The sequence below is a fragment of the Peromyscus maniculatus genome, chromosome 6, assembly GCF_049852395.1.
Source record: "Peromyscus maniculatus bairdii isolate BWxNUB_F1_BW_parent chromosome 6, HU_Pman_BW_mat_3.1, whole genome shotgun sequence".
NCBI classification, from domain to species: domain Eukaryota; kingdom Metazoa; phylum Chordata; class Mammalia; order Rodentia; family Cricetidae; genus Peromyscus; species Peromyscus maniculatus.
In genome coordinates, this window is record NC_134857.1 from 44497873 (window position 1) to 44746631 (window position 248759).

The 248759-nt window shown below is 40.0% G+C and overlaps 2 protein-coding genes across 2 annotated transcripts; one reads left to right on the top strand and one right to left on the bottom strand.

Annotated features, from left to right (window-relative positions):
* Nucleotides 1-68681: 68681 nt before the first annotated feature.
* Nucleotides 68682-189983, top strand: Arhgef26 (Rho guanine nucleotide exchange factor 26). The gene is made up of 14 exons (XM_006972608.4): nucleotides 68682-70334; nucleotides 71188-71227; nucleotides 74888-75033; nucleotides 96784-96840; nucleotides 99757-99917; nucleotides 145870-146022; nucleotides 149251-149380; nucleotides 152232-152306; nucleotides 154591-154680; nucleotides 158163-158317; nucleotides 177128-177337; nucleotides 185809-185876; nucleotides 187148-187252; nucleotides 188110-189983. Exons 1-14 carry the CDS (start codon nucleotides 69261-69263, stop codon nucleotides 188250-188252), a joined length of 2607 nt encoding a protein of 868 aa, XP_006972670.1. The 5' UTR covers nucleotides 68682-69260; the 3' UTR covers nucleotides 188253-189983.
* Nucleotides 189984-197376: 7393 nt separating this feature from the next.
* Nucleotides 197377-239750, bottom strand: Dhx36 (DEAH-box helicase 36). Its single transcript, XM_015989600.3, has 25 exons — nucleotides 239432-239750; nucleotides 236355-236479; nucleotides 235224-235458; nucleotides 231898-231936; nucleotides 230459-230629; nucleotides 229145-229224; nucleotides 228105-228179; nucleotides 227664-227830; nucleotides 226189-226270; nucleotides 222229-222369; nucleotides 221872-221974; nucleotides 221436-221523; nucleotides 220371-220426; nucleotides 217295-217359; nucleotides 216434-216577; nucleotides 213615-213732; nucleotides 212809-212907; nucleotides 211319-211492; nucleotides 211091-211177; nucleotides 204286-204369; nucleotides 201938-202037; nucleotides 201685-201775; nucleotides 199316-199436; nucleotides 198570-198722; nucleotides 197377-198055 (listed from the first exon to the last, which is right to left on the bottom strand). Exons 1-25 carry the CDS (start codon nucleotides 239651-239653, stop codon nucleotides 197870-197872), a joined length of 3006 nt encoding a protein of 1001 aa, XP_015845086.1. The 5' UTR covers nucleotides 239654-239750; the 3' UTR covers nucleotides 197377-197869.
* Between the last annotated feature and the right edge of the window lie 9009 nt (nucleotides 239751-248759).

The following is a 248759-nucleotide window of genomic DNA, read 5'->3' on the forward strand; positions in this document are numbered from 1 at the left end:
AGGCCAGTGACTCCACTTCTGGGAGCATCTTTGCATCCAGTTTTCAAAATGAGCATACAGACAAGCGTACTGTTCAAAGAGAAGCTATAATTAGTGAGCAAATAATATGTGCTCAATAAATCTAGGCTCCTCTCTTTTCTCTTTTTTCTTCAGTTGTAATTATTTGTGTGTATTTTATGTGTGTATGTGTGTGGGCAGATTCCAGCTTGGGAGGTCTGTGTGGAAAGTTCATAGCACAACAGAAAGATGTGAATTAGAATGTAGAAACCAAATTTAATGGTTTCAAGATTTGTGTAAATCATGTCTTTTCGAGCAATGCCTTAGGCAGGCCCAGCCTGAAGGCATGCTAGAACATGAGCACTCCCGACCAGAAAAGTGAAAGAACTCTCACTGCCTACAGTATAGTGCTATCTCTTGTGAGGTGAGCAGCTCAAGAGAGCTGCCCGGAGGAACACTTAAAGCAGTGGCTCTCAATCTTCCTGATGCTGCAAACCTTTAGTACAGTTACTCACGTTGTGGTGACCCCCGCAACCATAAAATTATTTCCATTGCTTCTTCATAACTATAATGTTGCTACTGTTATGGATCATGATGTAAATAGAATGAAGATCATGTCCCACAGGTTGAGAGCCTCTGACTTGAGTGCTCAGAATTGACAGGGACACTAGCAGGGAGCTCAGTTTTACAAAAGCTGTCCTGCAGGGATATGCCTACCTGTAAAGATGCCAATCAGACAAGGCACATGGGAACGTGTAGAGACCAAGAAAGAGAAACAGCACACTGGTTGTGGGCATGGCTCAATGCTTTCATTGCAGGGAGACTGTTCTGTGCATTTTAGTATTCCTCACATTAGATCTAGCACTTTTCCCCCCTCACTTCCAAAATGCTTTGGAGTTGTCACATAGACCCAGTCAATAATTCAAAATAAGATTTATTTTTAGAAAGAAAAGTTTTATCTTTTAACCTCAAATGAACAAAAATAACTTAACACCTTGTTTCCTACAGAGACCTAGGACTTCTTATCTGACTATGGTGTGCTTTCTTAGGTGGAGACAAGGGTAACCGCAGCTGTAGCTTGAAAGGTTAGGTTCACTTGAGCTGTTTCCAAGGAAGTTGGGAATGTTTTAAATGCTGTGACAACTGGTGCTTACTAACATCAGGTGACTTTATCTACAGAAGATATCTCAGATTGCTAGTGGTCATGTCAGAGGACAATTTGAGAAATTGAGCTTCAGGTATTTGGCCCACCAGGAAGCAAGTCACTGATGGGTGAATCTGGATAGGCAAGGCCCCAACGGCTTGGGCTCCAGAATGTCTCTTGCTACTGCTGTGCCTTTACATGTTGCCACTGCCATTTTTCTCTGGTATCTGACATGGTGTGAGTGGATGTGGGAGGATCCCCACTGCCTTTAATGTTGTGTGATTATCTCATGGAACTATCACCTTCTATTGGGCATTTTTACCTGTGGACCATTATGAGGATGATTTCCTCTTAAGCTGTACTGTTTAACTGAAGCAATGGCTGTGTACAATAATAGTGGTAGTTTAAATAGGATTTTGATGACCAGGGGTTTTTAACAAATGTAGTAAAGGATTATGATAGAGGTTAGTTTAGTGGTAAAATTATTACAGGTAAAGGTAGGATATACTGTCACCCCCACCCCTGGTAAAGCAGAGGCTGTAGAAGGTAGAAAATAGAAACTAGGAAGTGTCATGCAGATAGGACTTATGAGTTTCTCTTGATGAGCCATATAGACTACGGTTTAGGTTAATAATTAAGGAAAACAATTGAGTCCCAGAAGCTAGGCTACCACACGTTCTTTTAATCTTAATGTTAGGAGATTTGTTCACAGGTTTCAGTGTGCATCATAGCTAAAACAAAGCTTTGTTAAATAATGATGTCAGGTTAGTGTAAGATGTTTTTGTTAATGTCTTTGAGGTAGGAAATCTTAGGGAACAATTTAGAAAAAAAAGTTTAGAAAGGCACATTTTTAACAGTTGAATGAAGGACATGTTGAGGTCAGGGAACAAAAACAACGTAGCCCAGCTATTGCTGGCTGATAGATCTTTCTTACTAAGATGGGTTGGTGATCAAAGGTGATGACTAATTCCTTGTACCCATTTCTGCCCTCGGCTTCCTGGTATGATTTAATAAAAACTGTTCATGAGGATTAAAAATAGGAATGACTGGTTGTTTTCCATATATGAAAGTTAAGATTTATGATTCTTTTAAGACTTTTTATAACATTACCTTTTGAGACAAATAATGCAATGATTGGGCCTTTCTTTGTAATCACAAAATGCAGCCTGCCAGTAAAAGAACTGGCTGAGAAAAAAATACCTCGCTTGCTTACACTTTGTTAATCTATAACAAGTTGCTTGGACATGAATGTATTTGAGTTCTTGTGGATAATTTGTTTTTCACTTGTAATACATGTAAAATGTTTAATCATATAAGGGACATGGAAAATATGCTGTTTTTTACTTGTATTCATTGTAATCATTCATTGGAAAAATAGAATCTAACCACATTGTAATTTTTATATTTGCTTGAAAGGTTCTGCTGGGGTATAAAAGCTGTAAAGGAAAAAATAAAGAAGTTAGAAGGAAGACACCAGGAAATAGTGAGAAGGAAAAATGTGGAAGGAAGACATCAGCAAGTAGAGTAGAAGGAAGTCATCAGGGAAGCAGAAGGGAAACTTCAAGGTAGAAGAACAGAACAAAAAAGAAAGGGTAGAACCAGGACAGAAAGAGTAATAAAATAAAGAAGCTTTTGTCCCTCAACAAAGAAGGCTGTATGTTTTTCTCACCAACTCCGCATCTTGTTCCCAGTCTCTCTGACTTACAGAAGGCTGAACCCTCTGCATCAGATTCCATGGCATGTTGGATTTTGTCCACTTGTTTTGTGTAATCTCTAAAGCTTTTTTGTAGCTTTTTTTATTAATAAGTTTTCTATTCAGTCTACAGTATTTCCACCTTGATACATCCGTCTCCAGTTCCAACTCATTGCAGGAACCCCAGTGGACATACGCACCATGCATACAAAGAGGACAGGAAAAAAAGAACTGGCCCAGGAAATGCCTTCCCTGAGTCAAAACAATGCCAGAGCTCAGACTTGACTTTGCAGTTTTCCAAACTCGTCTCTGTTTCTAGTGGCAACTGTGAACTACAACGGGCAACGTGTTTCCCATTGGGATTGCACTTGCCAGCAAGTTGCATAATTAGATTGGATTTGCTTAATCTCTCTTAAAGCTGAAACATGAAAAGGTTTCCTTTAATAAATGGAAAAAAATAGAATGATGGAAGGTATTTAGAATCAAAGCATAGGGAATTTTTGCCACCTACTCATGGTGCCCTTTCCTGATTTGGTTTCGGGGTTTGCTGCTTGACATGATATGTTTGTGGAGGAATTTATAGTGATTGGTTCTTATAATCAGTCCGATGACAAAAGATTATGTCCTTATATCTCTTTAACAGGGTTAGGGAAAGTAAACAAAGCTATACCAAACCTTTTATGAGGATCTGTGGGGCCAAAGCATGGAGTTTGGACTGATTGAGGAAAACATGGTTCAAAATCCAGCCCCTGTGAATTTGCCACTGACGGAGGAGGAGTTTACTATTAGAAACAGTAATAATGTAATAGTGAGCACTTTGCATGTCTTCTGATTGTCCAACATATTCCTTTGTACTGGTAACATCATAGGAACCCTCTTAGAAGGAAATACCAGCTGAGCTGACTTAAAGCACACAAACAAGAATTCTGACATGGCATTCAAAGACATCCAGCAGCACTCTCTATGTGTTTTCAACTCTATTCGTTTGTTGGTTTACTGTCTTCAGGTAAATTTAAAGACTAGAAATAGTTCTAACAGGAAGGCCACTGAACATCACCTAATGTAGCACACTGATTCCCGACCTTCAAGACAAGTAGGCACTCTGGGCTTCATTGTTTGTTTCTTTATTTAATTCCCAAGTCACATAAACACATTTATTTTATCACAGATAAGGATTAAATCATGATTGAAAATGGTGTTTCAAAGCCAGGCAGTGATGGTATACACCTTTAATCTTAGCACTTGGGTGCAGAGGCAGGGGGATCTCTGTAAATTCAAAGCCAGCCTGGCCTACATAGTGAGTTACAGGACAGCCAGACACAGTCTTGAAAAAACAAACAAAATGAAGAAGGAAGAAAGGAAGGAAGTGAGAGAGGGAGGGATGGAGGAAAGAATTTTGTATGTTTCACAGGTTTGCTTGCCACATTTTTATGGTTCTCCGTCATCCAGCACCTCATGTACTTCCTTTCTATTTGGCTTCTGTACAGTTATTTCTCCCAAGAGGCTGAGGCCTTTGCTTTCTTCAGATCTATCTTCCCAGCACAAGGTTTTCTACTAGTGTGCAAACACACACACACACACACACAGAGAGAGAGAGAGGGGGGGGGAGGAGGGAGAGACATACACACACACACATACTCACACACATATGCAAACACACCACTGTCTCTGGGGGAATAACAAAACACTACACCCAGATAGCTCACCATTGTGAAACTATCCTGCCTCCTGATAAACCATAGGAAAATATACTACCCATACACTTATGATAACCCCAGTCTTATGAAATCACTCCCTTATGAATGGCTTCATGACACAGATCCAAATTGCTTTTCAGCATGCTTTTGTTGTTGTTGTTATTTTGTGTTTTGTTTTGTTTCGTTGTTTGAGACAGGGTCTCTCTATGTAGCCCTGGCTGTTTTCCACCTGCCTCTGCCTCCCAAGTGCTGGGATTAAAGGCGTGTGCCACCACTATGCCTGGCCCTCAGCACATTCTAAATAAGCCTTTTTTTTTTTTTTTACAGGAACTGAATTATTTCCATCAACTGTTATTTAGGAAATCATAGTATCCACTGTGAACACATATGTTTTATTTTAGAATCACGTTCTCTGGAAGTGAAGCCCAAAGCACCAGGGCAGTGACAACTCTCGGGGAGTCTACTTTCCAGCCATGGAAGTCCCAGGAGAACACCCCTCATCGCCGCCTTGATTTTTCCCCTTCTCCTAACTGGACCAGCACAGTTCCTGAGCACAGTCTTCTTTAAACTGGACCAACTACTGAAATAGTTTGTATCTTAAATGTCCCACAAAAGCACCTTTAGTATGTAGAAGTATGATGAGAAGTGGAAACGAAGAGGTGGGACTTACTGGGAGACTTTTAGGTCGCAGGGGCACATGTTTGAAGGAGAGTGTGAGTTACTGCCTCTTTCCACTGCTTCCTTGCCATGAAGAAAAGAGTTTTCCTCTCACCACAAAGTCAGCCTCACCACCGGCCCAAAAGCACCGAGTCCCTCTGATCAGAGAATGAAAGTTTCCAAATACTGAGCCCAAGTAAACCTGTGACCTTGCTGCTGTATTACTTAAGTGTCTGTTATCATGATACGAAGCCTACAAACATGTTACCATTCCATTTTCTGCCTCTATCAGTTTGTTTTGTGTTCTAAACATAAGTAAGAATATGTAATATTTGTCCCTAGTGGATTTATATGGTAACTCCATATCCATAATATTGGCTAATTCCATAACTTGGCTATTGTAAATAAGCATGGACAAGCAGATATCTTGTCTCCAACATATTGATTTCAAATATTCCAAGTATAGGTCCAGTGGTAGGAGTGGAGAGAATGGGGAAGTGATAATTAAAGAAGGAAGGGGCCTCAGTTAAGTAGAAGGAATTAATTTGATTTTTTAAAAACCTGTTGAACAGCTTAGTGATTACAGACAGTAGTAAAGTACTGTTCACTGAAGTACATTTAAATGTCTCTGAAAGAGTAGATTTCAAATATTCTCTCAATAGATGTCAAATACGTGACGTGATGGATGGGTTGGTGGGTTGATTTGTTCACTTGATAATACAGTTTAAAATCACAACATGATTGTTTTACCCAAAAATGTGTACATCTACAGTTTGTCAATATATAATAAAATACTAGCTGATTAATATCCAAATAGTAATTAGCTGAAATAGTATCTAATAGAAGAAGTTAACCAATTAGTATGACAGAAAAGGAAAAATCATTTGAAAGTTCTCATAATTCTGACAAGAAAATCAACAGGCACCCCCCAGCTGTCACAATTGAGAATTACTAAGTTGGACTAGAATGTACTAGAACTGATATGGCCTTCAAGACAATTTGGTTATTGGCTCCTATTAACCTGGAATTTCTTCAGTGAGACCTTGGAAATAGCTAAGAAGGAAATAGTTAATAACTAATGGAAGCCCAAGAAAGTAACAGGAAGAATTACAGACTGCAAGGTGGGAATGCAACAGGAAATCTGTTTTATACTTGATCATTTAGCAGTGTCTTGCTGAGTATATATATTTGCCAGCTGTCTGGCTGTACATGGAAGATACTCGGATGAGAAAACCAGTATCTTCCAATATATCACAATTAGATGCTTTATTTAAGGTTACCACATGAGATTTCATTTTTAAAAAGTTCTGTCTAGATGAATCAAAGAGGAGGATGGATGGATAGATAGATAGATAGATAGATAGATAGATAGATAGATAGATAGATTCATTGAGACTCATCTCTTCATTTTATAGACAAACAAGTTGGATGCATTCCAATTCATTTAATCATTGTCAGAACCAAGACTGAAACCGATTTCCTCTAACACCAAACTTGGGAGTCAATTCCTTCAGTCTTCATTTTTAGACATAGTGATTCCAAGAAAGAAGTAAGACTGCATGCAAGAACAGGACATCTTTGTCTCACCTCATGGAACTGAGTAATTATAAAAGCAGCATTGCAGGCATATAAGTATATTTTCCAAATATTCTTTGCAAATAATGAAAAGCCCGATTCAAACTGCATTAAAGTAATTAAAGGTAAAGAAAGTCTTTACCTCACATATGTGAATAACCCAGAGGCAAGTTACTGTCTTAGAGTCTGGTGATTCACTCAGTGTGACTGAAATGCCTCTTATTTCTTGGCACTGTTCCCTGACTGGTAGCTCATCCCCAGCAAGCTTTTTCTGAGATGTCAAGGACTCCAGCCCATCTGCTTCTATGAGGAAGAGGAAGTCTGCTTCTCACAACTGGAATCTTGTTTTGGCAGGCTTGACTTATCCACATCCATCTGGGGCCCATACTGATTGGCTTGTGGCTATCAAAGACAACATAATCCAAACCTGGGAAGGAAATATGAATTATTTTTAGAAAGAAGATTGGGAGGAATAGGTGGAGAGAGGAATCAACAGCAGGGCACATTGTTTCAGCTAAAACTAACTGAACTCAGCACGTGGCGATCCTATGGTGAGATCTAAACTCTTAGAATCTGTTAAACATACAAATGTGAAGCTACAAAATAAATGATATTAGAGTTTTAGCATATGCTGTTTTCAAATTATTTACGAAATAATATTTAAAAATTAGAAAAAACAAAAATCACAGAGCATGTTTTATTCTAATTTATCCAAAAGGTTATGCAGCAGGTAACAAAAAGTATAGACTTGTGAGCTTGGCTTAGAGGTAAAATATAGTTAACACTTGTTCCTGGTTTCTGAATAACAGCAAGTGCTGGTGGCTGTGTGTAGACGAACTTCTAAATGATCTTATTAAATAAAAAACACAGAGCCAGAAATTTGGATGAAAGCCTTAGAGAGATCAGAAAAATACGGAAAGCCATCAGCTAACCTCACCTCACCAACTCCACAGCTTCCAAAAAGAGTGACTTCCTGGCAACCCAGGCTTATATGCCTTGCTTTCCTGCCCTCTCATTGGCTCTTAGCCCAAATACCTCACTTCCTTTTCCTACACAGCTCTGTCACTGTCTGTCTGTACAGACCTCCAGGTCTCTATGGTTGGTACTGGGAGTAAAGGCATATGTCACCATGCTTGGCTCTGTTCCTTATTGTGGCCTTAAACACACAGAGATAGTGCCTGCTAAGGGATTAAGGGCATGTGCTGCCTGACTTCTTTGTTTACTTAAAATGGCTGGCCTTTTCCCCCTGATCTCCAGGCAAACTTTATTTATTAATGCACAAATAAAATATCACCACATTTCAGCACAAATAAAATTTCACCCAGGCTGTGTCAGAGGAGCAGTAGGTGGCAATTGAATTTCAAGGTGTCAGCCCACAAGGAAGGAACTCCCTGATGGGTGAATCTCAGTTAGGCAAGGCCCCAAGACCACAGACCACAGAATGTCTTTTGTTTATACTGTACCTTTACATGTTTGCTGCTGCTATCTCTCTCTGTTATCTGGCATGGTGTGAGTGGGTGTGGGGAGATCCCCACTGCCTGTAATATAGTGTGTTTATCTCATGGAAACATCTCATTCTGCGGGCATTTTTACCTGTGGATTATTATGAAGATGATTTCTTCCCTAGCTGTTTTGTCTAATTGAAAATAATAATGTTAGTTTAAATAGGGTTTTGATGATTGAAAATATAAACAAGGAAGTGTTACACTGCTATAAAACATGGGTTTCTATTGAGGAGCCATATAGTCTGTGCCTTAGCTTAATGATTAGGAAAAACAACTGAGTCCCAGTTAGCCCAGCTAGCTTAAATTCTTTTAACCTTAATGTTGGAAGATGTGTTCACAGATGTGGGAGTGCATCACCACTGAAACAAAGCTTTGAAAATAATTTAAAGTTAGACTAAGATATTTTTGTTAAATAGCTTTGAGGTGAAAAACCCAAGATAATCTAAAGTTTTAGAAAGACACATAGTTGAATACAGAACTCTTTAAGGTCACAGAACAAGAAAAAAGCAACCCAATTATTACTGATGCACTTTTCTTGCTACGATTGGTTGATGATCAAAGCTGATGATTAATTCCTCATACCCATTTCTGTCTTCAATCTCCTGATAAAAGAAACTGTTGATGAGTGGGTTATCTACCCTAAGATTTAAAGTAGAGCTGACTGATTCTTTTTCATATATAAAAGTTTAGGTTTGTGATTCCTTATAAGATTATCTTTCAAAATAAGTAATAAAGTAATTGGCCCTTTATTTGTAACTGCAAATAAAGCCTTCCAGTAAAAGACCTGAATGAGAAGAATACCTTGCTTGCCTACATGATTAATCTATAACAAGTTGCTTGGATATGAATGTATGTGGGTTCTTGGGATAATTTGTTTTTCACCTGTAATATGTAAAATGTTTAATCATGTAAGGGATATAGAAAACGTGGTTTTTTACTTGTATTCATTCACTTGAAAAACATAATGTAACCATATTGTAATTTTTATATTGCCTAAAAGATTTTGCTGGGGTATATAAGCTATAAGGCAAAGAACAGAAATAGAGATAGAAAGATCTAAAATGGGCTGGAAAGAAAACATCAAGAATGAGAGGAGGAAATCACCAGGAAAACAAAGAATAGAGAATGCAAAAGAAGAATAATGAAAAGGTCTAAAGGATGACATAAAGAAAGTGTGTGTGTCTTTTTCCCAGCCCCCTCAGATAGAAAAGTCTACTATGTTCCAATGCCATGGATTCCTCTCCATCCCTGGGCTGTCTCGAGGCTGGTCCCTAGGCAGCAATAAGCAAGTAAATATGCTGCCTTTGCTTTAAAGTATACTTGGTACATTGGCACACCGAGTGTGCCTGCTTAGTTCTTGCTTATCACTATGGATGCTCACAATTTGGGTGCCATGTTTAACGTTTTATTTGATATACAATTGTTTTTATAAACTTAATATTTATGTTTTCCTTACAATATCCCCAATAATAGCATCTGCCATGTCATCTTGTAAAATTACATACAACCTTTCTGAAAGTGTATGACTTGATATATATTATCTTATAATATGTATAATAAGAAATGACTTAAATTTTAGTTTATATAGTCTAGTTCTTAATTTTAGAAAATTAAGTCAATTATTTTAAGCCATTGGTTTAAATTTGAGAAAAATATAATGTCTTTAATGACTCATAATTTTGTGAAGATTTTTAAATTGATGGAAATTATAAAGATTATCTATATACTCATTTTCTCTTGCTTCCTAGCCAACCATTTTTTTCTCATGAATATTTTGGAAGTATCATCACATAACAACCAAATAAATGCCATATATGGGTCTCTGTGCTTGATAAATGAGTTGGTAGCTGTTATAACTGTAGAGTTCAGGAGCATTTGTTCCTCCTAACACAACATATAGAAGAGTGTGCCCAGGAATGTTTGCACACTGTTTAGTTGATTCCATGGCAAAGTTATAGTAACAGCAACTAACAATACAAATACAGTGTGCTCTACAGCCTTAACATATTGACATCTGCACAATAACCTAGCAAAGTACTAGCCTACTTTTCAAAAGAAGGATTAATTAACACAAAGCTTCAGTAATTTTCCCATGTCTACTTTACACATCATGACCTATTCTTCTTTATATAATATTATTCTCTCATATTACAGAAAATGGATCCTCAACTATGCTCTTCATGAGATTCATAATTTTTTAAATATTAGTTACTAAAAGCATTCAAAAACTGATGATATCAATTTTGGCTCTCATCTAAACTATTGTGGTATAAATGGAATTCCCATATACAACAAGTAGACTATAAGTTGGTATAACCAACTTGGGGAAAACTTATAGAAGCTACTTGGCATGTTATAAGTCAATTAATAGATTACTTCTATTTGGGCTTTTATTAGATGATATATCCTGTGATGGTCAATTTTGTCAACTTGATTGGGGTAAGAAACACACAGAGTGTTAATTAAAGTGTGGTTGTATGGACTGCTCCAGAGAGAACTAACTGAAAGAGGAGGATACATACACACTAAGGATGCAAGAAAAGGAAAAGGGGAAAAGCAAGCTAAGGTCATACATTTGCCTTCCTCTGCATCCTAGCCCACATGGAGTGAACAGAACTGCTTCTCCATATCTTCCTTATTGTGATGGGGAATGTTCCCCACTTTAAATTGTTTCTGTTGTCACAGAGTCACAAAAGTAATATACCCAATACAGGCAGATGTCCCTTTCTATATGGCTTCTTTGAGCTCTCAGATCTACATATCAGAAAGTCAAGACTATAACCCTCTTATTGTTCTCTTATTTACTCCCTTGATACAATTTCTTTCCTGCTCTAATGGATCCATCATAATTCCTTGCCAATATAATCACTTCAAAAGTTTGATTAATTGTTTTGAATGCCATAGTTTGTTCTCAGAATCACAGATGTCAATTTTTATACTTTCTCCAAAAACCAATTTGTTTTTTATAACATATCCTAGATAGTAAATGATGTAAGTACAACTTATTTGAATCTGTGTGTGTATGTGTGTGTGTGTGTGTGTGTGTGTGCACGCGCGCGCGCGCGCGAGAGAGAGAGAGAGAGAGAGAGAGAGAGAGAGAGAGGGGTGGGAGAGAGAGAGAGAGAGGAAGAGAGACACAGAGAGAGAATATCTGAGAAGATGAGACTACATGCTATATTGTAAGGTGAATTTTTTTTAGATCAATTTATTTTATGTGTATGTCTGCATGAATGTATGCTTGTCATGTGGAGGCCTGGTGCCCATGGAAGTCAGAAGACACAGTTGGATGTCCTGGAATTATGCACAGTAGTGAGCCACCATGTGGGTGCTGGACTGAACTTGGGTCCTCTGCAAGAACAAGTGCTTTTACCCACTGAGTCATCTCTCCAGCCCCTTAATCTGCATTTTGTTTGGATAAGGATCTCGAAAACATCAAATAGAAAAACTGAGTAGTAAATACCCAGTCCTATAGGAGCAGACAGAGACAAGTATAGGAATGTCTATTTAACAGGAGAAAAAAAAAAAAGAAAAACTTGCAAAATATATCCACTTTATGGCCTTGTCAAGCTATTTACTTCTTCAGCTTTTTGTGATGCCTAAAGCCCCAAGGAAAGAAAAACAGAAATGTTTATCTGGAGATGTCACTGTGAAGTACTACTTAATAATTAGGATAGTGGAGACAGTAAAACTAGGTCCTGAACACAGCCCTCTTGACAGCCTCCACCTGCCATAACCCCTGTGTGCTGTGATGTCCAAACTAAGACTTACATATAAAACACACCTTATATGCACTAGACCCTGGTCCTTTAGAGATGCTGCTCTCTGTAGACCACACAAGATTTGTGTCCTTTTCCTTCTATTCCTAGAGCAGAGATAAGACAATTATTTCCTTCTCTGCTGTTACTTATTCACTAGTGTAGAAGAGGTATGTGTAGTTCATTTAAGGATTCTCCATCTCCTAGAAAACAACCATTGTTTTATGTTAACTATCTGGTACATTCTGTAATACACACACACACACACACACACACACACACACACACACACACACACGCGCGCGCGCCAATATGTGGCTATTTTTTGTTGTTTGTGAGATAATTTTATTTCACATATGCAAAGGAAGAAAGTGGAGTGGGAAGTGGGGTAGAAAACCGATTTCCTTGCAAGACTCACTAGCCAGGCATACCTCCCTGACAGGTCAGCTTCGGGGAATGACTGCTTGGCAGAACTCAGCCTTATATCAGGGCTGCTTTGCATCTTTCTAAGTGTGGTGGCGTCATTCTCTCTTGCTGCAGATGCCTTCCTCTGTGTCTTGAAAAGGACAGGTGGCTACAGACGACTTCAGTCACTTGAACTCAGAGAACCTTCTCTTGATTGTCAGTTAATTGGCCGACACACCAAAAAGGTATCGCTTCGAGAAGCATTAGACCCAGATGAAAAGGAGAGGCTGTGAACTGAATTAGTGGGTAGGAAAGGAAAGCTAGAAAAAATTCAACAGATGTCCTGATTATCAAAGCAACCCATGCTTTTGGTGCCCATTCCCCATCTTCTTGACCTGCCCATATGTGCTGCTGCCCTACATGGTTTACAGAACACTATTAGCAGCTTCCTATCTCGTGTTCTTGAAAAAAGAGCCAGAATTATACAGTGCTTTAACATTTTGTTATTTACTAGTAAGGTTTTAAGCAAAGTGTTATAAAATAAAGATATGGAAAGTGGCAAAGTTAGAATACCAGTGAATGAACATGGAAGGTTAGGTGCTTTCCAAATAGAAGGAGATTTAGAATGTCTGTAAATAACTTGCCCCGTGGCTCATGTGTTTATTTAAGTCCATGCTTCTAGAAGGTTTGGGAACAGCTTGTTCTTTTTTTATCATCATAAACATTTCATCTGCCGATTCATTTATAACATTAAGCTGTTTTCAAATCCTTCCACCCCCTTTTAAGTGGTTTGAAAACAAATTTTACCCCATGTCCCATCTGGTTAATATAAATTATGAATTAGCCAAAGCCAGAATCATTAACATTTTTATAGTACCAGGAATTAGCCTAGTATTATACAAGTGGCTGAGGTACACCAGGCAGATTCCCGGTCTCTGTCTCTCCATCAAGCTAAATGTTCCTTCTAAAGTGTTGCTCTCTTCTATGTTGTATTAAAGAAAGTGGAGGGTGGGGAGACTGGAGAGGTATCTCAGTTGGTAGAGTGCTTGTCTAGCATGCATGAAGCCCTGGATTTATTCTCTAGCACAACATAAACCCCAGTGCGGAGGCACGCACCTGCAATCCTAGCATTAAGGAGTGGAGGTCAAAAGACCTTCTGGTTTGAGGTCTTCCCCTGATCCATAGTGAGCATGAGACACTGTTTCAAAAGAAGAGAGAAAAAAAATGATAGATAGGTGGTACGGCAGCTCAATGGTAGTGCAAACTTATTGTGCACAATGCCTGGATTCAGTCTCCATCACCAAATAACAATAATGTACAGTGGAAACTGGCTCTTTCAAAACACTGCTACCCCTCCGTTTCAGGTTCTTCAAGTTGTTCAGCAGTGATTGACAGGTGCCAGTAAAGCAATTCAGCATTTGAGATGACATATCTGTTCTGCTCTCTTCTTTTTGTTTGTTTGTTTGTTGTTTTGTTTTGTTTTGAGACAAGGTTTCTCTGTGTAGCCCTGTCTGTCCTGGAATTCACTCTGTAGACCAGGCTGGCCTCCATCTCAAGAGATCCTCTGCTTCCTGAGTGCTGAGATTAAAGGAGTGCACCACCACCACCCGGCTCTGTTTTCTTCTTAAAGGTTATGTCTTAATCAAGATCAAAATATTGAAAAAAAATGAAACTAAATTTCTGATCTCAAAGATGTTGTGAAGATCTTGAAATGCATCTCTATGTGTAAAAGACTTTTCAAAAGTTATTTTTAAAAGCTTTTTATTTTTTGATGCCATTACTTTAAAGCTTTTTATAATCTCACTGTTACAATATAAAAGTTCTCCACTAACTGCTAAAGATAAAAATCTGTCTTTTACAAATTAGAAGTGAATTATATTTGATAACAAAGCCAGACAAACTTTCCAATGCTGAGAAGTAAATACAAATGAACACAATGTGTCGGGACCACTTCAGGATAGCTGCGCAGACAATCTTGTAACTGATATATTTTTCACAGTTTGATCATATTCTTACTTTCCTTGTCCTAAAATTACCTTTTTATTTATCTCATGGGGGTAGGGACATCATCATGCATGTGAACATTAGGAAACAACTTTTAGGAGCCAGTCTCTCCTTTCACCATGTGGGTCCCAGGTATCAAACCCAGATCCTTAGGCATGGTAGCATGTACCTTTACCTGCTGAGCCATCTCCCTTGCCCAGTCTTGTGTTCATTTTCTAAGAAACTAAAATACGTCGTGGATTGGCAAACAATCTCCTTCTGCTTCCCTGAAAGGAAAACATCAATGTATCTCTTGTTTTCATGGCTGAAACTGAGTAGGTGAGTACTGACAATACATTGCTTTAAATTTCAATGCGTGATCTTTTTTTTTGGGGGGGGGAGGTTTCGAGACAGGGTTTCTCTATGTAGCTTTGTGCCTTTCCTGGAGCTCACTTGGTAGCCCAGGCTGGCCTCGAACTCACAGAGATCTGCCTGGCTCTGCCTCCCGAGTGCTGGGACTAAAGGCGTGCGCCACCAATGCCCAGCATTTTTTTTGGTTTTACAATGCGTGATCTTAATGATTTTAAAGTAAATACTCTCAATGTATTCCTTAATTCTTAGAACTTTTTAAACACTCTTTTAAATGCTATCTAACAAAGAAGTGTCACTTTGCAGAGAAGTCCCATTGTTTGTAGGTGCTTTTAGTATGCTCCCTTATTTCCATATTAATGCCTTGGACATACTGCTACAGTATGTATCTCAATCTGATATTCATATACCTATGTGCCTTCCACTTTTGTTATTATGTTATTAGGAGAGTATATTAGGATTCTCTAGAGAAACAGAACTGATAGAATGGATACACACATACACACACACACACAGGATGTATTACAGTGGCTTATAGGTTGTTGTCCAACTTATTCTAAAAATTTTATCTCCTGATGGAAAGTCCAAGAATCCAATACTTGTTCTGTCCATGAGGCTACATGTCCTGGGTGATCTTCAGTCATATTCGGGAATCCCGAAGAAGTAGGCTCTAGTACTTACTAGAGGGAAGGAACAGACTTGACAGGGAGAGAGATTGCAAGCAAGTGAAAAGCAAGAACTTCTTTCTTCCATGTCCTTTGTACAGGCTGCCACCAGATGGTGTGGCCCAGATTTAAGGTGAGTCTTCCCCGATGATCTGGATTTAGGGTGGGTCTTCCTACCTCATAAGATCTAATCAAGAAAAATACCTCATAAGCGTACACAGATGCTTTCATTTTAGTTAATTCCTGATGTAATCAAGTTGACAACCAACAACAACCATGAGAGAGAGGATCATTCAACTGATATCTACGACACTAAAATGCTAACAATGTTACCCTATAAATGTCAGTGAGGTTTAGTCATATGCCTAGGGACATCACAATCTTACAATCTGGTTTTGAGTTTTCTCTACTACTCACAAAGATTGTGAAGAACCAACCTGCTTCCATTTTAGGCTTAAATATAGTAAAGAGAAACTCAGTTCATTCCTGTTTATGATTAAACCTCTGTTTCTCAGGGATCAGGCTATGCCCCACCTCTAACCTTAACTAAAATGGTCTGTACTGCCTGTTCCAGGAATGGAAATCATGTCTTTGTTTCAAAAAGTTGTTTATAACCTTATTGCAACTCTTCTTTTTTTTCCAAAAAGGTTGTTATGACTACCTTGTTATGCCCACCTTGCAATCATGTCTTTGTTTTAGGAGGTCCGTAGGACTAACTTGTTAGGATGTTCTGCTCCTATAACCCCGCCTATTTTCCCCTCCAAATCTCCTATTTGGAAACTCCCTGCCCATGAACTATAAAAGTCTTGTCTTCCTCACATCCAGGGCTGACCTCTTGAACCCCACTTTAGGTAGAGGCAGCCCATGTACATGAATGAAAAAGCTTTCTTTAATTAATTGCTTGTTTTAATTAACTTGGTCATGATGTTTTGAGTCAGTGGTCTTTTCCCTCCCCTCTTCAGGATTAACAATTGCAAAGTAAGAAAGCATGACTTAGAAAAGCCTCCATATGTTTTTCTCTTTTTCTTTCTTCCTCCTCCTCTTCCTCCTTCTTTTTGAACCAGCATATCTAATGTGGCTGTCTTTATAGGAATCTCAGAACTTCATTTCCTCTTCAAACACCAAAAGTTCTTGACTCTACTTGGGTTGAATTCTCACATGGTATCAGTCAATTTCTACTGAGCAAACGTTGCCTCTTTATGCAGGGTGTATCTTCTGCAGCTTCCCATAAGCCCCACTGCTCCCTACTGTATCCCTGATGCCTGACTAAAAGTTAGTTATTCTTAGTATTTGTACTGTTTTTCTATTGGTATAAATGTTTTTCTATGTTGTTGTTTCATTTTTTATTTTGTTGTGTAACCAAAGACAATATGGGAAAAGGAAAGAAAACTCAAGATGATACTGAGGGCTACATGATTTTTAAAAATACACCAACCTGTTTTATTTATCTGCTCACCTAACCCAGCAATCTTAGCAATGTCCTGGCCAGTTCACTCAGTACATTCAAATGCGTCTGATTGGTCCCCCTAGCTGTACTTTCTCCTCATGAAATCCATTCCCTCTACACTGATGCTGTCATTATTTTTTTTAAAGGTCTCCAGTGGCAACTGTAATAATAATAGTAGTAACAGTGGTGACAGTTGATATCTGACTGCTACTGGTGACTAGCTCTCCCAAACTGTTCTATTGACTCTGTATTGATATTTTATTTTCATGTCAGTTATGCATAGTAGGTTCTATCCATAGCAGTTCTGCATGACCTTTGACTAACTCTATTCATACACAACTCAGGAGCACAAGTCACTCAAACTACTCATCTTGCACTTCTCATTTTGTACTTCTACCCAGGGTTTCTCTGTTGCTGCTGATACTGCTGACTCTCGGAAATATATATAATAGAACTCAGGAGAGCAAGCTCATCATCCATCACAGAATTTTGACAATTAAGCAATGGAAATTGGCTAGTAGGTTCCTCTTCTGAGAAAGTGGGTCCACCTCACCTTCCTTCAACTCACTCAACTTTTTCCTTACATAGTGCACTGCTAACATACTTGCCTTGGGCTCTGTTTGCTGCAAAACGCAGAGGGAAAGGTTCAGTTCTATTTCCCCTTCTTTTTTACTTGCACTATCCAATTCTATCTTCAAAGATCAGCTTACCATATTAGTAGTTTTATATAATATTTTGTTTATTCTTTGAGAATTTCATACGTGCATATGTCTTGATAGTATTTCTCCTCCAATTCCTCCTAGACACACACACACACACACACACACACACACACACACACACACACATCACTCAAGTTTCTCTCAACTCCCTCTCCTCTTTTTTTTAAATAACTCATTGAGTTTAATTAGTGTTGTCCATGTATGCATGGGTGTAGGACCATCCACTGAAGTAGGAACATTGTACCAGGGACTACTTGCTCAAAGAAAACTGATTTCTTCTACCCCAGCAGCCATCAACTGTCACTATGGGTGGGGTATCCTGAGCCCCTGCACATCCATTCTGGAATGTTACTCCCTTGATTTTACTATGGTCTTGTACAGGTCAACTCAGCTGTTGTGAGTTCATAAGCACATCTGTCCTGTCACATCCAGAAAAGGTTATTTTGCAGCAGTCCTCCCCAGTCCCTGGTTCTTCTGATCTTTCACCTCCTCTTCCATAATGTTCCCTGAATCTTGTGGGGTGGAGCGATACTGATACAGTGGTCCCACTTATGACTGAGGATTCCACAGACACTTGTTCTCTGTAGGTGGACTTGTTGTGAGTCTTTGTATTATCCACAATCCACTGCAAAAAGGAGATTTTCTGATAAGGATGATACTACTCATATTTTTGTTTGCAATAGATAGAAAAATGAATTCATGTTAGTGGAGTAGATTAGAAGGATGCAGGAATATTTCCTGTATTACAGGGAGGAGCTAAAGCTGGGTCTGGGTAAAACTAAACAGTGCTCTCTTTTCACATTTTCATCTACAGCCTAATTTTGGTCCAACATCTCTTATATGATTTGCATCCTGTAGGCAAGATTTTCCGGGATACATTTCTCATGGCCTCCACATTGACTAAGACTAATTCCGTTCTCTAAAATTTGGTTTTGAGAATTCTCAAAAGATGACTCTAATTGTCCTAGTTTAGGAAGAGGGGAAGGGTGAGAGAAAGTAAACAGGAATTCATTGCAAGAAGAATCTACATATTTTTCTGCATTAACCTTCTCTGATCCTGAACAGGATCATGTGGTAATTAAAAGACATGCAGCCCAGGGGGAAATTAATGTCCACTGTGTGTCTAGCACAAAGTGCCAGCTTAGAATTCTTCACAAACATACTCTTCTGAGCCTATTTTACCATGAAGCAAGAATAATAAAGTCCATCATGGGTGAAAAAAGATTTTTTTAAGGGACTAGCATGTAATAGGAATTAATCGGCCCAAAGCAATACAGCCCTTGAATAATCATAAAACATAAAAAAACCTTTACATTGCTGTATATCGTTTTTAATATTTGTTTTGTGTATTTGTCTTCCATTTAGGTTCAAATATTCCTAAAAGGGCAGGGAGAGTCTTATTTTTCTTTTTAGTGGTCTTAGCTCTGGCATGTTACTCAGTATATTGGAGCAGAGTAAATATTTGTTAAAAGAGTGACTTCAAGTGTACTCACTAAAGTGCACTGTTCTTCATTTGTGTACTATTAGTACTTTGGAGAAATGATCAGTCCTTTTTCATATTCAAGCAAAGGTCAGGGTCCCTCAATTATTTTGTGAGGAAAAAGTTCTTCCTCAAAATGTAACAAAAAAAAAAAAAAAAAAACAACTTTTGTAGTTAGTACTGTTGGCAATAATTGAAAAATAAAAAGAACAAAACTCTCTTTTGCCTTAAAGAGTTGAATATTATCTTGTTGATGTTGTTATTTAGGTTTCGGATGTATGTTCTGTATAGTTAATTCCACATGTTCTCCATATGCTGAAATAATAAACATCTTTAAAGTTGGCCCCTTTCCTTCTCCCTCCCTTCAGATCCATACCCATGATGCAAGCAGAGAGTCTTCATGTGTATTTAATTACTCGAAAACGGCTTGTATATTTCTGTCTATTAATTACAGCACTCTAGAATTTATAACTATTTCCTCCTCCACCCCATTTGCCATATTCTCACAATATTACTTACACGATCCTGATTTAGCATAACCAGAGCAAGGAAACATTAAAATGCACAAGCAAGGGGTTTTAACCACATGAATTTTCAGGATTTTAGGTATGAAATTTTTTATTTCTCAAAATTAAAAACAACTTAAAGAACTCATGTATTCTAAGTGAAAACTGATGATCTTTAAAACCCAAAGACACATATCTGATATGGCCTATTTTATTCTTCAGGGCTATAACAAGTTGGATTTGTTTGTTTGTTTGTGGTATTAAAAACTAAATCTAAGACTTGTACATGCTAGGCAAGGGCTCTATGCTGCGTTAAACCTCCAGTTTGGTAAACCATGCTTTTCTTCACTCCTGTTGTGAATTCACCACGATTTCATCAGTCCTGTGTCCTTGGAGGTATATAATAAATAATAAAAAAACTTTCTTCACTATGAAAACTTTAAATCAAACTGCAAAACCTGTGGTAACTCATGTGGCAGAAATAGAGACACTTATGTCTCTTGATGTAACTATCAAACTTTTGAAACAGTAGATCCTAAATTCCTAAAGGAATTTCCCCAGAATCTCATTTAGAGAAAGAAAGGAGATTTCACACAGTTCTAGCAACTTATCAGACCACCTCACCAGATGAAACTGAAGGCCAGCCAGTGATGAGTTGATGGTCTGGTTAGGAAGATATCACTATTTGCATGCACATATCCCTGCCTTCTGTTTAAACTTGGGTGTCACTTCAGGACCTGGAAGACAGGAGGGGTGGGGGTGGGGGTGTGCTGGCTCTTTCTGTCCCAGTGTGTCCACACTGAATAATTCTCCTTTTTTTTGCATTTAATTATTAAGTTAGCTCTTTTTACTGGTTCACTGGGGACAGGTAGTTGTACCTGGCTTGGGGACAAACTGTGAACCCCAAGGTCAATAACACTGCTTGTGTTGCTTAGTTTTGTTAAGGAGACACACTGGAGTCACTTGGGAAAGGGAACCTCAAGTAAGGAAGGATGGCTTCCATTAAACTGGTGTCTGCACATGTCTGTGGAGCATTTTCTTGATTCTTGATTGATATGGGGCAGGCCCAGTTCACAGTAGGACATGCTATCCGGGGGAGTGTGGTCCTTGCTTGTATAAGAAAGCAAGCTAAGTGAACTATGAGTACCAAACCAGTAAGTACTATTCCTCTTGTCATAATGAGGTTTTCTATTGCTGTGATGAAACACCATTGGCAAAAGTAGCTTGGGGAGGAAAGGGTTAATTGGACTTATACTTCCATATCATAGTTCATCATTGAAGTAAGTCAGGACAGGAACTCAAACAGGGCAGGAACTCAGAGGCAGGTGCTGATACAGAGGTCACGGAGAAGTACAGACTTTCCCCTCATGGCTTGCTCAGCCTGCTTTCTTATAGAACCCAAGACCACTACCCACAATGGACTGGACCCAATGCCCTACAGGCTTGACTAAAGTCCAATTATATGAAGTCATTTTCTGAAGCTGGGGTGGCCTTTTGCTCCTATAACTCTTCACCCATATTCCTATAACTAATCTCAAAACTTGTTCACTAAGCAAGGCTTGAATGGGATAATTTCCTTGGTCTGTCATTACTGACCTTTGGGGTGAATATACATTTCTTCACATCTCCCCAGGAAAAGTCACACAAGACAACTGGTTTTCAAATAGGAATTAACAGAACCAAAGATGAGTTGTAGATGAATGGTTGGATAGTTCTTCCAGCTGTTTCTGGGAAATGCAACTAAAGCTGATCTATTTGAGGGTGAAACATCCAAAGGGGTAACCCTACCCAGCATAGTAGGGTGGCATGTCTCCTTGCTATAATGGTGACTGTGTGTTCCCTGAGATGGTCAATTAAACATCAAACCAGGGTTAAACTTCCTGAGAATAGTGTGTCCTTGGGAGAAATCACCACGTAGTCATCTTCCTGTACTTGATATGAGGTGAAATGCTGTATTAATTAGTTTTCTATGGCTATGATAGAATACCATGTCCAGACCAGCTTACAGAAGGAAGAGTTCATTAGCACTAACAGTTCCAGGGGCATAAGGGTCCATGATGGCAGAGCAGAGGTATGGCAGTTAGAGCAGGAAGCTAAGAGTTTACATCTTTATCTGCAAACACAAACAGAGAGAACAAACTAAAACAACACATGGCTTTGAAGACTCTGTCTGCCCCTAGTGAAATGCTTCCTCCAGCAAGGCCACACTTCCCAAACCTACTTAAGCAGTGTGACCAACTGGAGACAAAGTAGTTAAACACCAGAGACCATGGAGGACATCTCATTCAAACCTCCTTAATGAAGGTGATTCATCACACAAGTGTATGAATGTCCTCAAAACAGCACATATGACATGAGATGTCGTCAGTTAATTGAATTACTCATCCAAGTGTACATATAAATTAATGAAGGAAGCTTCATGAGTGACCACACAACCAGTAACCTTTAGGTGGCAGCTATATTTAGTTTTAAATGTGAGTTTTGCTGACTCCACCAAACATACCATAGATGTGTGTGTATATGTGTGTGTATATATATATAAGTATATAAAACTATAACCTCCCATTCAAAGTTCTTAAATGAAGAAAATGTATCTTGACATCTGGGTCCATCAACCTTAAATATATTCTACTGGCCTGTATCTATGCTGGCCTATTTTAGCAAAGGTGGTCTGCCAAGAGTCATATTATTCCATTATCAGAATATAGGCAACTTCCAGGCTTATCATTTATGACAATATACCTGCATTAATGAAATCAATGTGGAAGGGTTGACTTGTTAAGAGAGTTTTATTGGGCCAGGCATGATGGCACACACCTTTAATCCCAGAACTCAGAAGGCAGAGGCAGGTAGATCACTATGAGTTCAAGACGAGCCTGGTCTACAGAGCAAGTTCCAAGACAGCCAAGACTACATAGAGAGACCCTGTCTCAGTTTTACTGACTCCTCCAAACACATTTAATGGTAGCTCCACAATAGAATGGGTACCTACAGTCAAGTTTGAAACTTTCATATAATGAAATTTAGCAGCTGGCTGCTTCAGAATTTTGTGTAAAAGCACTCAGTGGAGTAGTGTTCTATTGGAAGCTTTACTGTGGGGCTTTTAGAGTATTTGTCTCATAAACTCATTGCTTTAAAAAGACTTGACAGGAAATTCACTGGGAGTGGCTTTGTGGACAATGATGGAAATCAAGCCTCTCCATCCACACATCCCCACACCCTTGACTATACACAGCAATTTCTTTTTAAAACTGATCATATTTGATCTAAGGCATTAACCCTAACTATTTCCTTACTTTCTTATGTAATTCTGCCCTGTCAGTTCTCATTTCAGATATCAAAATCTTTTCCAAAGTTTAAAAACATCAGTACATGCTGGATGATGACTGAAAACAAGCCATGGTATATGGCTTTAATAGCAATTTTTACACAAGAAATGGGCCAGTCTATACAGAGCTGGCTCAACCAGTTTTCCATTTTAAGAACTGATTAGAAAAACAGAAATTTAATTTTAAACTTACTTACATTTTGCCTACTGTAGAACAAATGGATACAAAATACTGCTTCTCAGACCAGAGATATGACCTTAACCCTGGATTCTGCCTGACTCAATCCTGCTGCAAAGCCAGCAACATCAAGTGAACTGGAGGATATTTGGGGAAGTAGATCAACTGATACTGTGGAGTGAATAATTAGCCAGTTTAGAATAACCGAACTGCCAGAAAACTAAAGAAAATCATGTTTTAAAAGTTTGTTACTTAATTTCATTCACAGTTTTTATTGCCTCCAATTCAGATGCCAGCACAAAGTGCTTAGTAACTAATCATAAATAGAAAGATTTGTCCCAAACTTAGTTTATTATCATCTCTTACAATGTTATGTGGCACATGCACATCATTGCATCTGGCACAGACTATCTTTTATGTTGCTATATATGTCCCATTAGTCTTTTACTGTGTAATTTCATAATTAAGTTTTAAGAAAATATTGCTACTTACCACATTAATTTTTTCTAGGACATTCAGGACTACATAGAGAGATGCTGTCTCAAAGAACCAAAAAGAAAAAGAAAAGAAAAAAGATTCTACTAACTCCTGCAAATGCATCTAATGATAGTTTCAGAATAAGACAGCAGAGGTAGGTAGATCTCTGTCAGTTCGAGATCAGTCTGGTCTACATAGCAAAAGTTCCAAAACAGTAAAGTTTTAAAATTTTCATAAAATGAAATTTTCAAAAGTTCCTATAGACAAACACATTTCAATATTTCATTCAAAGGTAATGATCCCTTTGTCCTGAGGCAGTCATGACAATCTTAAAACAACTGAGACTTCCAGGGAAAGATGATGGGTTCTAGCAGACTCCACATGATGTGGTGAGTGGGGAAAACCAAGGCAACCAACAGTGTTCTTAAGGGAGAAAGAATCCAGGAGCACCAGATATCCCAAAGAGTGATAGTACCCCTGAATAGAGCAGAGGAAAAGAAGGTGAAAGGAGACAGGGGGGGGGCAGGAGGAGAATTCAGCGGTACACTGCTCACCAGAAGCTGTGAAGAAGAAAAGAGGCTCAGGTTAGGTGACGGCAGGCACTTGGAATCCCAGGGCAGGAGAGTAGAGACAGGTGAATCACTGGGGTTCACTCACCAGCCAGCCTAGCCTACTTGGCAAGTTCCAGGCCATTGAGACTCTCTCTCTCTCTCTCTCTCTCTCTCTCTCTCTCTCTCTCTCTCTCTCTCTCTCTCTCTCTCATACACCTGCAGACACATGTAATTACACACATGAGCACACACACACACACACACACACACACACACACACACATATACAAACACAAAGAAAATAAAGAGAGCTATGCACACAGCTCCAGCTATGTAGTTTCACAGCAAGGAGGCAATAACAAAAGCTTCATCCAACAGGTAAGCTAGACATCTCTTTGGAAGAAAGATTGGCACACCTACCCACAGGTCAAACCCATTGCTCTTGAAAGTCTGAAATTTAATTGAGATTTTGGTGAGACAGGAACTCCCCCATCTCAGTCTCTTCAATTTTTAAGTCATTTTCAAAGTCCTTCGCATCTCTTCTCTTAATGTTTCATAAAGGATATAGAATAGGACTGTGTGTTTTTTCCAGGGTTTCAACTATGGAGTGGATAAGTTCAAACACTGAAGTTTCTTACTTCTCTATCTATCATAGCAAGAATCTTGATCATTTCCCTCTCAGTCATAATGATGCCCTTCCCATCATTATCTCATAAACACATGGAACAATTATCCTTTCTCCAAAATTCACTCAATTTCCCATTGTAAACAAAACTTAAAATTTTTAGGAATTACAGCTGTTAAAAATATGACATCATGAAATGTGCAGGCAAATGGATAGAACTTGAAAAATTATCCTGAGTGAGGTAACCCACACCCAGAAAGACAAACAAGGTATGTACTCACTCATAAGTGGATACTAGCTATAAAGTAAAAGATAATCGTGATATGTTCCACAGACCCAGAGAAGCTAAGTAACAAGGAGGATCTAAGCAGGGAGGCAAGGATCTCCCTGTGAAGGGTAAATAGAAGAGATTCCACAAGTGAACTGGAGACAGGTAGGGCTGGAAACGGGAGATCGACTATGGGGGGGACACTAGGAGAAATGAATGAAATTGGGGGTCATTTCAGGAACAAGGCAGAAACCCAGTGCAATGGAAATTCCATGGAATCTACAAGAGTAACCCTAGCAAAGACTCCTAGTAATGGGGGGAGGGGAGGACACAGAGCCTAAACAGCCATCTTCTGTAACCAGGCAAGCCCTTAAGTGGAGGGACTGGGACACCAATCCAGCCACAAAATCTTTAATTTACAGTGTGTGTCCTGCCTGCAGAGTGTTCTGGGACTTGAGCCTAGCAGAATCATCACCAAAGAGACCCAGAGAAACTTCATTCAGCAACCAGTGGGAGCAGGTGCAGAAAACACCCACAGTCAAACATTAGGTGGAGATCCAGGATTCCTGTGCAGGAGGGGATTGGGATAGATCAGAGGAAACAGACGGATCAGGGACACCACAAGAACATGGCCCACAGAATCAACTGACTGGGCTTCATGCAGCTCACAGAGATCAAGGAGCCTGTAAGGGTCTGTCTTAGTTAGGGTTTCTATTGATGTGAAGAGATCCCACGACCACAGCAACTCTTACAAAGGAAAACATTTAACTGAGGACTGGCTCACAGTTCAGAAGTTCAGTCCATTATCATCATGGTGGGACATGGCAGCATGCAGGCAGACTCTTGTTGTTGGAGAAGCAGCTAAGAATTCTACATCTTTGATTCACAGGCAACAGAAAGTGAACTGAGATACTAGTTGTGATTTGAGCATGTATAAGACCTCAAAACCCATCTCCACAGTGACACACTTCCTCCAACAAAGCCACACTTTCTAATAATGCCACTCCCTATGAGCTTATGAGGGCAATTACATTCAAACTACCACAGGGTCTGACCTAGGTTCTCTACATATATGTTATGGCTGAGTAGGTTGGTGTTATTATAAGATTCCTAACAGTGGGAGCAGGGTTTGTTGCTGACTCTTTTGCCTACTTATGGGACCCTTTTCCTCTTAATGGGTTGCTTTATCCAGCCATCCAGCCTTGATGTGATGGTATGTAACTGGTCATATTGTAGCATGTTATGCCCATGTTTGGCTGATGTCCCTGGGAGGCCTGCTCTTTTCTGAGGGGAGATGGAAGAGGAGTGGATCTGGGGGAAAGAAGAGGTAGGGGGAGAATCTGGGGGAAGAGAGGAAAGAGAAACTGTATTCAGGATATAATATATGAGAGAAGAATAAAAATAAAAGATTACAAGAATTAGCTCTGGGATCACTTAGCCACGACATGACCTTGGAAAAATTAGCTTCTAATTCCCTGTAACATGAGAGGATAGGTAGGTAGGTAGATGGATGGATGGATGGATGAACAAATAGATATGATAAATGTTAATGTTTGTTATAAGAAGTAAATGGGATATTTGTAAAATACTTGAAGGAATAATATATAAAATACTATTTCAGCTAGGCAGTGGTGACACAAACCTTTAATCCCAGCACAGTGGAGGCAAATCCAGGTGGATATCTGTGAGTCTGAGGCTAGCCTGGTCTACAGAGCAAGATCTAGGACTGTAGCTGAACTTTTCCTGTGTCCCACCTGGTCCACAGCCGTTCAGACCCCAGTAAACACACAGAGGCTTATATTAATTAAAACTGCTCAGCCATTAGCTCAGGCTAACTACTGACTAGCCCTTACACTTAAACTCAGCCCATTTCTGTTAATCTATATGTCATCACGTGTTCCATGGCTTTACCTGTGTGCCATTACATGCTGCTCCCTGGACAGTGGGCTGGCATCTCCTGACTTATCCTTCCTCTTCCCAGAATTCTTGTCTGCTTATCCTTCCTATACTTCCTGCCTGGCTAATGGCCAATCAGTGTTTTATTAAACCAGTATACAAATCATTATTCCATAGCACAGGACAGACACCAAAACTGCATAGAGAAACCCTGTCTCAAAAAAAAAAAAACAACAACAACAAAAAAAAAAACTTTCAATTATTCAAATCCCTCTCTCATCTTTAAGATATGAATGTAGGTTGTAAATTCATAAAAAAAGTTTAAATTTACTACCCCATGGCTAAAAATATCTACACATCCAAGATAAGGACATCAGCTTTCTATTACTGTGATTAAAAAAAACAACAACAACAACAACAAAAAAACTCTGAAACTATCAACTTAAAAAATGAAATTTTTCATTTGGGCTCCTGGCTTCAGAGATTTCAGTCCATGGTTGTTTGGCCCTGGTGCCTTGGTCTGAGAGGCATAGAATGTTCTGGAATGAGTTTGTGACAAAGGAAGTCTGTTTCCCATATGACAGATTGAAAGTAAAGAAAAAGACAAAAAAAAGTGGGGGGCTATGGTCCTAATCTCCCATTTAACCTAGCTTGCTTTCCCTAGGGCCCACTTCTTAAAGATCCTGTGTCATCTGCCAGTAGTGTCAAGGACTTGAAGGCCAAGCCCTCAACACATGGATCTTTGATATACACTCAAGATCCAAAGTATGCCAGTGTAACTAGTAAGATTGAGCAGGCCGGGGTGGGAATTTAGTTCAATGGTAGAGTGCTTGCCTAGCAAGTGCAAGGCCCTGGGTTTGGTCCTCAGCTCCGGGCTGGGGGCGGGGGTGGGATGGGGGTGGGATTGAGCAGGCCTACGGAACAGGAAGTGAGGAGAGAGGGCTGTAGTGACATGGCTAAAAGTGGCCATCGCTGTATATGCCATCGTGAAGCATATAGCTGACTCTAAAATCAGGAGCTGGTATTTCTGGGTTTTCCAGTTTTACAAGAGAAACCAGAAATCCTAAGTTATATGATCCCAGTGTAACAAAAAAAAAATGTTGACAGTTAATCCAAGCTCTTTTGCAATATTTTTTGCTTAAAAAAATGTCAGGCCATTGAAATGAATCAGTGGGTGAAGTGTTTACCATACAAACCTGACACACTGAGTTCCATCTTAGTAATCTAATTAAAGATGGAAGGAGAGACCCCATTGTACAAAGTTGTTCTCTGACCACCACAAGCACACACATGTACTCACAAACAATAAATAAAACAGAGCTTAAAAAAAAAAAAAAGACTCATAGTTCTTCTCTCAGCAATCATAAATTGCCTACTTCCTCTCAGAGTAGGACCTTATGAAATTTCCCCCGTCCATGTTGGCATGTCCGCTGCTGTTGTCACTGTTCAGTTCCTGTTTAGAAGACCATATCATTGAGATTTCACAGCTGCAATTTCCCTGTCCTAGATAGAAGACACTATCTCACAGCAGATGTCCTGGTCCTTTGGCTCTGAAAATCTTGTTGTCCCCCTTTCGGTGATGTTGTCTGAGTCTCAGGTGTAGCAGGAGTGGTGTTGGAGATGTATCAACTGGGGCTGGGTACCCCATGGTGAGTTGTTCTCTGCATTTTGATTTCTATAATGATCTCTGTCTGCTACAAAAAGGAGCTTCTTTTATGACAGGTGAGAACTGCACTTGTCTGAGGGGGTGAGCATGAGTGTCTGGAATACAGTTAGAACTGTGTTAGTTTAGTCTTCTGCAGGGATGAGCCAATCCCAAGGCTATCCAATCCCAAGTACTCAGCCTTAAACATATACATTTATGTATAAGCGGCATTAAATAGGTTTAGCTGTGTGTGTGTGTGTGTGTGTGTGTGTGTGTTTACAAATCTGAGAGGAAGTGGGGAGGCATAAGAGATGTTGGAAAGGGAAAGGGGAGGTGTGTAAATGATGTAAATAAACTACTCGTATATAAACTTAAACAAACAAATAAGTAAAATAGAACAGCAACTTCTTTCCAGGTTGTCTGCTGGCAACTCATTTGAAAACAGACTTAATAAAAAGTAACACATCCAATGGTGAACAGAACTGATCAATAGCTTAACCTATATAAGATTCATGTCTTTGGGGCTAGGAAGAAGCTCAGTTGGTGAGTTTGCCTGGCAAGCATAAGGACCTGAGTTTGAACCCTAGACTCCACATTTAAAAGGTTAGATGCAATCGTGTTCACTTATAATTCCAATCCCAGTGAGTTGGACAGACAGGATGGGTAAATGGCTGGGACTAGTTACCCTGCCAGCCTAGCCTACTTGATAAGTTCCAGGTCAATTAGAGACACGTTCTCAAATCACAAGGTAGATGGCAACCGAGGAATGATACCCAAGTGGTCCCCTTGACTCCATGTATATTCACATCACACACACACACACACACACACACACACACACACACACACACACACACACCTCACATCTTTCATTTCAGAGACCTCTGAAATGCTCTGTGGTTTGCATAAGAACTGTTCCCTCAGCATCAATGAGTTTGAACACTTAGTGCCCTGTTTTTCAGTGCTTGCCGGTTGTGCTGGTTTTGAAGCTTGTGGAACCTGTAAAGGTTGGAGCCTCTCTGGAGGAAGTGAGTCACTGGGGACAGTCTTGAGGTTTATGGAGCTGCTGTGTGCTTCCTGACTATAGTCACAACATAACCAACTGTGCCACACTCCCATCACCCCTGCCTTCTCTACTCTAGACACTGTCCCTTTTTAAATTGCAAACCAAAATAGATGCTTCCTCCTGCAGTTGCTCTTCTCTTGAAGTTGCATTTTGTCAGGCATGTGGTCAGAGCAACAAGAGAAACAGCTAATGCTTCCCTTTTCTCCCTGTATCTCTAGTAGGTCTCTTAATGCTAATGTATTATATTTTCTGCTGTATTCTGGGGGCCACAAAGCTGATAGAGCCGCCTTTTCTCAGATCACAATGACCTCCTTAACTCTAGAGCATTCTTCTGCTCCAGTCCTTCAAATCTTCTCACCCAAGGTGTCAGCACTAAATTCATCACCTGCCATTCAATCCTTTGATCTCAACCTGCTTCCTTTTGCTTTCCTCTGGCCCCTCTGGTCAGGCTGCATCCTGGTTGTTCCATGAGCAAACTACTCTATCCTGGATAAATTATCCATTAGCCTCAGAACTCTTTCAAGTAATATAGAAACAAATAATGCTAGAGCATAGTAGCATCATTCACCTAGAAGTGCTCTTGGAATGATTAAACGAATTAGTGCAGATTAAAGGCAAAGACTTTAAAATCCTAGTTATTTATTAATACTAACTCTTCTAGACACCAAAATGTCTTTAAAATGGAATAATATTCTCTTCCTCCAAAATATTAACAAAATAATAAATGTGAGTAATTGGAGAATCTGAATAATCAAAAAACCTTGCCCATAGACCAGAAATGGAGCCAAAATAAAAAGTACTGAGTGTATTCAAGGTCATTTAGAGTCCTGGGACAGAAGTAGAAAATGACTGTGGAAAGCTTGGCTTCTGATGATAAATAGTGACTTAAAGGGGTTAAGGCTAGGGGAATTGGAGCCATGCTCCCTGGATGGGTTACCTTAACATCTAAAAAGAAAGGGAGCTTTTAAGAAGTTGCAAGAGCCAAACAACCATCTTCTGTATCCAGAGGGCCTAGTCCAGTCCCATGGGGGCTCCACAGCCACCAGTCCACAGTTCAGTCCACTAGTGTGGCCGGTCATCTCTGCACATCCTCCCATCATGATCTCGACGTCCCTCACCTGCAGTATCTCTCCTCTCTCTCATCAATTGGATTCCCGGAACTCAGCCTGATGCCTGACTGTGGATCTCTGTATCTGCCTCCATCAGTCACTGGACAAAGGCTCTATGATGATGACAGCTAGGTTATTTGCTAGGCTGGTCACTAGAGTAGACCGGTCCAGGCACCCTCTGGACCACTGCCAGCAGACCAAGGTGGGGTCAACCTTGTGGATTCCTGAGAGCCTCCCCAGCACCCTGCCTCTTGCTACATTTTATTATCCCATTCAAATCCCATTCTTCTGCTTTAAATAAACAATATTAACATGCATTCTGTATTAGTTATATATACATATATTAGTTAAACAAATTAATAATTGGCAATGTTTATTATGTGTATGATATTATTTATTAGTTTCTATAACTATCTTTTCATTTAAAATTAAATATTAGATTTATCTAACATTAAAAAAAAGAAGTTGCAAGAGTCAGGCATCAGGCATGGTGATGCATGCCTTTGATCCCACCACTCCAGAGGTAGAGGTAGGCAGATCTCTATGAGTTCAAGGCCAGCCTAGTCTACAGAGTGAGTTCCAGGGCAGCCAAGACTACATAGAGAGATTCTGTCTCAAAAAAACAAATAAATAAAAAAAAAAAGTTACAAGAAACACTGAAGCTAAAAAGCATAAACAGGATAAGACAGAGTGAAAAAGAAAAAACACCTTAACCTCACATATATTGTTATGTAAAGCATAGTCAGCTGGGCAGTGGTGGCACATGCCTTTAATCCCAGCACTTGGGAGGCAGAGAGAATCTCTGTGAGATCAAAGCCAGCCTGGTCTACAAAGTAAGTTCCAGGATGGGCTCCAAAGCTACACAGAGAAACCCTGTCTTGAAAAACCATTAAAAAAAAAAAGAAAAATGAAAAGCATAGTCAAAAAATGTACAGTGTCAATAGTGAAGGGATTGGCTCAGTATTGGCTCAAGACACCCAAAAACCAAGTTCTCAGCACAAAGGAGGTTTATTTGGCCAGGAGGGACAAAGGGCAGGAATAAGAGACAAAGACAGGGGATAGAGGATGAGGGAGAGGAGGAAGGTCAAGTAAAGTACTGGGAAGGATTTGTTTTATTTTAAATAAAAAGAGTAGTGAAAAGAGAGAAATACAAGATTGAGAAGATTCAATATAATGGAAATTCCAGATATCAGGATGGCAGAGATGGAATAACAGCTGCAAAGTCACATTAGCTATGTTTCCACAACTGCCAAACAAGAGTCCTCCTATAGGAAGTAATATCGGACAGACAGACAGATAATCCCAGCGATACCCTTGTGAAACACATCAAAAATAAAAAATAATAATAATAAAAATGTGTAGACATTATTTGCAAAAGCAAAATGATAGACTTTTCCTAACAAAAATAAAACTAAAAAGATACAACCCTAACTTACATGTTAACAGAAAATATATAATTCTACATACACCCAAACTACTTTATTGTACATCTAAGGCATATCAGAAAACAACTGTCTGTTATGTGACAAGACATTTTCTAGTGAGAGGCAAGACACACATGTCTACTCACCCCAGATAGGAAGCCCATGATAGACCAATGTACGGATACCACCAAAGTCCAATTTAGTGAATCAATGAGCTTTATTGGGATTACTTACAGGAATATGGGTGAGGAGTTACTTACAGCAGCATAAATGACTCAGAGACAGCTGCATCATCAAAGCCTACCCCAGCATGGGTGACACCTCACAAAAGCTGGGAACCTGGAGCACACTGCACAGCCTGTAGGCAGCTCAGCAGGTTGGAGAGTATCCTTTCCAGGTGCCTCAGTTGGTCTAAACCCGGTCCAGGCAGCTGGACTGGCTACTGCTACCTTCAGGTTGCTCATCTGTTTTCCGTTTCTCCCAGGCAGGTGGACTACTCTGAGAGTCTTTCTTGCAGCTTAGCTCATCCGAGAGTGACTGTCCATGGTCTTTATTGTTTACTCTTGGGGGTGAGAGAACCTAGTCAATCTGGTCAGTTTCAGGGACTTGATGAAGTTATTTTGAGTTGTTTATCTGATGGCTAAAGACGCTTTCAATCTTAGAGAAAATGGCTACACTACACTTTCAGACTCACAGAAGTTCAGCTCTTCAGATCTATTTTTTATTACTGCCTGACAAATTCCCACAAGGTTAAGAGCTTAACAGAACATACACTTGTTATATGATAGTGTCTGTGGGTGTGGAATCTAGGCATGAACTAGAATGCCTGGTTAGGGCTGTGATTAAGATGATGGTCAAGGGCTGGAGAGATGGCTTAACAAGACGATGGCCAAGTGAGACAACAGAAGGCTCAAGTGGTAAGTGATCCACTTCCGGCTCTGCTTAGTTGCTGGCAGGATCTATTTGCTTCAGGGCATTTGAACTGAAAAAGATAGTTCCTCAGATCCTTTAGAGGCTATTCACTGATTTTGTCCCTCTCAACAGAGTAGCATACAAGATACTATGCTTCATTAAAGGCATCATGAGAATCTACTCTTTACTCAGAAGTTTCTATCTCTTGAAATCTGCAACATCGTTTATGTAAATCACATTGACCTGAAACTCAAAGTTGTCTTAAAATTTCCAACAGTATTTGCCATACCTTCTGAAGGGCTCTATTAAGCCTGAGCATGGCAAACATGGCTCAGGGAGGCCTTGCCCTTCCCCATTCCCTCTGCCTTGCTATACTGTTAGATTAAATACATAAAGCCAGCCACCAAGGTCTATTCCCTTATTTGTCCACTTCCTCCCTTTCCCCAAGGCTGACCACCAAGGTCCAGCTACCAAAGTATTGAAGTTCAGCGATCAAAAGCCAGCTCCCTTTTGGCCACCATAATTAACATGCCCAATCAAGACAAACCACTCATCCTAACTCAAGCTTTCCCATTTTCCCTTATAAACTGGCATTTGCCTATGGGCCACATCTGTCTCCACTCTATCCACAGAAGTCTTTTGTCTCTCCAGGACAACATATCCCTTCCCTTCTCCCTTCCCCCTTTTCTCTTCTCTCTCTCTCTCATTTTTGTTTTTTGTTTTTCAAGACAGGGTTTCTTTGTATAACCCTAGCTGTCCTGGAACTATGTCTGCTGTAGACAAGGCTGGTCTGGAGATCCCCCTGCCTCTCCCTCCTTAGTGCTAGAATTAAAGGCGTACAATACCACTGCCCAGCTGTGTCTTTGTCTCTTATTCCCTGCCCCCTTTCCCTCTGGGGCAAATAAATCTCCTTTTTGCTGAGAACTTGGTCTTGGTGTGTCTTGTGCTGATTCCGGTCATGACATCCTTCAAAGAAAGGCACTACTTTTTGTTGTTGTTGTTGTTGTTTTTTCGAGACAGGGTTTCTCTGTGTAGTTTGGGTGCCTGTCTGGATCTCGCTCTGTGGACCAGCCTGGCCTCAAACTCACAGAGATCCGCCTGGCTCAGCCTCCCCAAGAGCTGGGATCAAAGGCGTGCGCCGCCGCGGCCGCTGCCACCGCCGCCGCCGCCACCACCACCCCCCAGCAAGTCACTACTTCTTTAAATATGATTGCCCTAATGCAATCCAGTCTATATGCAATACTAGATCTAAGAACTCTTTATGCTTAAAGTCCATCCCCTTGTAACTGATCAAGACAGAATTGGGGTTATCTGTTGTATCTGTGGCTCAATAAAGCACATTTATAAAAAAGGTAATAAAAATGGAATGAAACAGGGCTCCAAAGAACAAACATAAAGAACTATTTGTTTACACCCACTATACATATAGAGAAAACTATCAGATAGATGACGAAGAAGAAAGAGAAGGGGACAAGAGAGAAGGAATGGGTATTTGTCTCAGAGGGACAAGGGACTGCCTCTGGATAGAGAGGAGACAGATGTGCCATATAGAAAAATGGTGGTTTATAAAGGTAAAGGGGAAAACCCTATATGAGGATGAGTGTGGGATGACTCATCCCTAACGGGCTTGAGGGCCAGACAGCCCAAACAAGTAAAAAAGATACTTTCTGAGAGCCAGCCTGGGTCTGCCTGATGGTCTTAGCAACAGCAGCTGAAACATGATCTGGAGATGACCTGGACCAATGAGAGACAGCCATGTCACACCAGATGATGCATATTCATCAGACCTCCCCCAAGGGTGGGGTGGAGGGTATATAAAGCTTGCCTCTTCCTGAATATACTGAGTTTGCTGTTTCGACATTCTCCCCGAGTCTGTGTGGTTTGACTCTGTGCCTACTTGGCCCCCACCCCCAAAGGGAACAACAACAAGGACCTTGATACTGATGAGGTGTTTAATTTTAATTGGGCACATTAATTAAGACAGCCAAAAGGGGCTTTTGATTGTTGGGCTTCAATACTTCAATACTTTGATAACTGGACCTTGGTAATCAGTCCCAGGAGGAGGAAGTGGCCAAGTAAGGGACCAAATAGATCTTGGGGGCTAGTTTTAGCAATGTAATCTAACAGTTTTTAGCAAGGAAGAGGGAACTGGGGAGAAGGGCAAGGCCTGCCAGAACCATGCCCACCTACACTGGAGCTGGCCAGAGCCTCTTCAATGCCTGCTTGCAGAGTAGCATTTATTTTTGTACCACTGAGAGTGAATTCCTGAGACTGATAGGATGTTGATGTTCTAATAAAGCAACGGGGTGATCACTAGAGGGCACAGCTGGGTCATCCTTAGATGTATCAATAGAAGGAAGTTTCTTCAATTTATATCTAAAAGGAATCTATAGTGTCATTTCACTTTTGAGGCACACAGCTAAATATGTTGATTTTTCAAAAAATGTAAAATGTCCATCTTATTTCCTGGATACAGATAGTTTAGGAGTGGGAGAAAAAAATTCCATCAGCAGATTAGGCACTGTTTCATATCTGGATTCCAATGTTATTTACTTACGTGTTTTGTTTCATTTTCTGGTTCCTAAGTCATACCTGTTATGTTTTAACATGTAAAACAAAGTAATATATCTACTCATTTTAAAGTTCTGTTTCAGTGTTTTTGTTTTGTCTTTTCTACTTGCTGGCTTGCATTGCAGACACCACTTCCTTGATGGTATATTTCCATTTCTTTTAAGCTTCAACTAGTAACTAACCTTAGGAAATAATAAAAGAAAAAGCAATCTCACTAGCACACAAGATCACCACTGTGCTGCTGTGATTGGTAGAATTCTGAGATCTTACAACTTTACATAGAACTTTCTGTTTCCAGTTAAATTTCCTGTTCTGTTTGTTAATCAAAGCAGCAAGAGTTTTCTTCGTGGCAGTTTTGCACCCACAGCCTGTGAGGTGTGGTGTGGAGACGGGCTGCAGACAGGCCTGTTGCCAGTGCCCCCTTAGGTCACCTTCACCACCCACAGCTTCCACCCCTACATCCTCACTACCTTACAAACTCCTTTCCTGGGTCCTTCTCTCAAATCCAACTAAAGACTCTTGAATATCTGAGCAATGGGAGAAAGGATAGAGAAATGTAAAGCAAAACCAAACTCATATTTTAAAAATACCTTTAAAATACAGATGGCAAGGTGGCTTAGCGGGTCAAGGCAATTGTCTGACAAACAGTGGAAGAAGAAAACCAGCTCTCTCAAGGTTTCTTCTGCTTTCCTCGTGTGTGCTGTAGCACGAGTGACAGGCACAGGCACACACTCACACACGAAATAAGTAAGTGATAAATTGTAAAACTTTACAATCTCGCTAGAAAGAAGTATCACTCATGAGAGGCTAGGTAACTGACAACAGAATGATGTGTTTGATATTAAACCTATGTTATGAATTTCCAGAAGGGCATTAATTTTAAAAGGCTGACTCACTCTCCTTTGTAGACTTGTCCACTGGTGTGCTGCACATGCCCCAGAGGATGGCCAATACCCATGTACATGTGGGCAGCACTAATTGAACTCGGGGTTATTAACAACAACAAAAAGAGGGTATGAAGTTGGGAGAGAGTGGTGGAGAGATGTAGCGGTGGAGGCATAGGATGGATACACACCATGTACATGCATGAAACTTTCAAAAAGAATCTTTTTTAAAGAAAATTTTGACTCATTGTCACTCCATATGTTAAAATGGGTTCAAGTCTAGTGTTAGCTGTGACATCTTTGTGAGTTCTGATGGAATGGATTATAAGCTTTGCAAGCACTCTTAGTGCTCTGGAATTCATGTTCCTTACATGTAAAATGTGAAAAGCAGTGTGAGCCACTTAGAGCTAATGTAAGGATTATATTTTCTGGGGCAATATACAGTAACTATTTAGTGATAATGGGTACTTGCATAACAAACATATATGAAAATGTGTTGAGAATGTTTCAATGGAGAATCTCATCACTAAGGCTCTATATCACATGTTCTGCTAAACATGAGACGGAGATGAATCGTTCAGGAATTGCTTCCATGGATTTATTGTCTAATGTGGATAATGACATTGAAATTACAAACATTCGGTTGTGTGTGGTATAAATATACAGATATAAATAATTAGGAATACATATAGTCCTCAAAATTTGACCATTAGGACTATAAATGTAGGCATGTATCACTTAATAACCAGACATGTTAAGATAATGTTACTTGATTCATCATTAAGAGAACATCATAGAATGTACTTACACAGACCCATAAGGTATTGCAATACCAGCCTAGGCTATATTAGCCATCATTATATAATAAACCCAGTCCACTGCTGAACAAAACACCAATACATAGTTCATGACTGTATACAGTATTGACTAATCAGCCTATGGTATTGAAAGATTCTACAATGGTACTGTGAATTTTCTTATGAGAGATGAAAGACACATGATTCACATTTTCTTGCAGTCCAGAAGTCAAATCATAATGGGAACATTTTTTTCTGGCAAGGATGATGAATGTGTGCTTTGACTAAGACAAAGCTGTGTTGACATTCTGGCTCTCACTTCTGACTGTGTAACCCACTTTCTAGCTGACTGTGTGTCTGTGTATCTATGGGTCTGTATATGTCTGAATGGAAATCCTACCATCTACCTAAGGCTACCTCTTCTTCCTTATAGCTGGAAAGTACTCCTGATTAGATATCTCTGCTTACGTAGAGCATAGGTTACAGAAGTTTCTATTTCTTTTATCATTGCTCAAAATTTCATTCATGGTTTATGTCTAAATTTTAGTATGTATGACTTTGCATACATATATATTTGGCATATGTATAATATTTTATTTATTCTTTAAGAACTTCATAGATATGTACAATGTATTTTGAACAGATCTATCACCCATTCCTCCCTCCAATTGTCCTCAGACCACCCTCCAACACAAACCCCTCCCAATTTCATGTCATCTTTTTTTTTCAATAACCCCCAAGCCCAATTAGTGGCCATGGGTGTAGGCAATGTACCACTGGCCACAAAACCAATGAGAAATAACTCCTCCCCTTCGCCATCAACTGCCAACTCAACTAGAGAATGGATGGACCTCTAGAACCTGTTCTCTACGTGCATGGATTTCTGATCCTTTATATGGTTCTGAATAGTTACCTCCTGTGGTAGACACGTCTGTAATTCTTTTCTTTCCATCTGGTAGCGGCATCCTTATTTCCTCAGATGACCTTCCTGTTTTTCATTCTTATGGTCTTCAGGACTCTTGACAATCATGGAAACTTGACCTCTTGTCTGGAGCCATTGGATCCAAAATAAATAAAATATGAGTCCATGGATTTTTTTGTTTTATTTTGTTTAGATTTATTTATTTTATTTTATGTGTATGGGTGTTTTCCTGCATGTGTGTCTGTGTACCACATGTGTGCAATGCCAAAGGAGGCCAGAAAAGGGAGTTACATTAATTAAACCAGAGTTACAGACAGTTATAAGCTTCCATACAAGTGCTAGGAATTGTCTTGTCCTCTAGTAGAGTAGCCAATGTTCTTAACTGTTGAGCCACCTCTTCAGCCTCAAGTCCATGGTTTTTGCAAAGTATCAGTTTGCAAATGATTATTTCCATGTATGTTGCACATCAATGTGTGTATGCAAGTAGTGATTTTCTAATGCAAAATATATTTTTAGTAACTTAGTCAAAGAAGATAAATTCCTGAGCAACTTTGACTCTAGGAATGAGGCTGTCTGCTCATCCTCAAAACCATATACTCAAAACCATAAGAATGTAAAATCAGTCGGGTATTAGTGGAGCACACCTTTAATCCCAGCACTTGGGAAGCAGAGTCAGGCAGATCTCTGTGGGCTTGAGACCAGCTCTATAGGAATGAGCTCCAAGACAGCTGGGACTACATAGAGAGACCTTTTCTTAAAAACAAAAATGAAACAAAACAAGAATGTAAAACCAGAGAAGTAAATAATATGGAAACAAGAGAATACGTATCATATAGAATGATCATATACAACAATGAAATGTTCTAGCATATGAAAGAGCACAAAAAAGCTAGTTAACATTAAACCATTTTTGGAAACTTTTTAAACCAGGTAATAATATATTATAAAGAGTTCTATTCCTCTAAACACCGTATTGTAACACCACTTTAGATGACTGTGATATAATTCTTTGTATTTGTATGCACTGCTTTGTCTACCCACTATCATACCATGACACATTTTTTTCCATGACACATTTTGATCCTATTTTTTACTATCTATAACAGCAATTAAAACTTTATATAAATTCTGAGGAGGACAATAGATTTAAAAAAGTACATTCACATCAAAACCTTTAGGAAGTTTAAACCAATTTTCACTTACCCCCAGCAATTGCTTTAAGCACAGCAACTATAAAAACAAACAAACAAACAAACAAACAAAAATTGTTATTTATTAGCTGTTTCATAGTAAGTTAAAATTTCACTTATAGGACAGTAAGACCAACACACCACCGAGACAGCCTTGTATAAAGCTCTTCAAAACATCCCCGTATGATCCTCCGTTCCTTTTCCCTCTCATTCCTGCCCTCAATTCAGTTTTGAGTTTGTTTTGGGGTAGCTGTCAGTTTTCTCCTGTAAAAACCATCTCTGCTGTCACCGAATGTGTTCACTCTCACTCCATTCACCAAATATTTGGGACCTCAGTGGAGCCTGTGTCCTGAAGGAACAGGCATTAAGAGAGATATTATGCCATTTTTCCAAAATAATCATAATATTGTTTGCTTGAATTCAATTCATGAATAGACCCAGAGATATCTGTAAATATTCCATGTTCTTTTCCATCCCCTTCTTCTTGTTAATCATCTTTCTCCTCTCTCTTTCCCACACCCCCTCTCTCCCTCTGTCTGTCTGTCTGTCTGTCTATCTGTGTGTGTGTATGTGTGTTTTCATTCATGTGTGTGCAAGTGCAAATTCATGTGGAAGCTGGAGCTTAATGTCAGGTGTTCTCAATCGCTCTCAATCTTATGTTGTGAGGCAGAGTTTCTGACTGAATCTAGAGCTCTGCAGTTGTGCTATCCTGAGCCCTAGCACTGGGATCTAGGTGTGTGCTACCACAATCAGCTTTTGCACAGGTGCAGGGAATTTGAACTCATATCCTCCTGCTTTGAGAACAAGCACTTTATCCGATGATTCGTCTTCCAGCCCCCCTTCCTTCTTTTAGTGGTATCTTCTCCTTTCTCCTTCTTGACTGTTAGGAAATGCCTCTACAGTTCTATATGGTGCTATTAAGGCTTCTCCATTTTAGAAACTCCTTCTACCCACTGTGGGTAGGGGCAATACCAGTCTTGATTTATAATAGTACCAACTTTCAGAAACAGAAATTGGTTCAAGGGGCAGACATAGGACAACAGAAGGCTCAAGGCTTCTTGTAAGACCAACCTACAAATTTTGGGAAATAGCACTTCCCTTCCTGTGGTAACTAAATTTTGATTTCGAAGCTTGGTGCTGCTGGCAGCCATCTTCTGCAGCTTCGCAGAGAAAATTGTTTAATCAAAAAAAAAATGAGATTGATACAGCACAGAAATAAAGATGAGAAAATCCAGAGAGCCAGCAAAATCATGAGCCTCCACTTAGCAGTGTTTGATTTCAAAGCTACAAATGAGCTCTGGGAAAACCTTATTTTTAGCTAAGGATAGCTTGGTGGGATTTCTGACTCTAGTAATGAAGAGTCTTTATCAATGTGGTTATAAAGTCAGCAGTATTATCAACAGATGATGAGTTCAGTGAAGGGAGGTATACAGTAATAAAATATATGGCAATATGGCAGGAATTTATAACCAATCAATACAAAATACCCCTAAGAAAGTTGTTCTTTTTTTGTTGTTTGTTTGAAGACAGGATGTCACTATGTAGCTCTAACTGTCCTGGAATTCACTTTATAGACCAGGCTGGCCTCGAACCCACAGAGATCCACCGATTTCTGCCTCCTGAGTGCTGGGATTAAAGATGTGTGCCACCATGCTTGCTTTTAAACATACACGTTCCAGTTGCTTTAAACTGTCAACTTGACACAGATTAGAGTTCATCTGAGAAGAAAGTCTTAATTGGGAAATTGCCCAGATCAGAGAGGCTTGTGGGCATGTCTGTGGGGGGCTATATTGATTGTTAACAGATGAATCGGGGTACAACCTACTATGGGTGACACTATTCTTGGGACAGGTGGTTCTGGGATGTGTAAGAAAGCTATCTGAGCATGAGCTTATGGGCAAATCAGCAAGTAGTCATCTTCTTTGGTTCCTGTCTGAGCTCTTATCCTGAGTTCCTTCAATAATGGACCATAATCTGTACCTTGACATAAACCCTTTCTTCCCCAAAGGTGCTTTAGGTCAGAATATTTTATCATAACATCAGAGAAGTAACTAGAACATTCCTGGACTAAAATAAAAGGTACAGAATGAACAGATCTAGTTGTCTCGACTCTACCTCTATGCATCTGAGCACAGGAACGCTCTTCTTTTAATTTCATTTTTTCATGTGGAAATGCTAAGTGGTTTGCTCATATTATATTGTCTCTTACAGTTTGGAAAGCCTATCCAGTGAGGCCATGTAAGGTGTTTGTCTGTTCAGTGCTGTTTGGTGATTGTGTTAGGCCTGAATTGCTGCATGCTAAAGTGGGTTATAGAGATACATTAGATACATTAGTGGGAGTGGAAATAGTGTCCCTACACACAAACTACATAGCTATGACACATTTGAGGAGAAGAAGAAAAGATGCGAAGGGCAGAACTACAATGTAACTTTAGAAAGTGTCTCTGACAGTCTAAAAAAATAGCCACTTTGATAATGAAGCTGTTGAGCACTTCATAACATTAATCCTAGTAATGAATGAATACACTTCAGCTTCCCACCACCTCATCTGGATGTCCATCCTCCTTTGGAACAGTAGAGAGATGGGATTTGTAGGACACAGATGGCTTTGGCTTTGTTAGAACCACACATTGTTGCTCTATAGAATATTTTTAAATTTTTGAATTACACACAAACACTTTTTTTTTTAAATTGGGAGATGTTGCACTAAAAATTTAAGTTTCGAGCTTCTCTTAAAGCCAGAATCTCCATCTGGCTGTGCTGAGCACACGTTTCTCCATGGTAACAAGAGACAAACTGAGTAGCATCTGTTGTGTTTTCCAAGCTTCTACAGACCTACTAAAGCACTTTGTACAGGCCAGTTACCTTCAGCCCCCATGTACATGTGAGTCTGCACTGTATCCTAGAGCTGGTTTTACACCTGCCTGCCCACTGTGCTCACACGCTCAATGTGTCAACCAACAACTGAGATTTCCCAAGACTGACCCTGCACTCCACATGGCAACAAGTTGTGAATTCTGGGCAGGACATAAGCATAGTCAAGAGCAGCCTCCCAGATGCATCTGCACAGTCAGCTACAGAAATATATAAATATAAGTCTACCGAAAATGGAAACTTCATTTTCCTTTCTGTTAAAGATCGAATGGCCAAATGTGATTTTAAATGGCAAATTCTAATCCTGAACTCACAAAACATGATGAGAGTAAAACTTCAATAGTCAAACAAAGAGAACAAAATCCCCAAAGAAAAAAAGGTTATTCTGAAGAATCAAGACTAATTTTCCAGGAAGAAAATTTACTCCAAGAAACAAACAATTCCTATTCCTGGTCTCAATGAGCATGAAAGCGGCATTTGTTTCAACGAAATCGATATATTCCAGAGTTAGAAAAAAGTTCTGAACACACAGAATAGTAATTATCAAATTACTTTTATCTTGGCTTTAAGCAAAGTTTGAGTTTTAACTTGCAGAGTATAAATCATGTTTTCGAAATGTAAGCTATCCATGAGTTTGGAGAAACATACACAGTTCTAGAAGCATCATAGCAAACAAGAGCATTTCCATCAGCCTGCACTGCACCTGCCATCTCTTCCTGAGTCAGTCTAGCCCCACCTCCAGCCCCTGGAAACCATTGTCTTTTTTCTATCACTATAGTTTTACCTTTACCATAGATAAACCCTTAAGCATTACTTGTTTCTTTTAATATAATGGCTTGAGGTTCTTCCATATTTTACATCTACAAGTAACTGGTTCTGTTTCATGGTATAATGCACTATAATTTTTTTATCCACTCACCTGCTCTTTAGGGTTTTTTTTTTTATTTTTAGTATTTTTGAGTGGTTCTCATTTTTTTTCAGTGCAGAGCCTCAATGATTAAAGCTTTTTGTGAACATTCATTCGTAGGTCTTTTTAGAAACATATTTTCTGTTTTTTGATTAAATTCTGAGAAGTGGTCTCATTCGGTCATAGGGTTTGTGTTGGCTGCCAAACATTATCTATCGAAGTTATGACAGTTCTAATTACTTAAAACCCTACCAGCACTTGGTATTGTCAGGTTCTAGAGGTTTTAAAATGCCTGTTGATGCGTATCTGTTTAATTAGCATTTCTGTATAAAATATTGGTGTGCATCAATTTGTCCTTACTTTCCATCTGTACATCTTTTTCTGATAAAATATTCAAATTATATGTCTATTTTTAAAAAAAATCTTTATATCTTGTCTGATTGATATATTCTAAATAAAGCCACTTCATTGGGTATGTGCTTTCTGAAGATGTGTAGGTAGCATCAGGTGGCAGAAACAACATAGACTATTCCCAATACCATTGCCCTGGGGTTTACTTTCCAAAACTCAAAGGTAAGGCCCTATAGCTGCAAACCCTACACACTCTGGACACAGGATTTGATGGAATCAAGCTGGAACTGATCAAGAAGTTTCCTCCCTGAGAACTACCTCTAAACCTATCTGAAAGTGCCTTATAAGGTCCCGAGGGAGAAAGTAGTCAGTAGTCCTACCCAGATATAAAGCCTATGAACCACAATGACCAATGTGGCAAGATATCTCCAAAAGTGCCACTTACTTCTTGGAGGTAACCAATGGCCATCTAATTAGACTTAGGGCCCACTCAATAGGAGGAGATTCATGCTGAGTATTGTAAGCCTAGCCAATTACCCATGGCTGGTGAGATAATAGGCCCTAGAGGGAAAAACCTAACTAATGCCACTTTCTTAAACCAGCATAATTGTTTAACTGAATTCTAAATACCTACCTATCCTTATAGCCAGAGATAAGTATAGTTCTCATTCCTCATCAAAGAAGCTTCTTTTTTCAGCAGATGAAGACAATTACAAAAATTCATAATTAATCATGGTGTAGATAAAAACTGACCATCGGTTACTCAACCCTAAGTGATACACTTACAACAGAAGTCCTATGCCTAAAGTTCAAGAAACATTGAGGAAGAAAGTGTGGAAAGGTTGTAAGAGTCAGAGGTCCAGGATGTCTGCTACAACATAGCATCTTCTCTATGTGACAGGGAAACTGCACCCATAAAATATCCACAATATGGTCACCTAAAGACCTACACAGTGACAGCACCAGTTGACAAGCCAATGTGGATGGGAGAGATCTTACAAGGCCCCATTCTTAGAAGAAAAGCTACAGGCAATTAATGGCCACTGAGAAAAGGAGATTCAGACTTCTCCAGGGATGAGCCTCCTGATAGGTTATCCAATACCACGTGGTCAGCTCTAAACACATATAAAATATGAGAAATGCTAAATGAACTTAGCACGCTGTATTTATATCTATGTATACACACATACATATATGTATGGATTATGTATGCATGTAACAATGATAATTAAAAAATAAGAAGTAATTGGGACTGAATAGATGGCTTAGTGGTTAAGAGCATTTGCTGTGCTTGCAGAGGATTGGGGTTCAGTTACCAGCACACATGGAATAACTAAGAATTGTCCTTAACACTGGTTCCAGGGGATTTGATGTCCTCTTATGGCCTCCATGGGCACTACACACAAAGAGTGCACTTCCATACATGGAGGCAAAACACTCATACACATTCAATACATAAATAAATAATAAATAAATAATTTTTAAGTAGGTCATGAAGAGGTGGGAAGACATAAGGGGAGTTGGAGGAGGGAGAAGGTGGGGTGAAAATGCTCTAAATATGGTACTCTTAAATGGAATTCTCAATAAAAATAAATAAATAAATAAATTTAAGGACTGCTTTCCAATGAAGCCTGGTCCCTAATTTTTACTGCAAAGTTTTCAGCTTAAAAAGGCATAAGAATATTAAGCTACAGAAACAATCTCAGAGGAATATATGAAGTATAAGGAATATTTCACGACTTTCATATGTATCTGGTACAGTACAGTCAACAATCCCCAACTGTGGCCATGATTTGTGCACTGCGACAAGAAAGGAGGGAAAAGAGCAGCATTTCTTGATGTCTGTGGTGGTTAGTATTGACAGGAGTCACCTAGGCAACACGTTCCCAGGCTGTGAGGATTATCTAGATAGGCTAGCCTTTGGCCATGCCTAGGAGGCACTACTGTCCAAATAGGTTGATGGAGGTAGGAAGACATACCATAAAGTAGGTTGCATCATTCTCTGGACTTGGATCCTGGACAGACTGCAAAGGAGAAAGCTAGCCAAGTTCAAGCCTGTGTTTGTCTCACTGTGGATGAAATATAATCAGGTCCATCAGGCTTGTGCAGCCATGTTTCCCCACCACGGTGGACTGTACTCTGGAAATCTGAGCCAATACAAACTCTTCCTTCCTTAAATTGCTTCTCTCATGGAATTTTATCACAGCAACAGGAAAAGTGACTGACACAAGGCCCTTCTTATAACAGCCATAATGCTCATGGCAAAACACTCCCCTTGACCATATATATCTGAGAAAACATGCTGTGGGATGTTCTATATGTTAAATGTGTTGCTCTGATTGGTTAATAAATAAAACACTGATTGGCCAGTAGCCAGGTAGGAAATATAGGCAGGACTAGGAGAGAGGAGAATTCTGGGAAGTGGAAGGCTGAGTCAGAGAGACACTGCCAGCCACCCCCATGAAAAGCAAGATGTAAGGTACCGGTAAGCCACAAGCCACATGGCAACTTATAGACTAATAGATATGGGTTAATTTAAGATATAAGAACTAGATAACAAGAAGCCTGCTGTGGCCATACAGTTTGTAAGCAATATAAGTTTCTGTGTGTTTACTTGATTGGGTCTAAGCGGCTGCGGGACTGCCAGGTGAGAGAGATTTGTCCTGACTGTGGGCCAGGCAGGACTGGAGAAAACTCTAGCTACAAATGGTGCCCAATGTGGGCAAGAGTTTCCACCTAAAACCTGAGAAAAAAGATTCTAAAACGGAGCTAAAAACAGCTTCCTAGTTGTCTCTCTCAAGTTAGCTGCAGCCTGTATGTTTGAGTTACTCTATGGTGGGTTCGTGGCTTGACCTACGCTATGTTACACAGAGGTGTCTCCAAGCTGCGCACTATGCTGTGTGTTGGATATAGTTTTTGCTAGTTTAAAAAAAAAAAAAGAGGTTTCTGGGCTACACACTGCCTTGATAAAAGCATAGAACCACTGTTCATAAGAGTTGATGGCTCCCAGAGCTGGCAGTGAATTTACAACCACCATGTTGGGAAGTGCTGTACTTACACCGCTCATTTAACAATGTAATGCAATTTGCTGATCCTTGAATGTTATTATTACCAACTATTAGGATATAAAGAAATTAAAGTTAATAGTTAGACATTATAATCAAACTTGTAGTCATATTAGGTGTGTTTTCAAGATGGAGCAGATATAATTTAGATAGACAGGTCACCTTCAAACCCTTCAGAGATCTATAGAATATGGCATTTAAATGTTTTAATAACTTAGAAAATTTTTCTTTTTTTTTTTTTTGTTATGACTATGAGACATGTCAGCTCCTGGCAGTACCAATCTACTTCAGAGAAAATATGGGCATTGAAGAAACTGCATTTGGAGTTAACTTTCATTGTGGCAAAAGTTAGCCACTGAACAACAAAGCATCCTTGAATCAACTGCTTACAAACAGGACAAAATGGACAGACAGGACACGAAACAAAAGACTACCAATTCTTGCCAAGACAAGTGTGGTTGTGGCTGTATCAAAAGGCATCTTCTGAGACCAGGACAATATGGCATCATCCCTGAAGTGGCTTTTGCAATCCAGAAAAGGTACAGTGCCCTTTTCTTGTAAGGCAGCTGAACAGGCAGTAGACCGATGGCTTCTGGTAAAACAGTTACTCTTGAAAGAATAACTAAGCTGACAGAGTCTAACATCTCAATGGTAGACTGGCATTTAGTAAAAGAGTTGAAGCCACCCACAAGCTGAGAAGAAAGGGATGTGGAAAAGAATGGGATGCCGAGATGAAGCCACACACACAAGCCAAGAAGAATGAACAGTTGAATTCAAAAAATAAAACATCATCAATTTCCAGAATTTAAAATCCTGAATCATGACATGATACTAGTGGAATTCAGGTGTTTCTGATACATGGACTGCTCTCACCAAATATGAGGTTGAACTGTTGACCTTGTGTACATTCTACTTCACAAATGAGTTGTCAGATATACTAAGCCTATAGGCTGAAGATGATGCCCCAACACTGTGGAGAAACCTCGGGTGACTGTCCAGGCAGCTGGCTGTTTCTGTCAACTCACATTTTTTTTGGAAGCTGCTTGTGTGCACTTCCTATTTTTATTTTTGTTAGGTAATATTATTTCCTTCTTGGGTCTCTGAAGGAGTTGAAGATTAGTTAGTTATAGTTGAAGATCAGATAGTTATAGTTATAGTTTTCCTTCTTAAGAATTTCAGAAGAGAAACTCACTAAAGAGGTATAAGTGTATAAATTTGAAAGATGTTATAAGATAGTTCTGTTAGTAATAAAAGTTAGGATAGAAAGTGAATCAGGTACATTTTGGTCTTACCAAAATAGGATAGATAATGGAATTATTTTCTCTGAATTTGTTATGCAAATGGACTAGAGATTGTTTAGGTGTTTGTTGCTTGTGTATATTGTATATAGTTATTGTACTTTTGTATATAGTTTTTTTTATATTAGTTATAACTTTTTTCCTTTTTTCTTTTTATAAAAATAGAAAGGGGGAAATATGGTGATATTTTATTTGTGCCGAAATATGATTTTATTAGGGTGTTAATAAATAAAATTACCTGGGGGTCAGAGCTAATAGCAAGCCATAGCAGAATCCCAATCACATGATAGGCAGATCTTTGTGTGTTCAAGGACACCACTAGCATGGAGACACATGCCTTTAATCTCAATATCAACCATAGAAGACCGGGAGGTCTGTATAGACAGGTGGTGACGAGGAGGTCATGTGGTTGGGTTCATAACCAATGAGAAGGCAGAACAGAAAGTCAATACAAAAACAGATACACAGGAAGTAGGTCTCTTTCTCAGGGGAAGGACGCCAGTAGCAGTGAGTGGTAAGAAGGCAGTTTTAAGTCTCAGCTCTTAGCTACTACTCTGACCTCTTGGGCTTTTAACTCTGCATTTGGCTCTGTGTTTCTTATTCAATAAGACTGTTACATCTACAAAAACACTCTGGGTAGTTCCCCCTCCCCCATAATTAGCATATAGTGGGCCTTTCAAAGTATGTTATCAAAAAAGACCAACTTTAATGTATATTTTGGCTAACACATATACTCAGAACAACTAGAAAATATCTGCAGAAATGTGTGGTGAACAAAGGGTTATTTTCCTAAACACCTGGAGTATATATTGAGTTTAAAAACACACACAAAGGATATGAATAATTAACGCACGAAATATATGCGAAAAAAATATACTAATACATACACATATCAGAGCTTTGGACAGAACTTATTCTAATTCTATTTATCCTAAAGATGTGAGGATTTTCAGTCTTTCCCCTACAACTCCTTTGACATCCCTAACTAGGTAGTATCAATATCTTTATTCACATTGAAACACTACAGGCTTCTTTGAAGGAATAAATACCATGTGCCTGTGAAATGGTTTAGGTTATGATTTCCTCAATCTCAGGTCTAAGGTCAAGTGCCTCAAAATTACCTGGATGCCACTTACCTGCAGCTTTATGGGTCCTAGCCCAGAACACAGGATGAGAAGTAAAGAACGAGGGTATTCCAGTTGGAATTGAGTGCCTTGAAAATGCTTCTGGATCAATCTACATGTGCATTTGACTTACAGAATGCTGCCTTCGTGATCAACAAACATCTGCTCTGTTTTGTAGCACCTGTAAGGTGTTTTCCCAAACATTCTCCAGTTCTGGGCTCATATCCAATCTGAACATCAGCTCTACTTTAAAGAACAGGACACAAAATTCAGGAGATCACTGACATTTATCACTGTGAGACTGTAATATTGTAGGCAGCCATTGGCATGTGTGGTTTTAATTTTTGCTTCTCTCACGACTAATGAGACTGAATGCTACATACATGCTTTAAAGCCATTAGAATTTACTTCCATCTGTATGTGTTCTTGTCTCCCCAAGAGTTTTGCCACTGTTCTTCTATGATTGGACTGTGTTTTCTATTTGTCTCAACCCTAGTCCTTTGTCATTTATATTTGTACAAAACATTTTCTCCCATTATTTCTAAAACATGTCCTTCTATTCTGTTGCATTTTAAAAAATTTTATCAAGTTATTTTACTAGTAAAACAGCACATGCTTTATGTAATGTATTGAATATATCCTAAATGAGAACACATTGGCCATACAATTTTAAAACAACCTTGAAGTTTTTCCAACCACTTTGGGTTGAGCATTTGCTCTGAGTTGAGGATGACCTAAGGTCTTACTTGGCACAGTCCTTTGTGTTCATTATCAAACATAATCAAAGAATATTTTTTCATAATTATTGTCACAATACAGTTATAATTTCATGTAATTAGGAATTAATATGTTTAATGATAACCATCTAAACTGTAAAACCTGTGAAACATTGGTATATGTTGAGTGAATGATTACATTAATAAAATTTTAATGTATTTTTATTTATTCTTCTCTCATACATTACATCTGGACTGCAGTTTTCTCTTCTTCCACTCCTCCATGTGCCCCCCAACACACACAAACTTCTCTCCCCCAGATCCACTGCTCCTTTGTTTCCCTTCAGAAAAGAGCAGGCCTCCCAGGGACATCAACCAAACACAGCGTAACAGGCTACAACAAACAAGACTAGGCACAAACCCACATATCAAGGCTGGTTTGCTCATTTTTTCAGGTGTTAATTTTTCAGAAAGCATATTAATAATGAAACTTTTATTCATTAGTAAATTCATGACTTCTTTTTATCTATTAAGAGTCAGAAACATTGGTTATTTGGGTGAGAGGGATGCATTACTATGCATTCTATAGTATATATGTATATAATGCTTGCATTTTATGATGACTATATGAGTGTAGCATGAATCTTAAAAGTTCTTATTAATAAAATCAAACCCGAGGCCAGTTATTGGGGTCCATGCTGGTAGATCAAAGAGACAGAACAAGCCACAGCTATCTCACCTTGCCAATTCCTCAGCTGGTCCTGTTTCCTCCGACTGGAAGCTTCTGTGTCCTCATCCCAATGGCTCTCAACTGAACTGCTGCTGGAAAGCCTGAAGCTTAACCAGCACATGCTTAACCAGCCAAAAGCTTCTAGTTTCTGGTCCTCACGCCTTATATATCTTTCTGCTTTCTACCACCACTCCCTGGGATTAAAGGCTGGCTTTCTGGGATTAAAGGCATGTGTCACCATGCTTGGTTATTTCCAATGTGGCCTTGAACTCACAGAGATCCAGAGGGATTTCTATCTCTGGAATGCTAGGATTAAAGGTGTGAGTGCCACCATTTTCTAGCCTTTGTATCTAGTGGCTGTTTTCTGACCCCAGATAAATTTATTAGAGTACACAATATTTTGGGGAACACAATACCACCACATTTCCTCTCTTTTTGTCTAAAATTAAAAAAGCTTATAACTAATACAAGAAAAACTATCTTCAATAAGTATATGCAATATACAGTCAAGATTACATTAAGAATGTCTAGTCCATTAACATTTGACAGATCCAGACAAAAAACTCCATTATATATATTAACAATGTCCAGTCCAGTAACATCTGATAAACTCAGACCAAAAAATTTTCATTATTTATCTTATTTAAAACAAGTAGTTCCTTTTTAAAAGTAGATTCCATAATCTCCCTTTTTATCTTATCATATCCATATTTTCTCTTTTTTCTTTTCATAATACATTCAGTAGTCTACCTTTTGTCATTGTTATATCTTCCCCTTTTCTTCAGTGTAGATTCAATGATCTACCTATTTATCCTATTATTTCTTTATCTTTTTTCTCAGAGTAGATTCGATGATCTATCTCATATCTATATTCTCTTTTTCTTTTTGCTTTCTAGGGGTGAAGATATCTTTAGGGAATCTTGAAAAGAAAATTTTGGAGTTAATCATCAAGTCCTGTATCGTTTGTCCAGTCTCTGCATAATAGGAAAGTTCAGGGCTTGTTTCAAGTCCTTGTTTGAGTAGTCTGTCAGGCTGGATCATCTCAACTAGTTCTCTCGAAATTATTCTGACCAGTTTGTAGTCCAAAGTCAATTTTTCCATGGTGTTAATCAGCTTAATGGCTTTATCATAGTCCATGTGGAATCATCGTTGTAGGATCCTGTCATCTTTTTGAAGATTTCAAAGTCACTGTTAGGCATGGTCATGGTTTCCTGCAGACTTTTTTTTTTTTTTTTTTTTTTTTTGCCTCCTCTGTGGTTTGGAGCAATCATAGTCTGATAAATGTCTGTCTCTCGGAACCATGAACATTCTTCCCTAGAACAGAAAATCTTCACAACAATTTCTCCCCACCATTTGTCTTGCCAAACTTTTCCAAACTGACCTTTGCCAATGCTTTCTTGTAACACGATGGTCCTGGCAATTCTTTTCTGAACCAGCAGCAGTAAACCCTTCGTCCCAGGTAGCAGCAGCATCGCAGTCACCAACACGATGAGAAGGAGCTGGCAATGTGGAGCAGTAGCCACTGCTTCCACGGTCCCACCACTGTTTGTGGTTCAGTCCGGGCTAAAGCTTCTTCCAAGCCTCCTAGGCCGGCCTCAAATTCAGGATCTTCCTGCCTCTGTCTCCTTCAGCAAATCCTACTGGCATGCGCCACCACAACCGGCTGAGTGTAACGTGGGCCTGAGCTGGGGCTCACAAGGCCACAGGCAAACAGCTTTTTCATGAATTCGTAACATGAACGTTGGGCGCCAGATGTAGCAGGAATCTTAAAAGTTCTTATTAATAAAATCAAACCCGAGGCCGGTTATTGGGGTGAATACTGGAAGGTCAGAGAGACAGAACAAGCCACAGCTATCTCACCTCGCCGGATCCTCAGCTGGTCTTGTCTCCTCAGATTGGAGGTCTCTGAGTCCTCATCCGGAATGGGTCTCAGCTGAATTACTGCTCAAAAGCCTGAATGCTTAACCAGCCAAATTTCTTCTCGTTTCTGGTCCTCACACCTTATATATGTTTCTACTTTCTACCACCACTCCCTGGGATTAAAGGCTGGCTTTCTGGGATTAAAGGCGTGTGTCACCATGCTTGGCTATTTCCAATGTGGCCTTGAACTCACAGAGATCCAGAGGGATTTCTATCTCTGGAATGCTAGGATTAAAGGTGTGAGTGCCACCATTTTCTAGCCTTTGTATTTAGTGGCTGTCTGTTCTCTGACCCCAGATAAATTTATTAGAGTACACAATATTTTGGGGAACACAATACCACCACATATGAGCTAAGAGTTACTCTAATTCTCAGAGATCCACAGTGAACAAAGAGATGTTTTCTAATACCATTTCCAGGGGATTACTCAATAAAGCCTTTTATTTTACATTTTAAAATTACATACATCTGTGACCCTTATTTTATTTATTGAATATCTGTTTTAAAACAACCTGACGCAGACATCAGAGGAAACATCCAGAAAATGCCCAGAAAGATTTTATAAAAGCTGCTATTGGGTTGTCACTGATTAAAGCAACAGATTTTCCAGGAAGTTTATTCAATGCCAGATCTAGGCCTCTCTCACAGATGCAGATAGAAACTAAATTTACTTAAAATTTTCTTATCATAACTAGCCATTTTAAAACAAAGATGTACATGAACTAAACTTGAGTCAGATTCTAGGTTAAATTTGTCTATACATAGTCATTATATTCAAATACTCTTTAAATATAATGTCAACAGCATAGACCCATAGTAAAATGAACAATAAACAAGTGTGCAGAGTGTGTGCCACAAATACCTCTCACCCTTTTCTAGACTTCTTTAATTCACCTCTCTCCCAGCTAGCTACCTCCTTTAGAAGTTATGTGTGTATTCAATACTTGAACTGTTTTGCTCTGCTGGATTCAGTTAGCCAAGAATGACTGCAGACCATGTACGACAAACCGAGAATAAAGTGATAGCCTCTCCCAAGCTCAGAGCTGGGCTGGGGAAAGCTGGAAGAGAAGGACCTTGACAAAACCTCTATGATCCAAGCGGGACACCTCGTGCCAAGGCAAGCAGGGTGGGAAATGCTGGGGTGCTTATGTGGCGACGCCTTCCAGCCAATCACAGGCTTCATCTCTCCCACCTCAGCCAAAATTTCAGAGTGAACATTTATGCTGAGGGTCCAACTTCTCAGCCTCCACTTCCCTCTTCTGAAGTAAAGTAACTGGCGATTTCTTTTGACGTCCACTCCCTTCTAGATGTCTGAGCAAATCTCTCTTGTGTCATTACACTCCATTTCACCTTGGAGGGTACCGTTATCCCTGTGTGCTCAACATATCTTTTTTTTTTTCCTGGGCTTTCCTCTGTTTGGCTTTCCTAAATACCAACCCTGGAGTGATTGCTTGTCCTCAGCTGTGAGCTTCTGCTGGACCCATATTCATGGCCTCATGCTTTGGGCCAAGTAGCATGTGTTCTGAGATAGGTGTCCTAAGCACAGAAGCTCAGTAGCCCTGAAGGAATTGAATCAATATATGTGATACATGTTTTTACAAATGTCGCTACACACTTCACCGCAAAAGTCTCTCTGAAATAGGATTGCCAGGTTTAATGAATGGGAATACCCTATTCCTAGTCAAATCTAAATTTCACATAAGTAGTAAGAGTAATTGTTAGTGTAGTACATCTGATGCAACCTTTCATCTGGATTTTATCTGCCAACCTTACCCCAAGATCAGTTAAACAGTTACATTAAACAATCCTCCCTAATCTGCATGTCTTTGCCCTCAAAACAAAGTTCTAATCCTTTAATGGCTTTGGTCTGTACAACAGCCCATCAGTTTCAAAACTGGGCATTTTTAATCATCTTGAGTCAGTGCAGGAAGCATTTCAAAGTGGTTGCTAGGTGGCAGATCTCCACTTGGGAAAGCATTTTTCAAACTTGATTGTCACTGCTGGAGGAGAGTAGCTTGGGTAGTGAGCCTGGATGTGTACAGCATAGAAAGCTTTACCCCGGTACTACCTTTTGTGTCCAATTGAAACTTGATAGCAAACGAGAGCTTGAAAAGTACGCCTAAAAACTTTTCTTTTTGTATCAAATGCTTGAATGCTTAGGTAAACACAGAACTAAATAATCACAGGGCTCAATTTATTTCAATTATTTTTCCCCCTGCTGGATTTTTTAGACAGGTAAGAACTGATTTCTTCCAAACAAATCTGGGCAGGAGAAAACTTGAAAGTACCGACCAGTCTTAAATGCCCCCACATTATTCGTGATATAATTTTACCTGGAAAATGGAATGCACACCCAGAATTTGGTTTATCTTGAGTTCTTTTGCAGATAGAACTCTCCACACAAAGGCACAGTGTGGCCTGTTCAGAAATGCCGTGGTTCAAATTACTTATCAAGGTTCACAGAACAAGAGTTGTGACTCTACACGCTGACTCATTAATCCAGAAGAAAACTTAGACCACAAGAAAGCACAGAAATTGAAGTGAATAGACACTGGGAAATGATTACCAAAGGGAAAATGACATTGATGATAGCATCCGTAAGGAAATATCCACAAAAAGGACCAGACTGGCTTAGAGGGTATTTCTGTGACTCTATGGTGAGTACATCTGCATCATACCATAACCAAACTGCAGGTTCAGTAACGTATTCACGATCTGTCATTTTATTTATTGATTTATTTTACTTCTTTGCCTACCCTAGTCCCCTGGGAACAGAGTAACTAAAACAATGACTTATGGGGAAAATAGAACATGAGGGAACTTCACATTTTTTCCCTTAATGTACCATATTGTTTCTGTTAAGATATCCAATTCCATGGACTGAACAATTACTGGATTTTCAGTCTTTCTGTCATGAGACAGACTACGTGGACCCAGCCTACAAGCCTGTCTAATAAATTCCACACATATATGCATACACACAATACACACATACATATGTATACATGCATAAGTATCCATATGGATATTTATATATTCTATTAATTCTGTTCCTTTAGAGAACTCTAATACAGAGGGTGTGGTGTATGCTTTAAATATCTGGGGATCAATGTGCTTATTGCCTCTGCCAGAAGTCTGTAAACTAGCGTAAATTGCTCATCATGGATACCTCTAAAGGGCCAGGGAAGAAATTACAGGCAAAGGAGGAAAGGGTTTTTTTTGTTGTTGTTGTTGTTTGTTTTGTTTTGTTTTATTTACTTTTTTCACTTTTGTACAACTCCAATGTTTACTACATGCGTGTCTTATCACCATAGATTAAAGACACTGTCAGCTTTTGCTGTAGAAGTTTTCTTTTTTTTCCCCGCTGCAGTTGCTGAAGAGGCAAATACCTGGTCAAAGTGAAGAGAATAAGTGACTGATGAAAGCCGAGCCCTAAATGGAACATCTGTATCACCCCCTCCAGGGCTCAGGCAACAAGGCAGAAGAGGGGGTAGAAAGAATGTAAATCTGGAGGAAGTAGGTGAAGTACTGTTAAACCTTGTCTTTGAGGCATATCTTGGCCCCTACACTCACAAACTCAAAACAGGTATAATGGCCTGTATAAGACTGGTAGACACTGGGCTCCTCTACTTTATTTCATGGAGGTGACAGAAGCTCTCAAAACTAACTGTGGCTGGGGGAAGGAGAGACACTTTCTTCAGTTGTATAATCGTTGGTAAGATGCCCATACTTCTGTAAAGAGCCCTTCACCGAGGTTCTTGTAAACCACCTTAATTAAACCTATTGAGTCACCCCTAAAGAGGGATGATAATAGAAGGGGAACTAGTTGGGGAAAGGGAGGGCATCAATTGGATGGGAAAGGAGACAAAGAGAGTGTAATGAGGACTGGATGTGATTAAAATACATTATATACATGTGTGCATGAAAATGCTGTAATCAAACCCATTAAGTATAATTAATACCTGCTGATAAAGTGTTTAAGTAAACAAAACAAAGCCACAAGAACATAGCTGTTTAAAGAGATGAAGATCTTATTAATCTATGCTGTGTGCTCAGACTGGAGCCCACTGAAGACAGAAGCTGCTGAAATGCTTAGCTCATCCCTGGGATTCAAGAACAGCTCACAAACCTGACTGGGGCTGCTAGTCATGTGAACTTAGAGGTTTCTCTGAATAAATTAAGATCTTCTTCTCAAAATAGGAGTTCTCAAACTTCAAATGTCAATCATCCTCACTATGGTTGTGGACTAGCCAAGTGGATGCCTCGTCTTCCAGGAAGTGGGTATAAAGGAAAAACCCAGCCTTGCTGATCAAATCTGCCTATAATATTCCCTAGGCGTGACCACCGAGAGTCCTCTGGGACTATTTCCATGAAGTCTAGCCTTTTGTGTGAGCAGGTTGATTTCTCCCATCTCTCATTAGGCTCACTTCTGTGCTCATAGTTACCTCCAACCCCTGGATCAGCTACCACAAAATTGTTCTTTTCTATATCAGTTCTCTGCAAATGGCACTGGGGAAGAGAAATGATTTTGTTTTGTGGTTGAAGAAGCGATGGTCATTAAGATTAAGTGACTGTCCTTCTAATAATTGGAAAGTAGCAAACACATGAAAGCCCAGCTTCCTAATGTCCAGCCAAGTGGGGCCTGTCTTGAAACTAAGACAGCTTACTTCTCCCTTCCCCAGCAACTTCCGCCCTATTTTCTTTCTCTCTTTTAATGTGAAAATTCCTGCAGGGCCATAGTAGTGTACACCTTTAATCCCAGCACTCTGGAGGCAGAGGAAGGTGGATCTCTATGAGTTTGAGGCCAGCCTGGTCCACAGAGTGAGTCCCAGGACAGCCAGAGCTATACAGAGAGACCCTGTCTCATAAAACAGAAACAAAACAAACAAAAAATGAAACAAACATGCAAAACAAACAAACAAACAAACAAAAAACCCTCCCTACTTGTAGTTAAACACGTCCCTGTTTACTGACTGATTTGTCTATTAGCCCTCCAGGCTGGATTTCATGCCCATGAATGTAAAATCCTTCTAGCTCCAGAGCTTTAAATGGAAAGTATTGTTAGTGTTAGGGGCCATACTGGCTGGTCTTTCCTGGTGCACCACAACAAGGATCATGAATCCATTTTACTTTCTTTTAATTTTGTATTACATTTGTGTGTGTGTGTGTGTGTGTGTGTGTGTGTGTGTGTGTACATGGGTATACGGAGGTCAGAGGACAATTTTGTGGCGATCATTTTACTCTTCTTTCACCTCTTGGGTCCCTGGCGTAGAGTTTATGTTGTCAGGCTTGATGACAGACATCTTTATGTGATGCTCCATTCTGCCAGCCCTGTTTTTTTGTTTTGTTGAGAGAGGGCTCCACTCTTTAGCCTAAAGTGGTCTTGAACTCATAGCAATGTTTCTGCCTCAGCCTCCCAGATGCTGGGATTACAAGTGTGAGCTACCCTATCCAGCTTCCCCACCTACTGTCTTTTAAAAATCTGTGCTAATCTAACATACAGAAATCTATGATCTTGTTACTTCCATTTCCACCACTCTGGTTTAGTATATTTTGTGTCCGAACAAGTAGGCATTTGTAGCTTCTTCTCAATCTGCTCGTTTTTCCTTGTCAGATAATTCCTCTGCTGTGAGATGTCTTTCTGTATGCTGTGAATATGTGTTGCTCTGATTGGTTGATAAATTAAGCTTCATTGGCCTATGGCAGGGTAGCTTAGAGGCAGGCAGGAAATCTAAGCAGATATATGGAGAAAAGAAAGGAGAGGAGGGAGAGATGCCAGCTATCGCCAAAGAAGCAGCAAGATGCCAGCAGACTGGTAGCGCCACAATCATGTGGCAATTTACAGATATAATAGAAATGGGTTAAGTTATAAGAGCTAGCCAGCAAGAAGCCTGCCATCGGCCATGCAATTGTTAATTAATATAAGCCTCTGATTGATTATTTTATAAGCGACCACTGGACTGTGGTGCCAGAAGCAACTGGAGATTAGTGAATAAAGTAAATATGTATGGATTGTCTTGCTTTAATGTATATTTAAATGTTTTCTGTAACTTACTTATAAGCGATATCCCTTAGATTTTTGGAGTTATATGCTTGAATTAATGCACAAAGACTATACTTTTGATGGTCAAATCTGTCAATCTTTTGCTTCTTTGATTCTGAACCTGCTTTCTTCAGATTAATTTTTTTTTCAGAAAAGAACAAAGCTTAAGCTCTCCAGAGAGAACCAGTTGCTGTTCAGGTGAAAAAAAAAATATGCAGGCCTTTTAGCAGTTGGCAGCTGGTGCCCTCTACATTACTCATAGCTAGCAAAATTAACTCCCTACAGCTCATTAATCCAAACTCTCCTCCCTGGGAAACTTTGTGTTTGTATGCTTCAGTATTCAAGCTCTGGAGTATAATAAATTGAGCTAGGATTCCAAGTCAACCATTGACCAAGAATGGGAGAAATGGTTCAAAAACGGTTGCTTATTATTTTTTATTTAGAGATAGACAGATGCAGTTTATTTTCATGGGCAGCCTTAAAGACAAAAGGATCCCAAGGCATTAGTCAGTTCTCTATATAGGATAGATTACTTATGCAAAAAAAATAAAATTAAAAAATCCCCCCCCAAAAAAGTGGTGAGTTTCACTCTAACCTTGCCCCATTCCCCAAGGAGTTCAGCATGCAATGGTGCCTAGGGGTAGCTCCTGGCCAGGCAATGGTGGGAATGCATGGAAGAAAAGCCCACAAACCACAGGAAGTTGAGAGAACCCTTTCTCTATACACTCACTCAGCTCTTAATAGGATTATAGGGTTATTGATACAGCTAATTGAAAGGGAAAGGATAGGAATGCAGCCATAGTTTCTTCTTATTGTTTTAAAATTTATTTTATTTTTGCTTTTTTTTTCTAGACAATGTTTCCCTGTGTGTAGTAGCCCTGGCTGTCATTGATCTCACTCTGTAGACCAGGCTGGCCTTGAACTCAGAGACTTGCCTGCCTCTGCTTCTCAAGTACTGAGATTAAAGGCATGACTCCCTGCTGCGGGATGGTCTGTACGTCAAATCTGTTGCTCAGATTGGTCAATAAATAAAACACTGATTGGCCAGTGGCCAGGCAGGAGGAAGTATAGGCGGGATAAGGAGGAGAAGAATTGTGGGAAGTGGAAGGCTGAGTCAGAGACACTGCCAGCCGCCGCCATGACCAGCAGCATGTGAAGACACTGGTAAGCCACCAGCCACGTGGCAAGGTATAGATTTATAGAAATGGATTAATTTAAGATATAAGAACAGTTTGCAAGAAGCCTGCCATGGCCATACAGTTTGTAAGCAATATAAGTCTCTGTGTTTACTTGGTTGGGTCTGAGCGGCTGTGGGACTGGCAGGTGATAGATTTGTCCTGACTGTGGGCAAAGCAGGAAAACTAGCTACAGCTCCCTTTGCCGTTTCTATGATAAAAAAAACATGAAAAGAAAAAGCAACTTAGGAGATGAAAGTTGATTTTGCTTACACTTTCAGGTCATGGTCCATCACTGAGGAAAATCAGGGCAGGAACTTGAAGCATAAACCATGACGGAATGCTGCTTGCTGGCTCCCTCCAGCTCATTCTTCTCTAGTTTCTTTATAGGGCCCAAGACCACCTGCCCAGGGAATGGTACTGCACACAGTGGACTAGGCCTTCTTACATTAATTAACAATCAAGACAATCTCTCACAGACATATGTAGCTGGAAGGTTTTCTGTGTCCCACCTGGATGCTGTCAGGACAAATTTCTCCCTCCCATATCCTGCAGCCACTTGGTCCCAAATAAACACACAGAGGCTTATAGTATTTTCAAATTGTTTGGTCTATGGCAAGCCTCCTGCTAGCTAGCTCTTATATCTTAAATTAATTGATTTCTATTAATCTATGTTTTGCCACATGTTCTGTTGCTGACCGATCTGCTGGCATGTTTCTCCTTGGGTGGCAGGCTGGCATCTCTTCGCCTCTCCTTTCTCTTCCTGTCTATCTGCTTGAATTTCTGCCTGCCTCCAAGCTGCCTTGCCACTGGTCGATGCAGCTTTATTTATCAACCAATCAGAGCAACACACATTCACAGCATACAGAAAGACATCCCACAGCACTTCCCCTTTCTATCTAGTCAAAAGAAAGTGCTGTAGGATGTCTTTCTGTATGCTGTGAATGTGTTGCTCTGATTGGTTGATAAATAAAGCTGCATCGGCCTATGGCAAGGCAGCTTGGAGGCAGGCAAGAAATCGAAAGAGAGAGACAGGAAAGAGAAAGGCAGAGTGTGGGGAGACATTGTGAACCGCTGTCAGAAGAAGCAAGATGCAAAAATACTGGTAAGCCACAGCCATGTGGCAATTTATAGATTAATAGAAATGGGTTAGTTTCAGTTATAAGAGCTAGCTAGCAAGAAGCCTGCCATATAGCATGCAAATGGTAATTAATATAAACCCCTGAGTAATTATTTCATAAGCAGCTGTGGGACCGCGGGCCAGGTGGGACTGGAGCAAACTTCAGCTACAGACATGCTCACACACCAGCCTGATAAAAATAATCACTCAACTGAGATTCCTTTTTTTTATTTGTCCCCCACAGGACTCCAAACTGTGTAGGTAGTTAATACCAAGAAGGACAGTAGGAAAAGGGAGTGTGTCTAACGATTGTCAACTATAGTAGGAACCATTACTCCTTGAAAAGTAGCTTGTCCCTCTGGCACCTGCTGGACTGAGCCCAACTTATACCTGCATAGATTAGGGGCTATTGCTTTATTGGTGGTGGTAGAACCAAAAACAGAACCAAACCCCAAACCAAAATAAATCCAAGAAGGAAATAATAGGAACCAACTATCACTCCAAGATTCCTTCCCACGTCTTCCTCCTGTGACCAAAAAAAAAAAAAAAAAAAAATAGTTTTGATCTCAGCAGTTCCCTCTGAAGGAAGACAGAATGGACCATGGAGCATTGCATTCGTCCCCCTTTTTTTCATTCTGCTTCTCAACTATTGTTAGGAAATAGTCCAGACTTCCAATTAGAATCCCTCTTTCCCTGGCAGTCTCTTAGAGGATTATATTTACAAACAGTCAAGGGCAAAGATAACTCTAAATTGCGTTAGCTTCTACTAAACTTGACCTTTTAAAAAGTTCCCATAATTCTTAGCTTGAAAAGCAGCCTGTGACCAAGCCCTGAGCCCGCGGAGGAAAACTCTGAAAGGCAGTAATCCTGCCAAGGCCGAAGCACTGTGGTTTCCTTAGGTCTCTAGGTTATGTCACCCAAATCTGTCCGTGCAGCCCAAATAGTTCCGCGTGGAGCAAGAAAGGCACACAACAGGAAAGGGCTGTCGAACATAAATCAGAACCGACTCCATTCCTGTTTCAGTCTCTGTGCTTCTACCAAGGACCCAAGAGGCGGGCAGCAGGTGTCCAAACAGAGAAGGGGAGATGTGACTGATGCAGGCAAAGCAGGAAGGATCCACTAGCAAGGCGGTCAAGCAAGGAACGAGGCTTAGGCAGGATACTGCCTTACCAATACAAAAACAGTTAAGCTGTTTGCCCATTCCGACCCAAATATAAGGAACGGTGACAATTTCTCCCGAGTCTTCTAGAGTGGTGGCAGGCAGGTGGTGCAGTTGGTAAGAACCTAAGGCCATGCCAGACAAATGGGGCTACCCTTTCCTGGGATATAGGATGAGCTAACAAAGGCATTTCAAACAAAGCAGCACCATTTTGCTACCCCCAGCACCCTCCACCCTTCTTCCCTTCATAAACCCTTACTGATACACTAGAGGACAGAATTCATATGTGGCGGTCACTTCCCATCCCCTAAACTATTCCCTATGGGCGGGTTTTATCCAACAATAGTACAGTTCTAGTTGTCAAAAGTCAAAAAGGTCCAAAGGGGCTATGTGAAAAAAAAAAAAAAAAAAAAAAAGCTGTCCCTTCGGGAGGGTGTGATGAGAATGTTCACAACAGCAGAGCTCTGGCTGCCAAGCTAAAGATTTCTGCAACATGGTTAGATGAGAGGGATGACTCAGGCCTGGTCCTTGCCCTCTAGCAATAATTCCTTCTCAGCAGTGAAGGCAGCAGGAAGAGCTCCCCTTCTGGTTCAATTTCACATAACCTCCCTCCTCAAACACACTGCTTTGTGTTTGTGTCTCTGTTTGATTCTGTCTCTGGAGTAGGAGGCAGGCAGTGACCTGGCACATGATCAGACTCATGGACTCAAGAGTAGGAAGGGACCATTCTACAAAACTTATGTTATATTCAGTGTGGATGAGAGAGAGAGAGAGAGAGAGAGAGAGAGAGAGAGAGAGAGAGAGAGAGAGAGAGAGAGAGAGAGAGAGAGAGAAATAGACAGAGAGATAGACAGAGAAGCACACACACACACACACATACACATACACACACACACAGAGGCAGAGAAACAGAGAAACAGACAGAGATATAGACACAGAAATAGAGAGCTAGACAGAGATACAGATAGACACACACATACCTACACACACAGAGTCAGGCATACACATGCACATACACACACACACACACACACACACTGAGAGAGAGAGAGAGAGAGAGAGAGACAGAGACAGAGAGAGACAGAGACAGAGAGAGACAGAGAGACAGAGACAGAGAGACAGAGACAGAGACAGAGAGAATATAAATAAATATTGTTGCAGAGGTCTCTACTACCTTCCCAAGGATCATAACTGAATCCTAAGCACCTCTGAAAAGCCAAGTTTTCCTTTGTCAAGCCCATACCGCTGGGTGGTGGGGAAGAAAGAGGGCCTCTACCAAGCCAAAGGTGGGGTCTTGTTCCCACATGCACTGAAATCACTGGATTGCTGGACCCCTGGAAACAGTCAGTTTTGAACTTTCCTTCTCCTGATGGTCCATGCTAAAGAGCCTCCCCACCAACTTCAACTGAGATTTCTGTATCTCCGCTAACCTAAATTGATATGGTTAATATCCAGGGCTCGTTTCTGATTTTTATTTGTATCAGAAAAGTCCAAATCAGAGACTTAGAAATTAGAAGGATAATCCCGCCCACTCCTTAGGACTGTCAGCAGTGTCCAAAGTGTCCAGAAAGCCCTTGACATTAAGCTGATGGAAAGCCTGAGGACTGGAAGAGTTTTCTATGTTGGGCACACACGTGCTTACCTCTGTGCACTGAGGGCAGTACAGGGATCCAGCATATATTCAGGTATACTTAGAGAGAAACACATACTGCAAGATGCCTGGGCTATGCACTTCCTCCTGCTGGGCCCTGCATTCCAGAGATGGCTCCAGGCCTACTGCAAAAAGGATTAGAATTCCTAAATTCTTATTTTGGAATTTTAAATGCCAGGATCTTCAGTGGAATTAGGACTTTTTGTCTAACACCTCCCCTACTCCCCCCACCACACTTAGCTTACTTGTCAATCCATAGCACCTACATATTGCATTATTCTGGTAACCCGCAGACTCTCATTTGGTAATGACTGCAATTTTGTAAGTGTGTGCTGCAGCTACCTAGGGGCCATCCTCAGGCTCTCCTGTAAAGGAGCAGCATGCTCCTTTGTCTTCCCTCAGCCCAATGCCCACATTCTTCCCTCTCAGTCTCTATGAAGTAGCCACATTTGGCTGCCCTATGTATCTCCCAAGTAGAATTCTAAACGAGAATCATTATATCTGTATATTAGATTAACATCTAGTTGGCCCTGCAGAAATGTTGGCAGTCTAGTCACTGTCCCACATTTTGCTCACACTGAAACATCTCTTTCAGAAGCCCATTCCATCTTTTCTACCTTGAAATATTTTGGCCCAGTTGTATCCTCTTATCAGAGGTTTCCATAGACCAGGGAGCTTTCGGCATATCTTACTCAATTTGAGTGTCTTCTGTTGTCATTTTAATGTTTCAAGCACTTGAGACAAGTTGTAACCTCCAAGCAGATCCAGGCTACTGCTTCACTTTTAACTGCACCCAATAAGTATTTGTAGAAAGTGTAGCTAAGTCAATTAAAGGTACATGGACATATCAGCAAAGGTATTAAGTCTAATCAACATAGTGCTACTGGGTAATAGTATTTTATGGTGTGTTACTTTTGTTTATGTTCCATTTGTTTAACTCTGTGAAGTTCCTGTTTAAAACACCTGATGTTCTAATAAAGACCTGAACGGCCAATGGCGAGGCAGAGGAAGGATAAGCAGGGCTGACAGGCAGAGAGAATACATAGAAGTCTGGAGGAAAAAAGAAGAGGGCAGAGAAGGAGGAAGACTACAAGGGGCCAGCCACTCGGCTACACAGCAAGCCACAGAGTGAGAGTAAGATTTACAGAAGTAAGAGAATGGGAAAAATCCCAGGGGCAAAAGGTAGATGGGATAATTTAAAGTTAAGGAAAGCTGGCAAGAAATAAGCCAAGCTAAGACCGAGTATTTATAATTAAGAATAAGCCTCCGTGTGTGATTTATTTCGGACCTGGGTAGTGGACCCCCCAAAAGAGACAAAGAGTAAGAAAACAACAACATAGTGCACTTCAAATTAGCTAAACACAACAATAAAAGTACACTACTCAAAGAACTCTTTTATTCCAATTTTAAAGAGTATTTAAAAGAGTATTTTGCCGTGCTTTTCAATTTCTCTGAAACTGGAAATTTTCTTGCTATCAAAAAAGTAGCTACTGACAGTTACTGGGATGATGACACAGTTGTCATTACTTCTGTATTTGTGAACAACACACACACAGATCCATATAATTATATTGAATAAAAATTCTGTGTTTTTTGTACAACCACTGTGGAAATCAGTATGGCGGTTTCTCAGAAAATTAGGAATCGAACTACCTCAAGACCCAGCCATCCCACTCTTGGGTATATACCCAAGGAATGCTGATTCATACCATAAAGATACATGCTCAGCTATGTTCATAGCAGCACTATTTGTAATAGCCAGAACCTGGAAACAACCTAGATGCCCATCAACGGAAGAATGAATGAAAAAAATGTGGTACATATACACAATGGAGTACTACTCAGCAGAGAAAAACAATGAAAGCATGAAATTTGCAGGCAAATGGATGGAACTAGAAAAAATCATCCTGAGTGAGGTAACCCAAACCCAGAAAGACAGTTATGGTATGTACTCACTCATAGGTGGATTCTAGATATAAAATAAAGAACAATCAGACCACAACCCATAGAACCATAGAGGCTATATATATAGCATGGAGGTCCCTAGGACGACTGTGGCTTATAATAAATTTCAGTTTTACTCAATTATTGAAAAAAAATAGCCAAATGAATGGAAACACATGAACTATGAACCAAAGGCTGAGGGGCCTCAGGTGGATCAGGCCCTCTGAATAGGTGAGACAGTTAATTGGCTTGATCAGTTTGGGAGGCAACTAGGCAGTGGGACCAAGTTTTGTGCTCATTGCATGAGTTGGCTGTTTGAAACCTGGAGCTTATGCAGGGGCACTTGGCTCAGTCTGGGAGGAGGGGACTGGACCTCCCTGGACTGAGTCTACCAGGTTGATCGCAGTCCTCAGGGGAGGACTTGTCCTGGAGGAGGTGGGAATGGAGGGTGGGCTGGGGATAAGGGGAGGAGGTGGGAGGGGGGAGAATAGGGGAACCCATGGCTGATATGTAGAACTGAATGGTATTGTAAAATAAAATATATATATAAAAAAAATTCTGTGTTTTAATTAGAGAATAATGAAGGCAACAGACTTGCAATATGTTTGCTAATAGTGAGAAAGAAAGTCCCAGACCCAAGAGTGCAACATGCTCTTAAGAAATACTATATTATTGGTGCTCTTTCATGGGGGAAAAGCCACACATATTAATAGCTGTGTGAAAAATAAGTGTTCTAAAGAAATAGGCTTGGAGGCCGGGCGGTGGTGGGGCATGCCTTTAAATCCAGCACTCGGGAGGCAGAGGCAGGCGGATCTCTGTGAGTTCGAGGCCAGCCTGGTCTATAGAGCGAGTTCCAGGAAAGGCGCAAAGCTACACAGAGAAACCCTGTCTCAAAAACAAAACAAAAAAGAAATAGGCTTGGTGTACAAAACTTGAACTAATTTACTCTGCTTATATTTTACACTTTTTTTTTTTTTTTTTTTTTTTTGGTTTTTCGAGACAGGGTTTCTCTGTGTAGCTTTGCGCCTTTCCTGGAACTCACTTGGTAGCCCAGGCTGGCCTCGAACTCACAGAGATCCGCCTGGCTCTGCCTCCCGAGTGCTGGGATTAAAGGCGTGCGCCACCACCGCCCGGCATATTTTACACTTTTTATATGTGCACAGTACTAAAAATCTGTCTAAGAAAACCTACAAGTATTTTTTCAGTAATTATAAAGAATTCCATAACACTACATTGTGTCATATTTTAATTAATTATTATCTTGGCAACCAATTAGTTATGTCTTGGATTTGAAAGCATACAATAAATTAAGTGGGGGCTAAAATACACGCTTAGCTGTATGTTCCCAATCTTTCCTTAGTGAAAGAACAGCATTTGGTGTTTCACTGCTGTTTGGAGATGAGGTTGTTGCTAAGGAAGGATGGAAGCAGAATCTGGGACTTCTTAAATAGTAGTCACAATTGAAGAGCCAACGTAATTTGCAGAGATGCCAATTTTTTACATCATTAATTTATAGGCTTTTAACTTTGATTACAGACTGTATTCTCATCCATATTAAACCTTCCATTTATCAATTTCCATACTTTCTGAAATTAAATTTATTTTATTACATAAAACTGTATTATTGACACAAAAATTCCCTATTTTAAGGGTCTGTATAAGAACACATAAAGTATGCTGGGCGGTGGTGGTGCACGCCTTTAATCCCAGCATGCAGGAGGCAGAGCCAGTTGGATATCTGTGAGTTCGAGGCCAACCTGGTCCAGGACAGGCACCAAAGCTACACAAAGAAACCCTGTCTTGAAAAACAAAACAAACAAACAAAAACAAAACAAAACAAAAATGGTCTTTGGTCAACATTTTGATGCCATTTTCCCTAGGTCACAAAACTTTCTCAGATCAAAGTAAGATCAAGACACATAACAAACATCAACCTTCCTTTCTCCACCGAAAACAGAATCAAGCAAGGCTTGTAAACAGTGGGTGCTCCCAGGAATGCTGAGAGCTTGGAGACTCCCATGTGTCTTGCTAACAGAACCAATTCTCCGGGTCTAATCAACTAAAATCATCTCTCTTCTCAGGTTGCCTCATTATTCTTACATACCAGGACTTTCACCAAGACACAGTCAACTCAGCAACCAACAGCTAAGGGAGGAATGTTCATTTCTCTTACACATCCACTCACTCAACAGGTATTTATCATCTCCTGTGGGCGTGGACCACTGGCATTGGCCCCTGCCTTCCTCAAGATTACAATGCAAAGGCAGAATAGAATAATCGTTAATCTGTAAACATATAAGCATACAGATTTACAAATTTTGATTAGTGTGGAAAAGAAAGAGACCAGGTGGTTGGGGAAATAAACAGCAGAGAGTGTTCCAATTCAGGGGGCCTATGTAATGGAGTTGACAACCTAGAAAGCCACGAAAGTGAGGGTTCTAAGGCTTTGGATTTGGGTTGGCTTAAGTACAGCTAGAGAGGGGACTGGGCTGTAGAGGTAGGCCCACCTCAAACCGGCCTCTTAATCTCTGATAAGGATTTGGAATTTACTTTTTGAACGCTATTTGATTCTACACATTCATTTTCAGTGTATATTATACACAATTACACACTCACACATATTTTGTATTTTGTTTACTTTTACTGTGTAACTTTCCAACACACACAAAGTCCAAAGATTATGAAATGAATTCCACCTGGCCTCCGAGCCCGTTTTCCCCTGAGTGGATACAAGCAAATCCGTCTACAGTCCACACAGCATTCTAAGTAGGGGAGAGAGGTCCAGTTTGAAGATCGCTAGTGGCGCAGCACCACGCTCCGACATGGTTTACCATTCCGATTGGCACGGCAGCATGCTCCGACGTCGTTTACCATTCCAATCTCCTCCCGGGCTCGGGGGATCAGAAAGTACACCTTGGCACGGCTCTCACGACCGTTCCCACGCTGTGCTCCGAGCCGCGACCGCGCCCTCCAGCTAGCCCCGGCGGCCGCCGTCTGAGCTCCAGCGATCTGGTGCTCGTGTCTAGGCACCCGGCTCAGGTGTGCGCGTCCTGCAGGCAAAGGGATCAATATGCACTCGATGTAGACCGGGGCGGGAACTCCAGGGCTCCTCTCGGCAAGATTCCCGGGCTAGAGGGGCGGGGCCAAAGGGGGCTGGCCCTGGCGTGGGGGCGGAGCCGGCGCCTCGGGCCGCTGCTGCGCGGCGCAGAGCTGTTACCCCGGCGCTTTGGTGCGGACCCAGGCCACCCACGGGGCCGGGAGCACTCCTTGGTCTGCGCCCGGGACACCCGGAAGGGTGAGCGCGCCGCGAGCCGTGCAGCGGGGGGCCGGGTGGACTGGCTGGGGACTAGCGGCTGGATGGAGGCGCCGGGAAGCGTCCCGCGGAGAGCTCTCCGAGCCAGCTGAACTCTTCCCAAGTGTCCTACCCTCTTCGAGCGGGTGGCGGGCTCTCTAGGTGCCGGCGGGCGTTGGGCGCGGGAAGAACGCAGAGGAGACCGGATTCATCCGATCGGCTGCAACTCGAATCTCTGCCTGCGGTCGCGCAGCGTGGCGGGAGGCGCTGTGCCCGAGAAAGGGCGGGTAAGTGCGGCGCTGCCGAGTCCCGCGCGACACCGGAGTGACTGCCAACCTGGGAGCCGGCTGGGCTCCCAGACGAGACCAGTTGTCCGGAGGCAAAGTTCCTTCCTCCTAGGCAACCTGAGCAGCTCTCCTTCTCCCGGGGCCGGCCCCAAGGCCCCGCTATGGACAGCGAAAGCGAGGTGGATTTTTCCAGCAACGGCGTCACCCCTTTGTGGCGGAGACGGTCCACCCCTCCTCTCCAGCTGCTCGGCCGGAGCAAGCCGAGGCCACAGTCCTACCAGAGCCCCAGCGGGCTGCTGATCACCGACTTCCCGGTGGAGGAGCTGGCCGCTCTGCCCTCGCCGCAGACTCCCGCCCGTGTGCCCGCCGCCCCGGATGGCAGGACGGTGACCAGGAGCCCCCAGCTTCTGTGCGCGCATCGGAGGCCGGTGACCAATGGTCGCACGGTGTCCCCGGACTATAGAGCTGCTTCTCCTCGACTTCGACGGCCCAAATCACCCCTAGTTCTTCACGCGGCGTCGGGCGGCTCCCAGAAGTCCCCTGCTAATGGCACGGTGGCCTCTCCCGCGGCGTTGGTGTCCTGTGCCTCGCGGACTCCCGACGCCCCTGCCCCATACGACCCCGAGGAGGACCGCACCCGGGTGACCGCCAGTAAGGCGTCTTCGCCCGTTGCCAATGGCCTTGTCCCTAAAAACGACTCACCTGGCTCAGCTTCACAGACTGGTCAGACGGCTAGGGACATGGAGCCAGGTCTCTCGAGACTCTCCCCTGTTCCCCAGCACAGGTCATCAGAACAAAAACTGCCGCTCCAAAGGCTGTCCTCGCAAGGGAATGAGCTCCCGAACCCTTCCGTGGTTTTGAGTACCAACAGCCCGGCCGCCCTCAAGATGGGAAAGCAGCAGATTATCCCGAAGAGCCTTGCCTCGGAAATTAAGCTGAGTAAATCCAACAGTCAAAATGTAGAGCCCCACAGGAGGCTCCTCAAGGTGCGCAGCATGGTGGAGGGGCTGGGAACACCCCTGGGCCACGAAGGGGAGGAAGAAGTCGACAACGACATGGACAGCCCGGGCTCTCTTCGGCGAGGCTTGAGGTCCACTTCTTACCGAAGGGCAGTGGTCAGCGGTTTTGATTTTGACAGCCCCACCAGTTCAAAGAAGAAGAACAGAATGTCCCAGCCTGTTCTGAAGGCAGTAATGGAAGACAAGGAGAAGTTCTCTAGTCTGGGAAGGATAAAGGTAGGACTGGGCAGGCTCACATGCCATTCCTTAAACTCAAAGGGAACGTGTTGGGGACAAGTTTTGAGTGATCATGGCACATTTGATAACCTTTCAGATAAAATGAGTTTAAATCAGTACCCAAGTCGTGGAGCAGTTGTTTGCTGGCCACCATGTTCCTTGCTTATATTTTATTACTATTAATCACTGAGTGTACTTGACACACTAGTAGCTTAGAACTTGAGTGAGGGTGTGAGGTATGGTACGCTGATCCAGGCCTAGCAGTTGCACTTAGTGAATATTTTTCCCACTGGGATTTAAAGGAAAAAAAGACAGCTAGAGAGGGATGCTTTGGAGTGTGTGCCGCTTTCTTAGAAGCAGGACAGTGCTAAGCAATAGGGCAAAGACTGCCTTTGGCAGTCACATTTGTTTCTTGATTCATGAGAGAACTGGAACCAGTCTATAAATGTCACACAGAAACACGCCTGTTTGGTTGTAGACACGCGGTCTTAAAGAAAAGACATTACATAACATTTTATGTACAACGCCCCCTCTCCCGCCCCCGCAGCTGTCAAGGGTAGCAAAGTTGAGTTTTAACAGTGAGAGTGAATCAGGTAGTGAAATGAGTGGGGCCGCTGCTGGTCGTTTGCGGATTCTCAGTCTAGTTTAACAGGATGTGGGGGGACGCTGTACATCTTATTTTACTGTTGCTGTGAATTGGCATGGGGATTCTCTGCAGCGTGCTTTTGGAAATCCGAGGGCTGTAACAAAAAGGGGCATTTACTTACAATAGCTGTGTTTTCTAGTTGGCTCATTCATACATAGTTTGCTTCTCTCTCTCTCTCTTTCTCTTTTTGCTTTTCTTGTCTCTTAGAAAAAAATGCTGAAAGGACAAGGAACATTTGATGGGGAAGGTAAGCACTTCATTTTCCAGACTTTTATTGCGGCTTCAATGTGGTACATCAATTATAAGTTGAAACCCAACTGCAGTAGCAAAGACGCTTGAGATGAAAAAGCAAAAATACTCAGCTTTGCTTGGACTATACAGTACAAAAACTGTGTTCACTAAGCTAAGGTATTTACTCGTGGCGGGGGTGGGGAGGAGGCATTTTTATAAGGTGGTAACTTTTGCATTTTACAACTTGGGAGCTCTCATTCTTCTTTGCCCCAGCTCCATACCCACCTACCTGAAAACAGAGCAAGTTCTAGCTCTTTAGTCAAGCACTCCGAGAGTGACACTTGGATCTTAGGCGGTGTTTCCTCAGGCCACATTTTTTTTCTTCCTTAATATTATTTTCACCTTCGATTTTCAGTTCTGACTTCCTGTTTTCCTACTAAGTTTCACCTTTGGGGAAATGCAACTTTTCTGGTGGGAAAACAAACACCATAATCTTAAGAATTTGTGACCTGTATATTACTTTGTTGTTAAGGATTTCAAAAGCAAAAGCGGCTTCAGCCAGGTGTTCACATGCTAATCAGATTAGTGGACTCTGTAAATAGATGGGTCAAGTGTCCGCCAACTGGAGGAGCATGAAGGGAGCAGCATGAGGCTGCTGGGGACAGTGAGTGGACTTACTTTCTGTCATGCTTTGAAATGCTGAGAGTTTCCACCCTTAATTGAATAATGAAGGAAAGTGTGCCTTAACATAAGGAAAGCTAATGGGAAGCCATGCCCATTTAAAATACATAATTTGGGCGACTGTAAAATAGTTCCTGCATAACTACGAATGGGTAATTAATGAAGCCATTGTACTAATTGTAGAAAGTAATTGTTATTTGGAGAAGAAACCCAGATACGGTATTTTGACTAGGGGGCATAAATTGATCTCCTTGGTTTTATAATTGGGGAAATCAGAAGCTCTGAGAATTTTAGTAACTCGTCCCTGCTGGCACCTCTGGCGACACTTGTATCTGCTACACTTTGCTGTTTCCTGGACAGTTGTGTGAATGTGAAGTCAACAACCCTCCACTTTGTATTTCCCTCAGAGGAGGCTTTTGCTTCTTGGAATTTGAACTTGATTCTGTTTATGCCTTAAATTTGATAAATTTGAGTGTTCTACAGTCTGAATAGGCAGTTTCATGTTTATCTCCTTGTATCAGCAGTTTCTGAGTATCTTATCTATTCTTATACACGATGGTGTAGACACCCCCCCCCCCGCCCTTTTTTTTTTTTTTTTTAACACATGTAGGCAAAGAATGCAAGATTTTTAACACTTAATGGCTTGACAGAATGCACCTATAAGGCAGTGTTGTGTGGTGGTGAGAACTTGTGGTGCCAGGTTCTTGATGTTTCTAGTCATCGAATGAGTGACAGGGAGGCAAGAACTTTGCATCACCGAGCCCTGTCTCATGTGTGAAATGAGAGTGATTCTGCCGCAGCCCATGCTTTTGTGAGAATGAGTGAGCAATCGTACCAGTGACATTATGCCTATTGCTTATTTTCCTATGTGGAACAATCACAGAATAGTAAAGTCTTGCATAGACTCCAGTGCTACTGTAGACGCAGTACACACAGGGCTGTATGTGTTTGCCAAGAGAAAATGCAGATGTGGGAGGAGCATTTCTAACTCCCTAAGCCCTATACCAAACTCAGAATCTTCTCCGTCATGCCTGAATCCCTTCTGATATTCCTGTCTTCTGCTTTCTGTCTGTATAATTGGAAGGTTTTGAAAGCTTAGAACCTACTCCTCCCCCCACAACCGGTCTGTTACCAGTCGGACCTAAGTGGCACAGCTCAAGTCTCCATTACCTATCAGTCACTACTCCACCGGCATCCTACTTAGTCGCCTGGGTGGCTGGTCTTTGATGAGCCCATGGCAGCAAATCTGTTTCTGGTGGGTTCCCTTGCATTCAGGATAAAATGCAATCATTACGGTGTGAAAGAAGCTAAATCCTTTTGAACTCAGGGTCAAATCTAATTCTTTTATTTAGATTACTTAGATTTGGTTATTTAGAGTTGGACTATGCGGCTCATCTCTGTAAACACATCTTGCATTGTTTGACCACTGTACACACCCACCATACAACTGCCTTGACCCTCCTGGGAGCTCCTGTGGTTTATATTTCTTCTTGCTTCAGAGTGTGTCCATCTGCTTTTTCCTTGAGCTCTGCTGCTTTCCTACTCGAAGAGCTTAGGTTTTCCTCACTGATGCCTCTCTGACCCCCAGGGTGGTATCATACTCTGGCAGTTCTGTCAGAGCAACTCTACACACATATCTTCCCTTTTGTCATGATGCATTTATGTGAGATCATGTGCCCTCCACCCTTCAATAACTTGTGATCCCACTTGGCGTAAAAATCGGGGTCCTTTTAGTGACCCAACATGACCTGCCCCATACTCACTCCTTGTAACACGAATCTTAAGAGGTCTTATTAATAAAAAAACACTCAGGAGCCAGCTACAAGTCTCCCCTCTCAACTTCTACGATTTCAGCTCTCTGCTGGTACTCCTGCTACACTGGCCTTGCTGCTTCTTGTCCACACAGACATACCAGACAGACTCCTGCCCCTAGTGAACTTGCAGTTCACTCGGAGTGATATATTCTTTCCTGAGCTGGGGAGATGGCTCAGCAGATAAAGTGCTTGCAGCACAAAAAACGAGGAACTGAGTTTGTATTACCTAAACCCACATAAAGCCAGGTGTGGGTAGAGCACATCTGTAATCCAAATCTTCCTCTGATGAGCTGGTGTATGCAGCTGTGAACAAGAGAGTCTGTGGCAAACAAGGTGGACATCGTAGATGGACACCAGAAGTTGTCTTCTGACTTCTCAGGTATGCTGTTACATGCCCGTGTAACACACAAACATACTACACACACACACACACACACACACACACACACACACACACACACACACACACTCTTATGTCGTGCCTTAATTGTGTCTTGTGAGGTCTTCCTAAACCACCCTACTTAAAATGAACTTACTTTCTTCCCAGAATTCCTACCCCCTTCCATCATTTTTTTTTCTCCATGACAACATGGCCATATTTGAAATACTTATGAAGGGTTAATTGTTTATTTCAATTCTCCTTCATTTTATGTCAGCTTCATGAACATTGAAATTTCTTAATCTTTTTTGTCCATTATATTCCTAGTTGCTTAGCAGTTGCTGGCATCTAGTAGACATTTCCTAAATGTCAGTTGGATGAATATATGCATGAGTATGAAGTTCATTCTTTTCACCAACTCGTTGGTTCATGAAGGGATGACAAATATCTTTTCCCGTATTTTTAGAAAATAAAGCATTATGGATGTATAGTAAATGTTTGCCAAATAGGTAAGTGAGTGAACAAGTGATAGACAGTGAAGAAAACATAGCTAGCATGGATTTAATTTAACCTGAATGACAACGGGCTGAGACTGACCGTCTTCCATGAGTAGTGGACAGAGACACTGAAACTTTGCTTCAGTTGGAATGTCATAAATTCTCTGGTGACAAAATACGTTTTTTTTTTCCCCAGCTATTAATTAAGCCAGCACTAAACTTTGTACAAATGTTGACCTTTGTTTAGAGCAAATAGCATAGCTACTGGGAGCAATTAGTGACATATCCGACTTGTTTTCTTGAAGAAAATGCAGTCCTGTATCAAAACTACAAAGAAAAGGCCCTTGATATTGACTCTGATGAAGAATCGGAGCCCAAAGAACAGAAGCCAGAGGAGAAGATTGTGATTCACCATAAGCCGCTGAGATCCACATGGAGCCAGCTCTCTGCGGTGAGTGTTTACATTCTTCTTTTCTATCTGTGGGCGGAAAAGGCCAATTTGTGGAAATCGTGCATGAATGTGGTCTTTATTTTTCTCTACCAATGATCCTGTAATTCTAACAAAAAAAGACTCTTCAGATGGTAAAATGTTTCTGGAAACTGCAGATGTTAATAAGAACATAGAGCTTGGCACTTCTGATCAGGAAAGCAGGTCTGATAAAATGACAAGACATGCCTTCAGACTGATGTAGTGTGGACTCCATAAATTCTCACTCAGTATCTTCCTTTTTCTTTTTAATACAGTGTGCGTGTAGTGATAATATATCCCAGGTGTTTTCATAATTGGCTATATATATGTTATATAAATGTGTTGTATGGGTATATATGTATATTTGTGTGTTTGTGTACAATGGGGAGTTAATTACAGTTGTTCCTTGGACAGTTTATTTGATATAACCATATTGATATTTTCTTGAAGTTAGTTATTGAGATTCCCTTCTTTATGTATCTTCTGTATATGTGGTTCTAATACCTTTACAATCATGTGTAATTTCTTCTTTCTGGATCAAACACATTTGGTTTTTTAGCCATAGTCAGTTTCCTCCCTGGCTTAAAATGCCATGTATTGGTTCATTTTCTTGATGGAGTTTGGGCATACCATGTCTGACTGCTGGCACATTAGCAAGTTGAAAGGAATTCTTGTGGCTAGACATGGGTGGTAAAAACACTGCATCGAAAATAGGTCCGTGAAGCTCTGAGTATCTTAGGCTCTACCAGAACAGAGGCAGCCCCCTCTTAAGCCATGCTGAGTGCTGTTCAGTCATGATTCTCATGGCCTTTGGGAAGCCACCAGCAGAGTAAGCAGTTGCATGTGTTGGTGCTGTACAGCCAGGATCATGAAAATGCTATGCTAAAGATAGGGGTGCAACTTCTGCTTCAAACTCTGTCTCTCCTTGTCTAACCTCTATGCAATTTCAAAGTCTGGAATCCAGTTCCTTCTATCCATCTCCTTTCAGACAGGGTCTCCGTATGTAACTCTGACTGACCTGGAATTCTCTATGTGGACCAGGCTACCGTGGAACTTACAGAGATCCACCTGCCTCTGCCTCTTTAGTGTTAGGATTAAAGGTGTGTACCATCACACCTGACTGTCTGCTTCTCCTCATCTTGTTCCTTTCTGGCACTTCCAAGCTGTGGTACCTATGAAATTCTGCCCAGAATTGCAATGCTGATAGCATCAGGGCAGTCAGTGTGAATCAGTGATTCCTGTGAGTGTGGTGATAGGGAGTGGTGAGGGTTGTAGTAGGCAGGCCTTTGTCAATTGAACAACCACTTCTTAGCTTAAGTCAGGGATGTGCAAAGGTTCATTATTTCCAGGTCCTCCGATACAGAAATCCAGACTTGGATGAGTATTATCTGAATTCAAGTTTTAGGGAAATGTTATATGAGGCCATCAAAATATCTGTATCTCTCCACTAATAGTGTGCCGCCTCGCCTCTATGACATTCTTAGGATTTTTTTTGTATGGGTCTAGATTGTAAAATGTCTCCAGAAAGGTGACGTATTAGTAATATTATACCCTAATATAACGATCTGATGATATGCATGTATCCAAACAGATACCTGGAAAATGTGGCTATAAATGTCTGTCTCAGTTCATTCATTTGTTGATGTGAACCGTTGGGTAAAGGATGTAGGAGAAAAGACCTGTCTTTAAATTTTTACTGTGACAGCCGCTGTACTTGCTATAAGCCTAAGCCCTGGGGATGGCTCTGAACTCTCAGAAGAAAAGGGACTTATGTGTCACAGTTCGATCCAGCTTAATTCAGCACTGAAAAGGAGGCTGCCATGTTCATGACCTCCTGGCATCTGGCTTTCGTTGAGATGAACAAACACAGATGCAGTTAAGTCGTACTGCGTATCCTTCAGTACAGCTTTGCACATGAGCTTGTACTTTTACTTGGCCAGGAGAAAAGGTGCTGCTATACCTTTAACTTTAGAGTGTGGCTTCTTAGATTTGAGTGTACCCAGGAAGCTCACGTGTATTTATTGAATTGTTTGGCTGCCACGTGATTCGACTTTTCTTGGTATCTTTTATATTTCCCTTTCATTCACATTTTACTTTATCATATTATAAAGTGCTGTTAACATATAGCAAAGTTAAAAAAAACCAAGCAGACACTCATAAAGGTAGTTGATCTTCATGTACCCACCAGCTATAAACAACAAATATTAATATTCTAACCCATATTTTTCAGCTTCTGTTTTTGAGGCAATCCAGTTCAACACCCCTGCTCTCCTGCGTTCTCTTCTTTTCTCCCCAGAGAATCCCTATCCTAAAGGTCTTTGCCTTTTCCATATGTTTTTCCTTTTTCTGAAACACTTGTTAGGATACAGTCTCTCTGATTAGCCCAGGCTGTCCTCAGTTTATCTCACCTTAGTCTTCTGAGTGCTGGGATCACCGGAGTTGGGAATTCTATCTAGCACAAAGATGAAACCAGCTCTGGACTATAACACTACAAGGCAGTTACTCGAACCTATCTGTTAATAAATGTACAAGTTTCAGTCAGGACCGTAAGTAGAGGAGGCTTCATAAGTAACTCTGTCAGGATGAGTGGTCATGGTCGCTCCTTATCTGTCTGCCCTCGTGTCCTGATGCTTTCTTAGAGAGCAACGGCAACATTGGCGGCAGTTCTCAGAAGACTTCCATTATTGAGACTGGTTTTGGTGTCATCTTGCCATGCTTAACTTTCAGTGGGTTAGCAGAGTAGCCCCCACCTAACATCCTTGCGCGTATCCCAACTCTCACTTGAGTGTGGCCTTGACTCCTGAAAGAGAGTAAGACAAGCAGTTTTCTAACAGTCGGCAGGTCTCAATTTGGCATACATTTACCTTTTTCCTTAAGAGGGCTCTGTGTGGGTGCACGTGCACCTTGGCCACTGTTGAATGTTTAGTTTGGAAAAATCTCTTATCTTTGTTGCGAACACCTGCCTGCCTTCTAGTATGATGCAATTTTCTTATCTGTTGACTGTACGAAGCATGCAGTATGCCAAAGTCTCTTTTGATGTGCAGCAATTTGCAGTAATTTATGGCTGTTACATAAGCTCTTTAAGCCTTCATTCTGTAGTGTAATTTACCTGTAGTGTTTTTATTCCTGTGACTCCTTTGATTGCGCTGGATGGTGCCAGGTAGGAAAGTGCTCAACTGCACAGGCGGCAGGCGGTCCTCATGTACAGGGATGGGACAGATTTAACTGTGGCGTTCTGATCATTTAGGGATAAAGGAAATGTAGACCTGTGTAAGAGAGACATAGTTAATTACTCCCTCACTGGAATGAGCATTTAGAGTGCACAGACTTCAAGTGAACCGGTGGTATATGCATTTATCAATGGTGTCTCGGCCCCCAAGTTCCCCATGTACAAGTGGCATGTTCTGTTGTCGTCTAGAAAGTAGCCATATTCATTCATCTCTTAGGATGGTACAGGCTCAGACCTCATTCACTTGTCTGTCAACATGTCAGTTCCTCCCTCAGAGTTGTAGTGGAGTTCAGTATCCAGGATTTCATCGTTTCGTTGTGGAAGGGATTTGAGGTTTTGAGTTTGTGGAGTTGTTTTGACCTCAAGAGATGGTTATCTGGAACTCTGCCTGGAATCAGGGCACCTGCTGCACACAGGTGAATGACTCAGTGCCTCACCGAAATCGAGGCATGGACCCGAGCCAGCAGTTCTTGGGTCTCTGGGAAAAGCTGTGGGTTTAGAGGAAAATATTGATTGTGTTAGTCAGGGGTAGAACACTGGGTACTTGTTACACCGAGTGCCAGGTGCACTGCCAGTCGAGCTCTGGCTGGAAAGTGAGCTCCAAAGTTTTGTCATTACTAGGATCACAGGAGTGTCCCTCTGTTCTGCACGGACTTTTGCTCTTCATCATCCACTCTTACTCCAAGCACACGCTGGGGACGTTTAAGAACTGATTTGTGAGACCGGTGTTTATTCAGTTACATTTGGTGACAGCACCAAAGTCACACTTGCCAGCCGTGCCCTGACCCTGCAGTGGGGTGTGTTTGTGTAATTTCTGTTACCTCGAAATGCCAGGTACCTTTGAGAAGGGTGTTCAGGCTCCAGGGGCAGAAGCTGGAACATGCCGGCATACTTTCCACACCTAATATAGTCACCCTCTCATGGACTCTTCTGTGCTTGCTGGCATGCCACTTTATCAGTCATCATCCATCAGTTCAGATGTTTTTCTTTTTTTTTTTTTTTCCGAGTACTTAACAGAATTCAGACTCTCTAGTCCTGATTTTTTTTTTATTTTTATTTTTTATGTTTTTATCAGAGTGCTTTGGCTGGGTTTAGTGGCTAATGGTGTGATGGGGAATCCAGAATTAGGACCTTACACTCTCTGCTTCTGCATGTGTGATTCACCTTTGGGATGCTTTTTGGAACTTGCAGAAATGAGAAAGGGAAAGCTGGACATTCACAAAAATAATTTTGTTAGGTTATAAAGCATATCTTTTGAGTTTTAGCAGTTTAATCTGATAGGACTTTTTCTTTTAGGATTTAGACTGTATGTATTGCAGAAAATACTGTGTCTGCTTAAAACCCAGAGATCAACTATTGTAAAAACCATGAATATCATTCCCTTTTGGAGAAATGCTTAATACGTTCAAAAACTAAAGAAAACTTTTCATCTTGGTCTTTAAATTTGAGCACTTGCCCACACTTGTTGCTTAAAATAGTAGCTTCTGTGGTCCAATAAGTTTTCATTAATGGTTTTGTAAGATAGCAATCTCATAAAGTTATTTCTTTTACCTTAGATGGCAATTAATGCTGTCTACTACATCTTCTGAGCATAATTTTCTATTACCCTCATTTGTCTAGTGTCCACAATCATGGGCCCATGCCCATGCATACTGGAGTGCACAGTGGAGGTCAGAGTCCAACTGTGGGAGTTGGTTTTCTCAGGTCCCAGGGACTGAAATTCGGCCAGCAAGTCCCAGAGCCTTCTGAGCTCTTGCCTGTCATCTTTTATGTTTAAAATATAGAAAATAGTCATCCTTCACGTTTGTATCTTTTACCCCTCATTAAATAATCATCTTGAGTGCCAATGCACATGTCCATGATGGACGGTAGGACTTCTAGACAGAGTCTTAGCATCTCACTGTAATTATGTTGAAGTATTCTTTTTGCAGTTTTGAAAATTAATTTTAACTTACATAGGCAATTTGTAACCTGGCCCCTGTGCAGAAAACAATCCAAGTGTTTAAATAAAACTAAAGATTTTTCAATCTTTTCTAATCCCAGTTTTCTCTCCCACAGCTAAGTTGTTCTAAATAATTCTAAATATCTACATACATATTTAATGTTCTAAACATCTACATACATATTTAAGAAAAATAGGTTATATATACTCACACAAATAATTAGTTTATAACGTAACATTTGCCTTTTCTGAATTATGTGTCTTACAGACATTTGAGGTCCATAAATGAAATGATTGACATTGCTGTAATTGCTTCATTATCCTATAGGACTCAAATATAATACTTTGACCTATCCTTTTTACTGGCCTGTACTCATTATATGAGAGCTGGATTTCTAAAGATGTTTTCTTTTCAGTATATCATGTACTTTGACTTTATTTCCTCGATAACTCCCTTTTATCTCACTTGTGTTACTCTTCTTGTTTCTCCCAGTCTTCCTACTGTTATACCATATATGTATATATTGTGTATATATAAATGGTTTTATGTGTCTCTCTATAAAATCTGGATTCACTAATGAATAAACATATTTGTCTTTCTAACTTTCCTCGATACAAAATCTCAAGTTGCATCTGTTTTTTAGTAAATGATGTGATTTCATTTTTCTTTATGGCTGAGTAAAACTCCATTGTATGCCTCTAACCTTTTTACATTTATTTATATATACATTATCTATTCATCTGTTGATGAACACATAGGCTGATCTCATTACTTCTCTATAAGGAATAGTGTCACAAGAAACACAAATGTGACAATATTTCTGGCATATTGACTTAGAGTTCTTTGGGCATATCTGGAATTGATTTAGCTGGGTCATATTTTCAGTTTTATGTGGGTCCTCCATACTGGTTTCCATAGCAGCAGTCTAACTTACATTCCTGTTATCTGTGTTCCCTCTGCTCTGAACTCTTACCAGGACTTGTCTTCTTGTTGTAATTTCAGTTTGTATTCCTTGGTGGCTGCAGGTGTGGAATGTGCTTTCATATGTTTATTGACCCTTTGCTTTGCATCTTTCAGGAACTGTCTGTTCATTGCCTTAGCTCATTTATTGATTGGGTTGTTGGGTTTTATTTTGATAATTAGATTTTTGAGGGTTTTTTTTTTTTTTTGGTTTGGTGTGTGGATGTATGAGAGAGTTCTTTATACACTTTAGACAGTAGTCTGTCCGATGTATAGAGAGAGTTCTTTATACACTTTAGACAATAGTCTATCCGATGGATAGCAGAGAAAGATTTTCTCCCATTTTATGGTCTGTCCCTTCACTGGGTTGTCTCCTTTGATAGATAGAAGCCTTTTGACTTTATGAAATTCCATTTTTTCCAATTTTTATAATTATTTCCAGGTTATTAGAGTTCTTTTCCAAAAGTCTGTGTCCGTGCCGCTAACAGTTTCAGTTGACCTTAGACTTTGATCCCTTTTGAGTTATTTGAGTTGTACAGGATGAGAGACTGAGTGAGATCTAGCTGCCTTCTTTTGCATGTTTCCGCAGCACTCAAAAGTCAGGTGTGTGGGTTTATTTCTGCATCTTTCCATTCTGCTCCACTCCTCCACTCCACTCCACTTCATTCCATGTGATTTTTTATATCAATGCCATACTGTTTTGTTACTATGACTTTGTAGTATAACTTTAAGTCAGTTTTTGTGATACTGCCAGCATTATTCTTTTTACTCAGGATTGCTTGCCTATGGGGGATATTTTGTGCTTCTAGATGAATTTTAGGAAAGTTTTATTATTACTCTTATTTCTGTGAAGAATGCCATTGGAATTTTGATGAGAATTGTATATTGTTTTAGGTAGTACAGCCATTTTCTTTACATTTATTCTACTGACCCAGGAGTGTAGAATGTCTTCATTTTGAAGCAAAGAAAAATTTTCAATTTCCTCCTCCTTAAGTGTTTAAAAATTTTCATTGTGAGGTCTTTTACCTTTTGGTTAGTTTGCTCTACATACTTTTGAAGCTATAATGAAAGGGATTATATTCATGATTTATTTCTCAAAATCTTTATTACTAGTTTATAAAAAAGCCACTGATTTTCTATGTTGATTTTGTATCCTGCTACTTTTTGAAACTATCACTTCTCAGAGTTTTCTGATGGAGTCATAGGGTCTCTTATGTGAAGGATCAAATTGTAAAGAATAATTTGACTTCCCCCTTTCCTATTGGTGTCCTTTTTATTTCTTGTGTCGTTGCTTAAGCTCAGACTTAGAGGACTATATTGAACACAAATGGAGAGAGTTTAGTGGGGGGAAAAAAAAAAACCAACACCAAAACCTCATTCCTGAGTTTAATGAAAAAAAAAAAAAAAGCATTGTTTTCCCCATTTACTACAATGTTGGGGTAGTTTCATTGTATATAGGCTTCGTTATGTTGGTCAGGTTCTTTCTATTGCTAGTTTCTTTAGGAATTTGATCATAAAGGGATGCTGGTCTTCATCAAAGCTCTTTCCTGCATCTGTTGATGTAATACCAACCCTGGCATCTTTTTTTACCAGAAATTCTAAGCTACCTATGCATGGGTATCCTCTGCCATATTCAGAATATAACCACCATCCTTTTTGAAGGATTGTTCATGCTTTGAGAAAAAAAAAGTTCTGAATTGTTTTTTTTTTTAGAATTCACACATATATGTTTAATATTTACTTAGGTGATTTTTCAATTTCAGTTTGAGAATTTTATTTATTTATTTAGTCTGCAAATGCTAGGAGTATTTTTACTATACCTCTTTATATATTGTGTACCATTTGAATGTTGTTCACAATCACCTTCAAAGGGTTTTCTTGTGTGAGAGAGATGGCTCAGAGGGCAAAGGCACTTGCCTGACAACATGAATTTGATCCCTGGAAACTACATAGTGGGAGGAGAGAAATGACCTCCACACATGCCCCATGACACAGGCCCCTATGAGTACATGCACACATGCGCGCGCGCACCCCCCCCCCCCCACACACACAGAGAGAGAGAGAGAGAGAGAGATGGAGAGAGAGAGAGAGAGAGAGAGAGAGAGAGAGAGAGAGAGAGAGAAATGTAATAAAACACTTGAAGTTTTATTTCATGGTAGGAGGTGTAGCTCAGTGGTGGAAAACTTGCTAAATATGAATGAGGCTCTGGGTTCAGTGTCTATGACCAAGAAAAATGTTTTCTTTATCTAACTTGTAGTCATGTTGGACTTTATATATCCGCCTTGTGAAAAATGCAGAGAAATAGAGAACTAAATTATTCTGTTTGGACCTGATTTGTTATGGGCTGAGTGGTAGGTATGCCAATATTCACATTATTGATTTTTCTGAAGTAAAAGTAGGATGTGGAAAGGTTGTGTGTGTGTGTGTGTGTGTGTGTGTGTGTGTGTGTGTGTGTGTGTGTGTGTGTGTGCTGTGTCCCTTAGGGAAGAAGAGATTAGTGTCCCAAGAAAGTGGGAGGAGATGAGCATGGATTATTTCATTTTTATAGTTTAAGTACAAAGGAGATGCTCCTGTCTAAACCAGCTCCTGGGACCCAGATAAAGAGAATATTATTTCACCAAGTAAAAAAAACAGTGAGAGAGACTGATGGATGACAGCTTCATTTATCATGTCTTTATCAAGGGCCGGCTCGGCTCTCTACAAGTCCCTGTGCTGAGCAGTGAGGTAGAGCAAGAGTACCTTGCTTTTATGTCTTTACCAATACCATGAAGCAGACACCAGATATCAAGTACTCTTATAATGTCAAGTGAAATTCCCACTTTGGTCAAGCTGTGAGGGACATGTTGTCATGCTGTGAGATCCCATGTGGAGGAGCATCTGTCTGGGAAATGTGCTCAGTGGAGAGAAGGGTCCACTGAGGAGATCTGAAGAACATCATGATTGGCTGGGCAAAGTTGACAAGGTGGGAAAGAAGAGTCTGAGTCAGAGAAAGTACAACATGTGTGAATGTTTGAGTGGCCCCAGATAAATGGAGTTGAGGCATGGATAGCATGGCTGGGGCTTCAGGATCCTGTTTGTTGGTCCGTCCCATCCCTTTGATCTCCCTAGATTGGATATTGGACTTCCCTAGGCTCAGCCTTTAACTGTCTTTACTCACCTGCACTCACTTAGTAATCTTCTCAGTTTTATGACTTTGACTGTATACTATTTGCTGATGAGTTCTTGCTATAAAATCAAATTAAAGTGTGCCAGGTATGGCTTTCAGGGATGTGGGTAGGACACATGCAAGAGCAATAGCAGCCTCTTTGGAAAATGTAACCTTAGGTTAAAAATAAAGGCTGATTCCGTTGAGGAGTTCTGAATCTCTGAAAAAAAAGGGGGGGGGGCTGTGTGGTGCATAGCCAGCAATGTGGATTTCATTCATTAGAGTTTTTTATTTGCCCTCCTGACCTTAAAGTGTCCTCATGTGTTTTTTCTTTCATTCAAGTGATGCACTGTTTCTTAGAGGAGATGAAACTGATAGTTGGTCTCCATGATGTTTGGAGAATATCAGTGACCACCAGAAGCGATGGTTCATCTTTATATATGGGGCTAGTCCTCAAAATTTTGTTACTTAGATTTTCTGAATTTACCTAGACTTATGGCCTGATCATCTCCAGATGATCATCTACACTCTGCCTTTGAATTAGTAGGACATTTGTAATCTGCATGTTTGTTATTTAGGAGATATGGAGTACAAAGTCAGTAAAGAGCCACAGGAGAGGGAAGTATTATTGCCAGTAAAAGAATTGCAGACTAATTCTCCCTGTGATGTGAGGAGTGAACTCTGCCACCCGGTCAAACTGCAGTGACTTCAAAACAGATCAGTTGCTGCTTTGGATGACAAGAAACCCAACATTTGGAAGTGTCATTCAAAGGAGTATGGTTGTGTGCTCACCGAGCAATAGTGAGTCTTGTAGAGACAGACACATGGATCCATCTCCACACAAGCAGCAATCCCATAGCTGGCTGTCAAGAAAGCTTGGGACCTTCCATGGATCACCAAAATAAGGATTAATTTACATGTAGTTGAACTACCAACCAGAGTACTGATGTGCCAAGAATTGTACTTGGTTGTTTCACAGTGTATGTAGCCCTTGAGAGAATATCATAAAAATGGAGGCAGCTTTGACTCTGTTAAATATGGTTGCATTTCTGCTGCCATGGGATCTTGAGATGACCTAGGATAGAGCCTCTGATAATGGGCACATGTGCCCAGTCACTGAAAAGGAGGCCCCACATTTCCCTCTAGTGCTCAGCCAATGAAATAATTTATATCTGCTGGCTCCTTTCTCTTATAAATTGGCTCCTTTCCCATTTTCAGCATGCCTTCCTTCTGCACTGTGGTTCTACATATATACTCAGTTTCTGATATTCTGTAACTTACACTTGAGTTGCCTAACATAGGCTGATGTGTTCCTTCCAGCTTCCAGATGTAACTTAAAAGTTTGGTTTCTTGAGGAAGAGGGTTATATCAAATGAGTTACTTTCTCCTATATAACAGGTCACTTAAACATGCTGTCTTTGTCAGGTGCCTAACTCACTTGAGTAGAGCCAACTTTGACTTCCATGATGTGTTATGAGGTATGACCACTGACCACTTTGGATAGTGTTTTCTCTTTCTCTCCACCTCTCTCCTCTCTCCTCTTTCCTTGTGCTGGATAGTTTATGTCAACTTGACACTGGCTAGAGTTATCTGAAACTGGGGACCTCAACTGAGAAAATGCTTCCATAAGATCTTGCTGTGAGACATTTTCTTAACTAGTGGTTGATGGTGAGGGCCAAGCCCTTTGTGGGTGGTGCCATCCCTGGGTTGGTGGTCCTGGGTTCTATAAAAAAGCAGGCAGAGGAAACCATGGGGAGCAAGCAAGCACCCCTCCATGGCCTCTGCATCAGCTCTTGCCTCCAGGTTCCTGCCCAGTTTGAGTTCATGTCCTGATTTCCTTCAGTGATGGGCTACAATATGGAAGTATAAGCCAAATAAACCCTTTCTCTCCAAACTCACTTTTGGTCATGGCGTTTCATCACAGCAATAGAAATCCTAACGAAGATACTCCTCTTTCTTCTCTCCTCTCTTCTTTCTTCTCTCTCACATCTATCCTTCCTCCTCCTCTCCTTCCCCACACACCAGAAGCTATATCAGTAGACTAACTTTTCTTATAGGGTCAATAGGAATATTATTGCAACTATGGTTTGTATCAGTGTGGTATAATGACAAACATATTTTACTCTGTGTGTGTGTGTGTGTGTGTGTGTGTATGTACGCACACACACACACACCCACACACGTTTAAGTAATAAAGTCACTACATTCACTACAAGGTTATAATGTTTGGGAAAAATGCTAGTATCTCACGACAAGGTATGTTTGTATTCTGCTGTATTTTAGTGGATGGAACAGATAAAATGGTCCTGAAACGAGCCTGTACTCTAGGGACTTGCAGAATCATTTTGAAGATGATGAATATGAAAATCCTAAATGATGTTTTCAGAAAATATAGAAAATATGAGCTTGGTGACACAGAAATCAAAGAGAGCAGGAACGATTGGGAGAGTTCAGTTCATAGGATGTCCACAGGTTAAACAGGCCAGAGAGGCAGGAAAGCAGGAATAAAGACAATACTTGTGTAAAGTATGTCGGTAAAGTTTGGTACGTAGGCAAGTGGAAGAAGGGAGACAGAATTTGGTGTCTGTTCCTCAGGTCTCTGTATAATGAGCTACTTCACTTCTAAGGAAACCATTGGATGCTTTGTACACCTAATAGAAAGCATCAAGTTTTATCACCCATTTTTTCCCCTGAAATACAATTTGTTTAAGTTAAATCTATTGCAAACCCAGAAAAGTCTGTTCAGTAACTCATTATTTGCGTTTTGCCACTCCTACCCAACTGCCACTTTACTAGAAGAACAAAGAAAATAGCAGCAAAGATGCTGGCCCAACCTCCACAAGCAGGTGTTCTTTCTTCTGTTAAGAAAGGCATCTCACCCCATCTTCCCCAGGCGCTCCTGACGCAGGCCTCTGCTATGTGTCACGGCATCATTCTCAGGCATACTGATTCCAGCCCGGTCATCCTCCTTATCTCTGGTACTCACGGCTCTATCTGTCATCACTCATTTTCAACACAGCCTCATAAGCCTTGCTTGGTTTGGACCTGATTCAAATCTGTGTTGTTGCCTCCCTTTATCTTACTGTCTTCATTTCTTCTAGCTGCTAGTGGCCACTCCTCCTTTCTCTGGCTTCCCTTTTCCAAGGAAGTACTTTCACTGTTGACATCCTTAAACAATTCTGTTTGGATGCGTGACTTGTTTTATTCCGCCTTTTTGGATGGAAGATACTAAAACATATTTTAGTTTTTGCCATTGAAAGTGATTCTTTTTATTTCAATGTCAAGACATATTTATTGTAGGAAAGTCAAGAATTACTATAGACAAAAGGAAATTGAAATTAATTGAAATCTCTCCTCATCTAATCACTGTTGAAAACTTGGTCCATAACTTCTTTGGTCTTTAAAAAAATGTGTATATAGAGGGGTTGGGGAGATCGTTCAGTGGTTTAAGAACACATATTGCTCTTGCAGTGGACTGAGGTTGTTTCTAGTATCCACACTGAGTGCCTCCAACAACTGCCTATAATTCTTGCTCCAGGAAATCGGAAACTCTCTTTTAACTCCATGAGCACTTGCACTCATGTATATATGCCCCTACAAATACACATACTTAAAAGTAAAAGAAATCTTTAAAAGATTTTTAAAATATATATAGAGAGAGGTGGATGTTTTCTTTTAAGCATAAATTCAATAATGTAGAAGTAGCTTTGTCAGCTGTTATTTTTCCTTTAACAATGTCTGTGTCAGTGAACTTGCAGTTGTATAATGCATTTTTTTTTTCATTTAACACTGACCCAACTGGCTTTTACTATCATCAAAATTTCTTCTGTATAGCTTCTTAAAGCCCATATACTATTCCATTAAGTTAGTGGAAATCTAGTTCCTTTAATTTCCTATTGTTTGTAATTATTTTCTAATTATTCATTTAAAAATATGTTAACTCCTTTAAAAATAACTTTTAAATATTTATTTTTAAAGTTTTATGTATATGAGTGTTTTACCTACATGTGTGTATGTGTACCACATCCATGCCTGATGCATATGTAATCAGAAGAGGGCTTTGGGTTTCCTGGAGCTGGAGTTACACATGGTTGTGAACCACTGCATGGGTGCTGGGAACTGAACCTAGCTCTTCAGCAAGAGCAGCAAGTGCTCCTAACAGCCAAGCTCTCTCTTCAGCCCATAAAGTAGATTTTTTTTTATTGTAGAAAACAATACAAAAACACTTCCTTGTTAGCAAAGTTGACATACAGTTTAGGCTGGCAGCTGCTTTATCCTCACTCACAATCCCAACTTTTCAACTGCTATTACAATTCCTGCTCTGCTCCTCACTATTTTATTAAATAGTCCACTTTTTGAAATTACTCCCTTTTGTTAAATGGCCTTATAGAATTTACCTTTTATACCCTTACATCCTTTCTACTTCTGTGTTTCTAGCTTCCTTGTGTTAGCTAACCTCATATTCTTTTCTAATTACTGATGTATGCATAAGAAGCACGTCTCATACTTATTTGGGCGAAGAAAATGAATAAATTTGGGCTCAAACTCAGAAGCACACAGGGGAAGGTAGGTTAGAGAGAACAGTAAATAAAGGAGAGGAATTTGTTTAGTGGGGGGAATGTCAGAACCAATCAAGTAGTTCAGTTAGGAGGCCCTGCTGACAGCTCAGCTCCTGATGCAGTTGATGCTGGGGATCCAATGACTTGTGGTTTCTGGGGCATTGAGGGGGAGGACCTGGGCAGGAGTAGCTGCCAATCATGACCCCAACCTTAATGAAGAAATTTGAGGGGCCCATGAGACAAGTCAGTTGGTAACAAACATGGGGACCTGAGTTAGATCCTACTTTAAAAGAGCTGGGATGGTGCCAGCATTGGTGATGCCAAAGTGGAATCAGTCCCTGCATCTTGATGGCTAGTGAGCCTAGCCTAACCCATAAGCTTCAAGCCAACAAGACTGTTTCAAAAACAAGGTGGTTGGCTCCTGAGGAACAACAGCTCAGTCGGACCTATGATCTATACACAGATGCTCACAAACATGCACCCACAAATAGCAACATACCCACACCCACACACAAAGAAGTTTTAGAGGTTAGTGTGCCTCAGTGGCTGAGAGCTGAGGTGGTGGGATGGACAGGCAGGGAAGCTTAGAGTTGAAAGGCAAACTTTGCTATGTCTTGTTTTTAACTTGTCAACTAAGGATAATAGTATTTACCTCACAGAGGTGTGGGTTTAAGATGCATGAATAGAACTGTGCCTGCTGCATAATACATATTTGATATATTGGTAATAACCAAGAACTCAGAATCAGGAGTTGGCTAGGCACGGGGAACTACTACCTAGTGAGAGCTGGCTACCAAGGAAGGAATGCATGCTCATCTCTTACATCTCAAGAACTGCCACAGCAGTTAATTATTGTATATTTAATTACCTATCTGTTTGAGTGTTTCAGCCTCAGATATGTACTGAAATAACTTAAATTTCACTTGGGAATCTTGGCCTGTTTATGACTGCAAAACCCTCAATCCTTGGCTTGTATTATCTGGCTTTCTCTTATTATAATGGATTTGATACCTACCTGCTTGACAACACATGCTTGCTATTGAAGGTCAGGGACTCAGGTGAAGGTGATAGAGTTGAGCTTAACAAGAGAAGATCAGAGAGTGGGTTGGTCTTTTGAACAAAGGAATCAGGAAGTCACTGGCATGTTATTTGATATATTTTAAACTAAAATATACTCAAGGTCTGTGCCTTACTGGCACTTTCTCTCTCTTCCTCCCTCCATTTCCTGTCTCGCCTCTTTCCGTTGCTCCAAACAGCATCCTCTCTGTTTATTCACTGTTCAGCAGGAGAGTGGTACTGCCTCCATCTTGACCTTATGTGTTTGGTCTTAGGTATGTAGGTCTTTGATACTTTGAAAGAGAGATGGCCCATGGTAGCTTATCTAGTTTGATGTCTCGGGACCCTTCTCTGGAGATGAAGTGGTGCTAGAGAGCGCCTATGGAGCCTCTAAGTAGAGGACACTATTTCTGGACCCTGATACTGTGTCATTGTCACAAGTTGTTGCCTTGCCGTCTTTGCATAAGAACTCTGGCTCACTTATGCTTGAGGGGTTACTTCAGTTGTGGAAGACTGGAAGGATCCAGGGATGACTGGGTCCTAGAGCATATTTTTTTCTTTGTAGCTCCTTTCCACCTGGGCTGTTGAGAAGGGCACTCATGAGTAGAGAATGGCAACTGGAGATGAGTAACCAGCTTATTTTCATCAATTGAGTAAACATTGGCGAGTTTAACAGGCTTAGCTCTAATGGGAATCTGGTATAAAGTGCTTAGTGAAAACAGAATGATTTTAGATTAAAAATATGCAGTATCGTGTTTTAACTGACTGCATTTCTGAGTTTGTAGTCAGAAGATTTCCTGTGTCCTGGCCTGCTGACAGTTGGGACAAATCTCTCGCACTCTCATCCCCCAAGTAAACACACAGAGGCTAATATTAATTATAACTGCATGGCCATTAGCTCAGACTTATTACTGACTAGCTCTCATGCTTAAATTAACCCATAATTCTTATCTGTGTTTACCATGTGGCTTGGTACCTTTTTTCAGTTCTGCTTTCACATCTTGCTTCCTCTGTGTCTGACTGATGACTCCTGACTCAGTCTTCCTCTTCCCAGAATTCTCCTCATCTGCTTATCCCACCTATACTTCCTGCCTGGATACTGACCAATCAGCATTTTATTTATCAACCAATCAGAGCAACACATTCACAGCATACAGAGGGACATCACCTATCATTAGTCTTTTTGGTTGGTCCATTCACATGGGTCCCCCTATTCTGTTCTCCCTGAGTGGTGAAGAAATAGAAGGAATACAGATATCCATCTTATCCAGAACGAGCCTTACATCACAGAGGGCCAAGAACATGTCTTTGCACCACAGAAAACATTGGTCTACTGAGCCAAGTACTGGTGCTTTTGGTCTCAGCTCTGCCCAGAGAGGTCATGGACAGGTTCAGTGTTAAGGGATTTCCTTAGAGAACTTGACTGATACTCCTGTCTCAGGGAATAAAATACCAATAAAGTCTATGGATTTCCCGTCAGCCCTCTGCAATGTAAAGATATGTAGTGTATCTGTGCTGCCTGCAGAAGTGAAATGGGTGGAGAAGCCTCTCTGCCCTTCCCCGTGACAGCTGTCTGAGAAGCTTAGACTTGCGAAGTGCCATGGTCCAGGCTGCTATTACAAGATACCACAAACTAGGTGGACTATAAAAACAGAAGTGCGTTCCTTATAGTTCTGAAGGCTGAGAAGTTCAGTTCAAGGCAGATTTGGTATTTGATGAGGGGCTGCTTTCTGACTCAGTTCCTTCTTGCTACACATTTGCATGGTGTCAGGGTCTAGGAGTCTCCTTTTGGCTTTTTTTAAAGGCACTAGTTCTAGTCCTGAAGGCCCCACCTGCATGATCTCATCACGTCCTAGGGGACTCCACCAACTGATATGATCGGCTTGGAGGATAGGGTTTCAGTATGTGAATTTTAGCAGGAGACCCAACATTCAGACTTCAAGAAGGAAATTGGCATGAATTAATATCTGGGTATTTGCTTTGAGGTATTTACCCTTTTAGAGATTTGGTAAACTCTGTTTTTGGAAGGAACTAGAGAGTTCCATATCCAAGTAAGTGCTCTTTATTAAGTTTAGTAAATTGTTAAGTTATCATTCAGATATCCAAAATTTACAGGTCACAAAGATCAAAGGAAAAGAACTTAGTACTGATTAGAACAGTGAATATATAATTTACAATTGTGAAATTAGACATATTATAACATAATGAGTTTTTTTTTTATTTTCTGTCTTAAACCACAGATATATTTTCCTATCTTTAATAGGTAAGAAGTACAGTCTTGCATATTCTGGTGCTTTGTTTGAAAAGCTTTTTATTCACTTAAAATGTTAGAGATATATACATGTTTGACTGTGAATAGTGTCTGCATGACCAGATCTGAGCAGTTTTTTTTGAATTGGTTAGATTGTGCAAAATCAAGAACCCCACACTGACTTCAGTTCTTAAAGTTTTATGGAGTTACTTTATGAATTCTACTTATGGATGATAAGTAAATTTAACTAAGCAAGAAAGTTCACATACAGTTGAACTGGCCACCTGTGTGATGCCATTTGTATCCAGCTGGGCCTTCAGCTATGAGGTATATATTTAAGAAATGATGAAGGAGGCTGCCATGCTGGAATTTTGCCAGGAGGCTCTGAACCAGACTGGGAAGCTGTTTGTTCAGCGTCTTGTGAGTGTGAATGTTCAATTTAGGGACGGAAGATAGAAGAAACTGCCCACAGGACTAAACCCATCCTCCAGGCAGTAGTCCCAAGAAAGTCAATAAAGTGGCCACTGGGATTCTCATGTTGGAAAAATAAAGATTAAAAAATATAGAAATAAAAAGAATGCTGAACAATTTTGGGTTCTTTGACTTTAGATGGCAGATTGGGATTCCTGTGTCTCAGTAGCTAGTATGTTGTTTTTCCTTTTCCATACATCAAAACAAGGAAATCACTTGGGGACGTGGAATAAACTTGACCGTTCTTTAGAATCTCTTAGCAAAAGCTGGCAAACTTCAAAAAGCTTGTAACTTTTAAAACTGCACCGTTGCTTGTTTGCTTGTTTGTTTATAATTAAAAAAAAAATAGCCTTGGATTTTCTTGTCACTTCCGCTTAAGTTTACTGACAAGATCATGGTTTCTGATTTATCTATTTTTAAAGGATTTCTTCAAAGCATTTTGTATATCTTCTTTCTTCTTTCTTTTTCCTTCCTTTGCACTATGCCTTCCTCCCTTCCTTTCGTTCCTCGTACACTGTGCTCCTTTGCTCTCCTCTCCTCCCGTTCTCTCTGGCTTCTGTCACTCATTCTGAGTGGCTCTGCAGGTCACTCTCTCCTTGGTCATCTCCCCATGCTCCTCAGTTTCTCAGTTCATCTGCTTCTCTCCTGACCTGGTGCTTCCAGAAGGCTGCCAGACTCCTCAGGTGCTGCTTAATTTAGAGTTGAATGTGGAAGTGCCTTCAGGTAGACAACACGATTCTCCTGGCATTCTCTCCAAGGGGTCAGTGGCTGATACGGGAGGACAGGTCCTGTGACCTTGGTAGCCAGCCACAAGGGACTACTTAGTCATAACTCACCGGAGTGAACTTTCAGCCTCCTTGAATATGCTCCAATTCAGTTTCCTTAATCATAATTCAGTAACACTTCCTGGAGGGTTTTTTTTTTTTTTTTCCCCACTCTGTCTGGGACACCACTGTTTTTTTTTTTTTTTTTTTTTTGTTTGTTTGTTTGTTTGTTTTTCAAGACAGGGTTTCTCTGTGTAGCTTTGAGCCTTTTCCTGGAACTCACTTGGTAGCCCAGGCTGGCCTCGAACTCACAGAGATCCGCCTGGCTCTGCCTCCTGAGTGCTGGGATTAAAGGTGTGCGCCACCACCGCCAGGCAACACCACTGGTTTTTGTACATGACTTGGTAAAAGGAATATTTTGTCATTCAATGCATTAGCATTACAGAGAAGTGCTAATTCTTTGCATTGATCATTCAACCTCTTCAGAATACTTGTCTTCCCCCTCAACAGGGTGACTGTACTAGCTGTTGATTTCTTCCCCTGGTAGGATGAAATACTCTTCACTTCTCAGAAATACCAGCTGTCATCTCTGTAGGTCTCTTAGCAGGGTATTTAATTTTCCTGCCCAGCAGAATTTGAGATCTGAACTCTACTTGGATAGAGAAGCCAGCAGTGGGAAAAGGCTTGCTGGTGACCTCACCTGCAGGGATTGGAGGCCCTGTGCCTGCCTGCACATCCATCCGCCAGGACTTTGTCGGCCAGGAAATCCTGTGAAGTTCCTGCCCAGGCTTACCAAATAGAGCTCTGAAGGATTGCATTCTTCTGGCCGGTCTTCTGCCTTATTAAAACATGTATGGAAGCCTTTTTTACCCATGAGTTCTTGCTGACAGGTTGACCTCAGGTCACGATGGTAAGTAAAGATAAGAGTGTTCCATGATGGGCATGGTCCAAAAAACACATGGAAACTTTTATGCAGAGCTGGCATGAGAAGGAGTCTTAGTGATGATTGCCAAGCCCTAGAAATGGGATGCTTTTCATAGAGAGCAGAGGGTCAGTATAAATCATCAAAAGTGAAGCTTTGTCGTTGGACAGGCATAGACCCAATCCTGGCTTTGTTCCTACTAGCTATATTCTTTTGGGTCTGAAGCCTCGGTTGTCACCATCTGTGAACACTATTAATTTTCCAGAAGTTTTATGAGAATCCAATGGAAAAATATATAAAATGCTCAACACAGTTCCTAGCGTATAGTAAATGTGAGATGACTATTGATTTTACTATTGATTTGGGATGCCTTTCTGTTCTACTGCTCTCTAAATTGTTATCAAAAGCAAATTAAAGACAATGGTGTGTCTGCAATTTCCACAGCCGCACTGTGTAGAGGGAATTATGCTCCAGTGGCCTTCATGATAGGGTATGCGTCACTGCCTTGGGACCTTGTGATGATCTTTTGATGATAGCCAGGAATACTTCTAAGGTTTCGTCTTCTAGACCCTCAGCATCTGAGTATTTTTCTAAAAGTCCACTTGTAGGTGGCATTAGGACAGAGCCTCGTTCCTACCTTCCCTTTCACAATTGCTTTCTTACTCTTTTGATACACAGAGATTCTCATACCCATCTCAAATCGTTCCATGGTGTTTTGTCCTGAGGTGAAAAACAGGGATCCCAACGACAGAGTAAGTTAGAAATATTGATTTTAATGGAACCTTTTTGGTTAAAGGTATCATGAGTCCGCCTCCTAATAAGAAATGTCTTCACAAAATTTTTTTTACTTTTTATACTTAATGAATTAAAGTTGTTAATAGCTGTCAGACATAGTGGCACAAGCCTTTAATGCCAGCAGTCAAGAGGCAGAGGCAGGGGGATTTTTGTGAGTTTGAGGCCAGCCTGGTCTCCATAGTAAGGTCCAAGAAAGCCAGAGCTACATAGTGAGACCCTGTCTTAAAAAAACAAAAATTAAAACAAATAAACAAACAAACAAACCCCCAATGTTAGTAATTGTGCTGCTTTGATCATAGGTTGTTAATGACATCTGTGGGGATTACACTTTTCAGGATAGTTTCTTTATACTTGGGGCTCAATATAGGGATTATAGGGACAATAGGGAATTTTAGAAAATTAAACTTGAAAAATATCTCTGGTTTCATAGTACTCCAATGGTGGTTAACAGGAGACCCAAACACATAGCTTTTTATATTACATTATGAAAATTTTGGTGGGAAATTGACATAAGAATATGCTTTCAAGAAGAGACGAGAACAATGTGAACTGTCCAACTGCTAAGGAAATTTGTTTGTGTGGATGATAGTGGATATCAAATGGTTACAATTTTCATGTTACTGTGGATGCATTTTAAAATTTGAAGATGTAACAAATATCAGACATGTTCTTTTAGGTTTTTAAGCTCATGATGGAAAATGTTAGGTGTCAGTTTAATAATGAGCCTAGAGAAACAGTTCTTTATGTTTTGGGGAAGTAAGACAACAAAAGGTGCAAAGATGGTCTCGTTTCATTGCTGCAGATTTCTTTCCTTGAAGAAGTACAGGCTCTTCTCTTGCAGCTCTTGTCATGCTCAGAGGTGACTGTTGCTCTTCATAACAACCTTCTGTTAAGTCAATCTTTGACGGAAAATCAGGACTATCTTTCTTTTGTTGACAGAAGTGTAGAATATTTCAGAAGAAAACCAGAGACCCCTGCTTCTGGGAGTTTGGGGGCCACCTTTGTTCTTGGGTTTAGAAACTGGATTTTAAGGGGAGTGACAACAGTCAGGTAGCGTGGTAGTTGAGTATGTCTGTGACTCAAATGATGACACCACAGTGTTATATCAACTGCGCTGCTTTATGTCAACTACGCTGCTGGTGCGCATGCGTCTTGGAGACACTGTGACTTCTCACAGAACACTCAGAGTGACATCTTTGCTGAGATGCTTGGTGCTTGGCAAGGTTGTGGGAGGAGCTTTTCCTGGATTGGCTCTCTCTAAAGAGCCCTGACAGTCCAATGGTTAAATGATAGAATGAATTCTCTGTGAAAAATTAGACAATAAACACTCAGAGCTATCCATTGTTTTCTTTAATTTTGAATTTATTCTTTACGACTTGGAGGTAATTGGATATTCTGTAAATAGCCAGAACTAAAGACTAAAACAAAAACTTGAACTGATGACATTGTATTGTGTTTTTTATTTATTTATTTATTTATTTATTTATTTATTTATTTATTTATTTATTTTTACACTGAACTATGCTAATCCCACATTTGGTCTAATTTCTTTTAATTCATTTTAAAAGAATGTGCTTTATGTAGAAAGGAAGCCATTCAAGTCAGTGAGATAAACTCTACTTTGCCTTTTCTTCTAGGTGAAAAGAAATGGGCTGTCTCAAACAGTGAGCCAGGAGGAAAGAAAGAGACAAGAGGTATGTTCCTTGCTCTGAGTGATGTATGGCATCACTCATACCTTTTGTCTTCATCTACTGTGTGTGCTTGGTCAGTGTTGGGAAACATATTTGTTTTCTTTCTGTGAGCACAGCAAATTTTGTCCTTGAATAAAGCTTCACACATCTTAGCCCCCAGAACAGAAAAAAAAAAGTATAAGCGACATAATATCATTTGCATTTAAGCAACGAAGCACCTGGAAGAAATATTGTTTGTTCCATGTTGAAATACAGATGGTAGATCCTGGAGTTGAAAAAGCCAAAAGCAGAATCTAGTGCTTAAATAAGTCTCTACACAATATACCCTGATGGTGTAGTGCATGCTGCATGGCGAAAACTGGGAGAAGGAGACATGGACTTATGAATTGCCTTTGCAAATTTTCTGTGAATTAAGAAGTACACCAAAACGAAGTTTACATAAGAAAAAAGGAATAGGACTTTATAACTTGAAATTTAAATCAATACAGTTTAAAGTTTTTGCTTTTTTTTTTTTTTTTTTTTTGATTGTTGTTGTTTTGCTCTTTTGAGCCAGGGTTTTTCTATGTAGCCCTGGCTTTCCTGGAACTTACTATGTAGACTTGAACTTACAGAGATCCACTGCTTTTGTGTCCCAAGTGCTGGGATCAAAAGTGCATGCCACCACACTCTGCTTTGCTCATTCTTACAATATTGTAAAGCTGTCGCTTTGTCTCATCTTATGCATCTTAGTATGTTTACATACATGCACTTTTACATACAGGTAAATTAATTCTGCACAGATACGAAGGTGTCCTTGTCTTACACAAATGACATGGAATAAAGGAAAAATATGTGGGTTTATAATAATGACATTTTTAACTTTAAAAAAGTTAAAGAATATATCATAGCACTTGAGGGTGCCCACAGATGAAAAATTAACAAATGCATGTTTCTTTTTTTTTCACATTTAAAAGACAATAAAACTTAATGAAATCTTATATTCTCCTTGATTCAATTCCTTTCTCTCTTCTCCAGACAGAAGTTCAATGACATATTGCTCTGTATTCCATATACATACACAAACATTAAATGTTAGACTGTTTAATTTTTTTCCTTCAACATATTTAGAAGTTTATCTGTGATGGTGTATATTCCCTCTGGTCATTGTTTAAGCCTCTGTGTGGTGCTCCATTCTCTGAATGCCTATATCAGTTTTACTAAGGGCTAGCAGAGGTTAGGCCTTTTTTTTTTTTTTTTTTTTTTTTTTTTGCTGTTTATTATGGAATAAATGATATTTCTCTCTTTGTTGACAAATTCAAGGATTTCTCCAAAGTCTTAAGTCTATTAAAACAATCTGTCTTTTACATCTTATGCATTTGAATTTTGTCTATATCTATTGAATTGCAAATATCTTTATTGAGATTTCTCATACAAATACCATGACAGCTGAAGTCTCATGCTCTAACTCCTTTCTCTTCCCAGGCATACCCTTCTTTGCTCTCCAGTAGTTGTTGCCTCTTTAGTGATGTAGTCAACCATTACTACCTTAAACTTTTCTGCACTTACCTTTGCATGTGATCTGTTCTGCATAGTCTGGTGTGTCTTTAGTCGGTCTTTGTATTTTGAGTGTGATTACAGAAGCCTTTGTTGTTGGAAATATTTGAAGTCATTCCAAGGCAGAAAATCCATCAACCACCTATATTACCTATTATATTTGTTCAAGAATGGAAAATTTTCACGAGTTTGTTTTATGTTTCTTAGGGACAGTTGTGTTGATTGCATAGACTTGTATAAGGTACAGGCTAACTTTATGTGTTCTTACTCTTTAGTTTTTAAATAGTTATGTCAGTTAATTCCTTGGAACTTAGCTGAGGCTAGACCAGAATCTTTATGGACAAGAATCCCAAAACCTTACAGATGTAAAGGGGCGGGGGGTCAGTGAACAGTGTTAGCTCTGAACAGTTGGCTCTGCTAACTTGATACGCAGGATGTAGCCCAGCCATTGGCAGCTAGGAATTGGCAGCTGGGAATCCACCTGCCTATGTTTGTCCTCCCACCCAGCAACCATCTTCTGTGCTCTTGGGGCAGAGCCTGGAAAGAAACAAGATGTAAACGTCATGGTACCCAGGCCTGTAAGAATATTTACACTCCCCATCCCCCCATCCCACCAAGAAATTCTCCTAGCATTCTTATTAGTAGAGAATCTAAATCTGACTTTGTTGAAGAGGTAGACGAATTCTTTACACAGGGCGTAGGTGTCTCTGTAGATGTGGCGTGGCATTTCATCATTCATAGTTATCAGAAAGCTCCGGGTTTGTCACCAAGGGTCTCTGCCGAGGGTGCTTTGTTCCTTCTTGAGACACTGATGAGAGCAGAGTGGGTGGCTTGTTGAGCAGATGGAATTACTTTCAATTGTATGAGTTATAGAAAAGAATTCCTGTGGCTGCTAAGAACCTTGTAAGGGTAGGTGCGGTCATGCCACACAGTATTTGCCTCTGTTAACTGCAAGTTAGTCTTATTAAAACACAGAGAGAAGGAACAAATGCGAGAAGGGAGTGAGAGGGGAACTATTTGTGAGCCAGTGATCATAAATTTCTAGTGTCCCTGAAGCAGTGTGCTTTGAAAGCAGGGCTAGAGGAGGTGACCCCAAAGGTTAATTAGTGTCACAGTGAGATTTTATGACATGCCCTACTTCCTTCCATAGATTGTACCCTGTGGCAAAGGCATGACCTCAGGATGCCATGGAAAGTCATCCTGCCTCTTTAACTTTTCCTTTTATATACAAGCAGTGACAATTCTCAGTTTAGGTGCACATGCCTTCCATAAAGACAGTGGTTTGGCGATGCATTTCCCATGTCATTCCTATAGACAACAGTGAACGTTGTATTTAATTCTTCAATTAAAGTAATTAACAAGGTATTTATTTTTTCACTTTGCCAGGCCATCTTTGAAGTCATATCCTCTGAGCACTCATACTTACTCAGCTTGGAAATCTTGATACGGATGTTTAAAGATTCTAAAGAATTGAGTGACACAATGACTAAAACCGAGAGGCATCACCTTTTCTCCAACATTACAGATGTCTGTGAGGCCAGCAAAAAGTAAGTACTCTTCAGTTTGCCTGTGGCCAGTCTGGGACAGTACTTACCAGGGACACTGTGTCCTCTGAGAGAGGAGTGGCTGGGCTTAGGAAATCTCTCTCCACACAACTGGCTGGTGTCTTCATCCGTGAAGTCAGTTTCAGGATGTGCTGTGAGCTGGTGATTTAGATGTTGAGCATCTGTGTTTGCCCCTTGTCTCAGGTCTCCCCAGCCCTTCTCCTTTCCTGCATCTGTTCCTTTGTTTCTTTGTTTACAGGAGCAGGAGCCTGCTCCAGGCTAGGCTGTGACACTTGTCTATTTTAGTAAAAAAAAGGACAGGCTTCGAGCTTTTATCTTCTGTACAAATAGTTGAGGAGACTGTAACAGTGTTTTTAATTATGTCACTTTGAGTTTTGTCCTGAGAAGTTGATACATTCATTTTTGTAGTACATTTCCATACATTCAAAACTTATATTCAACATTTTTTCTAGATTTGTTTTTTTTTCATTTAAGTATTTCTGCGTATACACATATGATATTTTATGGATAAATACCTCAATGTTTAATAATGAAATTTTGTTTATAATTTTATCCTATTTTATTTTTTAATGTGTGTATAGGTATGTGTGTAATAGATTCATTTTTTTTTAAATGCTGATGGCACAAAGGGTTATATGGTAAGAAATTCTCTTTATGTACTGCTTGCTGGCCACCTGGAAAGTAGCTAGAGCAAACATTTCTTCCTTATGTGTCTTTCAAAATAGATTATGAGTTATGTGAGGAAATATACTTTTTCTCATCACTCTGTGGGTAAACATTCTTCCCCTTAACCCTTTCACCTAAATTTTATAAGCCATTACACATCTGTAATTAAAAGTATCTCCCCTTTTAAAAATACTTTTTTATTGCAACTAAGGCACCAAATTACCAATTGGGCAGCAGTATTCAGGGAGCAGAGCATGGGGCTGATGATCCTTCTCAGATCTGTCAGTTCAGTAAGGACTGCAGATGCTGTTCCTCTAATCCACCGCAATTTATTTATTCAGTAATAGATAATTCTATAAGGAAAATGCACATCTGTCTATTAGAGTACCTGTGATGTACTTCCTCTCTTTGTTGATGTCCAGGTTTTTCTCTTTTTAGCCTTACTAAACTTTGACCATCTTCTTGCTATAGAGTACTTCAGGATCGTGATCTATAATTCTTGCTCTAGATCTGGAGTCAGCTGTTTGCCCAAAGAGCCTTAGTGTCTTTTGGTGTTTTTGAAGAATTCAGGAGGTGCTCATTGCTGGATGGCTTTTGACTTTCAGTAGATAACCAAAAAACAAAAGGTCCAAATTCAAACCTACAGAACAAGATACACTCAAAAAAAAGCCTGTAGGTACACCACGCTCATCAAAATACATGCATTAAATGTGCAATTTTTATATGTCTGTTTAAGCTCCATAAAGCTTACACAGTTTTATCAAACCAAGAAGCCCAGGTCATTGTCCCAACCACCTGCTCCCTCCTTGTATGGTTAAATTTTAAAAATTACTGAGTTTTATTATATTTATTTGGGGTAGGGGTGCAGTGTGCCATAATGTGTGTGTCAGAGGACAACCTTCAGGAGTTAGTTTTGTTCTTCCACCTTGTGAGTTCAGAGAATTGAACCTGGGTTGTCAGGGTTGGTAGCAAGTGCCCTTAACTGTTGAGCCATCTCACTACCCTCCTCTCAAAAGTTACTGTTTATCTTTGCTTTTAATGTAAATGTGTGTGTACACATATAAAAACACGCACACATATTCTATCTCTTCTCGTAGTTACTACAAGCATATCCCTTACACTTGACTCAATCTCTCTTTTTTCACATAATGAGATGGACTAGAGGTTGCTCACTAGTCATTTATAAAGACATCTATACTCATTTCTGCCTGCCTGCTTCTCCATTGAGAGGCTGTGTCATGGCTTACTCATGTAGCCCTCTGTTTATGGACATAGGCTTTTTTTTTTTTCAGCCTCACTATGCCCTTTGTACATATGCTTTGTTGCTTTGTTGTGTTTTAGTTATTTTATCTTTGGAAAAAATTTGAGGAGGAATTGCAGTATCAAAGGGCGAATGCGTATGCACTTTTGTACTGTATTGCTAAATTCCCTTCAAGGTATTTGAACCACTTTGCATTACCACTAAGAACAGACAACTCCTTGCTCCTCCACAGCCTTTCCAGCAGCCTGTCAACAAATCTTTAGATTTTTGTCAATCTGTTAAGCAAGGAGTGTTATCTCAATGTGGTTTTAGCATTTCTCTTAAACTTTTTTTTTTTTTTTTTTAATTAAAACATTCTGGAACATACTGTGGTCCAACTGACAACTAATGGTATTTTTCAGCACAGTAAGTAGACTATTCTCAGTAATGAACATAGGATATTGAAGCTTTAGGGTAATAATGAGAGCATTAGTGTGAACTCACATGTTGTTCACAGGATAAGATTTGAGAAATCCATCACTGGGAGATGGGGAAGGTTTGTCATTGTGAAAATGCCTTAGATTGATGTGCACTTGCAAAACCTAGATGGTGTAGCCTACTACACACCTAAGTGATATTGTAATGCAGATGATATTGGCTATTTCTCCTAGAGTCACGAACAAAACAGAATCAAGTAAGCATAAGAAAAAATAAGACACAGGAAACATGTGATACCAGATGCTGCTGCCAGTGTAACATGGCATATGACTTTATAAGCTTTTGTTCTTTAAGTAATAGAAGTGTAATTTGGTGATAAAAGTGTAACAAGGAAATGCATGAACTGCTGACATAGTTTTGTCACAGTCAAATGTTTGTTCTTACTCTGCTTTTGTACAGATGGCAGCACCTTAGGATTGTTTATAGCAATGTCACCACAAACACGAGGAAAGCATTGTTCTACGACCACATGGCCACTATAAAGTGGTTAGACACTAGACATTGTTTAGTGTCATTATTTTTTTATGAGACTACCATCTTCTGCGTTGTCTATTGTTGACCAAAAGTTCTATGGTGCACCACAGTGCAGTTTTGTGGGTAACATGTAACACAAGCAATCCAAAAAGGAATCTGGAAGTCAAAATTTTCTTGAAAGATTGCTGAATTCAGTAATGTGAGTTTAATTGAGTTATAGGTCTATAATAGGAATAATTATGCAATCAATTAAAAAACTTTAGAAGAATATTTTAAAAATTATTTTTTTCATAATATATTCAGAATATAAAGATCCAAAGAGAAGAAATTTAAATTGTTAGATTTTAATTGTTTGAAAGGTAAAACTTATCAGAACATAAAAGATACCCTGGAGTTATAGCTCAGTTGATACCTGGCATGCATAAGACACTGGGCCCATTCATTCCAAGTAACACATAACCTGGGTATGGTGACTGTAGAAGCCCGTTCTTGGGTTCCTCGTGGCTTTACCCAGTAGGTCTTAATAGAGGATGATCAGGACCACGGGCCTGAGTGCAGGTGTCTGAGATGGTCTGCACTTGGCTGTGCTGGGGGAGGAGGTCTTTTGCTCCACCCCTTGGCGTCTCTATAAAAACCCTGGGCCAGAGACAGTTGGGGCCCGTTGGAATAGGTTCCAGGCCCTCTCGAGGCTATCCTTTATTTTCTATCTGTTTATCTCCGCAAGATTCTCCGCTATAAATCCTTCTATCTCATATTTCCTGCTGATCGCACTCAAGAAAACTCTGGGAAGCTGTGGGGGTGGTGGGTAAACGCCCCACAGGTGACCCACTCCTGCAATCCACCTTTCAAGAGGGGGCAACTAGAGTTAACTTTATCATTGACTACATCTTTAACTTGAGGCTACCTTGAGCTACACAAGACCTGTCTCAAAATAAAAAATAGAAAACATAAAGAGTAATTACCTTTGTCTAATAGAATTGTTTCTTTAATTTTTGTAGTTTACTTCATATAACTCATATCATGTTTAAATAGTGAGACACAGAAGCCCATAAAAGGAGAAATGAAACAAGTGGCCTGAAATGTGCACCTAAAATACAATAAAGACATTGAACAAATTCATGACTGATAAGTCTGTATCTAGTTAAACCTGAAATAAGTCAGCTTGTTGAATTATGGATTAAAATTCCATTTTAATTTTAACCATTCACACAGTTTAAATATTTCATGAATTTATTAGAAGGCTTTCATATCTGTAATAACACATAGTACATAGCTATTCTGAACATTAATACTTTAGTTTTATTTAAAAAAAATTAAACTGTAGGGTCTGGAGAGATGGCTCAGGAGATGAGATAATGTTTTACTCTTGCCGAGAACCCAGGTTCAATTGCCGGCATCTACATGGTAGTTTACAACCACCCATAACTTCAGTTCTAGAGGGTCTAACGCCCTCTACTGACTTCCATGTGCACATGCAGGCACAATACTCATACACACAAAGTAAATAAATCTAAAATAAAACATTAAAAAACATTAAAAAAAACCTAACTGTAGAACTTCTCAACTTTCATTACAAAAATAAAACCAGATGTACTTTCATTAATCACATATCTACTTTGTTTCCCTTGGAACACAGTACTCTGATTTGGATAGCTGCCCATGTTGTGTGATCTGTCAAATCTCAACAGAGCTCCTTCTGCTTGATAACCCTGCATTTATATTACAATAATTCCAATTACAAACATTTATTTGATTAAATTTGGAATGTCATTTCATAGATAGCCTTTTAAAAAAGGAACATGCTTAAAAGACTTGCAGGGCCTTTGTGATGCAGCAGTCACTTGATGAACATCAGGTGTGACTCTTAAGATCTTAAACATAGCACTCACGAAAGGGTCTCCAGTGTAAGAAAATGTAAAACCCCAGATAAATGCTCATTACCAACAGTGGACAGTGCTGATGAAGCAGAGCATTGTGGATACAGCAACGCCCATCAGCATGATTGTTCTTTTATGTAATGAAACAGATAGCCGTAGGTGATAGCATATTTAGTGTAGATTGAGGTCAGAACATTGTTGACATCCAGGTTGACAATGTGGCATCTGGTACCCTTTATGGCACCTCAGGCTCCTCTGTTTGCTGAATAAACACCAGGAGGCCCTTCAGTGTGAGAGAGCATTATTTGCACACAGGCAGCAAGGACAAAGACCATTCTGATTTTAAGTGTATGCATAGGCACCTGTCAGTGGTGTGTCCCTTTTAGATTCTCTTCGATGTGACAAATCACTCATTTCAGTCACTCTTACAGAGCCTCCTGTTCTGCTAGGCTAAGGGCTACACCACATTTTAGCCAGTTTCTGCCTTGTGGATGCTGGTGTTGTGGGGCTGTAGAACAACCCTAGCATGTGTGCTGAGGCACCCCAAAGCCTAACACCTGCCTGGAAATGGGGATGTTTGGGTCATAATAGAGGTCATGGGCTTAGAGGGAAATGGTGAGGTCAAGGGAGAGGAGGCTGGGTTTCTACTGTTTGTTGAGGAATTTCATCCTTAGCATTTGTATAGGGGGCTAAATGTTTGTGTTGGAAAGAACTATGTAGAACCTGCTGTAGAGCGAAACAACCTATGGCGAGAGACTTGAGGCATCAGTAACATAGTCAACTATGGTGGGAATGTGATAAAACAGAAAGAGGAAGAACTCAAAAGGTGTTTAGAATGCGGATTCTTGAGGACTTGGTAGAAAGAGCAAAGCTTCGTTTGCTTCCTAGGTTTTTGCCTGGCTAACTATGGCTGGAGCTTCTGTAACATTGGAATGTAGTGAGGGAGAAAAGATTCCTGTATGGGACATGTTAAACATGGAAATGTGGCACATGATGAGGTGTCTAGTTGAAAGGAGTTTCCTTAATGCCAGTACTCAGGATGCAGTGCCGGGAAAATCTCTGTGAGTTCAGTTCAAGACCAGCCTCGTCTACATAGTGAGTGAGTTCTAAGACATCCAGAGCTATAAAGTGAGACCCGGTCCCAAAGAAACAAAACAAATACAAACAAGCACATAAAAAAAAGGAAGAAAGGAAACCGCTGTAAAGAATTCTTGAATGGCTCTGTAGAATTGAGTCACAAAGGTGGTTCCTATCACTGTGGGTTTAAATAACTTATTAATCTTATAGCAGAGGTTTTTAAAGTGGTGATGACGAAACCATATACCTCCAAGGAAATGTATTTTTGAGTAATCCTGTGGCTTGCCATGAGTAGATGGGGTCTAGGTACAATTGGTAATAGTCCTGCACAAATGTGAATGCCCACCTTGAAATTTATAGATGGAGTACAAAGACAAATGTCAGCATTTTGACCCAGAAACACTTGAAGAGGCTATGGTTGGAATAAGTGAGCTAGGTAGTATAAGAACTACACAGTGGGTACTGCCTTCCGATCCTTTGGCTCTGGTGAATTTACTTCTCGATAGCATCTTTCTTGGCGCTATGGGCCTGCCAACGGTCTGCTTTCAAACTCTTTGTTAAAAGTCTATATGGAGGGAAAGCTAGCCTCCTGCTGACTCTCTCTGTGATCTCTCCTAGAAGGAACGCCACTCTGTTTTCATAGGATGACTAGAGAAAAGTCTAGAAAGGTGTGGTACCAGGATGGCTGTGGGCCAGTCTGTGGACAGTCTTTGACTCTCAACCATGGATCTACTTACTTGTACCTTAACTGAGTGAACATCTTGCCTGTGTCTCAAATTTGTGAGATAACTTGACTCATGGTCTTTTTCTCTTTCAAGGATCAATGATGTTCTAAAAGCCTGATATGAAAATAGAAATATTTGATATAATCTTCAATTTAAAAAAAAAATAGGTTTGTGTCATAAATAGAAACCACGCATGGCATGTGCTTTGCCTGTTTGTTTCCCTTTAATTTTTGTTTGGGTGTCCATTTAGAATAATGTACATATAATACTGCTGTATTAATGGTAAGTGTTATTGCTTTATGTCAATTTGCAATAGAATATGTCCAATTCTAATTAAGAATTTAAAATACTTTCCTATTAAAGGTTGATACTGTCAGCAAAGGAAATTCACTCATTTGCTGCTAAGTATTAGCCACCCATTTGTGGTCAGAAACTATAAGGTCTAAACAAAGGCTAATTGTGTTAGAAAGTTTTCTGCAAAATGAAAATTAGACGATTCTTTGATGTTTTATATATAATATATTTTTACCTCCAACTCTGTGCCTTCATTTTGAACATTATGTCATTGTGAGCAATTATTTGCATCCTGTAAAAGAGGTAGTGGAAGAGCTTTGCAAGTGGAAAAAGCTATTTCTTTTTTTCCCATTAAAGAAATTGAAACATCTGATTTCTTCAGAAAGCCATATGAAGCAAAAACTGCCTGTCTCCTGCAGCGTGCCGTCAGAATGCCCTTCAGCGTGCTCTTGTGTCCTGGGGAGATGATTTTTTCCTGGCATATAATGAGCAGCTGACCCCAACTCTTCTAGTTCCCGCTTTGTTTAGGGAGTAAACTATGATAACAGTAAACACATGGAACAATACTCACCTGATTTGCTTGTCCATTTAAATCCAATTTATATTAAAATTAAGATATCAAGGGACATTAAATACTATTGTTAAGTACATATGCCTTATGAAATTGCTTAATAGTACCCAAAATGGCATTTTGTTCAAATAATGGCACAGCCTATGTGTACTCTGAAATATGTTTTCTATTTGGTATTAAAATTCTAAACTTTAGTGCATTAACCAAATAACAGTAAACCTCCCAAAGTCTTTAATGGCATTAATATTAGCATTTCACCCTTTTATCTGATTCATACAGCTAACTTCTAAAAGAAAAGCACATTAAATGCAACTAGGCCAGAGAATACAGAACTCTTTAGATCAAGGGACCTGTTTAGTTTTTGCCCTGAAGTAATGGCTGTTCTGGAATTCCTTGTTAGCAAATGTTCCTTCTTTATTCAACATGTAATATAATTTACCAGAGACTCTTTGGAAAGGAAGCTCATTGCTCTGCTTACCTTTAGTAAACAGATAAACTGTGTTTTCCTTTCCTAAAACCAATTTCTCCAGCAGACACTTCACAGACAGAAGCATAGAGGCCATTCTTTGTGACCTTTATTGGCTTTTTCCCCACCTGGAGACAGATGCCCAAGGAGTTTATTTGAAATTCTCTGCAAGCCTCTCACACAAATGTGTGGGAAGTGACAACAGAAGAAATAAGTAGTCATCTCAAGCAGAAAAATAAGGGCTACTCCAGTCTCCATGGATGCAGTTCCTCTAGTTAAGAATTCGGAAACCGGGTGGAGAGCTGAGGGTTTGCAAAACTGACCAGCAGATGCTGCTGAGTAGAAACGGGTAACTGGAAACACATACTCATTCTGAAATCCTGGTGAAGATGGTGTGGGCCATCAACTAGCAAACTCACTGGGATGGGCACCAGCAGTGGTATTTTGGGCCAAGCTGGATGCTCAGAAACTATTTCAGGCAACTCAAAAAGTTTAAATTGAAATTGGCAGTAAAAGAAGCCGAAAAATAGCCAGCCCTAAAGCCAGAATAATCCTACTATTGAGGCCTACTCAGATTTAGGACGCTTTCCTCTGAAAAGGACAGAAGTAGGGGAAGTTGAGGTGAAAGTATAAGTGACTGGAGATGGGAACTTCCTGAGAGACGGTCACACCTTGGATCCGTCTTTGATTCTACATGTCTGAATGATGCTCCTCTGGACCTCAATGACAAGGAAAAAAATAGGTGAACACCGGGATAGGTGACGCAGGCCCAGGTGTGGACTTAGGATCTTATGACAGTGGACACTTGGAGTATTTTACTCCCATTCTTCTCCTAGGTCACCTCTAGCCAGGTACCTGTGGACCCTTCACTCACCCCACCCCTTTTTGTCAAGTCATAATTAGCATAATATAGGTTTGATACCATAATACAAACTTCAACAGTATTTATGTGCAAATATATTATTACTATTATCAGTATTTGCAGGAAGCAGTATTTGAAAATTATAGTTCCTACATGTAACCCTCAAATTTCAAAGATACATTCATTTTAGTAAAATGTTAGGCAAGGGCTTACTGATTCTAAATTCTAAAAAGGTTCCCCCTCGCCCCTTTCTACAAGAAAATCTGTATCCTTAACCTTCTGTGAATTGTTTTGATAAATAAAAATTACATGCAAAGTCTTTAGGACAACACCATGTAAGCAATCATACAACAATTCCTTTTCAAATATTTTTAAATACTTTCAAACATTTATTTAGTAGTGTGGGAGGCATGTGTATGTGTGTGGGGGTGGGTATGCATGCCACAGCCTGTGTATGGAGGTCAGAGAACAACTTGAAAGTCTCTTCTTTCCTTCAAGGGATGGAACTCAGGTACTCAGGTCAACAGTCTTGGAGGGAAGCATCCTTGCCCATGGAGGTATCCTAAATATGTCTGGATTTTGTTTCTCCGGCTTTGTAAAAATATTCTCTATTTAATTGCCTCTGCTAGCATTGGTCAAGAACAAGGCTTACAAGTAGGCTTAAACTAGAGTCATCTGGAAGAGAGAATCTTAACTGAAGAATTGCCTCCATAACATTGGCCTGTGAGCATATCTGTGGGATATTTTCTTGATTAATAATCTATATGGGGAGGCCCAGCCCACTGTGGTCAGGGCCACCCTGAGGCAGGATTGTATAAGCAGTCCAAGTCATCCAAAAACAGTGTTCCTTCATGGCCTCTGCTTCAGCTCCTGTCCACAGATTCCTGCCCTGATTTCCCTCAGTGATGGACTGTGATGTGGATGTGTAAGCCAATAAGCCCTTTCCTTCCCCGAGTTGATTTAGTCAGTATTTTATCACAGCAACAGAGATCTGAACCTAGGACAGTGGTGATGGGTCACAGCATATGATCAAAGCCAAAGCAAATGGAGGCTATTGTAATCATACAGGATATATTAACTAGGATTTAGTTGGCAACTAAAACCTGGTGTTTTCCATGTAAATGGTAAGGTCTTCATACCAATGTTTGGCAAAGGCCCTGGCATGCTCCGGCTGCCAACTGGGCTGTTGCAATGACCTTTATGCAGGCATTTGGGGCTATATCTCCCCTTCACCTTTATGCATTGCCTACATAAGTCCATGAGTTCTGAGTTGTCACACAGAGATTTAAGTTCAGATAAAGATACCAGTTGGAGCCCACTACACTGTTAGCAATTTAGTTTCACCGAGACCAACTTTAAACTGGAGGAGAAATCTATGGAAAAAGAAACAATGGCTGGAGTTTAGTTGCAGTATTTCATCTGCCTTCCATTTGCAGCTGTGGATTTTGAACCATTTCATAGATTTTTTTTATTTGACTCCGCCAGTTGTGACTAAAGCAAGCAAGACCACCCAGTTTTTTTTGGCAATGGAAAAGATCTTAATGTAAACTTGATGGTGTAGCCAAGTTAAATCTAGCACTTGGTTTAAGCACAACAGGGCTGGTGGGTAAATGAAGTTGCAAAGGCAAGCTGTTGTGAGTGTTCTAGTTGTTTGCTTCTAAACTGTTGTGGGTTCACTGTAAGCATCGAAGTGTGAGTTTTCCTTATCTCAACACCAGTAGTTTCATCTGACTGGATCCTTTTAGAATACCATCAAGTACCATCATTTTCTGTTCCAAGTAAGAAGGTTGAGCCCAAACTAATTATGTGAATCTACTTAAACTCATTGCTTAAATTTTATTTTTAAGAAAAGTGAGGTTTTTGATTCTTCAGATGTGTTTACCCTGGACAACCTATCAAAAAATAACACATGTAGAAGGTAAGAATTTTGTCTGGCCGGACCATGGTGGCACACGCTCATAATCCCAGCACTCGGGAGGCAGAGGCAGGCGGATCTCTGAGTTTGAGGCCAGCCTGATCTACAGAGCAAGTTCCAGGATAGCCAGGGCTACACAGAGAAAGCCTGTCTCGAAAAACGAAAGAGTTTAGTCTAAAGAACTGAAGTTCAGGGACTGGAGAGATGGCTCAGCAGTTGAAAGCAGTGGTTGCTCTTCCAAAGGACTGGGGTTCAATTCCCTTCACCCACATGGCAGCTCACAACTGTCTGTAACTCCAATTCCAGGAGATCTGACACCCTCACACAGACATACATGCAGGCAAAACACCAATCACTGCTCATAAAATAAAAATAAATTAATTTTTTTGAAAAAAGAACTAAAGTTCCATTTAGGGTTCAAGGGAACACACACACACACACACACACACACACACACACACACACACGCACACACACACGGAAAACGGAAAATCACTATGATTTGCTTTTTGGCATTCATCCTCCAGTGGAGAATTGTAAATGCTTTTCTTATATCTGAATGGCTTTGACCTCTTTAAATATGTAGACCTTACAAGCCAAGGCATTGTGTGCTCTGTGACATGCTGGTTTCATTACCCTGTTATATCCTCATGGCCACTGTAAGCAAGGGTGGTTGTCCATTGTCTTTACTATAAACTGTCTCTGAATGTAGTCCTGCCCCATTGCAGTGCTATAGTATAATCTGAACATAAGCAAATAGATTGTACAAGTGTCTGGCAGTTTGCAGTTCACTGTATTAAAAAGGCATCTCAATAGCTTATGTTAAATTCCTTCAACTTCTTCACCACTGAGTGGAGGAAGAAAAGAAAAATGTATGTTTGGAAAGTGAGGACTTAATTCAGATTTATACTTTTCTGATACTCAGTATGAAAAATATATTTCCAAAATAAACTTTAGTGGAAAAGTTTGAAAGCCTCCCAGGATTTAAGTGAACGGATTCTTTAACTCTTAAGTGGTAATGTAAATATTGAGCAATCCGTGGTCAGATTTTATTTTAATTTTTTAAGATCTCAGCTTTGTGTAAAAATCTGTGAAAATACAATTTCCCTTAAAAATTTAAAGATTCTTTTTCTGTATTCTAGGAGGAGAGATGAATAATATCTTAAATATCAACTCAGCATATTATTACCATTCTCTACAATTTTCCAGGATCTAGATTAAATCATTGTATGTCTAGGAGAATATTCTGAGTGGCTCATAAGTTTAGCGAATGTCTTTAGGTATGGATCTTAACAGGGCCTTTATCTTCACAGTGTTTTCTTTGGATTTCCAAAAGGTTTCGGGAAATGACTTGGGCTTCCAAAAAAACTTTGTGGAAAGGTTCCATGGAAATGTCAAGATTGGCTGAGATTGACCCTGTCACTTGTGGGGATTCAGACAAAGGTCTCCTTGTAACTAGCAAACTGCCTTTGTATTGGGAGTTCATTGGAATGTCTTTTCTGCAGAGGGGACCCATCTGGAGAAGCAGAACAGGGCACAATAGCAGTGTTTGTGCTGCCTGTGGAGGGGCCCTGCTTCCCGTTCTCTGTGGCTTGGGTGCCTCTTGATGCACATTTGCTTATGCAGACACAGGTCTGCACTTGTGTGAGCATGGGGAGCCCCTGAAAAATATGCTGGAAATCGCCTTCCTCGACTCTCCATCCCACAACTTGAAATTTTACCTGACTGCATTTCATTGAAAAAAACAAAACAAAACCAGAAGTTATTACAGCACTAAATTATTTTATTAGATGTCTCTAACATTATGTTAAAGGTCTTTTAGGAGGAAATTTTTTTTTTTTTTTTTTTTTTTTTTTTTTTTTTTTTTTAATGCTCTCGGAACAACTGACACTTTGGGGCAGGTTTTAAGACATTCTCATTCTGAGGGAAGGAATGGTTTGCCTCGGCTGTGTTAGTCCCACCCCTGGATTTGAACCTTCCCCCTTTATCCCTTTACCTTATCTATAGTTCTATAGAACGCCGTCTGTGATCAGAATGAAGTTGGCTTGCGCTGCCACGGCACCCTTACTACCTATTCATAGACTCACAGATTGAGAGCTCTCTCAGCACTGTTTTTGGACCAGGTGATTTCTATTTGTCATGAATTATCCTTGAAAAATATTATTATTAAGATTCAAAACTCTCTTTCTGGGCATTGGTGCAGCACATCGTTGATCCCAGCACTTGGGAGGCAGAGGGAGGTGGATTTCTGTGAATTCCAGGCCAGCCTGGTCTACAGAGCTAGTTCTAGGACAGCCAAGGCTAAAATAAATAAATAAATAAATAAATAAATAAATAAATAAATAAAGAAAGAAAGAAAGAAAGAAAGAAAGAAAGAAAGAAAGAAAAGAAAAGATTCAAAACTCTCTTTTCGTACAAGCTGTTGAGCAAAACATATGAAGAAAAATCACATTTTTTTTTCTGTATTCTTTAGGGATGTACAGGGAAGAAACACTTGCCTTTGCCCATTTTATTTAGCTTTTGAGGCATTAACTAATTCCCAACTTCAAAGACTGGCTTTTGTTACTCATATCTCTTTTCCTGATAATGGAGGGAGCAAGGAATCTCAATCTCATCCCTGAGTCTGTCACTTCCCCCTCTGCCTATCAGCTGTTGAGTGAGTTTCTCCCTCTGCGAGAGCTGATATTCATCGGACTAACCACAGGATTAAAAGCCATGTCTTTTAGGTCTTTGCTGAAGCAACATTATCACCAGCTCCCACTGGAGAAATCCAAATTACTGCTAGTGCCTGCCTTTGCTCAGCTGTAAATTCTTCCAGTGGTATGTGGTTCAGAAAGTGACCCTCACAGAGATGGAATACGCAAACTTTACCTAAGGCTCATGTATGTATTATGTTAGGGTCTGAAAGTGGCGGGAGCCTTGAGGATCTCTTGAAAAAATATAGCTATATGTATCACTATACCATTTTTAAAATTTGGGACAAATGAGCTTGAGGCAGTAAGTAATCTCTTAATACAATGGTTCTCAACCTTCCTAATGCTGTGACCCTTTAACACAGTTTCTCATGTTGTGGTGACCACCCCCATCCCAACCACAAAATTGTTTCATTATTACTTCATAAATGTAATTTGGTACTATTATGAATTGTAATATAAATATCTGATATGCAGGATATCTGATACGTGACCCCTGTGAAAGCATTGTTGGACCCCCAAAGGGGTCGTAACCCACAAGTTGAGAACCACTGTCCTAATAGGAGATAACTCTGAAAATTATTTTCTGAGAGTGAACATCAAAGTTCTAAAAAGCAGGTGGAAAAAGGGAGTTTATAGGCAAGTCAGAGGGCTTTGCACCTTCTTCCAGGAAAATACAATGCAATATTTTGATAATTTTAGTTAATTTTTTTTTTTTTTTAAAGACCTGGCATTGACTTGTAGGCAAAGTCTGAATTCATGAACGCATACACCAGCCAGAACTGCTTTTGACCTAGTTGTGGTGCCTGCATTTCCCTTTGTAGCCGTGTGCTCCTCCTCAGGGGCTGGCTCAGCATTTGCCCATCTGGAGGAAGTTTCTCCATTTTACAACTCCAGGAACAGTGGTTTAGAGGCTCTGCCTTTGACCACTCAAAATGATAATTGTATGCATGAAAAATTCAAATTCTGTTGCGGACGATGCAGTGAGAAATAAGTCCCTAATAAAGCAGCTTCTGTTATAGCTTCCAGAGATGCACAGGCAGAGAGTGTAAGCACAGTGCTAGTGACTTTGCTTTTAGTTCTATCAGATAGCCAGAGTTTTAAATGAAAAATAACACCAAGTATCCTTTTCTCCCTTCTTCTACCCTCCTAATATGCTGGCACTTTCTATCCTTTTCTCTGTAGGAACTTAAAGAGATTATTTATTATTAGTGTGTGTGTGTGTGTGTGTGTGTGTGTGTGTGTGTGTGTGTGTGTGTGTGTGTGTGTAAGAGAGAGAGAGAGAGAGAGAGAGAGAGAGAGAGAGAGAGAGAGAGAGAGAGAGAGGATGCCATGGTGTATATCTGAATTTTAGCAGACAGACAACAGTTCTCTGTTCTCTCCTCCAGCTTTACATGGGCTCAGTGGGATTGAACTTAGATCATCAGGCCTGCATGGTTGGCGGCACATGCCTTTACCCACTGAGCCGTCTCACGGGCCCCGCTTTAGGAACTTGTCATGAATAAGCTATACATTGCTAATAGTCATTTCTGTAAGCATAGGACTCTTTTAAGCATTGTGTCTTTTTCTTTCATAACATAGTTAGACTATGAGATTTTTTTTCTTAAGAATTATCTGTTTTTTCACCTATAGGCCCAGGCCCTAGAAATACAGAGTAAACATAGTAGACAGAATGCCCATTCCTGTGACTTGGTGAAATAAGCATGCATGGAAAAGATGCCAGAGAGACAGGGAGCCCCTCAAAGGGGGAGCTTCACCTGGTTCAGGAAACCATGAAGTGACCTTCCTTACTTCATAATTACCCTTCCTACCTTTGTTACTCATGAGATTGACCTCATAATGTAATGGCCTTCAGCTATCTAGAAATCCTGTACTCATCACAGGTTGTTAATTATTTATACTTAAAAATACTTTCATTAAAATTGGACAACTGATGTGTGGAACATAACTTACTTAATAAACCAATATTTCTGTGCTGCAAATAAATTAATTATTTAGCCACAATATGAAGATACATTATTTAAGATGGGCGTGGTGGTGCATGTCTTTAGTCCCAGCACTCAAGAGGCAGAGGCAGATGGATCTCTGAGTTTGAGGCCAGCCTAGTCTACAGAGTGAGTTCCAGGACAGCCAAGGCCACACAAAAAAACTGTCTCAAAAAACCGTGTGTGTGTGTGTGTGTGTGTGTGTGTGTGTGTGTGTGTGTGTGTGTGTGTGTGTGTTTAAAGAAAACCCAAAGCTGAGTAATGCTACAGTTCAAAATACTAAACATATGTCTCATTTGAATGCATAGTTTTTCAACTATTTCCCTGCCTCTGAAGGGTTTATACATTTTGAGGGTTTGGTATCAGGCAGTTAATACAGTTTAAGAAAAAGGCATCTGGCTTATGCAGTCTCACTAAAATCTCCTTTTACATCATGTCCTCAGGGAATGCTTAGTTTTGTTAAAATTTCTGTAAGTCAAGCTTTCACTTTACTTTTAAAATACCCGGTTAACGTATTTGAAATTGGAAATGTAAATAGCACAGTCAGCCAACCGTAGGGGTAGCACATCACTAGTTGGACAAAGGCGACACTCACCATGCTTAGTTTAGCTCTCATAATAAATCACATGGCACACCTGAGTTCATTTTATGTTGACCTTGCTTTGTGGTTAACTTTTTCCATGCACACATTCCCAGCCTTTTGAAGTTGAACAAGACAGCACCCTGCCTATATTAACAATTTCCCATTGTTGACGAAAGGCAACCTAAGGGGACAGGCTTATTGTAGCTGGTTTGAAGGCACAGGCCATCGTGGCTGGGAAGGCCTGGTAACGTCCATGGCTGCAGGAGTCCATGGCTGAGGCTTCTCACATCTCAGTGGACCACGCAGTAGAAAGAGGTGAATTCTGGCCCTTGGCTGTCTTTCTCCTTTTTGTTTTTTAATTCAGATGAAGACCCCAGCTCATGGAGTATAGTGTTATTCATGTTCAACATAGGTCTCCTCTCCTAGTTAATCTTCCCTAAAACCACTTTCACAGACACACCTTAGGAAGTACCCTACGAATTACCAATCATGCTTACAGTCAAAGCCAACCACCTGCTATCATATCCTTAACTACGGTCCATCTGACGAGCTGGTGAGGTGTTCATTGTAACTTTATGTTTCAGTTGTGATTTCTGTTCCTTAAAATAGTCTCAGAATAGCAGGCCGGAGTGCTGTCAAGTGTGTAGTATTCCACACAGCAACAAGACTGTGTTACACCTTGGGGAAAATGTGCACATTTAATAAATTTTCCCATGCTTTAAGTTGCATTTTTAATGCTATTGGCATGAGTTCAGTGTCAGAAAAATCATATTTATGTAATTTTAACTATAGGTACAGTCGTATTGGTGTTAGTTTATATTAAAGAATCAGATATTTCTCTCTCTCTCTCTCTATATATATATATATGTAAAATAAGGTGGGTTAAAACACATTAAACAAAGTTATATGTTGATTATTTGATAACCCTGTGATTAGAAGCTTCTAGAAGCTTGACGCAGGATTCTACTTGCAGCTTAGTTAGTTCAGTATTCACTCATTCATTATTCTCAGCAACTTTGTAGACTATCAGTACTGTGGATATTAAGAACCAACAATAATGGTAAAACCAGAAATGTCCAACTACTTGCCTTTATTTCTTTTTAGTCTTTCATTATATCCTAGGGCAAAATAGAAATAACTAGTTTAGATGTAATGAGAAGGAAAACAGTACCCTAGTGGTGAAGTATTTCAGGACTGTTAAAATCTCTAATTAATTCTTACATGCTTGTTTTAAACATTTTAAAGACTGGCAATTAGAATGTTTGCCAGTGGTGTCCTCACAGCTTAACTTGGTGGCTAAATATGCCATGGGTCTGCCTAATTCCCAATTTCTGCTGTGAGGACATGATGCCTGGCTTAGTGTGTCTCAGAATTCATGTACATTGAGTTAAGGAAGATGAAAGTGGACCGACCTTTTCAGGTTTTGTGATAACTACTTAGTACATGGAAATCAGTCAACTAAACAAGGCTTTTGTCCATACCAGTGTTTACATGTATTCTGAAGCCAAAACAGCCATTTGAGAAATTGTTATTACAGCATAGTTTACATATCAGAATATAGTGCGTTCAGCCAGGTACCATTAATATCTTTTCATATTTTAAGAAAATTTATCATCAAGGTTTTGTGGACTCTTTGCCACACTCCCTTGAAGATTGATTATGTTGCTGCCTTGGAGTTTTGCCAGAATGATATAAATAATTGGACTTAGCTTCTGATACAGTTTATTCTGGCTCAGACTATGAATATACATAGACAAGATTTTTCTACTGATAATAGTTCATCAAGGCCACATTAAGATTATGAAGAAATGGCCGGGCACACTTTTTCTTTCATTTACTCCCATTTGTAATTGAACTGTAAATGTTCCCAATTAATTAGACTACATACAGTGCAATCAATTACTGAAAATTGCAAACTTCAAAGCCTTTCTAATGAAAGACAAATATCTTACAAGTATACATCTGTCAAAATGTGATGGTAATTGTAGTAATTAATTCTTGTTCACGGTAAAAATAACACTTTAAACATTAGTGAAAGCTCAGGAGTCGTTGCTTTCATTTATGTTAATGTGAGAAACCCTTCAGGTGTGGGACAGATTTTGACATAGATGTCATTCTTTCCAATTAACAAGGTGTTACTTTTCTTTGTAACTAAACAGAAACCAGAAGTTGCAAATAAGGGTCTGTTTCTTTTCCAACACAGAACTGGTGCTTACAGGTTCCTGCCAGGCAGAAGTAAAAGTCTAGTGAGTCCCTAATGACTGAACTTGCTTCTAAATTGGAGGACTTGAAACAGATTTCCATAATCATTTCAGCTTCAATGGAAGCCCTTCACTTGCATGCCTGACATGCCTAGTCATTTGATGATAATATGTCAGCTGCCATTTCTGTAGGTCAGTGAGTGGCATACTGTGCTTAGTTCTTTTCACTTTATGTTTTCAAATCTTACCCTCACCTGTAGAGGAGATAGCTTCTTTAGTAGATGAGAAGCAAGGATTGAAGTAACGGTACCCAAGTACTAAGCCCAGCATTCAGACCCACATCTGAGTCAAGCTTACTTTCTATAGGGAGATAGAGCCAGCTAGCTGGTCTCGTGGCTGAGGAAGTTAAGATGGGCGTGGGATCGTGCTGTGTGGCAAGGGATCACCATACAGTAGGTTGTGAATTCAGCCTTGACCATCCTTGCCTTGGTGACCTCAGTATTCTCGTATATCCCAGCAATTCAGGAAAATTGGAAAACCTGGATGTGTAGGTGCATTCTTCATTTTTAATGGTGGGAGATAAATAAGTCCTCCTGCATACACCTTGAGTCCTTCTGCCAGGAGTTACTAGTCTGTTGCGTACTGTGCTGGTTTAAGGTAACCAGATAAGTGGGCAAAGCCTGTGCCAGTGTTCAGAGCCACATTCTTAAAGGTCCTTGCCAGCCAGAGCTGGGAGTGGAGATATGTCTTAAAGTATTAGGGTGAATTCTGCCATTGGAATTTAGAGAAATTAAGTATAAATACTTTCAAGCATGCTTATCTCTAATGTTATATAATATGAGACATTAACAAAATACAGCTATATGATTTGTGGTGATAAAACTGCTTACCTTATTTCATTTACCCTCTCAGCAAACATTCAATAGAAAACTTTGAGTAATACTTCTCAGGAAGATTTTATGTATCAGGTATACACATCTGCATCTATGTATGTATGTATGTATGTATATCCACACTCACTTTTTTTTCTGATTATAATTGAGTTGGCTTATTAGGAACATAAAATAATTACAAAATACTGGAGTTTAGTGAGTTAGAAAACACATGAATAAAACAGTGAGTGTGGAGGTGCATGAGTGTCATCGTCTCAGCACTCAAGAGGCGGAAGCAGGAAGATCCTCAGTTCCAGGTTGAAGTAGAAGGCAAAACCCTTCAATAAATAAATAAATACAAGGATTAAAAAAAAGTACCTGTGTGTAAACAACTGAAAAAAGATGATGATCAGGAGACCATTTTCATAGTGAATCCCCAGGTCCTCAATGGGGGCATCCTGCATATAATACTTTTATCCTCTGTTCTTTTAAAATGCTGAGTTCACAGTTCTGTGTCATGCAGTGGAGGGCAAGTTTGGGTTTTGAAAGTTGGGAGGAAAGGGACACAGGTAGGCATCCCCTTCTTCTTGTTTTCAGGCTTCTGTACATACTGATGGCTTCATGGTAGACCTCTGCCCCTGCACCTGCAGCCAGGTGCGTTTAATCAGTGCTGAGGGGATAGCTCTGTGGTCAGAACTGGCAGTCTGGATGCCGTGTAGGGCAGGCAGCAGCTGCTGCTGGAAAGAAGCAGGCATTTTGCCCCCTCTCCTTTAAAAAAAAAAAAACTAAAACATAATTGTTTCATGGGCTAGAGTGATGGCCTGGTGGTTAAAAGCACTTGCTATTCTCCCAGAGGACCGGAGGAGTTTGATTCCCAGCACCCACAGGGTGACTCACAACCTTCTGTAACTCCAATTCCAGGGTAATCTGATGCCCTCTTCTGGTCTCTTGCAGGCATTGCATGTACATGGTGCACATACATACATGCAGGTAAAATACCCATACACATAAAATAAGAATTAATCAATTAAAAAAAGACTTAATAGTTTCATTGACTTCCCTCTTTTATGTCTTTTATTTTTTCCTGTAAATCTTTAAATTAGCTTTAATAAAAAGTTCTTCAAGGAGCCGGGCGGTGGTGGCGCACGCCTTTAATCCCAGCACTCGGGAGGCAGAGCCAGGCGGATCTCTGTGAGTTCGAGGCCAGCCTGGGCTACCAAGTGAGTCCCAGGAAAGGCGCAAAGCTACGCAGAGAAACCCTGTCTTGAAAAAAAACCAAAAAAAAAAAAATAGTTCTTCAAGGAATTAATTTACATAAACCTGGAGGTTTGTAAAAGAAAGCAACCTTTATGAAATTACATTTTACAGGATCTGAGGTCCTAGTTGAGACAACTGCTTTTCATTGCTTCTGTGTGGCCCAGATGAGGAGACTACTCTCTGTAGTTGAACCAGGCTTTTAGTCTTCTTCTCGAATCCCGCAGAATAATATTCACAAGCGTTCATTTGTTTTATCTTATCCTGCTTTATTTGAGAAAGAAACCAGCAACCAGCAAGTGTTTCTTTTGCCTGGTTCTAATGAACTCTAAGGAGCGCACTTGGAAATGGTACTGTTTAACAGTAAGATATGTAAAAACCCACATGGAAAATAAAACACTGTATGAGGTTTAGTTATCAGGTATAACTAAATGTGGAGAATGGTTAGTTCAAGTTCATGCTGACTTTGTTAGCACAAGTACCAAGATATTTTCAAAATCTTATGTTTAAGAGAGGGGAGAGCCACTACAGTCTTAACACAGGCTGTCAGGTACTGAGTCTTACCATCTAACCACCCAGTCATGTTCCCTGCCCCTTCCTTCACACAGATACATCTACCTCCATCCCTCCTGAAGGACTCTAGGGCAGTCCTCCCAGGTAAAGGACAAGTAGGTGGTTTCTTTGCTCTTTCTCCAGTTCTTACTGCTAACTGGGGCCAGCTCTGCTCCAGTGGCAGAGAGTGAGAATGGAACTGAAGTGCACTGAGACTATGTTTGGGTGGAGAAGAGACCAAATGCAAAGTGTGTGTGTGTGTGTGTGTGTGTGTGTGTGTGTGTGTGTGTGTCACTCGAATGTGCGAAAGTCCAGACAAGCCTTTTCCAGTTTGTTAATATTAAGGTGTGAGTTGTAGAAACATCAGTGAAACTGGAGAATGGCGAATTGCTTACAAGTTGGTAAATGATCACCTTGCTCTGGACCAAGCACTTTGTATCTTTGTGAATGATACACCCACCATGGCTGTATCGTTCCCTGTATCATGGCCCTCCTTAGCATCCTTATGAAGATAAGAGTCGATGATGATTGAGATAGGTCCAGGCATTTAGACTGACCTAAATAAAGTGGATAAGAGGGCTGAGTAGGAAGGAAGCCAGATAAGGTTTGTGTCCACAGGCCTCACTGGGTGGGTTGTGATTAGAACCAGGTAGTTAGGAATTTAATTTGGAAACCTGGGTCATCCTGTTCTTCAAAGGGGAAAGAAGGTGATGACTGCAGAGAAGATCTTAGGAGGCAAGGTTTCAGTGGGACTTGGAAAGTGGGTCAGAGCAGAGTGGAGGATTGGGCTTAGCGCAGAGAGCCTGTTAGAGAATCTGTGTGCTTTGGGAGCAGTAAGAGAACGAAAGGGTTATGTATGAAAGTGTTCAGACAAAGGCAACATTCAGTTTTGATGACTTATAAAATGAGGGCAGGAAACAGGAACTGTATATGTCAGAGTACCCATGCTATAGACATACCTGTAATGGAGGAGGTAAGCTATTTGCAATTCAAAAACTCACCATTGTTGAAGAAAGTTAAAGGTTACCAGGGCCGTGGTTATGCTCAAATACTTCATAAGACTGGGATATGAAAGAGATTTTCTGAACATTTTAACACTTCTAGACTATGTTGCATCCACTGAAGCTCTTAGAAAGCCTGTGAGAAGGTATAGAAACAAACTTCCCCAACTTTCTGTAAATGCCACTGGTTCTCCTGACGCTGGTGTCAGGAAGGTGGTTGGGCTGAAGGCTGTGTCTTAGATTGAAGGGATGTGCTTGCTGGAATGAGGCTGGCTTCCATAAGGACATACAGTCTCCAGTTCTCGGGTGTGACAGGGCTTTTGGCTGATTTCCCTACAGACATGCTTGACATTCCCACATATCTCAGCATTGTGGCTGTGGGGAATGGCTTCAGATTGCATCCCATGAGCCTAAAGGCACTTTCGTGTCTGCTAGCCTGGGTGTCAGAGAAGGCAAACAACTGGGTTTGGGCCTCCTGACCCTGCCTCAAGCAGAACAACTCTCTTTTATTGATTGTCTTTTGAGTGAGTCGCAAGGAGATGCAACACACTACATTTGCCATCTGGGCAGCAGAAAGGAGACCTCTGTACATGAACCGAATTAGCTGACTTCAGCTCTTGTCCCTCTGCATTTCCTGGCCCCTTTACTAAAGCGCTTGCTCTGTTGAGAGAGTAATTGACGTACTATACAAATATCCCACTGCAGTTACATAACTCACAGTTTTTCTGTTGCAGTCACAGATTGCGCAACCATCACAATAACTTTTATCTTTTTTTTCATTTCTCAGAAATGAGTGCTGGGCTCATTAACATGCATTCTCCACTTGCCCCAAACTTCCCGAGCTCTGGGCAGCTTCTGCCTTCTTTTCTGTTGGGGAATTTCATGTTATCGAAGTCACACAGTTGTGATTCTGTAACTAGCTTCATCTACTAACATGATCTTTTCAAAGTCAGCCATGATGCGCACAAACCAGTACTTCATTTTTACAGCTGGTAAATGTGTCATATTTTACTTAGCCATTCGAGAGTTCCTGGGTTTTGGGCTGCTTCTCCTTCTGCTCCTGTAGATTCACAGCTGTGAACATTTGTGTGTTAAGTATTTGTGTTTCAGGTTTTCATGTCTCTTGGGTCCATTCCTCAGAGTGGAGTTCCTTGAGCTCATGGAAACTAATGTTTTGAAGCGCTCCCTCTTCCTTTTAGTGTGCACCACATGGATGCTGGTGACTGGTCTCCTTGGCTTCTCCTTTGCACTTTGGCTCAGCCTTGCCTGGCGCAGTATCCTGCCCTTCACCCTGCTGCTAAGAGGGTTATCATAGTAAAAACGTCAGAAACCTTGATGGCCCTGTTACTTTAGAAAGGAGCTGAAGTTGTTTAATACAACACTTGAGTACAGTCTAGGCCCAGGCTGCCATTATAAATTATCTTCTAGTTACTTACCAGGTTTGCATACCCTGCACCTGTTAGGTGTTTCATTATTCAAGACAGAGGAGGTCCATGCATTTCTTCATGTTACAGAGTTTTAAATTTCTTTTCAAATGTTTCAAAAGCCATACGTTTTAGGAACGCCTACAAAAATTGTATGTTTCTGCTGATGCAACAGATGTGACATGCAAGGTTAAGAGTTGTGCTGGAGACCGCTAGCAAACCTTGACATCCACCATCACATTCCGGGGCACATGTGTGTCCTTGTCTTCGCTTATGCCGCTCCGTCACCTCCTCCTTCCTCCTGCATCCCATCCTCTTTGGTGGTCACTTGGTGTGGTATACTTCCTTTAGTGTCTGTCACAGAACATGGAAGAGAAGGCGTTAGGCTCCACCATGCCATGGGTACCTGTAGCAGGGCTCTGAGGAAGTACGAGAGAAAGAGCTCCCCTCCTACACAGGTGGGGAGTATTTCGGAATTGCTTATACTATTAAATGCATACAGTGGAGCCTGGTGTATAGAAAGTGTTCAGTAAATAGTCCCTGAATGAGTAGGGGAAGGTGTCAGACTTTTCTAACAGACTTTTCTTTTTGGGCCACCAACCAGCTCCCAAATCATGACACAGAGACTTAACTATTCGTTATGAATGCTCAGCCCTGTCTTATGTTTGTTCTACTAGCTCTTATAACTTAAATTTACCGGTTTTTCTTCATCTACATCTTGTCCGGGGCTTTTTACCTTTCTTTCACTCTGCATGCCCTTTTGTGTGTCTGGCTGGCTGGCAGCTGCCTGCCTGGCTGGCCCCAGGCATCTCCCTCTCTTTCTCCCTTGTTCTCTCTTCTCCCTCTCAAGCTTAGATTTCTCCTCCTACTTATTCTTTCTGCCCACCTGCCCCACCTATCCCTCCTATGCCTAGCTGTTGATTAGACCACCAGCTTTTTATTAGACCAGTCAGGTGCCTTAGGCAGGCAAGGTGAAACAGCAACACATCTTTACATAGTTAAACAAACGCAGCACAAACAAATGTAACACATCTTTACATAATTAAACAAATGCAACACGGACAAGTGTAACACATCTTTACATAATTAAATACCTTTAGAGCAGAAGGATTATTTTGGCTCCTAGTTTCGGAGGCCTCAGTCCATAGTCCTTGTCTTTGTTGGTTCTGGAGGAGTAATATGGCTGTAGGAGTGTGGATACTTAATCACAGTGGGCAAAAAAGTTAAAAAGAAGGAAAAATTCCAGGACCTGGCACAGTCTTTAAAGTAGCCAAAGGGTACAGTAACTGAGGGGTACAGTAACCAAGGGGCACAGTAGCCAAAGGGTACAGTGACTGAGGGGTACAGTAACCAAGCCCACAGTAGCAAAGGGGTACAGTAAGCAAGCCCAAAGTAGCCAAGGGACTGAGAAAGCAAGCCCTCAGGAACCAAGGGACACCAATACTGAACATTAGGTATTAGGTGCTGGTGAGGCAATGGAGGGTGGTGGTAAAAGAAAGATTCTAGATGAGTCAAACTCATCTGCTATTGCTGCTTTAACAGTTATCACAAGCTCAATGATCTAAAACCACACTGAGATTTATTCCCTTATAGTTCTGAAGGTTAGATGTGTAAGTCAGTTTCATGGTCGCTAAAGCCATAGGGTCATAAAGGTGGCTTCTTCAGGAAGCTCTGGGGAGAACCCATGTCCTTTTCTTTTCCATCTTCTAGGGGCCAGTTGCCTCCCACGGCTTCTGACTCCCCCTTCTTTCTCTGAACCAGCTGTAGCATCCTCTCCTCCCTCACACCTCCTCCCCCGTGCTGACCTTCCTGCCTGCCTCTTATGAGGACTTTGGTGACTCCATGGGACAAACTGGGTTACCCAAGATAATTTTTTCCATCTCAATATTCACAATTGTTTCTGTAGAGTTATTCTTACTTTGTGAAAATAACACACTCCACAGACATGGACGTTGTCAGGGGCCATTACATACCCAACCATAAAGAGAAGAGTTAAGAATAAATGTAGGCTTTTTTTGTCCTTGCCAAATATGAGAGAGAGAGAGAGAGAGAGAGAGAGAGAGAGAGAGAGAGAGAGAGAGAGAGAGAGAGAGAGAGAGAGAGAACTCTCCATTGTCACATGACTTATTCCTCACAATGCTTCGGGGTCCAAGACCAGGAACCATAATCATTTCTAGGAAGTGATCCCTTCTCGGTTCAGAGGAGAGTTGGTTTTCCATGGTCCTTTGTTTCCCCATCTATAACTTACAGTAGAGAGCCTACGTAATAGGACCTGAAAAAGTCTGTGCTAGGTTCTTTTCTAGTTATATTATTGGTAAGTACCTGTTATGTTTTTAAAAGTTGCTGAGGAAGTGTAAAGCTGCAATTAAGCATGGATCTAGCAGATGGCAGGAGTCTAGCATTTCTTTCTGCCCCAATTTAATTTCTAGAAATAGAGTGACCAGCCTTGCCATCCTTGAACTAAGTGGGCCGGGAAAGGAAGAGAATTTGCAGGCATCATCTGTAAGACATGTGGGTTCGTCTGAGAGGGGGTAGTTTATTATACTTCCCTGATAGTGTTTAATCCTGAGAACCACATGAGGTCAAACCATGATCATTCCATCTTATAAATGGGGAAATAGGGACAGCGAGACACTGAATAAGTTGCTAGGGTTTCACCAGTCATAAAAGGGGCTGGGATCTGAGCCATGTGGTTTGGCTTTAAGGGCCTGCACTCAGGACAGGGTAAGTATTTAGCCTTACTGTATTGTAAGCAATGGGTCAACTGTGGCATTGGCCTTTCCCTAGAAGCCTCTTCACTTGTAGGAATCCTGTTCAGTATACTCCCACAGTAAGAGGTTTCTGGGCATCAACACCCAAAGGGAAGGAAAGTGTGATGGCTGGGAGGAGAGAGCAGAATGGGTTTTAAGCTGGTGGTTTGTATGTTCAGTAGTCACTGTCTCTTTCCCCCTCCTTTCCGGCAGGCTCTGCTGGGTTGCTGTGTCTTCTCTTCCTGATTTGTTTCTTTCCTGTCTGGATTGCCAGTTGACTTCTGAGAGTTGATGGCTGTGCCGGGCCTAGAGGCTGTTGACTCCGATGTCTGCACTCAGTTGCTTGTTGTGCTTCAATAAGAAGTGGAAATTTATTGTTTTTCCTAAATTGGGGCAAGAACTTGCTTTCACCACAAATCCCATTTTTGTGGTGCTTTGCTAGCCTACCATAGAAGATGTCTAAAAAGGAGCACTGTTAATGTCTTTGATGAACATTGAAGGAGAGGACTGGCTGTATGGAATGGGCAAACAGGAGCTGACTGTCCCTTAAACGGGAGCAGGTCTGAAATGCAGGGAAGACTGGGAATTCTGTTTCCCTTTTGTGGACAGTGTATTATTTTTCCTTCAAGTTTATAGTTTAGGAGCCGGAGCACCAATGTTTAAAGTCTTGGCTCTTTAGGAAGATAGTTTTTGGGTGTAAAACATGAAAACGTCAATGAACTAGACTGGGAGCTGAGTTTACATGTTACTTTGTACCTGTTGATTAAATTGTGATTTAAAATACTGTATACACGCCCTCCCAAGGATCTGGATGTAGTGCTCAGAGAGAGTGTGTTCTTTCCAATGCTGATTTTTATCCTAGCATGACCAACGCATGATAGCAAAGAAGCCATTGGCATGAGGGGCCTCTTTTGTTGTTGTTGTTTTATTTCTTTGTTCCAGTCTGTTAGCAGTGTTTCCAGGCAGCAAACAACAATCTGCATTTGCCTACTTTGCCTTTAATTTATACCCCAATTGTACCCATGAAAAGCTTCAGGCAACTTACAGTCCGTGACATGTATACAATAAGTCTCTTAAAGTGGGAAGTGGAAAACACAGCAGGGATCTAGACAGCCAGCATGCCAAGCCACCTCTCCCCAGGGAGTTGCCTTGAGTGAGGATTAAACACAGCAGTGTCCTCCTAGGCAGCCAAGGCAAAAAGGTCACATTAGTTTATGTAGCCATCACCCACTAAAAGGAGACAGCCCTTCTGAAGTCATAAACCTTTTCTAGGTTTGGGGTGTTTGAGGAATTTTGCTAGGAAGGAGTTGGGAAGTCTTTGGGAAGAGCCTCACTCTTCACCGCAGATGCCGTGTAGGGAGATAAGGACAGTTTAGGAGGCTGGCCTGGCCACAGAGACAGAGCCTTGCAGCACTGCTTCACTCCATGCCACCCCAGCCTCAGGACCCTCATATTTTCCTATAGCGGTTAGGCTACACCTGATGGGTGATTGCTTTGTATGGCTGGGTGTTAGTGCTCTCCTTGGAAAGTGGCAGTGGGGTAAGGAGGAATAAAGTGCTGGTTTAAGTCATTTCGTGTGTTCTCTGAGCATTCGGTTCTTCTTAGGTCCTCAACCTTGCCTGAGCCAGGCGTGCTTGGTCTAAATCTTCATTGTCATATACACCTGTAGGAGCAAGGCTTTAATTATGGTTATTAATGAGCTCATTAATAGATATTAATGAGCAAAATCAGAAAGAACAACTTCCTAACAACCCAGAGCCACCAAGGCTACACTCTCTGCTAAGGACGTTTTAATAAGAGTGTTACCTTGTACTTTGTGTCCTCACACTTGATCCTGTTTTCCAGAAGAAATTAGAATGTGAATGAGAGGACTGAGTACCACAGAACACTAGGTGCAAATGTGTACTAAAGTTACCATGGGAACCAGCATTTTTGTGTCTACTTTCTCTAAAGAAGTTTCAGATGACAAGTACTTTGAATTCTTACCTTTAAGTAAAAACTTAATGGCATTAAATTTCAAGGACTCTAAATGTTCTATTTGTATGGTCCTGTGTATATATTCCTTTTAGAATATAAGTCATCCCTGAATGTATGGACTCCCGGGACACCTGGGTTTTATTGTCTTCACCCCTCCTTTTCCAGCCCTGAGTCACACCTTTCTGTGGACTTTGCAGGGGGGAGGAGAATTGCAAAGTGAACTTGTCTGTATAGACTTGAATTTGAACCTAAGCTTTGAGCTGTGTGGTGTAATGGTAAGAAGCCCTTTGATCTGCACCTGGGAAATACTCTTGGTTTGCCTCCTTTTACCTCAGTCTTTTCTGTTTTCTTGCTACAGTGGAGCATGATAAAGATACCTAATAGAGACCTCTGTGAGGCGTTCACACAATTCAGACACATCTTAAAAATTCTAACTAAATTATCAGAATTCCTGGGGGCTAGAGAGAAGGTGTTGCAGTTAAAAGCACTTGCCATTTTTTCCAGGGGACCCTGGTTGGATTCCCAGTACCTACATCAGGCAGCTCACAACCACTGTGACTCCAGCTCCAGGGAATCCAACTCTCTCTACCAATCATGGGCACCTGCATGCATTTGGCATACCCTCATACCTGTGTGTGCATAAATTAAAATAAACTTTAAACAAAAAAGAATTTTTAGCAAACATTAGCCTAGAAATTTTAAAGGAGCAAGCAGTAGCTATTGAAATGGGGAGGCTGAGCTGGGAAATGACTCAGTCCTCAAACATGAGGACCTGAGTTCAGATACCTACCACTTATGTAAAAAGCGGGGAGTGGTGGTATTGGAAATATGCACCCATAATCCCAGAGCTGAGAGCTGGAGACTGAAGGTTCCTAGGACTTGCAGGCTAGCCAGTCTATCCACTGGGTGAGCTCCAGGTTCAACAAGAGATGCTGTCTCAAAAATACAGTGGAGGATGATAAAGCTACTCAGTGTAGACCTTTGTGGGTACATTCACACAAATACACTATACGAATGCAACACATGCTTACCTATACACACATTAAATAAATAAAATAAAATGAGAATGCAAGCTACTGGAACAAGTTTTTTTGAGAACTTTTTCTTATTCTAAACCACTTTAAGTTTCAGCTTTATTGTTTTATTATCAGTCTAGATTCAAAAGAAAAAGCTGAAATAGATTGTAAGAAGATAGACAGAAACACACACACACACACACACACACACACACACACACACACACACACACACATTCAAGCACCAGGTAGGGGAAAAATGAGAAAAGTGAGTGTGTGTGTGTGTGTGTGTGTGTGTGTGTGTGTGTGTGTGTGTGTGTGTCTATCTGTCTCTAGTGAGGGAAAACCTCTTTGGATCAGGAAAACCTCTTTTCCAGATCAGAATATATGATATTCTGATTGAGATGTGGCAGCCCCATATTTTTATAGAACCGATACATTTCTTTCCCAACTTGAGTCTGGTGGTGGATGTGATATTTATCTTTGATTTGGATTGACTGATAATGGCTGCCTGGAGTGTAGGTTGTCTACCTGGGCAGAGTCCCTCAATACTTTAATGATGGCTGTTGTGGGTTGGTGGTGGCAATTCTTGCCATGTTTGCTGCCCTCAGTCTGGTGTGTTAAATTGATACTTATCATTGGAACCAACATAATCATATATACCCAGGGATATTTAAAACACACACACACACACACACACACACACACACACACACACACACACACACACACCACTTATCCATAGCAGAATATAAATTCATTTTGATGGAGTACAGAGTGCTTCGATGGTGCTGTTAGAGTATTGAGGAACACATAGGCGTTGAAATGTTTTCTGTTTAGAGAAGATACTTTGTTATATAATAGCACCTTGAGTATGTGGAACCTGTCTGGTGTGTTCTATGTTTTCATCCTGACTGACTATGATCCTGTCTGATGAGCCACTGTCACCAGATGAAAGTGACAGATAGCTTAGATTGACAGACAGCTCAGTGATGTGAAGAAGTCCAAGAGTGACTGGGTTTGCTTTAGGCAGATGGATGTGTAAGAAGGAAAAGTCCTTTAAAGGATGCCATTCCAAGGACACAAGTCAGGGCTGATGATTGCCAGAGCTCCCCTTGCTGTTCTTCCAGGGCTGGGCGGCTCAGCCCTGCTGGCACCCTTCCTAGACTGCTGAGGAATGGCTGGTTGGGCAGGTTATTCAGAAAGTACAGCTGGCACTGAAGAAACTTAGACTGCACTGGGTTTCACTGTGGCTCATTTTGACATGACCGTAAAAGCTCCTACTGGGAGTCTTGTGTCTTTGGTGGTGGGCAGAACTACATCTAGTTTGCGTCTTTAGCGGTGGCCATAACTACATCTAGGTAATTCTGAAAGCCCAACTTGCCACAGCCAATAAATATGTGCTGACTTGATTTACTAGTGAGAAAAAAAGGAGAAAGAGAACTTTCTACTTTTGCTTAGCATATTCTTAGTAAAATAACAATAAAGCAAGAAAAAGTAGATTTCATCTTTATAATAGTGTCCAATTGAAAACAATAAATTATATTTATTCTCCATTTATATACTCGTTAAACACTGACTGTCTCCAAAGTTCAAGAACCTAACTGCAGGTCTTGTGTATATAACAGTGAACACAGCAAAACAACACTTCCCCCTCTTTGACTTGAGTCATACAGAAGTAAATAGAGATTTTAAAATGTTTAGCTGTGGTAACAGTAGGAAGAGTGAAGAATAGTAGAAGATTGTCTAATAAAGTCCCAAGACAAGGAGCATAACCAACCAGCTGAGCTGGAGAAGGCTTCCTGTAGCATACGGAATGTAATCTGAGCTGTGAGTAGGGGTTCACTGGGCAAAGGGAAGGGCTGCAGAGGACAAGGAAGAGAAAGGAATGGTTCCTAGGTAACTCCACAGGATACTGTGGGCCAGCACTCATGCTTTCTGGTCCAGGACTGTCTCTCATTGTTGGCTGCAATCCACTCCTGGAGGCTGAGCCTAGGGAGCATGGTGTTGTCTTCGTACACGTCCATGCTTAGGTCTCCTGGAAAGGGCTCTGCTGTCTTTGATTGTGTAACACCCTTAGTCAACAGCTGTCCTTGGGAGGTAACAATTCTTTTTAGTCCCAGCTGTTCTTCTTCCTGGATGTGTGTGTTGTGGGCAGGCCAGGACTGTCAGGTAGGTGAGATGAGCCTTCACAGGAGGGCGGAGGCAGCAGATTACTGGTGTGACCACAGGCTGTGGATGCAGAAGGCGTCTTGTCTCTGGATTCAAACTCAAGCTCAGATGCTTAGAATTTTTACTTGTGCTCTATTAGTCTTGGTTTTCTTATCTTTAAAATGGGTCCAGTAGCTGTCTCGTGAAGCAGGCATGAGGACTGAATGACATGGAGACGACATGGGAAGCGTGAAACCCTGAAGGGTTTGTTCCCCGACATCCACCAAAGCCTGCTGCCCTGTGAGAGACACTAGAGGATATTCTGAAAAGCAAATTTGAGGTCTGTGTTGTGTGTTTTAATCCCTTCTGTAGATGGCTAGCCTTACTGTGCAGTCTTTCCAAGGGCTGTCATCTGCTGTGCCAGCTTCATTACCAGGTGACTTTCTTTTTTTTTTTTTTTTAACTCTGTATATGTTATATATAATATGTATATACTCCTGCTCTCCCCCCCAACTCCTTTTGTATTGCCCCCCCCCATTTATGGTCTCTAATTGTTGGTGTGTGTGTGTATCACAAAAGTATTCACATCTTCATTTAGCATTGTGTCCAGGATTAGTCACTTTGGATTGGGCATCACTTATGTGGGTGTGCATCATTGGAGGAAACCAATCCCCCCCACCCTCAGCAGCCATTGACCATCTTTAGCTCATATAGGGATGGGGCCACGTGGCAAATTCCTGTCCGGATGGGCATGTCAGCTGGTGTTAGTATTCTGGTCTTGTTCAAGAAGCCATATTAAGGGTTTTATGGGCATGTCTTCCCCATCATCCCTAGGGAAGGCTGTAGATGCAGCCGTCTTGTTACACAAGAAACACAGAGCCAATGCAGAGATGAAAGCCCAAGAGGTCAGAGCTAAGAGCTAAAAACCTTACCCTTCACGGCTGCTGCTGTCCTCTTCAGCCAACAGCCTCTACATCCTGTGTGTCTGTCTCTATATAGACTTCCTGCCTTCTCATTGGCTGTAAACCCAAATACATGACCTCCTCACCACTGCCCATCTATACAGACCTCCAAGTCTTCTATGGTTGGTATTGAGATTAAAGGCATGTGTCTTCATGCTGGCTGTATCCTTGAACACACAGAGATCTGCCTAGCTCTGCCTCCCAAGTGCTGGGATTAAAGGTGTGCACCACCACCACCACCACCACCACCACCACCACCACCACCACCACCATCACCACCATCACCACCATCACCACTGCCCAGCTTCTGCTATGGCTTGCTATTAGCTCTGACCCCCAGGCAACTTTATTTATTAACATACAAATAAAATCACATTTCAGTACAAATAAAATATCACCATAGAAGACTGCTTAGCAACAGGCTCCCTAGGCCTTTGGATCTTCTTTCTCAATTTTCCCTGAGCCTTGGGTGTAGGAGTTGCATTGGTGATGTATTAGTTGGGGTTGAGTATCCAAAGACACTTACTGTCTGCATTTTGACCAATTATAGATTTATTTAAGTCTTTATTAATTATAGAAAAAAGCTGTTTGGATGAGGGGTGAGAGCTCTGCTCCTCTGTGGATACAGGTATTTAGAACACAGTACGAAATTATATTGGTTTCGGCAAGTGGCAGCAGTAGGTTTTCTTCTCATACCTATGGCCTCTCCAGCCATGGGTAGCTGGCTAGGTTTATGATACCGGACATGAATTCCCTGCTTGCGCAGGCCTGAGGTCCAGTATACAAGTGCCACTGTTACACCCCCAGGACCTCTCATTGCTCCTTTCCCTTGGCAGCTTGCATAGACCTTCAAAACCTCTGAGAACTCATCCCTTTTAAGATGACTTCCTAATCACTTCCAGCTTGATTCCTTCAAGTTCTGTGTCCAGTGCGTGTGGTGTCTTCAGCACAGGGTCTTAACTACAAGTTCCGGGAGGCAACCAAGGGTAGTGGCTATAACCCATGTTGCATGTATTTCTTCAACCAACAACTGGAAAGGTGGAGAGGTTTTTCAGATCTGGCACGGGTTTTTGTTCAAAGTGCATGAGTATGTTACTCCATGTGGCATAGCTCCATTAAAACACACACACACACACACACACACACACACACACACACACACATTTAAAAAATTAATCTTATAAAACAATATGTAGCCCTGTGACTCTTTCAAACATCCTTAGTGCTATTTATCTCCTTTTCCTTGTATCATCTTTTCCCCTTCCTCCCAAACTAAAGCCCTCTATTTTCTTATTACCTCATTCATGTTCATAGGGACTGCCTTCCCCTTTGTAGAGCTCTCTCCTCACCATTTTCCTCAGCCCCTACCAAAGTCCCTTTCTCTTTTCCTGACTTCTTTGGATATATCAGTTTATATATTCAAATCTAGAGATTTGGAGCTAAGGTCCACAAATTAGAGAGGACATATGGTGTTTGGTTTTCTGGATTTGGGTTACCTCACTTGGTATAATAATTTTCAGTTCCATCCATTTACCTGCAAAGTTCATGATATCATTAAGAAGTCTATTGTTCAAAATGGACTATAGGCCATTGCTACATCACACTCAGAGTGCTATTCTACCTATTCTACTGGGCCAAAGGGAGCTAAAGCTTGCAGGCACTGTACATCCAAGGAACTACTGTTTTACCGTTGAATTGGTTTCCTCCTCAGAAGTGTAGTGCCATCTGTAAGAATGCAACCTAGGAAGACTGAAGACTATCTAGCTCCCGTGCTTCTCGGAAATGTCAAGCGACAGGGTACACACACACCAGGCTTTCTTCAAAACAGATTCTTTAGTTGAGTCCTTTGGAACTCCTGCCCACTGAAAGGCTGAGCTGTTGTCTTTGCTGGTCTGGCTGTTGGCCAGGGAACTCTCCTGAAAAGGCTGCAGTCTTTGGAAGCACTGGAGGAATCGACAAGAATGAAGTGCTCTGGAGATGACTTGCTGACAGCCACATGGGCAGGCCACCTAGGGTTTCTGGTTAGGAAGGTGTTCAGAGGAGATCCCTTTGACCCCCTGATGTCTTCCATGGTGTAGACTGTCAGTGAGTGCTGCTTTGGTGGTGGGGGTGGCTGTTCTGCAGCTTGGTTAGTTGTAAAACAGTCTGGCTGGTGGTGCTTGTAAGGAGGGAAGAATGTGTTATTGTTGCAGTGGGAAGAAACTAAATAGAGCCAAAGTCCGAATTTCCATTTCAGAGCTGTCTGCCAGACTGCTTCTTAAACCTGGCCCAGTTTCATTCAGAACCTCAGCGCTTCTGCTTCGGCTCCATATTTTATTTGAATCACCAGCCTTCCCAGCTACTGAGATGACAGCCCCTTCTTCAGAAATATATTGGTCTTCTTGCAGCTTAGCTTGATTAGCAAAGTATGTAAAATTTCCAAATAACCAACAGATCTTTTAATGTTCAAAGCTTCAAATCATGTTTTTATTATGCTAATACCAAAATAAAGGGTATATACCTTGGTTTATATTGTATTAAAGTAGGCCACATTAACAGATATTTCATTAGTACCTTGTTTTTAATCCTGTATTTTGGTGAACTTTTTGAAGTAATGAAGGAAATTTTCTTTTTGTTTTTTGCTTTAGAGTTGCATTCTTTAGGCTGTTTACAGTTGCAAAAGGCAAGAAGCTATGAAGGAGCTTCACCTGTTAGATATTTATATCCTGGATTTACATGATGATTACTTATAGTAGCTTCTTTTATCAGTTTTCTTTGAATATTTTCTTAAAACAGTTGGATTCAAATAAAGTATGCCTATTTGCATTTATATGAAATCAGCTAAAAATGAACGGGTCCTTGCCCTGCTGTGCCTAGAGTTCCATTGCCTCTGATTTCTCACAGATGTGTGTTTTCAAGGGTCCACTAGACATCACCCAGGCAGAATGAATAGCTTCCTTACTGCTTCTCCTTCCTCCTGAGGCCCCTGTCTCTATTCAGAGTTTAATGAGCCACCTGCTCCACATGTGGAACCCTTTCCCGGAAACCCTCACATCTTCCTTGAGTTTCTCAATTCTGTCCGTTTTACCCTCAAGTCATTGCCCAATCCGTGTTCCCCCTCTGGATTGTCTCGAGTCCACCTTCCTGGCCTACTGTCACTGCTCTGTCCCACTTCTGTCTGTGATTGATGACTTACTGGTTCCGTTCTCTAGTACTTCTTGGGGTCACACACAGCCAAACCTTTGCAGTGTAGCTCCCATCTGCTCTGCAGGCTTCTCTGTCTGCTTACTTATTCTGTGGCTTGCACTTCAGCCTCCTAAACTCCCCACTTCCTGAATGAGAGACTGTAGCCTCATAGCTCTCTCTCCTCCACTTCCACTGTCGTGTCCTGTTTTTAGGAATGACAGAGCAGCTCATGCTTCCTCCTCATCTATCTTGTAGTCACTTACCCCACCTTCAGTTATCACTACCTCTGTCTTACTTAGCTGCAAAGTCAGGGGTTCCTTCAAACCCCCCCCCCTTTTTGGAAAGATTCTGCACCTCATGAGCCTCTCTGCCAATGCAGCAATCCAAATCAGACCAAATCAAACCAAATTAAGAAAAAGCCCAAGTTTAATGGGTAAAACGCTCGTGGGTGATTTTCCAGCCCCCAGAAAGGAGATGGGGAAGGGAGACCGAAAAACCACATGTCTGTTTTCTGGGGTACAATTTAAATGCCCTGTGGGAGTGGTCTTGAGCATCTCTGGGGGAGGAGCAGTATTTGGTTGGCTTTCTGAGACAGGGCAGGGTTTGGGGAAAGAGAGATGTGGTAGGGGAGTTGAGTTGGAGCTTCTACCAGAACATTCCAGACTCTGGGTATATGGGTGCCAGGGGCTGAGATGGAGCTTCCCTTAGAACACCTTTCTTGGTGGCTGGTTTGCTAGAGCAGCTCGCAGGGTGCAGGAAGGCATTTTTCTTATCATCACTAGCTCATTAAGAAGGAAAGGACTTCAGGGAGAGCAAAATGAAGAGATACTTAGTGCAGGAGATGGGGCAGGTGATGCTCTATAACCTCTCCTGGCGTGTGGCTCACCCAGCACTGCAGTGCCTCTGGATCTCTCTGAAGCCTGTTGTTTAAGGGTGTTGTATTATTATATTGGCATTCTAGACCATAGGTAAATGAACCTGAAGTTCAGCTTCCTTCCTTCCTTGGAGGTGAGGAGAGAGGGCCTGAGAGTCCCTACTGTATTAAAGGTGGCTTGGTTTTTCTAGTTGTCAGCCTGCATCCTGAACCTACCTAGGCTTCCCCAACCACCAAGTGCCTCCTCAGCATATGAAAGAAGTATATTGGTATGGAGATCCCAAGGTTTTAAGAGCTGTGTTAAAAAACTAGGAATGAAAACCAACTCTTGCTCTTTTAAGCTTTTTAAGCTTTTAGGCTTTTGAGCAGCAATTCAGCTGAGATCCATTTGGGTGAGGACTCAGAGGCTTCCAGTTTGAGGAAACAAGATCAGCTGAGAAGTTGGCAAAGATCTTTTAGAGTTGCCTAAAACAACTAATTTTAGGACAAACTAGAAAGCACAAGCCATCTCATTTCATCCACAGACCAGATGCCATTATGGAGGACAGCAAGCTCTCTGCTGTCTTCACTGGAATGAAAACATCCTGTGGGAAAGAATGAATAAATTCAGTTTGTTCCAAGACTGCAACTGTTCCCTGAGACAGAGCCTTCTAGCACCCGAGGGAACTAGTGCCAGTTGGACTAAGAGCTCTTGGACTAAGAGCTGCTCCCTAAGACAAAAAGTCCATCAGCATCAACTAGACCAAGAGCTCCCACTGGATCAAGAGTATCAATCAGACCAAGAGAAGATCTCTCAGACACAGATACCGCTTGCACCAAGTGGAGAAAGAGATGGGTAGATGCCAGTGCAAAAATACAGTCAACAGCATAAAAACCAATATGGCTCCATCAGAACCTACATCAGCAAGACCTGAACATCCCAACACAGAAGAAACAGAAGATATCTACCATAAAAATGACTTTAAGAAGATGTTAGATAGCCTAAAAGAGGAAATGAAAAATTCCCTTAAAGAAATTGAGGAAAAGTCAAACAAAAAATGGGAAGAAATCAGTAAGTCCCTTGAAAGCCAAGAGAAAGCAATTAAACAAATGAGGGAAACAGTTCAAGATTTCAAAACTGAAATGGAGTCAAAAAAGAAGAGACAAACTGAGGTAATGCTGGAAGTGGAAAATCTGAGTAAATGAACAGGAACTATAGATGCAAGTATAACCAACAGAATGCAAGAGATGGAAGAGAGGATCTCTGATGTTGAAGCTATGGCAGAGGAAATAGATTCATCAGTCAAAGAAAACACTAAAGCCAACAAAGTCATGACCCAAAATGTCCAGGAAATTTGGGACACCATGAAAAGACCAAACCTACGAATAATAGGGATAGAAGAAGGAGAAGAATACCAACTCAAAGGCACAGAAAATATATTCAACAAAATCATAGAAGAAAACTTTCCCAACCTAAATAAGGAAATGCCTATAAAAATACAAGAAGGTTACCGAACACCAAATAGACTGGATCCAAAAAATAAATAAATAAATAAATAAATAAATATCCCCTCGGCACATAATAATCAAACCACTAAACATACAGAATAAAGGAAAAATATTAAGAGCTGCAAAGGAAAAAGACCAAGTAACATATATAAGCAGACCTATAAGAATAACACCTGACTTCTCAATGGAGACTCTAAAAGCCAGAAGGTCCTGGACAGACATTATGCAGATACTAAGAGACCATGGATGCCAACCCAGACTATTATACCCAGCAAAACTCTCAATCAACATAGACGGAATAAACAAAATATTCCATGATAAAACCAGATTTAAACAATATCTCTCCACAAATCTAGCCCTACAGAAAGCATTTGAAGGAAAAATCCAACCTAAGAAAGTTAGATACACCCATGAAAACACAGGCAATAGGTAGTCCCATACCAACAAATACCAAAGAAGGGAAACATACAACACTACCAACAAAAAAATAACAGGAATTAATAATAACGGGTCATTAATATCTATCAATATCAATGGTCTCAATTCACCTATAAAAAGACACAGGCTAACAGAATGGATACTAAAACAAGATCCATTCATTTGCTGCATACAAGAAACACATCTCAACTTCAAAGACAGACACCACCTCAGAATAAAAGGCTGGGAAAAGACTTTCCAATCAAATGGATTTAAGAAGCAAGCTGATGTAGCTATCCTAATATCTAATAAAATAGACTTCAAACTAAAATCAGTTGAAAGAGATTGGGAAGGACACTGTATTTATCACAGGGAAAATCCAACAAGATGAAGTCTCAATTCTGAATATTTATGCCCCAAATACAAGGGCACTGACATTTGTAAAAGAAACATTACTAAAGCTTAAATCACACATCAAACCCCATACACTGGTAGTGGGAGAGTTCAACACCCCACTCTCACCAATGGACAGGTCTGCCATACAGAAACTTAACAGAGAAGTAAGGGAACTAACAGACATTATGACTCAAATAGACTTAATAGATATCTACAGAATATTCCACCCTAGCACAAAAGAATATACCTTCTTTTCAGCACCCCATGGAACCTTCTCCAAAATCGACTACATGCTTGGTCACAAAGCAAATCTCAACAGACACAAAAAAATTGAAATAACCTCCTGTGTTTTATCAGACCACCATGGCTTAAAGTTAGATTTCAACAACAACAAAAATTACAGAAAGCCTACAATCTCATAGAAACTGAATAATGCCCAATTGAATCACCAATGGGTCAAGGAAGAAATAAAGAAACTAAAGATTTCCTAGAATTCAATGAAAGCGAATGTACAACATACCCAACCTTATGGGACACAATGAAAGCAGTGCTAAGAGGAAAATTCATAGCTCTAAATGCCCACATAAAGAAGTTGGAGAAATCTCATACTAGTGACTTAACAGCACAACTGAAAGCTCTAGAAAAAGAAGAAGCAAACTCACCCAGGAGAAACAGACACCAGGAAATAATCAAAGTGGCTGGAATCAATAAAATAGAAACAAAGAGAACAATACAAAGAATCAATCAAACAAAGAGTTGGTTCTTTGAGAAAATCAACAAGATAGATAAGCCCTTATCCAAATTAACCAAAAAGCAGAGAGAGAGAGCATCCAAATTAACAAAATCAGAAATGAAAAGGGGGACATAACAATAGACAATAAGGAAATCCAGAGAATCATCAGGTCATACTTCAAAAACCTGTACTCCACAAAATTGGAAAATCTGAAAGAAATAGACAGTTTTCTGGATAGGTACCCCATACCAAAGTTAAATCAAGACCAGATAAACTATTTAAATAGACCAATAACCCCCTAAGGAAATAGAAACGGTCATTAAAAGTCTCCCAACCAAAAAAAGCCCAGGACCGGATGGTTTCAGTGCAGAATTCTACCAGATTTTTAAAGAAGAACTAATACCAATACTCTTCAAATTGTTCCACACTACAGAAACAGAAGGAACATTACCAAAATCTCTTTATGAGGCTACAGTTACCCTGATATCCAAACCACACATTGATACAACAAAGAAAGAGAATTACAGACCAATCTCCCTCATGAGCATTGGTGCAAAAATACTCAATAAAATAACTGGCTAACTGAATTCAGGAACACATCCAAAAATTATCCACCGTGACTAAGTAGGCTTCATCCCAGGGATGCAAGGATGATTCAACATACAAAAATCTGTCAATGTAATACACCATATAAACAAACTGAAAGAAAAAAGTACCACATGATCATCTCATTGGATGCTGAAAAAGCCTTTGACAAAATCCAACACCCCTTCATGATAAAGGTTCTAGAGAAATCAGGAATACAAGAAACATACCTAAACATAATAAAGGCAATTTACAGCAAGCCGACAGCCAACATCAAATTAAATGGAGTGAATCTCAAAACAATTCCACTAAAATCAGGAACAAGACAAGGCTGTCCACTCTCCCCATACTTATTCAATATAGTACTTGAAGTTCTAGCTAGAGCAATAAGATAACAAAAGGAGATCACGGGATACAAATTGGAAAGGAAGAAGTCAAACTTTCATTATTTGCAGATGATGTGATAGTATATATAAGTGACCTCAAAAATTCTACCAGGGAATTCCTACAGCTGATAAACTCCTTCAGTAAGGTGGCAGGATACAAGATTAACTAAAAAAAAAAAATCAGTAGCCCTCCTATATACAAATGAAAAATGGCCTAAGAAAGAAATCAGAGAAACATCACCCTTTACAATAGCCACAAATAATATAAAATACTTTGGGGTACCTCTTACTAAGCAAGTGAAAGACCTGTATGATAAGAACTTTTAAGTCCTGAAGAAAGAAATTGAAGAAGATATCAGAAAATGGAGAGATCTCCCATGCTCATGGATAGGTAGAATCAACATAGTAAAAATGGCAGTCTTACAAAAAGCAATGTACAGATTCATTGCAATCCCCATCAAAATCCTAACACAATACTTCACAGACTTAGAAAGAAAAATACTTAACTTTATATGGAAAAACAAAAAACCTAGGATCGCTAAAAGAATCCTGTATAATAAAGCAACCTCTGTAAAGTTTATAAAATTGGCGCAAAACATTGTGATAATGTTACAATACCAGTTTTAAGAGTTCAGTGACTAATGGGGAGCCGATGGGATACATGCAGAACTGTGAAAGCTGTACACGCAGACTGTAAATCTACATTCAGATCATTTCTGAACTAAGACTATCATCTCAGTTTATCTGTTGAGGTCAACCAGGAAACCCTAGAATATACCTTGATTTTTGCAAAAAACAAAATAGGGGGAGGGGTTTCTTCAGCATTTCAGTCCACGAGTAACAGTATCCTAACAGGCAAAGTGTTCTCTCACTGTCAACATAGAATGAACTGCTGCTGGAGGTCAACTTGGGTTTTAATTTGCATTAGCACTTACATGCATAGTAGTCCAAGTTGTTGACCTCATGACTTTAAAAAGTAACTCTAAAAAAGTAAAATGGCCCTTCTTGGAAGACTAAAGAAAGACATCCAGCCACAGTTGTAAAAAGTCTCATCAAAACAATATACCCTTTTATGAATTACTCCTCAATTAGAAAAAAAGTAGCCCCAAATAAGAAGCAGCTCTGAAAAAGAAAATATAACTTAAGATATTTGAAAAAATACTTGCAGCTTGATCTGCACTGACAATGATTGTCGAAGCCTAGCATTCAACATTTACAAATTCTCATTCACACACACAAAACACACTATTATCACACAACTTGTGTCTTGAGAGAATCTTCTGCTTTTTAAATCTTTGGCCTCCCAGTCAATCCCAAGTTCAACCAACTTTAACTAAAACTTCACTCAGAATTTCACCAAGCTTTTCACCCACACATTAATGCTTGTTGTATCTTTCATCAACTGTCAAAATCTGAAGCCTGCTCAGAGATCGCCAGGTAAAAGAAAATAAATGAAATACACAGAGGTTATTTCAAAACAGAACATAACCATCATCCAAAAAAAAAAAAAAAAGTCACGATTCCCGATTGGGATCATCTTTTGTTTCCCACGTTGGACTATTTAACACTCCGGCATTGGCCAAAGGACAAGAGAGCTGGTTCTGGAGCATACACTTTCTCACACAGATGTCCCCAGAGGAACACCAGAGACAAAGTCACGTGAGGCCTCTCCCGTACAGAGACTGTCTCACAGGGGCAGTGAGGGAGGATACCCACTAGTTTGTGGATAAACTTTACAGTGCAATATGTGTTCCTTTTCTGAGGCAAACCAAAGGTATATTTCTCAAGGTTCTGCTGCTAACAGCAGCGTTGATGGAGGACTTTTTATACAATTGTAATAGATAAAAATAAACCAGAAAGAAAGAAGAAAAAAAAAGTGGTGGAGGAAAAGGTGAACACTGCAAGAATACTCAAAAGGGCTGAGAGTTGCAAACGCCAAGAATGGCTTTGCATAGTAAATGGAATAGAACAGCTCTGAACTATAGCTTACTTTTCCTGGTTTGGTCTGACAGAATGATTGAATGCTTTTGTACAAAAATCAGAGCCTTAAAAACAAGGATTTGGTGAGATTGTAAAATGGTGTGCCACTTTGGCAAAACAGTTTGGTGGTTGGTCAAAATGCAAAACCTTGTTACTCTGTTACTCAACAATTCTACCCTTAGGAATATATCCTCAAACTACTGAAATGTGCACCTATGAAACATGTACATGAATGTTTACAGCAGTGTGTTGCTAATAGTAAAAAAGTTAAAACAACTCAAATAGCTATCAAATACTGGAGAGAAATAAAATGTGGCTTATTCATACAATAGAATATTATTAAGACATAAAAATGAATGAGAAACTGACAGATTAAATAACTTTGGTGAACCTTCATTAAAAAAAAAAAAATAAAGCAACCTCTGGAGGCATCATGATCCCTGACCTCAAGCTCTACTATAGAGCTATAGTAATAAAAACAGCTTGGTACTGGCATAAAAACCAACATGTGGACGCATGGAATCAAATTGAAGACCCTGACATTAATCTACACACCTGTGAACATATAATTTTCGACAAAGAAGCCAAAACTGTACCACGGAAAAAAGAAAGCATCTTCAACAAGTGAGTACTGGCATAACTGGATATCAACATGCAGAAGATCACAAATAGATCCATATCTGTCATCATGCACAAAACTCAAGTCCAAGTGGATCAAAGACCGCAACATAAATCCAGTTACACTGAACTTGATAGAAGAGAAAGTAGGAAGTAGTCTGGAACGAATTGGCACAGGAGATCGCTTCCTAAATATACCACCAGTAGCACAGATACTGAGAGTGACAATTAATAAATGGGACCTCCTAAAACTGAGAAGCTTTTGTAGAGCAAAGGACATGGTCAATAAGACCAAATGACAGCCTACAGAATGGGAAAAGATCTTCACCAACCCCTCATCGGACAGAGGGCCAATCTCTAAAATATATAAATAACTCAAAAAGCTAGACTTCAAAATTGAACAATCCAATTAAAAAATGGGCTACAGAGCTTAACAGAGAATTCACAACAGAAGAATCTCAAATGACTGAAAGACATTGAAGGAATTGCTCACCATCCTTAGTTATCAGGGAAATGCAAATCAAAACAACTCTGAGATACCATCTTACACCTGTCAGAATGGCTAAGATCAAAAACACTGAATACAGCTTATGTTGGAGAGGATGTGGAGAAAGGGGAACACTCCTCCATTGTTGGTGGCAAATGCAAACTTGTATAGCCTCTCTGGAAATCAGTATGGCGGTTTCTCAGAAAATTGGGAATAAGTCTTCCTCAAGACCCAGTTATACCACTCTTGGGCATATACCCAAGGAATGCTCAATCTTACCACAAGGACACATTCTCAGCTGTGTTCATATCAGCATTATTCGTAATAGCAAGAACCTGGAAACAACCTAGATGCCCCTCAACTGAAGAATGGATAAAGAAAATATGGCACATATACACAATGGAGTACTACTCAGCAGTAAAAAACAATGATATCATGAAATTTGCAGGCAAATGGATGGAACTAGAAAATATCATCTTGAGTGAGGTAACCTAGACTCAGAAGGACAAACATAGTATGTGCTCACTCATAAGTGGATACTAAATGTGAGGGAAGGGATGGCCAGATTGCAACCCACAACTCCAGAGAGGCTAGCGAACAGGAGGGACACATGGATGGCCCTGTGAAGGAGAAGTGGATGAGATCTACATTAGTGAACTGGGTGTAGAGGGATGGCAGAGGGTGAGGAGTGGGGGATGAGAACATAGGGAAATGGGAGGGTCGAGCTAGAACAGGGACAGAATGGGAGGGAAAGGAGGAAGATACCATGATAGATGAGGACATCTTGGGAATAGGAAGAGGCAGGGTGCTGGGGAGGCTCTCAGGAATCAACTACAAGGTTGACCCCACCTTGATCTGCTGGCAATGGTCCAGAAGGTGCCTGGGCCGGTTTACTCTGGTGACTACCCTAGCAAATAACCTAGCTGTCATCATAGAGCCTTTGTCCAGTGACTGATGGGGCAGAAACAGAGATCAATGGTCAGGCACCAGGCTGAGCTCCAGGAATCCAATTGATGAGAGAGAGGAGAGATATTGCAGGCAAGGGATGTCAAGATCATGATGGGAGGACGTGCAGAGATGACTGGCCACACTAGTGGAAGCCTATGATCTGTGGACTGGTGGCTGTGGAGCCTCTGGATACAAAAGATGGTTGTTTGGCTCGAACTGTTGGGGGGCACCCAGGCAGGGGGATTGGGATCTGTCCCTGGTCTATGGGCAGGCTTCTGGAACCTGGTGCCTGTGATGTGACACCTTGCACAGCCTTGGTGCAGTGGGAAGGGGCTTGGACCTGCCTAGGCTCAGTGTGCTGGGCTCTGCTGACTCTCCATGGGACACCTCGATTTGGGGCATGTGGGGATGCAGGGTGGCTTGGGAAAGAGGGCTGTGGGATGGGAGGAGGGAGGAGGGGGGAATCTGTGGATAGTATGTGGAGTGAGTAAAAAATTTCTTAATAAAGAAAAAAAAAAAAGAAAACCAAGTCTTTATTTCTCTTTATTCTACCACACCTCTGATTTATTGTAATTGCCCCCATGCTTCCCATCAGCCACTGCTGTGAGTGTTGAGAGGGGAAGGATTTTTTTACTCAGCTTTCATTTAGTGAGTTAATTTCCTCTGGTATATAATCCAGGTGCTTCTGTACTTGTTCTTGGTAGTACATGGTCATGTCTCGGTGTACACTTTTACTATTGAATTCCAGTCTCCCAGTTCATACCCACAAAGATTTGAAAGCAGAGATTCAAGCAGATGGTTATATGTAACTATTCAGTCATGGTGTTCTAAGGAACCATCAACAGTGATTTTCCAACCAGTGGTTATACTTGTGCATGTAAAGTGTGTGTGTAATGACTAAATCAGGCAACCCTAAATTACTGTTCCATCTGTCTCATATACAAGATCTGATTACTCTGAATTGCAGCCTAATTAAATTGTGGACATATTAAATACTATGCATATTAATGTATTTGAGATAACATTTTTATTTTGTAAAGGCATGTGAGATTGAGTTCTTTTCAGAGTCATTTTGTCAGCATTCACTTGGGTGCTTTGCATGTGTACATTTCCTCCTCTTGTCTGTTTTGGGGACAGGGCCTCATTGTTTTAGAGGCTGGCCATAGAACCTGCTATGCAGCCTAGGTTATACTTGCACCCTTGATTTTCCTGCCTTTACCACCCATTGCCGGGATTACAAACATGCATGGCCCTACTTCTGTAAGTGGCAAGACACTCTATAAGCCTGACCTTCCCTCCTCCATTGGGAGAGGGTTTTTTTTGTTTTTTGTTTTTTTTAATTTTTCGAGACAGGGTTTCTCTGTGTAGCTTTGCGCCTTTCCTGGGACTCACTTGGTAGCCCAGGCTGGCCTCGAACTCACAGAGATCCGCCTGGCTCTGCCTCCTGAGTGCTGGGATTAAAGGCGTGCGCCACCACCGCCCGGCCATTGGGAGAGTTCTTAAGATATAGGAATATCTGTTTATTTTTAAAATGTTCCCAAAGGCAGAAAAACATTCAGGATTATCAGTGTTTTAAGATCAAAGCTTAAAGCAATAATGTCTATAATAGATTTAAATTCAGACAGAAGTTTCAATGCTTTTTCTTTGTAGGAGGATTGTTTTCATTTAAACACTGTGTAGTGTTATTATTTTTAAACGCTTTATGAGGATAATTGTTGTTTCTTAAGTTTAAAGAAGAAATATAAATGCTTTTCCTTTTCTTTTTTTCCAGATTCTTTACAGAGTTAGAAGCAAGACATCAGAATAACATCTTCATAGATGATATAAGTGACATTGTAGAAAAACATACGGCATCCACATTTGATCCCTATGTGAAATACTGCACCAATGAAGTCTACCAACAGAGAACACTACAGAAGTTGTTGTAAGCAGGTTTTGATCGTCTAACCTACTTTTGATTAAAGCTCATTGATAAGAGATTAATTACTCATAGACATAGACATGCCTCCTAGTAGACTGTTTCCTCCTTGAGTGATGTGTAAGAGAGAGTCTCGAGAGATTTCTCTCTTAAGCAGTTAGAAAATTAAAGTATGATGAAGTCCTGCCCCACCCCTACCCTTAGTTGTCCAGAGACTTGACTCATCCTAACTCAACCTCCCACTTTTCTAAGCAAGTGGCCATTAAGTGGTTTGCCAGAGGCCAAGGGGGTTCTTAAGTGGACCAGAGCGAGACACTAGGATCCAGGGTTTCCCTTACTATTCTAGCCTCTGTAAGCTGTTTACAAGAATTGTAGGATCCACCTCCCTCACCCTGGGCAGATAGGGATGAGTTCCTGCTGGAGGGTTTAAAAGAACAGAAGAAAAAGACAAGCTTGAAGATTTGAATTATGCCACAATTAGGAGCCATGCATTCTGTTTCCCTCCATACTTCTTTTCTTTTTAGATTATTGAGAGTTACAGAAGAATCAACAATTCTTTAGCAGTTTATACACTTTTATTTTCAGAGGCCCCAGTTGTCATAAGTAGTTATTTTACATTGTTGTTGTCCACCCTAAACCCAGTTTGGGACTTCCTGGCTATTGTTTTTCTCACTTTTTCTTGGAGTAGTGACATTTATGGAGCCTCTGGTCACTCCAGGCTAGGTGTGAGATCTTTGAAGAGGCTAAGGGGATGGTGACAACGTGTTAGGAGAATGGGGAGCTCAGGACCAAAACATGGAGATTAACATATGGAAACAAAAAAACAAAAAAAGTTACTTTCCAGAGGAAGACTGGAAACTTCCCCATCTGGGTTTCTTGTGAGGAACATCATGGGTGAGAACAGCTCTTCAGATACAAACTTGGGTGAAGCTGCTGTTACGCGAATGTCCTACAAAAGAATCATGCCCCTGGAGGCTCAACACTTTCCCTCTCGCCCACTCCCACCCTTGGGAGCACTTTTCCTTTCTTAATAAGCTGTTTGTTTGTGTTTCTGTTTATAAGCATATATCCAGCCTGGAATCAGGTGCCCTCTGAACTCATCCTTGGCTCAGCACTTCTAATCGTGCTTACCCTGACACTGTGGGCTCACCTTTTTGCCATTCAGCTCCTTGTCAGCTGCCATTGCAAAAGGCAAGACTCTCGGTCTTCCTCTTCCCTAGCTCTGTCCCCCAGGTACCTGCCAAGGTTTCCACTTGCCTACCCCTGGTATTTTTCTCTCAAACTAACAACTGCCCTTGAACTTCCTTCCAAGTCTACTTTTAAATTATTTTATTAGTGAAACTAATAACCCAAAGGTGGCCTCAGTTTTCCTGATAACAATGATTGTTCCCAACTTGGTAAGGAGGGCTGATAATGCTGTCTCCCTGCCACCTCCCTATGTCCTGCTTCATGGGTAGGGTGGAAACCCCGGCTGGCATCTTTTATGTGAAGAAGGGCCCACTTGCACTTTGGGGATTTCAAAGCCTGATAAGTCTGTTGTCGTGGCTTCTCAGGGATTGCAGGGTATTTAGCCCAATATCTGACTTCTACCCCCTTGATGTCAAAAATGTCTCCAGATTTGTCTGACCTTTCTCTTACCTTTACCCCACACCTGGCTAGGGCCCTGTAGCTGAACATACACGTTCATGCTTGAAAGCAAAGCCCTGAATTAGGGAGGATGTTGCTTTTCATCTTGTTTTGCAGGATTTTAAGAAATATGTGACTAGTTACTGCTGTGTATTATGTGACTCTCAAAAATAGATTTTTGTCTAGATTACCTTAATCAAAGCATCATGGGAGGGAGCTTTCCCATGGAAATTAGTGTTTGTGTCTTTAGGGGCATTCAAGGTTGGGACATTAACTTCCCACTTCAGCAGCATGTTAGAAACCCTAGAAATCTTCAAGCCCAGTCAGCAAAGATGCTCAAGTCCACCCCAGATTTCTTAATCAGAACCCTTTGGGCGTGGGAGGAGCCTGAGACCTGTGTGGCTTAAATGTGCAACCTACATGAAGCTTATTTTTAATTTCCTAAAAATCTTTTTAAAACTTTTGAGGATAGGATATTTAAAAGTAATCAGTGTGAGAAAATAAAAATAAGACATTTCTGTGTAACTTCTCTTAATTTGATATTCTGGATGTTTCACACTTTATTTTTAGTGGACTTGAACCACAACATCTAATTTTCAAATCACATTTCTTTTTTTTTTTTTTTATAAAATGGTCATTATGGCCACTGTCCTTCCCAGTTCTGAAGAGTCCAGAACTGAACTGTTCTGAAACCCCATTGGCAGAGGGCTGTGAATGCTGCAGACTTCCATAGGAGCAAAGTGGTGGGACTGAGGGTCAGAAAACTTCAATTTGACTTCATTCTGTTGTTTTTGCTAAGTTGTGGCAAGTTATAATCCTTGTGAGCACCATTCTCTTGGAAATGCCCCCCTCACCCCCCTTTAAGGTTCTACAGACAGCTCCGCTGAGATTCTCTATGAGTATCTGGCAACACTGCATGGATATATGCCAGTGTCATGGCCATTTCAACTCAGTGGGAGATGAAGAGAAATATTCTGGCTTATGTGGCCGGAGGGTTTCCTGGCTAGACATGTCTGTAATCCTAGGACTCAGGAGGACTTCAAGCTGGAGGCCAGCCTGAAGAGCATCACCCTCCAAAAACCTACAGCCCTCAAACAATGAAGCAAACACACAAAAAAGTTTTCTTTGTTAGAAAGAGGATGTTTGGAAAGGTTAAACATCTCTTGAAAATCTTACCTCAGTGATATTTCTTTCTTGGGTCTGCCCAGGGCCAGAAGAGTGGTATGAAGTATGATTATGTGCTGGTGGAGTGTGTTTGTACATGATCAAGTATGGGATCTGATCTGTTTATGCTAACTCATAGTTGACATGCTCTCTGTTACAATACTGTGTCATCTTGTTTACATCCCAATTTTACAAATATCTAGTTCATATGTTTTATTATTAATATTGTTATGGGACACCACATCTTATTTTTATCATTAAATATAAAAGGCAGAAAAGTCACTGGTGTTTCCCAGTGTATTATGATTTATGTTGGTCTTATATTAAGAATCATTGGTAATGTGGGAATTGACCTCAGTATTTGGCAATGTGTTTTTGTTTGCTTTTGAGCTTTCAAAGGAAATATTTTAAAGTGTTTTTTTTTTCCTGCTTTTCTCCTCACAGAGCTACCAACCCCTCCTTTAAGGAAGTATTGTCACGGATTGAGTCTCATGAAGACTGCAGGAACTTACCCATGATCTCTTTCCTCATTCTCCCCATGCAGAGAGTGACCCGCCTTCCCCTGCTGATGGATGTAAGGCAGGATTTGATGGCTTTGTTCTCTGGATATTAGCCGCTACAAATCTGATTAATTAATATACTGTTATTCTGCTTAAATTGATAGATGCATATTTCTTTTATAAAACCCCTTAATTGAGAAGATGTTGTTCAGTTGGAAAGTCTGTCTATGTTTGAGATCACTAGAGTTTATTGTTAGTTTAGACTTGTGTGGTCACTCTGGTGAAACTTGCTTACATTACCCACTTTTTTTTTTGAATGGAAATAATTTTAGCTTTTTGAGGTCAAGAGACTGGGATTCCATTTCTGCCTGAGCCACTAAGCATGAGACCTTGGACAAGTCACTTTGTTTTAGATCCCTTGTGTCTTAAACACTTCAAGATGCTTTGGGCCCAATTTTTCCTGATGTGATAAGGAATAAACTAGTCTCGACCATGCACTGTGTAAAGTGGGGAAAAAGCCCAACATCCTTTTGGTATTAGGTGACAGTCATAACATTAGGTGAAAGTTTGACTTTGAATAATGGCAAGGCATGCTGAGGGGAGGGTTAGGAGACCATCTGGCCTGGGATAGGGCCTGCTTAGCCCGTGGGCAGATAGTGTGCCTTTTGATCTAACTAGGACAGTTTGTCACAGAAGTACTTTAAAATTGGGTCGTTATATTGGCACCGTATCAGTTTTTATGTACTTGATCTTACAGACCAAAACACAGGCTGAAAATTTATCAGAGATACATAATTGAGTAAAATTGCAAAAATAGGTTCCTTTTTCCATATTCCACTGTGAAGTACTGGGATGCTCTCAAACAAAAGTGAAAGTGCAAATGATGGTCACTTTTACTCTGTCACAGTTGTGTGACAGTGTTCTCAGTTATTTCAGAGTTCTAATTCATAAGCCCTTCCTTGGTCCTCTCTTAGTCACCGCAGCTACTGTGTTTACTCCCATAATTTAGGAAAAATTTTCCCCCACATAAACATAGTCACAGCTGGTTAACATTCTGAGAAATGCATGGCTAGCAATGCCAGTGCCTTGTAGTATCACCGAATTTAATTAATAGTATCTACTAATACAACCTCAGCATCCCTAGGAGAAATAATCTTGCAAGTTTTCTATGCGGTTCATTATTGGCCCAATGAGTAACTTGGAGTTTCGAAAAATCTGATTGGTTTTTTAGATTAGTATTTATTCTATCTAAAGAAAGAATGCATTAGTAATTAATTAAACAAAATCAAATTTGGAGACCAGAATGGTATTCCTGTTTCTAACACACCATACTGCACAATGTTGGATATTTATGGCATGGTTACATAGTGGGTTCTTTATGCTTTTGTATCATAATTCTGCCTGAGATTCTGAGTGAAGCTGTAGTCTTTCTTCTCGGATAATTAATGTATGCACACAATTTTATGTACATTTTTTAATCATATAGATTACAGTGAAGGATGTCTGCCCTCATGGAAATAAACCAATATTTTTTTTTACTATTGCTGTTATATCCATTAAAGGGTATAAAATAGATTTTGTAATCATGAACAGGGTTTTAAAAGTGCAATAGAACAGAATATGAAGTATTTGATATGTACATGGCTTATAATGTGATTAAATATTGTTTCTAAAAACCTTGCCTAATTTATGTGTACATAGGAACTGGTTGTAGTATAAATGCATTCTTTATAATAGTTCAAAATTTTGAAAGGAAGAATCACTAGAATAAACCCATAGATGATGAACTGTACACTTCTGTCATGCAATGGTCCCACTGCCAGACTTCCAGATTTACAGACTGCTTTCATTGGTAGTTAAGGCCCAGGGGCCTGCTAGTTCTTAACTATATTCTGCCCTGCCTGATGCCTGTTGCCCTCATCTGTTTCCCATATGTGAGAACCCAGGCAGAATCCAGCACTGTCTCTTAAATTTCACCTCGTTAGGAAATTTACTTAAATCTGTTGAAGTGGATGGACATTTTAAAACAATTACATTGGTTCCCTGAGCTTTCAAAGTTATATGTACAAGCTGAGTGTTCCTTACTAAGAATGCTTGCAGGAAGATGTGTTTTACATTTTTGAATACTTTTGGAATATTTTTATATGTATAATGAGGTGTCATGGGAATGGGGCCCAAGACTAAACATGAAATTCATTTGTGTTTCAAGCATAACTTGTATACATATTCTAAAGGCAGTTGTATGTATCTAATAATATCGTGCATGAAGCAAGTTTCTTGGTGTGTAGTTTTCCATTTGGGGTGTTCTGACAATCAAAAAGTTTGCATTTTTTAAGATTTAGGATTTCAGATTTTCATATTCCATACATTCACATTTCAGCTTATCTTTAATTGGTCATCAGAATTGGGACTCTTGTTGGTAGACAGCCATATGCCAGGCACTTAGATAGGATGTGTTCATCACTTAACTCTTAGAACAGGGATGGGGAGGTGGCTCTGGAAAGCGCCTGTTCAGCATGGGCAAGGCCAGGTTGGATCCCTGGACAGGGAACAAAACGAGGCAAAGCATCAGCCTCTTGCAATAGCCTATGTTGTATCTGGCATTGCTGCAGTTTACAGAGAAGGAAAACGACGCTTATCTATGGCCAGTCACTTGCCCATGGTTAAATAGCTAACATAAGGCAGGTCTGAGATTTGCTACCCGACCTACTGACCTCTGAAGTCTTCTCTCTATTTTAGATGGATTCATTTCAGCTTTATGTATTTAAAGAATATTTTCTAGTTCTGTTAGTTGCATTTTGATATCCTCATCCCCAATATTGTGTCCAAAAATAGTGCTTTGTATGAATAAGAGAAAATGGCTAAATAGTAATTTATTTTGCTTCATGTGACAAACCAATTGGTTTTACTTCCTTTACTTCTTAGACTATATGTCAGAAAACACCTAAGGACTCTCCGAAGTATGAAGTCTGCAAAAGGGCCTTGAAGGAAGTAAGCAAGGTAACTGTTTACCATGATAGAAAACATGTAGAAAGCTTGGAAGAATCTAGCAGGTTTGTGCTTGCTAAAAAGACTGAGATTCACACAGTTCAATTTATTCAAATCCATTGCTATGTTGGTTGTTTCAGACTGGTTTTGTGTTATGTGCTCGTCCATATCTCACTATGTCTGGTGTGTTAATAGCTGTTTGTTGATGCTCACTTTCAACAAGTATTTATTGAACATAAACCACTACACCAGGAATAATACTGGCCTCTGAATATGTGGTGACAAGGCAGGTGTGGTTATTGCATTCATGGTATGTGCACAATAAAGAGAAAGACATACATTAAATAGAAATCCACTAGAGGGTGTTGAGTGATATGGGAGGCAAGGACAGAGTGATGTTTTAATGGATTTACAGCAAAAATAACTGTGAGCCAGAGGGTGAAGGAGTGTCTTGGGTGTAGAGACCCAAATGTAGGTGTTGGAGAATTTGAAGAACTCATTGAGAGAGGGAGAGAGGGGAAGGAAGGGAGGGAGGGAGGGAAAGAAGAAAGGAAGGAGGGAAAGTAGGATGGAAAGAGGAAGGGAGGACATGGGAGGAGCCTGTTACACATGTCAGGGACTTGGGGGCTATAATAAAGATGATGATGAAGCTATGGATTTATGTAAGAAGGTGGAAAGAAATTATGTGTGTGTGTGTGTGTGTGTGTGTGTGTGTGTGTGTGTGTGTGTGTGTGTGTGTGTAAATGTATATATACAGTAGGCTTGGAATTAGTGAGTACTTTGAAGGAAGGTGTCACGGAAATATAATCCTTGATTAGAAAACTGGGTCATTTTCTCTTTTTATCACTATGGAAAGACAAATTCCATTCTGAACGTATAATGCAGAACCTATATAAAACTTGTGTTCTGGGTGAGAGCTCAGGGAACAGACACAAATTGGAGACCTGGGTTGGGGAACCCTCAGCATAGGTGACATTCGAGGTTGGAGTGTGAAGGGCTTTACCTAGGATGAGGATGCAGAATAGTAAGTCCAGTAGCCCATGGTATTAAACAGGGAACACGAATATGGAGTCTTATTTGGATGAAAGTAACCAGCACAGGCGATGTAAAAACAAATGAGACATGCCCGAGTAAAAGAAAACAGAACGGCCTAGAAAATGTCTAAACAGTTAGATCGTGGACACCCCTGAGAGAGAAAGATGAGTATGACTTAGCCATTTACAGGGTTCATCCTCATCGAAATACATTGAGCAATGACTGGGGTGTGCAGCAGTAAAATCAGCTGCCACTGGTGGCTAGCTACTTCAGGAATCAGATCTGGCATGGAAAGAGAAAGAGTTGTGGCTAAAAGGGAAGTCATATTTATTTAAAGATAGAAAAAATGTATGTTTAGTTGCTGTTAGGCACATGGTAGCTGAGAAAGCAGAAAAAGGTATGGTCCCCCATGTGGATGGCATATGAACAGAGCACAGATGAGTGGCGACTGCAGGTGCCAGAAACTTCCTAGTTACCTCCTTTTGCTTGCTTCCTACACAAACGGGAAAGATCTTCACTCCACTTTATTATAAAGAACTATTTCTTTTTATCGACTTTAAATAGATTCATTATCTTACTTATCTTTGAAAGCCAGTTTGCAAAATTTAGGGTTAGTGCAGTAACCCAAATATACACTAAGTGTTCATCAAAGGACCATGGATCCATTTCTTTGCAGATAATCCAGTATTTCTGATTGAACAGAGCTACCCTTAGCTGGGTGTCCTTGAAGAATTACCTAGAGTGCCCTCTTCCAGCATCTCTTTGTGGTCCCATGCTTTACGTGCAACACTGTGTTTAGATTTTTGCCTTTGAAGTTGCTAGCCTGCTTCCTGCTGTCTGGTCTGGGAGAGAGGAGCTGTAGCTTGCCCTGAGGTGGAATGGGGTTCTCTAGGTAAAGATGAAGCTAGGCAGAGGACAGGATCAGAATAGATGGAGACCTAGAGTCTGTGATGAAACCCCCATGTAGTGGTTGTGGAGCCACAGAGGAAACAGCCCTGAAACTCTTCAGAGTCCTTTACCCAACTCCCAGCCCCCATTGTTCACTCCTGGTTGCACGCTCCATATCTGAGCACCGTGTCCCAGTTGGGTGGCACTGTGTGTTCTGTATCAGAAATGGATTCCTGGAACTTCTAGAGGGTAGATGATTTTCAGGGAGAGATCTGAAGTTGAAAATGAGCTTTCTTGGGAGAGAAGGGGCCATAGAAAGTAAAGTAAAGAGGTGTCTCTTCCTGTCTCTTCACCCTGCTGTGCTGTGTTCCAGTTGGTGCGGCTCTGCAATGAAGGAGCCCGGAAGATGGAAAGGACGGAGATGATGTACACCATTAATTCCCAGCTGGAATTTAAAATCAAGGTAGCCTGCTGTCCGTGTTTGTTGTGTTACTGCTGCTTACATCTTGTCTAAACAGAGAAAGCCGAGTCTAACGAGGTAAACTGGAACTAGCTTTTCAAAGAAGGACTATCAGTTGAAAAGAGCAGCTGACAGAGGACCGACCACCCAGATGCCTAGGGGAGTCTCCAGGCTTCTCTCCAGGCCACGACAGTGTGGCTTTTCCCAGGACACCACCAGACAGTTAAACTAGTTGAAGCGGATAGTTGGTAAAGGAGAGTCCTCAAGCGTTGTCAGTAGGTCCTGCCGAATAATGGTATCCCCTGGGCTGGACCAGGATATTCTAAACCAAGTAAGAAACTACTTTGTGCAGAAAAGATAGTTTTTTCAAGCATGTTTTTTCATACAACTCTTTTTTGCATCCATGCCACCTGCTAGCCGAAAGTGACAGTGAATGGGAAACCTGGGCCATGGCTCATTCTTTGTCTGGAGTTCGTAATGAATAAGCTTACGATTGTAATTCTATTTTGTTATATAACACACAAATTTAAGGCAATTTAAAATGGCCCTGTATTTTTCCTAGCGAAACTTTCTAACTTACACAGTAGTTTCCTGGTGATCAGCGGGTCATGGTATTCTGCAGAAGGCACACTCTCTGCCATGGTACAGAGTTTGGGAACCGCTGATAGGGGGCAGCCACAGCCTCTTATTGTATAAGCAAAGAAAGCAAACCCCAGAGAGCAGCTGTCAACAATGTCACTCAACCAGTGGTAGTCCACATCACGATGAGTGTGAAATCAGGCTAAGGGCCCAGGTGTCCTGAGTGATGGGTGGTGTACACCCTTCCATTGTAAGACCCTGATTGCCGCCATCTAAATGCAGATTCATAATTCATAAAACAGATTATTGACTAATTCAGACCACTTGGAAATGTCATTTAGCACAACTTATGGCCTTCTAAGTTGGATAATAAGACTAATACCTTATTGTCTTGGTGGAGAGTAATGAACATTTTTATTCAGTTCATTTTAAAGATGAGAAAATTAGAAGTTCAAAGAAGTTGAGTGACTTGTTCCAGAATTATGCACACAATCCCGTGTGCTTGGTTAAGATAACACCCGCGGAGTAATGAAGGTCTTAATGAAGGTCTTCCAACATAGAACAAATCTAGAAGTCATGAAGGGAAAACAGTGCCTAGTTCATTAGGTAAAAATGTATAGAGCTATAAACCTTTTGTTTATAGAGGAGCAATAAAGACAGACAATAGAGGCAGCTTGTAGAAGGGGAAGAAGCAGCTGCAACCTTGTTCATCCAGTATTCATACCATACCTCACATGAAAACAGTGTCAAGGAAAGGAGAGGGGACACACTGGAAAAGACAAGTTAGAGAGCCACTGCCAGAGCGGCATGACAAATCATGATTAAGGTTTTTAAAAATGACTTTGCATTCAGAAAGAAATTGCTAATGGGCATTAGGATCCCAAGCAATCCAGAAATGTGAGAAGATGTTGTATTGGTGAAATTATAGGATCAGCATTTTGCAGGCTGCTGGTAGAAATGATTGTCACAGTCCCGGAGCATACTGTCAGATTTACAAAGCTAGTTATTATAAACCAGCGATTCTGCTTCCGGGAGTTTATTCTGTACTGGTGAATATAAAGATTATATAGCTATTCACGTAGCATTTGTTTTAGCAGAGGATCAGAAACAATCCAGCTATTTGTCATAGAGGATTGATTACATCAACATGAAGCAGAATAGAACTACTCAATTTTGGGGGAAGCAAAAGATGATTGAGGTTTTAGGTACCTATGGAAAGTAATCATATATATCATTAAGTTTTTTTTTTTAAGTTGTTAAAAAAAAGTAGTTTTTGCCAAAGAAATTTCTGGAGAGGCATGGAAAGATCTAGCATCTTCTATTTCCTGTAGAGGCAGGAGTCAGTGTGTGGGAACTGGGTGGGTGAGAAAGAGCGGGAATAGGCGGCTTTTCACACAATGCTTCACATCGTATTTTTGCTTTCAAAGGAAGAAGACATTCTGAAAGCTACTCTCAATTTTGGGTAAATAAGTGAAATTTTACTATTTCCTAGTGGAATACAGGGACTCCAAAAATCAATCTACTTTAAAACAACAAAGCAATGAAAAACTCGTTACCTAGTTCCTAAACAAAGAATTGTCATAGGGTGGCATATATGGTGGAACACCTTCCTAACTGTCCTTTGTTCCGACTCAGGATTGATGCGCAATGGCAGGACAGCCTTGTACTTGCAGCAGGTGCAACAGTCGGGACCTAACCTGACACGTGTGTGTTTGTAGTGATTCCTAAACACACTGGTCAGAGTTATCGTAAGCAATCATTTCTCTATTGCCCTACAGGGCTCTGCTGTACCAGTCAAAAAATTGTGGGATTCAATTTTTAGGAGCTGGAAACCCAGGACTCGCCTTAAAAGCTAGTATGCAAAGCTCTGTTTTAGCCATAAGCTTTCATCTTCCTTGTTGAATTTGTACATAGCTGATGAACAACCTTCTAATAAAAGCCCTTTATAAAGTTGGAAAAGTATGAAACCCGTTCTCAACTTCTTCATTTCCTCCTTAATATCCTCAGTTTCCTTTAGCCATTTTTAATCATTTTTCACTTAACAGGATGACATCTGCTGTACCGTGTTACCATGCCTGTGTTCTGTGTAACTAAGAGCTTTCGCCTATTTTATGGATATATATATATATATATGTTGTTAAATCACATTTTTGGCAGTATGAATTTCTAGTAACTTTATTTTGTTTTTGAAAAAAAGAAAGAACTCGAAAGGGTACAAATTATCCTGTGGCTTTGAGAGTTTTCCAGTTGGCTTGTACAAAACTGAATAGAGGAAAAGGAGAATGTAATTCCTTGGATGCAGCCTTTTGTGTGAGACTGAGGGGTTCCTTAGAAGAACTCCACTTTCATAGCCAGAAAGTGAAATAGGTGAGGTTTTCAGGGATGTATTTACACAGTAGAAACTCCATAACCTTAAAAACAGGTGCTCACAAGAAAATGGCTGAGTAGATTTCTGGAGACAAAACATACGTTTTGTGGGGTTTTTTTCTCCTTGAAAAATCCTTTGATGGTTCATAAAGTGAACACAGACTTTTAGATGTCTCGTGGTAACTACAGGTGTCTACAGATTTCCATATGTCTCTATTCTTTGACATATTTACAATAACTGATAGATTTCACCACTAAGTTTTTTTAAGTGACTCCAATTTTCTTTTGTAGTTCAGAGTTAATAGAAGAGTCATAATTTTGTGACCCAATAACATTTTCTTGTGGTTTCAGTTTTGTATGGACAAGCTAATAAGTTTTTAGTGTTGAAAAATAAATCTGTATTTTCTCCTGGAGAATGTACCATATCCAATTGCATTTTGCAACTATTTGCCTATAAAATAATGATTTTGTGCCTTTTGACTATAATGTCTTACTGGTCTTCACTTGGATGTGGGCACTGAGTTTTCCTCTCTTTCTAGCCTTTTCCCCTCGTCTCCTCTTCCCGGTGGTTGGTGAAAAGAGGGGAGTTGACAGCCTATGTGGAAGACACGATGCTGTTCTCCAAGAGGATGTCCAAACAACAAGTCTACTTCTTCCTCTTCAACGATGTGCTTATTATCACTAAGAAGAAGAGGTGAGCTGGTCAAGTGTTGCCTGTTCGGGCACCATCCCCAAAAGCCTGAGTGGTAGATGTATAGATCCTAAGTGTTGAGTCAAAGTCACATCTGTCCTTCACTGTCTCTAAGTACAAGTACAGTTAAGACTTGCATCATTGTGAACCTCGTAATCCCAGCCACCCTCTACTGAGCTTTTACCGAGTACAAGCCAGTGCTCTGGGCGTCTGATGGATCCACATCACTCAGTTCTCCTGCCATGCCTGAGGAAGCTGCACTCTATCAAAATAAATGGTTAAGGACATGGCTAGGGACAACTCGGGTATGCCTTGTGACTTAATTTAAAAGATGTTCTTAATGGTTATTCACCTAAGAAATGTGCCCCTGAATGACAAGACGTTGAGTGTACTTCCCTTCCTGGGGGATGAAGTACCTCAGCTGATTGGTAAGTATTTTTTTTCTCCTTCTGCTTTTCTGTTCTGCAATTGATGTCTTCTTTAAAGAGATGACCAGGAGGAATACCATATAAGCCTTATCTTTAAAGTTTTTGTTTTCTCAAACAGTTTCCATTCCCAGGACGGACACACACACACACACACACACACACACACACACACACACACACACACACATACACTCACACACACATACACACACGCCTTATCTCTGCCTTTCTCCAAGGAATAGTCTCTGTCACATGTATCACATGATGACATTTACTTACATATAGCTACGTTTCCTTTTGGTATAAGATACATTTTACATCTTTGTTAGACTATAGACTGGAAATAAAAATGGAAAACTGTGGGTCATTTCCATGTATGAAGGAAATGGGATAACTGATGGCATACGATAGAATGGGTGGTTCCAAGAGTAAAATTTCAACAGTAGAAATAGACTTTCTATGAAATTATTAAATAAATGTCCAAATTTATCATGGGATATTTATTCTAATCCTAGTTCTGAGTTGCTGACTGTGTTGACTGATGAGTCAAAATTAAACATAACAGAGATTGAGCTTCTAATTTAATCAGACTATATTATGAATTATTCAGTTGTATACTATCTTAGGATTTGTGTTGCTGTGAAGAGACCACAGCAACTCTTACAAAGGAAGACATTTAATTGAGGGAGCAGCTTACAGTTCAGAGGTTCAGTTCATTATCATCATGGCAGGGAACATGGGGGCATGTAGGCAGACATGATGCTGGAGAAAGTAGCTGGGAGTCCTACATCTTGAAGGCAACAGGAAGTGGTCTGTGTCTCACAGGGTGATATCTTGAGCACATATGAGACCTCAAAACCTGCCCCTACAGTGACACACTTCCTCCAATAAGGCCATACCTACTCCAACAAAGCCACACCTCCTAATAGTACCACTCCCTGTGAGCTTATGGGGGCCAATTATATTCAAACTACCACATACATACCTAGGACAGTAGAACAGGAACTTTTATGGTCTACCCCCAAAAGCAAGTCCAGGAGGAAAGGGTTTACTTTATTTTACGTTTCCACGTAATTGTTCACCACAGGGAAAAGTCAGGGCAGGGACCTTGAGGCAGGAACTAATGCAGAGACCATGGAGGAGTGCTGTTTACTGGCTAGGCCAAGGCTTGTTTATACCACCCAGTACTACCTGCCCAGGAACGGCACTGCCTGTCGTAGGGTGGACCCACCAACGTTAATTGTTAATCAAGAAAATGCCCCCACAAGCTTGTCTACAGGCCAGCTGGGGAGAGGCGGTTTCTTAGGTGAGGTTCCCTCTTCCCAAAGGCCTAGCAAGTACACCATGTTTTCTTGACTTTCATAGAGATTTTTTTTTCTCAGAGTCGTGGGGGTTTTAGACAGTTTCTCTAGTTAGCTGAGGCTACCCTGAAGCTCACCGTGTAGCCAGGTTGGCCTCTGTCCATCACTTCTGTCTCATCTTATTTAATGCTGGGATTACACTGTGTACTACCATGCTTGACTTTCAACATAAGGTAAGTTAGGGAGCACAGTTATGTGTGTCCTTTCAAGTGTCAGAACTCTTCGTTTCTAACATCTTCCAGCTGTCTCAGTGGACTCAGAGTTTGAACTAATCGTTTGAGTTGAGTGATAAAATAATGATTGACAATACTGTGCCAATATTAAATATTAGAATCATTCTGACTGTGTTGACTGACAAATTGATGAAAGTTATGATCTTTAGAGATAGTTCTAAAACCAGGGTAGTGCAGCTTTATTCTTGAACCTGCACAGAACTAGTCAATAAATACAGAATTAAGGCAGATGTTATTTTACTTAACTCATTTTGCTCTTCACCGGTGGCTTTGCCATTATATTTCATGTTTATCCAGTTATGCCAAATTCATGTGCTCAAATAGTTTTTTGAAACTGTAATCTCTGTGACAGAAAGAGCAAGGGATATATTCCCAGTGGAGAGGGCAACCTGAGCACCGAATTAACTTTCGTCAAGACTGGTATTTTCTTGCCCCATCCATGAGTGCATCGTGTGTCTCATGTCCTTTCAGCTGAGGAAATACCATCAGAGACTGCTTGTTCATGACGTGAGTCTGTGGGAAAGAGGCTTGATAAACAGGCAGGGTTTGAAATGTACAGTATGTACTGCTGTATTTACACAGTAGCTTCAAGGAGGCAACTGCAGATGCCTGGCATGCCAGAGGCAGCAGCGAAGGAGATATAGCCGCTTTGAGTCAGGCAGTAATTCAGACGTGTCTACAAGGGAGAGATAAGGGATGGTTATCTGTGCCAGCTCTCGAGGGCTGACCCAACCACCCACGGACGGATTGGAATTATAAGGTTTAGGCAAGGAGCTTAGCTGCTGGGATTCCAGTAGTTTTTAGCATAAGGAGGCTTTCTTTCCAGCTACTGAGAGTGACTCCATGGGAGGACCGTTATTCTTCCTCCTCCAGTCCAAACTGGCAATAGTTTGTACTGTACACATTTCCTAGTTGGCTGAGTGTGTGGCCTTCGGCATAGAGCTGGTGTTTGCAGAGCAGGTTCGGCAGTTAGCCCCATGGGGGTGTCTTCAAAGACAGTGGTGTTTTTTTTCTTTTTGTTTTTTATTTTTTTCTGTTTTTTTCTTTATTTATCTGTTTATTTATTTACTTATTGGTTTTTCGAGACAGGGTCTCTCTGTGTAGCTTTGTGCCTTTCCTGGAACTTGCTTTGTAGACCAGGTTGGCCTCGAACTCACAGAGATCCACTTGCCTCTGCCTCCCGAGTACTGGGATTAGTTTTTTGGTTTTTTTTACTTTTTTAGATTAGAAGAAAACAAAAAAATTTTTTTTATCAGATCTAAGTTGCTTGTTAGTCATTTTGTTAATAGTTTATTCTGTTCTATAAAATTTCAAAGGCATGCATCTAATTTGACTGCTTTTGCTGAGAAAGTGAACTCTTTGGTGTTTGAAGCTGTGCCCAGAAGCCGCCTGGGTCCCACTAGATCCTGACCTCAGCAGTGTTGCGGTAGGGCCGGTGCGTCTTTACTGCGGGGTGGCCCTGTGATGTAGTTAGAGTTAAGCAGTATCTCTGGTCTCTCTCCACCATTTGCTAATAGCACCTCTTCCCAGTGTGATAACAAAACCATCTCCAGGAGTTTTCACCTGCCTCCCCGCGTGAAAGCCACTTCAGAACAACCCCAGACCTTAAGCCAGCTTTGCTTTCTGAGCACCATTGGTGCATGTCGGTGCATGCCTTGACACAGCAGTAATAGTAATACTGTATTATATTCGTGACAGGGTACCAGATAGTAGTGGACTAGTGTGTCCTCACATATAGTAGCTGACATGTGCCAGTGGTAACACAATAAGCTGGCTCTTGACTCTACACACATATGCAGCCTTATGGAGTTAAGTACGATTGGTCCTATTTCCTAAGACCTTCATTGGTTAGAACTCCCCAAGTTTGTGAGGCAGTTTACTGTCTTTTCATTTAGTGCCTTGTATATGCCTGGTCTTTTCTCCTAATTCTATCTGAAGCAGAGAGCAGATGCAGTGTCCCTGGGTGGGTCTCTTTACAGCTGCTGTATTATAGTTCTACAGTGAGTGGCTTAGGGGTCCGGAAGGGCCAGCCCCACCCCTTTCAGCTCCCAATGGCTCCAAACGTTCTTTCCAGTCTGCCTGTGTTTCCATATAACCTGCTTCTCTGCTATGCCTCTGTGTGTCTCTGAGTCTCCCACCTCTCATCACTCAGTTCTTGGATACAGAGCCTGCTTCAGTACACCATGACTTGATTACATCTGCAAAGGCTTTATCTCTAAATAAGGCAACTTTCAAAGTGCCAGGAGTTAGGACGCCATCCTTGCGGGGCATTTATCCACCAACCCCACAGTTCCCCAGAGTTTTCTTGAGTGTGAGCAGCAGGAAATATTAGATAGAAAGATTTAGATTGTGGAGATAAACAGAAAATACAAGATAGCCTCGAAAGGTCCTGGAACCTATTCCAACCGGCCTTGACTGTCTCTGCCCCAGGGTATTTATAGAGATGCCGAAGGGTGGAGCAAAAGACCTCCCCTGAGCACAGCCAAGTGCAAACCATCTCAGATGCCTGCACTCAGGCCCGTGGTCTAATCATCCTCTCTATGCAGACCTGCTGGGTAAAGCCACTAGGAACCTGAAAAAGGGTTCCGACATATCCTTCTTCTTTGCAGCATACAATCCGACCCACTGACTCCTGGCCACTTACCATCACCTTACTTATACATAGTTAAGAAATGGGCAGTAATGGCCTAAGGTAGTTCTGGGGCCACATGTTTCTTTTACACCAAATCACTCCATTTTTTTTAGAATAGTTTTCAGAGTGTTGTCATGGTCATGTGATTTAAACTTCTCTGTTTGGTGGTTTCACAGATTTCTCTCATATTTCTCCATCAAATGTCACCTTCTCCTGGATCCATCACTCCCTTTTTAGTAAACAGTCCCTCTGTCCTCTGGGTGCAATGGCAAAACCTAAAAGATGACCTTCCTGTCTGTGTTTGCTGGACTCCCACAGGCAGTTCATCACAGGCCTTCTGTGCAGCTCATGAAATGCCTTCTCTTTCATATCACCACTGCCCTTATGCCAACTCTTTCCACTTTTTACCAGATAGACCCAACTGGCACCAGGCACTTTCCCTCTGTTGAGGACGAACCAGTCAGACTGATGCCGTCTTAGTCAGTGTTCCAGTGCTGCGGAGAGATGCCATGACCACAGCAGCTCTTACATAGGAGAGAATTTGAATGGGGCTTGCTTACAGTTTCAGAGGTTTAGTCCGTTGTTGGCATGGCAGGGGCATGGCAGCATGCAAGCAGACGTGGTGTGGGAGAAAGAACTAAGGATTCCACATCTGGATCCACATGCAGCAGGCAGAGAGAGAGACTAGCTCTGGCTTGGGTTTCTGAAAACCTAAAGCCCACCAGCAGTGACACACTTCCTCCAATAAGGCCACACCTACTCCCAACAAGGCCACACATCCTGATCCTTTCAAATAGTGCCGCTCCCTATGAGCCTATAGGGGCCATTTTCACCCAGCCCACCACAGGTGACCAAACAGAAGTCCCATTACATGGAGACACTATTCGTTCTGTCTCATGTCTGGAACTTCTTGGAGTCTTGGTCTGGCCTTGCCCTCCAGAGTGTGTGTAAGTTGTCTTCTGTCTTCCTCACCGTGGAGTTGGTATTCCTAGGGAATTGTTGGTGGGGCAATGATTCAGATTATTTCTCCTGGGGGTCCTTTTGAGGATACTTGTGTTGAATCACAGCTATGGTGTCTTAGGCAGTTGAGGTGCGGCTGATGTGTGGGTTTGTCTTTTTGTGTATGTCTCTGTAAGCCTTTCCTTGTGTATTCTTGTCATTCACTTTGGCTCAGGCTCAGACTTCAGGAAGGATATTTATGTCTTTGTCTTGAGTATTGTCTTTATAAATAATAAACTTTCATTCTCTTTTTGTTTTTCTCTTTCTCTTCCTACCTTCTTCTTTTTCAACACATATTGCAGACTATCCTCTAACTCACTCTGTAGCCAAGGATGACACTATGCTTCTGTTCCTTCTGCTTCCACCTTGAGAGGGTTAAGATTATGGATGTGGACCACCACAGTTTTATATGCTTCTGGGAATAGAACCCAGGACTTTGTACATTGTAGGCAGGCACTCTACCAACTCAGCTATGTCCCAGTTCCTAAATAAACACTAATAACTTAATCTTGATAAAAAACAGAGTTGTGCCTTGTTAGTGATGTGGCTTCTGACTTTTTCTGGAACATAACTCATACTTCTCTGTAAATGCCATGTAGCTTCAGTTCACAAAAACTAAGACTTTTTGTAAAACTGCTCCACAGAGGTAATTTTTACTTCTGATTTTTATTATAGTATCGACGAATGTTTTAGGCTACCAGTAAATGTGTCCTCGTATAATAGGGCTTAAGCAGTAAAAATACTGAATTATCACACACATACCCCCACTTGCAGCCCCAAAACAAAACCAGAGAAATGAAGCAGGTTTAAGAAATCATGCATGCTCTTTCCTTCATTGGGAAACTCATTGTTGGATCATGCACTCGGCTTTCAGCAGAATTCCCAAATAACAGTGGCTCAAATAATAGTGATGTTGGTTTTCACATGGTACATGAGGGATGGAAGTCCAGGCTCATTCATTATCCAGAGCTCAGCCCCTGTCTATCCACAGTTAATCTGGGGTCCAGGCTTGCTTTCTGCCCCTATGCATAGAGTCTCATGCTTGCTGATGTCTGCAGCAGGAGGGTGTCAGCCAATGATAGGAAGCTGTGTAGAAATAGGAAAAAATAGTACTAGAAACCTTTAAATTTTTAAAAATTCTTTTGAGAAGTTTAGACCCGAGTACTGTATTTATATAATTACCACCCATCTCTCTTCCCTGTTCAGCTCCTTCCGTGTCTCCACCCCGTATTCTCACAAATTCATGACCACTTTCTCTTTACTATTGCTATACATACGAATAACAGATGATATTTCCAACTGCTGAGTTCATTTTGTGTTGTATGAATGCACATGTGTTTAGGGATGCCTACTTAGGATGAGGTAGCCAACCAGGAGGCTCCTAACTGGAGGAAACTGGTTCCCCCTCCCTTTGCAGTCATTGAGAACTTGCAGTCATTGAGTCCTGTGACATTTCCCCTTTCCACACTGGCATGGTGACTGACGTTGCCGTATGAAGGTCTTAGCCATTTGGGCAGCCATGTTGTTGAAGCTCCGTGGGTGCAGCTTCCCTGACCATGTGTAAAAGATACTATCTTGCAGTGGGCCTTCTCATCCTCTGGCTCTTAGAGTCTCTCTGCCCCTCTTTTGTCAAGTTTCCTTTAACTTAGGGGTCGCCTTGTACATGTATCGGTTGGGGGTCAGTTGTAGCTCTATGCCTTTAAGTCCTGTGCGCGAAGTGTATGGTGTCCTCAACAATAGTTTTTCCTTCAAGTTCTGGGAGGCACGCAAAGGCAACAGCAATAGCCTGTATTGTTTTGGGAGTCTCTTGGAGGCCCCCTGACCAACAACTAAAAGGGGAGTTTTCCTTGCTTAGCCCTGGAGGGTTTTTTTTTTTTTTTTTTTTTTTTTTAGGTTATCTGTTGCTTTTAAGGGGAGCATTGTTCACCCTGTGTGGCAGAACTCCATTTAAACCACGCACACACAAACACCCACATTATGCATGCATATTTAAGTAAGTTTTTAAAGTGTTTCCCTACATTGTTTTAAAACATCCTTAGTGTTATCTTCCTTTTCTCCATCCCCCTCCGCATTACCCTTCCTCTGTCCTCCCTAATTAAAGCCCCTCCCCCATTTTCTTCTTTGGCTTCTTCAGAGCATCCCAGTACCCCTTCTCTAAAGCTCCTTCCTACCCTCCGTGATCCCCTTCTGCTTTCCTGGTTTCTATGGTTACACCAGGTTAAACACATCTAAAGATTCAGAGCTGGGATCCACAAGTAAGAGAAGACATTCAACATCCATCCTTCTGGGTCTGGGATACCTCAATCAGTACAACGTTTTCTAGTTCCCGCATTTGTGTTTTATGCAAAATTGCATCATAAATTGGCATTTACCTGCAAATTTCATCTTTCTTTGTACCTGAATATTCCATCGCGTGCATGTACCACATTTTCACTACCGGTTCTTTAGTCGGGGGCCATGTAGGTTGTTTGCTTTTCCTAGCTACTGTGAATAAAGCAAGACTGAGAACGGCGGGGCAAGTTTTCCTGTAGTGGAGTATCAAGTCCTTTGGGCCTGTGCCGCGGAGTGGGAAAGCTGGGCTGTGCAGTAGAGCTACTTACAGCTTTCTGGGAGTTTTCCACCCCACGTTCAGAGTGGCTGCCCCACTTTGCAGTCCGACCAGCAGTCAGTGAGGGTCCCCTTTCCTCACATCCCCACCACATTTGTTATTCGCTTCAGTTGATCTCAGCCATTATGACAGGGTTAAGATGAAATTTCAAAGTAGTTTACTTTCCATTCCCCTAGTCACTAAAGATGCCGAACACAACACATTTCTTAGCCATTTTTTGTTTCTTCATTTGAGAGCTACCTGTTTGGATCGCCAGCCCGCTTTTTAAATTAGGTCATTTGTTATTAATTTTCTGTCCCCTCTGTGGATTTCCTCTTCCTGATGAAAGTTTTTTTTTGTTTTGGAAAATGCTTGTTTCAGCATTTTAAAGTGATTTTCCAGTTTTCCTATCTATATACAGGAGAAAACGGAAACAAGTGCTGAATCGTGTCTGCAGGTTTCCCACCATACTCCTGTTCTAGAACCGCCAGTGTGAGGGGTTTCTCCTTCACAGCCCTCCCGTAGATTTCTCACCCTGATGCCTGTTTCTTACATCTCGGTCTTAGAAACATAACTCAACTCTGTAACAAACCCCTGGGGTTCAGAAGATGGATTGATTCTCTGTAGTGGGACCACCAGATCATCATGAGATCAGGGTCTTACTCTAGAACTTGCTTCTTAGAAACTTTAAATGTCCAGTGGCTTCAGGCAGCGTAGGCTCCCAGGAACTGTTCTGGCCTGGTTACAGCCTGTCATAAGCTTTTCCATGGTAGTATTCTTTCCTATGATAGAAAACTGAAGCCAGCTGACATCAGTTGTTTTTCTCTGCAGGAAAAAAAAAAAAAAAATTCTTGGGAGATCCACCTTAAAGAACCCTGATCCAAATCATTTTTGCTCCAGGTACCCTAAGCATGGATGCCACGAATCACTGTAGCATTAGCTTCTAAACTGAAGACAGTGAGATGGACGAGAAATGAAAGAATGGTCTTCTTCTTTGTTTTACTTTTCCTCACTGCCCCACACTCTTTAATACACTAGCATCACAAGAGTATTTTCTTCTGTGCCTCTAAGGAGAATTGATGTTGCTACTCCCTGTTAGAAGCACCATCGCTGAGCAACACAGTATCAATGCCTGTGGTCAGAAAGAGTTAGGTTCGGTTCCTGGTCATGTGACCTTGCACAAGGTATTTTCAGCCTCTCAGTATCTCAGTGTCCCTATCTGTAAAGTGGGAGTAACAACGTCATCTTTATGGTGGAATGTGCTCGAAATTCTGTAAGGTAGTGCACACAGAGTGGTAGCAGTTTCAGTAATCCCTCCGAAGTTACTGATGCTATCAACACTATTAATTCAGCAGTGTGTATCTCTCTCTCTAAAAATGCTTGCCACAGATCAAAATATTACCGCTGTACTATATTTTACTGTTTAAAAACTAGTCTAAAATCTTCATGCCATGTTTCACATCAGAGGGCCATGACATACGGCAGGACTAGGCCTGGACTTATGACCTTTGAAATTGGAGTGCTTTAGGAATCGATGCCTGTTTCTCCCCATCACCCACCACAGGCATCAAAGCAAAGATGGTTAGTAACATATATTCATTCTTCACAGAGGTGTGAATGGTGAGCGCTTTGTTGGGGTGATTTTTCTAGCACCATTCCTCCCTGCAGACGCCGTATCCATGAATTCAGCCCATGGTAGATGGAAAACAAGGGCTGGGGGTTGCTGTACTGCACAGCTGCACAGATGTTCTCCTACTGTCATTCTTTAGATGCTATGGCATAACAGTTATTTTCATAGTATGCTAGTTATTATAGGTCATGCAGAGCATATTTAAGAAGATGATATGTACCTGGGCAATGGTGGGGCACGCCTTTAATCCCAGCACATGGGAGGCAGAGGCAGGCGAATCTCTGTGAGTTCGAGACCAGCCTGGGCTACAGAGTGAGTTCCACGAAAGACACCAAAGCTACATAAAGAAATCTTGTCTCAAAAAAAAAAAAATAATAAAAAAATAAAAAAAAAAATAAAAATATGATATGTGAAGGTTATAGGCAAATATGCAGCTTTGTAAGGAGGGACGTAATTTATTCACAGGTTTGAGAGTTCCTGGAACCAGTCCCCTCAGGATAGTAAAGAACAACCCAACTGCTGATTTTTTTATTTTCTTGGTGTTAATCCAATGATGGTAAGCCTAAACCGGAGCTGGGGTGATTCCTATAATCTGGGGTTACCTTGTTAGCCATGTGAGAGGCTGTCTACTTGCTCTCTGATCGTGCTGCATCCCAATCACTGTAGGTAGGAAGCTCTAGCAAGGGGCTCACAGCTCTTAGAGCTGCCTGCCTCTTCTTAGTCAAGGATGATAGGCATTGCAAGTGCTGGGCTGTAGAATCTGACCATCCGGCAGTCTCTGACCACCCTCTTTGGTGGCAGTTAATTACAACAGATGCTTTTCCTGCTGGCGAATAAGATCCTCACTTCTCCCCTTTGTTATTCTCCGGACAATGGATAGGAAGTGTGGGGCATGTTTGTTAGTCTTGAGAGCTATTTTGAGGAATTGAATAAGAAAGGTTATTTGAAATCAGTCTCAGTGTAAATATTGCCTCTTTGCTAGTCAGAGCTCTGGGCAAATTGTGAGTCTCTTGATTGAGTATTTAATTCGAATCCTGCTTATTAGTTCGCTTGTTCATTTGCAGGATATATGTGATTTTCGGGCCTTTAAAAATTTCTCAGGCAGTTTCAATGGATGGCATTCTATTAGAAAAACGAAAAATGATAGCTAACATTTGGTATGATCATGGAGTGATTATAAGGGCTGTACATGACAAGGAGATAATCCACATATTATCTCACCTAATCCCCACAACAACCCGGTGCCTTGGTACTGTTACCACCATTGTACAGATGAGTGCAGTGAAGCATGGAGAGGATTGGGACCCTGTCCATGTTCACAAAGGAGGTATGGATGGGCTACCTCTAAGCAGGCCTTTGGAGTCATTTCTGTCATCTTCCTGCTGTGCTGAAATGCATTCCTTCTGAAAAGTCCACAAAATTACTTGTTAGATGTGTCCTAAGCCACACTTTACACACAAAATCAGTCCCCATCAGGTAGATCAGTTGGTTTTGTTTTGTTTTGTTTTTCATCCCTTAACTGGAAGTAAATTCCAGCATTATTCAATGTCCTCTGTTTCAGCAGTGTTTGACTGGAGTATTTTAATGCCAGTTAAGCACAAAAGCAAGTGTAGGGATTTTGAAATCATGCTACTGAATGAGCAAGGGGAACAAGTTGAAATCTGCAGAGGAAGAGCTCTTGTACAAGCCCTGGAGGAAAACACAAAGAAGTGCTTTTCATTAATTGCAGTCTTGTATGCTCCTGGCCTCAGCACTCCTGGGAGAGTGGCAGAACCATGACATTCCTATGAGAACATCAGGTAGCTACGCAAGAATGGCTCTGAAGAATGCCTGGGAAATGTCATGGAAGGCATTAGGAGACAGAGCTTTTCAGAATGCCATGGGTGCATGCCACCACTGACTTCGGTGCTGACATCCAGCAGAATAATGCCAACGCCCAACACTGTATTTCTTGGGCTGCTGGACCATAGGGACCTTGGGAACCATTTCCCTAGCCCATGAGTGCTGGTCTGAGGAAGCACAAGCAACTGCTAGCTCAGGAGACATTTGTCTTTGTGCTCAAGTGTTGCTAGTTTGATTTTTAGGGCAGAGGCTGTGTAAATGTTTTAGGCAAAACCTATGGAAAAGGCATACTGAATAGGTTTAAAAAAACAAAACAAAACAAAACAAAACACCCTTGCCACTACCCTGAGGATATATGTTGGGAGTCAGTGTGCTGTTTTGGATAAATCTCTGTAACACCTCTTTCTCTTAATTTAACTTCTTTATAAAAAGGAAAATTGGACATGTTGCTTAGGTTTCCATCAATCATGGTCCATGTAAAGGAGTTCTTAGGACAGTATGTGAAGTATGCAAGCCTTCTGGTGCTAAAAACAGCAGGGAAGCCGCTCCTTGTGGTTTAACCCTTGGCCTTCCCTGCCAACACTTCTTTCCTTCACCCCATGGATCCATCTTGGTCAAGTATGATTTCCCCTTGTCTGACCAACAAAAGCAAGTATCTAGGATGATAGCTAATCAGGGTCCAAAGGAGACTCCTCCACAAGGTCAGTGCACATTTGAAAGCCTCTGTCTTAAGACACAGGGCAGGCCTGACTTGTCTTGTCAACCCACCATTCACTCCATCAGGACTTCTACCGACCTGGACATACCCAATCGAAGGATTCAGCCCGCCTTAAGGAATGAGATTTGAATACAAAATTTTAAGCAGTGTCAGATGTTTCTCTAAATCTCCCAAAATTATTTATTGGTTATCAACTCCTCACATGTTTGAAAAAACCTCCTGTATCATACATTTAATCCCTAAATGTGTTTAAATCAGTTTATGAACTCATCCGTCTATTTTTCTAGTCCATCTGTCAACTCCTGCCCAGTCCTGGTCCTTGAACTACTATAGATTTACAAATGTCTTAGCATCTCCAAGGGCCAATTTATTCTTGTCTTGTTCTGTATAGTCTGCATGTCTGTTTTCCCACATGACTTAAAATAATGCATCTAACCCCTCTACTCAGCTCTCCCCACAAAACCATTTTGGGATTTGCATTTAGATTGATTGGATTAAGATTATAAGTTCCATTAGAAAGAACAGATACCTTTATTATATTAAGGTTGTCTTCATATAGAAAATTCTGATAAGCTTCATCATAAATATTTTGAGATTTTTGATGTTATAAATGAGATGGGTTCAATTATATTTTAATATTAAACTTTATTACAATTGTTTATTTATTTGCGTGTATGTGTGTGTATAGTACCTCAGCATGTGTATAGAGTGTAGAGGACAAAAGACAACTTGTAGGATTCAGTTTTCCCCTACGACCACGGACTTGGGTACCAAACTCATGTCTTCAGAGCAACTCTTATCCCTGAGTCCATCTCACTGGCCCTCATTGATCATATTATTTAACTGGATATCATTAATATATAGGAGAAATATTATTTGGAGTTCTTTTTCTCAGTCATTATACTGAATTCATGGTCACTTTGTGATTATATTTCAGCTAGTGATGTATTCTACAGACTAACTACAGCAGTTAGTGGAACAGAGAAGACGTCATATTACCTCGTGGTTGATTGAGCCACACACTTAGACATCCACAGACAACTGGAGTGAAAATACTGATAGTCTGCACATCTATACACTTATGATTTAAACCATATTTTCTTTCTACTTTTACTTTAAAAGAGGTCAAATGTATAGAAAGTCATCACATACTAACAGACTCATTGCCCAAACTTGCCACAGTACTTAACATTAGACACTTTCTTCTTAAACCAAAAAGAAACCCCAAGTTGGACAGGATTGTAGATCAACATCCCTTTGTCTTCATGCTGGCCTTCCCTTCCCCAAACTGACTGGGCCAAAATGGCTGATTATTTCTGTGCTTAGTGCTGCAGATTTTCAAGTATCTCTGTCATTTGGGGTATTTCAAACATGAATTTCTTGTATGTGGACTTTAAATGTTTTTCTGATCTAAAAGAAATAATATTCAAATAAATAAATAAATTTCCATTATGAGAAGTGTCCCAACCTTTGTGGAAATTAAGGGACAGGAAGTAAAAGTGCACCATAATGATTCACCTAATAAAGAGAGGGCCAAGGATGGAGCTGATCATTGGTTCAGTGCTGACCTAACATGTGCGCAGCCCCTGGATCCATTCCCAGCACCACAAAAAAAGCCAAAAGAATCTCTGTACGATCAGGCTTATGTCATATCACCACAGCGATGTGTGGCATACATTCAGGCATTGCCTGCATGTCTGAACACAGCCTTCTTTCCAGAAGGGAAAATAACTGTGATAGGTGTTTAGCATCATATCCTGTTCTCTGTGGATAGTTATTTTGTGGTTGTTTGAGATAATAATTTAAAGAAGGAGAGTGTGGATAGAGGTTACTAGGACTTCCAGTGGGTTTCAACAGGGAGACTCATTGTTGTTTAAGACACAGAGCAGCAGCAGAGCTCCGTGGACTTGGATTGGGTCCCTGCACCTGAGCGGAGGCGGCCTGCACAGAGCTGGGGTCTGAACAGCTGCAAGTGCAGAGCTCCTGTGGCACAATGGAAGGAAGTCTCCGTGTAAACTCGGTCAAGCAAGGAGAGGTGGCTTTTCCATCTGCCTTTTTCTGAGCAATTCAGCTTCCTAATTACATGAGCCAAATTGTTCCAGAAACTGTGTCAACCATATGTTTGTTAAATGATGGAGGCACACACGGGGAAGTCTGATTAGAATCAACTTCCCCGAGGACAGGGAATTTCTTTCCCATTCCATTCAGCCTTTGGGGACCTGAGGGAGCGGAAGGGGAAGCCTGGCCTAGAGGCTCCCGTCTTCCTTCTCCAGAACACACTGTGGTCAGTTGTCCTTCTGAACTGGGGAGAAATTGCAGGTGCTGACTGACAGAAGAGTGAGTTTCATGCAATACTCAGCAGATTCAGAGGCAGAGAAGTAATGGCCCTTATTCTGAACCTTTGCAAGATTAAATATCTGTATGTGAGTGTATGAAAGAACATCCTGTTGTTTGAATCTTAGATGGTCTTTTAATAAAAAAAAAACAAAAAAAAAAAACAAACCCAGAGCCAGATATCAGGGTGAAAGCTGAAAGATCAAAGAAGCAGAACAGCCAGCTACTAGTTCTTACCTCCATGAAATCCTCAGCCTAAAGAGAGTGAGTTCCTGTTTCCTCACACCTTATATACCTTTCTCTGCCCTGCCATATTACTTCCTGAGATTAAAGGCGTGTGTGTTTCCCAAGCAAAGGCATGAGATCTCAAGTGCTGGGATTAAAGGTGTGTACCACTAGTGCCTGACCTCTATGTCTAATCTAGTGGCTGGCTCTATCCTCTGATCCTCAGGCAAGTTTATTAGGGTAGACAATATATCACCACAGCATACTAGAAGTATCTTCCAAGAGTGAGCAAGCCGGCCTTTCATCCTAGCTTTTGGGAGGCAGAGGCAGGTGGATCTCTGTGAGTTTGAAGCCAGCCTGGTCTACAAAGCATGTTCCAGAACAGCCAGGGCTACACAGAGAAACCCTGTCTCAAAAATCACCCCCCCACACACACACACCAAGAAAAAAAACAAAAAGAAGAAGAAGGAAGGAAAATGAACCAGCCACTTTACAGTTTTTGTTTCCCTGGGTTTAAGGTAACTAACCAATTTAACTTCACTACTGTTACATGATACCAAGTATTTTTCATATGAAGCCCACTTTTAAAAAGTAGCCAAGTGTTAGGTTCTATATTATTATATAATGCAAAAGTTTACTATCTAGATAACAGTGACTCTTGGATGGGTGACCAAAAATCACTTAAAAGACAGAAAACATCTTTCTTGGAAACTGCTTTGGTTCTAGATATCCAAACGAAGCTAAGTTCTCCATTCAGACAAACCCCGGAGGTGAAGTTCCATAGCTGTGCATAGGATGACCGGTTTTACCATCCAAAGTGGACATCTGAAGGGCTAACTGTTCTCAACTGGGTCAAGCAACTACCTTAGCTTGTGATTGGTGGCATTGTGTTTGTTTCTTAAATGAACAATTAATGAGCATTTTTCAAATGTATCTGCTTCTGCTGGTCGGTGGTGGCGCACGCCTTTAATCCCAGCACTTGGGAGGCAGAGGCAGGTGAATCTCTGTGAGTTTAAGGCCATCCTGGTCTACAGAGCGAGTTCCAGGAAAGGTGCAAAGCTATATAGAGAAACCCTGTCTCAAAAAAAAAAAAAAAATGTTTCTGCTTCTGGCTTTAATGATTCCTAAAGAATAACAGTCCTCGGCCACCCTTTGTGGGAAGAGGTGCTTTTGTACTTCCGGTCCCTGGGAAAGGTGTTTAACTTTCTAGTAGTGGCTGATGGTTGTTGGCTTTTGAAATACCAAAGCTTTTTTGTTCTTTTTAAAATAAATATCTTTAAAAAAACATTCAAAGCATTGATGAAATGAAATTTGATAGCTAGAGGTTTTTTTTTTAATACTTAGGTAAACACTGGAAGATATGAATTCTAAAACTGAAGAGGTGTAAAGACTAAGCGTTATAGCTTACATTTGTCTCCTGGGAACTCAGTCCTTAAGTTCTGTCTTATCAGGGACAACCTAACAAGCAAAACTACCTGAAGCTGGAGGTGCAGGAGCTTAGAATCCTTTACTATCTGGTTTTCGTTACTGTTATATAGATGTTGCTTTAGTTTTAATGTTTTTTTGTCTTAGAGGGGTCTCTTTCTGCTCCTCTGCCCCTCCGTGTGTGTGTGTGTGTGTGTGTGTGTGTGTGTGTGTGTGTGTGTGTGTGTGTGTCCACATCCTGACTCCCGGGCTGTTAGATTTATGACTGAGATGTCCTGACACTGTGAACATTTTCTGCCCTGCTAACAATGGATTTCTTTGTTTCTAGTAAACAAGATTCTTTAAAGATACAACCATGTTCCATTGTAAGGTGTTCTGTCCTGCCTTTTCCTTTGACCATAATGTGAAAACATCCTCATGCTCCTGGGTGTAACAGCCCCAGTTCTTGCCATGGGAACTTTCAGTGAATACAGACATGACCCTAACAACAGATTTGGTCTGAAGGCTGCTTTCTGAGTGGAGAATCCATCAAACTAAACTTCAAAAAAAGACTGTAACGTTTTCCAAGGACAGTTACTAGGCAGAATGTTTACTACTGAATAAAGAAGGCCCTAGAACTTTTGAACAAAATGTTTTGTTCTAAAACCTCTGGTATATTTGGACACAGGGATATTCTTTCAGCTCTTCTAAGTTCATATATTTATATTTGCTATTAAGTGAGAGAATGTCATTATTCTTAGAGTATATTAGAATTTACTGTAGGATTATCTGTTTACTTAGCAGTTCAGCTGAGGTTTATATGCAAGAATGGAAGAGAACAGAGCGTTGTATATAGGTAGATTTGGAATTTGCCAGGCAAGTGCAGCCAAGGTAGATGAGCTTGTAAATGATTTTATCTAGGTACAAGGAATCCGGGCTGGGTAATTTGATATGCATGAGGGCAGGGGCGTGAGGAATTGATCAACAAAGGAAAAGGTCATAGAGTCAATGAGTAGGAACTGGTATGTTAAATAACATTGGGGGATGAGGATTTGGTGAGCTAGAAAGATGGGTCCCAGGTAGAGCACAGTGTGCCTCGGCTAATTTTGGAATGGATGAGAGGCTGTGTTTGATGGTGATGATAAGCATGGGTAGGTGCCTGAGCCCGCCACCACCACTGGAGACATCAAAGAACCGAGAGAAACCACAGCAAGAGAAGTTGTTCATGTAATGCAAAGAAGGAAGTAGGGCTGGAGAGAGACAATAAGTTTGGGAGTCACTGGGAGACTCCGAAGTCTGTGAATAGGACAGAGACGAATAGCATGAGCTCCAAAGTCTAGGCCTTCCTAGGAGCAGGAAGTGATCATTTTCTGGAAGTGAGCAGTGCCAGTGGGGTGATGGGGACAGCATCCTCTAGAGAGAGACCACGATTCTGTAAGAAGAGACAATGTAATGGATTAGAAGGTGGAGGAAAGTTCAGAAGTTGAGGCCTCAGGCTTTCCTGAACTCCCTAAGGAAGGGCCCTCCAGAAGAGCACAGTGGGAGGCATTCAGGAGCAAGTTGTCCAGAGAGGAAATTAGCCTTGCTAACAGTGTGAGAAGGTGGATAAGCAAGGATGGGCACACAGCAGGATTAAGTCTAGTGGCTTGTGAAACAGGAGGCCATAATGTGGGAGAAGATAGACTGGGCATTTTGCCAGAGCGAGCAGACCTCCTCAGGGATTCTGCTGTATAAGCAGATCCCTGAGGTTCAGTTTCTACAAGCAGACCTCTGGGGTGTTCCTTTCATCCTCTGCTGTGGTCCTTTGGTTGGGGAGGGGGTAAGCCTTGAGCTACCTAGCATGGGCAGGTGTTTACAGCTTCCTCTTCATTCTGGGGTGGAGGTGGGTGTGAAAGCTAGGGGATGCACCATTCACGAGTCACAATGCATGCAAGTCTCACTGATGATAACAGTTCCAGCATCGTGGCAAATATAGCCTAGGAAGCTCTGTATTGGGTTCATTATCCAACACTTCATCTTTTCAATGTTCTAACCTTGGTGAATTGTCCCTAAAATGGCAGTGTAAGTCTCACGGTGTTGGTGCCTAGATACTTGGGTGTTTGGTTGAAATTTCTCATAGTTTATATTCAAGAAGTGCCCAGCTTTGATTTGTGTTGATGTTTAAGTCCATGTAAGGAATGATCTGTCTTTTCAAAAACATAGTGCTCTTTTATCTGAGAATGTACTTCAGTGTGCTACACACATAGTGTTGGTGCTTCCCTAGATAAAATTCAGATTCCAGTTCATGTTATCAAACAGTCATTCTCTTCTTCCTCCGGATGTCTTGCCTACTTCTCAAAAAAAAAAAAAAATTGACTTGACATCTGACCGTGTCACAGTCACAGCTACTGATTAACATATTCTTTCCCCCTCTCTTTTAGTGAAGAAAGTTACAACGTCAATGATTACTCCTTGAGGGACCAGCTGCTGGTGGAATCCTGTGACAATGAAGAGCTTAATTCTTCTCCAGGGAAGAACACTTCCACGATGCTCTACTCGAGACAGAGCTCTGCCACTCACCTCTTCACTCTGACTGTCCTCAGCAACCACGCCAATGAGAAGGTGGACATGCTGCTTGGGGCTGAGACCCAGTAAGTGCACACGGGGAAAGGGGTCAGAGCTACCCGACCTCCCGCTGCTTCACCCCACTGCTCTTCCTCTCTACAGAAGGTGGCTGCTCTTTATTTCTCTTGCTGTGTACCTACTGTGTGCTGAGGACAGCATCCAGGTGCTTTTAGTGGATATAATCTCAGCATTTCTAGGGAGGGATCTTGCTATTTGGGCCCTGTAAGTCCTGATAGATGCATTTTAGTTGAATTTTTTCATTAAAAAATTATTTAAATACTGACATTTTCATAAATGAAAACATTAGGATGAAGCTGTTTTTCTTATTCCTGCAGGTTCATTTGGAATATTCTGTAGCTTGACATCAATCTGTCCTTGACTTTCTGTAGCCCTTGAGACGCTGCTTCTCATGCTAAAAGCTGGGACACACCACTTAGCATTTCACACGGACACCTTGTGGTTGCTGTACCTTATAGCCCTGAAAAAGGGCTCATCTCCTTTAGGCAAAATAATGGAATGGTGGTGACTCTAAGCAAACCCTGCTTTCTTCGGTATCGAATTTGAAGTAATTTCCGAATCATTTGCCTTCAGTCAAACAGAGTACAAGGACTCTCAGAGACATACTTGACTTAGGAAATCATTTCCTGGTTCCTCTTTCCAGCCAGTCTCTGAAAGCCGAACAGACATTCTGCGCACACCAGTGGCTTCAACCCAGCTTAGTGTGCAGGCCACTCTCACACTGAATGTGGGGATTAGGGCTTAATTTGCAAGTCTACCTTGGAGATTTGGTTCATTTTGACATTGCTGACCAATCTGTTTGGAAACAAGAAACCACTTGGATATCATCATGGACCAAGTACATGTTGGGTCGGGAAACAGAGCAATGGAAGAAAAGGAATTCCCTAAATCTGTGTCCTCTCAGGGCCTTGTATGTTTCCTACCATCATCTGTTAGCATTCACATGTATAGAGTGGTTCACATAGATGCGCAGATAGTAGTGAATGACAGCCCCAACATTCGTTAAGACTTTATGTAAAGGTATTTTATTACAGAAGTCTTTTTCTAAGGTCCTGCAGTTCTTCCCCAGGAGCTGTAGAAAAGCCTGTGAGAGCTGCCAGCATTGCCTTTCGTGGCTGCTGCTTTTGAGAGCATCCTCGGGATTGTGCTCCGAGAATCGAGCACTGGACACACCCAGGGCCAGGCTTGAGGAAAGGCATCTATCTCTTCAACCCTAGAAGTCCTTGGGTAGCAGAGGCAGAATTAGGCTTCCTTTGTGTGAGGGAACTTCTTTCAAAAAATGGAATTGATAGGCTGGGTTTTGTGTAGCTTTAAGAAAAGCTTAAACTCTTTGGGGGTTAATACTTGTCCAGACATTCCGGAAAATTCATGGAAATGCCCCCTCTGTACTTAGGAATGCAGAAAGGGTTGCTTCTGCTAGTGTTTTCCTCTTTTATTCAGTTGGCTCTTCATTCAGCCTTTGCCAGTGTACTACAGAGCTTTTCCTGACTGGCTCATCCATAATTTATGAAATCTCCATCTCTTGTTTCATAAATATTCCAAGGCAATGTCCTGCTCTTTTCATACCAAGGCTGTAGAATCTGTTCTTTGATTTGCCTTGGCCTGAATAGTTGCCCGTTTTCTTAGCCAGACATATTCTCAGAATATTTAGTTATGTCACCCATAAACCCATGAGTATGACTCATATTCGTAGTTCTTTCATTAATAGCAAGAGAACATTTCAGAAGGGACAAGGGGGTAGAAGTTTCTCTTTGGAAACAGGAGGAGTGACTGTCATTCTTCTCTGCCCTCAATTACAGCTGAGAAATAAATGACTAGACAGGGTTGGAGAGATGGTTCAGTGGTTAGAGCACTTGCGGTTCATGTGGAGATCCTGGGTTCACTTTCCAGCACCCACAGGATGGCTTACAACCATCTGTAAGGGATCTAGAGTGCCCTCTTCTGGTCTCGGTGGGTAACAGACATGTTTGCAGTGTTCATACATATGCACAAACAAAAACATTTGAACACATAATGTAAAAATAATAATTCTTAAGATAAATAAATGGACAGATGCTGACAAGATACAAAATAGCACTGGTAGAGATAAAAATAAATGACTCCCAAATGCGCTTTCCTTAAAACACATGTACACTCTCACAATTAGTTCTTTAAACATCTAGCAGATTGTTCCATGCTGCAAGTGGACATTTGTAGATTAGTCATGAGTTACTGGCTTTTCTGTTTTGTCTTATTTTAAACTTACACCTGGAAACATAAAAGCTGAACATACTAATTGAGTACTATAAAATGTACACATTATGATCTGTTTTAATCAACTTAAATATATTTATCTCGTAAAAACACTTAGCAGTTCTTTATGGTGTGGGCTATCTGGTTTTGAATAATCAGTTTTGGTCAGTGTAAGGAGTGTTCTTTGCATCTTAGATTTGTGAAATATTGGTTGGATTTGTGGGCCGACAAATGGTTCTCACCCAGAACCCACCAGTGGCCACTAGTTCATCAGGATGGGCAGTGCCCCATGAGCCCCTTTTCTATCCATAATTGTGGACAGGTTGAGTCTTGTGCAAGCCCAGTGAAAGCAACCACAGCTGCTATGAGCACATGCTTACAGTGGCTGAGTCATGTCTAGAAGATGCCATTTTGTAGCTCTTCTCCTCCCTATCATCTGGCTCTTATGTTCTTTCCATCACTACTACCTCAGTATTTTCTGAGCCCTAAAGGGGGTGGTATAAATGTCCCATTTAGGGCTGTACATTCAACTATCCCTTACCTAAGCAACCAAACACCTCTGCATTCATGAAAGTTTGCTGTAAAGAGAAGCTTCTCTAATTAAGGATGAGAGCAGAATTTGTCTATGGGTATAAACATGTGTGTTTAGAAGGCAGTTTGACTCATGTCAGTATAAACATCAGTAGTAAGTTGCCTCTTATGGCCTATGTTCTCCCCAGTTATGGGTTTTTGATTGGGCTCATAGTATGAACTGTGAATTTCCTCTTGTGGAACAGAGGAACAAATCCAATCATAGAACATTGGTTACCCCTATCATGGTTGTACCATTATTGTAACAGTGGGCACTTCTTGCCTAATGGTTGGTGTCATTGTTCATAGGGTTCAAAGTTGACGCCCTTTCTTTCCCAGCAGTCTATAGAGCATTCTCTGGCATTATGAAAGTTAGCCATCAGGAAAGAAGCTTTCTGCTCAGTTCTGCCTTTATTTCTCTATATTTTGCAATCAAGATACATGTTGTCTTCAGTAATAGTGTCTTATCATTCAGTTCTGGTGGGTGACCAGGAAGAGTAGCAAGAACCTGCATTATTTGGGGTCCCTTGGGACCAAAAACTCACAGGAGGGATTCCCCACGTGATACTGGGATACCTGTTTAATAACCATTGCTTCTAGGAGGAGAATTATCTAGCTAAGACGGATATCTCCCTTCTAACTCGTAAGTTTCCATATTGCTGTTTCCTACACTCTTCACTTTAGCTACCCTTCGTCATGCTTTCGTTTTCCCAATCCCCTGCCCTGCCTGTTTCCCCAGCACTGCGCTGATGCCCTGCTAACTAATCTCCCGCCCCTTAAGATGTCCAGCTCCCCATTGGCCCCTTCCTGACACCTAAAGAATTGCTGCTAGAGCAACGCCCCCGCCCCCGTCAATTCCTCCTGGTTTTCAACCTTTGTTCTTAAGAACGCTGCTGACCATTTTGTAGGATGTACATCTAGTAGTGTATGCGGTATTATATCTGTTGGGCTGTCACAAACCTTAAGGCATTGTACTGTGTTGTTCAAATCTTAGGTGGTCCTTTAATAAAAAAAAAAAAAAAAACCCAGAGCCAGATATCAGGGTGAAAGCTGAAAGATCAGAGAAGCAGAACAGCCAGCCCCCAGTTCTTACTCCCTGAAATCCTCAGCCGAAAGAGAGTGAGTTCCTGTTTCCTCACACCTTATTTACCTTTCTCTACCCTGCCATATTACTTCCTGGGATTAAAGGTGTGTGTGCTTCCCAAGCAAAGGCATGAGATCTCAAGTGCTGGGATTAAAGGTGTGTGCCACCAGTGCCTGACCTCTATGTCTAATCTAGTGGCTGGCTCTGTCCTCTGATCCTCAGGCAAGTTTATCAGGGTACACAATATATCCCCCACAGTACTGCTAATCAGACAAGAGTGAAAAATATGAAGAGTGACTCTTCTTGAAAAGACAAGGGAAGAATGTTTTACTGTCATAGCTTTACCTTCTAGACTTTAGAATGTGGGAGATGGAGAGTCCCCTTTGTCTGCTTTCATTAAAATGAAGCACAGACAGCTGCAGCTCCCAAAGGCAGCAGACTGTAGCAAGTGATGTCCTTGGTGTCCTGCATTTCCAGTAGAATTTGGATGTCCTTTAGGTCCGGTGTATGTATGGGTGAGACATCTAGTATGTGTTCATTGAGAAGTACAAGCTTCCTTCATCTATTACATGTGACTGTAGAATAGAATCGTCATACAGTGTGCTCAGAGATCCATCTTCGCATTTCTTTCACAGAGAAAGCTGGGAGTCTAATGAATGTGGCTGGTGCTCTCAGCCGTCCAGACCACCCGGTGCTGGGCCACTGACAAAGAGGCATTGTTTGCAGGGAGCTTTGCACTCTTCCTGCTTCAGTAATTATTTAATTACAACAGGAAGTAAAAGGATGGAATAAAATTGTAAATGGTATCTTGGAGTCGATCATATTCTTCCTTCCTTTAGGAAAATCACAATATTAAGTAGACAGTCTATAATGGAAAAAATATATTTCAGGTTACAGTATTTTTTTTCCTCCTTGAATCTAGATTCTAGGTCCAAACATGATCTTTCACATTTGAATAGTACGTCTCAAAAAACCTGTTCCTTTTCTAAGCCTAATTATAGGCATGTTTATTAAAGATGCTGTTAGTAAACAAACAAGTATTACAAGTATTATTTCAAGTAGAAATGCACCCAACATTTTTTAAAGATGTACTTCTTTTTATTTTATGTACATTGGTGTTTTGCCTGCATGTTTGTGTGAGGGTGCCAGATCCCTTGGAACTGGAGTTACAGACCGCTGTGAGCTGCCATGTGGGTGCTGTGTAGCTAGAGTTTTCCTGCCTTGCCCACAGTCAGGACAAATCTTTGTCACCCACCAGTCCCACAGCCGCTCAGACCCAACCAAGTAAACACAGAGACTTATATTGCTTACAAACTGTATGGCCGTGGCAGGCTTCTTGCTAACTGTTCTTTTATCTTAAATTAATCCATTTCCATAAATCTATGCCTTGCCACATGGCTGGTGGCTTACCGGCGACTTCACATGCTGCTGGTCATGGCGGTGGCTGCAGTGTCTCTCTGCCTCAGCCTTCCGCTTCCCAGAATTCTCCTCTCTCCTTGTCCCACCTACTTCCTGCCTGGCCACTGGCCAATCAGTGTTTTATTTATTGACCAATCAGAGCAATTTGACATACAGACCGTCCCACAGCAGTGCTGGGAATTGAACCCGGGTCTTCTGTAACAGCAGCCAGTGCTCTTAACCACTGAGCCATGTCTCTAGCCCCATGGGCAGAACATTTTTAATAGCACACAACAAAGCCACATGCCCTTATTGGGTGGAGGATGAAAATAAGGAAGCTTTCATTTGATACTCTGAGCAGGTGGCACTTATATTGAACACTGTCATATCAGATGAAGCATATTAACAACTTCACAGCCAGTCCTGACTTTTGGTGTATGTATGTATGTGTGTGTGTGTGTGGGGGGGGGTGTATCTGTGTCTGTGTCTGTCAGAATTGTAAGTCTGAATTAATATCTCTTATTTTCTAAATAATCACTTCTAAAAATGTTGGAAAAATAAGACTGCCCTTCAGTGCTTGTTTATTTTTGAGACAAGTTCACTATGTAGCCCCTGCTAGCCTGAATCTTGTGATGCTCCCTCCTCAGCCTGAGTACTAGGATTGCTGGCAGTGCTGAGGATGCAGTGCACTGTCCTTTTAGAGCTGTCCTTTGTAATACCAACCTCGCCTTTAGTAGACACAGTGAGAACTTGGGTGTGTGTCTGTGTCCTTTTTGCAATCAAGTTGAAACCTGCCCTGCCTGCTACCTAGCAGGGGTAGGACAAGGTGCTCAGCTGCTAACATCCCTATGAGGAAACTGTCATGGCGCTTTAATAGTGCTGGAAACTGTCATGGCAACTGATAGTGCCACGCATACAAAACTGGGTGCTAATGGAAGGACTGTTGAGTCTCTTCTCCACTTCGTCTTCTTTCTCCACTGGGGCCACATGTGGTGTAAGAAGAGTCTTTCTCCAGCGCATTGCCCAGTTTGGGCTTTGAATATGATCCATTCTGTCTGCTCTGTTGTATTAAGGGCTGTGAACAGCAACCAACCCCATTTTGTCCACTCACTCTGTACGCCAAGCCAAATGCAGAGCCTGTGCGTGCCCTCAGTGAAGGTTGGCTAGAGGAAGGGTTAGTTGTGCTGTGGAATTTGATACTCCATAGGTATGAGTTTGCATTAGCCCAGCATTTCCTACTCAATTACTCTGAGCAGAGGGAAAAGTCTGAACTGCATGTGTGGTAGGTTGCATATTCCTCTTGTTTCATATTGTCACTGAAGAGACGAGATGAGGGTGAGCCATGGGCTTTAATAATGGTTTTCCTGTCTTTAGGATTCTGTCTTAAAGCGAGTGCTCTGCGCCTGCCTTAGAGATACGGTCCTTCCAGTTTTCTGGTGGGGCCAGCTCCTTGGCAAGGAACTTAAAGCCCCAGGGGAAGTGGTGTGGTTTGACAGCTTCTAAGAGTGGGTGGGACTGGCTCAATGGGAACATTTTCAAGAAACAGCTCCATTCAGCAAGGGCAACAACAAGTGTCTTGTTCTGTCCTCTAGAGTCTCAGCAAGGGGCCACACTGTCTCCAGGATGCCATTAGTATCCAGACAGCATGGCCCGGGAGGGAATGATTTCATCTGGACTGCTCAACTCAGTGGCAGGGGACAGCTGCTGGATCTGGAGATTGGCCTTGCCTGGGAAGTCCTGTGTAAAGGATTCAGTTCCAAAGTGCTCCGGGAAGGCAGCAGTTTGTGCAGGATAAGACACAGGGGAGGTGGGGGGGACCTGCCATGCCTTTGGTACCACAAGTAGACACAGATACTGAGCTGTGGGGATGGCTCTTGGGGAACCAGTCAACTTCTGCTAGACATTATTTTTCAGTTGGCATTGTACTTTGGAAATTCCAGTTGAGCTTGTGGCATAATAAGGATCTTTTCCCATCAACAGCAGAATTCAAAGTATTTACTTAGGAACTGGTTTAAAGAAAGTTGTATATTACTTATTCCTTATAAAGCATTTTGCTTTGTATGAGAGACAAAGTTTTCAAAAGCAAGATGGTATCATCAGCTTCTAATAGTTGTCCGCATTACTGCCTGAAGCCTCGTCTCCTTCATTCTCTGTGTGTGGATGTAGACATGCACATGCCAGTGTGTGCGGGTCAGAGGACAATCCCCGGTGGTAATCCCTCATGTCTGAGCTAGGGCTTTAGTGCCACTGTGTACCCCAGGATAGGTGGCCCCAAAGCTTCCTGACATGATGGTGTCTATGCCTCCCATGTCCCTGTAGGAGAGCTTGGATTACAGGTACTCACAGGACAGCATTCAGCTTTTAATGGGTTCTGGGGATCCAGACGCATGCATGGCAAGAGCTATACCCCCTGAGCAGTCACCGCAACCCCTTGATTATTTACTCTTTAAAAAAATGGTTTGAGCATACCCATTTCACCCCAACTGCCTAGCCTATTTATTTTACTTCTAAGCATGTATCAATTTATTTGTCTTTGGCTTTTTGAGTCAATCTCATTGTATTGCTTAGAGTGATCTTTAACTTGTGACAGTTTTCTATATATCTGTATATCAGAATGAGACCTGATCCTGCCCTGCCAGAATTGATGATCTGGTTATAGAAGCAAACAGCTTGATAAATGACCAAGGTTCAGTGTGTGATTAGTAATTTGATTCTGTTGTAAGCAGATGCTTACTGAGCCCCTGGTATTCACTAAGCAGCGCTCTGGAGATAATCCAGTTAACCAGGCAGCCCCACTGCCTGCTGTACCGAAACGGCTGAGTGTGTGGGAGGGAAAGGATCCTGCTTCACAGGCTTGCCTTACAGGTGGAATCGATCCTTTGAACTGCTAAACTTCAGACCAGACGTGTGCTAAATATTCTTGTGATATAATGTGCTGGCATAATCAGCTCTTCATTAAATGTCCAACTGTCATATGAGAAGTCCCATTTAAGCAATAAGGAACCAGATTTATATTTGCTTGAAAATGACTTCTCTTCTGCATTTTTAAAAATCACTCCTTCCCCTCTTTCAAAGGCCAGTCCTCTACCCTCCGGGATCCCTTATGTTTTGGGAATGGATTTGCACTGGCTGTCTGGGATAAACTACTTAGTGTCTAGGGTACAAATCTGAATTGCACCTGCTCTCTGTGTTTAGGAGTGAGCGAGCCCGCTGGATCACAGCCCTGGGACAGAGCAGTGGGAAGCAGCCACCAGATCGAACCAGTAAGTCTCCAAGAGAGGTAGCTACCCTGGAACACGGATGGGTTCTGCCCTCTGCTGGCCGGCATGGTTACTGACTGGTCACGCTACCTTCATCTCTGCCTGCTTTACAAGGTTCCTCCCAAATGCAGTTGTTAGATAAACATGAAAAATCACTGCTTAGCCTTCCTGGGTTTGTTTCTTCATCCCTGAGACAGAGACATTGGGTTAACTGTGGGTCATTGTGAGGAGTATGGTAAATTATAGAGGGTGAAACCCTGCTTGAATCATAGTGTTTACACTTAGCTGTTATTAATGGGTTTGAATAGACATAGAAAAGTGTGAGGGTGTGCTTGATTTTTATTGTGTTGAGGAAAAGACTTGCTGTGTAGCTCTGCCTGGCCTGGTCTCACACTAGTCCAGACTGGCATTGTACTCAGGCTTCTGCCTCGGCTTCCCCAATGCTAGGATGACAGGGTGTGACCACCATGTTTGATTACAAGTTTTTGGTCTAAAGAAAATTACAATTTTCCTGATCCTTTTTAGTGTAAAAGACAATGTCAAGAAAATGTACTTTATTCTTCTGGTGCCCTCTTCTGCGTATTCTTTCATTGTAATGCTCTGTTTCTGGATGGCCGGTTGGAGGACTGAAGAATGAGGGTTGCAAACGTGGTTTTCTGGAGCTAATGATCACAGCTTTTAGAGTCAAAGCAAAAGTGGTTGGTGGGACATTAAGTTTTATATTAAAAACAAATAATGAAGCCATGCCAGTCAGTTCTGCTGAAGTTGTGTTGTTTGTTGCAAATCGGCATTTTGGGGCACTCTGAATTAGTCAGGCAAGCATTTGCTTGGAGCTCCCACTTTTTCTAAGCTTTTTCACAGCCTTTATGGACAGTTGCCGGTAGGACAACTGCACTGTGGTTAGAGATCTGGGTACTGCAGATGTTATCAGTTATAGGATCTTGACCTACCTATCACCTGCTCTCATGCCTCAGTGTCCCCAGCGTGCAATGGCTATTGTCAGTTCCGATGTGTTATACAATGAATGACTCCTGATCAAGGCTATTGCTGAGCATATTCATGCATCAGAAGAGCCCTCTTGAAGCCAACTTTTAAAATTCTAAAGTTCATAACCAAGCATGAGGCTTCTTAAATTAACTTCCCCAAAGGAGCCTGGCTCAGTCTGCTAGTGCCAGTCCTGGAATCACAGAGCTGAGTAAGTGAGTGCATACTGTGGCTTTGTACAAGTCCTGTTCTTCAGACTCTGGAAGCTCAGTGTCCCCTTTCCTCCGCAGCACTGACCCAGGTGGAAATCATTAGATCTTTTACTGCCAAGCAGCCAGATGAACTCTCCCTGCAGGTGGCAGATGTGGTCCTCATTTACCAGCGTGTTGGCGACGGTGAGTAGCGCTCTTCTCATAGGTACTGGTGGACTGACACTCACAGAGCCTCGGGACCACCGAGTTTAATTTTGTCATCAACACCTGTATTCCATATCCTGACACACGGACTTCAGCTCCTCCATCCAATCCTTAAACCATGTTCCTGGCAATTCATGCCCCAAACCAGAACCTTCTCAGAGCCCTAATGATTGTTTCAAAGTGATCCATTTGAGTCCCCCTCCCCCCATGCATCCTGTTTTCTCTCTGTTTACTTTTGAAGCATGATGCCATGATGCCGTCACCGTGAAGTTTCCTTCTCTTCCCCATCCTGCAGTCATGTAGTTCTTAACTCCAAAGGCTTTCAGCCCTGCTCCCTCACTTAAAAAGGAAAGGGTTTCCTGCTCCTTATGTCCAAAGAATTCCCTTTCCAAGCCCAGCCAGTTCACACACTCAGCCCTCAGCCAGTTCACACCCTCTCAGCCCCCAGCCAGTTCACACCCTCTCAGCCCCCAGCCAGTTCACACCCTCTCAGCCCCCAGCCAGTTCACACCCTCAGCCACCAGCCAGTTCACACCCTCTCAGCCACCAGCCAGTTCACCCCTCTCAGTCCCTCCCTTCATAGCTTTTGCTCCTATTCAATCTCTGGTGCATCATCACTCACTCTCTCTCTCTTGAAACCTGGTCCTATTTTACTTCAAGTATTTTGACCTTCATAGGAATGTGTTGCACTAAAGTTTCTTCTTGCCTATTATCTATGGTAACCCAACCCACAGAAGAAAGCTACCTCTGAATGGGTATCTCTTCTTCAGGGTGAGCTGGCACAGTAAGATTCCTCTAGACATGTCTTGGCTGATGCAACCTGGTTTTCCTTGCAGGCTGGTATGAAGGGGAACGACTTCGAGATGGAGAAAGGGGCTGGTTTCCAATGGAATGTGCAAAGGAGATAACATGCCAAGCTACTATTGATAAGAACGTGGAGAGGATGGGACGTTTGTTAGGACTGGAAACCAATGTGTAACCTCGCAGATGACCAATAAAACGGGGGCTAGTGTTCCCGTTATCAAGGTCTGCTTAATTAAAACAGTGGAAACACATGCCTGTAAGCTTGCCAAGTTGTTCCGTACCCTCGGAAGAACAGCTACCAGATGCAGTTAGTCCACAGAGCTCAGTTTTTGCATAATGACGCTCCTGAGAACCTGAGTCCACTGAACAGTCTACTTCAGGGATAGCAACAGTCTTCAGCTCCTTCCACTTCCACTGTTCTGTAAGATGCTGTGTTTGGGCTTCTCTGTCCTCAGCTCACTTAGAACCTTGCTCTTCCCCCGTAATTTTCTCCTTTGTATGGTCCCACATCATACATCAGCAAGTTTGTCTGTACTGAGTGTCCACTTTGTAAATACTTTTTTGTGTCTTAGTCTAATGCTGTTAATTCCAAAAGAAACTAATAAGAGTTCAGTAGGTGAGCTGTCATGTTTTGTAAACCTCTTTCTACGAAAGGGAAATTGACACTTGAACTTTGCTACCCTTTTCCTCATTAGAAGGAAAGTGAGGAGCCACCCAGTGAGGATTTTTAAAAATCCATCTCATTCAATATTGGTCTGAGATAACGTTAGCTTAATAAACCTAACCTACTAAAATTACATGGGCTTTACACTTCACATATGTGAGGACATCTGGAAGACAGGATATTATGGGTCAACTGCTGAAGAGCTGACGTAAGACTGCTTTGCCTTCAGTAACACATGGTTCCTGACTGTTCTACTTGTTTTCAAGTAGAAAATGGCTGGAACACACGTTAACAATCTTAAGGAAGAGAAAATTAAGCTTAGACAGTATCAAGATGCCAACAAGGTACTTGCTTGAAATATTTTGACCTTAACAGGAATTCATTGCACTCAATACCCGATGGCTTGGTTTGGAGTCTCTTTTAGCTATGAGTTTGTATAGGACTTTATTCTCCACCTGTACAGAGACAACATAGTATACTATAGTTCATTAAACAGTGATGAAGTTTTAAAAGATTTACAGGAAAAATTATTTTCATTTGATAGCTATAACCCCTCTCTATTCTGTTCACCAAGTAAAATCTAAATATACATTATGGGAGGGCTCAGATCTTTGTCCTGTGTCTATGCTCCTGTCTATACAGCACCTAAGCCATACTGTTCCAGAAGTCCAGTGTGTAGGTGTGCTTGGCTTACACCCTGCAACCCATCCACCTCAGCAGTGAGCCAGAATAGAAATCCCAGGGGCTTTCTCACCTTTGAGTTGCTTTCCTTTTGCCTGTATATGTATTCCTTGCAAAAGCCATTCCAGGCCCCGTGTTCTCTGAGGTATGAGTAAGTATGTGAATGAAGCAATAGCAGTGACCCACAGCAAGAGACGTCTCAAGAGTATAAAACAGGAAGTCTCTCTCTCCTCTTCAATAGTGTCACAAACTTTTTAGAAGAAATGCTAACAAATTATAGTTTAATCTAATGTCATGTTTTACTTAGGACAAAAGGTATTGCTTGCAAGAAGAATCATTTTGTATTATTTTTGCTAATACCGATTAGGAGCTATAACAACTATGGATCCTGTGAATTAATTTATAAATGTTAAACAGTGTGGAAATGTATGTCTCCTTTAAGTCAAGCAGCTGAACACTGTTATTAAAGTGTCCCTGTATAGCAGGTATTGAACAGCCACGGCGTTTCATTTCAACTGTTTGTTTTTAACACAACACTTTTTTTTTCAAACCTACTTTTTTTTTTAAAAAAATGCCATCTTTGAAATGTACAGTAACTTCACACCTGCAAAACAGAAATGTTACTTTCATTCCAATAAATTGAACCTGCTTGTCCACTTTCAACAAGCTTGTGAATCTATAAAGATTTTATAGATACTTGTCTTTCTGTGCTGGTGTGATTTAATTTACTCATGGTGTGATGTTTATGGTTTGGGGGATTTGTGGTTCAATCAGAGATGTACTGAGCTCTTTGTAGCTAGCATTACAAAAGATTCATCTTGTCTTTTGAGTATGTGTTGGCATCAGCTACCGTAGCAAACAGGCGCTTCTGAGAATTGGGTCCAACTGTTTTTGTGCTTATGAAATTGTATCATCTAGTAAATCATGGCAGAAGAAAAAATACAAACCCTTCTATATAACTTTCCCATTACTACATAAGATTGCCACAACGTGAGTGCCTTGAAGCAATACTCATTCAGTGTCTGTGTAGAATCTCCCACTGGGAAGGTCGAAGTCCTGAATATATGGGTACAGTCCTGAGAGTGTGGATACTAGGGTTCTCTTGTCTCTGAGGCTGCAGCAGCCACACAACCCTTCTATCTTCAAGGCAGCAATAGAATGCCGATTTCTAGTACTTGGAATTGAACTCCCTGTTCTGCCATCTGAGGGAGGAAACTCTTCTTTAAAGGACTCATGATTAAATTAGGCTCATGGAATGATTTCAATGGTTAACTCAAAATTAACTTTTTTTTTTTAAGTGAAGTCATCTTTGTTATATTTTTAAACAAGCTTTCGTTAGCTGAAGGGATAGTTATGGCATTTCCAGTAAGGAGCAAAATACAACATCCTCTGCTCCATTTCTCAGGAGCATTGGGAAGCCGCGGAGGAGATGCCACCTTGATCTGCAGTTTAAGAATGCAGGTCAGAGTATAGTATGTGTTATAATAACTTTGTGGTCGTCCCTCAGGGGCTTATTCTGGAGTGGAAATATGAGCCTGAAAGACTCAAGAGCTATGCTCCCTCGACTCTATACATTTATGTCCTAGCAGATAGAAACCAAAGCCTCACTGGTGCAAACACCAACTGGAACAAGTGTTTGTAGGTTCAGCAAAGACTCAGAAACATGGCACTGTGACAGAAATACCCAAGCCAGGGACTCTGGATGCTAGAGTCATCAGGCCACAACAGTATTTGTAAACATTATTTCATAGAGGTAATGTTACACTTTAAAATGGAAGCGATCTAGTAACTACAGAAATTTAACAGAAAGAAAAACTAGAAATTATATAGTTGACCATCAGATTACACACTTACCAAGATCCCAGGGGACTGGAAGAGAAGGGACAGAAGAAGGGAGCACTGCCGTGTGTGTGTGTGTGTGTGTGTGTGTGTGTGTGTGTGTGTGTGTGTGTGTGTGTATGTGTGTGTGTGTGTACGTACAAGGTGATCCCACCAGTCTAGGAAGGAAGCTGCACTAGGGGGAGTGATCTTGGCTAAAAGGGATACTTCCAGCCAAGCACATGTCCTGAACAGACAGATAAAGGGAGTTCATCAACTGATAAACACTCTTAGCACCTACATGAATAAGGACTGTAGGCCAGAATGTCACAACATTCAGAATGTGTACATCAGCATTAGATAAGTGACCTTTATGATAAAAAAAAAAAGGTCTACCTAAAGATAATGCCTGGATTTCAATGAAGGCTGAATTTAGTCAAGAGAGTAAAATAATTTAAATATAAATCCTCCCAATGATACGGTCTCAAAACATAAGTAAAAATTAGAGAAATATAAATCCACATTATAGCATAAACTACACCGACATATCTTAGTATTTTATTAGAGAAGGATCCACACAAGCACAGACTTAATGACAATATAACATCATGCAAAAATTTCAGCATATGCTTTCAAGTGGACATTGCATTTGATTCTTAGACCCAAATGTAAAATGTAAAGCTTTTTTAAGTTCTTCAGATGTCATAGAAGAAACTTTGGGTGAGTTTGGTTTTGTGATAAATCCCCCCGCCCCTCAGAGCTCAGGGAACCCCATGGAAGAGAAGGCAGCAAGTGTCTAAAAAGCCAGAGGGGATAGAGGATATAAAGAAAATAAGCCCTCTAAATCAACAGGAGTAAAGCTTTTTAGGAACTCAAGAGACTGAAGCAGCATGCACAGGTCTGCACCAGGTTCTCATATAAACTTCCAGTTTAATGTTTTGGTGAGATTCCGAGAATGCAAACCAATGGGTCTCTGATTCTTGTGCCTTCTGGGCTTTCTGATGGTTTGTCTTGTCCTACTTTGATGTGATAATTTTTATCTTATATTTTATTGTTATTTTATTTAAAGAAATGAATGAATGAATGAATGAATGAATGAATGAATGAATGAATGAATGAATGAATGATTAGAAACCTAGCCACTAGGCTAAAGGTTAAGAACTGAATTGTCACACCTGGTAGGACAGAGAAAACAAGTTTTCTCCAATGAGTGACACTGGATGTCAACCACTCCAAGACAAGCCTCATGTTCAGTAGTTAACCAACATATAATGGACTCCACAGTGTTCTGAGTGTTGCTGCACTTTGATGTTTTTTGTTGTTTATTTTGTTTGTGTGTGTGGGGTTATTCTGTTATCTGTTTCGAGAGATATTGGTATTTTGTCTTCTTGAGAAAGAACTTAAATTTAGGTGGGTGTGGAGCGGGAGAGGATCTGGAAGGTTTTGGGAAGGGAAGAATTCGATCAAAATATATTTAACATTAAAAATGGCTTTAATAAAACTTTAATAGTTTTATTAATATAAGGAACTCTTAAACTTGAACTCAAAGATCAGAAATAATCTCAGTTCTAAACAATGGCAAAGATCTGGATAGCTCACCAGAGTTCAAATAGAACATAAGCCTATGAAAAGATGCTTGAATGTCAGAGCTGCAGACTAAATATTGTCAGGCACACGAAACGGCTAAAAGGGGGCAGCATGGTCGTGTAAACCTATAATCCCAATCTCAGCACTGGAGAAGCTGATGGAGATGGATTTCTCTGAGTTCAAGGTCCCTAATGACCCCAAACAAAAGACGAGAAAACAAAAACAGGAATACTTACTGCTGGTGAAAACGCAGTAACCTCCTGGGAAGGCAGTTTGGCAGTTTCTGACAGAACTAAATAGCCCTACCATATGATCTCACAATCACAGGCCTTGGGTTTTATCCAAGTGAGTTGAAAACCTGTCCATATACATAAAAATGTGTATAAATGTTTACAGCAGCTGTTTTCACAATCACCAAAACCTGATGGGTAAGTAGGTGAATGGATAAGCTATGCACCCATCCATTTTTATCTTAAAATCCAAGGAAAACAATTGGCTTCTAAGAATAACTGAAAATAAAAAGAAATGTCTGTTCTAAGAGGCTGGCTGGAAGCCACAGCAAAAAATAAGAAATATATAGAAATTATAGTTGAGCCTTGAACGTCATTTCTGCATAGTTTTATGTCAACTTGACACAAGCTAGTCATCTGAAAGAAGGGAACCTCAATTGAGAAAATGCTATTGTAAGATCTAGCTGTAGGGCATTTTCTGAATTAGTGATTGATAGGGAAGGCCCCTGCCCATGGTGGATGATGCTGGTTCTGGGTTCTATAAGAAAGCAGGCTGCACAAGCCATAAGGCACAAGGCAGTAAGCAGCTCCCCTTCTTGGCCTCTGCACCAGCTCCTTCCTCCAGGATCCTGCCCTGTGAGTTCCTGTTCTGACTTCCTTCAATGATGGACTACAAGGTGGAATCACAAGCAAAATAAACCCTTTCCTCCCAGACTTGCTTTTGGTCATGGTGTTTCATCACAGCAATAGTAAACCTAACTAAGACCACCATGGTACAGCCTCTCCAGTTGAAAAGTGAAGTTTTAATACCATCAATTCTTAGGTCTAGGTGTTCTGGAAGCAAGCTCATACAAGGGCAACCAGAAGTGACTGCAAGGTTGCTACAGTATAGCATACTGTATTAGCATGATCCTACTAGCCTTAGATTTAATGCTTACATTTCTCTGTACTCTTGAAATCTTAGTCTTGGTAAATCTTAGTTTTGGTAAATTTTAACTTTTATAATAGATTTGTACACATTTTGATAATTATGTACATCTATTTTATGCATTGACATACCTTTTTATGAAACTTTCAATAGTTCTAGGTCATAAAATGTGCAACCTTTTTAAATCAAATCTTCTTGATCCCCTGGCCTTCCAAGATGGGTCAGTGAATTCATCAAGTTCTTCATACCCATGTTGTTCAAGGGTCAGCAATGCAAGAATGCTTAGAAAAATTCCCCCAAAACTCTACTACACTAAAGCTCTATGGACTCACCTATCCATGCTTTGTTTTCAAGTAGGACAGCACTCATTCCATCTTGAACCTAACTTGAAAATTACTGACATGAATTAAAATTTAAGAATGAGAAAGTCACAATTTAAAAGATGCCCCTCGGGCTGGAGGGATAGCTCAGCCGTTAAAGGCTAGGCTCACAACCAAAAATATAAAAGATGCTCCTCATTCAGCAGGAATGGCTGGATGTCATTCACAATTCAGACTGGTTGTGTGATGCTTCCCAAACAGTTGCTCTCATGGTGTTCTCAACTCCCAGTTTTGTTCTCATGCCCTACCATTTACCTCACGGTTGGTGCCGTTTTCTCCTGGCACTTGCTTTCCTTGTGAAAAGCAGCACATTGGACCATTTTCAAGGTCAAGAAACAGCATACCTATCTAGAGTGACTAATTTTATCCCCAAACAGGAATACTTTAAAACCCATCATTTGACATGAGGTGAAGAATCAAAACACTCTATGTGTAAGTCAATTAGGCAAAGAAGCAACTAAGCACATGGAAAGATGCTCATCACTAATCATAGAAGCAAAAATAAAACAGAACACTTAACTGAATGTGAAAAATCAAACGAAAAACCAATGGAAATTATCAAGTACAAACCAGCCATTAGACAGACAAAAGTGGCACAGCCACTCAAGGAAAGCCTGGTAGTTTCTTAAAGACACACTGTACCAGGTGGCTGGAGAGATGACTCAGTCAACTGAGTAAGGGGTAACTTACAGAAGACTGAAGTTCAGTTCCCAGCATCCACAAGGCAGCTCACAATGCCTGTAGTTTCAGCTCCAGGGGATCCAAGGCCTTCTTTTGGCCTCCATGAACACCTGCATATATGTGGTACATATAAACTTACACAGGCAAATATACACACGAATCAAACTAAAAATCTTTAAAAAAAAAAAGAAAAGACATACTTTACCATCTGATGGAATGATCTTAATCCAAGATATTTACGCAGGAAGTGAAAACATGGAACCATATGACAACTGTACACATTTAAAGCAGCTTTATTAACAGCAAAAATGCTGAAAATACGTGAAATGTCCATCAAGTGGTAAATGGATACAATGACATAAGCATAAGAGAATACTAAACAATAAAAATTACTAATATGTACAGTAAGGATATATGTTATCTCAGTGCTTTATATTAAGTGAAAAGGGCTGCTCATGTAGAGTGTGTGAATTCATTACTGGAAATCCTAGAAAAGGCGAAACTATTGATAAAAAGCTGATCATTGGGTGCCACAGGGTAGAAACGAGGCAAGGGCAATTTTGCCTGCAAAAGCAACAAGAGAAAATTTTAGGTTGATGGGAATGTTCTACATCAAGATGGTGGTGTTAGCTACATGATTTTATACAGTAGATAAAATACACTGAAACTACTCTTAAATTGGCTAATTATATATAATACCTTAAAGCTTCAAGAAAGCATGGGAATATATCAAAAACTAACAATGGAAACATGATTTACTTTGCTGGACACATTTTCAAATATTGGCAAGATATTTTTTTTAAATCAGAATAAAATGTTGTTTAACAAATAGGATGATTACAAATATATGGATATACAACATACTTATAGTTACTTAATAAATACAAACTCAGTGTTGAGAATGGGAAGAAATGTGTCACCATTTACTTAGTCTGGGTGCACGGATACTGAAATAATTTTAAAGTAGACTTTGTTTTACAAATGTGGTAAAATAGAGTTTGCAATTAATTCACTTAAAATTATCTAGAGCTTTTTTTTTCAGGGCAGTTAATTAGGAAGGTATCATACACATGTACTTAATGCTCTTAAAGCATTATGCAGTGGTATATTTCATTTCTCCTCATAAGTTTGTTTCAGTGTTTTTTCCAACTTATTCTCTGTTGTGCAAAGGGGTAAAACACAGAGGCTTTCATTCTTGATGACCTATTTTTTAAGAACACCACAAAGGTCATTTTGAGGCTTGGAATGCACTTTCCAGTTAGCAGTCCTAGTTTGTAATCCAAAGAAGCAAAATCTCCAGAACACTTGCAATTCACCCTCCACCCTATTTAGCTTTGGCAGAGACAACAACAGGAGGTGGCAATACCACACTTATCTTTGTGAACTGCTCATCTGTAAACAGTTCTGAAATATGCTTTCATTGCTATGGAGAATAAATACATGCTTGAAACACACCTTGACTTTAGGGTCAAAACTAATAGCTATAGTACTGTAACACCACTATCACTATAAGAGTTCAGGGACAGACAGTTTTGGTGAGACAATCCAAAAGAACAAAATTAGAATGCAAAACAATCAAATCTTTGTGCACAGTGCCAGGTGACATACACTCTGACATGGGAGCAGTAGCTGAACCAGTGCAGTCAGCAAATCCATGGCCATATTATGCATATACCCTGGTCATCTCACTAAACGAGGGAAATAAGACCAAACCTGATTATCTTACAACGAGAAAACCAACATCATTAAACTAGAGTTAGTGACTTGAACAAGGAACCAAGAGTCAAAACACTAAAAAACCAACAGCTCTAACCATCCTGAAATTAGTCATGTTTTGTCACAGTCCACCAAGAGTGTAAAGAAGCAGAAGAATGGTGTAGTATAGGCTGGAGATGTGGCTCAGTAATCCAGCACTTTTGTCTAGCATGTGTGAAGCCCTTAGCTCAAGCATCTCCAGAATCCTCTGTACAAAAATTAAATGGTAAAATAGATTATTAAATGTTAAAAAATATTTCATGGACAAATAGTAACAAAGACTATGTGAGAATTATATGCATCAGACACTAGTCTATGGTCTTTTACACACATATTACCATGTTTAATCCTCACAACCTTTACCTGCCCTTCAGATAAGGAAAAGAGGCTGAGCTAAGACAGAACCTCTGCCATCATATCCAGACATGTGCTCAGTTGCTACACTATGCTACACAGGGCAGGAAGTTGGTATAAGAACACTTTTAAAAAGTTAAAAAACAAAAGAAACAAACAAAAATAACACTAAGTGAGCCGAGTGATAGGTCGAACTCTAGAAAACAAACCAAGAAGTTAGCTGAGATTTACACATTGTACATTTTATTAAATACTGAGCTTTATTACAACAAATTTACTTGTAATAGAAGTTCATTTTTAAAAATGTGGTTGTACTCAAATTCTTACTTCACACTGCTTTTTGGCCAAACATTCTATTCTTACTGTCTCTAGACAGTCACTATGGACAGAAAATTAATTTTGCATAATGGCATAAAGGAATTTGTCAATGTTACAACACTTAATATATGGAAGAAGAATACTCCCGAAGTGTGGACATATCTACAATAGAGTATATGATCAGAGAGCATACTGCTTTTCCCAGTGTCTTTATAGATGACACTGTTTAATCATGCACATTAACTCTTTACTACCCACTTAAAGTTTCTATCTTACACACAAGAGCGATTCAGAGCCCAAGGCTTGACATTTTGCCAAAAACTAAAAAAGAGAAAAAAAAAAAAAGAGAGAGAAACATGAACATCAGGATGAGTTTTAGGCCATCACAGAAAGCTGTCAGCTGTAATATCCCTCCTGTGACCGTGGTGGCAAGTTCCTTGGAACAGCCTTTTCCTGTGTTTTGATCAAGTCTAGAATAGCTGACAGTACTGCACAGTCTCTGGACTTAGTATCATTCCAGTCTACAGGATGAGGGCATTCAATCTTCTCTTGCAGAAGGATATCCAGTTCCTTTCTTAGCCCCTAAGGTTGAAGGAAGCAGACAGGCTCATCAGGGAAGATGGATTTTTAGACAATATCAAAGACAAATGTTACTGTAGCAGTGACAAGGATTTTTATACGCTATTAGAAAGGAAGGCAAAATATCTGTAGAGCAACCAACTAAATGTATGGTTAAAAGATTCAAAGTTTCATCCTTAAAAGTCTTTGGAAGAATATATTACTACATCAAAAAGAATTTGGAAAACTAAAAATTGGTCAACACTACTGGCTCTTTTGCAATAGAACAAGAAACATTCTTTTTAAAAACATTTATTTATCCTGAGGATCACATGATGTGTGCCATGGACTGTGTATGGAGGTCAGAGAACAAACAATGTTCATTAGTCAGGTACATACTTCCACCATGTGTGCATCAAGGACAATGTTTCAGGCTCGGCTGCGAGCTGCTTTACATGCTGGGCCATCTGATGGCCCCCAAGATCACATATTCACTTGCATGCAAACTTACATACAGACAACCATTAACATTAGTCACCTTAACAAGATGGGCAATTCTTTCTGGAGACTGAAACACAATCCATTCATCTACAGCAATAACTTCCTGACCATTATCTTTCTGGATGGAAATATCTCCCCCAAAGAACAACAGGCAGTATGGTGAAACTTCTGTACAGTCGTACAAGTAAATCTGTAAAGAGCGTTAACGTAAAAGGTGCATGAGGACGCAAGAAAGGACTACTACCATACCAATTCAACATCACAAGCATTGATCAGCTTCTTTCCAAAATAGGTATTAACTTGCTAATGTGATTTTGAAGATTTTGAAGAAATAACATTTTAAGTAAACCATTCTTAATTCCTTGAGATTTTATTTTTTTGTTCTAAAGCATATGATTTCCCTTGAACATTTTCTGAATGTCAAAACTAGTAAAAAACAATAAAGCTAAAAATATTTTATTTCTATATCAACATATAAAAATAGAACCCACTTACTATTCTGATCACTACTAAGCCTATTAACTTATTATATAGATGGATATATTGTCCTGCCAACAAATCTTTACATAATGCACACTCCTGACAGCACTTCTTGAAAGCAGGCTCTAAAGAAAAACCACATAAATCAAATAACTGATATACTTCATGAAAATATATAGAAAGTACATTACTCATAGAAAAAAGCTTTAATTTATCTCAGAAAAAATAGAATTTTGAAAGTAGAAAATTAGAAACCTATAACACTGACATTCAGATTTACAATTATGTTAAATGTTCACTTACACTGCTTGTCCTCATCTTCAGGTGATAGATAAGCCAGTTATAGTGGAAGTCTGTTTGCTCCACATTGACAGACTTAGGATGAATAGAAACCAGACCATCAGACTTTGTGTGAACTTTTACCCTTTAAAAAAGTTATAATACAGTTCATAAGTGTCTTAAGGGATTTTCCCCTCATTACTACAAAAAATTACTTTAAAAATAATAGGTAGCTTAGTAAAAATCAAACAAAGGAAGCAATCTTTAAAAATGTACCACACATGAATTTAGTATATGTCTACAATATATACATCTCAATCAGCTCCTGAGGAAAGTAGAATTTTATAAAGGGCAGGTGAAAATACATGAGCAAAATATGAATGTCCTACACCATAACAATGAATCCCCTTAGAGTTTTAATAATTTAACACAGCAGACAGATGACAGACTGTTCCTTAATGGTGTTAGTATACAACACACAATGAAAGCATGAGAAATGATTAGGAAGGAGCTTGTTCTAAGAGTCTACATTTTACTATGACCATCACCATAATGACCACTACCCTTAAGTTATACAGTAACTGTGAAATAATCAACTAAAACCTTCCAGTGGTTAATTGTATTCCCAGAAGACCACAAAAAATTAGAATTTTGTTCAAAAAGAGACTTTTGATAAAACTGATTTTTAAAATTTCTTTTAGATTTACTTAATGTGCCTGAGTGCTTTGCCTGCATGTATATATGTGCAGCACTTGTGTGCTTGGTGCCCACAGAGGCCAGAGGAGGGCATTGGATCCCCTAAGACTGGAGTTACAGAGTTTTGAGTGGCCATGTGGGTGGTGAGAATAGAATCTGGATCCCATGGAAGAGCAGACAGTGCTCTAAAACGCTGAGCCACCTCTTTAGTCCCTTTAAAATGTTTTTAAATGCCTTCCATTCACTCAAATTTCTCAATTTCAAAAATAGATATATTTGGAATTAAGACATTTTGGCAGTTTACTCTTTGACTTCTTAGGGGGCTTTCTTATTATTACAGTGGTTTATTTTGTGGGGGGCAGGAGTGCACATGTGACAGGAAGGTGACAACTAGGACCAGTCTCTCCCTTCAAGATGTTCGTTTTAGGGAGGAGTATTGTGGAATATTATTTTAAGATCTGTTACATTTGTTTATACTGTGGAACATTTGTTTAGTGATACAAAGATGTGTTGCATTCTTTAGTCTTGCATTTGTTTAACTCTGTGAAGCTGTGTTACTTTGCCTGTCTAAAACATCTGATTGGTCTAAAAAAGAGCTGGACAACCAACAGTTTGGCAGGAAAGAATAAGTGGAGCTGGCAGGCAGAGAGAATAAATAGGAGAGATCTGGGGAAAAAAGATCAAGGAAAAAGAAGGAGCAAGGAAAGGACATGAGGGGCCAGCCACCCAGCCTCACAACCAGCAATGGAGTAAGTAAGGAAAAAAGATATACAGAAAAAGAAAAGGGTAAAAGCCCAGAGGCACAAGATAGATGGGATAATTTAAGGAAAGATGGCTAGAAATAAGCTAAGCTAAGGGCACCACAGTTTGAGAATCACTGCCCTAGAACAGTATCCTAATGATGGTCATTTTTGGCAGTCTGTATTTTCCATTTTTATAATCACAAGATACCCAGCATTTTCATTTACATTAATCCTAATATTTCACATATTACTATACAGTTTTAAACCACAATTTTCCCACTGTTAGTAGACACCTGTTCTATTTGCTACACACCTGTAGATTAAAAAGTATCTGTAATCAATTCCGTAGGATAAACTCAAATTAAAATCTGAATTTAATCAATGAACTGTGCTGTGCCAATGACTACTTTACTGAACATCTTCCAAAGGGTAACAACAATTCAATACCCCTTGGCCTCTTCTGACTCTCAGTACCCTCACCAGAGTACACCATGAAGCAGGAAAATTATTTATGTCCAATTGGTACTAAGGCTACATAGACATAGATTCCACTTCTCCAAAGAATGAATTTTATTTATTTATTTGTTTGTTTATTTATTTAATTTTATTTGAATAGATATAACAAAAATATCCTTTTTTTAACAAGGAAAAGAAAAATATGTACATATAAAACAAAATCTATTCCAGCCAATTTCTCCTTAGGCATTGTTCCTCATACTGCTCGGTCAGCCTTGAATGTTTACAGAAGTTCCATGTTTTACTAACCTGTTTTGTAAATGGGTGATCATATGAGTGACTAAATCTGTGTGTGAGGAATTACTCAATAATTCCTATGCATCTAAATTATCAGACATGCCAAGAATCCAGCAACAAGAGTGAGAGTACATTTCTATTAGAGGGTTCCAAAGCTGAAGAAAGAGCTGCAAGCAGTTGATAACAATCTTCAATGCTTACATTTTTCTTTTTTTACCCAAATTTAGTCGGATTTTAGCAACTTTGGGATATAAACCAGCACAGATGACAGCTTTAATTATCTTCTCATTATCTATTGGGAGTAGGAAAGTAGAGGGGGAGAAAAGTAAAATACTTAGACAGTGGACCATTATTGGCAAGTGATTTACTGTGTGTGTGTGTGTGTGTGTGTGTGTGTGTGTGTGTGTGTGTGTGTGTGTGTGTTTTTGCTTTGCTTTGCTTTGCTTTGCTTTACCTGAATTTATATTAGCTTTAGGATCTTTGGGACTTCTGCTGCTTACAAATCCAGCTCCAAGAAGATGCTCAGCAAACTGTCCCTTCATGTTATGCAGCATCTAGAGGGGAATGGTAACAAACAGCTAGAAACCCTTCACACACAGCCTATAAATCATAAGCAACTCAATGTAGTTTTTTGCTTCATCTGCTTTACAGAAACACTGGTATAAAAATGTGATACATTTAAGACAAGATTTAGTTTTAGCTATATGTGTGTGTATATTTCTTGTGAGTCTGAGTGCCTGTGGAGGCCTGAAGGCTTGAGACCACTTACAGCTAGAGTTACAGGCAGTTAAGAGCCACCAACACACATGTGCTGGGAACCAACTTGGGTCCTCTGCAGTAAGAGCTTTTAACTGCTGAGCTATCTCTGCAGCTCGGCTCTTAAATGTGATCATTTAAGGAGGGAATTAGTAAATCACAAAACTGTAAATAAATTTTACTAGAACTTAACTGTATTCTACTGTCTATTCTTTTTGATTGTTTTGGTACTCTAATAACAGAGCTGAATGTTTTTTAAAATACATAGCCTGCAAGTCTAAACTATTATTTGGTGGGGGAAAAAATGCAAAGAATAATGAATAAAAGGGGAAAAAACCCACTAATGTTTAAATCCATTAATCCATTTTGCAAGACACTTGAGTTTTGGAATTGCTCTTAACAAGCAGAAACAATAACAACGAAACAATTACCAAGATCAACTACTGTTAACATACTAACACAGGAGTATTTTCCTTAAGAAAAACCATGAGTTAAGCAGAAATGATGGGTGGCTCAGTACAGAGAAAAAAATGTTCCTTACCTCAGTTATCTTCATAATCATTAATATGGTAGACACTATGTATACACACCAACAGAAGAATCAGAAAGAAGCATAGTTTAAGATGAGATCTATTGTGTTTTGTTTCTTACTTTTGCTTATTAGGTTTTTGAAGCAGAATTTCATATAGCCCAGGTTGGCCTCATACTATGTGGCTGAGGCTGGCCCTGAATTCCTGATCCTCTTTCTGTCTTCACCTCCTGAATGGTAAGATTACGGGCATGTCATACAACTTCCACCTTGAGATCAGCCTTTAGAATTAGAAGGTGTTTTTCGCCAAGCATTATGATACAAGTCTGTAATCTAAGCCACTTGGGAGACCAAGAAAGAAGTAAGCGCACCAGGACGGCCTGGGCTGCAAGCAAGACTGTCTCAAAAACAAGTTTTTATAAAGTGGAACTAACTTTAGTTCAAATTAAAGAAGTTCCACAGAAATGAAAATCAATTTGTTTTTACAACCACAGAAATGTTTTCTAATGAATTCTTTCAACAAAGAGATTATAGTACATAAAACTAGCTACATCTAAGTATTTCTTTTGACAAAAGGTACAACTTGGGTTTCTCCATGTAATTCTTCTAAATGAGTCTGATAACCACCTCCTCCTGGTCATTATAGCATTGTAATTTTAGGGAAACCATCTCTACATACAGTCCTCAAGTGTAGTTCCCTCACTACCTTGTGCTCCTTTTATATCTAAACAATTTCAGCAAGCACTGTCAATCATGGGGCATGCTAGCTCCACAGTTGAAATCTTCAATGACTCCTTGTCAGTGACTGTTTTCAGGAACTCAAGAGAACAGCATTTCTTGAGTGCTTGTCATCTGTCACACACTTGACATATCTCTCAACTTGGATTTAGCCATCTTTCTACAATACAGTACATTTCATTTTTCCATTTCAGGGAACTGTCATTGATACATGTCTGGGTAAGTCTCCACTACACATGATACCTATACAGTAATACTCACTGCACTAATGAATCAGTCTTGTCCTTAACTTTTATTTATCACTTGAACTTTGTGTTTTTTTTAGCTGCATTCATATTCTGAAACCCTAAAGCTTTCCTTTATGCAAATAATTTGCTTTCTAGGAGTCTGTTTTGTTGTGCTCTTCAGTCTTCAATTTGGTTTCTTAGCAGCCCCGATCCCCTACTCGCCTAAAATTTGCTCTTACTGCCTTCTTTTCTTTTCTTTTCTTCCTTTTACTGAATGGACAATCTTTTCAGTAACCCTATATATACTATGAAATAGTTGTTAAGGTATTTCTATTGAAATATATCCTTTGTATTTTTTTCTGTAGCATCTTTCTGAGTTGTCCTGTCTCTTTTCACTCTGCTGATGACTGGGCATTTTTTAAATTAGAATGTTAATTCTTGACACACACATATACTCTGTATGTAGTTAATTTTACTACAGATATGAATGGACAAAATATCTGCATATATCCTAATCTAGTATACATAATTAGTGCAAGTCCTCAGTGTTACCTGCAGTGTGTTTGGAGACAGAAAATATTCCCAGCAGTAGTCTTTTTCATATCTGAAACCACGTCGCTTAGCTTCTTCCCAACCCTATTGGACAAAAAAATGACAAAACTCACTTACATTGTTCTCTATACCAAAGACTACTTAGCAGTTTCCATCTCCATTTTATTAACAGTTTAATTCACTGTATGTCCCATATTTTCTGTGAAAACATCATAGAACTTTAACTTTAGACAAAAAAACCTAAGCTCCTTACAATCCCAGTACGTAACACTGTTACTGATGTACAAATCAGTATAAGTTATACAAACATATTGTGAATTTTACACAAAATCTTTCCACTGTATATCAAGTATTCATCAAAAAAGAGTATTAGTAAATAAATTTCAATGTTAGCATACATTTTCAATTTCAAAAGCATGGCTTTCTTAACTAGAATAATAAAAGGGGGGGGGGCTGGAGCAATGGCTCAGCAATTAAGACACTGGCAGCTCTTCCAGAAGTTCAATTCCCAGCAACCACATGGTGGCTCACAACCATCTGTAATGGGATCTGGTGCCCTCTTCTGGGACGCAGGCATATGTGCAGATAGAGCACTCATACACACAAAATAAATAAATAAACAGATAAATAAATGAACACATAAACACATAAACAAACAAACAAATAAATAAATAAAGGAGGAGGAAGAAAAGAAGGAAGGAGAGAGAGAGAGAAAGAAGGGAGAGGAGGAGAGGAGGAGTGGTCAGCAAGATGCTTAATAGGTAAGTCTCTTCATCCAAGTTTGACAGAGTTAGATCCCTTGATCCCTATAAATGAAAGGGGAGATCAAACTCACACAAACTGTTCTGACTGCCCCATACGAATGCTGTGACATGTGTACCAACATCACACTCCACCAACAAAAATTAAAAAAGCTAAAAAAAAAAAAAAATGGAAAGGAAAGGAAAGGAAACAAAGAAAGAGATAGATTAAATGAGTTCTGGCCGAGCCAGATCTTGCATATCCTTTATGAGAATCTAATTGGGTGAGCCCTGCTGTGGGATGTCTTTCTGTATGCTGTGAATATGTGTTGCTATGATTGGTTAATAAAGAAGCTGCTCTAGCCTATGGCAAGTCAGGTTATAGCCAGGCAGGAAATCCAAGAGAGAGACAGGAAGAAGAAAGGCAAAGGCAGATGAAATGCAGCCTGTCACCCAAGGAACAACATGCCAGCAGACCAGTAACACCACGGCCACATGGCAACTTACAGATTAATAGAAATGGGTTAATTTAAGATGAAAGAGCTGGCTAGCAAGAATTCTTAGCCATAGGCCATACAGCTTGTAATGAATATTAAGCCTCTGAGTGATTATTTTATAAGCAGCTTTGGGACTATGGGTAAGAGAGATTTGTCCAGACCCCAGGCCGGGCAGGACACAGGAAATCTTCCGACTACAGAGCCCATCTGACCTTGTCCCCCATACACTCTTCTCAAACCCCTAGATTGAGCACAGGTGCCAAACCCAGTACCCTGGCCTATTTGGCCACCACTCTTTGTGTGGCCTCCCAACCTCTAGACTCCAGCCACCATCAACCTTCAGGCTCCATACAGACCCCATATCTTGTGCCAGGGTCTAGTCTGTGAGTCTACCCAATTCTTTCCTCCATGCACCCTCTCTGACCCCCAGATGTACACAAGAACTCCAGGCTTGGGTTGGGATACACATCCTGTACTCCAGCCCTGTTTCCTGTTGTCAACCGGACTTCATTCCACCTAAGCCATATCCAAGCTTTAGGCCCCAGCTAGCCTTCACATCCTATTTATCATCCCAACATGCTCTGCGCATATCAGACACATTCAACAAAAGAAGTCCACACACCTATATCACTTGACAAAAATTACAAACAATATGAAAGATCAAGGCAGTATCTTGCCCCACAAATCCACTAGTCTTATAGAACTATTTGCCAATGAGAATTACCTACATGAACCCCAGAACACAGAATTTAAAAGAACAATCACAAATATCAAAGAACTAAAGGAGCTTAAAGAAGACGCAAGGAAAGAGCTCAATGAACATAAAGAGAATAAACACCTGAGTGACTAAGAAAACAGAAACATAAGGCTGATGGAAATGACAGACAATCCAGGACTTAAAATTAGTATTCAACAAAGAGACAGAAACATTAACTTGGGCTAAAATGAAGATAAAATTGAAAACCCAATAACCCAACCAGCAAATTCAAAGGAAAGCCTTACAAGAAGAATGAATCAAGAAGAAAACAGAATACAGAGCTAGAAGATAAAGTAGGATCTACACCAAATAAACAAGGTATACGAAAAAATTTTTAAAAAGCACAAGAAAGGAACATGCAGGAAATGTGTGACACCTTAAAAAGATCAAACTTTGGAATTATAGGGAAGAATAAGGAAGAAGAATCCCTGGTCAGCTGCAAAGACCAGATCCTCAGCGAGATCACAGAAAAAACTTCCTCAAACTAAGGAAAGACACACTCACACAGATTCAACAAGCACACAGAACACCAAACAGACAAGATTAGAAAGAAAATCCCTACAACATATCATAGTTAAAACACTTATGTACAGAACAAGGCAAGTGTATCAAAAGCAGCAGGAGAAAAAAAAAATGGAATTCATATATAAAGGAAAACCCATCAGAATAACAGTTGTTTTCTCAGTGGAAACTTTGAAAGTCAGAAAAGTCTAGAGCAAAACAGTCCAAGTTCTAAAAGATTGAGACAGCAAATTTAGGCTAATATACCCAGCAAAGCTAATCACCATGGTTGAAGAAGGAAAAACTTTCTACAACACAAACAGCATAAGAAAAAATGATACTAAGCAGACAAACCAAAGAAAACACAGGAAGCACTCTGAGGAGAGAAGTAAGTGCAGTCAAGAGAAATCACTGAAGCAGAAAATACTATCAAGGGCACAGCACCATCAAAACCAACTGCAATCAACACATAACCTTCCGATAATAACCTTAAATATTGAGCCATACTACTAGAATTAAAGACACAGACTAATCCAACAATAAATAGCAGATGATTTCAATAACCCACTTTTCCCAATAGATAGGTATCTGGACAAAAAACAAACAAACAAACAAACAAACAAAAACTAAGCAAAGAAACATCAGAATTAAGTAATGGACTGAACAGAAAGAATATTCCACTCAAACACCACAGAATACACATTGTACTTAGCAGTACATGGAAGCTTCTCTAAAACAGACCACATCCTAGGACACCAAACAAATCTTAACAAATAAGAAATACTGAAATAACTCCATGCATCCTAGCTGACTACAATGTAATCAAATTTAAAAATCAACTCAAACTAATCTCTAACAAACAGACAAACTCATGAAAATCAAACAAATCATGACTAAAGGATGAATGGGTCAAAGAATCAAAAATTTCCTAGAATTAAATGAAAATGAAAACACAATATAACGAGACCTCTGGGCATGTGAAAAGTAGTCTTACAAGAAAAAATTGCAGCTCTAAGGGCACACTCTAAAATAATCTGAGCACAATCAAGTGACCTGGTAAAACACAAAATTTGAAAAATTAAGAACCAAACCCAGTTAATGCCAAGAAAAAAAAAGAATCAGAGCCAATATCATAATGATGTAGTAACAAAGAATCAACAAATCTAAGAGGTGGCTCTTTGAAAAGATAAATAAAATTAAACAATCCTTGGCCCAATTATCAAAGAAAGTGAGGACAAAAATCAGAATCAGAAATGAAGAGAGAAACATTACAAAGGACAATAAAGAAAGTCAGAATATATAAAGAAATGTGTCAGAAACCTGACTCCACCAAATGGAAAATCTGAAAAAAAATAAAGCATTTCTAGATCCAACCAAGCCACCAAAATTAAAACCTAAGAGCTCAACAACCTTAACAGATCTGTGACAAATGAGGATATATAAAAAACAGTATTAAAAAGCCTTCTAATGAAAAAGGTTGAGGCCACAATGGATTCACAGCAGAATTCTACTACACTTCTAAAGAAAACCTCCTGCCCCCTTAAACTGTTAACAATATAGAAACACAGTGACCACCCCAAACTCCTTCTATACAGCCAGTTTCACTCTAATACTCAAACCAGCTAAAGACTCAACAACAAAGAAAACTACAGGTCAATATCCCTGATGAACACAGACTCGAAAATACTCAGTAAAATACTTCAAGCAAAATAAAGACATACATCGAAAAGATTATATACTATAACCAAGTGGGCTTTATCCCTGAAATACAGGGACCATCCAACATATATAAGTCAATAAATATAATAAACTATAAGCTGGTAGGTGGTGGCACATGCCTTTAATCCCAGCACTGGGAGGCAGAGACAGGCGGATCATTGTGAGTTCAAGGCTAGCCTGGTCTAACAGCCAGGGCTGTTACACAGAGAAATCCTGTCTTGAAAAACAAAACAAAACAAAACAAAACAAACAAAAAAAAAAAAAAATGGAAAATTGGACTAAGTGATTAAAAAGTCACACAGTCATCTCAACAGATCAGAAAGAGCTTTTATGTCATCATGATTAAGCCCTAGCAAATGCAAATGCAGGACGAGAGGAAACATACCTCAACATAATATAATCTATGAGAAACCCACAGCCAACATCATCCTAAATTGAGACTTTAAGCAATCCCACCAAAATTAGGAGTAAGACAGGGCCTATTATCCTCACTCCCCACTTCTCAATATTGTGCTTCAATCACTAGCTACATCAATAAACAAAAAGAAAATTAATTGGATACAAATAGAGTAGTAAGTCAAATTATCCCTATTTGTAATGACAGGATATTATGCATAACTGTTTCCAAAAATTATACCAGGAGGCTTCTGGAAATAATCAAGTTCAACAATGTGGCAGGATAAAGAAGAATCAATAAGCAAAAACCAGTAACTTTTCAATAACTTTCCTATACACAGCAACAAACATTCAGAGAGATCATGGACACACTTCTATTCACAACAGCATCCAAGAAAATAAAATACCTAGGAATAAACCTAACCAAGGAGGTGAAGGACCTTTATAATGAAGTCTTTATATCTCCAAAAAAAAGAAAAAGACACTACAATAGATAATTAGAATTAACATTGTGAAAATTACCATTCTACCAAAAATTCTTTTTATACATTCAATGTAACCCCAACTACAATACCCATCTCACTCAACATAAAAAAAAAAAAAAAATCATATGAAGCCATAAAAGACCCTACATAGCTGAAACAAGCCTGAGCAAAAAAGAACAATGCTAGATGGATTACAATTCCAGATCTTATAGATTACAGAGCCATAATAATTAAATATGGTACCGACACAAAACCAGACATGTAGACGAAAGGAACAAAATCGAAGGCCCAAATATGAGTACATATAACTTCTCATCTGGGAAAACAAACGTTTTCCTCAAGAGCGATAGTCTAACAAAAACCCCAACACCCAGCTGAAGATATGCCCCTTGAGGAGTTGTTGGTTAAGGTTGTCCAAGAGACTTTAAAGACAGGCTACTGCTGGGTAGCCCCTAGAGGTTGAGGGTAAGCCCTATTACTAAAGTCAACAATGTACTTTGGACACAGCCAGGAGACTACAGCTGGTTTTGGCCTGAAAGCCTCTTCCCTGAGGACTAGTTTTCACAGTACCACAAAGCACTATGCAAGTATCCAAGAGAGAGAAGCAATCAATAGTTCTGCCCAGCTATGATGCCTATGAACTAAAACAATGAACAGCATAGCACATATCCCTAAGGTTGTAACAGTGGCAAGCATATCTTGGCAGTAACTAACGCTCTCTAATTGGACTTAATGCACAAGAGGGAAAACATGCCTGCTACTGGAAATCAAATCAGTGAAGTCATGGATCCTGGAGGAGAACCTACAATCACTTCTCCAACATAATTTCCAACTACATTCTAAAGAAGTATAGGTCTCAACAAAGAAATGTCTCTTGAAACAGAGACCATTACAGAAAACCACAGGCAGAAAACAAAGGATGGTGTGCTGCCCAATCCTAACTGATAAATCCACAACACAATACCTGCACCTCAGGCTAAGAGAACACAGCAGAAGAGGAAGAACGATTCTAAGAGCCATAACAAAAGGAAATCTGCTGTGAGATTTCATCTAGAAATGTCAAAGAAGCTATACCCATGAAGTCTCATCAACAAGGCTTCTTAAATAAGAACTGAACATGAACAACACCGATAGACTAACATGGAAGGGTAAATTTCACAGGTCCTCAACCCTAGACAAAGAACTACAGGGAACTAAGGAATGCTGAGAGGAGAAATAGTCCTCTCCAGTGAAAAGTCCCCAAATTGGATATCCAATACAAGTGGTCAGCCCTAAAAATCATATATAAAAAATATATATACAAGCAACATTATATGACCCAAGGTATTTACACACACACACACACACACTATACAAATAATATACATAATGTACATGATTCTGTTATTCTATCAAAAGGCTGTATCACTGACTGTAAGAGTAGAATATTAATACACAGACTGTCATGAAGATAACGACACAAGGAGCATTATATATGAAAAACAAGATAATGTGGTTATCTGTTTCAGTCTTACTTTTTATATAAGTCTTTCCCCAAAAGAAAAAGATGAGCTCTTGTATAAAAGAGAAAGTTCATTTTTATAAAATACTCACCAAATTTGAACCATTTATCAGCCATTTATTCCTGAGATATAAATATGGTCACTTGGAAGTATTTCAAAACGTGCTCCCAAATAATCTTCTATAAAGCAGAACAAGGTTTTTTCTTACCTCAAATGCATTCACAACTGTCAGGTGATCACTTCTAGTTTCCTTTGCCAATTCCTTTCTTCTTGCATCTGCAATCTTTTCTTTTCCCTAAAAAGTAACAGTTATAGCTTAAATTTTTCTGACATTATAATAATGATGGGTATTTTATTGAAAATCTAATGAAAAACACATGTGAACAGTAACTAATTACAGTATTAAAAATGCCAGCCTTGTCTCTGTCTTTCTTACCAGTGGAATGACAAAAGGGTCTTTAAAGCTGAGACTGGCAGCAATAGTGAGCACTGGATCCAAGCAACAGAATAAAGCTCCAAAGAGAATCATTTTTCCAATATGTGGCTCAACAGGTAATCGGGCTAAATGGACGCCAAGAGGTGTCAATTCTTCTTGTTTATCCAAAGCACTCTGAAAGGAAAGAATTTGCTCTTACAGTAGGCCTAGCAAAGCACTCCACTAAAAGCTACTATAGTTAGCTATAAACATACAGGCCACTAATCACTCACTCTCTTAAGTCCCAAATGCCCCAAGCATTGTTTTAGATGCCTTCAACAAAAAACTAAATTCTAATGTCAGCAAAGGCTAGTGACTTATTCAAACAAATACAATTAATCTACAACTTGGAAATGTTATGTTGGAAATAAAGAAAATCACCTGTGGTAAACAGTTAAGAAAAGACAATAAGTAGGTGAAAGGCACAGTCCCTATAGTCTAGTTTAGGTGCTATAATGCAAAAAGAGGTAAGGGGCATACATTGAAATGACTTCTGTTCCAATTCCTTGGGTAATCTGGTTCAAATGAGGACAGCTAGAAAAGTATCTTGAAGACACCAAGGAAATACAAGGACACGGTTGGATAATTTATAGTGCTATTTTAAGCAGTTTATTGGTTTAAAAGCCTATCTCAGTGCTACAAAATCCAAATTCTTAAACATTATCTACATGGATAGCTTCCATAAAACATGTCTCTGGCATCCTCCAACCCAGCACTAACCAACAAGACATTGCAGATAAACAAAACTGTTCTTTCTCTCCATGGTCCAGTACAGCACAGAGAGGTGCTGTAAAGCATGTATGAGGACAACTGAGGTAATGAATTTCTAACTGACTCATAATGTAAATCACCACACATAGCTGCAAACAACAGTAGTCAGCACTGTTCTCATCTCCTGTGCTTACTCTGGGCATGAATTCATGGCCAGTCCTGGACCTCTCAACATGGTTGATGGAGAAATGATTGTCACTACAGATACTTAAGAGTTTCTCAGGGCATAAAAAGGAAAACAACAAAACCAGAAAATGTATGGAAATGCTATAATGGTGACAGTTCAAAAATTGTTATAGCATCATGGAGATAAAACATTTGTTTATATATATATATATCAAAATGTAAGGGTTGCCTCTGTCAAATATCTATACTACCATTAAACTACTTGAATTTGACAAGAGAGCATTATTGTAATCAGAAAGAGTAAAATAAGCCAACCCAGTTCAAGAATACGTATGTGAAGACCACTAAAGAAAAACTTCAAGATTTCATGTAATTTTAAATCAGTCCTGCAATGAACAAAACTCATGAAGACTTGTATCTTAAAAACACAAGAAAAGTGTCATCAAATCTGACAATGCTCTACTCTGGAATAATAAAAGCTTTTAAGTAGCCAGTGTAAACACTATAACATGCCAAATACAAGTTATACTTTATAAAAAAAGAATCAAATTTACCAGTTCCATTAGGTGCTTTATGGAGAGCAATACTGCCTCATTCGATGGTGGATCCATTAATCTACTCAGAAAATAAGCAATTCCACCTAGCCTTAAAATCTGTGGAGACAAATATAATTAAATATGAATCAAAAAGACGTAAAAACATGAACTCAAAGCTTATATAACACTTTCTAAGAGCAAATTAACTAGTGAGAAAAGCTATCAGATTAAAAATCTCAACAAGTTGACTACTGGCTACCTTAGAAATAGGGTTAGTTGAGCATATCTATACACACACAAGGTATAACATTAGAAGATATAACAATAGCTAGCCAGACCTGATGGCAAGGACTATAATCCCATCTACTCAGGAGGCTGAGGCAGGATGATCAAGGTCAGCTTGAGCCAATTACTGAGACCATCTTAAAACCAAAAAAGGAAGGAGGGGCTGTGAGAATGCAGTTGTCGTGGTAGACGGCTTGCTTTCAGCCCTCTGAACCACAAAAGTTAAGTAACAGTACTGACTGTTACATGTCCAACACTATCTTAAGAATTTCATACAGGAATCTTAAGAAAAATCTGCTCAATGAAGCAGAACGTTTCCAGGCAGGAAGTAAGAATCAAACACAGGTACCTTGATCCTAACAGTAACAACTGTTCAGTATACATCAGAAGAAAGTTTCAGTAGTTTCCTCACACAAGCAAAATGAAGTTCATCAAACAGTCCCTTTTTGTGGGGCCATACCATACCTTCTCCTATTAAAAATGCTGAAAACTATAATACCATCCTCCATTTAGTTTGTTAGTTCTCCCAACTAATATACCTTTATTTGCAAACAAAGTTCTTCTAAAGGAGTTCTCAAAATCTCTGGTAGTTGGTAGTCATCTAGAAGACTTGCTCTAAGGCCATTATACAGATGATAACAATGACCAGGCTGAACTCTTAAAAGAAAAAGAGGAAAAAAAGCATTAACACGAGAATGACTTTTAGAATGTCAAAGAAAGAATAGGAAGGGAAAGTACCCAGTACCCATTCCTCACAAGCCTGTTACACACATAATTATTATTCCATGTCTGTGAAACCCTATTTCCTTCCTATCTATTTGGACAGACCCTAAACCCAATGTCCAAATTTTACTTTTGTTTTTGTAGTTCTGGTTTCTTTCCTGTTTTAAACATTTTTTTCTTTCAATTAACATATTAATAATTTTAAGTACAGTGTAATACATTTGAATATATATGTGCATTAATTAGATCAGTCTATTTGTATATCCTTATTTTGTTATATAAGCCTCCAAGCACCTCTCTTGGTCCTGGTAAACTATGTACTATATTACTCTGAAGGACAGCTGTCCTTCAGTACTACAGAATGCCAGAACACACTCCCATGTCTTTGGCAGCTCCCATGCTCCAGTTTTAGAAAGCAATGAAAGACAATCGTGTCCACAATTCAGTTCCCTATGTCTGAAATTCCTGACCTTGCTCAAATTGCAGCAATCTACTCTGGTCAGAGTTAGAGTTGTAACAATCAATACACCTCATAAGCTTACTTTATAACAAACTCTACTCTAAGCTAACCTGCATTTATTAATTAAGGAACATATTTAAATGTACTCTATTTAGTGAACTCTCAGATATTGGAAACTCTTTTATGTTTATAATTTAATGCCACAACTAACAACAGAATTCTTATATTTCTAAACAGAATAATATTTCAAAAGATCTGGCCACTGTAGAATAAAAGTTCTAAAATTTTCAGGTTTTGGGTTGCTTGCTTTTTTTTTTCCTAAGTCTACAAAGATTCAGTATCTATTATCTAACATCTCTCTAGTATGACAAACCTAATACTATCTATCACCTCACAGAAGCTAACCATATTTCCAGAAGAGGCCACATGATATAATAGCTTGTTTGCTTGTTTTCTGGTCTCTAAAAATCAATCTAGTTAGGCTTTGTGAAGTATCAACTTCACAAGAACCTGTCTAGAAATTAGGTTAAAGAGGGACAAACTGTAAAGGTTGTAGGAGCAAGCGAGACAGAGCTTTATAGATTCAACACACATTTAAAACATAGGGAGGATATAAGGACCAATAAAGTTCTTTACCTTTCCATGTCTAACATGACATGTAAGAGTGGTAACTTTTTTAATTTATTTATTTTTACCTTTAAGAGGTAAAGGAAAAACTCTTTTGCAACACCAGACATGACTCTGTCACTAATATAATAAAAGTATGAATCAAAAGGAAGCAGTTAGCACAACTATGTGTAAAGGTCAAGACAAATACTGTTCTTATCACTGAACAGATGTTCTCATTTCTTATTACCACATCAATGGAGAAAAAGTGCTTCCCTTGTGCTTTTACTGGTGATGAATGGTCAGAATCAGTACTGCTGAAAAAGACAGTGACTAGAAACTCAACTGCGGAGCTAGGCTGCTTCTGTCTCTGCTATGTGCAAAACTCTGGGACTCTGAACAAGTTAATTTAATTTCTCTATTAACTCAATTCCCTTATTCTTAAAACATAGTTGATACCTTAGCTATGAGTTAAGAATTAAGTAAAGCATTCAGAAGAGGAGCTGGCACTCAGCTATTATTAAGTAATGCATACTTTAAGAACATGGAAACAAAACTGTAAGTAATGTAACTAATACAGCTTATTTTTTAATTACCTAGACTAGGTTGTTGGAGAAAACATTCATAAAATAAAAAACTGGGCAGATAATTTCCAAAAAAAGTATGAATAAAACTGTTTTCTTATTTAAAAAATGTGTTGTTGTAATAGGTAGACATGGGAAAGTGCAAGTGCAAAGTACACTGAGATCCCATCTCACCTCTTCATAGCTACTGTCAAGAAAACAGATGTTAGTGGAGATGTGGGCAAAAGGAGCACTTAGGATACTTATGGTGGTATTCTAAACTGGTAACTTACCAAGCAAATCAATATGAAGAGTTCTCAAAAAACTACTACACACACATCCAAAGGAATCTAAGTCAGCATACAACAGAGGTACTCAAATAGCCTACTGAGTGCTGCTTTAATCACAATAGCCAAGTTACACAATCAGACTAACTGCCCCCACAGAGGAGTTGATAAAGAAAACATGGTACACATAAACACACTAGAATTTTATCTGTTGTGAGATGAAGTTATGATACCTGCAGGAAAATGTTAAGTCAGCCACTCAGAAAAGCAAATGCCAACTGTTCTCTCCTATGCAGAATCTATGTGTAAACTCATATATACATGAGTTAGACAGGTGATGGTTGGATAGATAGGTGGATGGTCATATTAAAATATAAAAGGGATAAGGAGTGGGAAGGAAGATGTTTACATGCAGGAGGCATGAGGTACAGAGAAGAGGGTGTATGTTCAATGGAAGAGGGACTATCTGAGGAAAGGAAAAGGATAAGGGGGAAGTATAATCATACAAATGTATAAAAATTTTACAAACTAAAAAAAAAAATTACAAACTTATTATTTTATATGCCAATTAAAAATCAAATACTGACAGCCCAAAAAGTGTTATAAATTCAATATAGCATGTAAGTAAGGTAACTCTCCTAATATTTCTATATCACAGCAATACAATTTGCTCAATATTTTTCCCATGTTCTCAAGGCCATGGACAGTTTCCATCTTACCTTCCTGCTCTTCCTTTCCTCTGTTTGGCATTAGCTTTACTGACCCACTCAGCAGACATGGTACTGATGTTGTTCTGTGTGTCAAAGTGTGTCTCTTTAATTTTTCCTCCATCTATTACATAAACCACATCATCTATGGTGATGCTGTTTGGAAAATAGATACATAAAATAGTTTAAGTACATCTAACTTATACCAAGCCTATAGATGGGTTTTTAATATTTTTAAAATTTATTTAAAATACTTTTTACTGGATCAAATGGATTTTAGTAGTTCAGGACTTTCACTACATTTCTCACATGCTTCAGTTTTACAGTGTCAAGCACCTAACAGTAGGCAGCATCAGTATGTAAGCTGACGTAAAATGATTCAATTACATGTTACATTCTCATGTCCCACAGCCAGCTTCGTAGCATTTCCACTACCTTATGACCAGCTCTGAGAGCTCTAAAAGACTATGGTTTAACAACAACTTCTATAAAATAATTTATTTCAGCAACTGAGCTGTAAGTATCTCCAAAAAAGCATTAGAAATGTTTAAGGCTGCATGTAATTAATTCTAAAATAATACTAACTCTAACTGGAGACAGACAAAAGGACTATATCAGCTTCCACAATTCTTTAAAGAAGTTTTGAAAAACTTCTTAAAAGTCTACTTTGAAAAAGAGAACAAAAAACAGTAGAAGAGCTTTAAAAGAAAAACTATAGTTTATATTTGATACCCATGACTAATGTCAAAAAGTGATTTTTTTCTAAGGGATTACAAAGTATCTTACAGAGCACAAAGGTTTAACTATGTTAATAATGTATGGGACTCAAAACTGATATAATCACCAATAGCTGACAGTTAAAATAGTTTTTACCTAGTCTCTGCAATGTTGGTAGCAATTACTATTTTCCGAACGCCGGGAGGAGTTTTTTTAAATACCTGTAAGAATAAATACATCAAAGTACACTAATTTCTGACATACTTTTACAATGTTATTTCTTGAGATATTTTGATCATTTTTAGTATTTATGTTTATTTAGTAATACATGTGTTTTGTTTATAAGTCTATTATTAGCATACACATTTTCAACATAGTGAAATTCTCCTTTGGTAAATCAGCTCCCAGAGATGTTACAAGTGTATCACAAACAAGAGGCTAACAGTCACTCCAACTTTAAGCACATCCTTAACAAAAGTTGGTGAGTATAAAGTGAAGGAAAACAGCTTTAATCAAGGACAGGATTTACAAAGCTAAACAAAGAAATATCAACCAACAAGGCAGAAACCCTGCCCTCAGAATGGATGTCAAGTGCTGCAGCATGGTAGACTAGCTTGAGATTAGACTGGAGTAAAATATCCTCTTCAAATGCCAAATCCTACAAATAATGCTACCCCTACCACAGTGGAAAGAAGAGAAGCAGTCAAGTATCACTGCTGTAATGCATACACACACCCAAAAGAACGCATTTATCCTTGATTTGCAAAAGAGAGCAACCAGTAAGTAGTAGGTAGGCACATATTGTCTAGCCAATGTATGCATATTCTACTAGCTTAGGGTATCAAAGATGGAAGAACCTCCACATTAGATACACTTTTATCTATTCTTCAATAATAAAGTTCATTCTTCCCCATTCTCTTCCACTACATAGCATTCTTTTTCTTATACAACAGGCTGAATCTTCTATCAAAGTTATCATCAAACAGCTTGAAAGAGTCATAGTATTTTCTTATTTAAAAAAATGTTAGAAAATTAGAAGAAAAGAAAGATAGATTCTGATTCATTTCACTTCATTCTACTAAGGTCTGAAGACACCGTAGTATCAGAAACTATTATTCTCACTAAGAATACCCTGGATCTGACAGAGCCAGAACAGCTGTAATATAGTATTGGTAAAACAGGAAATCTCCTGTTACTATACTAATTGTGATAAGTCAAAATCTCAAACACCATGTCTCAGTATGGTTTATGATTATGTCACATAATTATGTCACAGTAATTTCTAGGTTGAGTTTTTTAGTGATATTTACATACTTTTTTCTTTGATTAGGGAAATCTAAACAAGTTACTGATGAAACCATTCTTTAAACATTCCAAACACTAACAAACTAATCTGATTGGTAATTTATCCTAGTTAAGTTTTTGTAAACCATTCTCCAAAGAAATGATTCTTTATAAAGTATTTCTTAACATGGATCACAACTTTAAAGTGTTTTTTAAGGTAAATAACATAATAAATACAGTTAAGTCTGTGAAAACATATAGTCTAAATTTTATAATATGAGATGACAATATTCCCCCCTCCAAAAGCCATAGACTATCTAATGAAAACTTCAACACCAGATATTAGAAAACCCCTTTTTGTTTTGAGTTGCTGGTCAGATCAGGGCTGTCTAAGAGACTCCCTGACACATACACCAAACACAGGCTACTGCTATTGCCCTCGGCTGTCTCTCAAAGACTGAAGTTCCTATTGCTGAAGACACAATGTACTTCAGACACATAACCCAGAGGATTACAGCTGGTTCAGACCTGAAAGCCTCCTCCCTGACAACTACCTATCTCGGTACCAGAAAGCACCATCAAGCTTCCAAGGGAGGAAAGAAACCAATAGTTCTTCCCAGCTATGATGCTTATGAACTGAAATAGTGACCAGTGTGGCATACCTTGGTAGTAACCAACAAACAGTACTCTAAATGGACTTAATGACTGATCAACAATAGGTAAAGCATGCCTGCTACTGGAAACCTAACCTAGCCAAATATCCAGAAACAGTGAGGTCATGGATCATATGGAAGAAAAGCTACAACTACCACCTTATTAAACCAGTATAATTCTGAACTACATTCTAAATATTTACCCTTATTCCCATAGATAAGTATAGGATATACTGCTACTTTGTTTGTGCTTTAACAAATAAAGCTTGCCTGAAGATCAGAGTGTGGAACTAGCCACTAGTTAGCCATAGAGGCCAGGTAATGGTGGTATACACCTTTAATTCCTTCAATTAGGATCTCAGGCCTTTAATCATGGCACTAGGGAGGTGTGGATAGGAAGTGATATGGCTGGGTGGAGAGAGGAATATAAAGCAGGAGACAGGAGCTCATTACATTTAGTCTGAGTATTTGTGGAGACAGGATCTTGCCTCCCTTTCAGGCTGAGGATTTGTAGAGGTAAGAAATGTCTCTAGTAGGTGGCTGCTCTGCTTCTCTCATCTTTCAGCTTTCACCATGATATCTGACTCTGGGTTTTTATTATTAAGACCAATTAGGATTTGTGTTACAATATGCCTCACTACTCATCAAAGAAAAATTTATTTGCAACAGAGACTGTTACCAAAAGCCATAACCAATGAAAAGGCAGAAAACAAGAGACTGTGTTTTGCACAGTCCCAACTGTTCCATCTACAAGGCAACTCTTGCACCGAAGGCTCAGAGGACATAGCAGAAGATGGGATGGAAAGATTGTAAGAGCCAAAGGAACGGAAAGTTTGTTGTGAAATTTCATCTCCTAGAAATGTCAGAGAAGCTACACCTATCGAGTCTCATCATCATGACTGCCCAAACAAGACCTGATCAAGGACAACGTCAACAGATATGCTATCATCGAAAGGGGAAAGGCCTCAACCCTAGAAAGAGAACTACAATGGGCACCTAAGGAACGCTGAGTGCAGGAGAAATAGCTTTCCTCAGGGAAGAGCACACCAGTTGATTAACCATACCAAGCAGTCAGCTCTAAAAATCACATACATATAAGCAACATTCTAGAGACTTAGCAGATCATATTTATATATTTAAGAATGTATGTACAAACATACAGGAAGGGTTGGAGGAAGGAAAGGGAAGGGGGGAAACAATGTAAGTACATTTTAATTTCAAAAAATAAACAAAACACAGTAAGTAGTTGTAAAGTTTGCCTCAATCCGAGACTAAAAACAAATTTAAGAACATACCTGTGTCTGGTTTACTGTAGGCATCAGTGAATGTAAAGGTATAATAAGAAACTTATCTGAAAATTAAAAAGTTAATTAAATTAAAGCTCCATTAAACACATATGCAGAACAATAAATTCAGCTGCTGAATCTCACAGTTCTTAATTGATAATTCTACAGTCAATCTAAGTTTTTCTACAATAGTTTTCTAAGTGCTCCAATGAGTTTCAGTTAACATTTTACTTTGTTAATCTATTTTATATTGATTGCTTATCAATTCTTTTCAAGATTAAAACAATTTTTTTCTATTAATATGTATACATCTCTCTGTGTGTATATGCCACATGTACAGGTGCCTGTGAAGGCCAGAAGACTAAGCTGGGTGCCCTAGAACTGGAGTTACAGGCAGCTGTCAGCCAGCTGATGTGGAGTGGTGGGAACTGAACTTGGATTCTCTGGAAGAGCAGCAAGCATTCTTAACCACTGAGCCCCTGCCCAAATTCTTAGAATTCTCAGTGGGGGGAGTCATCTTTCTAAATCACATCCATAAAAGGCCATTAATTCTATCTGGACTATTAATAAAACCTCCAATGAAAGGGGGTAAAATTGCAAGTCCCTAAATACCAATATTTTAATTTTAAAGTTCAATCTTACTAAGGAAGGGGTAAAATAATACTCTCATAAAACTAAAAGCTTCACAAGCCGGGTGGTTGCGGCATACGCCTTTAATCCCAGCACTTGGGAGGCAGAGCTAGGCGGATCTCTGTGAGTTCGAGAACAGCCTGGTCTACAGAGCGAGATCCAGGACCAAAACTACACAGTGAAACCCTATCTTGAAAAACAAAAAACAACAACAAAAAAAACTAAAAAGCTTCACAATATGTGTCCCATCTTCACTTATGACTCAGAACTTCTAGAAAACATTCAACTTAAAGTAAAAAACCCAACAGGCCTTAGACCTTCAAAATCCTATACTAGCATAGTGCCATTAGTAACTATTTCTTCAAATTAAAAAGGGGGAGAGGATAACACATACTACATGAATTCAAGCAGCAATCTTGGAATTATAATACATTTATTTAGTACCTGATTTAAACATCACTTGTGACATCAAGAGATCATGTAAAGTGCTGATATTGTCCCAGCCTGGTAGAAAAACCAGTATTGCACCATCCTATATAGACAGGAAATCACTATTAAGAAGACAACATCAATAATCACAACATCAATAATTACTGACAATCAATTCTATGCACACTAAATCCTCACTAAAATTAAAGTAGCTTTGAATTTTAGTTACTATTTCAATGAATATAGAGTCCATTAAAAACTCAAGATTTAAAATCCAGAGATAATTTGTTTAGTCTTTTCTTTATATAAGTTAAATGCCTAAATATGGTATTTTGAGATTTCCTTCCAGTCCACTTTTCAAAAAGCATTTAGAAAGTGAGTTTTTCATGGCTTTGATATGTTAATAAAATTAAAAACTGCATTACTTGAAGAAAAACTAAACAAAACTAACCTCTTCTTCCAAAACAATGTATCGAATAAGGGCAGCAATCAAATTCAGATCAACTTTATCATCATCCATCCTTTCCAAAACATCTACGGTACTTGCAGAGTATCTACCAAGATTACACAGAAAGTCATGAAATGCTTGGTAAGTTTTCTGTGGCTTAATAACCTATAAAACCTTAAAGTTAACTCAGTCTGCATATGACCAAACAATCTATAGAAAAGAGAAAATTAAAACTATTGGGACGATAAATAACAGGTAAGCCAAATCAGCATGTTGAGCTGGAATGAGATTCTCTCCCTTCAAGTACACTCTCAGTTCAGTCATCCAGCCACTGTGTTCTTGCCTCAAGCACACTCTTACCTTGTCCGCAGCTCCTTTATATAAACTGGCCAGCGTTCTTTATAGATTGCCTCTTTTTCTTCTTTTTCTTGTCTATTTACATGACCCTGCATGAAACCCCTCTTGAACTGGGATCTACGTTCTTTTTGTTCTGGAACATATCTAAAATAAAAAAGTATTATGTATCTTCCCACATTTCAAATGGTATGGCTGTAAGTATAACTGATTTTTTACACTGGAGATTTCAAGCCAGATTCCAAAGAGTATCTTCACTATACTTTCCAGCAAATGCTGCCCAAAATATTAACTTAAAAGTGTTAATATCTAAAACTTCACATTTAAGATAAAAAGTACTCCCTACTAAAGCACATGAGATCTATATGCCATCTAGACAATCTAAATGAAAAATGATTTCTGAGTTAACTTTTATCTTCAATTTTAAGTTTGCTCCAAAATAAATTTTTTTAATTGAAGGTCCAAATGAAGACTTAATGAGTAACTTGGACTTACTTTGAAAGTTTTTCCAAACCAAACTTCACATAAGATCCTTTGTAGAGCATATAAAATAAGACTCCTAAATGTTAGCAGTATGATTTCAACCCAAGGATTTGAATTAGTAACTCCAGGAGTATCAGATTCATCCTAGAAACGGCACAGTTCTGCTGTCACAGTTACAGTGAAGGGGAGCCCCAGAAGTAGCATTTATGTTGTATCTGTCCTGTCTCATGCTATAGTGACACCATGGTGCTATGATGAGTTTTCAAAACAGAGCAAGTACATGTGTCCAAGAATTATTCACTTGTCTTGTGAGCTCTGAGAAACAAAGGGTGGAAAGAGGCAAAGGAAAACTGAAGCTACTTTAACCCCAAAGGCTCTCAGAGTTCAGAGGATAGCATCTAGATGGAATGGAGAGGGTGAGTGGAGTCAGATGGAAATCATGTCACAGATCCACCACTAACTAGTGGTCTTGCAGAAGGTATTAACCTTCCAGGCTTTAGTCATACACTTGCGCAGTCCATATTCTTACCATATTACTAGCACGAGAATCTAAAAAGTTATTATGTGCCTGGCATATAGTAAATACCAAAATGTGGAAATCACCTTTCCTATTCAGTACCATTGGCCAGAGTCTCCCTAAGTCTCTAATACATAAAAGGCGCCAACTTGAGGTATGGGAAGGTGACACTGACAAAGATCCTGACTAGAAGCATAAGCAGAGATTCCCTTCCCAGTGACGTCAAACAATCAGAGGTAAGCTTCAACTACCCCGTAATCACTCACAACCCCCCACATTCTGTCCTATTCTTCACCTGTATTTCTTTATTCCAATTTTCCTGCTGTGCTTCCTTCTCAAGGAGGGAGGCAGCCGGGGCTTCTGACAAAAATTTCTACCCAAAAGACCTCCTTCAGCTCCCCACATCCTGAAGCTAGGCAGGGGATAGGAACTGTATGAAAACCTTCTTCTTATTGCACCAGTCCCCTTTCCTAGAGTTCCTCCATCTTTTGCTGTCTTCCAGCAAGCATAAGAAAGCAATTCATTATGAAATGGAGATTGCCAATACTCCATCATTTTAACATTGTCAAGCTGTTTGTTGTGTATATCTTACAACGTAACTGCTAAATACAGCATGATAGAAAGTAGACAGCAGGCTGGAGAGATGGCTCAACAGTTAAGAACACTGGCTGCTCTTCCAGAGGTCCTGAGTTCAAGTCCCAGCAAGCACATGGTGGCTCACAACCATCTATAGTAGGATTGATGCCCTCTTCTGGCATAAAGGCAAACATTTAGATAAGAGCATTCATAAACATTGAATTTAAAAAAAAAAAAAAAAGATACCTTAAAAAAAAAGTAAGTAAGTAGAGAGCAAGGAATTGAAAGTAGAATTAAACACATAAAAAGTTTATGGCCAACTAGAAACCTGAAACACAGACCACTGTGTTCTGTCTCTCCTTTAGAACATTCCTTCCTCCCTCTAGAATATACTCTCCTTCCTTCCTACCAACTTTCACTATTTCCCTCATCTGTCTAATCTACTCACAATATGGCATCTCATTTCTTACACATTACTTCCCAGACTTTATATAACAGCTTTACCCCATCAAGACACAAAATGAAAGGGTGTGTACACATACCAAGTCTTCCCCTTTTCTTTAATGTGAAGTACAGGTTTAATGTATATGTTAAATAAATGTCTAGCCAAGGTTTAGCTGACTTCTCTCCATGTAAAAATAAACTGTAGATCTTTGCTCTTTCTTTCCCACTATTTTAGTTTTAATTAACAAGTGGGCTATAAAGTCTTCAAAAAAATTTACAAATGTTTCTACATCTGTCATTTGCTTATTTATTCATGTGTGTATTATAAGCTAGGTACTGTGATGTACAAGTTACCTAGATGAGTAAGACAAAATCCTTGACTTTAAAAACTTAAAAATCTTCTGCAAGAGGCAAATACACACTATAGTCACGACAGCATACGTAAGTGTTAGAAAGTGGGAGACACGAGGAATGTACAGATAAAACTACAAAGGTGTCCAATGGGATCTGAGAGAAGCAGCACATACTAAGTAAAAGGTCATGAAGAGAGGCGTCGAGTGGCTGACAGGAGTAGTACATCTAGTAAACTACAGGAGACGACACAAGGAAATAATACTAAAGAGAGCCAAACGGTAAAGGGCTGTGGGCTGAGTGAGCATTTGGGAGCCTGGGCTTTCCTCGCCTTTTCGCATTAAAAAATACATACAATTTTGTTCAGCTTGCTAAAGGACACTGCTGGCAGCTTCAAGGCTGGTACTGGTTCTCAGTCACTACTGAGATGCAATGAAAAGTACACTAGTGGAGGCACTCTGGTATACAGCGTACTCAGACTTTTTCAGAGAAGTTTCAAGTGCAAAGATGTCTCTTGGGGAGAGGAAGAATTCACATGATAAGATTTGTGAAGAGAAAGTAAAAGTGTCCTAACACCCAAGCGTAAGTCCAACAGAGTTGACAGTAAACCACTTGTACAGAAGAATGAGAAAACATCAGGGTAAGGCTCACAGAAGCTGGCTGTGTCAGGGAGGAGGTAAAAATGTGGCATAAGCTGGTCACTCAGCACAGAAAGTAAGTTATTGCCACACAGCTTGATAAAGACTATCCTTTCAGATTTACAGTCTAGAAAACTAGGTAGAAGACTACCATTAAGCATAAGATATCCTTGGCAAGACACATTGTTTTCCTTGTGCTGGTGGAAAGCTGGCGGTAAACAAATGTAAGACAATGGATTTGGCTTGAAAGCTCTGGATGGAAGGTGTCTTATGGGAATGCTCCTGGTTAAAGAACTGATTTAGAGTTTAGAAGTGCTATAGTCTCGAAGCTACAGTAATCAGACAAGAGAAAATACAGAACTATGGTCAGACAAACAGACAAGATTATACAATGAAATATTAAAAACTGGAAATATTTGGGCATGGTATCAGATACCTTTAATCCCAGCACTGAGGAGGTAAGGCAAGACAATCTGAGTTCGAGGCTAGCCTGGTCCACATGGTAAATTCCAGGCTAGCCAAGGCTATCTAGCAAGACCTTGTTGAAAAGAAACAAACAACAACAAACCACCTGGGACAAGCACAAGAACCGCAGTAGGAAGCCTTGTTTAAAAGGTGGGCAACAGAAGCTAGAAAGAAAAGAACCAGGCTGGGGAACAGAAGAGAGGGTCAGGCAGTGCAGACAGATAACCAGACCTTGCTGCCCAAGGATCTCTAAAAACACCAGTTCCTGGCTACCTACCCATACTTGGAAATATCATTAAGTAAAATAGAGAGGATGAAGGACAAATCTGTATTTTTTAAGACATCAAGTTATTTTCATTTGCAGCCTAGTTTAGTAATCCATGATAAATGGATTTAGGAGGATTCTGTCAATGATGAATTATAAGAATAAATCTGACATGAGAAAAGTGATATATTAGTATTTTTTAACTGATTTTACCGCCTAATGTTTACCTTATTTTTTCAATGATATCTTCCAAAAGATATTCCACAACTGGAAAAGTAAAACCAGGTATATGTATCATTGGACAGTTACCTATAATGGTAGATAAAAACATAATCATGACTTTGTATTCAATGTTCAAAATTAAAATCAACACATTACAACTAAGAAAGCACAATATTCTTAACCCAAGGAACAATTCTGCACTACATCTACTTTTCCCACTCAACTTAAAAAAAGAAGGAAAAAAATCTAGTTTTAATAGATATTTTACTACAAGCTGTATAAAGTGCTCATAATTCTAAAAATTGAATACTAAATAGAGCCATTTCACGTTTAACTCAAAATATATTAAAAAAATCTATTACCCAAGATTGAAAACTGATGAGTCCTAGTTTTACTGACGGAGTTTATAGAAAGTTAAAACAGGAACGAATAAACTATTAAACAGCTTCCATATTAAGCTCACTAACAGATTATCTCTGCCACTGAAGTGCTATTTGTCTCCGATTACAAGCAAATCAAGCACACAATAAACAAACACCAAGCAGCACCAGAGGTCAGAGGGCCTGAGCTACTGTCTCTGCACTGTATCTCACCTGCATAAAACTGCGTTAGTCATATCAAGTCTAGGTGCCTTATTAACAATCAGAAAGACAATACCTTCCCCAACTATATCATAATGCTATGAAGAATGAACTGGGATGTATTTTACAGGCATTTTTAAAAATTGAAAATAAGTATGCTGATACCATATTTCAATTTCTTGTCCTTCCCCCAAATATTTCTGTTATTATTATAAGGAGAAAAGACACTGAAGAGTAATTCTACAGAATATACTTTTCCAAGCAGTCAAATCTAGTTTCAGAATCTTTGTTAATTACGCAATGATAATCCCTGTTAATTATACAACCTTGGGTAAGTTATTTAAAAGTTCTGAGGCTGCATTGTCATTTGCAAAACTGAAGCAATACCAGTACCTACCTGTAAGATTTTACAAGAAATAGTGAAGACGGACTGCTAACTACTACCCGGCACACTGAAATCGCTAAGTGAGCACTGATCTCATTAGCAAACTGTCAACCTAGCCTGTGGCAGTACATAAATGCTACAGAAGGTCTGCATGCACAGCAAAAAAAATTAAAAAATAAAAAAAGGTTATAAAAATTTTCATTCCTGTGGTTTGATTTTAATGATGCTATTTCACTGTCTGGTAACAACAATAAGAAACTAGCTATCTGCATAGTGGGAGAGAAATGATGCTACCATTTAAAAAAACAGGCTTGGGTCTTTTATCTAGGAAACTAGAAAACACAGTTAAAATACAATAAATTAGTAGACATCCAATTTTATTATATCCAATACTATGTGTGTGTGTGTGTGTGTGTGTGTGTGTGTGTGTGTGTGTGTATGTGTATTTTGCTTTGAAGTTAAATATACTGATTTTATGATACCTCTTCTAGCATAATTATCAAATTTTACTCACCAAAATATTCTGAAAATTTCTCAGCATTCAACGTTGCACTCATCAGTATTACTTTCAGGTCAGATCGAAAATTGAGAAGATCTTTAATAACAGTCATTAAAACATCTGACTGTAGATTCCTTTCATGAATTTCATCAAGCACAATATGGCTAACACTGGACAAACGCCTACAAGACAAGTGTGAAATGTATAACTGAGCTGAAAACTGAAAACAACCCTTTTAACAACACAGTCCTGTTTAATACTTATATCTTAGGCTATCTGTGAAGTGTTTGTGTTTATGTAACTTAGGGGAGGGGTGAGAAAGTCTCCTATAGCCAAGGCCGGACTTGAATTTCTGAGCCTCCTGCTTTCATTTCTCAAATGCTGGGGTTACAAGCTTAAGCTAGCATACTCAGTTCCTTGCTAATACTTTTTATTTCTTTACTGAAAAATACTCACGAGTCTGACTGGAGCCACTGAAGAATGATTCCTGTTGTGCAATATAAGATAGAACCCTGTTTCCTTGGCAACCGACTGTGAACAAAGATACAAGTTATTAATTCTTGGTTTTGTTTTCTAAGTACTGAGTTCCACAAAAGTTTGAGAAAAATCTTTATACTTATTTTTTTTAGTTATAACAGCATCTACCACAATGAAGTAATGGGAAATATTACCCTTAAGTTTACTTTGATATTAAAATTATTTCTTTTTTACAGGTATAACCTTTAACATTCAAAGACTGAATGAACTTATGGACCCTAAGTTTCTAGTTTGGTAAACAGAATTCTGTGCATTTATCTACAGATCAAGCAACTTGAGTCCTAGGAAAGGACCAAAGAAATTCAGAAGAGACAGATAATAGAGTTAATGACATACATATCGATAAATAGAATCTATCAAACAGAAGACAAGTGGTATCAAAAGGTGTAAGACACTAGTTCATTTAACTGGAATAATGATCCACTATTAAAACACTATTTCTAATCATTCCTTAATGTGAAAGCACATGTTTAAAATGGTAAGTACCAGGGTTCAAACATGAGTTTACGAGAGCAAGCCAACTAATACTGAAACTGCTTTAAACATTAATTCTAGGGGAGCTCACTTTCTAATCTTCTACCACCTACAAGGAACAGGTTCTTTACTTCTCAATTAATTCTGCTCGCTTGTCCTTCAAAAACTTATGAAAGGGCCTGTGGACCTTGCCTTCAAGGCTGTAGACCCTAGTTCAATCCCCAAGATCTATATGGAAGATTGAACTGACTCCTGCAAGTTGTCATCTCTCTCTCTCTCTCTCTCTCTCTCTCTCTCTCTCTCTCTCTCTCTCTCTCTCTCTCTCTCTCTCTCTCTCATACACACACAAATAAATATAATTTAAAACATGTAAAGTGTCAATTCTAATAACAAGAATCAACATAAAAGAGGTGGGAAAAACTCATCCAATGTTTCACTAAAATCTATCTGTATACAAAAAGAGAACCAAAGTGAACACTGTTTACCTCTGGAGACGAATCTGGTATCCAGTGCTATTACCATTGCCACAAGACTCGGCCCTTTCTGCAGCTACTCTCTCAGCAACCTTTAATTGAAAACACAATTTTTAATTATTGTAAATAAAATACAAATCCCTTCAGACAAATGCACTTAACTGTCATGAAAATCTGAAGTTGTTAACAAGTATTTGAGGCCAGGCAATGGTGGCGCACACCTTTAATCCCAGCACTCAGGAGGCAGAGGCAGGCGGATCTCTGTGAGTTTGAGGCCAGCCTGGTCTACAGAGTGAGATCCAGGACAGGCTCCAATGCTACACAGAGAAACAGAGAAACCCTGCCTTGGAAAAATAAATTATTATAAAAATTAAAAAGTATTTGACTTTTAAATGAGATTAGAAACTAGACCCTTAGTAATGTCTGACATACCTAAGACCATGTGGTGTTTTCTTTGAGCATGGTATACTACCAGCTTCTTTTGTTTATTTCTCATTTATCTGTAGAAAGACCTTTAAGACCAAATTCTTTCTCGGTTCATCACTATTTCTTTTCATGAGATTCTCTGACTAACTACTTTCTTTTAGACTTGTCTACAATAGTTGGAGACTGCAGTCCAAACTTGAAAATTGTAATTTGAAATGAAGAACACATTGATAATTTCTATTTATTCTTCTATTTATCGTTCTTTTATGTGTAGCTGAGACTGGTGTCTAACTCCTGGTCCTTAGCTGATTGTTTTCAAAGGCTGAAGTGAAATTTAATTATAATCACTACTGACTTCTATCACTTCCTGCAATGTTGGGCTAACAGATTATCTATGCTAAACCACTAGGACAACAAAAGGGACATCTGAAACAATGTTTTATTTTCACGTTAGTGCTTCCTCTGAGGAGCTTCATTCAAAACTCAGTCAATAGAACTGTAACTTCAAATACAAAACAAGGCTTCCCATTTCACCACTATTCATGTCTTTAAACGCTGAGGGAACAGACCACTGAATGAACACTAAGCCTAATGGCAGAAGTTAAAGCAGCTTTGAAGAAGACTGTTTCAGCATCTTGTCAGTTCTAAAAACATTTTATTGGCTTTTCAGTGTTTAGATTTGTATTGGAACTAATTTGAGTTCGTGAGCATCTACTATTGATGAAGGAGACGTCACCCATTCTTTAGGTATTCATTATCAAGTATTTGCCAATTAAGCATCTGCTCTCCTAAGGACAATTCCTAAGTATAATAAAGACATTGCAAATCTTAAAAGCCAGTTCAGTTCAATCACAATTCCTTAGAGAGAGAGAGAATGTTCACAAGTGAGAATGTACTTACTGAAATAGCACTAATTCTTCTTGGTTGCGTACACACGATTCTGCAGGCAGAGCCTTTTCCTCTCTCAATGTAGTCATCCAAGATGAACTGCGTGACCTGAGTGGTTTTGCCACAGCCGGTTTCACCACTTACTACTGTTACCTGGTGGTTATTGATTAAATTCACCAGCTCCTAATTCAAAAGAGAAAATAAGTGAAGAACAGCACATACTGACTTAAGTCTCAAAAAAAAATATTTAAAGTTCTCTCCAACTGAAGGTAAGTAAAGACAAATTAAATAGATTATGGCATAATCTATTAATAATAATAAATTGTGCATAATAATAAATTATACATAATAATAAATTATGTATCTAGGAAAATCTTAGAGGAAATAACATTTTAAAAATTTTAGGTACATACTAATATTGTTCATATTAACAATTCACTGTATTAACAAAACCATCACCCTGCTACTTCAAGAACGTTAGATATTCTAATATAAAACGTACATTTAAATTTTTCCTATCTAGTCTAACAATGTATATCATGAGAACATGTTTCAAGTTTAAACACTAAAACAGCTGGTAAACATTTGATCCTCAAAACCCACAGCTTCTGCATCTACAGAACTAAAACACAGATGAAAAGTTTTTGAAGAAGCTATTACACCTATCCTGAACTTGTCATAATTCCCTAGACAATACAGTGCATAACTATACCACATTTACATATAGAGGTATTGTGGGTAATCTAGAGATGATTTAAACTATACAGAAGAACGTATATAACTTTTAAGGAAATATAACACAATTTTATATAAAGTACTTGAACATCTGAGGGTTGTGGTACCCAAATACAATCCTCACAGATACTGAGGACTATGCTCAGTACTGGAGTGTAATTAATTCATTCAACCAATAATTCCTGGTTGCCAATGTATCAGCAGGTGTTGTTCCAAGTTAAGAGATATAGAATAAACTAAAGAGACCCTGAACTCAGGAACTTACATTAGACTAGGAGGGGACACACAGAGAAGTCAGGTGGCAATAAGTGCTATGAAAAGCAAAGAAAAAGAAATAAGGTTGGGAGGACAGAGCCAGATAAAGGACTGTATTATGCTATGTAGGAGGTGTATGATGAAATGGGACCAATCCATTAAAACACTATTCTTGGTAGTTCCTCATTTTAATTCAAATGCTTGGTCTTGAGCTAAGAGCAACACAATCTTCTAGAGACACATATGGAAATTCTACTTTTTAAACTCCAAAGAATTTAACAGTCTTTGGAAAAAATATCAGAAAACTGCATTGTATCTTTTTAAGAACTCTAAAGCATTCCGTTAACTTCCCTAGGGAGAAAGTTCAGTAACTTTTATTTCTTCTCAATGTGGAGCTTCTTTTAAAAAAATATGGCTAACTTTTGTACAAATCAAACTCAAAAGCACAAAGCATTTTTTACCTTTTGCATTCCATATGAAGGCAGCTTTTTTCTGAAACTCTGAAATTTAAACAAAAACCATTCTCAGAATAAACATCAAATTATAATCAGAATACATTATAGGTAAAAGTGTTAGACAAATATTTTCATTATTTTATAGTATATATGAAATACCATGACTTAAACAAAATTAATTACAAAATATTTACTAGAGGTTAGTTTTACATTTACTTCAAGGTTAGAAAATGCTACGTGACCCATCACCTAGTAATATAGTAACAACCTATAAATTCTTGTATCGCTTTATTCTATTTCTATCCTATATGGTCATCATAGATGATTTTTACATCATTCTTTCCCCTATTAATTCATACACTGTTTACTAATGCAATAGGCACTGGAGCAGGTCCAATGATTATAGAAAATTTAGTACTTCATTTCAGAACTGTAATTTTTATTAGTCAGTTTCTGGGCATCAACACCCCATGGGTTTTATTTCATAGGGTTGCCAAAGAATTCACTGATAAGACTTTATATCTATAAAAGTAACAGTTTTTAATACACAGAGCTTGACAAATTTACAATTTGGTAGATAGCAAGTGGAATATCAAAAAGAACAAATTATTTGATTGATGTGAATTTTCTTGTGAATTTTCAAAACTATTCTGGAACCCTATACTCATACTAAGAAATACTAGAATTTATATTCAATTAGATACATCCTGTAACATGAAAAAAATCTTCAGCAGTATAGAAACAAGGCAGTTTTAACATCCTTCTTATTGAAAAACAACTCTTAATTTAAAAACTAGTATTAAAACATGCAAATTAAAACTGGAACTGTTCTACGTAATCAAGGACACTATTACCACACTTATGGTAATGTTTTTTTTTTCAGTACCATAAATAAGATAGTCAATGTGTTGGATTAACGTGAGCTTAGGGTTAGAAGTTATAAAGCCACTACATATTTCTTAAAAATTTCTTTTACAACTTTTAAATTACTTAAAAATTATTTCATAATATCAAAAAATACTAATACACAATGTCATCAAATGCCACCCTAATGTATAAACTACTACACTGCCTTGCAAACTATAATGCACAGTCCCTTTCGATGAATGTGCTTCAGAGTCAGAAACCCTGTTTCAGAAATTAAGACAGAAGAAGAAATCCAGTGTCCATCAACATCTGTCCTCTGCAAGTGCATGCCTGTATACAACACACACACACTGCATCACCAAGAAGTATTAAACTGGTTTTTAGGGGTAAGGTTTGAAATATGACTTAGCTATTAAGAAAGCTTCTTGCTCTTCCAGAGGACCTAAATTCATTTTCAAGCACCCAGATTGTTGACCAGCTACCTGTCACTCCAACACAAGAGAATACAGTGCCCTGTTTTAGCCTCCATGGGCACCTGCACTCACAAGCACATTAACTACACCACCTCTGCTGCTGCTTCCTCCTCCACCTCTACCACCACCACATAAGCGCACGCACACGCTCACTCTCTTGCTCGCTCGCGCGCGCGCGCACGCGCTTTCTCTCTCTCTAATAAATAAATCTTCACATTTTTAGAATACGAAGATTTCTCCTATTGATAAATATTGAGAAATACTCAAATATTGATAAAGTGCTTGCCTTGTCAGCATTAAGACCTGAGTTTAATCCCCAAAACCAACATTTGAAACAAGAGCCACCTGTGGTGTGTTAGCATTAGGGAAGCAAAAAGAGGCAGATCACTGGGCTTGCTGACCAGCCAACCTAGATTACTTGATGAACTCCAAAAGAGTGGGAGACCCTTTTTCAAAAAACAAAACATCCAAAGTGGGCGATTTCTAAAAACTGACACCTCTGGCTTCCATATGTACATATCCGCCCCCCCCACCACACCGACTAAAAAGCTGAATTTTAAATATAACTAAAATTTAATAGAAATTAATGTATGTATTATAACATTTATTAGGGAAAGAGGAAGATTTTTTTTTTAGGCTAGAATAGTCACCCATCTGAATTTTGTGCCTTATAGAAGCAGAGAGAGACAGTAACCGATTTTTGTTCATAATGTAAAAGTTCTTTCAGCCAAAAGATTCTGAATTAATTCACCTTGTAAGTCTCACCAGTGTTCAAATCATATTGCTCTTCATGGGCATCAAACAGCTACGCAATTTGGACCCTGGATAACTTCAGCTAATCTACTCTAATAGGAAAGTCAACCTTGATCAATGCAGCCAATGGGTTAATACTTTCTCACAGATTTGATAGTGTGCCTTCTCAAAAATAGCAATACATATTTATAGGGCATAGACCCCAAAATACCCTTGATATTTCTCTAAATATGTATGTATGCACATTTGAAGATTTTATCACATCTACATCTGGAATACCCATAAATCATACAATTTTACATTTTGACTGAAGGGGGAACTTTAAATAGTTTGTCTGACACAATAATTCATTCAACCTTAGTCTCGTTGCAGCAGTCCACTTAAATGCTGGTAAACTAAAATGGATCATCCAGCTTTTGAAAACTTAAATTTTATCATCTATAAATGGAAGGAGTCCTAAGCTGAAAGAAACTTCACAATTCTATTTGTCTGGACTCAGGATCTGTCACTAGACTGGCCTAGAAAAATGGGTTCCCAATGGCTTTAGCATTCTCAACACAAATGCATCTGTGAATAAGATACAACACCATAGGTTGTATGGAATTTCCACCCTGCTTTTCTCTGCCACCAAAGAAAGTCCTCCCACAGAGGTGTCTTGCTGAGTAATCACACTCAACCATACCAAGCACTTAACTTTCAACCATAAACCCACTTCTGTGGTGATATACTGTGTACCCTAAAAATTTTCCCGAAGATCAGAGAACGTAACAAGCCACTAAACATAGATGCCAGGCAGTGGTTACACACACATTTAATCCTAGCACTCAGGAGGTGGAGATCCTTCTGAATCTCTGAGTTCAAATCCACCCTGTCTTAGGAGAGAAACAAAGCCAGGCAGTGGTGGCACACCACTTGGGAATCACGTGCCTTTAATCCCAGCACTAAGAAGGAAGTGCTATGGCTGGGTGGAAAAGGTGTATAAGGCTGAGGAGACAGGAAACAGCCTTTTTCGGCTGGAGCTCTTTCAGCTGAACCCTTTTTCAGGTAGAGCCTTCAGGCTGAGGAGTCCTAGAGTAAGAGGTGGCTGTGGTTTCTTCCTTTGTCTCTCCGATCTTTCAGCATTTACCTCAATATTTGGCTCCAGGTTTTTTAATAAAAGACCTATTAGATTTCAAGCTATACACTTCTCTCAAGGGAGGGATGAGAATGACTGATTCTCCACCACTTGCTTTCCATTACCTGCATCTCTATATACCGAGGGTCCGTTTTTTTCTTTTGTAAATCTTCCAATAATTGCTGGTCTAAGCCTACATTTGGTTCATTTTCTTGCAATAAGTACTCAGAATCTCGGTCAATGTATGATTTGTCTGTGATCCTAAATGTCTTTTTTTCTTGGTTCAGCGATTTCTTTTCCTGGTTGTCCAATTTCTTCTCTGAGTTAATTTTTTTCTCCTTAGACACTTCAGTACCATACCTATAAGCACACAACAAAGAGCAAAAGAACCAGATAAAGAGCTACTCAGGGCCTGGAACAAAACAAGGCATTATATTCTCCAAATACATCAAAATCTCCAACACTAAAGCAATATAATGCAATTATAAAATATGCTTAGATTCTTATAACACATTCAGACTTGTCCCTATTTTTACATGAATTATCACCAGAAAATTAATTCCCTGAGGTACTTAAAAACCCACATAATATTCTTTCATCTTTTGCAGTCATTTCTACTGTTTTGCTTTTTCTGTCAAGGATTTGGTTTATTTTACAACTTTTTTCTGCCTGCTGTCCTTTCTGAGATGTAAATGGAAACCTACATTTTACAGTCCCCAAAATACTTCTAATTTTCCCTATAAATAATATGGTTTTTGCAACCTTCTGAAACAGCAGCAGTTTAACTTTATATACACCTGCCCCATAGAAGAATTTTGGGAACAGAAAAAGACAGGTAGGAAACACAAGTACCATTATCTCACACCCAATACCCACTCCTGACATTTACGAAATATGCTATCTGAAATTTTCCTTTCTCATAGAGTCAGGTGTAGTGGCACACACCTTTAATCCCAGCACTCAGGAGGAAGAGGCAGGCAGTCTCTGAGTTCAAGGCTACCCTGGTCTACAGAGTGAGTTCCAGACAGCCAGGGGCCACACAGAAAAAATCCTATCTCAAAAAAATAAATGTTTTCTTTCTTCAAATCTATCATGCCACACTTAAAAAGACTCTTGAAGACTAAATTTAACTTAGTGAAAAGACTAAAGATGATAGCTTTGTCTTTTTTTGTTTTTGCTTTGTCTAGCCAATGCTATAACAAATTTTTTTTACTTTTTGCTATTCTTTATGAGAACATTTTTTTATTTTATTTTACCCATGATCCTCAGGAGCAAACCAGGATATCTGTGCTTCTGAATCTTTATCATTCTTAGCTTGGACAGAATTCAGCAGCTGCACAATTTGCTCTTCTCGCCGTTCATCCATGTGTACTACAGCTCTCTATTTTGTCAAAAAGAAAAATCGTATCTGTTAATACAAACATGTATACATTACTTTACATCTAAAATGAAAAATTAAGGAAAGTAATGTTATATTCAAATACATATAAGAAAGTCACAGTCACCCACACTGACCCTCTAACCTAATTTCACTTCCTAGGCCAAATTCATGGCAACATTTTTGTGTGCCCTTCTGACCTTTTTGCTTAACACAAGTCTATAAAATCGGCTCTAAAGATGGCCAGCAAGGACAGCATATTTGTCTTATGCTCTCATGCCCCAAAGAGAAAATAAGTTTTCATTAACGCCCAATTTCTTCACCAAGCATACAGAGTAAAAGCATCTCTTCAATTTCCCCACCGCTAAAGTGAATGTTCTAGTTTTCTTTCTTCCTAACAAACCTGCTGGCAAATGCTCCATTTCTTCATCCTTCCATTTCTTGACACCCATCTCCAGAGTTGGCTTTCATAAGATCTTTATGACACTCATGCATTGCCTGCCACTATCAATTTATATACTCTTCTTCCCACCTCTAGATATTCCACCTTTGATTTTTTTTTTCCAGCCTTCTCTTCCTCTAATTCTCAGTGATGCACATTTTACAGACCAGTAAGCACAGCATTATTTGGAAGCCTGTTAGCCAAGTAGACTCTCTCAGGCCCCATCTCAGTCACACACTTTAATAAGGTATCAGGTGAATCCCATGCATATTCAAGTTTGAGAAACACCACATGTGGACTTCAGAACTAGGTGTTATTTTCATTATGTACCCTGACTTCAATAATATCCATGGGCCCTTGCACTACCAAATGCTAACTCTATTCAAAGATTTCTCTAGGTCAGTGGTTCTCAACCAATGTGTCACGACCTCTTGGAGTCAAAAAAAATCTTTCACAGAGGTCATCCAAGACTATCAAAAAGCACACAAACATTTATATTATGATTCCTAACAGTAACAAAATTAGTTATGAAGTAGCAACAAAAGTAATTTTATGGTTGGGGATCACCACAACATGAGGAACTGTGTTAAAGGGTCGAAGCATTAGGAAGGTTGAGAACCACTGCGCTACATTATCAGAGCCATCCAGAAATCCTCACTTACAGCCCAATATCAAACTCTATCTTTTAGGATTCTTTCATTTGAATAAACAGTCCATATTCTCTATATAATAACACTGGATTCTGTCTATGGCACCTAGTACACTTATCTCTATAAATTAGGTACTACATATTATGAACATAGTGACTAAGATACCAGCTCATAAAAATTAAGTTTTCCATACATATCTGTTGAAAGAACAATGAGGCTCCATTGCAGTACTTTCATTTTCTAAGTACAAGCCTTTATTTATTTATTTTTTTAATGTAAAAGCAATGGAAATTTAGAATACAACCATAACAAGCTGAAAGTGCTGAAAGGAAGAATTACACAACTGAAAAATAATTTAAAGAGCAGAAATAAAATGTTAATGAAGACCATGATATCAGACTCAGAGCTTCAGCTCAGAATGATCAACTCAAGGAGGTATGTTAAACCCATACTCCCATGATTCCCAGAAAAGACCAATGAGCATGGCTTCAATGACCAAATTGGGAAGAAAAGAACAAAACGATCTAAAGATCCCTTTTAAGAGACAAAACATGGGGCGGGGTGGGGGTGGGGGGCAGGCACTATAATTCAAAGAGTAGTTTAGAGGCCATGTAAAGAAAACAAATACTGGGTTGGACCCATAATTGTCGTAGGGATAAGCAAGAAAGCAGAGCAAACAGATTTGCCAAGACGAATGAGAAGTCAATGTTCAATTCCACCCGGTAAATGAATAAATGGCACTGACATTTGCTAAAATGGAAATTTGGGGATGTGGTTGGAATCAACAGTTCCACTAATAAAAGCCCAGCCCTGAGGTACGCACACATCAAATCCCAGCACTTGGGTCAACCTGCACTATATAGCATTAATATCCAATGCACAAGTTAAGTGCACCCTTTAAATATATAAGGAAAAAAATAACTTTCACTTATTGAACTTACTTGTTTAGGTGTTTCTTTCCCCCTATTAAATTGCAAAGGTGATCAGCTCCCCATAGCAGCATTCAAAAATCACGTATGAAAAAGGGTCAAAAGAAAAGCTTTTTTTTTCCAAAAAGAAGAATGTAATAAAGTATTAAGATAAATTTAAAAAGCCCCCAAGAAAGCTTCTATGAAAACGAGATGTTTAAGGGGAAAGTGAAAAAAATGTGTTATGTTTTAATTACCTACCTATCTATTATAAAAGGCACTTTTCATTAAGTCACTAAAATGCCATCCCAAATGCTTCTGTGCAATAATTTATTTCTATTTCATTAGAACAGGTCATTCAAAAAAAAAAAATGATGCTTCCTATACTAGAGATCTTCACGATACAAATAAAACTGACAATTCCCCTGATGAGATTGGCCAAATACTGCCCTACAGAATCTTCTTTCCAGGACGTAAAGTTTCCGTCTAAAAGAGGAGCTACTAATCAACAGAAAATTCAGACACAGAAACGAAAGGGAGGAGGAAAAAGACAAGCATGTGACTCACTGGAACGCTAATACCATTAGCTAAACTACTTTTTTTCTCAAAGATCTACATTTTAAGACAGTGCGCGCGGCTGCGTTTGTCGGCTGCTCCAGGCAAGGAACTTAAAAGTGACAGTAAGTTTTCTAAAGGAAATGGTGGCATCCCTCATAAAAGTCTGCTTCGGCTGGAATCTGAATTTAGCATTCACCCCCAGTCCTCAAGTCCTGAAGCAGAGCATGCACGGGGGCTGCAGCATCGATGGCTTGGGATAGGAAGTGCAGCCGGTCGAGCACCCGGACACCCGTTACCGGAGGCTCGGCAGAGGCTGCACCTAGCTCGAGCAAACGCCAGCGAAGGGTCCGGGTCGGCGGGGGCAATGGGCAAACACGCCCCACCGCGACCTCCATACCTCCTGCCTCTCGGCCTCCTTGTTCTTCTGCGTCTGCTTCTTGGCGTACCAGAGGCCGATCTCGCGACCCTTGAGGTGTCCGGGATGCCGTCCCCGGCCACCGCGGCCTCCTCCGCCGCCGCCGCCCGGGCCCCGGCTCCCTCCGCCGCCGCCGCCAGAGCCCTGGCCGGAGCCTCGCGGCCCCGCGTCGCGGCCCCAGCTCTGATGGTAGTCGTAGCTCATTGTCCCGGGAAGAGCACCAGCCCGAGCCAAACGCAACCGCTGAAAATGGCGCCCGGGCCCGGAAGCGGGCGCACATTTGCGTCGGCTTTGCTTCCGGCGCCCAGCGCGAGAGGGCGGGCCGTTGAGTGTCACAAGCAGGCATTTCCGGTGACGTCACGAGCGGATGAGGCGGATGGTGGGGCTCACGTTGAGGTTTTGTGGACTGGTTCTCCTTGGATGCTCAGATCCGGGGAGGGCGGGGAGGGGACGGCAGCGTTTTTAAACTAGCCTGAAAAGGTGTGGAAGTTTGAATGAACTTTCATTCCTTTGGTAAAACGTAGAATTTGTTTGCAAAGCCGTTTATAGTAAATACATACCTAACAAAATCATGGGCCAATGTGTACTCTCCTCAAAGACCAAAGAAGTTCGTCATCTGTCTTAGAAACTGCCTGGCACCTCTTTCAGTCATATAAGTATACACACGAAACTGCCTCCTTTAAAGAATCTTCATTACCGGAACTGGGGTGTCAGCTTAGTTGGTAAGAGTGTTTGCTTGTTATGAAGGAAGCCCTGGTTTCAATCCAAAACACAGTATACATGGTGTTGTGGTGCAGACCTGTAGTCTCAGCAATCAGGAGGTGGAAACAAAGGGATCAGAAGTTTAATGTCATCCTTGACTGCATAATGAATTTGAGGCCAGCCTAGGATACCTGTATCTAATAATGAGTAATAATTATGGTCAGTATTTACTATCTTACCTATAGCATAAAATAAGCATGTGTCTTAGGAGTCAAGACAGAACTCTGGAGAAATGTAAATCACCGTTGAAGATGCACAAGTTGATTTGAAGCCATATGCTGCTTATTAACAAGGCTAGTCAGTGCTTTGTGCCACCTATTACAAAGTAATAAAGTAATTGAGCCATGAGGTCTTAATTATCACCAAAGATTCTCTAATTTGTTTAGACCTTTGAGTTAAAGGTGACTAAGATACTTGGCCAAAAACAAAAACCACAAAATGGCAGATATATATGAGTTTTTAATTGCTTGGTTGTTTTCTTTGAAGGGAAGAATACATACACACACACACACACACACACACACACACACACACACACGCACACATACACACACGTACAAATATATATACTTAACTTAGAAAGAGAAATGCTACACTAACAGGAAGTAATACAGAATTATCCACGGTAGCCTAAAAGATTTTTGAATAAGTGCATTTCATGTTCCTGAAATCTCTTATTATGAAAAGGCAGAACCTCCCAAAGAATTTTGTTCTAATCTTCCTAGAGAAGCCAGGGAAGACTGATTCATCACTGGAGATTAGAAGTCAGCAACACACCTACACAGACTTTATCACAAAACATCTACATCTCCTGTAGATGTATAAGGATGCCTTTATCATCTCTGTGTTCTCCATTAATGTCCTTGTTCTCCATTACCTTTAGGTAGTGTACAACCCTGTTCTCTGTCTTCCCTTCCATAGTTTTGGCTACCCAAAGTCAATTATACTCCCAAACTGTTAAGTAGAAAATTACAGAATGAATTTATATGTTTTAAATTTTGTGCTGTTCTACTTAGTGGGATGAAATTTCATCCCCCAAAATGTGGCTGTTTGTCTGTGTTCTGCATGGTACTTAAATCATCTCTTTGTTCATTGTATGTTCTGTGGGCCCCAGCTTCCAAACTCAAGTTTGTAACCCCATCCGAGGTCATGTAACTGGATGTCAGGGCTGTGAAAACTTTGGCAGCAAAGAACGTTTTCTGATCATGCAACACTTAAGAAATTAATTTGAAGCCAGGGGGTGGTGGTGCACATCTTTAATCCCAGCACTTGAGAGGCAGAGGCAGGTGGATCTCTGTGAGTTCGAGGCCAGCCTGAGCTACAGAGTGAGTTCCAGGAAAGGCACAAAGCTACACAGAGAAACCCTGTTGAGTTCCAGGAGAGGTGTAAAGCTACATAGAAAGACCCTGTCTCGAAAAAACAAAAACAAAACAAAATTAATTTGAAATCAAGCATGTAATTAAGGCAAGGTGTTTTTGTTACACCAGCCCATGTTACATTATGCAGCTTCACTGCACCTTTGATTTGAAACATTAACTTGCACACACTGTGATGTGCATACAATCACTATGCAGTGTAGCAAACATTATCTGAAATACCTGGGTTCAGTCAAGACTATTGTATGCTATGAACTGTAGTGTTCTTAAAATACATAAAAGCTGCTATATAGAAAAATGATGGTTTAATTGTGGGAAAACAATACTTGCTATTTTCATTCCTTAGCATTAGTTATTATATAATATGCTATATATTATATAGCAAATTATATCTTTGGACTGTAATGTGCTAGAATGTTTGATTTTTAAAATTTCTGTTTAAATTGCCAATCTGAGTTTCATAAAAATTAATTAGATGAATTTGGCTTCAGATGACACAGTTACCAACAGTTTGTAACTAATTCTAAATATACTTCTGTCATCTTATACTGTGCATTTATGTGAAATAGTGTTTACAAAGTCAACACATTGATAACTCTAGAAAACACTGAAAATGCTGTACATCTGGCAGTGAAATTTTATTTATGTAAAAGTAAACTAGCACACCTATCTGATCTGTACACATATTTGATTTTGTCATTAATAAATGCTAAAAGTATTATTGCAAATAATTGGCTGTTTTATCTTGTTTTCTTTTTCTTTTTCTTTGTTTTTTTCTAGACAGCATTTCTCAGTGTAGTGTTGGTGCCTGTCCTGGATCTCACTCTGTAGACCAGGCTGGCCTCGAACTCACAGAGATCTGCCTGCCTCTGCCTCCCAAGTGCTGGGATTAAAGGCATGTGCCACCACTGCCCGGCTTGTCTTGTTTTCTTGAGACAGTGTCTCATATAGCCCAGACCTGTTTGGGACTTGCCACAGAGCCAGAGAATGACTGTGAGCTCTTGATCCTCCTGTCCTCACCTACCAACATGCACTACCATGCCCAAATCAAGGAATTGTTTTAAGATAAAGTTGTTTATTACTTCTTAGTGGTGTTCCATTTGTTTACGTATTCTGTATACCTACATACCCAAAATTACAAAAAAAAAAAAAAAAATTCCTGGGCAGTAAAGGATTATGAGTGGAAAAGGTTTAAGAGGCTGTGCAACAAGCTTCCTGTCCTTTACTTCCTGTGTCTCTTAGTTCATCAGATTGATGGCTTTGCAGTGTTTGTGTTCAAGTAGCCATTATTTAACTTAATAAGGACTCCTTCCCATAATTATTACCATAGTAATTGTGGTAATAATACATACAAAAAGAAAGGCTTGAAGTGTTTAATTTAAAAGAAATGAAGGTCCTTAGTTTTATAAAAAAGAAAATTATATGCAGAGATTACTAAGATAAATGATAAATATGAATCTATGTAAAATTGTGAAGAAGTAAAAACAATCATGATAATTTTGCTGTTGTACTTCCAGTTGCATAAGTTATGTATACAATACAAGATAAGCTCTTAATTAAGATGAAAAAGGCTCCACATTTAAATAAGGAAAACAGGAACAGAAAACACGTTCTGATTGACCAGACTGTAATGTGCCAAAAGCACTGAGCCACACTTTCCTTGTCATTGTTAGAAAGGTGGGCACAGTGGAGGAAGCTATTCTGAGAAAAGAAGGAAAGAAGAAAGGGCAAAACACATTTACATAAAAATTAATTACACTTTTATCTATGTAGTGTGTGTATGTGTGTGTACATGAGTGGAAGTCAGAGGACAACCTTGAGTCAGTTCTCTCCTTCCATCATGTGGAGTCAGGAGATGGAACTCATGTTGTCAGTCTTGGCAACAAGCATGTTTATCCACTGATCCATTTCACCAGTCCCCACATTCACATACTTTTAGAAGGTTTTGTTGGTTATTGATTGTAATCTCTTACTGGGCCTCGTTTATTAATTAAACTGCATTATGGAGCATTTGAGTGGGAAATAACAGCTTATAAAGGTTCAGTGGTATCTGGGGTGCCAGGCATCCATGGGTATTTTAGAACATATCACACACAGATAAGGGAGCACAATGGTCAACGTCTCAAATTCTACCTACCTCCTCAAGTCACTTTTTTCCCCTCTAAGTTTTTTTTTTTAAGTTTTTTTTTTTTTATCACAGGCAATTTATTTTGTTCTATTCATTCACAGTTAATACAGAAAATACTTGGAAACATTTCCATATAATGTTTGACACAGAAATCATCAAATAGAAGTATACAATGTTGACAGGAGGCAGTACATTTATAATTTATAACCCCAAATGTATTTATAAATTAGAAATGGAAAGATCTATAAATGAAATTATGAAGGTTCACCAAAGTCATTTAATCTGTCAGTTTCTCATTCATTTTTATGTCTTAATAATATTCTATTGTATGAATAAGCCACATTTTATTTCTCTCCAGTATTTGATAGCTATTTGAGTTGTTTTAACTTTTTTACTATTAGCAACACACTGCTGTAAACTTTCATGTACATGTTTCATAGGTGCACATTTTCAGTAGTTTGAGGATATATTCCTAAGGGTAGAATTGTTGAGTAACAGAGTAACAATGTTTTGCATTTTGACCAACCACCAAACTGTTTTGCCAAAGTGGCACACCATTTTACAATCTCATCAAATCCTTGTTTTTAAAGCTCTGATTTTTGTACAAAAGCATTCAATCATTCTGTCAGACCAAACCAGGAAAAGTAAGCTATAGTTCAGAGCTGTTCTATTCCATTTACTATGCAAAGCCATTCTTGGCATTTGCAACTCTCAGCCCTTTTGAGTATTCTTGCAGTGTTCACCTTTTCCTCCACCACTTTTTTTTCTTCTTTTTTTTCTGGTTTATTTCTATCTATTACAAATGTATAAAAAATCCTCCATCAACGCTGCTGTTAGCAGCAGAACTTTGAGAAATATACCTTTGGTTTACCTCAGAAAAGTAACACATATTGCATTGTAAAGTTTATAAAATTGGTGCAAAACATTGTGATAATGTTACAATACCAGTTTTAAGAGTTCAGTGACTAATGGGGAGCCAATGGGATACATGCAGAACTGTGAAAGCGATCTCACTTAGCCAGCTGTACACGTAGACTGTAAATCTACATTCAGATCATTTCTGAACTAAGACTATCATCTCAGTTTATCTGTTGAGGTCAACCAGGAAACCCAAAAATATACCTTGATTTTTGCAAAAAACAAAATAGGGGGAGGGGTTTCTTCAGCATTTCAGTCCACGAGTAACAGTATCCTAACAGGCAAAGTGTTCTCTCACTGTCAACATAGAATGAACTGCTGCTGGAGGTCAACTTGGGTTTTAATTTGCATTAGCACTTACATGCATAGTAGTCCAAGTTGTTGACCTCATGACTTTAAAAAGTAACTCTAAAAAAGTAAAATGGCCCTTCTTGGAAGACTAAAGAAAGACATCCAGCCACAGTTGTAAAAAGTCTCATCAAAACATATACCCTTTTATGAATTATGCCTCAATTAAAAAAAAAGTAGCCCCAAATAAGAAGCAGCTCTGAAAAAGAAAATATAACTTAAGATATTTGAAAAAAAACAAGGTGAATACAGGTTCAAAAATAATTAAGATACATTTTCTTAAGGCTACCTAGAATTAGGCTTTAAAGAATTCTACCATTTCAAGTTTACCACTAGTTACTAGATACCTATTTACAAACAAGATGTTCACTTTTTTTGTTCCTTTACCAAGAGAAAAATCTACCTTCAGACTATGAGGGTGGTGATGGGGAGGGACTAGAAAACAAGATTCAAACAATCCCATGCAAATATCACATTTTTCAAATGGAAGAACTCCAAACTGCACTAGAAGTTCCAATCACTAAGACACTTTCCATTGAAATGATTTAAGTACAACTACATGGCACCAAGGTTTAGGCCTAATATAGGCCTGACAACCAAGTCCTTGTTTTCTGGAAGAAAGGCCTCAAAAGTCCCACTCAATTCCACATAACAATACTTCAAAGATCAATTAGGTTTTCTTTCCTTAATATTTTTGTTTTTGACTTCTAATCTTAAAGACTAGATTAAAACTTAGCTCATTTCCCAGAAGGCATTGCTTCCCTTTGCTCTATGAAAGAGTCCACCAAGACCTCTTCCTCAAAACCATCTAGCCCCCAGCCTCCAGTCTGTGCTTGTGATGCATCTTTCTCAACATCCTGAAAAGATAATGTAGGTAAAATATGCTCATAAACATTAAAACTAGTTGTTAGAAAGACGTAACTAGCTTTATAATTTAAATTTTAAAACATAAATACTTGCGGCTTGATCTGCACTGGCAATGATTGTCGAAGCCTAGAATTCAACATTTACAAATTCTCATTCACACACACAAAACACACTATTATCACACAACTTGTGTCTTGAGAGAATCTTCTGCTTTTTAAATCTTTGTCCTCCCAGTCAATTCCAAGTTCAACCAACTTTAACTAAAACTTCACTCAGAATTTCACCAAGCTTTTCACCCACACATTAATGCTTGTCATATCCTTCATCAACTGTCAAAATCTGAAGCCTGCTCAGAGATCGCCAGGTAAAAGAAAATAAATGAAATACACAGAGGTTATTTCAAAACAGAACATGACCATCATCCAAAAAAAAAAAAAAAAAAAATGTCACGATTCCCGATTGGGATCATCTTTTGTTTCCCACGTTGGACTATTTCACACTCCGGCATTGGCCAAAGGACACGAGAGTTGGTTCTGGAGCATACAGTTTCTCACATAGGTGTCCCCAGAGGAACACCAGAGACAAAGTCACGTGAGGCCTCTCCCGTACAGAGACTGTCTCACAGGGGCAGCGAGGGAGGACACCCACTAGTTTGTGGAGATCCCTGAGAGAGTATGATTCCCAAAATCTGGACTGTACATAATTCACATCAGCCCTGTTCAGGTACTTACTGGAAGAAAGATGCAGCTGTTTGCCAGAACTCAGCACTCCACTCTAGATCTCTGCTGCTTTAGTCTCCATCGTGGATTTCCGAGTTCTGGTAGTTACCTGGACCACTGAGGCATTGCCACAAGACTTCTTCTCTTTTGAAACATCCTTTTTCTCTAGATATTAGGATAGCTACAGCAGCTTGTTTCTTAGGTCCATTTGCTTGGAAAGCCTTTTCCCAGCCCTTTATTCGGAGGTAGTGTCTATCTTTGAAGTTAAGGTGTGTTTCTTGTGTGCAGCAGATGGATGGGTTCTGTTTTCTTATCCATTCTGTTAGCCTATGTCTTTTTATAGGTGAGTTGAGACTATTGATATTGATGGATATTAATGACCAGTGATTGTTAATTCCTGTTATTTTTTGTGGTTGTGTTGTGTTGTCCTTCTGTGGTGTATGTTGGTGTGGGATTATCTATTGCTTGACTTTTCATGGATGTGTTTAGCTTCTTTGGGTTGAATTTTCCCTTCTAGTGCCTTCTGTAGGGCTGGGTTTGTGGACAGGTATTGATTAAATCTGGTTTTATCCTGGAATATTTTGTTTACTCCGCCTATGGTGATTAAGAGTTTTGCTGGGTATAATAGTCTGGGTTGGCATCCGTGGTCTCTTGGTGTCTGCATGAGATTTGTCCATGATCTTCTAGCTTTCATAGCCTCTATTGAGTAGTCTGGTGTTATTCTGATGGGTTTACCTTTATATGTTACTTGGTCTTTTTCCTTTGCGGCTCTTAATATTTTTTCTTTGTTCTGTGTGTTTAGTGTTTTGATTATTATGTGGCGAGGGGACTTTTTTTTTTGGATCCAGCCTATTCGGTGTTCTGTAAGCTTCTTGTATCTTCATAGGTATTTCTTTCTTTAGGTTAGGAAAGTTTTCTTCTATGATTTTGTTGAATATATTTTCTGTGCCTTTGAGTTGGTATTCTTCTCCTTCTTCTATCCCTATTATTCTTAGGTTTGGTCTTTTCATGGTGTCCCAAATTTCCTGGACGTTTTGTGTTACGACTTTTTTGTCTTTAGTGTTTTCTTTGACTGACGAATCTATTTTCTCTATCGTGTCTTCAGTGTCAGAGATTCTCTGCTCCATCTCTTGCAATCGGTTGGTTATGCTTGTTTCTGTAGTTCCTGTTCGTTTTGTCAGGATTTCTATTTCCAGCATTCCCTCAGCATGTGTTTTCTTTATTGTCTCAAATTCATTTTTCAGATCTTGGAATGTTTCTTTCATCTGTTTAATTGCTTTTTCTTGGCTTGATTTGATTTCTTCCCATTTTTTGTTCGTTTTTTCTTCCATTTCTTTAAGGGAGTTTTTTATTTCCTCTTTAATGGAGTTTTTCATTTCCTCTTTAAGGGAAGTTTTTATTTCCTCTTTATGAGAGTTTTTCATTTCCTCCTTAAGGAAAGTTTTTATTTCCTCTTTAAGGTAGTTTTTCATTTCCTCTTTAAGGAAAGTTTTTATTTCCTCATTGAGGGAATGTTTTATTTCTTCTTTAAGGGCCTCTATCATCTTCTTAAAGTCATTTTTAAGGTTGATTTCTTCTGTTTCTTCTGTCATGGTATGTTTAGGTATTGCAGGTGTAGAATCACTGGATTCTGATGTTGCCATATAGGTCTTTATGTTGTTGCCTGTATTTTTGCGCTGGCGTCTACTCATCTTTTCCTCTGTTCGGTGCAGGTGGTGTCTGTGTCTGAGAGTGCCTCTCTTGTTCTAATTTTTAGTCTTGGTTTACTAGGGGTTCTTGGTTAAATTGGTGCTATTGGGCTGTTTCTTCAGGGATAGCTGATTTCAGTCGGTGAATTATATACTTATGATTCTGGTGATCTGGTTTAGTGGCTGGGTAGGGCCTTCTTCTGTGTTCCCAGGTCACGTTTTGTTCATTTGTCAACTCCTCAGCTGATCTTGTTTCTTCAGACTTCAAACTGTAGGCATCTGAATCCTCTCCCAGATGGGTTTCAGCTGAGCAGGGTAGTCTCACCAACACCTCCAAGTTGTTCGGTTTCACAGGATCAGCAGTTGGGCCCTGGGTTGTCCCCAGACAGAGTGCCCAGACTCGCCCTGGTTCCGACCCATGGAGATAGCCTCTTCCCCAGGTGTTGGGGCTAGGGGTGTCCCCGTTCTAAACTGTGTCCGCCCGTCTCCATCCCTGGGCCTGTC

Bases quoted from the DNA above. Each gene is read 5' to 3' on its own strand.
- Arhgef26 (XM_006972608.4), top strand. From the start codon at position 69,261: ATGGACAGCGAAAGCGAGGTGGATTTTTCCAGCAACGGCGTCACCCCT. The intron at 152,307-154,590 runs GTAACTGTTTAC...GCTGTGTTCCAG, and splicing joins CCTTGAAGGAAGTAAGCAAG to TTGGTGCGGCTCTGCAATGA. The intron at 187,253-188,109 runs GTGAGTAGCGCT...TTTTCCTTGCAG, and splicing joins TTACCAGCGTGTTGGCGACG to GCTGGTATGAAGGGGAACGA.
- Dhx36 (XM_015989600.3), bottom strand. From the start codon at position 239,653: ATGAGCTACGACTACCATCAGAGCTGGGGCCGCGACGCGGGGCCGCGA. The intron at 226,271-227,663 runs GTGAGTAAAATT...CTACCATTATAG, and splicing joins GAAATTTTCAGAATATTTTG to GTAACTGTCCAATGATACAT. The intron at 222,370-226,188 runs GTAAACATTAGG...TTTTTATTTTAG, and splicing joins GATATCATTGAAAAAATAAG to ATATGTTCCAGAACAAAAAG.